The sequence below is a fragment of the Phyllobates terribilis genome, unplaced genomic scaffold, assembly GCF_046119375.1.
Source record: "Phyllobates terribilis strain yellow unplaced genomic scaffold, ASM4611937v1 Scaffold_1__5_contigs__length_1240528914, whole genome shotgun sequence".
NCBI lineage: Eukaryota > Metazoa > Chordata > Amphibia > Anura > Dendrobatidae > Phyllobates > Phyllobates terribilis.
The window spans coordinates 77,623,831-77,912,188 of NW_027362761.1; positions in this window are offsets into that span (position 1 = coordinate 77,623,831).

Sequence of the window (288,358 nt, forward strand, 5' to 3'; positions counted from 1 at the left end):
GAAGACTACAACCACCAGCATCCACCAAAAAGGGTCCGACTCCGGGTGTCCCAAGGCCCAGGGGGTGCGTCAGAACATTTTCATCACCTTTCACAATCACCAATGGGACAAGGCAGGGATGTCCTCTGTCCCCTCTCTTATACATCCTAGTGACGGAGCACCTGCTCTCATCAATTCGCCATAACCCCAACATTAGGTGGATTGAGGTGGGAGGCACCGAGTACAAGTGCTCTCTATTTGCTGATGATGTCCTAGTATATATCACTCAATCACATATATCCATCCCTGCTGTTATGGCTGAAATAGATCACTTTGTTACATGGTAAAATTTTAAAATCAATGCAGCGAAGTCTGAGGCCCTCGATGTCTCCCCCCCTAAATCCATATAGGATTCCATCCAGTCCAACTTTCCCTTTGCCTGGCCCTCACAGGGTATCAAATACTTAGGAATTCCTATTCATAGAGACCTCTCCCATCTATGTTATCTTAATTTTGGGCCCTTTATTGAACAATTCCATACAGACCACGGTTGGCAAGTTAGAACTGTAAGATTCACTATGTGAACCACTGGTGTTTTGTGGAAAAGCACATGTACACCGCGTTCCAAATTATTATGCAAAAAGTGTTTAGGAGTGATAAGGGAAGAATTTGTTTGTTTGTCAGTTAAACTCATTGATGGTGATGTGTGTCAGGGCTCATTATATCACTGTAAGCAATTGCAGACACCTGTGCTAATTAGTTTGGCAGGTGTGTCCAATGAAAGGCAAGACTACTTAAGAAGGCTCTCTCACATTATTAAGCAGCCTACATTTTCTGCCAAAATGGGAAAGAAAAAGGATGTGTCGGCTGCTGAGAAGCAACAAATTGTGGAGTGTTTAGGTCAAGGCATGACTACAATCAACATTGTGCGATGATCAGGATCAAGTGTCTTGGCAATCAAGAAGTATGTAGCTGATTCACAGTACACACGTGTGTGTGCTGATAAGGGCAAATTGAGGACTCTTTCCTACAGGCAATTACGTCAGGTTGAAAGAGCAGCGGCAAAAAAGCCTTGTCATAGCAGCAGACAAGTTTTTGAAGCTGCTTGTGCCTCCAACGTCCCCCGAACAACAAGATGCAGGGTCCTTCAGAGGTTTGCAGCTGTGCATACGCCATCCTGTCGACCTCCTCTATCCACTTCACACAAGCAGAAACGGCTCCAGTGGGCCAAACATTACATGAAGACTGATTTCAAAACTGTTTTGTTCACGGATGAGTGCCGTGCAGCGCTCGATGGTCCAGATGAATGGAGTGGAGGATGGCTGGTTGATGGACACCCCACGCAAACACGGCTACAGCGCCAACAAGGAGGAGGTGGAGTAATGTTTTGGGCTGGAATCATGGGGAGAGAGATTGTCGGCCCCTTTAGGATCCCTGAAGGCGCTAAAGATGAACTCCATAATGTATGTGGATTTTCTCAAACAGCACTTCCTGCCATGGTTCAAGAAGAAGAACCGTGTATTTCACAGCAAGATCATTTTTCTGCATGATAATGCACCATCTCATGCTGCACATAAAACATCTGCATCTCTGGCTGATATGGGCATAAAAGGGGACAAACTTATGGTGTGACCCCCATGCTCCCCTGACCTCTACCCCATTCAGAACCTTTGGAGCATCATTAAAAGGAGTGTCTATGATGGCGGGAGGCAGTTCACATCTAAGCAACAGCTCTGGGAGGGTATTCTGTCCTCATGCAAAACAATTGAAGCAGAAACCATCCAAAACCTGACAAATTCAATGGACGAGAGAGTTCAGAAGCTCCTTTCGAACAAGGGGTCCTATGTGAAAATGTAACATCACCTAGAATAAAGTTTTGAGTTGAAAACTGTTTGATTTCAGTTTCTAACAACCTGCTAATGCTTATAATTTCAAAAATGACCATTTTTTTGGTCTTTATTAAAATGAAAAGGTTGATCGAAAAGTTTGGGGGATCTAAGAGTGTGGCAACCCAGTAGTCATGATTACTTCGAATTCTGACAATATGAGGGTCATGCTGCAGGTAGTGCATCAAGAAGGCACTTATGTGTCTTGCGCATCTCGGAGCCCAAAATTATTTTCCGGGCTAGATGCAGCTAAAAATTATTTTTAATTTTAAATCTGGTGAAGCTTATTATAGATGGCCTAATAGGATCAGTGCTGCACACTGCTACAAAGCCCAAATTATTTTCCAGTCAAGATACAGATAAACATGATTAGTAATTTGAAAGCTTAAAACGGTTGGTAGGGTGATTTTAACCAATCATCAAGCTTTTACTCTCCCCAGGATGACACAGGGGTAGAAAAGTCGTTTCGGATCCATGATTTGTTCATCTTTATGAACGTGAGTCTGTCTACATTATCAGTGGAGAGCCGCGTGCGCTTATCTGTCAGCACACCACCAGCAGCGCTGAACACACGTTCAGACAGAACGCTGGCTGCGGGGCATGACAAGATCTCCAAGGCGTAAGTGGCTAGCTCCGGCCATTTATCCAGATTGGAAGCCCAAAAAGAGCAAGGGTCCAGTGACACAGTCGTGGCTTCAATGTTTACTTGGAGATACTCCTGTACCATCGTCTCTAGGCGTTGACTATGTGTCAGACTTCTTGTCTCCTGTGGCCTTGCAAAGGATGGGCTAAAAAAGTGGTGAAATGATTCCACAAAATTGATGTTACCAGCAGATACTGTGGTTCTGTTACGGTTTGAGTGCTGAACACTTGACGGTCCCACGGTTGGCAAGTTGGAACTGTGAGATTCACTACGTGCACCACTGGTATTTTGTGGAAAAGCACATGTAAGATTCTGCAACAGTCTCTGCTGATACTCCTGCATGCGTGCATCCCTTTCTATGGCAGGAATAATTTCTGCAAATTTACTTTTGTACCGGGGATCTAACAGTGTGGCAACCCAGTAGTCAGGATTATTTCTAATTCTCACAATTCGAGGGTCATGTTGCAGGTAGTGCAGCAAGAAGGCACTCATGTGTGTTGCGCATCCAGGAGCACCAAGTCCCTGTTGTGTTGGTGGCGAGGTAACAATCATGCTTCCTTCCTCTGTCCTCTCCCCCCAACCTCGCACAACAGAAATGTGATCAAGGTCTCCCTCATCTGATGAGTCTTCCATCAGTTCGTCCTCCACTTCTTCCTGGGCTCCTGCACCTTCCTCACTAGTTTGGCTGCTACCATGCGCCCTGGTAAAATCATCTCCCCCACCCTCACATGCCTGCCGCCTTGGTGCTGCCGACCGTCTGGACCTTGCAGATGTTAGCCCTTCCGCATACAACTCCTCCTCCTCTACTTCCTCCACCTCCTCTTGTGCCACCACCTGACTCCGAATTCTGTTTAACATGTGCTCCAGCATGTAAATCACCGGAATAGTCATGCTGATAATGGCATCGTCAGCACTAAACATCTTCGTCGCCATTTCAAAACTGTGCAGAAGGGTGCATAGGTCCCTGATCTGAGACCACTCCTCCAGCGTGATTTGCCCCACCTCTGAATCTCGTTGGCCCAGGCTATACGTCAGAACGTATTGCACCAGGGCTTGTCGGTGCTGCCACAGTCGCTGCAACATGTGCAGAGTTGAATTCCACCGGGTAGGCACATCGCATTTTAGCCGGTGAAGTGGCAGGCCCCACGACTTCTGTAGAGATGTAAGTCGCTGAGCTGCGGGATGCGAACGGCGGAAGTGAGCACACAGCGACCGTGCCCTCTGCAGAAGGCCATCTAGTCTGGGATAGTGGGCTAAAAATTGCTGGACAACCAGGTTCAACACGTGAGCCATACAAGGCACGTGTGTGACATTGCCCCGGCGAAGGGCCGCACCCAGGTTTGCAGCATTGTCGCACACGGCCTTCCCTGGTTTCAGGTCCAGTGGAGACAACCATTCATGAAATTGGTTCTCCAGAGCTGACCACAACTCCTCAGCTGTGTGACTCACATTTCCCAGACATTTCAATGTAAAAACCGCCTGATGACGTTGAGCCCTACTGCCAGCATAGTAAGGAGGTGTGCAGGATCCCTTCTGCGCAGTTAGAAAGCTTGTGGCATGACCAGACAGGCTTTGGGTGCAGGTGGAAGACCGAGAGGAGGTTGAGGAGGCAGAAGCAGTGGAGGAACTTTGACATAAAGAGGATTGACGCACAACTCGTGGGGACGGCAAGACTTGGACAGCAGCCCCTTGTCCTGCTGTCACCATAGTTACCCAGTGCCCAGTCAGCGACATGTAACGCCCCTGTCCATGCCTACTCGTCCAAGTGTCTGTGGTGAAATGCACCCTGTCACACACAGAGTTTCTCAAAGAAGCGGTGATGTTGTGTGCGACATGCTGGTGGAGCGCAGGCACACCTTTCTTTGAGAAGTAGTGCCGACTGGGCATCTGGTACTGGGGCACTGCGACGGACATAAGGTCTCGAAAATCCTCTGTGTCCACCAGGCGGAAAGGCAGCATTTCTGTAGCCAAGAGCTTGCAGATGGTGAAATTCAACCTCTTAGCTTTCTCATGGCTAGGAGGAAATGGTCTTTTACTTGTCCACATCTGAGGGACCGAGGGCTGGCTATTGTGCTTAGACGGGGTTGATAAGGGTGTCCCCGGCAAACTGCCGGTCTGTGAGGAAGATGCAGGCGGACATGTTAGGTTGCCTTGATCCAAAGGTGGTGCTATCGATGTCGGACAGCGCTCAACACCAGCTGGTGTTACCACCTCCAAAGAAAATGATGACCTGCCAATCACGCTGGCTGTTGCGGGTAAAGAGGTGGCAGGTCTGCGCCCCAAAACAGGTGTGACTGCTGTCCCCCCAGTCACAGAGGATGAAGAGGCCGCGGATGCACAAGATATGGCAGACGGTGGTTGGCCCGGCCGGCTAGGCCGCATTGTAGCACACTGAGCTTCCCACTGCAACTTATGCTTCATGTCCATGTGCCGGTTCATGCATGAAGTACTCAAACTATGTATTTTTTGGCCTCTACTTAGCTTTTGCTGACAAATGTTACAGATAACACGAGTTGGGTCATCTTTATCGATCTGAAAAAATGCCCAGGCTATGCAAGGCTTAGCACCCATGCGACCTGAAGAGCCACCACGACTTGTGGTGAGAGGCAGAGTTGTGTTTGAGGATGCAGTTGTTGACGTGCTTCCAGTACTACGTCTCTGTCCAGGAAGGCGCAACCTGACCTCTTGGTCACTAGCATCTTCCTCCACCTCCTCTGCTGACCTCATCTCTTGGCTGACTGTGGGTTGACAGTAAGTGGGATCTCCGACCTCATCATCATCACCCTGTGCGTTATCACACCCGTCGTCCTCAGAGCCAACCTGTTCCTGCCCTGACAAAAAACTAAAGTTGTCGCTCCAATCAGGTATTTGAGTCTTATCATCGTCTTCCTCATTGTCTCCACCAACAGGAGTTACAGTTTGGGAATGAGGGTCTACATTATGGTCAGAACCTTCTGCGTCTGGTCCTGGATCCGACTCATAAAGATTCTGGGCATCAGTGCAGATCATTTCCTCGTCTGGATTCACAGAAGCGCTGGAGTTGACCTCTGATTCCCAGGCTATAGTATGAGTAAACAGCTCTGCAGACTCAACCATCTGTTCTACCTCATACTCAGACGGGCAGCTGGAGATTTGGGAGCTGTGAGGAAGCAAGTGCGATTTGGGTGACACCTTTGAGGACTGGAGTATTTGTGATGTTGAAGTTGATGTGGAGGAGAGCCCACTTAAAGGAGCACTTGATATCCGTTGAAGCACCTGCTGTTTTTGTGCCTCATCTGGAATTTGTAGCGATTGGCGTGGCCGTAAGAAAGGGATCTTATCACATTGTCCGCTAAAAGAAGTAGACATTTTAGTTTGGCTGGAAGATGGTCTTTCTTCTGCACCTACCCCACGGACACAACCTTTTTTCCCCTTCCCAACACGCCTATTCCCCTTTCCACCAGCAGCAGGCCTTTTTCCACTCATTTTGGTGGTTAACTAATTCACAACTCTGGAGTTGTTTGCACAAAAAAACAATGGATGGTAACCGAGCAGAGCTGAGTGGCCAAACTGTGGTATTAGGCCAAAACTATTGGCTGGGTTAGATGCAGAAAAAAATTATTTTTAATTTGCAACCTGATGGAGGTCAGTATAGATGGACTAATAGACCAAGTCCCACACACCACTAGAAGCCCAAATATTTTTTCAGAGCTAGATGCAGAAAATTTTTTTATTCAATTTGCAACCTGATTGAGGTCAGTATAGATGGACTAATAGACCAAGTCCCACACACTGCTAGAAGCCCAAATATTTTTTCAGAGCTAGATGCAGAAAAAAATTATTTTTAATTTGCAACCTGATGGAGGTCAGTATAGATGGACTAATAGACCAAGTCCCACACACCGCTAGAAGCCCAAATATTTTTTCAGAGCTAGATGCAGAAATTTTTTTTATTCAATTTGCAACCTGATGGAGGTCAGTATAGATGGACTAATAGACCAAGTCCCACACACTGCTAGAAGCCCAAATATTTTTTCAGAGCTAGATGCAGAAAATAATTATTTTTAATTTGCAACCTGATGGAGGTCAGTATAGATGGACTAATAGACCAAGTCCCACACACCGCTAGAAGCCCAAATATTTTTTCAGAGCTAGATGCAGAAAAAAATTATATTCAATTTGCAACCTGCTGGAGGTCAGTATAGAAGGACTAATAGAACAAGTCCCACACACTGCTAGAAGCCCAAATATTTTTTCAGAGCTAAATGAAGAAAAAAATTATTTTTAATTTGCAACCTGATGGAGGTCAGTATAGATGGACTAATAGACCAAGTCCCACACACTGCTAGAAGCCCAAATATTTTTTCAGAGCTAGATGCAGAAAAAAATTATATTCAGTTTGCAACCTGATGGAGGTCAGTATAGATGGACTAATAGAATGATGCTATGCCCAAAAGATTTTACTTCACTAGGTGCAGTAAAAAAATTGGTATTCTATACACAGGGGGTATATCTTGCAACACAGATAGCCTACTCCACTGACTAACACACTCTGCAATAGGCCAAAAAGGATTAGCTTTGCTAGATTCAGCCAAATGCTGTGAAAAAAACTTGCACAGTACTGGCACAGACCTGCCTGGCAAAAACTGATAGGAACTGATGTAACCTAGTCCTGAAAAGGACTCCAATTACAATTAGTCTTTACTCCCACAATCTATCTATTTAAGAGCACAGACCTGCTTGATAAAAGTCGTAGGAAATGCTGTAACCTAGTCCTTAAAAGGACTGCAATCACAACTATTCCCAACTCCCAAGCTATCTGTATATTTGTGCGAAAATTGGCTTGAAATTAACAAGGTATAGCGCACACAGCAACAGCGGTGCCGTCTAACACGCAGCTGCAGCAGTGAGAAAATGGTGGCGACGGGGAAAATGGCTTGGTCTTATAGGGCAAGGACATGTGACATACACTGCCAATCACACATGCCCTTGCATGTGTGAAAAAAAGCACTTCGCTCCGTGTGTGCGCTGCTGATAGGCTGACAGATTGCACCTCCCCACTGCAAATGCGGGAAAGAGAAAAAAAAATGGAGATCTTCATTGTTCCTGCAGAGATCCATCCCCTGCCCCTCCCCCCGCCCCGCTGTACACTCAAACTGCGTATTAATTTTCATCATTACTGAGAAAAAATCCAGTTATGATTTTGGTGCACGAACAGTTATCGAACATAACCTCGAACAGCCGAATATTTCTCAAATTGTTTGTGTTCGCCGACCGGCTCGAACACCGCCCAAAACAGCTCGAATTTGAGATTGGCGAACAGTTCGAGTAGAACAACGCTCATCTCTACTGAAGAGCCACCATGACTTGTGGTCAGAGGCAGAGTTGTGGTTGAGGTTGCAGTTGTTGAGGTGCTTCCAGTACTCCTTCTCTGTCCAGGAAGGCGCAACCTAACCTCATCGTCAATAGCATCCTCATCCACCTCCTCTGCTGACCTCATCGACTGGCTGACTGTGGGTTGACAGTAAGTGGGATCTCCAACCTCGTCATCATCACCCTGTGTGTTCTCATACCCGTCGTCCTCAGAGCCAACCTCTTCTTGCCCTGACCGAAAAGTCAAGTTGTCGCTCCATTCATGTATTTGAGTCTCATCATCGTCTTCATCATTATCTCCACCAACAGCAGTTACAGTTTGGGAACGAGGGTCTACATTATGCTCTGAACCTTCTTCATCTGGTCCTGGATCCGACTCATAAAGATTCTGGGCATCAGTGCAGATCATTTCCTAGTCAGGATTCACAGAAGCTCTGGAGCAGACCTCCGATTCCCAGGCTGTAGTATGAGTAAACAGCTCTGCAGACTCAACCATCTGTGTTACCCCATACTCAGACGGGCAGCTGGAGACTTGGGAGCTGTGAGGAAGCAAGTGCGATTGGGGTGACACCTCTGAGGACTGGAGTATTTGTGATGTTGAAGTTGAGGTGGAGGAGAGCCCACTTGAAGGAGCACTTGATATCCGTTGAAGCACCTGCTGTTTTTGCGCCTCATCAGGAATTTGTAGCAATGGGCGTGTTCGTAAGAAATGAATCGTATCACATTTTCCACGAAAAGAAGTAGACATCTTAGTTTGGCTGGAAGATGGTCTTTCTTCTGCAGATGTTACTGTTGCTTTAACACTTACCCTAAGGACGCAACCTTTTTTTCCCTTTCCAACACGCCTATTCCTCTTTCCACCTTCAGCAGGCCTTTTGCCACTCATTTTGGTGGTTAACTAATTGACAACTCTGTAGTTGTTTGCACCAAAAACGATGGATGGAAACCGAGCAGAGCTGAGTGGCCAAACTGTGGTACTAGCCCAAAAGGATTGGCTGGGTTAGATGCAGTAAACAATTTTATTAGATACACAGGTGGTGTAGCTTGGTTCAGATGGGCTACTACAATGAGTAACAGACACTGCTACAGGCCCCAAATTATTTACTGGGCTAGATGCAGTAAAAAATTGTTATTAAATTGAAAGTTGGTGGAGCTTGGTACAGATGGGCTACTGCAATGAGTAACTGACACTGCTACTATGCCCAAAAGGTTTTACTTGGCTAGGTGCAGTAAAAAAATGGTATTAGATACACAGGTGGTATAGCTTGCAACACAGATAGGCTACTCCATTGACTAACACACACTGCTAGAGGCCCAAAAGGATTGGCTTAGTTAGATTTAGCCAAATGCTGTGAAAAACACTTGCACAGCACTGGCACAGACCTGCCTGGCAAAAAGTGCCAGGAACTGCTGTAACCTAGCCCTTAAAAGGGCTGCAATTACCAACTAGTCCCTACTCCCTAAACCTATCTGTCTATTTTAGAGAAAATTCGCTTGCAATTCACAGTAACACAATATAGCGCTAAAAGCAGCAGCGGTGCCGTCTAACACTCGGCTACAGCAGTGAAAAAATGGTGGCGATGGGGAAAATGGCTGGGTCTTATAGGGAAAGGACATGTGACATACACCACCAATGACTCATGCCCTTGCTTGTGTGAAAAAAAAGCACTTTGCTGCGTGTGTGCGCTGCTGATAGGCTGACAGACTGCACCGCCCCACTGTAAATGCGGGAAAGAAAAAAAAAATGAAGATCGGCATTATTTCTGCAGAGATCCATCCCATGCCTCTCCCCCTGCCCGCTGTACACTGAAAATGTGTATTAACATTGACTAACAGTATTACTGTGAAAAAATGCAGTTACGATTTTGGTGCACGAACAGTTATCAAACATAACCTCGAACAGCCGGATTTTTTTCAAATCGTTCATCTTCGTCGAAAGGGCTCGAACACCGCCCAAAACAGCTCGAATTTGAGATTGGCGAACAGTTCGAGTCGAACACAGCTCATCTCTAATCCTGACAGGTGACTTTTGTAATAATAATAAAGTCACTGTTTGCTGATGGGACTTGAACCCAGAGTTCTGTGTCCAGAAGCCAGTACACTAACCACTGAGCTATAAACTCAGTTGAAGAAGGATAGGAGCTCTATTTTGTTATATGATTTTCAGTGCAAACCTGATTGAAACTCATTGGGACTTATGCACAAACTGCAAGCAAGTCAAATTCAAATGATGTTTGATTTTGATGTGTGAGTCTGATGTGTGACTTTCTTCAAACATCAGAATCAGAATCACAATGACTTTTTGTCACCCTGAGTATTTTCATGGTTGATCTCCTAAGACAAGAAAAGCTGCCAGTTGCTTACACTTGGCTGGATAGCTCAATGGTAAGGCATCAGCCTCTGAAGCTACAGTGTCATGGTTCAAATCTCATTAGGAATATTATTAATATTTTTTTAAATTATGCCTGTTTAGCACACAAACTACAGAACCATTTTTATCCTTTCAAACCAAAACTATGTGACACAGATTCATTACCATTAAAGTGAAGGTTCATTATTTGATTATTTAGGTGGTCATATATAATAATAATTACATAGCAAAAGTAAATTGGGAGTTTGCAGCCAGTTCTTAGGTGGATGGAAGGAAAAATTGACAATAAAGAAATTTTATCATTAGACCCCTTTAAGAAATTATGCAAATGTACAGTCACTTGGAAATAGATATGTAGTAAATTAGTGCCTCCTAATTTACTTTGGCTATGTAATTTACCATGTAAATAGACAGCGTGTCTGAAACTCTTAACATGTCAGTATGACAATCAAAATGTCAGATATTAAAAGTAAAACACCACAGTAGTTTGTGTGCTAAACAGGCATAATTTAAAAAAAATAACAATGCTTGTATTGGGATTTGAACTGTGACACTGCAGTTTCAAGGGCTGATGCCTTACCATTTAGCTATCGAGTCAAGCGATACTGACTAACAGCTTTTCTTGTCTTATGAGTAGTGATGAGCGAGCACTAAATTGCTCGGGTACTCGTTGCTCGGGTCCAGAAAATGAGAATACTCGGGTGCTCGGCCCGAGCAGCAAGCCCAATGTAAGTCTAAGGGAAAATCGAGTATTTTTCAGGCGGCTCCCCCCGGCGGTCTGCAGGGGGCCTAAAAATTGCCCAAATCGATGGGAATAGTGCTCAAATGACATGGGAACAGCATGGGGAAGACCCCCAGAAGCATTTCTGACTTCCAGGTCACTGCTGTCAACAATGTTGTAAAAGTATTATGCCACTTTTACGGACTCACAATAAAACATGCAAAAACAAAACCAAAATGGATTTTCCTGGGAAATATATTAAGGAACATCCTTTCCAGGGTAATGACTTGTATATAAGGCAAAATAAATAACCAAAACCAAAAATTCTCCTCCACACCTAGGGCTATGTTCACACGTAGCGTTTTTGATGTGTTTTCTTACTTTTGCATTGCTTTCAACCATGACAAATACATTCACTGGGAAATGTCATTTTAACATTTTACAACCTTATCTGGCCATGTGGTGTGTGACACATGATCAGACACATGCATACAGTGCTGAAAAGACATGGGAACAGAATGGGGAAGACCTCTGGAATCATTTCTGACTCCCAAGTCACTGCCTAAAAGTATGCACATAATATGTGATCCTTGACGCATGAGAAGATGCCTCCCGCCATGCACCTGTCGTTGCAGATTTGCAACAATCACCGTCCATGTCCTTGTCCCAGTGCAGCGTTCAGTTGTCCCTACCCCATTTCTTGGAATGCAAGTGCAAGTATGCAGCCAGCCACCCACCCACCCACAGGCTGCAATACTATACTGCCAATTTTTTGACAGCTGCTTGCACTTGAAATGTGGCATTTTAGGCTCGTGGAGGAGGAAGCTTTTCATAACCATATGCCGGCGGTGGCCAGGTGTCCATACTCGGTCCCCACCCGCCACTGTTTCTCCCTGTGTCGTCTCCGCCTTCCACAAGCACAGGTCCCACAACATTATCCGTGCCCTCCCTAATTCACTTACTGGGAAGTACCGCTTAACCACAAACACGTGGACAGGTGAATGTGGCCAGGGATGATACGGAGCCAGTCCACAGCTTTTTTTGCTAAGTTGTATTTCACAACAGCTATATTTTTTTGCTTGGTGAAAGGACTTGGGAAACCATATCTACACAGCTGACATTTCTCACAGGAAGTCCTCTAAAGCTGTGGCATTTTAGGCTCGTGGAGGCAAAAGTTTTTCATAACCTCATGCCGGGGGCAGCCGGATCTCCATACTTGGTCCCCAGCCACCACTATTTCTCCTGGTATCGTCTCTGCCTTCCACAAGCACGGGTCCCACAACATTACCCGTGCCTTCCCCAGTGCATTTACTGGGAAGGACCGCCTAATCACAAACACGTGGACTGGTGAATGTGGCCAGGGACGGTGCGGAGCCAGTCCACAGCTTTTTTTGCTGAGAGTTGTATTTAGCTCGGTGAAAGGACTGGCATAGAGGGAAACTGTATATACTCTGGGTGTCATTTCTCCGTCACCAGGTTCCACCCATTGTCACACACGACCATGCCTGGCTGTATGTTCAGGGGTGAGAGCCACAGATCAGGCTGCTGTGTTACAGCTTTCAACAACTCTGCAGCGCTTGGTGGTTTGTCAATTAACCATTAAGCATGTTATCTACAGCACAGCCTTTAGCCGCTTGGCCAAGGCAGTGCTGCAGTGCTGTCAGCTTGTGACTGATGTGGTCATTTCGGAGAAGGAGGAGGAGGTGCAGGAGCTGAACAATGTGATTACATTGAGGTTAAATTGGTGATGCTGTTTTTTATACTAAAGAAAGATCCTATTGTTTTGTTTTTTTTACTTTATTTTTTTAAGACAAATGCATTCACCAAGATATGTCATTTTAACATTTTACAACTAGTGTTGAGTGATACCTTCCAATATCGGGAAATATCGGATCGGATTGGGTCGGACCGATACCCAAAAAGTATATATCGCCGATTCCGATACCGGAAACCAATGCAAGTCAATGGGACACCAAATATCGGAATGAAAATAAACCCTTTCTTTCCTTGTAGGTAAATTCTACATGAAAGAAAACAACTAAGAATAATGTAGAATGTATTGGGGGAGATGGGGGAGACAAAAAAGGCATAGGGGTTTAGCCCAATCAAATGGAATAGCAAGAATTAATATTTTTTTTAAGAAATTCTGAGTTACGGAAATATTGACTATGTTAAGTTTTTTTATATTTTGTCAGATATTTATGTTTCACCACTTCCATGCTCTTCACCTTCTTTTTTACTTCTCCCACACTTTCTACTTCATCATCCTCAGCATCAGCATCTTTTTCATCAACTTCTTCTTCACCTTCTTCATCTTCTTCTTCTTCACCTCCTTCGTATTATTCTTTTTTTTTACATTCTTCATATTCTTCTTATTCAACTATTATTCTTCTTCATATTCTACTTCTTCATCATATTCTTATTTGTGACAGGCATTCCTGCAGTTATCTATAAAGGTTAGAACATTACACCTTTCGTTCTGCCCGTCACAAAAGATTTACAACAGGATTTGTCCGTGTTCAGTTTGGCCTGCAGCAGCAGGTCTTTTCCAGGGGCACCACGAGGAGGAACGGACTCACCCCCATACACTGCTAAGTCATCTTCTGCTTATAATTTAGATAATATCATTTGCTCTGATTTTTAGTCTTATGCTTAATGTTCTTCCGCTTTTTGTTCTTGTACTTCTGCTACTAGGTTTTCTGTCTCTTGTTCTTCTGTATCTTGGTGGTTGTCTTCTTGTTCTTTGCCCTCTTGGTCATCTTCTTCAGGGTCATCTTCTTGGTCTTCTTTGGGGTGGTCTTCAGGGTCGTCGTCTTCAGGGTCGTCGTCTTCAGGGTCGTCGTCTTCGGGGTCGTCGTCTTCGGGGTCCTCGTCTTCTTCGGAATGGTCTTCAGGGTCGTCGTCTTCAGGGTCCTCGTCTTCGGGGTCCTCGTCATCTTCGGGGTGGTTTTCATGGTCGTCGTCTTCGGGGTCCTCGTCTTCTTCGGGGTGGTCTTCAGGGACCTCGTCTTCAGGGTCCTCGTCTTCTTCGGGGTGGTCTTCAGGGTCCTCGTCTTCAGGGTCGTTGTCTTCGGGATCCTCGTCTTCAGGGTCGTTGTCTTCGGGGTCCTCGTCTTCAGGGTCGTTGTCTTCGGGGTCCTCGTCTTCTTCGGGGTGGTCTTCGGGGTCCTCGTCTTCTTCGGGGTGGTCTTCAGGGTCCTCGTCTTCAGGGTCCTCATCAGGAAGATCCAGAGTGATTACCAAGAACCATTTCAAAAAGCTTGAACTTGGAAATGTAGCAGAAGGTACAAGAAGGCTGAGGAACTGCCGAGAACTAGCTGATGGTACTGGAACCCGGATGGATAGCAGAAGGTACAAGAGCAAATGGAACTACCGAGGACCAGCTGATGGTACTGGAACCCGGATGGGTAGCAGAAGGTACAAGAGCCAATGGAACTACCGAGGGCCAGCTGATGGTACTGGAACTCGGTTACTAAGCAGGAGGTACCTGTGCCAGAAAGCACTACCAAGGACCAGCAGACGTTGATGGAACTCGGATACCGAGAAGGAGGCACCTAAGCCAAAGGCACTGCCGAGAACCAGCTGACGGTACTGGAACCAGGATGGGTAGCAGAAGGTACAAGAGCAAATGGAACTACCGAGGACCAGCTGACGGTACTAGAACCCGGATGGGTAGCAGAAGGTACAAGAGCCAATGGAACTACCGAGGACCAGCTGATGGTACTGGAACTCGGTTACCAAGCAGGAGGTACCTGTGCCAGAAAGCACTACCAAGGACCAGCAGACGTTGGTGGAACTTGGATACAGAGAAGGAGGCACCTAAGCCAAAGGCACTGCCGAGGACCAGCTGACGGTACTGGAACCCGGATGGGTAGCAGAAGGTACAAGAGCAAATGGAACTACCGAGGACCAGCTGACGGTACTGGAACCCGGATGGGTAGCAGAAGGTACAAGAGCCAATGGAACTACCGAGGACCAGCTGACGGTACTGGAATTCGGTTACTAAGCAGGAGGTACCTGTGCCAGAAAGCACTACCAAGGACCAGCAGACGTTGGTGGAACTTGGATACCGAGAAGGAGGCACCTAAGCCAGAGGCACTGCAGAGTACCAGCTGACAGTACTGGAACCCGGATGGGTAGCAGAAGGTACCCATGAAAAAAAAAGTTGCAAGGCCGCGAGCCGGCCGCAGTTACCGAGACCCACAGTCCGACAGGGGGTGCTTGTCTTATTGGCACTATGGAACCAGCCTTCATTGCCAGATCCCGCAGCCAACATAGGAGTCACCTAAACTGCAGGCACCATAGAGTCGGCTAACCCGACTGCAACTTGACAGGACAACACAATGGAGGCAAAGTGACGTTGACACTACCCGGAAACAGCTGGCGTGCTGGAACCAGGCTGGGCAGGAGGGAGTACCCGTGCCAAAGACACTGCTGAGAACCAGCTGACGGTACTGGAACTCGGATGGGTAGCAGAAGGTACAAGAGCCAATGGAACTACCGAGGACCTGCTGACGGTACTGGAACTCGGTTACTAAGCAGGAGGTACCTGTGCCAGAAAGCACTACCAAGGACCAGCAGACGTTGGTGGAACTTGGATACCGAGTAGGAGGCACCTAAGCCAAAGGCACTGCCGAGTACAAGCTGACGGTACTGGAACCCGGATGGGTAGCAGAAGGTACCCATGAAATAAAAAGTTGCAAGGCCGCGAGCCGGCCGCAGTTACTGAAACCCACAGTCCTACGGGGGGGTCACCAAACTGCAGGCACCATAGAGTCGGCTAACCCGACCGCAACACGACAGGACAACGCATTGGAGGCAAAGTGACGTTGACACTACCTGGAAACAGCTGGCGTGCTGGGACCAGGCTGGGCAGGAGGGAGTACCCGTGCCAAAGAGACTGCTGGGAAACGGCTGGCGGTGCTGGAACCCAGGGTAAATACTAAAAATAGAGTGGAGCCAGAGGCCTAATTGGAGCAAATTTAAAATCTGTAGTAGTGTAAATGTGGACAGAGCAGGAGAAATTGCCGTACACACAGCAGGGGAACAGCTGATGTTGCTGAACCCCAATAACACGGCAGCAAGCGTTGACTGTGCAGACGGCACTTCTGAGCAGCAACTAGCGGTGTTGGAGCCCAGGGTAAATACTAAAAGCAGAGGAGCCAGAAGTGTAATTGGAGCAAATTTTAAATCTGAAGTACAGTGGATGTGGACAGAGCAGTAGAATTTTCCGGACACACAGCTGGGGATCAGCTGACGTTACTGAACCCCAATAACAGTGGAGCAAGCGTTGACTGTGCAGACGGCACTTCTGAGCAGCAACTAGCGGTGTTGGAGCCCAGGGTAAATACTAAAAGCAGAGGAGCCAGAGGTGTAATTGGAGCAAGTTTTAAATCTGTAGTACAGTGGATGTGGACAGAGCAGGAGAATTTGCCGGACACACAGCTGGGAATCAGCTGACGTTACTGAACCCCAATAACACTGGAGCAAGCGTTGACTGTGCAGACGGCACTTCTGAGCAGCAACTAGCGGTGTTGGAGACCAGGATAAATACTAAAAGCAGAGGAGCCAGAGGTGTAATTGGAGCAAGATTTAAATCTGTAGTACAGTGGATGTGGACAGAGCAGGAGAATTTGCCGGACACACAACTGGGGATCAGCTGACTTTACTGAACCCCAATAACACTGGAGCAAGCGTTGACTGTGCAGACGGCACTTCTGAGCAGCAACTAGTGGTGTTGGAGCCCAGGGCAAATACTAAAAGCAGAGGAGACAGAGGTGTAATTGGAGCAAGTTTTAAATCTGTAGCACAGTGGATGTGGACAGAGCAGGAGAATTTGCCGTACACACAGCAGGGGATCAGCTGACGTTACTGAACCCCAATAACACGGCAGCAATTGTTGACTGTGCAGACGGCACTTCTGAGCAGCAACTAGCGGTGTTGGAGCCCAGGGTAAATACTAAAAGCAGAGGAGCCAGAGGTGTAATTGGAGCAAATTTTAAATCTGTAGTACAGTGGATGTGGACAGAGCAGGAGAATTTTCCGGACACACAGCTGGGGATCAGCTGACGTTACTGAACCCCAATAACAGTGGAGCAAGCGTTGACTGTGCAGACGGCACTTCTGAGCGGCAACTAGCGGTGTTGGAGCCCAGGGTAAATACTAAAAGCAGAGGAGCCAGAGGTGTAATAGGAGCAAGTTTTAAATCTGTAGCACAGTGGATGTGGACAGAGCAGGAGAATTTGCTGGACACACAGCTGGGGATCAGCTGACGTTACTGAACCCCAATAACACTGGAGAAAGCGTTGACTGTGCAGACGGCACTTCTGAGCAGCAACTAGCGGTGTTGGAGACCAGGATAAATACTAAAAGCAGAGGAGCCAGAGGTGTAATTGGAGCAACTTTAAATCTGTAGTAGTGTGAATGGGGACAGAGCAGGAGAACATGTCGTTCACACAGCAGGGGAACAGCTGATGTCACTGAACCCCAATAACACGGCAGCAAGTGTTGACTGTGCAGACGGCACTTCTGAGCAGCAACTGGCGGCGTTGGAGCTCAGGGATTACAGTTCAGTTGGAAGAAACATGAACACAACAGGAGACCTGGATACTGTTGCCCACCAATTATTTATTCTGGAAGAGGACTGACAAATTCATGCGAGATCCAGGTCTTGTTCATTTTCAGAAAAGTAAGCCGGTCAATGTTTTCAGAGGATAGGCGCATGCGACGGTCTGTTAGTGCACAACCTGCGGCACTAAAGACGCTTTCCGATAATACACTAGCAGCAGGGCAAGCCAGCACCTCCAATGCATACTGGCTAAGCTCTGGCCATGCATCCAGCTTAGAGACCCAAAACTTGAAGGGAGTAGAGCCGTCTGGGAGTACACTGAGAGGGCAAGACATGTAGTCTGTCACCATCTGACGGAAACATTGCCTCCTGCTGACTGGAGCCGTCTGTGATGGTGTTGACATTTGTGGCGGCGGGGACACAAAACTTTGCCACATTCGGGCCTTACTGGTCTTGCCTTGTGCTGATGCGCTGCTTCTGCTCCCTCTTTGTGCAGAGCTTCCTCCACTGCCTCGACGCACTGAGCTGCTTTGTAAAGCACTAGCAGCACTGCTCTCGGTTGGAATTGAGAACATGATGGAATGCACCAGTGCGTCTTGGTACTCCCGCATTTTACGCTCCCGGTTCAACGGTGTTATGAGGCTTTGTAAGTTGTCCCGGTAGCGAGGATCTAGGAGGATGGACAACCAATAATCAGCCGTGTTGAGAATGTGGGCGATGCGGCGGTCGTTTCTCAGGCACTGCAGCATGAAATCAACCATGTGCTGCAGACTGCCAACTGGCCAAGAAACGCTGTCCCCAGCTTGAGGCGTGATCTCTGCCTGCTCTGCATCACCCCACCCTCGCTCTAGATTCTGACTACTAGAGCATTGTGTACCTCCCTCCTCTGGACAGATGTCTTCCTCCTTCATTGACTCCTCCTCATCCTCCTCACAAAGTGTCCCCTGCCTAGGCCTTTGTGAGGAACCACGTTGCGCAGACTGTACAGAAGCAGATGGCATTTGTGACTCCTCATCCTCCACCTCTTCCAAAACCTCCTCCCTTAGTGCTTGCAGTGTTTTTTCAAGCAGGCAGATAAGGGGGATAGTCATGCTGACTAGTGCATCATCTGCACTCGCCATCCGCATGGAACAATCGAAGGCACGCAAAACGTGGCAAATGTCTTTCATAGAGGCCCACTCAGTGGTGGTGAAGTGTGAACGGCGCGCACTGCGACTTGTTTGCGCCTTCTGCAGCTAGTACTCCATTACTGCTGCCTGCTGCTCACACAACCTCTCCAACATAAGTAACGTTGAATTCCACCTGGGGGGGGGGTCACATATGATGCGATGTTCCGGAAGATGTAATAAGCGCTGCAGAGCTGCAATGCGCGATCTTGCTTTGCTGGAACGCCGCATGTGAGCGCACTCTATGCTGACCTTGTGAAGCAGTGCATCAAGATCCGGATAGTCCCTCAAAAAACTCTGCACGACCAAGTTGAGCACATGTGCCAGACATGGGATGTGAGTGAGGTTGCCTAGGCCCAGAGCTGCCACCAGATTTCAGCCATTGTCACACACTACATTGCCTGGCTGGAGATTCGCTGGCGCAAACCACACGTCGCTCTGCTGCTTGATGGCATTCCAGAGCTCCTGTGCTGTGTGGCTTCGATTCCCCAAATAAATTAATTTTAATACGGCCTGTTGACGTTTGGCCACGGCTGTGCTCATATCGGTCATCATAACAGGTAACCGTTCACGGGTCGATGTGGAGGTAGACCTTGACCGATCCTGCAGCGCTGATTCAGGGGAACTGGAGTATGAGGAGGAGTCAATGTGTACAGACTGGATTCCTGCAATCCTTTGAGTTGGCATAACATGTACAGCGCCACTCTCAAGATCTGTACCCGGCTCCACAACATTTACCCAATGGGCAGTGAGGGAACGGTATCTTCCCTGTCCATGCTTACTGGTCCACGTATCGGTGGTCAGGTGGACCTTGCTACTGACGGTGTTTTGTAGCGCATGTTTAATTTTTCCCTCCACATGCTGTTGCAGGGCAGGGACGGCTTGCCTGCTGAAATAAAAGCGGCTGGGCACATTGTATTGTGGGACTGCCAATGCCAGAAAGTTACGGAAGGTGTCAGTCTCCACCAGCCTAAATGTTAGCATTTCAAGGGCCAGTAGTTTTGCAATGCCAGCATTCAGAGCATGTGCTCGGGGGTGGCTTGCCGAGTATTTCTCCCATGCCTGTGCTAATGATGGCTGTAGACTGGCCTGGGAGTGTGAGGATGACAGGGAAAGTGGTGCTGTGGGTGTAATTACACTGTGTCTCTGTACAACAGTGCCAGAGGTTCTTCCATGGCGATCGTGTGAGGAAGCCGAACCAGCTGTGTGTGAGCTGGAGGAAGAGGCTACAACACGAGCTGAAGAGGTGGTAGGTGGCGCTGTAGGTTGGCCTAGGTCTTCAGTGTGTCTTTGTAACTCCACCACGTGCTTGGTCCGCACATGTTTCCACATATTTGTGGTATTGAGGTTGCTGACACTTTTCCCTCTTTTCACCTTCTGATTACACAGCTGGCATTTGACAAAGCAAATGTCATCTGCAACTGTGTCAAAAAAGGAACAGGCACTGCAAGTGTTGGGAGCACCCGCTTTGGATTTTGGAAGAGCCATGCTCCTAATGGGTGCCGAAGTGGAGGCTACAAGCAACCAAGTCTGCCCCCTCCCTCTCCATCCTTTTTGGGACGTTCGAGGAATCTCTTCCTCAGAGCTGCTCCCACCACCTTCCTGTCCCTCACGCCATGATGGGTCAAGGACCTCATCATCTACACCACCCTCTTCAAACAACTGCTTCTCCTGGGTAGTCTCGACAGCACAGTACGCACCAGAAAGTGGCACCTGAGTCTCATCATCAGATGCGTACTGAGGTGTGCTGACCATAGGCACTGGCCCACCCGCCTCTTCAGATTCAGAGAGACAAAACAGTTGCGCATCACTGCATACTACCTCTTCTTCAAATTCTCGAATTAAGCTTGGCTGGCCCCCTCTTTCCAAGCCAAGAGATTCAGAGAACAGAAGTATAGATGGCTCCTGTCCAGGGCTCTCTGACTGCCTGGGCAATTTGGCAGGTGGTGAAGAGACAGATGGGTGCTCTTCAGTGCTCAGGACCTGAGAGGATCTGGAACTAATTGAAGTCGATGCGTTAGCTGGCATCCATCCGACAACGGCTTCAATTTGGTCCTCCCGCAGCAGTGGGGTACGGCTAGCTCCTACAAAGCTGCGCATAAAGGACTGTTCCCTGGTAAAACTGGGGGATGCTGGGTCACTGGTGCCGGCAGCAGGCACAGAATCTCCACGTCCTCTCCCTGCAGGCACAGAATCCTCATGTCCTCTCCCTGCAGAAACTCCACGCCCACGACCACGACCACATGCCTTACTCCCTGCCTTCTTCATCTTGGTAGACTGATAAAGATAGGCAGAAAAGTACTAAGGGCTTAGTGTGCTTATTCCTGAACAGCTGCTAACAGGTATAAGAAACACTAATTTTATAAAGTGTGGACTAGACTTTAATCTGAGCTAATGTGGCCTATACAAATGTAAAGTGGAGTGTGTGGTGAACTTTATTTAGGTTTTTTTTGTCACAAAAAGACACTGGATGTGTTATGTTCTGCTACCAGAGCTAAGGAAAGAGAGGAGATCTGTCCCTACGATAGAACTCAGCTTTATCCCTACGATGTAACAGGGGACCTGATCCTGCGATCAGACCTGCTAAAGTCCTAAGCTAGTCTGTACGGAGACCTATAGATGCGGGGAAGGAATCCCTACAAGTACTAAGGACTGGGAGGAAAATGGGACACCTCCTAACAGAAATAGTAGCAGACAGACAAACAAACAAAATATATAGAACACTGAGGTCCGTAGACCAAGCAAACTAACAGAGTTAGATACAGAGCACAGGCTAGCTAGAAAGTAGTTATACAATGAAGTCCAGCAAAGCCAGAAGGGCGGAGCAGGATTAAATAGGCCAACAAGGTCATGTGACCAGCAAAGGAAAAAACCTAAGAGCAAGGTTCTAACAGTACCCCCCCTTCTAAGAGGATCCTCCGGATCCCCTAGGACCAGGCTTATCAGGAAATCTCCTGTGAAACGCTCTGATAAGTCTGGACGCGGAAACATCATCTGACCTCACCCAAGAGTTATCCTCGGGTCCGAAACCTTTCCAGGCCACAAGATACTGCAAACTACCTCTATACCGTCTAGAGTTAAGGATGCGAGAAATTTCATATTCCCCGTCCTCCACCACGGGAGGAACAGAGGCAGAGGCGTCACCATCCGACACAACAGCTTTTTTTAACAGAGAGACATGAAATACCGGATTAATTCTCCAGGAGGTAGGAACCTCCAACCTAACAGCAGATTGGTTGACAACCTGAAGCACCTTAAAGGGCCCTACAAACTTGGGCCCAATTTCTTAGAAGGAATCCTCAACCGCAGATTCCTAGAGGACAACCAAACCATGTCACCAACAGCGAACAAAACCTCCTGTCGTTTCCTATCAAAGTAGTCTTTAGATTTTCTGTTGGCCTCCTGAAGATTACCACGCACATCCGTCCAAACTCTCTCCAAATCACCGGAAAAATTCTCCTCCTCAGGCACGGCAGATCCCAACTTGGAGAACGACCCAAACGACGGATGTCTCCCAGAACAACAAAAAAAAGGCGAACAACCAGCAGAAGAAGATGTATGATTGTTCAGAGCAAATTCAGCAAGTGGCAGAAACTCAGACCACCCCTCTTGATTGTCTGCCACAAAACAACGCAAGAACTGCTCAACATCCTGGTTTTTCCTTTCTGTCTGGCCATTAGATTCAGGATGATATCCGGACGAGAACGATAAATGAACTCCCAACCTGTCACAAAAGGCACGCCAAAAACGAGCCACGAACTGAGGACCGATATCAGAAACAATGTCAGTAGGAACGCCATGAAGTCTGACAATTTCCTTGACAAAGGCCTTAGCGAGAGTTTTAGCGCAGGGCAGTTTGACGAAGGGAACCAAGTGACACATCTTGCTAAAACGGTCCACGACCACCCAGATGACAGTAAAACCCTCAGAGGGGGGAAGGTCAGTTATAAAGTCCATAGCCAAATGTGTCCAAGGAGCACTGGGAACCTCCAAAGGACAAAGCAACCCCGCAGCAGGAGTATGTGAGGACTTAGATCTAGCACATATAGTACATTGACGCACCCACTTAATGACTTCCTTCTGCCATCCAGGCCACCAAAAACTGCGACCCACCAGTCTCTTGGTCTCAGAGATTCCGGGATGACCTGCCAACCGAGATTCGTGACACTCTACAAACAAATCTCTCCTAAAGGTCCCAGGCACAAACAACCTCCCATGAGGAGTGTTAGATGGGGCATTCTCCTGTGTTTTAAGAATCTCATCTTCCAAAACGGAGTCCAAAGCAGCTATCACAACACCTTCTTGTAAAATGTTCTCCTCTTCTCAGCACCGACTATGGGAGAAAAACTGCGAGACAAGGCATCCGCCTTAACATTCTTAGTACCAGGGATGTAAGTAACGGAGAAATTAAACCGCGAGAAAAACAGTGCCCACCTAGCCTGACGGGCATTCAGGCGCTTGGCAGCATCAAGATATATCAGATTTTTATGATCCGTAAGAACTTGAACGGGAAATTCCACACCTTCCAAGAAGTGGCGCCAGTGTTCAAATGCGAGTTTAATAGCCAATAATTCCCGATTACCAATATCGTAATTCAGTTCAGTCTCCGAAATTTTTTTTTGAAAAAAAGGCACAGGGATGTAATCCATCCCCGTTATCCTGAGACAATACTGCGCCAACCCCCACAGAGGAAGCATCAACCTCAACCAAAAACGGCTTAGTCACATCAGGCTGCATAAGGATGGGAGCAGAGGTGAACCTCTCCTTGAGATACACAAAAGCTTCAATAGCCTCAGAAGACCACTGAACCGCATCAGCACCTTTCCTGGTGAGATCGGTCAGAGGTTTGACAATACTAGAAAAAATTTTTATGAATTTTCTGTAATAATTGGCGAAACCTAAAAACCTCTGTATCGATTTCAAACCAATAGGCCTAGGCCATTCCTGTACAGCTTGAACTTTAACCGGGTCCATCTCAAAACCTTCGCTGGAGATAATGTAACCCAAAAAACTAATTCTCTGTACAGCGAACTCACATTTCTCCAGCTTAGCAAAAAGCGAATTGTCCATTAACAACTGTAATACCTCACGTACGCTCCGCCAATGAGACTCCAGATCCGGCGAATAAATCAAAATGTCATCCAAATACACAACCACATTTTTGCCGATCAAAGGTCTAAGGATGTCATTAATAAGATTCTGAAAAAATGCAGGAGCATTAGTAAGACCAAAAGGCATAACCAGATTCTCAAAATGACCCACAGGAGTGTTAAAAGCAGTCTTCCATTCGTCACCCTCCTTCATGCGCAACAGATTGTATGCCCCCTTAAGGTCAATTTTAGAGAACCACTTGGCCCCCATTAACTGGTTAAATAAATCAGGAATCAATGGCAGTGGGTAAGGATTGCGTACAGTAATTTTGTTAATCTCACGAAAATCCAGACAAGGACGTAAACCGCCGTCCTTTTTTTTTACAAAAAAAAATCCAACCGCCACAGGAGACTTAGAAGGCCTAATGTGACCGGCGGCCAAACTTGTCTGTATGTATTCCTCCAAAGCCTTCCTCTCAGGAATAGTAAGGTTAAATAAACGACTTTTAGGAAGAGTCGCTCCAGGGACAAATTCAATAGAACAATCATAGTCTCTATGGGGAGGCAAAACCTGCGATTCCTTCTCAGAAAAAACTCTCCAAAAATCCTGAATAGGAACAGGCAATTCTCCCCTATCCAAAGCTGCAATACGCCCGTTACAACACTTGTCATAACATTTATGGCTCCAGGATTTAATTTCACTGGTAGACCAATCCAGTACAGGATTGTGAAATTTTAACCAGGGCAATCCCAATATTACTGGAGAAGGCAAGTTATTCAAAACTACCAAATCCAATTTCTCATGGTGAACACCATTAATAGTGAGAGGAAATTCACAGACCTTGAGAGTAATATTCTTCAAAGGGGAACCATCCACAGAAACCACAGCAATGGGGGATGATAAAGGTTCGGGTTTGAAATTGAGTCTTTCCAAGAATCCCCCATCAATTACATTCAGAGTAGACCCACAATCGACAAACACCCGAAATTCCATAAATTTTTCCTGAGCAATCGTGGAAGCAGCTAAAAATACACCCTTGGAATTTAAACAGGCAATACGGGCATGACTGACCATTTTTTTTTCTTTCTTCATACGAAGCTCACAGCCTTTAATCAAATGACCAGATTTTCCGCAATAGAAACACAAGCCTTCAAAAAATCTACGGTCTTTTTCTTGAGAGCGAGGTGCCACCGATCCAATCTCCATCGGTTCACCACTGTTAGTACACACATTCTCATAACCAGAAACTGACATAGCAGAGGATTTGCTCTCTTTAACCCTTGCACGCAGTCTCCTATCCACCCGTATAGCTAATTGCATAGCCTGTTGCAAATCTTCAGGTGTAGGATAAGCAATTAGCAGGTCTTTAACCCTTTCATTGAGCCCAGCAAGAAATAGACTTTTCAGAGCAGAATCGTTCCACCCTGTTTGAGTAGACCATCGACGGAAATGAGTACAATATTTTTCCACATTGCCTGATCCCTGTCTCAAACGTCTTAACTCAGTCTCAGCTGATGCGACACGGTCAGGATCATCATATAATAGCCCCAAAGCAGAAAAAAAACTATCCACTGATCTGAAGCATGTATCACTAGGTTGCAAAGAAAAGGCCCACTCCTGAGGCTCTTTGCGCAAAAGTGACATTATGAACCCTATGCGCTGGGATTCATCCCCAGAGGACTTGGGTCTCAAACGAAAATACAATAAGCAAGCATTTTTAAATGAAAAAAATTCTCGGTGTTCACCAAAAAATAAATCCGGCAAACATACCTTAGGCTCCAAGAAATGTGCTCCAGGACAGTTACTCACGTGCTGACGGAGCTCGGCCACCTCCAGAGAGAGTCCCTGCAGGCGATGAGCCAAATCCTGAACCGACACCATGATGGAACAGAAAAATCTTTCCTTAGAGAATTTGCAGGCTGGACTTACTGTTATGTTCTGTATGTTCTGCTACCAGAGCTAAGGAAAGAGAGGAGATCTGTCCCTACGATAGAACTCAGCTTTATCCCTACGATGTAACAGGGGACCTGATCCTGCGATCAGACCTGCTAAAGTCCTAAGCTAGTCTGTACGGAGACCTATAGATGTGGGGAAGGAATCCCTACAAGTACTAAGGACTGGGAGGAAAATGGGACACCTCCTAACAGAAATAGTAGCAGACAGACAAACAAACAAAATATATAGAACACTGAGGTCCGTAGACCAAGCAAACTAACAGAGTTAGATACAGAGCACAGGCTAGCTAGAAAGTAGTTATACAATGAAGTCCAGCAAAGCCAGAAGGGCGGAGCAGGATTAAATAGGCCAACAAGGTCATGTGACCAGCAAAGGAAAAAACCTAAGAGCAAGGTTCTAACAGGATGTGCCCAGAGATGTAATACCGATAGTATCACAAACTTTTTGTAGCTATTACAATGCGGGAAGGTAACCTACAATGCAATAGATGAGGCTACAAAAAATAGGCTAATACTAATCTGGCTGGAGCTGCAGATCACAATGCTGCAGAAAGGCTCCTCTATCTACTCCTATATAGTGTGTTTGGAACCAATTTAGCTGAATGCGGATGGAACCACCACACTAATAGGAGATATCAGGAAAATGATCAATTAGCAAAAAAGGACAATGTATGAGGCAGTGACGCACGCTGAGCGCACTACAACCAGATGTGGCTGAAGCACACACTACAGTGTGAGCTGCACTCGCACACAGAGACCTTGCAGACAGGTGTGAACAGTGCAGATGCAGAGTACTGTGCACTAGCGCTGCAAGACAAAAAAAAAATTCTCTATCTACTCCTATATAGTGTGTTTGGAACCAATTTAGCTGAATACGGATGGAACCACCATGCTAATAGGAGAAATCAGGAAAAATGTTCAATTAGCAAAAAAGGACAATGCAGTGACGCACGCTGAGCGCACTACAACCAGACTTGGCTGAAGCACATACTACAGCGTGAGCTGCACTCACACACAGAGACCTTGCAGACAATGGTGAACAGCACAGAGAACTGTGCACTAGCGCTGCAAGGCACAGCGATTTATAAAGTAGCTTGGGTAAAGCAGAATAGAGCAAATAGGTAGCTAAAAGTGTCCCTCAGAACAACAGCGTCCTATCCCTAACTGAATTCACAGCAGAGTGAGCTCAAAATGGCGGCGGCGGCTTTTATAGTGCACATGACATCATTTCAGCAGCCAATCACAGCCATGCCATTAGTTAACATGCCTAACATGCCTAACAGGATGTGCCGACACTTCTTAGGATCCTCATTGGCTGAATATAATCAAACTGGCTCATTGCATTATGGGAACTTCCGATTCCAGTATTCGATATTCTAAAAGTATCGGAATTCCGATACTGAAATATCGGGTATCGGCCGATATTCGCGGTATCGGAATGCTCAACACTATTTACAACCTTAAATGGCAATGTGGTGTGTGACACATCATCAGACACATCCTGTTTTATTTATGATGGAGGGACTCTGAAAGTCATAAAGCCTACTTTTATAGGGCCTTCAGACGGCCCTTACTATTCTTTAAAGGCCAGCAGTTGGCCCTCGCTATTGATAGAAAGCCATCAGCCGGCTATGCATTGTTGTTCCTATTATTAACAAGTGGGTCTCCTATACTGTTACTGCATATCCAGTGACTGCAAGGGCTGCCAAAAATTTGGACGCAACCCAATACCCCTTTGAAGAGACATAGAAGAGGGTCTCAGTAAAAAAATTGTTCCCATTATAAAGGAGCGGGTCTCTTATAGTGGTAATGTCCATGCTATGACTGCAAGGGCTGCCAAAATTTGGGAAAAACCCCACTAAGAATTTAAAGACACATAGAGCAGGGCCACAGTAACAAGGTACAACATCTTCCCATTAGAAAGGAGAGAATCTGCTATACAGTTATAGGGTATGCAGTGAGTCCAATGGCTGACCAATTTTAGGAAAAACCCCACTAAGAATTTAAAGACACATAAACCAGGGCCACAGTAACAAGGTACGACATGTTCCCATTAGAAAGGAGAGAGTCTGCTATACAGTTGTAGGCTATGCAGTGAGTCCAAGTGCTGACCAATTTTAGGAAAAAAAACACTAAGAATTTAAGGACACACAGAGCAGGGCCACAGTAACAAGTACAACATGTTATTTTAGAAAGCACAAAGTCTGCTATACTGTTATAGGGTATGCAGTGAGTCCAACGGCTGACCAATTTTAGGAAAAACCCCACTAAGAATTTAAAGACATATAGAGTAGGGCCACAGTAATGAAAGATTCCCATTAGAAAGCAGAGAGTCTGCTAAACAGTTATAGGGTATGTGTAGCACCCCGAGGACTCGGCTGCTACAGGGGTATTGCACCTCGAACCAGAGGTGTGATATTCCACTCCCGGGTAAGGATGAAGTGTGGACCAGGACTCGGTAGGCTGCATGCACCACACACACCCCATTTCCGAGGGACAGACCAACGGTGCTCCCACTAGACAGAGTGCAGGCACGACAGCTTCTGTTCCTGGCTGGAGTGGGGAGGGGAAAGTACACCCAGTGGTGTAGGAGCAGATAGGGGTGGGTTTCTGGGCATAGATAGGAGCCCATTGGTTGCTAGTCACCTGGGTTCACACATAGAGGGAGGTATATAAGGTGGGCACCATCTTAGATCAGTGTTCAGTTCAGGCAGGAGGAGAAGAGGAGAGGAGCTCAGCCAGAGAGGGCTGACAGGGAGCTGTGGCTCAGTCTGGGCCCAGCTCCAGAGGCAGGCCTGGAGTGGAGGCCAGAAGCAGCAGAGAGAGAGAGGAGGAGGAACAGAAAGGAAAGTAAGAAAGGAACTGGAACAGAGGAGAAAGGAATCAAGGAACACAGAGAAAGGCCCAGAGACACGAAGGTAGAAGGAACCCCATATGCCCAGAGGAGATACTGGGTGAAGGGTTGGCAGAATAGGGTACCGGAACCCAAATTGGTGGAGGCGACTAATCCTCAGCCAAAGACCGGAGGTTGTTACCACATCTTGGTGCGACCCCTCACTACATCCACCAGAAAGGCATACCGTATAGGGTCAGGGAAACCGGAGAGAGGTTTCGCCAACAGAAGGCCCGAGGAAGCTGGACAAAGGTAGGTCCCTGGTGGGGACGGCCAGTAGAAAGGAAGAGAGGGGAGCTCTAAGCCACACTCTGGAATTGCCTGGGAGTTGACCGAGTCCCTCACCTGGTGGAAGCAGCACAGGCCCAGGGGGCGCGTCAACTTTGGCGTAGTCGGCAGGATCATTACCAACCCGCCACAAGCGGGTATTGCGTGCCTGAAGAAAACTGCACATGTACCTTAAAAATAAGTCTCCCGCCATTACCAGAAGTTTCCCGCTGTCCGGAGTCGTTTCCCGCCATCCGGAGCCGATTCCCGCCATCAGACGCCATTTTGGACCGTTTCCCGCCATCTTCATCCGTTTTTCCCGCCCTGGCAGAGCGGACGCCATTATGTGCGCACCAAAGGACAGCAGGAAGCCACCTCCCATCGTGAGCCAGGTCCCAGAGTGGCGCCAAAGAATGAGCCCGCCCCCACCAGCCATGAATGCAGCAATGGAGATGTCCATCAACGTGGGGGGGCTGCCCCTGAAGGTGATTGTCAGCAGATGCCCCCAAGACCAACCCCCATGGGGCGGATAGGAAAGAAAACTGAGGGGCTGGGTGCGGCCTGGATCAGTCTGGACCTGCTGCACCCGGAGATGGAGGGAGCAGAAAACTCCACCAGCACCCTGGCCCGCAGCCTGCTGCAAGCGGAGCCACCCTGCAGCCTGACAGAACTGCTGGCCCAACTGCCTAGAGACCCGGACCGTGCGCGCGCAGCGCTGGAAGATCTGAATAGAAGAATGGTCCGGGCGCAGCGGGATGTGTTTGCCGGGTGGAGAGAGGAGATGGCCCGGCAGCACGGAGGTGACCAGCAGAGGACCCCGCCGGAACCGGGCAGCGCGCTTACCACTGGGCGCGGAGAAGAGGGATCGGCAGCTGCAGATGACGCCGCGGAGGAGGCCACGGAGACCGAGGCAGGTAATGGGGATGCCACCACCCCAAGCCCGGGGAACACCAGCCTGCCCTCACCCTCCGTTGCGGGACCCGAAGCCCCGGGGAACGTACCTGACACCACGCCTCCACCGCCACCAGCTAGGCCTCAGGCAGCAAGCACCGTCGTCACGCCCGGCCCCGCGCTGTGCCCTCTGAACCCTGGCGCCATACAGCGTGAGACGTCACACGCTAGGACGCAAGGCCCAGCACACCCGGGCGCCGCTGCCTCACCAGCGCCCCCTACCTTGGCGGTGCCACCCCCGGGCGCGACCAACAAGCGACCACTGGCCTGGTCGCAAGGCCGAGTGCCCCCGGGCGCTGCCACCCGTCCGAAGCCAACAGTGCCACCCTTGGGCGCGGACCTGTATGCCCAATATACCAGCCCAGACGGGCTACCCTTTGAATGGCCGCCGGAGTTCGCCAACCCCCGTCTCTGGAAAGAGCGACCCCTGAGTGAGCCTTTGATCCCGGCCCCGGAGCCCGCCAACATCGCTCCACCCCTGCCGGAGGATGCCCAGTTTGCATGGGACCCCACTGGCGAGAACCTCATGGGCTTCACCCAGGAGACCCGGGCGGAAGAAGCCCAGCGCCTGGAGTGCTGCCATCAGCAGCTAGCCACCTAGGGAAGAGAGCGGCGGCAGAGGCGCATCAGGGAGCAGCGACTCCAGGCCAGGAGCGCGGAGCAAAAGAGGAGGGCCCGACAAGACACCCACGCCATCCGCGGACCCAGAGCCACCGGGACCGTAGTCAAGTTCCAGCTGGAGCATGGCTGGGGCTTCATCAGAGACCCGGAGGCTGACACCGACGTCTTCGTCACTAGAAGGGACGTTGAAAGCCACCTGCCAGAGGGACATCACAGACGTGACCTGTAGCCCGGCGACGTGGTCACCTACACCCGGCACAAGAGCGCAAAGGGACTGTATGCTCTCCATGTCCACCGGCTCACAGAGGAGGAACTGCAGTACCGCCCAGACACGGAATACACTGAGGATCCGGACGGACCAGAAGATTACCCGGAAGAGCGAGAAGGACACCGTTACCAGTAAACGGTAAAATGGAACTGTATATGGTTACCCGTCAGGGTACAAGAACTGCTGCTGAGTGAAGTGTGGTCCCCGTTGGGACTAGTGTGGAACTGTTTCTTGATAAAAAGTTTCCTGTGTGCGTGTTACCCCAATATCCTTTACCAGGCTGAGGACTGTGAGCAGCCACTCCCTTATCCCCACTGGCCGAGGACTGAGAGCGGCCAATCCCTTGTAAATAGTTGCGCTTCTTAAAGCGCCCCCTACTGGTTTTATACAAAAACCGCAACGTCTACCTCAGGATTAAATGGACTGTTGCACCTTTTCCTGGTCGCAAGTTGCACAGCGGCCAGAGCTCAAGAATGTTCTACTTGAAAATGTTTTATATTGAAAAGTTTTATATGCTGCTAGAATAATAATACAAATGTTTTATGTGATGTTTTATATGCTAAAAGAGTTCCGGTGGCATTAGTAGAATGTTTTATGAAAAGGAGTACCAGTAACGTTAAAAAGAGAAGAATACCTCCCATAAAGGGATGAGTGAAAAGTTATTGTCTTATATACGAATGCATTCTAAAATTTTGTATGTTTAAAATTGTTTTGCTCTTTTCCAGCCCGAGGACGTGCTGTGATTTACCAGGGGGGAATTTAGCACCCCGAGGACTCGGCTGCTACAGGGGTATTGCACCTCGAACCAGAGGTGTGATATTCCACTCCCGGGTAAGGATGGAGTGTGGACCAGGACTCGGTAGGCTGCATGCACCACACACACCCCATTTCCGAGGGACAGACCAACGGTGCTCCCACTAGACAGAGTGCAGGCACGACAGCTTCTGTTCCTGGCTGGAGTGGGGAGGGGAAAGTACACCCAGTGGTGTAGGAGCAGATAGGGGTGGGTTTCTGGGCATAGATAGGAGCCCATTGGTTGCTAGTCACCTGGGCTCACACATAGAGGGAGGTATATAAGGTGGGCACCATCTTAGATCAGTGTTCAGTTCAGGCAGGAGGAGAAGAGGAGAGGAGCTCAGCCAGAGAGGGCTGACAGGGAGCTGTGGCTCAGTCTGGGCCCAGCTCCAGAGGCAGGCCTGGAGTGGAGGCCAGAAGCAGCAGAGAGAGAGAGGAGGAGGAACAGAAAGGAAAGTAAAAAAGGAACTGGAACAGAGGAGAAAGGAATCAAGGAACACAGAGAAAGGCCCAGAGACACGAAGGCAGAAGGAACCCCATATGCCCAGAGGAGATACTGGATGAAGGGTTGGCAGAATAGGGTACCGGAACCCAAATTGGTGGAGGCGACTAATCCTCAGCCAAAGACCGGAGGTTGTTACCACATCTTGTTGCGACCCCTCACTACATCCACCAGAAAGGCATACCGTATAGGGTCAGGGAAACCGGAGAGAGGTTTCGCCAACAGAAGGCCCGAGGAAGCTGGACAAAGGTGGGTCCCTGGTGGGGACGGCCAGTAGAAAGGAAGAGAGGGGAGCTCTGAGCCACACTCTGGAATTGCCTGGGAGTTGACCGAGTCCCTCACCTGGTGGAAGCAGCACAGGCCCAGGGGGCGCGTCATATGCAGTGAGTCCAACTGCTGACCAATATTAGGAAAAACAGCACTAAGAATTTAAAAGCACACAGAGCAGGGCCACAGTTATGACAAATTCCCATTAGGAAGGAGAGAGTCTGCTATACAGTTAGAGGGTATGCAGGGAGTCCAAACGCTGACCAATTTTAGGAAAAACCCCACTAAGAATTTAAAGACTCATAGAGCAGGGCCACAGTAATGACAAACTCCCATTAGAAAGGAGAGAGTCTGCTATACAGTTATAGGGGATGCAGTGAGTCCAACGGCTGACCAATTTTAGAAAAAACCCCACTAAGAATTTAAAGACACATAGAGCAGGGCCAAAGTAACGACAAATTCCCTTTAGAAAGGAGAGAGTCTGCTATACAGTTATAGGGTATGCAGTGAGTCCAAAGGCCGATCAATTTTAGGAAAAACCCCACTAAGTATTTAAAGACACACAGAGCAGGGCCACAGTAACGACAAATACCCATTAGAAAGGAGAGAGTCTCCTATAGTCCCTTAGGACCCGTTGAAGCGCAAGAAGGCGCGAAACGGCCGTCGTCCAGAGGTTTCCTTCCATTCTCCCCCTGTACCATTTTTAATGGAATAATAAATTTATGGCTTTTTAACAAGAAGACCGGTGAATGCTACCTTTTTTTCTCTTTTCACTGCTACTCACATAGTGTTAGCCTATGCAGTGAAAGAGCTGCCAAAAATTTGGAGTCACTTCAATGCCCCTTTGAAGAGACGTGAAGGAGGGCTTCATAAAAAAATGTTTCCATTAGAAAGGAGCCAGCCTTCTATACTTGTAGTGCCCATGCACTAAGTGTATGGGTTGACAAACATTTACCCCTGGGGGGTATACATGAACATACTGTATAAAAAAAAAAAAATTACGGGCATCATAAACACCCTTTAAAATAATTATGTGGGTGTTGCATCACAGACCATGGTCATCCTGGTGATATGGTGGTGGAGGATGAGGAGATGGAGGAGGAGAAGAGCAAATAGCCAAAATCAGGAAGTGTATACCCATGTCTGGGTTTGAAAAGTTGCATGGGAATACACCTCCCAAGAAAAGACACTGGAATTGAGTTTATGTTACGCTGCTATCATTCGGTGGTGTTGAGAAGTCTGGCCCAATCCAGCCCTTGTTCATTTTTAGAAGAGTCAGACTGTGAGCATTTTCAGTTGACAGGCGGATGTGCTTATCATTTATAATTCCACCAGCGGCACTAAAAACCCGCTCTGATAAAACGCTGGTGGCAGGGCAGGCCAGGACCACCAAGGCATAGAGAGCCAGTTCATTCCACGTATTTAGCTTGGATACCCAATAATTATAAGGCACAGAGGAATCACGGAGGACGCCTGTGCGATGGGAGGGTTTGAGAAAACTCTCCCAGAACTTTGACAGTGTTCCCCTGTCTCTGCTGGATTGGAGTTGTGTCTCTCTCGCCTGTACTGTAGCGTGAGTCTAGAAGTGTCAGCAACCAGTAATGACTGTCACCCAAAATTTTGAGAACGCGAGGGTCATGGGAAAGGCAGTGTAACATAAACTCAGCCATGCGTGCCATACTACTAACAGGCAAGACTTCCGTGTCCTTACCAAGAGGATGACTTACCATGCTCTCCTACTCCTCCCCTTTGTCCTCTGGCCATCCACGCTGAACAGATGGTATGACATCTGTGCAGGTAGTACCGTCTATAGAGTTTGAAACTAGCTCCTGTCCTTCCTCCTCCTCTTCCTCATTGTTACCCAATCCACTTTGGGATGAGATGAGGCTTGGCTGTGTGTAATCACCCTGTTTGGTTCCTTGCTCCATCTCATCGTTCTCTGCCTGCAATGAATCCTCTTTGATTGTGAGGAATGAGCGCTTCAGAAGACAGAGAAAAGGGATGGTGATGCAAATTATGGCGTCATCGCCGCTCACCATCTTGGTGGAGTCCTCAAAGTTTTGGAGGATGGTACATATGTCTGACATCCATGTCCACTCCTGATGTCTTATGTGTGGAGTCTGAACTGAATAGCCGATGGCCTTGTTGATGCTGGTACTCAACAACTGCCCTTTTCTGCTCACAAATCCTTCCCAACATCTGCAGTGTAGAGTTCCAACGCGTGGGGACATCACACACCAGTCTATAAGCCGGAAGCTGCAAATGCTGCTGAAACACGGCAAGGGCGGCGGAAGCTGTAGCTGACTTTCTAAAATGGGCACACAGGTGGCTTACTTTAACAAGCATATCTGGCAGCTCCGGGTATGATTTGAGAAACCACTGAACCACGAGGTTAAGCACATGGGCCAGGCATGGTACTTGTGTAAGCTCGCCTCAGAGCCACCACCAGGTTCCGGCCATTGTCACACACGACCATGCTTGGCTGCAGATTCAGCGGTGTGAGCCATAGATATGCCTGCTCTTTCAGAGCTGTCCACAACTCTTCAGCATTGTGTGGTTTGTCACCTAAGTATATTAGCTTCAGCACAGCTTGTTGCCGCTTGGCCGAGGCAATGCTGCAGTGCTTCCAGCTTGTGACTGATGTTGTCATTTTGGAGATGGAGGCTGAAGAGGAAGAGGAGGCTGAGGAGGATGAGGTGCAGGAGCTGTAGACCGTGGGGGCAACCCAGATTGAGCTAGGGCCCACAATCCTTGGCGTCGGGAGGACGTGTTTCGTCCCAAGGTGCGACTGGGTCCCGGCTTCCACTATGTTTTTCCCGTCAGTGAGATGTACCGTCCCTGCCCACAAGCACTTGTCCACATGTCCGTGGTTAGGTGGACTTTCCCGTTAACGCAGTGGCGGCTGGGGACCGAGTACCGAGGGACGGCCGCCGCCATCAGTTTACGGAATACTTCCGTTTCCACGAGCCTAAAAGGCAACATTTCGAGCACAAGCAGTCGTGAAACGTAAGAATTTATTAGTGTGGCCTGTGGGGCGTTGGCTGCATATTTGCAATTGCATTCCAAGGACTGGGGTATGGACAACTGAACGCTGCGCTGGGAAAAGGACATGGACGTGCTTCCTGATGCTGCTACTAGACAGTGCGCAATGACAGGTACAGGGAAGGAGGCGGCTTTGCATGCACCATGGACAGGGGGTTGGCTTGCATGCCAAACAGCAGAAGAAGCAATTGTGCCACCTGCAGACACTGTTCCTTGACCCTGGGGTTCGGCCCACAAAGTCGGGTGCTTTGCTGCCATGTGCCTGATCATGCTGGTGGTGGTCAGACTGGTAATTTGGCCACCCCTGCTGATGCTGACCTGGCAGGTGGTGAAAATGGCCTCTTTGGGGTTATCGTCAGAGTCTTTAAAAAACAACCAGACTCGGGAAGACCTAAGAGTTGTACTGGCAACTTCCTTCATGTTGGTGTTACGGGGAACGGTTGCCTGCCTTCTGTCTGTGGCCGCTACACAGCTTCTTCCTGACTGTTGGTGCTCTGCCTCCCTCCCCCTGTGTACTGCTGTCCTCGCTCTGCATGTTTTCCTGCCAGGTTGGGTCACTTACTTTATCATCCACCACCTCTTCTTCCACTTCCGCACCCTGGTCCTCCTCCTGACTTTCTGGCAATTGTGTCTCATCATCGTCCAACCCTTGTGACACGCTCCCACCGTCGCCTTAATGTGACCGTGGCTGCTCTAATATTTGGGCATCGCTACACGCGATCTCCTCTTGCCCTGCTTCAAGTTGACAGGGTGAGAGGCCCGAATCTATAAATGAAAAAGTGAACAGCTCTTCAGGGTGTACAAGTGTTGGGTCAGTTGTCTCTGGGCACTCAGCATGGTGGGAGGAAGGAGGATCAGAGTGAGGAATATGCGGTCCAGACTCACGGCTGCTGAGACTTGACCATGTGGAAGACGGTGGCGGTGGCTAAGTGACTTGAAGCATTATCCGCTATCCAACCAACAACCTTTTGACACTGCTCTGGGTTCAATAGTGGTGTGCTGCGGTCCCCCAGAAATTGGGACAGGAAGGTCAGGCAAGAAGATGTGGGTGTTTGTTGTGGCTCAATTTCAGCTTTCCCATGGCCTTGTCCTCGGCCTCTGTTTGCACCATTACCATGACGTCCAGTTCCTCATCCCTTGCCACGTGCCTTGCCCATTTTAAATGGAGGACAGTATCTTCCACGCTCACTACTTATGACTGAGTTTGGAGCGAACTTATATGTGATCTGTGTGACAGAGAAAACAGAGTTTTAAATACCTCGCCTGTAGGTAAGTAGTTTGAACAGCAAATTGCTGTGAATTGCTTCACTGACACACTGAAAGAAATTTTTAATGGAGGCCAGAAATGGCAGTATTTTCTGACAACTGTAAGGCAGCACTAGTCATCATAATGGGGGATACTCGCTCCACCGGGTAAATCAAAGCACGCCAGCAATGTCCTTCCGGTATTTCACAATGCTGCAGTTTATTGCACTTCATAAACCACAGTTCACCGGGTTCAACTCAGTGGCACGCCGACACACATAAATATATATATATATAATGTTCTCGAGCCAAGTGGCAGACCGGCCCACTTGCTCCAGGTACAGCCTTCAGCAAGGTAATACTTTAGCAATGTCCATACAAGTGTCCATATAACAAAGTGTATTACCTTTGCCGGGTTTAGTTGCTCCTGCAGTGCATTTAATCCGCCACCACTGTGGCTTTGCGGCTTTCCAGGTGGGGGTCTCTAGCCGTCGTTCCCTCAAAGGCCACTGACATCCACACAGGATCCAGGCTTTGCCTTTCAGGACTCTTCATCAAGCCTCTGCCTTCCAAGGCCACTAGCATCCACACAGGATCCAGTCTCGATCTTTCAGGTTGCCAGGCTTCACTCAGCCTCACTAGGCCTCACACGGTCAGTGTCCCACACACACGGGAACAGGCCTTACGCCTCTCTCACAGAACACACCTGTCTCCCATCAAGCAGGGTTTATATATCCATCCCGTGCACACACACACACACAGACAGGACCTTGCTGATGTCACAGTGATGTGATCAGACAGACATTCTGTGCGCGCAGGACCTGTGCTATGTCACAGTCATGTGACCAGTCACCTGAGGGGGAAGGTACATGGTCAGGTAAAACACATCCTGGACCATTACCGTAATGCCAGCAAGTCGCTGCATTACATATCCCCCCCTCTGTTCAAACTTGTGGGGTTGAACACATAATATACACAATGACATTATAACCCCCAGTTCACATAGAGACCATGTACTTTACAATTGTGCTACTCAGTTCCTGGAACATTAGTCAACGATATTAGCCCATTCCTTAGGGACCTACCATTTGTCACTGTCACTGACTTCGTCAGGTCACCTTTCCGGGTCGTAACCTTGTCAGAGCTCCCCCGGACCCAGCGGTCAGTTGTACCCTTGTCATGTCTCCCCCGCTCCCAGCAGTCAGTCGTCACCTTGTCAGGTCTCCCCCGCTCCCAGCGGTCAGTCATACAGTGGTGTGACTCACATGCCCTGGTATCTAAGGTCCGGTTCGACTCCGTACTGTCCCGTCCTCTATTGGGTCGTTTGTATGGGCTGCTCAAACCTGAGTTACTGGAGGTCTCACTACCTCTAAACCCACGCCCACTACTCTCAGGACAACTTGAAAGGTCCCTAACTCCAGCTATAGCTGTTCTGTTATTTAAGGGGCCCTTTCTCTGTCTGGTCTCATAATTTCTAGACGGCTGCCACCTTCTGCTACTCAGATGATGCTGTCTATCCACTCGCAGTCTAGAGAGATTCAACTTTTCTACCTCACGCAGGTAGGTCACACGGTACTCCAACAGCATGCGCATATATCCCAGGCTTTCTTCTGTTCCTACAACGGAGAATGATACCATGCCGTCTTCGTCTGGTATCCAGTCCTGACGATCACGTGGACTGCTTACTTTCACCACACCAGACTTCTTGACCATCATCTGCATGGCTCGACCATTTCTCCAAACGAGCTTCTTCACCAGAACATGAGGCACCCGGATGACCTCTTCACGCATACTGTGAGCTTTCCTCATCAACTCCAGTTATCTAACGGCTTGTTCCGTCTTCAACCGGAGAAACCGCTTCGTGCGAATACATCACCAGTGCATGTTACTTAGGATAGCCACCCTCTTCACTGTGACTTCAGTCGTGGACAGGACCACCAGCTGTTTAGCTTCTGAGGTCAAGTACACCTTACAGGCTCCCACGGCCTTCTTAAACTCCTCATGCATGGACTCACTGGTGCATTCTTCCCTCAAATCCTCGGGTACATCTACGAGGCACTTGTACCGAGACGTTTCGGTCTCACCAGTTGTTTCCAGACGATCAACCAGCTCAGGTTTCAGGGACAACTGACCTCCAGCTTATTCACCCTGTATGCTTCCCCTGAGCTGACTCGGTTACAAATTCACGAATTTTCGTCTTGACCACTTCCATCTCATATTTATCTGTGGTTAACACTCTCTTAGCTCTCCTCAGGTCCACCTTCTCATGGTATAAGGGAGTGAGTGCAACGTGTTCGCCCTTTTCCTTCTCCAAGAAGGCCTCGTTCACTGAGTGATACTTTGTCAGGCAACTTTTGAGCCCGGAAACTTCTTCCTCTAGCTCCGCCACTCACCTCTCAGCGGCCCGTCTCTGATGCTCCTCTTGCTTTCAATGGGTTTGTAGCGACTCCTTGATCTCGGCTCCTACATCCACCGAATCATCCGAGCTCACATCACTCGAGGAGGTATCTGCTTCATACCTCCCATCACCAGCAGCCCACTCCTGGCCCTGGTCTGTGGCTTCTCCGATAGACTCCTCCATCTGCTTCTGCTCAGCCTCCATCTTGCTGAGCCTTTCCTTAAGGCACATCTCTGCCCTCTGGAGATTATCACAGAACGTCTGCAGCTCCTTCACCTGAGCTTCCAGACCTAAGGTCTTTCTGCAGAGATCACCATTTTCATTACGGGTGTCCTGCAGAGTGGTCTCAACCACTTGGCGTATGTGCTCTGCATCCACCTTATCATCCTCTAGTTTTCCCTTAACCCTGAGGAGATCCTCATAATCTCTCTTGATTTGTTGCAGTTCCCTATTGAGCTTTTCACCATATTCCTTCTTGGAGTCACATAGCTCCCGGTTGAACTGTTCGCGCAGTTGTTTTAGGTTTTGGTCACGTCCGGAAACTTCAACCGGCAGTGCCTTTTTTAAGGCAGACAGCTCTCTATCCCTCTGGTGTAGTCCCTCATCCAGCTTTTGCTTCACTTGTATCAGCTCTACGGGTACCAGGGAGAACCTATCTTTCAACTCGCACAGCTCATCTTCAAACTCCGCTTTGTCAAGCCCCAACTGAAAAACCTCCTCGTTATTTCTGTGGAACTTTTCCTTCCAATTGTTGACTTCCTTGCTGTTTTCCTCCAGTTCTCGCTGCAAGTTCCTCACAACCTGGTTTATTTTCTGCCATTCAGACTCCATGCCCAGCTGGTCTGAGGACACGATCTCCAGGTTTACACATAGTTGCTGCACGTCACTCTGACCCTGCTGGCTGATAGGCTCCAGCTCTTGGTCACGACTGGCCACCTCCTCTTTCAGGACTGTCAGATCCTTCTGACTCGGTACCGTACCGGAGGTTGCTACTGGCAACGTCACCTCCTCTTCTGCCTCGGAAGGAGAATCCACCCTTGAAACAAAGGCACACCGTACTACATTTTCCTTATTTTCACTTTCAGCCAAGTCTACAGGAGCAACCTTTTTGTTGCCCTTGGGCCGTCTACGAGATGGGGACTTTCTCACCTCGTCTAGCCCCTCCTGACTGACCTCTCCTTCTACTTTCATAGTGTCACCGTCAGCGACGGGGTCTGTGTCACTCCCCATGGTGTTGTGGACTAACAGGTCACCTCCCACTTTGACGTCACCCCCTTCTACTGGAGCTACCCCACTATCAATGGTCAAATTGTCATTTTTAGGAGGTACCAACCCACCACCAGTAATTCCTTTTGATTTTCTATCCTCCACACTGTTTTGAACAACCGCCCCATTTTAAGACTCCGCCCCCTTTTCAACAACCACACCGGCAGGGGAATTTTTATTAGAAAAATCAACAATAGTCTTAGGACTCAGTTCACAACAGCTTTTACCACCTCCCCGGGCACTCTGGGACAACAAGGGCGCCCCCGGAGAGTTCAAGGAATGGTCCGCTACCGGCTTTCTGTAAAGGGCCAACAGCTCCTGCCCTTCCTGCACCACGACCTCTTGTCGTTTCTCCCATACCTGCTGTTGTTTCTCAAATGCCTGCTGCGAGTCCTGTTGTTGTTTCTCCAATGCCTGCTGCGAGTCCTGTTGTTGTTTCTCCAATGCCTGCTGCTGCGACTCCAACAGGCATTTCAATCGCTCAACAGCTTCAGACTCATCTGCTGCTCCCTTCACAGCCATCATTATCTGCTTCTGCATTTCTTCAGGAAACTCCATTACACCGAAGAGCGATTGCACACGGTCATCTAACTCCTTCTCCATTCCGTCTGGAGATACTGCACCATTCATGGCCATCACGGTACACACTAGACACTTTACACCGCTCTCCCTGAAAATTTTTGTGGCCCCGCCGAGCCACAGCAAAACCGGATTTAAGTGCGACGACAACCTTCGCAACCCCGCCGAGTTGCAGCCAGATGCTTTAAACTTTGTGAGCCCCGCCGAGCCACAGCAAACCAGGTTTGAGTGTGACGACAATCTTCGCAACCCCACCGAGTTGCAGCCAGAAGCTTTAATCCACACTCGTCGTCCTGTGCCGTTGCCCCTAGCAACCGGGCTGCAGTTGCCCCTAGCAACCGGGTTGTCGTTGCCGCTAGCAACCGAGCTGCAATTGCCCGCATTCTCGAACCATATGTAAGGCAGCACTAGTCATCATAATGGGGGATACTCGCTGCACCGGGTAAATCAAAGCACACCAGCAATGTCCTTCCGGTATTTCACAATGCTGCAGTTTATTGCACTTCATAAACCACAGTTCACCGGGTCCAACTCAGTGGCACGCCGACACACATATATATATAATTTTCACGAGCCAAGTGGCAGACCGGCCCACTTGCTCCAGGTACAGCCTTCAGCAAGGTAATACTTTAGCAATGTCCATACAAGTGTCCATATAACAAAGTGTATTACCTTTGCCGGGTTTAGTTACTGCTGCAGTCCTTTTAATCCGCCACCACTGTGGCTTTGCAGCTTCCCAGGTGGGGGTCTCTAGCCGTCGTTCCCTCAAAGGCCACTGACATCCACACAGGATCCTGGCTTTGCCTTTCAGGACTCTTTATGAAGCCTCTGCCTTTCAAGGCCACTAGCATCCACACAGGATCCAGTCTCGACCTTTCAGGTTGCCAGGCTTCACTCGGCCTCACTAGGCCTCACACGGTTGGTGTCCCACACACACGGGAACAGGCCTTATGCCTCTCTCATAGAACACACCTGTTTCCCATCAAGCAGGGTTTATATATCCATCCCGATGACACACACACACACAGACAGGACCATGCTGATGTCACAGTCATGTGATCAGACAGACATTCTGTGCGTGCAGTACCTGTGCTATGTCACAGTCATGTGACCAGTCACCTGAGGGGGAAGGTACATGGTCAGGTAAAACACACCCTGGACCATTACCGTAATGCCAGCAAGTCGCTGCATTACACAACGTATATGTGATCCGTTTGTCGGAAAATACATAATTTTAAATAGCTGGATTTCCATCGCTGTAATATGTAAAGGACCTGGCTGTATTCTGGAGTGCCAACAAGCAAATGGCGCAGAAAAATGTTGTTCTCTGCACTGCTTTTTAACCAAATAATGAGGATTAAGATCCAAAGAAAAGTATTCCTGGCCCCTGAGACCTGTGCCTTTGCATAGAAATATCTAACAGCAGCAGAAGGCAGATTTGGAATGGAGCCTCTTGTGCTATATGCACTGCAGTCTGCTATATACCCTGCCTGCCTGCCTATATACACTGCCTGCCTGATATCTCTGCAGTGGATGAGTTAGTCCTCAAAAGGACTGTTTGTTAAGATAGATATGTGTAATGTACGTTTTTTCTCCCTACACTACTTAAAACATAAGCAAATCTCTCCCTGACGCAGCAGCACCTCTCCCTACACTGTCTAATTCCAGAGTGACTGTGACAAACATGGCGGCGCCAGGTCTGATATAGACTCGATGACGCTATGCGGCAAGCCAATCACTGTAATGCCACAACCAACATGGCTGCGGCATTATAGTGAGTGGCAGGCAATCCCTGAATGTTGACTGGCGCTCTAAAGAACGCCAAACATGCAGTGAGGGGACCTGAGCTCCCGCCGAGCAATCCCGGAAATATTCGGCGAGCGCTGAACATCCTGAGTAGTGAGATGCTCGGGCGAGCACCGAGCAGTAGCGAGCATGCTCGCTCATCACTACTAATGAGATCAACCATGAAAATACTCAGGGTGACAAAAAGTCATTGTGATTCTGATTCTGATGTTTGAAGAAAGTCACACATCAGACTCACACATCCAAATCAAACATTATTTGAATTTGGCTTGCTTGCATTCTGTGCATAAGTCCCAATGAGTTTCAATCAGGTTTGCACTGAAAATCATATAACCAAATAGAACTGTTAGGTTTCTTCAACTGAGTTAATAGCTCAGTGGTTAGTGCACTGGTTTCTGGACACAGAATTCAAGTTCCATTAGCAAACAGTGACTTTTTTATTACTATTATTATTATTATTATAGTTGTAAAAGTCACTTATCAAAGTCACTTGTCAGAATCACTTTTCAGGTTCACTTGTCAGGATCACTTGTCAAACAGGGTATTTAGCCTCAAACTGACATCTTCTGGTGTTTAATTTTGATATCTGATCATGTTTAAAATGGACGCGATTTACTTTCCAAAAACCTTTAGCAACAATATTGTTACAGGCATTGACCAACACGACAATGCCCAATTAGAGATGACAGGAAGCCATACAGCAAGAGATGTTCTGCTTGATGCACAGCATTAAATTGTCCGCTATATGGCTTTTGACCCCTATGCTCTTAAGCTGTAAAACTGCTTGGCAATGCACAAAACATGAGAGTGGTGGGTTGAATCCATGATGTGCCATGTTGCTGTTGGAGATGGTGTCATGTCGGTTGAGGTGGATGTAGAAGAGGAGTAGGAGGAGGAAAATAGTTGCCACTGGAGATGGAAGCAGACATGACTCCCAGTCAAGGAGGCTACAGCACTGTCACGCAAAATGTGGGAAAGACTTAGTGCAACACAAAGGGAAGAGGAAAGGAAACCCAGACTCTAGGGAAAGGGGGGAGTGGAGACCTCTTGGCCGATAGAATATCACCCTGTCAGCCCTAACATCCCTATATTGGCTCTTCACAAATCGCCGCACATGTTCCTTGCCCTGTCTTTCCCTGACATAGGCTAAGGCTAGGGAAGGGAGGAGATGAGCACTAGTCGATCCCCACTGAACACTAAATACAACAAGGACAAACAGGGGAAAATAGCTTAGTTTTAGACGGCTCCAGACAAATGTGCATACGTCCTCAGGCACCAGAGAGGAGGAAGTACTGCTCTTGCTAAAGCCTTCACAAAGAGTGCTGAATATCACTGGCAAATCCCTCAGGAAAACAACAGGTATTTATAAACCCAGGCCAGGGTGTTAATTAGCCAGAGGAAGGTAGCCACTGGGTCCAAGAGTCAGCTTCTAAGAAGGTGTCTGCAATGCCAAATGTAGAGATTTCCTGCAACCCACTGCAAGGCGACTGTCTGTCATTTCTGACACAACCGTGACAGTACCCTCCCCTCTATGAGTGGCCTCCAGAAACTCAGGACCAGGTTTTTCAAGATACTGTAAGAGGGGTGGAATAAACAAACCTGGGAGCATTCACCTCTGATGCTAAAACCCACATCCTCTCCTCTGGACTATAGCCTTTCCAGTGCACCAAGTATTGGAGAGAACAACGTTGGAGACGAAAATCTACAATCCTAGAATTCTGTAACTCCAGATTACCATCAACCATTACTGGGGGCAGTGGTATTGGTGAGAGCTCAAGAAGTTCCACATACGTCTTGAGTAAGGACCTATGGAACACGTTGTGGACCTTAAAGACCTGAGGAAGCTCAAGACAAAACGCTGCTGGGTTAATGACAGGGGTTATTTTATAGGGACCAATAAACCTAGGTCCCAGCTTCCAAGAAGGAACTTTCAATCTTATATTCCTGGTAGACGACCACACAAAGTCATTCACATTCAGGTCCGGACCTGGCAAGCGTTTTTTATGTCAGCCATACATTGATCTAAAGTACAGAAAGCAAGACCATGAGTTTTCACAAACAGCATCAACCATGCTGACTCCAGCTCCACTGTCAACAAACACAGAAATTTTCTCGGTTTTGCTCTCTAGCACCACCTCTGCTGTCAGGACAAAGCAGGAACTGCAGTTTGGCAACAAATGCACACCTTGCTTATCCAACTTCAGGCTACCAAGAGTTAATTGAGTCGCCTTTTGTTTAGGAATTGATTGACAGGTCCCAACAAAATGTCCCTTTTTCCCACAAAAAAAAACGCCTTTTTTCTCGCTAATCTCCAGGGAGATGTATGATGCAGAGACACCCCTTAAATTCATGAGTTCCTCCACCTCCCCCAGTACTGGTTCACCCCCAGACCACTCCCCTGGCAGAGGTACACAACCCTGACAAGAAGGCCCCGGAAAAGGTGGTCTCACCTGTCTATCCCGAAGGTGTCTATCAAGACTTATGACCAACGACATGGCAGCCTCCAAGGACTGAGGGATTTCATATACTGCCAAGGCATCTTTCAACCTTTCAGTAAGTCCCTCACAAAATTGACTTCCACACAAAATTGAAAAGGGCTGAGTCATTCCATTTGGAATCCGTTTCCCATCTACGGAATTCCGAACTGTATGTCTCCACTGACCGATTCCCCTGCTGAAAGCGACATAGCCTAGACTCAGCCAAAGCGACTCGGTCAGGGTCATCATAGATGTGGGCCAGAGCCCAGAAAAACCCCTCCCCAGACTGGAGACAAACCGAGTCCTGCCATAAAGAAAAAGCCCACGACTGATGAGCTCCCTGCAGTAGAGAGCTCACAATTCCAACCCGTTGATCCTCATTTCCGGAGGAGTAAGAACGAAGTTTAAAAGACAGTTTGCAGGCCTCAGGGAAAGCAAAAAACTTTTCCCTAAACTTGTCCAGGAGGGCAACCTTGGGTTCAGGTTGGACAGGCCTACCTGTAGAGGCCCCCACATTTGCGACCTGTAGCCGCTGAGGCTGCTGCTGAACCTCACAGCAGAGGTCATGCACCTCCAGAGACAGACAGTGGAACTACTCTCTGAGCTCTGAAACTGAACCCATACCAAGGAGAAAGAGAAAAAAAAAACAGTCAACGCCCAAAAACACACACAGAGAAAAAAAAAAAGTGTCCGTTTTGTTTTTTTTCTTTTTCAAAATGTGCTCGGCCGGCGATGATGTCAAGCAAAGTGTGGGAAAGACTTAGTGCAACACAAAGGAAGGAAGGAAAGGAAGCCAAGACTCTAGGGAAAGGGGGGAGTGGAGACCTCCTGGCTGATAGAATATCATGTGTTTCCCCTAACGTCCCAATAGTGGCTCTTCACCAATTTCCACACGCTTTCCTCGCCCTGTCTTTCCCTGGCATTGGCTAAGGCTAGGGAAGGGAGGAGATGAGCACTAGTCGATTCCCACTGAGCACTAAAGACAACAAGGGAGGACAAACAGGAGGAAATAGCTTAGCTTTAGATGACTCCAGACAAGTGTGCACACGTCCTCAGGCATCAGAGAGGAAGAAGTACCGCTCTTGCTAAAGCCTTCACAAGGAGTAATGAATATCTCCGGCACCTCTCTCTGGAACACAGCAGGTATTTATACACCCAGGCCAGGGTGTTAATAAGGCAGCGGAAGGTATCCACTGAGTCATAGAGACAGCCTCTAAGAAGGTGTCTGCAATGCCAAACGTAGAGATCTCCTGCAACCCACTGCAGGGCGACTGTCTATCACTTCTGACACACCCATGACAACCACCTGTCCTGGTTGCTGTGGTGCAATGCTGCTGCTCAAAAAACATTTTACCTAGTAGACTATGAAACTCATGTATTGTCACAGCCCATATCTGCTGCTCTAGATATTTTCTGTACAGTTTACTTTGGAGCTCAAAGACAAGTTAAGATTGCGATTTCCTGCACATGAGTGCTCAAAGCAGGCATTACTTTCTGAGAGAAATAATGTCGCCTAGGTATCTTAAACAAGGCTGAATGCACACCATCATTTCTAGAAAGGCAGCTGACTCCAAACGGTGGTAGAGCAGCATTTGTTTCATCAGCATCTTGAACCAGTGAGTGTTGAGTTGGCACAAAAGTGGATGTTTTGAGAAATATGTCTGTTTCCACGACACACAGTCAGAGATGGATATCTGCGAGTGCAAGGGAGAAGTAGGAATACTCAGAGTTCAACAAGTAATCGTGTTGAATGACGATAACGGTGATGATGACATTGGCTAGGTACTACTGGATGATAATGACTGACAGCATGTGAAAAAGAGGAAGTAGGACAACTTGAGGATTGCTCTGGTTATTGGCCAAATTGTTTTTCCCAAATGAGCATGTGATGTTCTTTCATGTACTGATGGAGAGCTGTAGGGATGTGGACTGTCTTACCCTGTTCCTGCCCCTGAAGATATTAATCGTGCCATGAGAACAATGTCATGTGGTTTTATATGTAATAATGATGTGCATTAGTGATGAGCGAATATGCTCGCCAGTGCTCGGTACTTGCCCAAGCATAACTGTGCTCGGCGCTCGATGAGTTTTTCTGGGTTGCTTGGCAGTAACTCGGGTCCCCTCCTTGCATGTTTGCCGCTCTTTAAAGAGCCAATGAACATGCAGGATTTGCTTGCCATGCACTGTAATGCCGTAGCCATGTTGGTTGTGGGCATTAAAGTGATTGGCCGGCTGCACAGCATCATCAGGTCTATATAAGACCTGGTGCTGCTATGCTTGTCACAGTCTACCCCGGAAACAGGCAGAGTAGGTAGAGCTGCTGCTGTGTCAGGGAGAGATTTGCTTGTTTATAGTTAGTATAGGTATTCCACAACATATATCATAGTTACATAGTTACATAGTTTATAAGGCCGAAAAAAGACAAGCGTCCATCCAGTTCAGCCTATTTCTTGTGCACTGCAGCTATTCAGCTATTCCTATACCATGCGGTATAGGCCAATTTACATCATTGAGGAAAAATTCACTTCCCGACACCAATCTGGCAGTCAGATTAAATCCCTGGATTAATTAACTAAGCATAAGATGTAATTTTATTGTTCTCAAGAAAGGCGTCCAGGCCTCTCTTGAACTCATTAAGTGAGTTGGACATCACCACTTCCTCTCCCAGAGAGTTCCAGAGTCTCACGGCTCTGATCGTAAAGAATCCCCTTCTATGCTGGTGCAGGAACCTCCTTTCCTCCAGATGCATAGTGTGCCCCCTCGTCTTTGTCACCATCCTTGGTATAAACAGGTCATGGGAGAGATCTCTGTACTGCCCCCTGATGTATTTATACATGTTTATGAGGTCTCCCCTAAGCCTTCTCTTTTCCAATGTAAATAGGCCTAATTTTGACAACCTCTCTGGGTATTCTAGTCCCTCCATTCCCTTTATTACCTTAGTCGCCCTCCTTTGTACCCTCTCTAGCTCCAATATGTCTTTCCTGAGCACCGGAGCCCAGAACTGTGCACAATATTCTAAGTGCGGCCTTACCAGCGCTTTATACAGAGGAAGAACAATGTTCTCATCATATGCCCCTATTCCTCTTCTGATGCATGCCATGACTCTATTTGCCTTCGCAGCTGCTGCCTGACACTGGGCACTCCAATTTAATTTGCTATTAACCAAGACGCCCAGGTCCTTCTCCATGTCAGATTTCCCCAACGGTTTCCCATTTAATATGTATGGGTGACTGCTGTTTTTCTTTCCCATGTGCATGACCTTACATTTATCGGCATTGAACCCCATTTGCCATTTTTTGGCCCAACTCCCCAATTTATCTAAATCCTCCTGTAGCTGTGCCCTATCCTCATCTGTATTAACTACTTTACAAAGTTTAGTATCATCTGCAAATATTGCTATTTTACTATGCAACCCTTCCACTAGATCATTAATAAATATATTAAATAATATAGGGCCCAAGACAGACCCTTGAGGCACCCCGCTAGTAACCCTGACACCCCCTGAGCTTACTCCATTGATAACCACCCTCTGCTTTCTATCACTCAGCCAGCTATTTACCCACTTTCACACATTATCCCCCAGACCAAGCATTCTCATTTTATATACCAACCTTTTGTGTGGCACAGTATCAAACGCTTTGGAGAAGTCAAGGTATACAACATCCACTGACTCTCCCCGGTCCAGCTGTGAGCTCACTGTAACGGGTCTGGGAGGCGGAACCTCTGAGCAACTTATACAAGGGGGCGGTCCTTGTAAGGAAGCGGGTGGCGACCAGGGAAGACAGGCAGGTAGTCACAGCAGGTGACCGGACAGTCTCTGGGTAAACGGGCAGGAGGTCACGGCAAGTGACCGGGACAGTCTCTAGGTAAACGGGCAGGAGGTCACAGCAAGTGACCGGGGCAGTCTCTGGGTAAAGGGTAGGTACGACCTGTGATGGCTGAGCCTCCAGGTAGGATAGCAGGCAGATGGCAGATGCGTGCTCCCAGGTGAGCAGGCGAGAGTCTCTGGATAAGCAGGTGGTCACAGCATGTGACGGCAGAGCCTCCAGGTAGGCTAACAGGCAGGTAGCAGATGAGCGCTCCCAGGTGAGCGGGCAAGAGTCTCTGGACTGGCAGGTGGTCACAGCACGTGACGGCAGAGCCTCCAGGTAGGCTAACAGGCAGGTAGCAGATGAGCGCTCCCAGGTGAGCGGGCAAGAGTCTCTGGACTGGCAGGTGGTCACAGCACGTGACGGCGGAGCCTCCAGGTAGGCTAGCAGACAGGTAGCAGATGAGTGCTCCCAAGTGAGCGGGCAAGAGTCTCTGGACTGGCAGGTGGTCACAGAACATGACGGCGGAGCCTCCAGGTAGGCTAGCAGACAGGTAGCAGGTGAGCGCTCCCAGGTGAGCGGGCAAGCTGGTCCATAGACAGACTGACAGGTGTCGGAAGGCAGACCGTCGGACCTCAGGCTAGCAAGCAGGTAAGCGGATAACAGGCAGGAATCAGACAGCAAACTGGCAGGAAACTGGCGGTAACTGGCAGGTAACTGGAAACGGGACCTGAGGGCTGAAGCAGAGTAGTGAACAGTGCAACAACATTGCTCGGGCACCTCCATTTTGGAGGAGGTGCCTTATATATGGTGAAGTCCTCCGGCCATTGGCCGGGGACTCCTTAGGACGGCGCGCGCGGCCCCCTTTAAGAGGGGGGGAGCGCGCGCGCGCGCCCTAAGCACCGTGGCCGGGAAGGAGCGCGCGCTGCCAGCAGAGCGGGAGGAGGGCGCCGGGCTCGGAGCGGAGAGGTGAGGGGAACAGCGTCCCTGCCTAGCAGGGGGCTGGGACGCCGACGCTACAGTACCCCCCCTTTAGGCCCCCCCTTTTTTAGGCCAGACAGAAATTTAGCAAGGATGAGAGGGGCATGGATGTTCTCCCGGGGCTCCCACGTTCTCTCCTCAGGACCAAACCCCTTCCAATCTACTAGAAAAAAGGTCTTTCCTCTTACCCTTTTTGTGGCCAGAATGTTCTCTACCTCAAACTCGTTTTCAGCGGAAACCGGAGCAGGAGGCGTACCTGTAGACTTGGAAATAGAATTAAGTACCACGGGTTTGAGGAGAGATACATGGAAGGAGTTAGGGATCCGCAAGTTGGCCGGGAGTTTCAATTTATAGGCCAACGGGTTGATCTGACTGATGATCTCCAGAGGACCGATGAACTGAGGCCCTAACTTATAGGAAGGAATCTTGAGCCGGACATACTTGGATGAGAGCCAGACCTTATCCCCTGGACGGAATTGAGGAGGATCCAGACGTTTTTTGTCAGCATGGCTTTTCATACGCTCGGACGACTGAAGGAGTGCGGACCGGGTACTCTCCCACATGGAGGAAAATTTGTTAACAAGAGATTCCGCAGCCGGATTATCCACCGAGGTGGAGACGGGAAATGGGATCCGAGGATGCTGACCGAAGACTACAAAAAACGGGGATTTGGAGGAAGATTCGCTCTCGTGATTGTTGTAAGAGAATTCGGCCCATGGCAGGAGATCCACCCAGTCAGAATGGTGGGCATTAACGAAGTGCCGGAGGTAACTGGTCAGGATCTGATTGATCCGCTCCACTTGACCATTAGACTGTGGATGGTAAGCGGAGGAGAAGTCCAGGGTGACGTCTAGCAATTTACAAGTGACTCTCCAGAAACGTGTGGTGAACTGTACCCCACGATCCGACACGATGTGGAGGGGCAGGCCATGAAGACGGAAGATGTGGCGGATAAAGTCTTTAGCCAGCTCGGGTGCAGACGGGAGGCCTGGCAGGGGAATAAAGTGAGCCATCTTGGAAAAGCGGTCAGCGACCACCCAAATGACCGTACAACCGGCAGAGACGGGGAGATCAGTTATGAAATCCATAGCTATATGCTGCCAGGGGGCAGCAGGTACAGGAAGCGGAAGGAGGCGACCGGCTGGCAGGTGTCTCGGAACTTTGTTGCGGGCGCAGGACACACAGGCAGAAACAAAGTCTATTACGTCCTTGTGCAGGGTAGGCCACCAGTAGTGCCGGGTAATAAGCTGGAGGGTCTTTTTCTGACTGGCGTGGCCAGCTAGTTTAGACGAATGACCCCAGTGTAGGATCTTCTCCCGATCAGGTACCGATACGAACGTCTTACCGGGAGGGAGACGATTTAGACTCACGGGAGCCACCTGCATTACTCTGGCGGGATCGATGATATGTTTAGGTTCTTCCTCGAGGTCAGACACCAGAAAGGATCGGGACAAGGCGTCCGCTTTGATGTTTTTGTCAGCCGGGTGAAAATGAAGAACAAAATCAAAGCGAGCAATAAACAAGGACCACCGGGCTTGGCGCGGTTTAAGTCTCTGGGCATGCTGGAGGTAAGCCAAGTTCTTGTGGTCAGTGTAAATTATCACCGGGTGAAGAGCCCCCTCGAGTAGGTAACGCCACTCCTCCAATGCCAGCTTGATGGCCAATAACTCTCGGTCTCCTATGGAATAGTTGCGCTCAGAAGAGGAGAAGAGTTTGGAGAAGAAGCCACAAGTTACCATTCTCCCGGAAGACGATTTTTGGGTAAGTACCGCACCGGCTCCAGAGGAGGAGGCGTCAACTTCCAAGAAGAACTGCTTGTTGCCGTCCGGGCGATGCAGCACCGGGGCGGAAGAGAAGGCCTGTTTTAAAGAAAGAAAGGCCTCCTCTGCTTCGGGCGGCCACTCTCTGGGATTAGTGCCCTTACGGGTGAGCGCGGAAATTGGGGCAGTCCAGGAAGAGAAGTGCGGTATGAAGAGGCGGTAGTAGTTGGCGAAGCCCAGGAACCGCTGAATAGCCTTCAACCCCTCCGGTCGAGGCCATTTCTCGATGGCAGACAGTTTCTCTGGATCCATTCGGAGGCCGGTCTGAGAAATAATGTAGCCCAAAAACGGAAGCGAGGTATGCTCAAAGAGGCACTTCTCATATTTAGCGAAGAGGTGATTCTGCCTGAGCCTGAGCAGGACCTGACGAACATCCCTCCGGTGAGTCTGGAGATCCGGAGAGAAGACCAAGATGTCATCCAGGTACACCACTACGCAGGAGTAGAGAAGGTCCCGGAAGATGTCATTGACCAACTCTTGAAAGACGGCAGGAGCGTTACAGAGACCAAAGCGCATTACCAGATATTCATAGTGGCCGTCCCGGGTGTTGAATGCAGTCTTCCATTCATCCCCCTGACGGATACGGACCAGGTTGTACGCCCCACGGAGGTCCAGTTTGGTGAAGATTCTAGCCCCCCTCAGACGATCAAATGATTCCGGAATGAGCGGAAGGTGGTACTTATTCTTCACCGTGATCTGGTTAAGGCCTCCATAGTCTATACAGGGACGGAGAGAGCCGTCCTTCTTTTTAACGAAAAAGAAGCCTGCTCCCGCCGGGGAGGTAGATTTCCGGATGAATCCCCGGGCCAGATTCTCCTCAATATATTCGGACATCGACCGGGTCTCAGCAGCGGACAATGGGTAAATACGCCCACGGGGAGGCGTAGTACCGGGTAGCAGGTCGATATTACAGTCGTATGGTCTATGAGGGGGTAATATCTCTGCCTCCTTTTTATTAAAGACATCAGCAAATGACCAATAAGGAATCGGAAGTCCAGGTAAATTAGTTGGGGTAGGAGAAGGACGGACGGGATGAACGGGAACCAAACAAGTCTTATGGCAGTCCTGTCCCCAGCGAAGGACTTCTCCGGTCTCCCAGTCAAGCACGGGTGCATGTTTCTGGAGCCAAGGTAGGCCTAGTAAGAGGGCGTGAGAGAGTCCAGGCAGAACTTGAAAAGAGATGCTCTCAGAATGCAGCATTCCCACCTGCAGAGTAATGGATTCGGTGATGAGTTGGATGGGACGTGGTAAGAGGCCCCCATCCACGGCAGCGACAGATAAGGGTACAGCCAGAGGTTTGGTGGGAATGCGGTGTTTTTCTACCAGGGACTGTGAAATAAGATTCCCGGCTGCTCCAGAGTCAAGTTGGGCTAGTTCGAAATAACGGTTCTCCCCGCAGATAATTGAGACTGACAGCAGCAGAGATGGAGAGGATTTATTCTTGTCTAGGTCGACCTCTCTTAGCAAACCTAGACACAGGCGTTTCCCGACCGCTCCGGGCAGTTACGGATCCGGTGCTCCTTGCTGCCACAGTAGAAGCAGCTCCCCTCGGCACGGCGTAAGTCCTGACGGGTTTTGACCATTTTGAACTGGTCGACCTGCATAGGCTCAGGAGAGTGTACCTGGGGAGAAATGGAGGGAGTGACGGGTTTCTGGAAGGTAGAAGCTAGACGTGGAAACCTCCTCTCACGGGTGACCTCTTTGGCACGCTCCTGGAACCGTAGGTCAATCCGGGTGGCAAGAGTTATTAAGTCATCGAGAGTGGTAGGAATGTCCCGACCGGCGAGTTCATCTTTAATACGGCCGGACAGACCCTCCCAGAAGACAGATACCAGAGCGTCGTTATCCCAGGCCAGCTCCGAGGCAAGGGTACGGAACCGTATGGCATATTGGCCCACGGTGAGACTTCCCTGACGGAGGCGTAGCAGAGACGATGCAGATGAGGTTTTCCGTCCGGGTTCGTCGAAGACTTTTCGGAAAGCCATGAGAAAGGCAGGCAAGTCGGACACCAGGGGGTCTCCTCTCTCCCATAGAGGATTTAGCCAAGCCAGTGCCTCCCCCGTGAGATGGGACATGATGAAGGCTACTTTGGCCCGGTCGGAGTTAAACTGGTGAGACAGGAGTTCAAAGTGCAGGGTGCACTGGTTTATGAAGCCCCGAGCCTGAGCGGAGTCGCCTCCGAAGCGAGGAGGTGCAGAAAGCCGGGGTCCGGAGCAGGATACCATGGTATTGGTGGGCAGCGGAGCTGCCAGGTTGCGAGTCATGACACTAGCGGAGGTTGCTGGTGGAGCAGTCAGAGTGTCCAGGCGAGAATTGACATTCCGCAGGTGACTCAGGATGGACTCCTGTTGGGACCTCTGACGGGACAGTTCATGATAAAGGTCCGAGAGCGAGGGAGCTTGGGTGCCACCGGGTTCCATGGCCCGAGCAAACTGTAACGGGTCTGGGAGGCGGAACCTCTGAGCAACTTATACAAGGGGGCGGTCCTTGTAACAAAGCGGGTGGCGACCATGGAAGACAGGCAGGTAGTCACAGCAGGTGACCGGGACAGTCTCTGGGTAAACGGGCAGGAGGTCACGGCAAGTGACCGGGACAGTCTCTGGGTAAATGGGCAGGAGGTCACAGCAAGTGACCGGGGCAGTCTCTGGGTAAAGGGTAGGTACGACCTGTGATGGCTGAGCCTCCAGGTAGGCTAGCAGGCAGATGGCAGATGTGTGCTCCCAGGTGAGCAGGCGAGAGTCTCTGGATAAGCAGGTGGTCACAGCATGTGACGGCGGAGCCTCCAGGTAGGCTAACAGGCAGGTAGCAGATGAGCGCTCCCACGCGAGCGGGCAAGAGTCTCTGGACTGGCAGGTGGTCACAGCACGTGACGGCAGAGCCTCCAGGTAGGCTAACAGGCAGGTAGCAGATGAGCGCTCCCAGGTGAGCGGGCAAGAGTCTCTGGACTGGCAGGTGGTCACAGCAAGTGACTGCGGAGCCTCCAGGTAGGCTAGCAGACAGGTAGCAGATGAGTGCTCCCAGGTGAGCGGGCAAGAGTCTCTGGACTGGCAGGTGGTCACAGTACGTGACAGCGGAGCCTCCAGGTAGGCTAGCAGACATTTAGCAGGTGAGCGCTCCCAGGTGAGCGGGCAAGCTGGTCCATAGACAGACTGACAGGTGTCGGAAGGCAGACCGTTGGACCTCAGGCTAGCAAGCAGGTAAGCGGATAACAGGCAGGAATCAGACAGCAAACTGGCAGGAAACTGGCAAGTAACTGGCAGGTAACTGGAAACGGGACCTGAGGGCTGAAGCAGAGTAGTGAACAGTGCAACAACATTGCTCGGGCACCTCCATTTTGGAGGAGGTGCCCTATATATGGTGAAGTCCTCCGGCCATTGGCCGGGGACTCCTTAGGACGGCGCGCGCGGCCCCTTTAAGAGGGGGGGAGCGCGCGCGCACGCCCTAAGCACCGTGGCCGGGAAGGAGCACGCGCTGCCAGCAGAGCGGGAGGAGGGCGCCGGGCTCGGAGCGGAGAGGTGAGGGGAACAGCGTCCCTGCCTAGCAGGGGGCAGGGACGCCGACGCTACACTCACCTCCTCGTAGAAGGTGATCAGGTTTGTTTGGCAGGAGTGATCCCTCATGAATCCATGTTGATATGGAGTTAGACCGTTATTATCATTAAGATATTCTACAATAGCATCTCTAAGAAATCCTTCAAACAATTTACCCACAACAGATGTTAAGCTGACTGGTCTATAGTTCCCAGGGTCACTTTTAGACCCCTTTTTGAATATTGGTACCACATTTGCTTGGCGCCAGTCTAGTGGGACAGTCCCTGTCCATAAAGAGTGCTTGAATATAAGATACAGCGGTCTGTCTATCACATTACTTAATTCTTTTAGTACCCGGGGGTGTATGCCATCTGGGCCTGGTGACTTGTCTATTTTGATATTATTTAGGCGTTTCTGAACTTCCTCCTGGGTTAGTTGGGTGATATTTAGCGGAGGGTCTACTTTATCACTCTGCATTTCCTCCGATAAATTGTTTTCTTTTGTGAAAACAGTGGAGAAGAAGCTATTGAGTAGGTTTGCTTTACCCTCATCGCCCTCTATGATTTTACCCAGGTTATTTTTCAATGGGCCAACGCCATCAGTTTTAATCCTTTAATGTTTATATAGTTAAAGAACAGTTTGGGATTCATTTTACTTTCCTTGGCAATTAGTCTCTCTGTCTCCTCTTTTGCTATTCTTATTTGTTTCTTACAGATTTTGTTTTTTTTCCCTATAAGATATTAGCGCTTCCTCGCTGCCTTCTTGTTTAAGTTTACCGAAAGCCCTTTTTTTGTTTTTCATTGCCCTCTTGACTTCCTTATTTAGCCACATTGGCTTCCTCCTATTCCTAGCCCTTTTATTCCCATAAGGTATGTACCTTCTACAGTGACTATGTAGGACTGTTTTGAAAATTTCCCATTTTCTATCCGTGCTCCTATTACTGAAGATACTATCCCAGTCTATAAGGTGAAGGGCATCTCTTAGCTGATCAAACTTTGCCCTCCTGAAGTTCAGTGTTTTTGTGACTCCCTTGCTGGGCACCCTACTGAAGCACATGTGGAATTGTATAATGTTGTGGTCACTATTTCCCAGGTGCCCCCCGACCTGCACCTCAGTTATTCTGTCTGGCCTGTTAGTTAATATTAAGTCTAAAAGGGCCGTCCCTCTAGTTGGTTCCTGCACAAGTTGTGACAAATAATTGTCTTTGATAATTGACAGAAACCTGCTTCCTTTCTGAGATCTACAGCTTTCGGTTTCCCAGTCTATATCGGGATAGTTGAAGTCCCCCATAATAATCACCTCGTTATTTTTTGCTACCTCATCTATTTGTCTCATTAATAGACTTTATCTATATCCATCTGAACTAACAGTCCTTCTGAGGACTAATCCAGCTGCATATATTCAGTGATGATAGCAGGAGTTAGGCAGGCAGGGTATTTGGCAGATTGCAGTGCATGATACAGCACAACAGGGTCCATTGAACGTCCTGTCTGCTGCTGTAATAATTACAGATATTTCTAGACATAGCCCCAGATATTAGGGGCCAGGGCATATTTTTTTTATCTTAATCCTGGTTATTTGCTTATAAAACAATCCAGAGTACACAATTTTTTCTGCTCCATTTGCTTGTTCTCACTGCAGAATAAAGCCAGATCTGTTCCATATTTCAGCAATAAAAATCCAGAAATTTGAACTGAATGTGGAAAATATTGGTCTCCTTTTAAAATTCTGTTGCAGTGTGTCGGTGAAGCAATTCACACTAGTTCTCTGTGTAGAATAATATTAGTAAATTACAGGCCAGCTATTTAAAACCATGGTTCTCTGTCAGACATATCACCCATAAGAGTGTTCCAAAATCATACATTTCTTCCATTTTCATTCTGTTGCAGTGTGTCGGTCAAGCTATTCACACTAGGTCTCTGTGTAGAATAATATTAGTAAATTACAGGCCTACTATTTAAGATCGTGGTTCTCTGTCAGACGTATCACATATACCTGTGTTCCAAAATCAGCCATTTTCCTCCATTTAAAATGGGGAAGGTGCGTGGCAAGGGACGGGGACGTGGACATGATGGTGATGTTGCAGAGGCCGAGGCCGTGACTGTGGGCAAGCTGAAATTGTGCGACAACAAAACTCCCACATCTTGTCACTCGACCTTCCTGTCTCAATTACTAGGGGACCGCAGAACACCACTATTGAACACAGGCCAGTGTCAAAAGATTTTTTGTTGGATAGCAGATACAGTTGTTCTGACAAGTTTACATACCCCAGCAGAATTGTTCCTTTCTAGGCCTTGTTTCAGAGAATATGAATGATAGCAAAAAACTTTTTCTTCACTCATGGTTATTGGTTGGGTGAAGCCATTTATTGTCAAACTACTGTGTTTTCTCTTTTTAAATCTTAATGACAACCAAAAACATCCAAATGACCCTGATCAAAAGTTCACATACCCTGGTCATTTTGGCCTGACAACATGCACAGAATTTGACACAAATGTGTTTGAATGGCTACTAAAGGTAACATCCTCACCTGTGACCTGTTTGCTTTTAATCAGTGTGTATGTATAAAAGCTAAGTGAGTATCTGGGATCCAGACAGACTCTTGCATCTTTCATCCAGCCACTGATGCTTCTGGATTGTGGGTCATGGGGAAAGCAAAAGAATTGTCAATGGATCTACAAGAATAGGTAGTTGAATTGTAGATCTCAGGAAAGGGATACAAAAAAATATCCAAGGAATTGATAATGCCGGTCAGCAGCGTTTAAACTGAGATTAACAAATGGAAAATCAGGGGCTCTGTAAAAACCAAACCACGGTCAGGTAGACCAACATAAATTTCGGCCTCAACTGCCAGGAAAATTGTTCGGGATGCAAAGAAAAACCCACAAATAACATCAGCTGAAATTCAGGACTCTCTGAAAACTAGCGGTGTAGCTGTTTCAAGATGAACAATAAAAGGCACTTGAAGAAAAATGGACTACATGGTCGAGTCGCCAGAAAAAAGCCATTACTGCGCAAATGCCACAAAGTATCTCGCCTACAATATGCCAAACAGCACAGAGACAAGCCTCAAAACTTCTGGAACAAGGTAATTTGGAGTGATGAGACCAAAATAGAATTTTTTGGCCACAACCATAAACGTTTCATTTGGAGAGAGGTCAACAAGGCCTATGATGACAGGAACACCATTCATACAGTAAAGCATGGAGGTGGATCGCTGATGTTTTGGGGATGTGTGAGCTACAAAGGCACAGGAAACTTGGTAAAAGTTGAAGGAAAGATGAATGCAGCACGTTATCAGCAAATACTGGAGGCAAATTTGCACTCATCAGCCCGGAAGCTGCGCATGGTACGTACTTGGACATTCCAACATGACAACGATCCAAAAAACAAGGCCAAGTTAACCTGTCATTGGCTACAGCAGAACAAAGTGAAGGATCTAGAGTGGCCATCTCCGCCTCCTGACCTCAATATCATTGAGCCACTCTGGGGAGATCTCAAACGCGCAATTCATGCTAGACAGCCTAGGAATTTACAGGAACTGGAGGCTTTTAGACAAGAAAAATGGACAGCTTTACCATCTGAGAAATTAAAGGTCCTCATCCACAACTACCATAAAAGACTTCAAGCTGTCATTGATGTTAGAGGGGGCAATAATCAGGGTCATTTGGATGTTATTGGAGGTCATTAAGATTTAAAAAAGAGAAAACACAGTAGTTTGACAATAAATGGCTAAAACCAACCAATAACCAAGAGTGGAGAAAAAGTTTTTTTGTTATCATTCATATTCTCTGAAACAAGGCCAAGACAGGAATAATTCTGCAGGGGTAAGTAAACTTTTGAGCATAACTGTAATGCTTCCAGTCACTTTGTCACTACCACCACCACCCTGTCTTCCACACGGTCAAGTCTCAATAGCTGTGAGTCTGGACCGCATATTGCTCACCCTGATCCTCCTGCCTCCCACCATGCCGAGTGCCCAGAGACAACTGATCCCACACTTGGACACTCAGAAGAGCTGTTCACTTTTCCATTTATAGATTCGGGCTTCTCGCCCGGCCAGCTTCAAGCGAGTCAACAGGAGAACGCGTGTAGCGATGCCCAAATATTGAAGCAGCCACGGTCACATGAAGGCGACGGTGGGAAAGTGCAATTACTGTCGTAAGAGGTGGATAATGATGATGAGACACAATTGCCAGAAAGTCAGGAGGAGGAACAGGGTACGGAAGTGGAAGACGAGGTGGTGGATGATATAGTAACTGACCCAACCTGGTAGGGGGACATACAGAGCGAGGACAGCAGCACATAGGGGGAGGGATGCATAGCACCACAACAGGCAGGGAGAAGTAGTGTGATGGCCGCAGACAGAAGGCAGGAAAGCATTTTTCATAATGCCAACATAATGGAAATTGCCAGTACAACTGTTAGGTCTTCCTGAGTCTGGTTGTTTTTTAAAGACTGCATAAAAGCCTAAAAAGGCCATTTGCACCACCTGCCAGGCAAGCATCAGCAGGGGTAGCAAAACTAGCATCCTGACCACCACCAGCATGATCAGGCACATAGCAGCAAAGCACCCGACTAAGTGGACCGAACCCCAGGGTCAAGCAACAGTGTCTTCGGGTAACACGACTGCTTCTTCCACTGTTGTGAGTGCACGCCAATCCCCTGTCCATGGCGCATGCAAAGATACCTCCTGCCTTGCACCTGTCGTTGCACACTCTCAAGTAGCACTGTCAGAAAGCACGTACACATCCTTTTCCCAGGGCAGCGTTCAGTTGTCCCTACCCCAGTCCTTGGAACGCAAGTGCAAATATGCAGCCAACACCCCACAGGTCACGCTTGCACTCAAAATGTTGCCTTTTAGGCTCGTGGAGACAAAAGCTTTCCGCAACCTGATGGCAGCGACCATCCTTCGGTACTCGGTCCCCAGCCGCCACTATTTCCCTCGGTGTGCCGCCCCCGAATAACACAAACACGTGTCAAACAATATTAGATGTTCCCTCAACAATGCAGTTACTGGGAAAGTCCACTTAACTACGAATACATGGACAAGTGCTTGTGGGCAGAGACGGTACATCTTGCTGATGACACACTGGGTTAATATAGTGGAAGCCGGGTCCCAGTCGGACCTTGGGATTGAACACATCCTTCCGACACTGAGGATTGCGGGCCTTATGTCAATAAGGGTTGCCCCCACATTCTACAGCTCCTGTACCTCATCCTCCTCAGCATCCATCTCCGAAATGACCACATCAGTCGCAAGCTGGAAGCACTGCAGCACTGCCTCCGCTAAGTGGCAACAGGCTGTGCTGAAGCAAATATGCTTGAGTAACAAAGCACACAACGCTGAAAAGTTGTGGACTGCTCTGAAAGAGCAGGCAGATCTATTGCTGACACCGGTGACCCTACAGCCAGGCATAGTTGTGTGTGACAATGGCTGGAACCTGGTGGCGGCTCTGAGGCGAGGCGAGCTTACACAGGTACCATCCCTGGCCCATGTGCTTAACCTCGTGGTTCAGCGGTTTTCAAAAATTACCCGGATCTGCTGGATCTGCTTGTCAAAGTTTGCTGCCTGTGTGCTCATTTTAGAATGCCAGCTACAGCTTCTGCAACCCTTGCCGTGCTTCAGCAGCATTTGCAGCTTCCAGCTCACCAACTGATCTGCGATATCACCACGCGTTGGAACTCTACATTGCAGATGTTGGAAAGGATTTGTTAGCAGAAGAGGGCAGTTGTTGACTACCAGCATCAACAAGGCCGTCAGTATTCAGGTCAGATTTCACACACAAAACCTCAGGAGTGGACATGAATGTCAGACATCTGTACTGACCTCCAAAACTTTGAGGACTCCACCAAGAGGAGCGGCAATGACACCATAATTAGCGTCACCATCCTTCTTCTCTCTCTTCTGAAACTCTTTCTGCTCACAATTAAAGAGGATGCATTGCAGGCGGAGCACGATGACATGGAGCAAGGAACCATACAGGGTGATTCCACACAGCCCAGCCTCATCTCATCTCAACATGGATTGGGTGACAATGAGAAAGAGGAGGAAGAGAAGGAGGAAAAACAGGAGCTAGTTTCCTGAGCTATAGACTTTACTACCTGCACAACTGTCATACTGTCTCTTCAGCGTGGATGGCCTGAGGACAGGGAGGAGGAAGAAGAAGAGGAGGATGAGGAGGAGAGCATGGTCAGTCGTCCTCTTGGTGAGGACAAAGAAGTTTTGCTTCTTTGCAGTCTGGCACACATTGCTGAGTTTATGTTACACTGCCTTTCCCATGACCCTAGCGTTGTCCAAATTTTGGGTGACAGTCATTATTGGTTGGTGACACTCCTAGACCCATGCTGCAAGGAGAACTTTCTATCTCTTATTCCCACACAGGACATGCCTAATAAAATGGGGCAGTACCAGAATGCCCTTGTTACAGAATTATTAAAAAAAATTCTCATCTGAAAACGCTGGCGGCAGAGGCCACAGTTCATTGGACAACCAAGGAGTACAGGAGAGAGAGACACAAATGCAATCCAGCAGAGGCAGGGGAACACTGTCAAAGTTATGGGACAGTTTTCTCAGACTCTCCCATCGCACAAGCCCTGAGGCACAGGCTACTCTCACAAGAAGGGAAAAGCCTCGGAAGATGGTGAGGGAGTACCTTGCCGACCGTACCAATGTCCTCCTTCATTCCTCTGTGCCTTATAATTATTGGGTATCCAAGCTGGAGACGTGGCATGAACTGGCTCTCTATGCCTTGGAGGTCCTGGCCTGCAGCTAGCGTTTTTTGGAGTGGGTTTTTAGTGCCACTGGTGGAATTATAACCGATAGGTGCATCCGCCTATCAACTGAAAATGCTGACAGGCTGACTCCTATAAAAATGAACAAGGGCTGGTTTGGGCCAGACTTCTCAACACCACCGAATGAGAGCAACATAACATAAACTCTAAAACAGTGTATTTTTTTTTGAGAGGTCTAACTTTATTCCTATGCACTTCTGTCTTCACACCCAGAGATGGGTATCCTCCTCCTTCTCTGCTTCCTCATCCTCCACCACCATATCACCACCATATTTACCATATCAACATATCTGCGTTTCTTGCAAGGCGCATTGGAGTTCTTCCAAATTTTTGGCAGCTGTTGCTTCACTGCATGGGCAAACAGTATGGGAGACCCGCTTCCTAATAATGGGAGCATTTTTTGCAAGAGACCCTCCGACATCTATGTCTCTTGCAAGGGACATTGGAGTTCCTCCAAATTTTTGGCAGCCGTTGCTTCACTGCATAGGCAAACAGTATGGGGCACACACTTCCTAATAATTGGAACATTTTTTTAAGGAAGCCCTCAGACCTCTACGTCTCCTGCAAAGGGCAATGGAGTTCTTATTGGTGTTTTTCCCAAATTTTGGCAGCCCTTGCAGTTACAGCATGGGCATTACCACTATAGGTGACCCACTCCTCTATAATGGGACCATTTTTTTTACTGATACCCTCCTCTATGTCTCTTCAAATGGGTATTGGGTTGCGTCCAAATTTTTGGCATCCCTTGCAGTCACTACATAAGCAATAACAGTAAAGGAGACCCACTCGTTAATAATAGGAACAGCAAATCATAGCCGACTGATGGTTTTCTAACAATAGCGAGGGCCGACAGCTGGCCCTTTAAGAATAGTAAGGGCCGCCTGATGGCCCTATAAAAATAGGCATTTTGACTTTCAGAGTCCCTCCATCATAAATGAAACAGGATGTGGCTGTTGATGTGTCACACACCACATGGCCAGATAAGGTTGTAAAATGTTAAAATGACATTTCCCGGTGAATGAATTTGTCTTGGTTGAAAGCAATGCAAAAATGTAAAAAGGCATCAAAAACACTACGTGTGAACATAGCCCGATGTGGGGTGGAGAATTTTTGTTTTTGGTTATTTATTTTGCGTTATATGCAAGTCATTACCCTGGAAAAGATGTTCCTTCCCAGGAAAATCCATTTTGATTTTGTTTTTGTATGTTTTATTGTGAGTCCGTAAAAGTGGCGTAATACCTCTGACAACATTGTTGACATCAGTGACCTGGGAGTCAGAAATGATTCCCGGGGTCTTCCCCATGCTGTTCGCATGCCATTTGAGCACTGTTCCCATCGATTTGGGCAATTTTTAGGCCCTCTGCAGACTGCCGCTAGAAAAATGCTCGTGTTTCCCATAGACTTACATTGGGCTCTTTACTTGGACCGAGCACTCGAGCATTCCAAGTTCCTCGACTCGAACAACGATTACCAGAGCATTTTAGTGCTCGCTCATCACTAAAGTGCATCTTATGTAATGTATTATGGGAATGTACAGCATGTAAAGTGCTATTGCATAATGTGAGCAGTGTATAGCGCAATACACTGTAAGCTTATGATAGCGTAAGTACAGTTTATATAGTAAGTGGTTTAGCAACAGCATGGGACATACAGTGGGATAGGTACAATAGGTTAAGTCTATAAGATAGGAAGTAGTTAATGATAAAATTAGGCCAGTGGATGGGAGCTAGTGTTTATAAAAAGGGAAGCACTTCCTGGTAGTGTGTGGTTAGTGAGTAGGTAGAGAAGTGGAAAGTGAAGGTCAAGTTCAGGTGCAGTGGTTTGCTATGGACAGCATGTGTCGCTTGTACTTGGCAGTCGGAGGCATTACTGGGATCCCGAGCTGTCAATCCTGTCTTGTCCGGAGCACAAAGTCTTGCATATGGGCTACCGGACATATTGTGTTCTCTGGCATACAGTGGAAGATGGACATGAACAGGCATAGATGGAAGGTTATGACCGGTCCTAGGTGAGCTCCTGAGGTGGACAGGAAATCCCTGAGGCTGACAGTCAGTGGGCTTGGGGGTATTCCAGGATGAACTAGTGACAGGACTGAAGAGTAGTTGTATTAAGGAGGAAGAAAAGATGAATTGTTGTGCCTTATCCCTCCTGTTACCATTGCCTTTTGCTATTTTCTAAAAATTCTGTCTATTGTTCTGGCTATGCTGTCTGTTTTTAATATTAGAGTAGGGACTCGCAAAACCATGAGAACCCTTGACGATGGGTTGCGAGCTTACGTATTTTGGCCAAAATATCAACTAATACCTCATATGATATTTTTTGCACTTTTTTTATCTGCTAGGGCATGGCCAGGCCCAGTAATGGTGACCTTGTGAGTGGGGGCTTCACAACTCTGCGATGTACGGATAGGGTGCCGGGCATCCCGCCTAGTCGAATAGTAGGGGCGTGTAATAGGATGCTGGCTAGGCACGGTGCCGCGAGTGTGTGAATTGCACCCTACTGCAAGTTTCATCTGTGTGCAGTTTTGGTGCTGGGCAGTCGCCCCTCCAGTGAGAGTTGGTGAGGGCGATTGCTCATTAGCATTCTGCACCTGTGTTGCCTCCTTCTAACAAAAGGGGGGCCAGCCGTGTCCTGGTGTGCATTTTTTCTTGAAACCTTGGCTGGTGAGTACCATTGCCTTTTGCTATTTTCTAGCAACAGTAATGACTCAGAGTCCAGTGATGCAGTCCAGGGTCTTTACTCACAGTTTTACACTCCAAGCCACTTCTGCAGGTAATGGCTGCCCACGTCGTACTGTGCTCACCAGGTGAGGGGCTCGGCCACCTCCCAGGTACCTTTGGATTGCTTTTCAGGACCCCCTTTGTGTGTCCTTTCTCTGGCCCGTCGTACCCCACAATTGACAACGTTTCTGTCCAGCTGCCTCGGGCCTTGGCGGACAAACATCTGTTCCGTTTCCCTGGGTCCTATATGGTGCCTTCCTAACGGGTGTAGTGAGGGGCCGTGCACGTACAATGCCACGGCCTCCGGTTACTAGCTGAGGGTAGTTGCTCTCCTCCACTAGAAGGGGGATCCGGTTCCCTTTCTTGGCCTGACCCCCCTACTCTGGTAACGGCGGGCTTGCGGTGGCGGCTGGCCGGTCCGCACCCCTGGGGTCCTTTCACTCCACTCCTGGAGCCTCCTCCGTTTCTCCCCTCTCCTTTATTTCTCCTCCAGGCCCAGGCCTTGAGACTTGGCCTGCCTGCGGAGCAGAGCCCATACAGAGCCTCTGCTCTCAGCCTCCTTCTCTCCCTGCTCTCTCTTCTCTACTTCTCCCTGACTCCAAGATGGTGCCCACCTTATATACTCCTACTTACAGTGCACCCTTAATCTACTCTCCCCACCCACACACTACTAGGTTCACCCTTTCTAGGTGTTCCCTCCCCCCACTCCAGCCAGGGACAGGGGCAGTTGTGCTCACTCTTGGGAGCATTGTCGCCCTGTCCCCCAGAAATGTGGTGTAGTGAATGTGGGTGTTAGGGTCCTGAGCCACACTCCATCCTTACCTGGAAGTGAGATATCACACCTCTGGGTGAGATTCTGTAGCGACCAAACCCTCGGGGTGCTAAACGTGGACACCCGGCCGCCGGGCGGCTGGGGACTGAGTATGGATACCAGGCCGCCGACGCAGCCATGACGTGGTGGCCAGATTCCGCCTCCACATGCCTAAAAGGCCCAATTTCAAGTGCAAGCAAGCAGTATGGTATTGCAGCCTGGGGGTGGGTGGGTGGCAGGCTGCATACTTGCGCTTGGATTGCAAGGAATGGGTGTGGTACAATTGAACACTGCCCTGGGACAAGGACTTGCATGGGGATAGTGGCAAGTCTGCATCTTCTGATGCGGCAAGGATCACTTCTGATGGGCACACTTTTAGGCGGTGACCTGGGTGTCAGAGATGCTTCCAGGGGTCTTCCCTATGCTGTTCCCATGTGTTTTCAGGACTGTATGCATGTGTCACACAGCACATGGCCAGATAAGGTTGTAAAATGTTAGAATTACATTTCACGGTGAATGCATTTGTCACAGTTGAAAGCAATACAAAAGTGCAAAAAACGCATAAAAAATGCTACTTGTGAACATAGCCCAAGGTGTGGAGGAGTATTTTTGTTTTTGGTTATTTATTTTACCTTAACATATTTCACAGGAAAGCAGTTTCAGTTTCGTTTTTGAACGTTTTATTGTGAGCCTGTAAAAGTGGTTTAACCCCTTTACAGCCCATGACGTATTAATACGCGTCAGTGCCCTGGGCTTTAAGAGCCTGACCCGTATTAGTACGTCATCGAGATCGCGCGCGCACACAGGCTGTGCGGGCGCGATCGCCGCCGGGTGTCAGCTGATTGTACCGGGTGTCAGCTGTGACAATGTGCAGGGAGTGGTCCCGCACCGCTCTCAGCACATTAACCCCCGCAATGCTGCGATCGAAGTCGATCGCAGCATTGCGGTGGCAAGGGGAGGTGATCGGTATACTCACCTCCTCTTCCGGCCTCCAGCGCCATCTGCCGCGGCTTCCCGGGTGTTGCCATGACGACCCGATGTCGTCATGACAACATCCGGGTCACCAGACAGCAGTAAGATTGTTTGGACATGCGCAGTGCATCTCCAAACTATCTTCTCCCTGTCCAGCGCTGACTGTCTGCTTGGCACAGGGATGGTGCTGCATTCCTGTGCCATGCAGGCGATCAGAATAAAAAAAGTGAAAGTCCCATAGTGGGACAAAGTAAAAAAGTAAAAAAAACTCCCAGAAAGTAAAAAAAAATAAATAAATAAATAATCCACTAAAAATAAAAATATAATTTACCCATCAATAAATATTATTAAGAAAAAATACCAAACAAACAATGAAAGTACACATATTTGGTATTGCCGCGTCCGTAACGACCTGTCCTATTAAACTATTCCACTAGTTAACCCCTTCAGTGAACACGGTAAAACTAAAAAATAAAAAACAAAGCAAAAAACAATGCTTTATAATCATACCGCCAAACAAAAAATGGAATAACACGCGATCAAAAAGACGAATATAAATAAAAATGGTATCGCTGAAAACGTCATCTCGTCCCACAAAAAACAAGCTGCGATACAGCTCCATCATCCGAAAAGTCAAAAAGTTACAGCTCTCAGAATAAAGTGATGCAAAAAAATAATTTTTTCTATAAAATAGCTTTTATTGTGTAAAAGCGCCAAAATATAAAAAACAAAATAAATGTGGTACCACTGTAAACGTACTGACCCGAAGAATAAAGCTGCCTTATCAATTTTACCACACCCGGAGCAGAATAAAAAAATGTAAAAAAACACAATTTCTGAATTGTGGGTTTTTGTTTGTTCTGCTTCCCAAAAGCTGGAATAGAAAGCGATCAAAAAATGTCACATGTCTGAAAATGGCCCCAATAAAAACGTCAACTCATCCCGCAAAAAACAAGCCATCACATGACTCTGTCGGCCAAAATATGGCGATGCAAAAACTATATTTTACAAAATATGTGTCTTTTAGTGTGTGACAGCTGTCAATCATTAAAACCCGATATGATTCTGGTATCGCTGTAATCGCACTGACCCGAAGAATAAAGTAATCTCATCACTTATACCGCATGAGGAACGGCGTAAAAAATAAATGCTAGGGCTGGGTTTGGGGTTTTGCTAATGTTAGGGTTGGGGTTGTTTTTTTTTTCAAAAGTAAAAAAAAAAAAAAAAAAAAATGACGATATGGCAACTAGTGTTGAACGCAAGTGCTCACTACTTGAGTTTGCATCGAGTGCTCGGGTATGCACTGAGTATCGCGGGTACTCGAGTCTCCGCCCCGTATGCTTCGCGACCAAAAAAAACTCGCGGGGATTGCCTGCCATGCACGAGCGATCCCCGCATGGTTTTTTTGGGGTGTCTAATAACCGTGAAACATGCGGGCGGGGACTTGAGCATTTCACTTGAGCACCCGTGATACATGGTGCATACCTGAGTACCCGATGCAAACTCAAGTAGCGAGCACTTGCGCTCAAGAGTAATGACAACTTATTCAATATGATGACCTAATGTTATCAAATTCTGTGTCGTACCTCTGGGTTCAAAATGTTCACTATACCCCTTAATAAAATCCTTGAGGGGTATAGTTTCCAAAATGGGGTCACTTGTGGGAGAGTTCCACTGTTTAGGCACATCAGGGGCTCTCCAAACGCGACATGGTGTCCGCTAACAAATTGAATGGAAAATCGGCTCAAATTGTTAGCGGACACCATGTTGCGTTTGGAGAGCCCCTGTGTGCCTAAACATTGGAGCTCCCCCACAAGTGACCCCTTTTTGGAAACTAGACCACCAAAGGCACCTATATAGATGCATAGTGAGCACTTGGAAGCCCCAGGTGCTTCACAAATTGATTTGTAAAAATGAAAAAGTGTTTTTTTTTTTCCACTTTTTCATTTTTACAAATCAATTTGTGAAGCACCTAGGGGTTCCAAGTTCTCATTATGCATCTAGATAGGTGCCTTGGGGGGTCTAGTTTCCAAAATGGGGTCACTTGTGTGGGGTTTCCACTGTTTAGGCACATCAGGGGCTCTCCAAACGCAACATGGTGTCCGCTAATTATTCAAGCAAATTTTACAATCAAAAAGTCAAATGGCGCTCCTTCCCTTCCGAGCCCTGCCGTGCGCCCAAACAGTGTTTTTCCCCACATATGGGGTATCTGCGTGCCCAGGGGAAATTTCACAACAAATTTTGGGGTCCATTTTTTCTTGTTACCCCTGCGAAAATAAAAAAAATTGGGTCTAAAGTAACATTTTTGTGAAAAAAGTTAAATGTTCATTTTTTTCTTCCACATTCCAAAAATTCCTGTGAAGCACCTGAAGGGTTAATAAAGTTCTTGAATGTGGTTTTGAGCACCTTGAGGGGTGCAGTTTTTAGAATGGTGTCACTTTTTGGTATTTTCTGTCATAAAGAGCTCTCAAAGTGACTTCAAAGGTGATGTGGTCCCTAAAAAAATGGTTTTGTAAATTTTGATGGAAAAATGAGAAATCGCTGGTCAATTTTAACCCTTATAGCTCCCTAACAAAAAAAAAATTTTGGTTACAAAATTGTGCTGATGAAAAGTAGACATGTGGGAAATGTTATTTATTAAGTATTTTGTGTGACATATCTCTCTGATTTAAGGGCATATAAATTCAAATTTTGAAAATTGCAAAATTTTCTAAATTTTTGCCAAATTTCCATTTCTTTTTACAAATAAATGCAAGTGATATCGAAGAAATATTACCACAATCATGAAGTACAATATGTCACGAAAAAACAATCTCAGAATCAGGGGAATCCGTTTTAGCGTTCCAGAGTAATTACCTCATAACAGTGGTCAGAATTGTAAAAATTGGCCTGGTTATTAACGTGCAAACCACCCTCGGGGGTAAAGGGGTTAATACTTCTGACCACGTTGTTGACAGCAGTGACCTGCGGGTCAAAAATACTTCCTGGGGCGATCCCCATGCTGTCCCCATGTCATTTGAGCACTGTCACTATTGTTTTGGGCACTTTTTAGGCTTTCTACAGACTGCCGAGGGTGCCGCCGCAAAAATACTCGGGTCTCCCATAGACTAATATTGGGCTCGTTGCTCGGGTTGAGCACCCGAGTAACACGGTGAGCTCGGCCCGAGCTTCGAGCACCCGAGCATTTTAGTGCTCGCTCAACACTAGACTCTAGATCTGGTGAGTAAATCAAAATGTCATCCAAATACACAACCACATTCTTACCAATCAAAGGTCTCAGGATGTCATTAATAAGGTTCTGAAAAAATGCAGGTGCATTGGTAAGACCAAAAGGCATTACCAGATTCTCAAAATGACCTACCAGAGTGTTTAAAGCAGTTTTCCATTCATCACCCTCCCTCACTCGTAACAAATTGTATGCCCCCACAGATCAATTTTTGAGAACCACTTGGCCCCCACTAACTGGTTAAACAAATCAGGAATTAACGGCAATGGGTAGGAATTGCGTACGGTAATCTTATTAATTTCACGAAAATCCAGACATGGACTTAAACCGCAGTCCTTTTTTTTAACAAAGAAAAATCCAAAGGCCACAGGCGACTTAGAAGGTTTAATGTGACCAGCAGCCAGGCTAGTCTGTATGTACTCCTCCAAGGCCTTTCTTTCAGGGATAGTCAGATTAAACATGCGACTCTTGGGAAGAGTAGCTCCTGGAACAAACTCAATGGTGCAATCATAATCCCTATGAGGAGGTAAAACTTGCGACTCCTCCTCCGAAAAAACCCTTCAAAAATCTTGAATAGGTACAGGTAATTCCCCTTTTTCCACCGCCGCAATGCGACCATTACAACATTTATCATAGCACTTCGAACTCCAAGACTTAATCACATTAGTAGACCAGTCCAATAAAGGATTGTTCAGTTTTAACCAAGGGAAGCCTAGAACAACTGGAGAGGGTAAATTTTCTAAAGCAACCAAGTCCAAAATTTCTTGGTGAACTTCATTGATAGTGAGGGGAAATGCAGCAGTCTTGTGAGTAATACATTTCAAAGGAGTGTTATCGATTGCAATCACAGAAATAGGTGATGACAAAGGTTTGGATTTCAATTTAAGGTTTTCCAAAAACCCTTTATCAATCAAATTAAGTGTTGAACCACAATCCACAAATACCTGAAATTCAATCAAATCTCCTTGCAAAGTAGTACTCCCTGAAAGAAATACTCCTGCAGAGCGTAAACAAGCTATATGGGTGTAACTGACCTTTTTTTTTCTTTACTTAAACGACGCTCATAATACTTAATCAAATGGTCAGCTTTACCACAATAAAGACACAATCCCTCGGCAAACCTCCAGTCTCTTACCTGAGAGGAGAGCGACTTTGCCCCAACCTCCATTGGTTCTCCGCCATCAGAGTAGATTTTCTGGGGACTAGGACATGATATTACAGGAGTCTTTACCTCATTGAGCCTACACCTCAGTCTCCTGTCTATACGAACAGCTAACTGTATAGCATCCTGCAGAGTCTCAGGTGCAGGGAATGCAATTAGCAAATCCTTAACCCTTTCATTCAGACCAGCACTTAACTTCTGAGGCCCATCTCCTGAAGTGTGTGCAATAATTTTCAACATCATCTTACCCCTGATTCAAACGTCTGAGTTCTAATTCAGCAGATGAGATTCGATCAGGATCGTCATATAATAGCACCATAGCAGAAAAAAATTCTTCAACAGACATTAAACATGGATCATTAGGCTGGAGAGAAAAGGCCCACCCCTGTTGTTCATTGAGCAAAAGTGACATAATAAAACAAATGCGCTGTGATTCATTCCCAGAGGACCTTGGTCTCAAACAAAAATATAACAAACAAGCATTTTTAAAGGAAAAAAAATCTTGCTGTTTACAATAAAAAACATCAGGCAGTCCTACCTTGGGTTTGACAAAATGCGCTCCAGAACAGCTACTCACGTGTTGCTGAATCTCGGCCACCTCCAGAGACAATCCCTGCAGCCGTTGAGCCAAATCCTGGACGGAAACCATACTGATCCCCGAATTTCTTTCCTTTTAGACCCACCTTACTCCTCGGCTAGTCTGAACGAAGACCTATATAATTAAGGGAGGGGTCCCTAAAAGAACTAAGGACTGGGACAAAAAATGGGACACCTCCTAAACAGAGAAATTGTTGCAGAACACAAAAAGACAAACTGACAAAAATGTTTTAGAGGTCCCAGACGACCAAGCGAACTTGACAGAGAAAGGCACCAAAGCACCAGGGTAGAGAAACAGTAAAACACTGAAGTCCAGGACAGCCACAAGGGCGGAGCTGGAATATAAAGGCAGATGGTCACGTGACCGCAAAACACAACCTGGAAAAAACAAACAGGAGGGTTCTAACATCACCCCCTCCTCCGCACAGCCCCTCCACATCACACCACCTCCTCCCCACAGCCCCTTCACATTACCCCCTCCTCCGCACAGCGCCTAAACATTACCCCCCTCCTTCGCACAGCCCCTCATCACCTCCTCCATGCAGCCCCAATCAAGTAACAAACCCTTTTATTGTGAAAGCCATCCCAATACGCAGCCTCATATAAGTAGCAGCAGCGATTTCCCTGTGAAAGCCCCCCAACATGCCCCCTTCCCTGTGAAAGCCCCCCAATTTGCCCCTTCCCTGTGCATGCAGCTTCAGAATGACATGCAATCTGAAGTAGTCACATAATGCACTTTTTATGCCCCCAAAATACAATCTTAGACATTTACAGTAAGTTCTATATGGAAAAAAAAGCCATGATTTCCATCTCCCTCTTTCATCTCTAGCTCCAGTATGCCGCAGCTCAACCCACTCAGGATTGTGTGTACACCGCTTATTCACCGGCAGCCACAGTACAACACTGCACTCTGATATCCGATCTGACCGGGACTGAGTAGGCTCCGCCCCTTCTGGTGACGTCATTTCCTCAAAAAATCAACTCCGATCTAGTCGCTACCATGAGGGAGCTGCTGGAGCTGCGCGTCTGCTGTCTGCGGCGCTCTGGTAAGGCACCAAAGTCGACGCCCCGGCGCTCGGCACTTTGTCACAGCTGACTGGGCCTGGGCCCCCCTCTGTACTGCTGCGCAATGGGCCCCATACAGCAGTGAGAGAACTAATGCCCCGTTGGCTGCCCTGGGTCCCAGATCTATAAGTGATTGCATATCCTAATCATATTCCATCACTTTTCAAGATGGCAATAAACCTTTAGCCTAAGTTCCCATAATGTTTACTTGATACATTTTTGATGCCACATACTTTATGCAGCATTTCTTTCCCAAATAGCTAAATTATGTTACTTGACCTTTTTCATTGCATTTTTGATGGGTTTTTTAGGTATTTTTATTGCATTTTTCTGTTGCTTATTTTATCTCTTTTTTGTATGTCATGTTTTTAATAAAACTGTTTTGCTTCCCATTTCTTAGATTACCTGCATTTTTACTGCGTTTTCACTGCAGAAATTATATAAAAACACATTTTTTATTTGCAGATTTTTCTTATTTTATTTAAGTATGTGGGGAAAATCCCCAAATAAAACACGTATTTTCCACAAGAGAAAGTGATATATTGCAGATTTAAAAATTGTACCCCAGGTCAGATTCTGCAGAGTAAAAATAAGCACAGTGGGCATGGGATTTCTGGTAATCCCATAAACTTTATCGAAACTGTAATCTGCTGAATTTTTGCACATTTAAATGCACAGCAATGAGAAATACTCCAAATATTCATTGTGGAAACATATTCTAAAGACCAAACTGGGCTGAGCTCCCAGAAATCAGTGCATATTTAATGATGAGATTATCGCATCAAGTCATCAAATCAAATTCAGGGCAATTTTTCACAATTGATTTACATGAATCCAATTATAAGGAAGCCAACCATCTGCCAATTCAAAAGAGCTTAGATTGATTTAAAAAATGTAAAAAATTAGCTTATTTCTCCCTGGCTCAAAATTGCATTTGCAGCTCCTTGGCTGGACTTTTCTTTTTTCACACGCCTCCCGTCACACCATTGGTCCAGTCAGATCTTTGTCGCTTCCAATGCCCACTAAGACTCACACTATCGGGGCACTGCAGCCATATTTCAAAATCAAATTTTCTGGCCACATTGGAGTGAACTGCCAAATTTTAATTTTAACAAATTCACTCATCACTAGTATTAATGATACTATTTGCATGTATGCTCACAAAATTCTTTCAATGACCAAAATTTATCAATGCTTTTGTGACTGTTTTCTGTTGTTGAAAAGTTGAAAATTTTGTCACATGTCGTTTTGTGCAATAATGTGCAGTTTACATTTTATATATGTCTCAACACTTTATATAAATATATATATTATAGTGGTTGGAAAAGTTAACATATTTAGCTAGGTAAATAAGTCAAAGTCAGATTTGTCAAATACAATGTTTTAAAAAAAACTCCATTAGTGTTGTGGAGTAAGAAAAGAAAAAACAGGACTAGACAGACAGGTACGCAAAATTTCTTAAAGATCATGCAACACTTTTGATAAATTTAATGTAAGTAAAAGCAACCAAAAATGAAATTGACATAAAAATTCCAATCTTGATAAATTCCTACCAATGGGTTCATTTTCATTTTTCTTATAACTAGGTGACTGCTGTAAAATAAATCTCTACAAACTGCTTTTCACAATTCAGGGAAGATGGCTGCCCCCATAAAAAAAGAAGAAGAAATACACAATCTATAAATATTGATTGATTTGCATAATTCCAGCATTTAGCAGAAACTATCATACTTGCATACCTTATTAATATAGGTGAATAAAACAAAAAGTTCTAGATATTAACTCTATTATAAAAATAAATCCCTCCTATGAAAACCTTTAATCTTTTAGTTCTACTGGGCAATGTAATATATCACACAAAGAAAACGACCAGCCTTGTGAAATATTAAAAAAAATAATGAGAAGTTTTTTTGAATAAAATAATATTTCTCTGCTGAATATTGAGTACCTGTTGAGTATTATTGTGCGACTGGAAACCTTGCAGCCCTCAATCATCAAACAAGTCTCAACAATGACTATAAGAATTACTAATGTTACAGCCCAGTGTTCTTATCCTTTGTTACATACAGTATATTAATCTGTCCTACTCCCAGAGTAGCTAGGAGTGGCTATACAAAAAGATTTTCTGTGTTTCACTTCAGGGGATCATGTCATCATCAATTATAATTTTAATACAACCCACATGAGTATCATCCTGTTATTAAAACTAGAACATAAGAATCATAGTTTATGCAGAATATTACCCGGTTCGCACAAGTGTATTTAGTTGTACTATTTGTTGTATGTGATTAAAAACTTTGTTTAATACTCATATTTGGGTTGGTGTTCTAATTCTTTGGACAATATCTCAGGAACGGATGGTTCTAGGGAGCTGAAACCCGGTTTAAAACCTTTAAAAGCACAATTTACCTGTATGTCAAATTTGGTGCTGAAACCAGATGTATAGCCTTCCAAAGTGCCTGATTTGCCTATGTGGCATAGTTGGGGCAAAGTGGTCCAGCCGCTTGATTGTAAATTAATGTTTGCATTCAAATTACGTTTTTTTGCAAATGCGTCTTGTAGAGAGCTGAAACCTGGTGTAAAATCTTCTGAAGTTTCTAATTTATCTCTGTGGCAAGTATGGGTAGATTGGTCCAGTCATTTTCCTGTAAATAAATATTCACATTCGTACTGGTTTTTTTGGCAGAGATCTCAAGAACAACAGTCCTAAAGGGCTCCAGAATCCAGTCTAAAACCTTCTGATTTACCTATGTGACAAATTTGGGGAAGGTTGGCTCAGTTGCTACTTTGTAAATTAACATTTGCTTTCATGTTTAATTTTTTTGGCAAATATCTGGAATGCTTTTGTGCTATGTTTTTGACAAATAGGTCTCAGAGAGCCAAAATCTGGTGTAAAACCATCCAAATGTCATAATTTTGCTTTGTTGCAAATGTGGGGCAGATTAGTGCAGTTGTATGGCTGTAAATCATTTGCCTTTTTTATGACTATCTCAAATAGTAGGAATAGAAAGCTGAAACCCAATTTAAAACCATTCGATGTGCCTGATTTACCTTGGTGACAAATTTGGTGAAGATTGGTCCAGTCGTTTAATTATAAATTGATTAATGCATTTGTGTTGCAGGTTTTTTTTGTGAATATCTTGATCAGTAGATCTGAGAGAGCTGACACCTGGTCTAAAACTTTTGGAAGTGCCTGATTTACCTATGTGGCAAATTTAGAACAGATTAGTCAAGTTGTTTGGCCATAAATTATTTGCTTTCATTTTCCATTTTTTTAATGAATATCCTGAGAATGGTAGGTCAGACAAAGATGAAACCCAGTTTAAATCCTTCAAAAGTGACTGATTTACCATTATGATCAATTTTATGCAGATTGGTTTAGTTGATTGACCATGAATAAAGAATAGACATCAGACATTAGACAACAGAATTTAATTTTGCATATAAATATACACACACACAGTGTGACAAACATACAACCAATGTCATTATAAACTGGCTTCAATGTAAAGCATAAGGCAAAAGGATTTGTACAAGTTTACTCAACAGAAGATCTGTGGTCATTTCTACAAGATATTTGGAACAACTTCCTGCCGAGCTGCTTCACAAACTGTTTGCAAGTGTACCTAGAAAAATAGATGCTTTTTTTTTAGGGCAAAGGGTGATCACACTAAATATTGAGGTGATTTAGATTTCTTTTTTGTTCGCTCACTTTGTATTTTATAAATTGATAATAGTATTTTTTAACACTCCTATTTTTAAAGCAGTCTTGCTTACATTGCAACATTTTTCCACACCTGCCTAAAACTTTTGAACAGTACTGTATATTAAATGTTGCATGGGGGCATATGGAAATATTTAAGAGGTCGTCTTGGCCAAAAATAATACTAGAGAGCGAGTATAACATACTGTATCCTAACAGTGTGTGATGTACTCAGTGTTAGGATTTCACCATTTCAAACATACTATAAAATCAAGCTAGCATTTCAAAGCAGTGATGCAAGGCAAGGCATAAAAAAGGTTTAATCAGATTGCTTTCACTGTTCTGAGAAATATTGCTAAGTCTGAATAAACAGTTGAAGTCTTTCCAAGAAAAATAAAGCTCATCAAATGGGGAAAATTCTTTATTTAGTGATAGGTGACATTACTTTTGAAGTCTTAAAGTGAACCTATCACCAGGTTTTTCCCATATAAAGTAGGGCCAACACCTGTAAGCTCTATGTGACAGCATTCTAGAATGCTGTATATATGTCTCCAATTTGATCTCCATGAAACAAAAACAAATAGCTTTGATTATACTCACCTACAGAGTGGGCCGGTGCAATGGGCGTTGTTGCTCTATATCCGGAGCCTCCTCTTTTTGCTTTGTGTGGATGATGTGTTCTATGTCCTTGCAATTGCACTCCTGCGCAGGCGCACTTCTTTGTCCTGCCGAAAGCAGAGCAAAGTACTGTAGTGTGCATGAGCTGGCATTCTTTGGACTTTCCCAAGCATGCACATTATAGGACTTTGCTCTGCAGAGCACAGAAGTGCGTCAGCACAGGAGTGCGATTTTAAGAAGACTATGTGGATGACATAGAACGCATCATCCACACGATGCAAGACAAAAGAAGGCACCAGATCAAGAACAGCGATGTCCATCGGACCGCACTGCTTCGTAGGTGAGTATAATAAAATGTATTTTTTATTTTATGAAGAGGGCATTGGGTACATATAGACATAGGGTGCTGGCCCTACTTTATAAAGAAAAACCTGGTGACAGGTTCACTTTCACAATTCCACTATGTCATTGTGTATATTGTGTATATTTTACACTTCTATTTGCTGACTGCAATTTTCAGTAATGTTGTACATTTAACAAAAATGAGTAAACAACATGTAAAAATTACTTGTAAAGAAGGCCACTTTTTTTGTCAGAAAGAGCATGATAATATTGTAAACTTTATGCCAATGTGAGCTGCAAAGCAGAAACCTACTCTTTCTTGCCATAATAAAGATTTTGCTGAGTTCAGCCTAGTGTGAAAATTAGCAACTTTATAGTGTTTTCTTATTATGGGAGTCTGACGGTAGAGAATGTACAATACATTACTGAATTTTGTGTATAACAATGTACATGATGCCCTTTAAGTCACCTACTGTTGCTATATTCTGATGCACAGTTCCCTACTAGTGATGAGCGAATATGTTCGAAATCCGATCTCAAAAGTTAAATTCGACACCAATATGGCACATTCGGAATTGGAACGGCAAGCATTTTTACTTAAATTTGGGAAAATCAGTAACATTCAATGAACAAGGACAGGAAAATTATTGCGGTGAAACGACAGTGGTTTTAACAGTTTGGCTAGCATACTGCTCATGTATGATGAGCGGAGGGATGTGTTTGATGAATGGAGGGGCTGGGAAGAGCTCAGAAGAGCTCAGAGGAGCGGCACGCTTGTAATCTTTATTTTTTCCTGTAGCCTTAAGTGTGCAAATCGCAGCTAGCCAATCAGAGCACAGGAAGCATCCACACTGTCCAGACACAAGGGCTTCTGCCATTGGCTGCTGAAATCACATGTCCTCTGTATATAAAGAGTGGCTATGTTCCCTCAGCACCATTTTATGCATGTCACTGCTCACATACTGTACACTGCTGCTCAGTGTGCTCCTGTTTAATGAGAGATATTAGCTAGATAGATAGGTGGTTGTTTTAAAGTCAGATAATTTAGATAAGTTGTCTGCTGTGTGCATGTGAAATTGACCTTGCAGCACATTTGTTTTTCTTCTGCAATTACTGAAGTTAAGAAAAAAACAGCAGGGCCCATGGTATAGAACTGTGTTGTGCACTGTTTGTATTGTGCTCTAGGCACCAGTATCCCTTCAATCTATTTTTTCTACTTGCTAATGGGATACAGCAGGCAAACAAGCAAGCCCCAGTAGCCCATCTTTTCATTTTTTGTGGTTGGAATTTTGCTGTAAGCAGATTCTGCAGAGCTCCGGAGTGCAGAGCACGAAACTCTTTTTTTTCAATTGTTAATGTGATAGCGCAAGCTGTAGTAGCCTACTTTTTCATTTTTGTGAGTGAAATTCAGCTGTATGCACAGTAAAAAACATATATTTTTTCTGTTGCTAGCCAGACTACAAAAAATATATTTTTTCTATAGCAAACGTGATGCACTCTGCCATAAGCCACCTAATACTTTAGTGGTGTTGAGTTTCAGCTGTTTTCAGAGTAAAAAAATATATTTTTTCTGTTGGTAGCCAGACTACAAATTTTTTTTTTTTCTGTGACAAACGTGGTCGAGTCTGCAATAAACCACCCAGTCCTTTTGTGGCGGTTAAATTCATCTGTATGCAAAGCAAAAATATCTATTTTTTGCTGTGACTAAGGGGATACAGCAAGCTAGATCTGAGTTTGAAATATCTTGGAGCATGTATACTATGTTATACAGGCCTCATCCACAGTAAAAAAAAATACTTTCTTTGATTCCTAACGTTATACAGCAGGGGATATCTCAGTTTGAAATAGTTTGGAGAATATCTCGTATGTTATACAGATCTTATCCACACTAAAAGAATACTTTCTTCTGTTTGTAGTGTTATACAGCAGGGGACATCTCAGTTTGAACTAGTTTGGAGAATATCTCATATGTTATACAGGTCTTATCCACTCTAAAGAAATACTTTCTTCTGTTAGTAATGTGATACAGTAGGGGACATCTCAGTTTGAAATTGTTTGGAGAATATCTCGCATGATATACAGTACAGGCCTCATCCACGATAAAAGAATACTTTTTCTGTTCGTAATGTGATATAGAAGGGGACATCTCAGTTTGAAATTGTTCGTAGCATATAATCTATGTTATACAGGTCTCATTCACACTTAAAAAATACTTTATTTTGCAAGTAATGTGGTACAGTAGGGGACATCTCAGTTTGAAATTGTTCTTAGCATATCTCGTATGTTATACAGGCCTCATTCACACAAAAAAATACTTTCTTCTGTTCATAATGTTATACAGCAGGGGATATCTCAGTTTGAAATTGTTCACAGCATATCTGTTATACAGGCCCCATCCACAATAAAAAAAACTTTCTTTTGTTAGTAATTAGTGATGAGCGAGCATGCTCTTTACTCGAGATTTACGAGCATGATCGGTGTTATGTTTAAATCACTCTCGTGTGCATTCCTCCTCCTCTATTACTGTACCATGTATTGTCATGTTGATCTCCCAAAACAGAGCCTCTGGTTCTCTACCCACTTCAGTCAGGCTGAGTGAGAGCCTGTCAGCTGTAACGGAAGTGGACATGCCTGCTGTGTTTGTTTCACCGAGCACACCACATGTTTCTCAATCCAATCATCTCCGCCTGCTCCTCACTCATGGTCCACCAGTTTGTCCAGTTCTCTGCCCTCTCTCAGCACTGCAGCCAGCCCTCGGTCCCGCAGTTGTTGTTACATAAAAGATTGTTTCATCCAACACATGAGAAAGCTAAGAGGTTGAACTCTACCATCTGCAATCTTTTGGCCACGGAACTGCTGCCTTTCCTCCTGGTAGATACAGACTGTTTCCCAAAGCTGATGGCCTTCACAGTCCCCCAGTACCAGTTGCCCAGTCACAATTGCTTCTCTAAGAAAGCTGTGCCGGCGCTACACCAGCATGTCGCAGACAACATCACCCATTCCTTGACTAATTCTATGACTTCCAGGGTGCATTTCACCACAGACACCTGGACGAGTAAACATGGCCAAGGCTGTTACATCTCGCTGATTGGTGTGATGTAGTGACCGGGATCATATACGAGGGACGTTATATATCCCCCAGAATGTGGAAGTCGCAGGCAAAAGTGGATGCCCTGTCCCGGGCACCCTGTATGGTGTAAAATGTTCAACTCCACAAGTTTGAACAGAGGGGGGGGATATGTGAGGCAGTGACAGGGATCGTATACGAGGGACATTAAATATCCCCCAGAATGTGTACAGAGACCTATTAAATCCATTGGAGTGCATTGCAGTCACAAACTCACCTGCGGCTGCAATGCAGGAATGAAGGTGAGCATGGACCTGGTCAGGCTATCTGGCTAAGGCAGATTAAGTAAAACCCGGCAGGGCCTTCATTTCTTGGGGGAGGTTACAGGAAGGTAGTGGGGTAGCCTCCTCCCTCCAACCCAGGTTTTCGAGTGGCTCTTGCCACAGATCCTTTAAAAACCCTGCACTAAGGATTAGTGTTGTTCTATGTTGGAACCTGCTAGGAGCATAGCAGGGAAGCTTAGCGGGCCTGTGAGCAGCTGGACACACGCCTGGGAAGGCTCTGCACCTGTCAGGCTCTGAGCGGTGCGGCACGGCCGTTGCCCACGGCAAACGTTGTTTAAGGACTCATGTTAACCCGGCTGCGAATCGGAGGACTTTTCTATTACCCGTGAGTTGCTGAATAAAGCTGTTTATGTTTGACTTGCTTGGGTCACTGCATCAGTTACTGCACGGTGTGAACATCGCCACCTTACAGCTTGGTGGAGAATGCGGGAATAGTGACTGAGGCATACCCCACCAGCCGCTGCATGACCACAATCCGGCCGGCCACCGTTCAGCCCCACCCCGTGGTCAAAACGGACGAGCTGTTAAAGGAGCTGGTACTTACCCAGCAGCAGCACCTGCAGTTTCAGCGACAACAGCAGGAGCAGCACCAGAGTCTCCAACAGCAACAGCAGGAGCGGGAACAGCAGCATAATCAGCAGCAGCAGATACTGTAGCAGCAGCAGCAAAAAACAAACAAACTGTTGCTGCAACAGATTGCTGCCATGCGGGAGACCCTGACAGCACCAGCCTCAGAATGTCGTGAGGCCCAGGACAAGGTTCGCTCATCGCTAAGGAAGATGGGACTGGAGGATGATGTTGAAGCCTTCCTGACCATTTATGAGTGCACTGCAGAGCGGGAAAACCTACTGACCGGCCAGTGGTCAGAAGTAGTGGCTCCGGTTCTGGTCGGCGATGCCCAAAAGGCCTACTTTGACCTCAGTTGGGAGGACGCCCAGGACTACCAGAGGCTCAAAGGTGAGATTCTTGCCCAACTGGTGGTCAATACATACGTGAGGGCTCAGCATGTATTTTCATGGGCCTATGTGGAGACCCGACCCGCCTGATCTCAGGCTTATGACCTCCTGCAGCTGGTAAAGAGGTGGCTCCTGGCTGAGACTTTTTTTCCAGCCCAGATGGTGGAGAGGGTGGTGGTTGACCGGCTGGTGAGGACTCTGCCAGCCACTATCCAACGTTGGGTGGGGCAAGGGGACACCTGCACACTCGACCAGGTGGTCAGCCTGATCGAGTGCTACTCGGCCACTCAGGACTTTATCCGGGACTCTGCCCCCTCGAGGCTGTCACGCCATTCCCTGCCCACCCAGGGACCGGGAAAAGGGTCGCGTCCCTCTGCTGAGGACAGTCAGCATTGTACCCGTGCATGTACTGGTTAACGGGTACCCAAGGAGGCCCTCCTAGATGCAGGGAGCCTAGTAACTTTGGTACATGGGTCGCTGGTGGCAGGAGACAACCCCAGTTGATGGACAGTCGGGGATGTGTGTATCCATGGAGACCTCTGAGAGTGCCCAACCGCGGAGGTAGTGTTGTACACGCCATGTGGAGACATAAAACATGTGATGGGGGTGGTAAAAACTCTTCCCTATGGGACTGTGTTGGGAAGAGACTTGCCCCTGTTCTGGACTCTGTGGATAAACAAAATCCACTCTCCCCCAGTAAAATGTATTACAGGTGCTTTACCCGACGAACCCGAGTCAGGGGTACCTGCCGTAGGGGTTTCCAACCTAGGAACAGAGTGTGACCCCAATAGGTTTCCCCTAGAGGTGCTGGCAGGAGAGATCAAGGAGACCCCATCAATCCCCGAGCTGGAAATGTCCCGGGGCATGTTTGGGACAGCTCAGCTACAGGATCCCTCTCTGACTAGGGCGCGGGAAAGGGTGTTAGAGGTAAATGGCGTAGCTCAACAAAAAAGGGGAGGAATAAGATAAAGGGGATGTCTATGATATTCAGAATAAAGACCACATTCCAAAAGAAGAAATAGCCGGAGAGTGAGCTATTGAACAATATATACGTTTTTATTAATTAGTCATAGCAATGAAAAAAGAGATATTCTCTAGTTAAAAGTTATAATAAGTCAACGTGGTAATGTGAGAAGCATAACTAGATCAAGGCAGATGGAAAAGTGCCAAGAAAAGGGGAGACCGAATCCCTGTCCACAGAATCCAAACACACCCATAAGTCCAAATTAATCACATGTGTATAGGACAAAGATGCTCAACTAGTAAGTGAACATACAAATATACCCTATACATAAATCAGTTGGAATATATATGATAGGATAATCCTACACAGAGTAATATAAAAGTAATCATTCAAAAATGTCTAACAATGAGGATAAGTAGCAGTTAATACCATTAGTAAGTATGAAGATCTATAGGTCTTGCAAAGCCATATGATGTATAGCCTAAGTATTACTTAAGCAAGGTAAAAGAGAGATTATGAATGACACGTAATGTACTTGTGTGAATGCTCAAGGTTATATTGAATACATTATGTTGGAAGTAATGTTACCTTGAGACATATTGGGCATGTCGGTGTGCGGGTACTGGTTACAGAGAGCTGGCCGCGCGCCTCGACGCGCGTTTCACCTACGTGGCTTCGTCAGGAGGCGTGGCTAGACAGTGTGCTGATGGGTATTTAAGTATGACTCAATGTGAAAGGCTGGCCAGTGGGTGTGCGATGTCGTCCAATGTCACGCCCCTCCAGGCAGTCCGGCGAGCTTCGAGCTTCGCGTGTGAGCGGGGTGGAAGTATGTGCCGCTCACCCGTCGTCACAGCAACGCGGGGACGCCGGAAATGCCAGAGGTACCGGAGGCAGCGGGCATGGGATACATATCGCAAAGCGTTATATGTCAATCGCGGTCACACTCTGGAGCGGTCACCCCGGCATCAGGCGGGTGGCCAGTCCGCCCATGCCAGTGGAGCTCCAGGGTGGTCCGCGAGTGAGTAGAAGAAGTGAGAAAGGATGAGGTCTGTGCTTATCGACAGAGGTGTATAGGGAAGATAGTATGCACTCTATGGGGCTACCATAGGCGCATGTCACAATGGAGTATCGTCCCTATCCGTATCAATATCAATAGAATAATGAAAGTAAATAATTAATTAAATAAATCAATACAATATGCTAAATATAAAAATAACATAGGCACAGTGGGCATTAAATATATTATAGAATTACATTCATAATTGAATTATACTAATGTTCGGCCCCTGAAAAGATGCGACAACCCGCATATATTGCGCCCACGCATATAAATATCTGATATAACGTAATGTATTAATATACATCAGAGTACACAGTCTTTGGCTGCATATGTCGTAGGATCAGCGTTAAAAAAATTCATGTTGATTGATATGGACATCCAGACCAGCGTACTTCCATCAATAGGGCCATGCACGTCAAATGAGTTATATACACTGAAATAAGGCAAACAAAGCAGTTAAAAGTGGAAATGTTATACAATATAAAAATCAAATCTGCTGTTAAAAATAAGGACACTGATTCTATTTAAGCCAGGAAGGGCTTAAAGCTAACATTTTCGTTTAGACCCTTGGGGGCAACTGTATCCAAAATCGTGATCCAGCGTGTCTCTCTTTATATATATGCGGGTTGTCGCATCTTTTCAGGGGCCGAACATTAGTATAATTCAATTATGAATGTAATTCTATAATATATTTAATGCCCACTGTGCCTATGTTATTTTTACATTTAGCATATTATATTGTTTTATTTAATTAATTATTTACTTTCATTATTCTATTGATATTGATACGGATAGGGACGATACTCTATTGTGACATGCGCCTATGGTAGCCCCATAGAGTGCATACTATCTTCCCTATACACCTCTGTCGATAAGCACAGACCTCATCCTTTCTCACTTCTTCTACTCACTCGCGGACCACCCTGGAGCTCCACTGGCATGGGCGGACTGGCCACCCGCCTGATGCCGGGGTGACCGCTCCAGAGTGTGACCGCGATTGACATATAACGCTTTGTGATATGTATCCCATGCCCGCTGCCTCCGGTACCTCTGGCATTTTCGGCGTCCCCGCGTTGCTGTGACGACGGGTGAGCGGCACATACTTCCGCCCCGCTCACACGCGAAGCTCGAAGCTCGCCGGACTGCCTGGAGGGGCGTGACATTGGACGACATCGCACACCCACTGGCCAGCCTTTCACATTGAGTCATACTTAAATACCCATCAGCACACTGTCTAGCCACGCCTCCTGACGAAGCCACGTAGGTGAAACGCGCGTCGAGGCGCGCGGCCAGCTCTCTGTAACCAGTACCCGCACACCGACATGCCCAATATGTCTCAAGGTAACATTACTTCCAACATAATGTATTCAATATAACCTTGAGCATTCACACATGTACATTACGTGTCATTCATAATCTCTCTTTTACCTTGCTTAAGTAATACTTAGGCTATACATCATATGGCTTAGCAAGACCTATAGATCTTCATACTTACTAATGGTATTAACTGCTACTTATCCTCATTGTTAGACATTTTTGAATGACTACTTTTATATTACTCTGTGTAGGATTATCCTATCATATATATTCCAACTGATTTATGTATAGGGTATATTTGTATGTTCACTTACTAGTTGAGCATCTTTGTCCTATACACATGTGATTAATTTGGACTTATGGGTGTGTTTGGATTCTGTGGACAGGGATTCGGTCTCCCCTTTTCTTGGCACTTTTCCATCTGCCTTGATCTAGTTATGCTTCTCACATTACCATGTTGACTTATTATAACTTTTAACTAGAGAATATCTCTTTTTTCATTGTTATGACTAATTAATAAAAACGTATATATTGTTCAATAGCTCACTCTCCGGCTATTTCTTCTTTTGGAATGTGGTCTTTATTCTGAATATCATAGACATCCCCTTTATCTTATTCCTCCCCTTTTTTGGTCTTATAGTCTAAATAGGAGTTAATTCTTAATAGGCGTAGCTCAACAGCCTGGTGCAGATACTGGATTTCCATGCATGGTAGTCAACAGTGAGTTGCTCTATAGGGTAGACAAAATCAGGGATGAGGTTGTGGAACAGTTAGTGGTACCTCAGTCGTACCATCGGGCGGTTCTGGAGGTGGCACACACAAACCTGCTGGGTGGACATTTAGGGGTTAAAAAGACGCAAGAGCGTATCTTGCAGTGGTTCTTTTGGCCGGGGATTTGTGCGAGGTCCAAAAGTACTGTGAATCCTGCCCCGAATGACAGTTGGCCACACCCACCACAAGTTTCCGTAGCCCATTTGTACCCTTGCCAGTGATAGAGGTACCTTTTGTACAGATGCAATGGACTTGGTAAGGCCCATTGTAAAATCCGCTCGTGGACACCAACATATACTGGTGGTCGTCGACTATACCACCCGGTACCAGGAGGCTATACCTCTACGCCACACCTTGGCAAAACTGATTGCACGGGAGCTATTTGCCATGTTCTGTCGCCTTGGATTACCTAAGGAGATCCTGACGGATCAAGGGACCCCTTTTATGTCCAAAGTGACAAGGGAACTGTGCAAACTGCTAAAAGTTAAACAATTGAGCACCTCGGTGTACCACCCTCAAGCCGACGGGCTAGTAGAACGGTTCAATAAAACCCTCAAGTCCATGTTAAAAAAGGTGGTTTCTAAGGACGGAAGGGATTGGGACATGTTGCTACCCTATTTGATGTTCGTCGTCCGTGAGGTACCCCAGGCTTCCACAGGGTACTCTCCCTTTGAGTTATTGTATGGCAGACACCCTAGGGGTCTGTTGGACTTAGCCAAAGAGACGTGGGAACAAGAGCTGACTCCAGATAGGAGTATAATTAAACACGTGGCTAGTATGCAGGACTGGGTCGTGGCGGTCATGCCTATCGTGAAAGAACATCTGTTAGATGCCCAGGCAGCCCAGAGGTGCACATATAATAAAAGAGCCAGAGTCAGGTCTTTTAACAAGGGCGATCAGGTGTTAGTACTGGTACCCACAGCTGAGCGTAAGCTCATGGCCAAGTGGCAAGGGCCATATGAGGTTCAAGAAAAGGTGGGGGAGGTAAATTACCGGGTGTATCAGCCCGGAAGGAGGAAACCTGAACAGCTTTATCACGTAAACCTGCTAAATCCTTGGAAAGATCAAGGGTGTTTAGTTACAGACGTCACTTCGGGCATGCCGTCAGAGAATTCTCTACCTTCAGCCAGGGATGCATCCGGAGGAGAGGTCAGGATAAGTGATGCTCTCACTAAACAGTAACGGGAGGCTCGCTCACTAGTGCAGCAGAATACTGACGTGTTCTCAGAGCTACTGGGTAGGACTACAGTTCTCCAACATGACATTGTCACCAAACCTGGAGTAAGGGTGCGAATGAGACCGTACTGGGTACCCGAAGCCTGGAGACAAGCCATCACGGCTGAGGTAAAACAGATGCTCCAGTGAGGCGTTATCGAGGAATCGCGGAGTGAGTGGGCTAGCCCCATCGTACTGATTCCGAAGCCAGACGGATCGTTACGCTTCTGTAACGATTTCCGAAAACTAAATGAAGTGTCGAAGTTTGACCTTTACCCAATGCCCAGGGTGGATGAGCTGATTGAGAGAATGGGGAAGGCCCAGTACTTTACCACGCTCGATCCCAACAAGGGTTACTGGCATGTACCTCTCACGAAATCAGCAAAGGAAAAGACCGCCTTCATAACTCCGGAGGGTCTATATCACTATGTGGTCTTACCTTTTGAGTTACATGGGGCCCCGGCTAAATTTCAGAGGTTGATGGACATAGTGCTCAAGCCTCATCAGGAGTACGTGTCCACGTATCTAGATGATATTATCATCTTTAGCACCGACTGGCATACGCATCTATCCCAGGTACAAGCAGTGCTGGATTCTCTCAGAGCCGCGGGGTTAATGGAAAACCCCCAAAAATGTGCAATAGGGCTACAGGAAGCCCTATATTTGGGGTATGGGATTGGCCGAGGAGTTATCCAGACCCAAATCAATAAAGTTGAGGTCATAAAAAATTGGCCTAAACCGTCGAGTACAAAGCAGGTGAGGGTGTTCCTTGGCATCCTTGGGTATTACCGCCGGTTTATACCTAATTTTGCTGGGAGAACGGCGGCCCTGACCGATCTCTTGAAAGGAAAAGAATTGGTAATGGTTCGGTGGAACCCTCAGGCAGAAGAAGCCTTTCAGTCCATGAAGTTGGCCCTGTGTGGACAGCCTGTCCTCATCAGCCCCAACTTCAAGGAAACCTTCATTGTACAGACAGACGCCTTGGAGGTAGGCCTCGGGGCGGTATTGTCACAAAAGGTGAATGGTGAAGAGCACCCGGTCACCTACTTGAGTAGAAAACTTGTCACGGCAGAGAAACTATAGCGCGGTAGAAAAAGAGTGCTTGGCTATTAAGTGGGCCTTGGAATCGCTACAATATTATTTACTCGGGCATCAGTTCCGCTTGGTGACGGACCACTCACCCTTGGTATGGATGAGAAATGCCAAGGAAAGGAATGCGCGAGTCACCAGGTGGTTCCTATCACGGCAAAATTTCAGTTTCTCTGTAGAACATCGCCCTGGGAAGTCGCAGGCAAACGCGGATGCCCTGTCCCGGGCACCCTGTATGGTGTAAAATGTTCAACCCCAAAAGTTTGAACAGAGGGAGGGGATATGTGAGGCAGTGACTGGGATCGTATACGAGGGACGTTATATATCCCCCAAAATGTGTACAGAGACCTATTAAATCCATTGGAGTGCATTGCAGTCACAAACTCACCTGCTGCTGCAATGCAGGAATGAAGGTGAGCATGGATCTGGTCAGGCTATCTGGCTAAGGAAGATTAAGTAAAACCCGGCAGGGCCTTCATTTCTTGGGGGAGGTTAGAGGAATGCAGTGGGGCAGCCTCCTCCCTCCAACCTAGGTTTTCGAGTGGCTCTTGCCACAGGTCCTTTAAAAACCCTGCACTAAGGATTAGTTTTGTTCTATGTTGGAACCTGCTAGGAGCATAGCTGGGACGCCTGGCGGGCCTGTGAGCAGCTGGACCCACGCCTGGTAAGGCTCTGCACCTGTCAGGCTCTGAGCGGCCCGGCGCGGCCATTGCCCACGGTAACGGTTGTTTAAGGACTCGTGTTAACCCGGCTGCGAACCGGAGGACTTTTCTGTTACCCGTGAGTTGCTGAATAAAGCTGTTTATGTTGGACTTGCTTGGGTCACTGCCTCAGTTACTGCATGGTGTGAACACCGCCGCCTTACACTGGGCACTGGGTGACTCTGGTGGCTGTGAGGGAATGTGGGAAAGTACTACTCTACAAATCTTGGAATCTACAAGGCTTTTAGAACAAACCTCTAAGTTTCACACTTCCCCCACTGCTTCTTCCTCCTCCACCTCCTCTAGGGCCTCCCCCTGTGCACTCAACCTCTGCCTTAATGAGACATGCATTCCAACAGTGCTGAGCGAATCCACACCACCTCCATACTGTGCAGTCAGGGCTCACCGCAATCAGGCAGTCTTCAAATAATATGCCTTGGAGATCACAGACATACAGCTGAAGAGTTGTGGAAAGCTCTCCATGCTCAGTTTCAGCAATGGCTGTCTCCTCTGAACTTGGAGCCAGGGAAGTCGGTGTGCGATAATGGTGCAAACCTGTTGGAGGCCCTACACCAAGGCAAACTCACACACGTGCCTTGCATGGCTCACATCCTCAACCTGGTGGTACATAAATTTCTCCGCCACTATGCCGGACTGGATGAGCATGACCATGTGATATTTCAGTTCTTCTTTTTTAATAAATTTGCAAATATTTCTACACTTCAGTTTTTTTCAGTCAAGATGGGGTGCAGAGTGTACTTTAATGAGAAAAAAATGAACTTTTTAGAATTTACGAAATGGCTGCAATTAAACAAAGAGTGAAAAATTTAAAGGGGTCTGAATACTTTCCGTACCCACAGTAGTTTTTAGTGTGCTGCATTGATGTCATAGAATTGCAGTCTGTGATATGGCTTCTGTGTCTGCTCTTGCTTCTGCTGCAAGTTTTAGGCCCTAATTTTATTTAAATTTGAACACTCCTGATTGTGTCTCTATCTGCGAGGTTGGCTGTAGTGGAAGAGGTGTCCGTCCCCATTATACTACTTATACGCCAGTGAAATTGATGCCACTTTGGTGGTTTTAGGCCATCATTTTTATAAATGTGAACACTCCTGATTGTGTCTCCATCTGCTGGAATGGGTGTAGTGGAAGAGGTGTCATTACTAATTCTACTATTTCTACTCTAGTGAAATTGATGCCACTTCGCTGGTGTCTGCCACTAATTTTTGGAAATGTGGAGATTCCTGATTTGGTCTCCATTGACTTGGTTGGCTATAGTGATAGAGGTTTTGGTCTCCATTATACTATTTTTACTCTATTGAAATTAATGCCACTTCTGTGGTGTTAGGCCCGAATTTAGGGAAATGAGAGCACCCCTGATTGGGTCTCCATCTGCTGGGTTGCCTGTAGTGGAAGAGGCGTCATCCCTAATTGTACTATTTCTACTGTACTGAAATTGATGCCACTTCGGTGGTATTTACTAGTGTTGAGCGAGCACTAAAATGCTCGGGTACTCGAAGCTCGGGCTGAGCTCGCCGTGATACTCGGGTGCTGGACCCGAGCAACGAGCCCAATGTTAGTCTATGGGAGACCCGAGCATTTTTGCGGCGGCACTCCCGGCAGTCTTTTAAAAGCCTAACAAGTGCCCAAAACGATAGTGACAGTGCTCAAATGACATGGGGATCACCCCAGGAAGCATTTCTGACCCCCAGGTCACTGTTGTCAACAACGTGGTCAGAGGTATTAAGCCACTTTTACAGGCTCCTAATAAAACGTTCAAAAACGAAAGTGAAACTTTTTTCCTGTGAAATATGTTAAGGAATTTCTTTTCAAGGGTAAAGACTTGTGTAAAAGGTAAAATAAATAACCAAAAGCAAAAATACTCCTCCACACCTTGGGCTATATTCACAAGTAGCATTTTTTATGCATTTTTGCACTTTTGTATTGCTTTCATCTGTGACAAATGCATTCACCGGAAAATGTAATTTTAACATTTTACAACCTTATCTGGCCATGTGCTGTGTGACACATGCATACAGTGTTGAAAAGACATGGGGACAGCATGGGGAAGACCCCTGGAAGCATCTCTGACTCCCAGGTCACTGCCTTAAAGTGTGCCCATCAGAAGGGATCCTTGCCGCATCAGAAGATGCAGACTTGAAACTATCCCCGTGCAAGTCCTTGTCCCAGGGCAGTGTTCAATTGTACCTCCCCCATTCCTTGCAATTCAGAGCCAACCACCCACCCGCAGGCTGCAATACCATACTGCTAGCTTGTACTTGAAATGGGGCATTTTAGTTTTGAGGAGGCCGAAGCTGGCCACTACTTCAAGGCTGCTTTGGCAGCGAGATATCCATACTCAGTCCCCAGCCGCCCGGCGGCCGAGTGTCCACGCTCGGTCCCCAGCCGCCAGGGGGCGGCCGGGTGTCCACACTCGGTCCCCAGCCGACCCGCGGCCGGGTGTCCACACACGGTCCCCAGCCGCCTGGGGGTGGCCGGGTGTCCATAAACGGTCCCCAGTCACCCCGATTTCTCTGCGGAACATCCCCACAGACTTTTCTTAGCCCGGCCTACTTTAGGGCAGCATTGGATGAGCCCAACAGAGAACCAGACTCCTCCGGTGGGCCCTGGCTTCTCCATCAGGGCAGTTGAGAGTGCCAAGGTGAGGAGCATGATGATGATGATAGAAGTTAGCATCTGCTTTGTTTTGTTGGAATGCAAGCTTAAGTGTGCAACCTGCCACCCACCCACCCCCTGGCTGCAATACCATACTACTAGCTTGCTTGCACTTTAAATTGGGGCCTTTTAGGCATGTGGAGGCAGATGTCGGCCACCATGTCATGGCTGCGTTGGCGGCCCTTTTATCCATACACAGTCACCAGGCGCCCGGCGGACAGGTGTCCACGCTCGGTCCCCAGCCGCCAGGGGGCGTCCGGGTGTCCACACTCGGTCCCCAGCTGCCCCGCGGCCAGGTGTCCACACACGGTCCCCAGCCGCCCCGATTTCTCCTGTTACCGACCCACACACTTTTCTTAGACTGGCCTGCTTTAGGGCAGCATTGGACGAGCCCACCAGAGAACCGGACTCCTCCAGTGGGCCCTGGCTTCTCCATCAGGGGAGTAGAGAGTGCCAAGGTGAGGAGCATGATGATGATAGAAGTTAGCATCTGCTTTGTTTTCTTGGAATGCAAGCACATGTATGTAGTAGAGGCTAGGCCTTAGGTGGTCAGCGTTTTGGCGCATATCCTACCTCCTACGAGGATTGCTGGATGTTTTCCTGCTACTATCCCAGTTCTATAACTCCTGTTAAAAAAAAGGTTCAGGTGATAAATGATGGATGAGGTGGTTGCAAAGGAGAAAGAGCAGGAGGAACAGGGACCATTCACATCAATATCAGGCCAGTCAACCACACATGTCTTGTAGGATATGTTTCTGTAACAAAAGGAGCGGTTCTGCTACACAGTTATAGGGCATACAGTGAGTGCAATGCCTGCCAAACATTTCGAGGCACTCCAATGCCACTTGGAAGTGACATGGAGGTCAGAGGGCCTTAACTAAACCGTTTTTTCCATTTATAGCAACTGGATCTCCTGTACACTGTTGGCCTAAGCAGTGAATGGAAGGCTTTCCAAAAATTATGAGGAACTGCAATGCCCCTTGAAACAGACGTGGATTACAGCGTACTAAAAACCTTCTACCCATTATTGTGGAGTGGGTCTCCCTTAGTTTTCACCTTTGCATTGAAAAGCAAAAGCTGACTAAAATTAGGAGGAAATGCAATGCCCGTTGGAAGAGTCATGGAGGTTAGAGGTAATTAAAAACAACATTTCAATGCCCCTCGTGTAGCGCCGGCGTCCCTGCCCTCTGCTAGGCAGGGACGCTGTTCCCCTCACCTCCCTGCTCCGTGCCCGGCGTCCTCCTCCCGCTCTGCTGGCAGCGCGCGCTCCTTCCCGGCCACTGTGCTTAGGGCGCGCGCGCTCTCCCTTCCTCTTAAAGGGGCCGCGCGCGCCGTCCTAAGGAGTCCCCGGCCAATGGCCGGAGGACTTCACCATATATAAGGCACCTCCTCCAAAATGGAGGTGCCCGAGCAATGTTGTTGCACTGTTCTACTCTGCTTCAGCCCTCAGGTCCCGTTGCCAGTTACCTGCCAGTTACCTGCCTGATTCCTGCCAGAGTCCTGCCAGTTTGCTGTCTGTTTCCTGCCTGTTATTCCTGCTACCTGCTTGCTAGCCTGAGGTCCGACGGTCTGCCTTACAACTCCTGTCAGTCTGTCTAAGGACCAGCTTGCCCGCTCACCTGGGAGCGCACATCAGCTACCTGCCTGCTTGCTAGCCTGAGGTCCGACGGTCTGCCTTTCTACTCCTGTCAGTCTGTCTATGGACCAGCTTGCCCGCTCACCTGGGAGCGCTCCTCCGCTACCTGCCTGCTTGCCTGCCCGGAGGCTCCGCCGTCACGTGCTGTCACCACCAGCTATTCCAGAGACTCTTGCCCGCTCACCTGGGAGCGCTTCTCCGCTACCTGCCTGCTTGCCTGCCCGGAGGCTCCGCCGTCACGTGCTGTGACCACCAGCTATTCCAGAGACTCTTGCCCGCTCACCTGGGAGCGCTTCTCTGCTACCTGCCTGCTTGCCTACCTGGAGGCTTCGCCGTCACGTGCTGTGACCACCTGCTATTCCAGAGACTCTCGCTTGCTCACCTGGGAGCACACATCCTCCATCTGCCTTGCTAGCCTACCTGGAGGTTCAGCCATCACAGGTCGTACCTACCCTTTACCTAGAGACTGCCCCGGTCACTTGCCGTGACCTCCAGCCCGTTCACCCAGAGACTGCCCCGGTCACTTGCCGTGACCTCCAGCCCGTTCATCCAGAGACTGTCCCGGTCACTTGCCGTGACCTCCTGCCCGTACACCCAGAGACTGTCCCGGTCACCTGCTGTGACTGCCTGCCTGGTCGCCACCCGCTCCCTTACAAGGACCGCCCCCTTGTATAGTAGCTCAGAGGTTCCGCCTCCCAGACCCGTTACAGTTTGCTCGGGCCATGGAACCCGGTGGCACCCAAGCTCCCTCGCTCTCGGACCTCTGTCATGAACTGTCCCGTCAGAGGTCCCAACAGGAGTCCATCCTGGGTCACCTGCGGAATGTCAAATCTCGCCTGGATACTCTGACTGCTCCACCAGCAACCACCGCCAGTGCCATGACTCGCAACCCGGCAGCTCCGCTGCCCACCAATACCATGGTATCCTACCCCGGACCCCGGCTTTCTGCACCTCCTCGCTTCGGAGGCGACTCCGCCCAGGCTTGGGGCTTCATAAATCAGTGCACCCTGCACTTTGAACTATTGTCCCACCAGTTTAACTCCGACCGGGCCAAAATTGCCTTCATCATGTCCCATCTCACCGGGGAGGCCCTGGCCTGGCTAAATCCTCTATGGGAGAGAGGAGACCCCCTGGTGTCCGACTTGCCTGCCTTCCTCACGGCTTTCCGGAAAGTCTTCGACGAACCCGGACGGAAGACCTCATCCGCATCATCTCTGCTATGCCTCCGTCAGGGAAGTCTCACCGTGGGCCAATATGCCATACGGTTCCGTACCCTTGCCTCGGAGCTGGCCTGGGATAACGACGCTCTGGTATCCGTCTTCTGGGAGGGTCTGTCCGGCCGTATTAAAGATGAACTTGCCGGTCGGGACATTCCTACCACTCTCGATGACCTAATAACTCTTGCCACCCGGATTGACCTACGGTTCCAGGAGCGTGCCAAAGAGGTCACCCGTGAGAGGAGGTTTCCACGTCTAGCTCCTACCTTTCAGAAACCCGTCACTCCCTCCGTCTCTCCCCAGGTACACTCTCCTGAGTCTATGCAGGTCGACCAGACCAAGATGGTCAAAACCCGTCAGGACTTACGCCGTGCCGAGGGGAGCTGCTTCCACTGTGGCAGTAAGGAGCACCGGATCCGTGCCTGCCCAGAGAGGTCGGGAAACGCCTGTGTCTAGGTTCGCTCAGAGAGGTCGACCTAGACAAGAATAAATCCTCTCCATCTCTGCTGCTGTCAGTTTCAATCGTCTGCGGGGAGAACCGTTATTTCGAACTAGCCCAACTGGACTCTGGAGCAGCCGGGAATCTTATTTCACAGTCCCTGGTAGAGAAATACCGCATCCCCACCAAACCTCTGGCTGTACCCTTGTCTGTTGCTGCCGTGGATGGGGGTCTCTTACCACGCCCCATCCAACTCATCACCGAATCCATTACTCTACAGGTGGGAATGCTGCATTCTGAGAGTATCTCCTTTCATGTTCTGCCTGGACTCTCTCACGCCCTCTTGCTAGGTCTACCTTGGCTCCAGAGACATGCACCCGTGCTTGACTGGCAGACCGGAGAAGTCCTTCGCTGGGGACAGGACTGCCATAAGACCTGTCTGGTTCCCGTCCAGCCCGTCCGTCCTTCTCCTACCCCAGCTAATCTACCTGGACTTCCGATTCCTTATTGGTCTTATGCTGATGTCTTTAATAAAAAGGAAGCAGAGACACTACCCCCTCATAGACCATACGACTGCCCTATCGACCTGTTACCCGGTACTACTCCTCCCCGTGGGCGTATTTATCCATTATCCGCTGCTGAGACCCGGTCGATGTCCGAATATATTGAGGAGAATCTGGCCAGGGGATTCATCCGGAAATCTACCTCCCTGGCGGGAGCAGGCTTCTTCTTCGTAAAAAAGAAGGACGGCTCTCTCCGTCCCTGTATAGACTATAGAGGCCTTAACCAAATCACGGTGAAGAATAAGTACCCCCTTCCGCTCATTCCGGAGTTATTTGATCGTCTGAGAGGGGCTAGAATCTTCACCAAACTGGACCTCCGTGGGGCGTACAACCTGGTTCGTATCCGTCAGGGGGATGAATGGAAGACGGCATTCAACACCCGGGACGGCCACTATGAATATCTGGTAATGCCCTTTGGTCTCTGTAACGCTCCTGCCGTCTTTCAAGAGTTGGTCAATGACATCTTCCGGGACCTTCTCTACTCCTGCGTAGTGGTGTACCTGGACGACATCTTGGTCTTCTCTCCGGATCTACAGACTCACCGGAGGGACGTTCGCCAGGTCCTGCTCAGGCTCAGGAAGAATCACCTCTTCGCTAAATACGAGAAGTGCCTCTTTGAGCAGACCTCGCTTCCGTTTTTGGGCTACATTATTTCTCAGACCGGCCTACGAATGGATCCAGAGAAACTGTCTGCCATCGAGAAATGGCCTCGACCGGAGGGGTTGAAGGCCATTCAGCGGTTCCTGGGCTTCGCCAACTACTACCGCCTCTTCATACCACACTTCTCTTCCCGGACTGCCCCAATTTCCGCGCTCACCCGTAAGGGTACTAATCCCAAAGAGTGGCCGCCCGAAGCAGAGGAGGCCTTTCTTTCCTTAAAACAGGCCTTCTCTTCCGCCCCGGTGCTGCATCGCCCGGACGGCAACAAGCAGTTCTTCCTGGAAGTTGACGCCTCCTCCTCTGGAGCCGGAGCGGTACTTACTCAAAAATCATCTTCCGGGAGGATGGTAACTTGCGGCTTCTTCTCTAAACTCTTCTCCTCCCCAGAGCGCAATTATTCCATAGGAGACCGAGAGTTATTGGCCATCAAACTGGCATTGGAGGAGTGGCGTTACCTGCTCGAGGGGGCTCTTCACCTGGTAATAATTTACACTGACCACAAGAACTTGGCTTATCTCCAGCATGCCCAGAGACTTAACCCGCGCCAAGCCCGGTGGTCCTTGTTTTTTGCTCGCTTTGATTTTGTTCTTCATTTTCGCCCGGCTGACAAAAACGTCAAGGCGGACGCCTTGTCTCGATCCTTTCTGGTGTCTGATCTCGAGGAAGATCCGAAACACATCATCGATCCCGCCAGGGTAATGCAGGTGGCTCCCGTGAGTCTAAATCGTCTCCCTCCCGGAAAGACGTTCGTATGAGTACCTGATCGGGAGAAGATCCTTCACTGGGGTCACTCGTCTAAACTGGCTGGCCATGCCAGTCAGAAAAAGACCCTCCAGCTTATTACCCGGCACTACTGGTGGCCTACCCTGCACAAGGACGTAATAGACTTTGTTTCTGCCTGTGTGTCCTGCGCCCGCAACAAGGTTCCGAGACATCTGCCAGCCGGTCGCCTCCTTCCGCTCCCAGTACCTGCTGCCCCCTGGCAGCATATAACAATGGACTTTATAACAGACCTCCCAGTCTCTGCCGGTTGTACGGTCATTTGGGTGGTCGCTGACCGCTTCTCCAAGATGGCTCATTTCGTTCCCCTGCCAGGCCTCCCGTCTGCACCCGAGCTAGCTAAAGACTTTATTCGTCACATCTTCCGTCTTCATGGCCTGCCCCTCCACATCGTGTCGGATCGTGGGGTACAGTTCACCTCACGCTTCTGGAGAGCCACTTGTAAACTGCTAGACGTCACCCTGGACTTCTCTTCCGCTTACCACCCACAGTCCAATGGTCAAGTGGAGCGGATCAATCAGAACCTGACCAGTTACCTCCGGCACTTCGTTAATGCCCATCATTCAGACTGGGTGGATCTCCTACCATGGGCCGAGTTCTCTTATAACAATCACGAGAGCGAATCCTCCTCCAAATCCCCGTTTTTTGTAGTCTTCGGTCAGCATCCTCGGATTCCTTTTCCTGTCTCCACCTCTGTGGACAACCCGGCTGCGGAATCTCTCGTTGGCAAATTTTCCTCCATTTGGGAGAGTACCCAATCCGCACTCCTTCAGTCGTCCGAACGGATGAAAAGACACGCTGACAAAAAACGCCTGGATCCTCCACAATTTCGTCCCGGAGATAAAGTCTGGCTCTCATCTCAATATGTCCGACTCAAGATACCTTCTTACAAGTTAGGGCCTCGGTTCATCGGCCCCCTGGAGGTCATCAGTCAGATCAACCCGGTGGCCTATAAATTGAAACTCCCGGCCAACTTACGGATCCCTAACTCCTTCCATGTATCTCTCCTCAAACCTGTGGTACTTAACTCTTTTTCCAAGTCTACAGGTACGCCTCCTGCTCCGGTTTCTGCTGAGGACGAGTTTGAGGTAGAGAACATTCTTGCCACCAAAAGGGTAAGAGGAAAGACCATTTTTCTAGTAGATTGGAAGGGGTTTGGTCCTGAGGAGAGAACGTGGGAGCCCCGGGAGAACATCCATGCCCCTCTTATCCTTGCTAAATTTCTGTCTGGCCTAAAAAAGGGGGGGCCTAAAGGGGGGGTACTGTAGCACCGGCGTCCCTGCCCTCTGCTAGGCAGGGACGCTGTTACCCTCACCTCCCTGCTCCGTGCCCGGCGTCCTCCTCCCGCTCTGCTGGCAGCGCGCGCTCCTTCCCGGCCACTGTGCTTAGGGCGCGCGCGCGCGCTCTCCCTTCCTCTTAAAGGGGCCGCGCGCGCCGTCCTAAGGAGTCCCCGGCCAATGGCCGGAGGACTTCACCATATATAAGGCACCTCCTCCAAAATGGAGGTGCCCGAGCAATGTTGTTGCACTGTTCTACTCTGCTTCAGCCCTCAGGTCCCGTTGCCAGTTACCTGCCAGTTACCTGCCTGATTCCTGCCAGAGTCCTGCCAGTTTGCTGTCTGTTTCCTGCCTGTTATTCCTGCTACCTGCTTGCTAGCCTGAGGTCCGACGGTCTGCCTTACAACTCCTGTCAGTCTGTCTAAGGACCAGCTTGCCCGCTCACCTGGGAGCGCACATCAGCTACCTGCCTGCTTGCTAGCCTGAGGTCCGACGGTCTGCCTTTCTACTCCTGTCAGTCTGTCTATGGACCAGCTTGCCCGCTCACCTGGGAGCGCTCCTCCGCTACCTGCCTGCTTGCCTGCCCGGAGGCTCCGCCGTCACGTGCTGTGACCACCAGCTATTCCAGAGACTCTTGCCCGCTCACCTGGGAGCGCTTCTCCGCTACCTGCCTGCTTGCCTGCCCGGAGGCTACGCCGTCACGTGCTGTGACCACCAGCTATTCCAGAGACTCTTGCCCGCTCACCTGGGAGCGCTTCTCCGCTACCTGCCTGCTTGCCTACCTGGAGGCTTTGCCGTCACGTGCTGTGACCACCTGCTATTCCAGAGACTCTCGCTTGCTCACCTGGGAGCACACATCCTCCATCTGCCTTGCTAGCCTACCTGGAGGTTCAGCCATCACAGGTCGTACCTACCCTTTACCTAGAGACTGCCCCGGTCACTTGCCGTGACCTCCAGCCCGTTCACCCAGAGACTGCCCCGGTCACTTGCCGTGACCTCCAGCCCGTTCATCCAGACACTGTCCCGGTCACTTGCCATGACCTCCTGCCCGTACACCCAGAGACTGTCCCGGTCACCTGCTGTGACTGCCTGCCTGGTCGCCACCCGCTCCCTTACAAGGACCGCCCCCTTGTATAGTAGCTCAGAGGTTCCGCCTCCCAGACCCGTTACACCTCGGAAGAGAAGTGGAGGTCACAGTAGCTTAACAAGATGCTTTTAATGCTCCTTGGAAGAGACTTGGAGGTTTCAGTAGCTTAAGACGGTTTTAATGCCCCTCGGAAGAGACGTGCAGGTCGCAGTAGCATAACAAGACACATTTAATGCCCCTTGGAAAAGTGGTGGAGGTCGCAGTAGCTTAACAAGATGGTTTTAATGCCCCTCAGAAGAGACGTGGAGGTCAGAGTCTTATAACAAGACGGTTTTAATGGCCCTTGGAAGAGAAGTGGAGGTCAGAGTGGAATAACAACACGCTTTTAATGCCCCTCAGAAGAGACGTGGAGGTCACAGTAGCTTAACAAGATGCTTTTAATGCCCCTCAGAAGAGACGTGGAGGTCAGATTGGTGTAACAGCACGCTTTTAATGCCCCTCAGAAGAGACGTGGAGGTCAGAGTAGCATAACAACACGCTTTTAATGCCCCTCAGAAGAGACGTGGAGGTCAGAATGGTATAACAACACGCTTTTAATGCCCCTTGGAAGAGACATGGAGGTCAGAGTGGTATAACAACACGCTTTTAATGCCCCTCAGAAGAGACGTGGAGGTCAGAGTGGTATTTCAAGATGGTTTTAATGCCCCTCAGAAGAGACGTGGAGGTCGCAGTAGCATAACAAGACACTTTTAATGCCCCTTGGAAAAGTGGTGGAGGTCGCAGTAGCTTAACAAGATGGTTTTAATGCCCCTCAGAAGAGACGTGGAGGTCAGAGTGGTATAACAAGACCGTTTTAATGCCCCTTGGAAGAGAAGTGGAGGTCAGAGTGGTATAACAACACGCTTTTAATGCCCCTCAGAAGAGACGTGGAGGTCACAGTAGCTTAACAAGATGCTTTTAATGCCCCTCAGAAGAGACGTGGAGGTCAGATTGGTGTAACAACATGCTTTTAATGCCCCTCAGAAGAGACGTGGAGGTCAGAGTAGTATAACAACACGCTTTTAATGCCCCTCAGAAGAGACGTGGAAGTCAGAGTGGTATAACAACACGCTTTTAATGCCCCTTGGAAGAGACATGGATGTCAGAGTGGTATAACAACACGCTTTTAATGCCCCTCAGAAGAGACGTGGAGGTCAGAGTGGTATTTCAAGATGGTTTTAATGACCCTCAGAAGAGACGTGGAGGTCACAGCAGCTTAACAAGACGCTTTTAATGCCCCTCAGAAGAGACGTGGAGGTCAGAGTGGTATAACAAGACACTTTTAATGCCCCTCAGAAGAGACGTGGAGGTCACAGTAGCTTAACAAGACGCTTTTAATGCCCCTCGGAAAAGTGGTGGAGGTCGCAGTAGCTTAACAAGATGCATTTAATGCCCCTTACAAGAGCCTTACAGTAAAGCATATTACAAACATTATTCCCATTATTGGGGAGTGGGTCTCCCATAGTATTTGCTTATGCCTTCCAAGCAAAAGCTGCCAAAAATTAGGATGGAGGAACTTGCAATGCCCCTTACAAGAGCCATACAGTACAGTTTCTTAAAGATATTATTCCCATTATTGGGGAGTGGGTCTCCCACAGTCTTTGCTTATGCCTTCCAAGCAAAAGCTGACAAAAATAAGGACGGAGGAACTTTCAATAATGGCAACATGGACCACGGTCACCCTGGTGGTATAGTGGTGGTGGTGGCTGAGGATAAGGAGAAGAATATAAAACAGCCGAAATGAGGAAGCGTATACGTTTGTGTGGGTGTGAAGCGGTACATGTGAATACACCTCCCGAAAAAACACAGTGGATTTGACTTTAAGTTACTCTGCTGTCATTTGGTGGTGATGAGAAGTCTGGCCCAATCCAGCCCTTGTTCATTTTGATAAGGGTCAGCTTGTCAGCATTGTCAGTTGACAGGCGAGTGCGCTTGTCAATTATAATTCCCCCAGCGGCACTAAAAACACGCTCCGATAACATGCTAGCGGCAGGGCAGGCCAGGACCTCCAAGGCGTAAAGAGCAAGTTCATTCCAAGTGTCTAGCTTGGATACCCAATAATTAAAAGGCACAGAGGAATCACGGAGGATGCTGGTACGGTCGGCAAGGTACTCCCTCACCATCTTTTGAAACTTTCCACTCCTTGTGAGAGTACCCCGCGCCTCAGGGCCTGTAAGCTGGGCGGGTCTCTTAAAACTGTCCCAGAATGTTGACAGTGTTCCCCTGCCTCTGCTGGATTCGAGTTGCCTCTCTCTCGCTTGTACGCCTTGGTTGGTCAATGAACTGTGACCTCTGCCGCTAGCGTGTTCAGATGGGAACTTTTTTAACAGTTCTGCAGCAAGGGCCTTCTGGTACTGCCCCATTTTTGTAGACCTCTTCACCCCAGGAATAAGAGAGTGAAAGTTCTCCTTGTAGCGGGGGTCTAAAAGTGTCACCAACCAGTAATGATTGACACCCAACATTTTGACAACTCGAGGGTCACGGCTAAGGCAGCGTAACATAAAGTCAGCCATGCGTGCCAGACTGGTAACGGGCAAGACTTCTGTGTCCTCACCAAGATGACGACTGACCATGCTCTCCTCCTCCTCCTCCTCCCCCCTGTCCTCAGGCTACCCACGCTGAACCGATGGTATGACAGTTGTCCAGGTACTACCGTCTACAGCGCATGACACAAGCTCTTGCTCTTCTTCCTCCTCCTGCTCTCCCTCATTGTCCCCCAATGCACATTCTGATGAGATGAGACTGGGCTGTGTGTAATCGCCCGCTACGGCTTCTTGATCCATCTCATCATACTCTGGCTGCAATGCCTCCTCTTTAATTCTCTGCAGAGAGCGTTGCAAAAGACAGACAAGTGGAATGCCGACGCTAATGATAACATCATCGCCACTCACCATCTGGGTGGACTCCTCAAAGTTTGTCAAGATGGTACAGATGTCAGACATCCAGGTCAATCCTGACGTCTTATGTGTGGAGTCTGACCTGAATATCGACAGCCTTGTTGCAGCTGGTACTCCACAACTGCTCTCTTCTGCTGACAAATCCTTTGCAACATGTGGAGGGTAGAGTTCCAACGTGTGGGGACATCACACACCAGTCGGTGTGACGGAAGCTGCAAACGCTGCTGCAACACAGCAAGGGCGGCGGAAGCTGTAGCTGACTTGTGAAATTGAGCTGACAGGCGGCGTACTTTGACGAGCAGATCTGGCAACTCGGGGTACGATTTAAAAAACCACTGAACCACGAGGTTAAGCACATGAGCCAGGCATGGTACGTGTGTGATCTCGCCTCACCTCAGAGCCACCACCAGGTTACAGCCATTGTCACACACGACCATGCCACAGATCTGCCTGCTCTTTCACAGCTGTCAACAGCTCACAAGCAGTGTGAGGTTTCTCACCTAAGCTAATGAGTTTCAGCACAGCCTGTTGCCGCTTGGCGGAGGCAGTACTGCAGTGCTTCCAGCTTGTAACTGATGTGTTGGTATCTGAGATGGAGGCTGAACATGAGGAGGAGGAGGATGATGCTGTACAACAATAATTGGTTGCACAACATTTAGCCAAAATAACTGCGAAAAACCGCTTCCGGTAACCATCAATGAGTTTCTTACAATGCTCTGCTGGAATTGTAGACCATTCTTCTTTGGCAAACTGCTCCAGGTCCCTGATATTTGAAGGGTGCCTTCTCCAAACTGCCATTTTGAGATCTCTCCACAGGTGTTCTATGGGATTCAGGTCTGGACTCATTGCTGGCCACCTTAGAAGTCTCCAGTGTTTTCTCTCAAACCATTTTATAGTGCTTTTGGAAGTGTGTTTTGGGTCATTGTCCTGCTGGAAGACCAATGACCTCTGAGGGAGACACAGCTTTCTCTCACTGGGCCCTACATTATGCTGCAAAATTTGTTGGTAGTCTTCAGACTTCATAATGCCATGCACACAGTCAAGCAGTCCAGTGCCAGAGGCAGCAAAGCAACCCCAAAACATCAGGGAACCTCCGCCATGTTTGACTGTAGGGACCGTGTTCTTTTCTTTGAATGCCTCTTTTTTTTTCCTGTACACTCTATGTTGGTGCTTTTTCCCAAAAGGCTCTACTTTTGTCTCATCTGACCAGAGAACATTCTTCCAAAACGTTTTAATCTTTCTCAGGTAAGTTTTGGCAAACTCCAGCCAGGCTTTTTTATGTCTCGGGGTAAGAAGTGGGGTCTTCCTGGGTATCCTATCATACAGTCCCTTTTCAATCAGACGCCGACGGATAGTACGGGTTGACACTGTTGTACCCTCGGACTGCAGGGCAGCTTGAACTTGTTTGGATGTTAGTAGAGGTTCTTCATCCACCATCCGCACAATCTTGCGTTGAAATCTCACGTCAATTTTTCTTTTCCGTCCACATCTAGGGAGGTTAGCCACAGTGCCATGGGCTTTAACCAGGGGAGGAGTCCTGAGGAGATAGTTTGCATATTCCCACTGCATTTTGGGGTAAGTGAAGAGTCTCCGTGAGCTCAAAGAACACTGGATTTTGGCTGTTGGAGCTGAAAAGAGGACATCGGTAAAACAGGGGAGGAGTCCTGAGGAGATAATTTGCATATTCCCACTGCATTTTGGGGTAAGTGAAGAGTCTCCGTGAGCTCAAAGAACACTGGATTTTGGCTGTTGGAGCTGAAAAGAGGACATCGGTAAACCAGGGGAGGAGTCCTGAGGAGATAATTTGCATATTCCCACTGCATTTTGGGGTAAGTGAAGAGTCTCCGTGAGCTCAAAGAACACTGGATTTTGGCTGTTGGAGCTGAAAAGAGGACATCGGTAAACCGCGCGCCTACCGGCGCGCGCATTTTGAAGCTTTTTTTTTAAGCTTTTTTCACTGTTTTCAGAACATTAACAGTAAGAACATGGAAGAGTCCAGGAGCCATTTGGTGAGCTGCATATCCTGCTACATGTTCACAGACTTGCCAGTGGAAAAGCCAAACTTCACATGCCAGAAATGCAAGCTTGTGTCCCTGTTGGAGGAAAAGTTGCGAAATCTAGAAGAGAGGTTAACTACCTTGAAAATCATTAAGGAAGGTGAAGAGTTCTTAGACAGAGCAGAATTATCTCTTCATGATTCAGAAAGAGAAGAAATTCGAACTGCACCTGAGGAAACAGAGGAATGGAAGCATGTGACCCAGAGAAGCAGGAGGATAGAGAGGCAGTCAGCACCTATACTGCTCAGGAACCAGTACCAGGCTCTCTCGCAGGAGAACCATGAAGAAATACAGCAAGATAAGACTTTGCCAGCAATGAATAACCTTGTAAGCCCTCAGAATCCTCCTGGATGGAGAAAGAAGAATGTTGTGAAGAAAAAACGGAGAGTGGTGGTCATGGGGGATTCCCTGTTAAGAGGAACAGAGGCTGCTATCTGCAGGCCAGACATAACCTCAAGAGAAATGTGCTGTCTTCCAGGAGCAAAAATTAAAGATGTGTCTGACAGGATATCAAGACTCTTCAGACCTACAGATCACTACCCATTCCTGCTAATACATGTGGGGACAAATGACACCGCAAGAAAGGACCTGGAAACCATCTGCAGTGACTTTGAAGACTTGGGCAAGAAAGTGAAAGAATTGGGAGCGCAGGTGGTCTTCTCATCCATCCTCCCAGTGGATGGCCATGGAACAATGAGGTGGAATAAGATTCTACAGGTGAACAACTGGCTACGTCGATGGTGCCGTCAACAAGGATTTGGATTTCTGGATCACGGAATGAATTACCTATACGATGGACTACTTGCTAGAGATGGGGTGCACCTTACGAAGACTGGAAAACATGTATTTGGAAATTGCCTTGCTGCACTCATCAGGAGAGCTTTAAACTAGAGCAATGTGGGAAGGGAAGCAAAAGGCCAGAAAAAGCCATACAGCTGACAAATACTATTGAGATCTCTGCTACTGGAAGTGGAAAGGAAGAACAAAGACAAAACAATTTAAATAATAAAAATATGGGAGGAAGAGAAACCAATCACAAACTAAAATGTTTTTATACAAATGCACAAAGCATGGGCAACAAACAAGGAGAATTAGAACTACTAACGCAGGAAAAGAAATATGATGTCATTGGAATCACTGAAACTTGGTGGGACGATACACATGATTGGAATAAAAGGCTAAAAGGATACAACTTATTTGCAAGAAACAGACTTGATAAACGAGGAGGAGGTGTCGCATTGTATGTTAGAAAAGCGTATATCTGCACAGAGATTGAAGCTTCAGAGACTGGGAGTTCTGTGGAAACTGTTTGGGTAAGAATACAAGGAGAGAACAACGGAAAGGACACCATTGTAGGCATTTACTACAGGCCACCTGGGCAAGCTGAAGATATGGATGAACTCTTTATGTATCAAATGACCAAGTTCTCAAAAAAATATGACGTAGTGGTCATGGGAGATTTCAACTATCCAGACATTTGTTGGGAATCTCTCTCAAGTAAAACTAACAGGTCAAGCAAATTCTTATCCTCTCTTGCTGACAACTTTATCTTCCAAAAGGTAGGGGAGAAAACAAGGGGATCTGCTACTTTGGATCTAATCCTTATAAACAAGGAGGAAATGGTTGAGGAGGTAAAAGTGGCTGGGACCCTAGGAGGCAGCGATCATGCTATTATAGAATTTTGGATAACTAGAGGAGGAAGACATGTGAAGACTCAAACTTCAAGGTTAGATTTTAGAAAGGCAGATTTTAAGAGACTCAGAAAGAGAATAGGAGGGATCCAATGGCTGGATGTCCTTAAGGACAAAAATGTCCAGGAAGGATGGGAAATTTATAAAAATGAGATTCTCAAAGCACAATCGTTAACAATCCCGAGAAGTAGAAAGAATGGGAAGCATTTAAGGAAACCAGGATGGATGAACACAGAACTTAAACACATGCTAAAAAGAAAGAAAGAAATCTTTATTAAATGGAAAGAGGGAGGCATATCTAAAGAAGATTATAATGCAGTCTGCAGATCCTGCAGGGCATGTATCAGGTTAGCTAAAGCTGACAATGAATTAAGGCTTGCAAGAGATGTCAAAAGCAATAAAAAAGGATTTTGGGGGTATGTCAAAAGTAAAAGAAAAGTCAAAGATGCTATAGGATTTTTACAAGATGAAAATGGAGAAATGGTAAGAGAGGATGTTGAGAAGGCCAAACTTTTTAATTCCTATTTTGCATCTGTTTTCTCTCAGAAAGAAAATGTAACATCAACTGATCTTCACTGTCCTTTTAAAGGAATAGAAGAATCCAAGTTATCTGTAAACAGAAAGATTGTGAGGGAATATTTAGCTAACATAAATGAGTTCAAGTCTCCAGGTCCAGATGAATTACACCCCAGAGTACTGAAGGAGATCGTAGAAGAAATTTTAGAACCACTCTCCATAATCTTTGAAAATTCTTGGAGAACAGGAGAAGTCCCAGAAGACTGGAGAAGAGCAAATGTTGTTCCTATCTTCAAGAAGGGGAAGAAGGTGGACCCAGGGAACTATAGGCCGGTGAGTCTGACTTCTATACCAGGAAAGATCTTTGAACAAATTATTAAACAACATGTATGTAAGTACCTGGATAAGAATGAAGTGATTAACCAGAGTCAGCATGGGTTTATAACTAACAAGTCATGTCAGACTAACTTAATTTCCTTCTATGACAGAATCACTGACTGGGTGGATCAGGGAAATGCTGTAGATATAGTATATCTTGACTTCAGCAAAGCATTTGACAAAGTATCTCACACCATCCTTATTGAAAAAATGACCAAGTATGCAATGGACCAGGCAACTGTTAGGTGGATTCATAACTGGCTTAGTGATCGGACTCAAAGGGTGATTGTAAATGGCTTCACATCCAGCTGGATGAATGTCTCAAGTGGGGTACCACAGGGCTCCGTCCTGGGACCTGTATTGTTCAACATCTTTATCAATGATTTAGATGAAGGAATTGAGGGTAAACTGATTAAATTTGCTGATGACACAAAGCTAGGAGGGATAGCTAATACTAGAGAAGAGAGAGAGAGGATTCAAAAAGACCTAAATAAGCTGGAGCAGTGGGCAGCAACCAACAGAATGGTTTTTAACAGGGAAAAATGCAAAGTACTACATCTGGGCAATAAAAATGAAAAAAGCATATACAGAATGGGAGGAATAGAGCTAAGCAACAGTACATGTGAAAAAGACTTAGGTATACTAATAGATCATAGACTGAACATGAGTCAACAGTGTGATGCAGCAGCAAAAAAGGCAAATACAATTCTGGGATGTATTAACAGAAGCATACAGTCTAGATCACGTGAAGTCATTATTGGTCTTTACTCCTCTTTGGTCAGACCTCATCTGGAATACTGTGTACAGTTTTGGGCACCACATTTTAAAAAAGACATAGACAAACTGGAGCAAGTTCAGAGAAGAGCGACCAGAATGGTGACTGGTCTGCAAACCATGTCCTATGAGGAACGGTTGCAGGATTTGGGAATGTTTAGCTTGCAAAAAAGAAGACTGAGAGGAGACTTAATCGCTGTCTACAAATATGTCAAGGGCTGTCACATTGTAGAAGGATCATCTTTATTCTCATTTGCACAAGGAAAGACTAGAAGCAATGGGATGAAACTAAATGGGAGGAGACACAGATTAGATATTAGAAAAAACTTTTTGACAGTTAGGGTGATTAATGAGTGGAACAGGCTGCCACGAGAGGTGGTGAGTTCCCCTTCAATGGACGTCTTCAAACAGAGGCTGGACAGACATCTGTCTGAGATGATTTAGTGAATCCTGCTTTGAGCAGGGGGTTGGACCAGATGACCCAGGAGGTCCCTTCCAACTCTACCATTCTATGATTCTAAACTTCTTGATGACACTGCACACGGAAGACACAGGAACATTCAGGTCTTTGGAGATGGACTTGTAGCCTTGAGATTGCTCATGCTTCCTCACAATTTGGTTTCTCAAGTCCTCAGACAGTTCTTTGGTCTTCTTTCTTTTCTCCATGCTCAATGTGGTACACACAAGGACACAGGACAGAGGTTGACTCAACTTTAATCCATGTTAACTGGCTGCAAGTGTGATTTAGTTATTACCAACACCTGTTAGGTGTCACAGGTAAGTTACAGGTGCTGTTAATTACACGAATTAGAGAAGCATCACATGATTTTTCAAACAGCGCCAATACTTTTGTCCACCCCCTTTTTTAGGCTTGGCGTGGAATTATATCCAATTTGGCTTTAGGACAATTCTTTTTGTGTTTTTTCATTGAAGACAAATTAAACGAAGATAATAATACCAAAGAATTTGTGATTGCAATCATTTTCAGGAAGAAACTGAGTAATATCTGACAGAATTGCAGGGGTGCCAATACTTTTGGCCACCACTGTATATATATATATTTGCGGCTGAACAGTGAGCGACACACTCAAACTGTTTTTTTTCTATACAAATGGCCCAAATGTGGATAATACAAAGGTTTGAACCGTGGAACTGCAAAACCACACTTGTATTTCTTGGGCCTACACCAGACTATTTTCAACAGATATATTTGTGTCTGAACAATCAGGAGACACTATTATTTTTTTTACAGCAAAAAATGCCAAAAGCAGGATAATAGAGATTTTTTACCGTGGAACAGCAAAACCACAGTTATAATTTACTGGTGTATACCAGACTTTTTAAAAAATATATTTATTTGCGGCTGAACAGTGAGCGACACACTCAAACTGTATTTTTTTAGATACAAAAGGCACAAAACTGGATAATACAGAGATTTCACCCGTGGAACTGCAAAACCACACTTCTATTTCTATGGCCTATACCAGACTATTTTCAACAGATATATTTGTGTCTGAAAAATCAAGACACACTTTTTTTTTTTTGGGGGGGGGGGGGGGGACGGGACACCAATAGGTTAATAAGACGGGTATTTGTATAGTGTGAAGGAGGAAAAAAAAAGAGGATTTAGATGAAAAAAAAAGGATTTTTCCTGGCCCCCGAGACCTGGAACTAAGTCCAGCAATTTCAGAAACAGGAGCACACAGGACTGTAATGCAGCGTTTGCTGGTATAACCTCACAGCGTCTCCTATACAGCCTGCCAGTCTGCCTGATATCTGGGATGGATATTAGACCTGAGAAGGACTGTTTGTTTGATCTGGCAGCCTTTACAGACCCTACACTAACTATTTTGCAGTATATATCTCTCCCTAAATCAGCAGCGCTGTCCCTACACTGTGTCCAAGATGGCGGCGCCTGGTTTTCAATACTCGAGGTGACGCTGTGTGGCCAGCCAATCACTGTAATGCCCACAAACAACATGGCTGCGGCATTACAGTGACTGTCTGGCAATCCCTGTATGTTCATTGGCTCTGTAAAGAGCGCCAAACATGCAGGGCGGAGACCCGAGCTCCCGCCCGAGTAACCCGGAAATGCTCGGTGCTCGCCGAACATCCCAAGAAGCGTGATGCTCAGGCGAGTACCGAACAGCGTCGAGCATGCTCGCTCAACACTAGTGTTTACGACTAATATTTGTAAATGTGAAGAATCATGATTGGGTCTCCATCTACTGGGTTGGCTGTAGTGGAAGAGGTTTTGGTCTCCATTACAATACTGCTACTCTGGTGGAATTGATGCCACTTTGGTGGTTTTAGGCCTTAATTTTTTAAAATGTGAACACTCCTGATTGAGTCTCCATTAGTGTTAGGCGAGCATGCTCGCTACTGCGAGTTATTTTGGGGTTGCTCGGCGGGACCTCGGGTCTCCTCCCTGCATGTTTAGCACTCTTTACAGAGCCAATGAACATGCAGGGATTGCCTGACACTCACTGTAATGCCGTAGCCATGTTGGTTGTGGCATTACAGTGATTGGCTGGCCGCACAGCGTCATCAGGTCTATATCAGACCTGGCGCCTCCGTGCTCGTCACAGTCACTCCGGAATCAGACAGTTTAGGGAGAGGTGCTGCTGAGCTTGGGAGAAATTATCTTGTTTCTAGTTAGTGTAGGTGTACCAAACTATATTAGAGACATATATACATCTCAACAAACAGTCCTTCTGAGGACTAATCCAACTGCAGAGATGTCAGGCAGGCAGTGTATATAGGAAGGCAGGGTATATAGCAGACTGCAGTGCACATAGCACAAGAGGCTCCATTCCAATTTTGTCTGCTGCTGCTCTTAGATAATTCTAGAAATAGGTCCAGGTCTCAGGGGCCAGGAATAATTTTTTTTGGATCTTAATCCTCATTATTTGTTTAAAAAGTAATCCAGAGAACACCGTTTGGCACTGCAGAATACAGCCAGGTCCTTTCCATATTACAGCACTAAAAATCTAGCTTTTTAAAACTGTGGTTTGTCCGTCACACGAATCACATATAATTGCGCTGAAAATACTGCCATTTCTGGCATCCATTAAAAATTTGTTTCCATGTGTCAGTGAAGCAATTGACACCAGTTTGCTGTTCAAAATAGTTAACTAGAGGCCAGGTATTTAAAACTGTGGTTTGTCCGTCGCATGGATCACATATATGTTTTCAGATAATACTGCCATTTCTGGCCTCCATTAAATTTTTTTTTCAGTGTCTCAGTGAAGCAATTGACACCACTTCGCTGTTCAAAATAGTTACCTACAGGACAGGTGTTTAAAACTGTTGTTTGTCTGTCACACGGATCATATATAAGTTTGCTCCAAATTCAGTCATTTGTAGTGAGCGTGGAAAATATTGTCCTCCATTTAAAATGGGCAAGGCACGTGGAAAGGGAAGTAGAACTGGACGTGATGGTGATGGTGCATGCTGAGGCCGAAGCCGTGGGCAAGCTGAAATTGTGCCACAAGAAACACCCACATATTCTCGCTCGATCTTCCTATCCCAATTAATAGGGGACCGCAGACCACCCCTACTGAACACAGAGCTGTGTGAAAAGGTTATTGGTTGGATAGCAGATAATGCTTCCAGTCACTTAGCAGCCACCACCACCACCACTTTGTCTTCCACACGGTCAAGTCTTAGTAGATGTGAGTCTGGACCTCATATTCCTCACCCTGAACCTCCTTCCTCCCACCATGCCGAGTGCCCGGAAACAACTTATCCCACACTTGGCAACTCCAAAGAGCTGCTCATTTTTCCGTTTATAGATTCGGGCCTCTAGTCCGGTCCACTTGAAGCGGGGCAAGAAGAGATCGCAAGTTGCGATGCCCAAATATTTGAGCAGCCATGGTGTAATACTATTGTAGGAACTCGAGGATTCTGATAGCGTGGAGCAATGAACGATCAGAGACGGGTTTCTTTAATGCAAATAGTGTATTTATACAACAGCAATAACACCCAAAAAACAATATACTGATAACCTATAGTGACATGCAAATAATCAATTCCAGTGATATTAAGTCCTTGAAACCTATATAGCAAAATCGGCAAGGTTCTTACGACGGAGTCTCTACACAAATATGACCCAAAAGAAATGTCTCACACACAGGTGACGTGGCTCAGTTCAAACACTGCTGGTGTAGTAAGAGTCAAATCCAGGTATTCTGTAACGCAGGGAAGTCCAGAAACAAGTACACAAGTTAATCCCAGATGCGGTGTGAATACAGGGAAGTCCAGAAACAAGTTCACATTTAAGTATTATTCCGGTAATAGTTCCAACAACTCTCACCGGAGAGAGTGAATGAAGGATTAAACACAGTTCAGAAGCACAGTTCTTACCAGATGGAGCGAACCAAGGGTTAAATTCCAAAGTCAACAGGCTAATGATAACACAGTGAGTGTAGCTTACATATGCAGAGAATGTCCAAAGCCCCAGGTAGAAGCTCATTTCTGCCGAGAACCACCTGTAGATAAACCTGGTAAAGAACCCTCCGGTAAATACGCAAAAGATCTTGGAGGTAATAGATGTACAAGGCAGTTGAGTTGAAGGGAAGCGGAAACAGAATACTCCAGCAAGGAAGCCAGCACCTGGGCCGGGTTTTAAACAAACGAACAGGAAGTAGGGCATACAAAAACAGCAAACTCCATCTTATCAAATGGCAAAATCATTCACAAGGTGACCTAGAAAACCCGGAATACTGACACACGGTCACACGAAGGCGACAGTGGGAAAGTGTCACAAGAGGTGGACAATGATGAGACACAATTGCCAGAAAGTCAGGAGGAAGACCAGAGTGCGGAAGTGGAAGACGAGGTGGTGGATGATATAGTAACTGACCCAACCTGGCAGGAGGACATGCAGACCAAGGACAGCAGCAAATAGGGGGAGGGAGGAAAAGCACCACAAGAGGCAGGAAGAAGCAGTGTGGTGGCTGCAGAAAGAAAGCAGTCAACCATTCCGCGTAACACCAACATGAAGGAAGTTGCCAGTACAACTGCTAGGTCTTTCCGAGTCTCGTTTTTTAAAGACTCTGACGATAACCCCAAAAATGGCCATTTGCACCACCTGCCAGGCCAGCATCAGCACGGGTGGCAAAACAACCAGCCTGACCACCATCAGTATGATCAGGGACATGGCAGCAAAGCACCCAACTTTGTGGGCCAAACCCCAGGGTCCAGGAACAGTGTCTGCGGGTGGCACCAGTGCTTCTTCCACTGTTGTGAATACAAGCCAATCCCCTGTCCATGGTGCATACAAAGATGCCTTCTGCCTTGCACCTGTCATTGCACACTCTCAAGTAGCAGCCTCAAGAAGCACGTCCAAGTCCTAGTCCCAGCGCAGCATTCAATTGTCCATACCCCAGTCCTTGGAACGCAAGCACAAATACGGATCCAACACCACACAGGCCACACTAATAAATTCCCCATTTCGCGTCTGCTCGCACTAGAAATGTTGCCTTTTAGGCTCGTGGAGACTGAAGCATTCTGCAACGTGATGGCGGCAGGCGTCCCTCGGTACTCGATGCCCAGCTGCCAGTATTTCTCCCGTTGTGACGTCCCCGCATTACACAAGCACGTGTCCCAAAACATTAGCCGTGCCCTCAACAACGCAGGTACCGGGAAAGTCCACCTAACCACGGACACGTGGACAAGTGCTTGTGGGCAGGGCCGGTACATCTCGCTGATGGCACACTGGGTTAACATAGTGGAAGCCGAGACCCAGTCGGACCTTGGGACGGAACACGATCTCCCGACGCCAAGGATTGCGGAACCCAAGTCAATTAGGGTTGCCCCAACGGTCTACAGCTCCTGCACCTCATCCTCCTCAGCCTCTTCCTCCTCTTCAGCCTCCATCTTCGAAATGACCACATCAGTCACAAGCTGGAAGCACTGCAGCACTGCCTCGGCCAAGCGGCAACAGGCTGTGTTGAAGCTAATATGCTTAGGTGACAAACCACACAATGCTGAAGAGTTGTGAACAGCTCTGAAAGAGCAGGCAGATCTGTGGCTCACACCGCTGAACCTACAGCCAGGCATGGTCGTGTGTAACGATGGCCTTAACCTGATGGCGGCTCTGAGGCGAGGCGAGCTCACACACATACCATGCCTGGCCCATGTGCTTAACCTCGTGGTTCAGCGGTTTCTCAAATCCTACCCAGAGCTGCCGGATCAGCTTGTTAAAGTATGCCGCCTGTGTGCCCATTTTAGAAAGTCAGCTACAGCGTCCGGCGCCATTGCCATGCTTCAGCAGGGTTTGCAGTTTCCAGCTCACAGACTGGTGTGTGATGTCCCCACGCGTTGGAACTCTACATTGCAGATGTTGGGAAGGATTTGTGAGCAGAAGAGGGCAGTTGTTGAGCATCAACAAAGCCATCGGTATTCAGTTCAGACTCCACACATAAGACCTCCGGAGTGGACATGGATGTCAGACATATGTACCATAGTCCAAAACTTTGAGGACTCCACAAAGATAGTGAGCGGCAATGATGCCATAATTAGCATCACCATCCCACTTCTCTGCCTTCTGAAATGCTCTCTGCTTATGATCAAAGAGGATGCATTGCAGGCGAGCAAGATGAGATGGAGCAAGGAACCATACAGGGTGATTACACACAGCCCAGCCTCATCTCATCCCTAAGTGGATTGGGTGACAATGAGGAAGGGGAGGAGGAGGAAGAACAGGAGCTAGTTTCATGCACTATAGACGGTACTACCTGTACAACTGTCATGCCATCTGTTCAGCGTGGATGGCCTGAGGACAGAGAGGAGGAGGAGTAGGAGAGCATGATCACTTGTCCTCTTGGTGAGGACACGGATGTCTTGCCTGTTAGCAGTCTGGCATGCTTGGCTGAGTTTATGTTACGCTGCCTTTCCCATGACCCTCACGTTCTCAAAATTTTGGGTGACAGTCATTACTGATTGGTGACATTTCTAGACCAACGCTACAAGGAGAACTTTCTCTTATTCCTGAGGCGAACAGGTCTACAAAAATAGGGCAGTACCGGAAGGCCCTTGTTGCGGAACTATTAAAAAAATTTCCATTTGGAAACGCTGGTGGCAGAGGTCATAGTTCGTTGGACAACCAAGGAGTACAGGCGAGAGAGACACAACTCCAATCCAGCAGAGACAGGGGAACACTGTCAAAGTTCTGGGAGAATTTTCTCTGCCCCTCCCATCGCACAAGCCCTGAGGCACGGGGTACTCTCACAAGGAGTGCAATGTTTGGGAAGATGCTGAGGGAGTACCTTGCCGACCGTACCAATGTCCTCCGTGATTCCTCTGTGCCTTATAATTATTGGGTATCCAGGCTGGATACTTGGAATGAACTGGCTCTCTACGCCTTGGAGGTCCAGGGCTGCCCTGCCACTAGCGTTTTATCAGAACGGGTTTTTAGTGCTGCTGGTGGAATTGTAACCGATAGTCGCATCCGCATGTCAACTGAAAATGGTGACAGGCTGACTCTTATAAAAATGAACAAGGGCTGGATTGGGCCAGACTTCTCAACACCACTGAATGATAGCAGTGTAACAAACTCAAATCCAGTGTCTTTTTTTGGAAGGTGTATTCCCAAGCACCTTTTCACACCCAGACTTGGGTAAACGCTTCCTAATTTTGGCTATTTGCTCTTGTCCTCCTCCATCTTATCATCCTCATCCTCCACCACCAAATAACCAGGGTGACCGTGGTCCGTGATGCAACACCCACATAATTTTTGTAAAGGGTGTTTACGATGCCCGAAAAAAAAATTTTTTATACAGTATGTTCATGTATACCCCCCAGGGGTAAATGTTTGTCAGCCCATACACTTAGTGCATGGGCATTATAAGTATAGGAGACCCGCTCCTTTCTAATGGGAACATTTTTTTATGAGGCCATCCTCCACGTCTCTTCCAAGGGGCATTGGAGTGCCTCCTAATTTTTGGCAGCCCTTGCATTCACTGCATAGGCCAACACTATGGGAGACCCAATTCCTAATAATGGGATCATTTTTTCATGAGGCCCTGTACGTTTCTTCCAAGGGGCATTGGAGTGCCTCCCAATTTTTAACAGCCCTTGCATTCACTGCATAGGTCAACACTATGGGAGTCCCTCTCCTTTCTAATAGGAATTTGTCATTACTGTGGCCCTGCTCTATGTATCTTTAAATTCTTAGAGGGGTTTTTCCTAAATTTGGTCAGCCGTTGGATTCATTGCAAACCCTATAACTGCATAGCAGACTCTCTCCTTTCTAATGGGAACATGTCATACTCGTTACTGTGGCCCAGCTCTGTGTGTCTTTAAATTCTTAGTGGATTTTTTCCCAAATTTTGGTAGCCCTTGCATTCACAGCCTGGGCATTACCACAATAGGAGACCCGCTCCTTTATAATAGCAACATTTTTTTTACTGAGACCCTCCTCTATGTCTCTTCAATTGGGTATTGGGTTGCGTCTGAATATTTGGCAGCCCTTGCAGTCACTGCATATGCAATAACAGTATAGGAGACCCACTCGTTAATAGTGTTGAGCATTCCGATACTGAGATATCGGGTATCGACCGATATTCGCTGTATCGGAGTACCGATACTGAGTTCCGATACTTTTAGAATATCGAATACCGGAATCGGAAGTTCCAATAATGCAATGAGCCAGTTTGATTTTATTCAGCCAATGAGGATCCTAAGAAGTGTGGGCACATCCTGTTAGGCATGTTAGGCATGTTAACTAATGGCATGGCTGTGATTGGCTGCTGAAATGATGTCATGATGCACTATAAAAGCCGCCGCCGCCATTTTTGGTTCACTCTGATGTGAATTCAGTTAGGGACAGGACGCTGCTGTTCTGAGGGACAGTTTGAGATAGCGATTTGCTTTATTGTGCTTTACCCAGGCTACTTTATAAACCGCTGTGCGTGAAGCTTTCTTTTGCTTTGCAGCGCTAGTGTGTGTGAGTGCAGCTCATGTGTAGTGTGTTCTGTAGCCACGTCCGGTTGTAGTCCTCTCAGCGTGCGTCACTGCCTCATACATTGTCCTTTTTTGCATTAGTGCTGCTCATTTTTCCTGATTTCTCCTATTAGTGTGGTTCCATCTGTATCCAGCTAGATTGCTTCCAAACACACTATATAGGAGTAGATAGAGAAGCTTTCTTTTGCCTTGCAGCGCTAGTGCACAGTTCTCTGCACTGTTCACGGCTGTCTGCGAGGTCTCTGTGTGTGAGTGCAGCTCATGGTGTAGTGTGTTCTGCCGCCACGTCCGGTTGTAGTCTACTCAGCGTGCGTCACTGCCTCATACATTGTCCTTTTTTGCATTAGTGCTGCTCATTTTTCCTGATTTCTCCTATTAGTGTGGTTCCATCCGTATCCAGCTAGATTGCTTACAAACACACTATATAGGAGTAGATAGAGAAGCTTTCTTTTGCCTTGCAGCGCTAGTGCACAGTTCTCTGCACTGTTCACTAGAGTTGAGCCACCCCCATAGTGTTCGGGTTCGGTTCGGTTCGTCGAACACCGATGTGTTCGTCGAACTGTTCGTCGAACTGTTCGTCGCACACCTTCGAACACCATTAAAACCAATGGCAGGCAAACAAAAACACATAGAAACACAAAGAAAGCACCTTCAAAGGTGTCCAAAAGCTGACAAACTGCTCAGAAGACACAACTAACACATGGAAAAGTGACAAGTACATATAGTCATGCGAAAAGAAAAGAGGTGGAGGAGTAAAAGGAGGGGGAGACACAGATATAGGCATGTCTTGCCCTTCTAAAATCAAGATAGGCTGGAGTAAAAATCTAAAATCAGCCTACCAACACCCAGATGTCGTGACAAGAAAATTAAAAAAAGAAATATCTTTAGGTAGAATGGCTGTTCGATTCAGAACACTTTCCTTACAAGACGTAGTGGTATCCCCATTGTGAGTTGTGCCAAAAATGGAACCCAATACATTCAGACTTATCTACCATTTGTCATATCCAAGGGGCATGTCAGTAAACGACAACATCGACGCGGAACCAAGTACAGTAGTATATACTGTACATCCTTTGACAAGGCAATCAGGCGGATTAAGAAGTTGGGAAGGGTCACCCTAATTGCCAAAACAGACATTGATGCGGCGTTCCGGTTACTTACTACCTGTGCCTCCGAATAGTGTCCACCTATTGGGCTGCTTCTGGGAAGGAGCATACTATATAGATCGCTGTTTGCCATGGAGTGGTCCAGATCCTGCTCACTATTTGAGGCATTTAGTTGCTTCCTCGAATGGGTTGTAATGGACGTTTCTAAGGGGGCACATATTATCCATTACCTCTACAACTTCATATGCCTGGGCCCAAAAGATTTGCCACAGTGGGAATACACGCGGTAGTCCACCTGTGAGAAGGAGAGAGCTGGAGGGAGAGCGGACACCACAGAGCTGAGGGGTTAGATGGAGAACGGAAGAAGGAAAGAGGGAGAGGGAGGTAAGGGAGTACAGTGGAAAGCCGACCTGAGCTCCCCCACGTTCCTGCTGGGCGGGGAACAGCCCTGGGAAGAAAAGCCGCTTGCACATCCCTTTGAGGTTACAGGCGCGAGTGGGCAGAGCGACTATGCTGGAGTGCGAAGCCAACACGGCCAGTTCGTTCCTGCCCGTGCGATCTCCGTGTCGCCGGGCTTGTGCCAGAGCCGCGGTGTACCCTGACGGCCAGCCCCCCTCTCCCAATACTGGTGCCTGTCCGCTGGTGGGTCGAGCCCCCCCGGGGTGGAGGCAGGTCTAAGCTCTGTAATTTAAATTGGCTCTGTAATTTGAATGAGTACACTTTAAATTCTTTTACAAGGATCTATTGGAGGGCAAGTCTCATGCCAGCAGTCGCGGCACTTCCAGGGTGTGTCAGAGTGTGGACTGCAGCTGAGGAGAGAGGTGGTGGACTGAGGAGCTCCCAGGCCGTAAGGCTTTTCCCAACTGGAAGGACCCCCCACCTTTGGACCCAGGGAGGGAGGGTGGTTTTTGGACTACAGTGGGGCTTGTCCCCCGTCTCCCACCCCTCGGTTGATACCGGGGGTGGGAGTCCCATTTGGACTGTTTGGACTGTGGGAACTCTTTATTTTTAGTATTATTTTTATAAGCCTCCCCCAAGATGAGGGGCACCAAGGAGGCCAAGAAGAAAAAGGAGGCCAAAGTGGCCAAAGAGGCCAAGGTGGCGCAGCCGGGGAGAGGCGGCAGGGCGCCGGCCGCAGCTGGGCCTGGCGCAGAGGAGATCTCTCCTCCCAGAGGGGAACCTGGTGCTTGCTGGGGTGCAGTGGCAGTCCCCAAGGACTGGGGTGTCCAGGCCGCGGGGGAGCCCATAACCACCTATGGCTCCCGCCTGAATTTTTTACCTCAGCGAGCACAAAGAGGTATGTAAGACCCAGAAGCAACTCCAGGAGGAGCTGCGGTGCGCCCGGCAGGCTGAAAACTGTGCGTCAAAGAACCGGAGGCCAGCCCTGTCGTCTCATGTGGAGGAGCTGAAAAGTTCCATTACAATAGTGGAGGAGAGGAAGATGGAGATCTTGGCAAATGCAGGACCTTTCAGAGAGAAGTTGGTGAACGACGAATGGTTCTAGGGGGCTCCAGTGGGGTCTGGCCACCGGACCCAGGCAGAGGAGGAGGAGGCCGAGGAGCCTGCCATCAAGGAGCCTGCAAGCTAGGAGTCTGCTATGGAGGAGGAGGAGGAGAAGCCAGACAACCTGCCTGGGGACCTGGTAAGTGATCACCAGGTCACACATAGTGGGCAATTAGATCCTTACCAAGTCGCGTTCCCATCGGACGTCAGCAGTGTGGAAGATGATGATGGGAGTAGTGACAGTGGTAGCGAAGGGGGTTGCCTCATGCGCCAGATCCGGCAGCTCGAGTCCCCGGGAGTGGATTTCTCCCAGTTTACATTTGGGGATGAGGGCTGCCTGGATGAGGCAACTGGGAAGGGGAGGAAGGGAAAAGGGAAGAATAATATCAGAGCGGAGGAAAAACTTGTGTATGTCCCCCTTCCTGGGACTAGAGATGAGCGTTGTTCTACTCAAACTGTTCGCCAATCTCAAATTCGAGCTGTTTTGGGCGGTGTTCGAGCCGTTCGGCGAACACGAACAATTTGATAAAAATTCGGCTGTTCGAGGTTATGTTCGATAAATGTTCGTGCACCAAAATCATAACTGGATTTTTTCTCAGTAATGATGAAAATTAATGTTAATACGCAGTTTGAGTGTACAGCGGGGTGGGGGGAGGGGCAGGGGATGGATCTCTGCAGGAACAATGAAGATCTCAATTTTTTTTTCTCTTTCCCGCATTTGCAGTGGGGAGGTGCAATCTGTCAGCCTATCAGCAGCGCACACACGGAGCGAAGTGCTTTTTTTCACACAAGCAAGGGCATGTGTCATTGGCAGTGTATGTCACATGTCCTTGCCCTATAAGACCAAGCCATTTTCCCCATCGCCACCATTTTCTCACTGCTGCAGCTGCGTGTTAGACGGCACCGCTGTTGCTGTGTGCGCTATACCTTGTTAATTTCAAGCCAATTTTCGCACAAATATACAGATAGCTTGAGAGTAGGGAATAGTTGTGATTGCAGTCCTTTTAAGGACTAGGTTACAGCATTTCCTACGACTTTTATCAGGGAGGTCTGTGCTCTTAAATAGATAGGTTGTGGGAGTAAAGACTAATTGTAATTGGAGTCCTTTTCAGGACTAGGTTACATCAGTTCCTATCAGTTTTTGCCAGGCAGGTCTGTGCCAGTGCTGTGCAAGTTTTTTTCACAGCATTTGGCTGAATCTAGCAAAGCTAATCCTTTTTGGCCTATTGCAGAGTGTGTTAGTCAGTGGAGTAGCCTATCTGTGCTGCAAGATATACCACCTGTGTATAGAATACCAATTTTTTTACTGCACCTAGTGAAGTAAAATCTTTTGGGCATAGCATCATTCTATTAGTCCATCTATACTGACCTCCATCAGGTTGCAAATTAAAACTAATTTTTATCTGCATCTACAGTACCTCTGAAAAAATATTTGGGCTTCTAGCTGTGTGTGGGACTTGTTGTATTAGTCCATCTATACTGACCTCCATCAGGTTGCAAACTGAATATATTTTTTTCTGCATCTACCTCTGAAAAAATATTTGGGCTTCTAGCTGTGTGTGGGTCTTGTTCTATTAATCCATCTATACTGACCTCCATCAGGTTGCAAACTGAATATAATTTTTTTCTGCATCTAGCTCTGAAAAAATATTTGGCCTTCTAGCAGTGTGTCGGACTTTCTCTATTAGTCCATCTATACTGACCTCCATCAGGTTGCAAATTAAAAATAATTTGTATCTGCATCTACAGTACCTCTGAAAAAATATTTGGGCTTCTACCTGTGTGTGGGACTTGTTGTATTAGTCCATCTATACTGACCTCCATCAGGTTGCAAATTAAAAATAATTTTTATCTGCATCTACAGTACCTCTGAAAAAATATTTGGGCTTCTAGCTGTGTGTGGGACTTGTTGTATTAGTCCATCTATACTGACCTCCATCAGGTTGCAAACTGAATATATTTTTTTCTGCATCTATCTCTGAAAAAATATTTGGGCTTCTAGCTGTGTGTGGGACTTGTTGTATTAGTCCATCTATACTGACCTCCATCAGGTTGCAAATTAAAAATAATTTGTATCTGCATCTACAGTACCTCTGAAAAAATATTTGGGCTTCTAGCTGTGTGTGGGACTTGTTGTATTAGTCCATCTATACTGACCTCCATCAGGTTGCAAACTGAATATATTTTTTTCTGCATCTACCTCTGAAAAAATATTGGGCTTCTAGCTGTGTGTGGGTCTTGTTCTATTAATCCATCTATATTGACCTCCATCAGGTTGCAAACTGAATATAATTTTTTTCTGCATCTAGCTCTGAAAAATTATTTGGCCTTCTAGCAGTGTGTCGGACTTTCTCTATTAGTCCATCTATACTGACCTCCATCAGGTTGCAAATGAAAAATAATTTTTATCTGCATCTACAGTACCTCTGAAAAAATATTTGGGCTTCTAGCTGTGTGTGGGACTTGTTGTATTAGTCCATCTATACTGACCTCCATCAGGTTGCAAATTAAAAATAATTTGTATCTGCATCTACAGTACCTCTGAAAAAATATTTGGGCTTCTAGCTGTGTGTGGGACTTGTTGTATTAGTCCATCTATACTGACCTCCAACAGGTTGCAAACTGAATATATTTTTTTCTGCATCTACCTCTGAAAAAATATTGGGCTTCTAGCTGTGTGTGGGTCTTGTTCTATTAATCCATCTATACTGACCTCCATCAGGTTGCAAACTGAATATAATTTTTTTCTGCATCTAGCTCTGAAAAAATATTTGGCCTTCTAGCAGTGTGTCGGACTTTCTCTATTAGTCCATCTATACTGACCTCCATCAGGTTGCAAATTAAAAATAATTTTTATCTGCATCTACAGTACCTCTGAAAAAATATTTGGGCTTCTAGCTGTGTGTGGGACTTGTTGTATTAGTCCATCTATACTGACCTCCATCAGGTTGCAAATTAAAAATAATTTTTATCTGCATCTACAGTACCTCTGAAAAAATATTTGGGCTTCTAGCTGTGTGTGGGACTTGTTGTATTAGTCCATCTATACTGACCTCCATCAGGTTGCAAACTGAATATATTTTTTTCTGCATCTACCTCTGAAAAAATATTGAGCTTCTAGCTGTGTGTGGGACTTGTTGTATTAGTCCATCTATACCGACCTCCATCAGGTTGCAAACTGAATATATTTTTTTCTGCATCTACCTCTGAAAAAATATTGGGCTTCTAGCTGTGTGTGGGTCTTGTTCTATTAATCCATCTATACAGACCTCCATCAGGTTGCAAACTGAATATAATTTTTTTCTGCATCTACCTCTGAAAAAATATTTGGCCTTGGAGCAGTGTGTCGGACTTTCTCTATTAGTCCATCTATACTGACCTCCATCAGGTTGCAAATTAAAAATAATTTTTATCTGCATCTACAGTACCTCTGAAAAAATATTTGGGCTTCTAGCTGTGTGTGGGACTTGTTGTATTAGTCCATCTATACTGACCTCCATCAGGTTGCAAACTGAATATATTTTTTTCTGCATCTACCTCTGAAAAAATATTGGGCTTCTAGCTGTGTGTGGGACTTGTTGTATTAGTCCATCTATACTGACCTCCATCAGGTTGCAAACTGAATATATTTTTTTCTGCATCTACCTCTGAAAAAATATTGGGCTTCTAGCTGTGTGTGGGTCTTGTTCTATTAATCCATCTATACAGACCTCCATCAGGTTGCAAACTGAATATAATTTTTTTCTGCATCTAACCCAGCCAATAGTTTTGGCCTAATACCACAGTTTGGCCACTCAGCTCTGCTCGGTTACCATCCATTGTTTTTTTGTGCAAACAACTCCAGAGTTGTGAATTAGTTAACCACCAAAATGAGTGGAAAAAGGCCTGCTGCTGGTGGAAAGGGGAATAGGCGTGTTGGGAAGGGGAAAAAAGGTTGTGTCCGTGGGGTAGGTGTTAAAGCAACAGTAACATCTGCAGAAGAAAGACCATCTTCCAGCCAAACTAAAATGTCTACTTCTTTTAGCGGACAATGTGATAAGATCCCTTTCTTACGGCCACGCCAATCGCTACAAATTCCAGATGAGGCACAAAAACAGCAGGTGCTTCAACGGATATCAAGTGCTCCTTTAAGTGGGCTCTCCTCCACATCAACTTCAACATCACAAACATCACAAATACTCCAGTCCTCAAAGGTGTCACCCAAATCGCACTTGCTTCCTCACAGCTCCCAAATCTCCAGCTGCCCGTCTGAGTATGAGGTAGAACAGATGGTTGAGTCTGCAGAGCTGTTTACTCATACTATAGCCTGGGAATCAGAGGTCGACTCCAGCGCTTCTGTGAATCCAGACGAGGAAATGATCTGCACTGATGCCCAGAATCTTTATGAGTCGGATCCAGGACCAGACGCAGAAGGTTCTGACCATAATGTAGACCCTCATTCCCAAACTGTAACTCCTGTTGGTGGAGACAATGAGGAAGACGATGATAAGACTCAAATACCTGATTGGAGCGACAACTTTAGTTTTTTGTCAGGGCAGGAACAGGTTGGCTCTGAGGACGACGGGTGTGATAACACACAGGGTGATGATGATGAGGTTGGAGATCCCACTTACTGTCAACCCACAGTCAGCCAAGAGATGAGGTCAGCAGAGGAGGTGGAGGAAGATGCTAGTGACGACGAGGTCAGGTTGCGCCTTCCTGGACAGAGACGTAGTACTGGAAGCACGTCAACAACTGCATCCTCAAACACAACTCTGCCTCTCACCACAAGTTGTGGTGGCTCTTCAGGTCGCATGGGTGCTAAGCCTTGAATAGCCTGGGCATTTTTTCAGATCGATAAAGATGACCCAACTCGTGTTATCTGTAACATTTGTCAGCAAAAGCTAAGTAGAGGCCAAAAAATACATAGTTTGAGTACTTCATGCATGAACTGGCACATGGACATGAAGCATAAGTTGCAGTGGGAAGCTCAGTGTGCTACAATGCGGCCTAGCCGGCCGGGCCAACCACCGTCTACCATATCTTGTGCATCCGCGGCCTCTTCATCCTCTGTGACTGGGGGGACAGCAGTCACACCTGTTTTGGGGCGCAGACCTGCCACCTCTTTACCCGCAACAGCCAGCGTGATTGGCAGGTCATCATTTTCTTTGGAGGTGGTAACAGCAGCTGGAGTTGAGCACTGTCCGACATCGATAGCACCACCTTTGGATCAAGGCAACCTAACATGTCCGCCTGCATCTTCCTCACAGACCGGCAGTTTGCCGGGGACACCCTTATCAACCCCGTCTAAGCACAATAGCCAGCCCTCGGTCCCTCAGATGTGGACAAGTAAAAGACCATTTCCTCCTAGCCATGAGAAAGCTAAGAGGTTGAATTTCACCATCTGCAAGCTCTTGGCTACAGAAATGTTGCCTTTCCGCCTGGTGGACACAGAGGATTTTCGAGACCTTATGTCCGTCGCAGTGCCCCAGTACCAGATGCCCAGTCGGCACTACTTCTCAAAGAAAGGTGTGCCTGCGCTCCACCAGCATGTCGCACACAACATCACCGCTTCTTTGAGAAACTCTGTGTGTGACAGGGTGCATTTCACCACAGACACTTGGACGAGTAGGCATGGACAGGGGCGTTACATGTCGCTGACTGGGCACTGGGTAACTATGGTGACAGCAGGACAAGGGGCTGCTGTCCAAGTCTTGCCGTCCCCACGAGTTGTGCGTCAATCCTCTTTATGTCAAAGTTCCTCCACTGCTTCTGCCTCCTCAACCTCCTCTCGGTCTTCCACCTGCACCCAAAGCCTGTCTGGTCATGCCACAAGCTTTCTAACTGCGCAGAAGGGATGCTGCACAGCTCCTTACTATGCTGGCAGTAGGGCTCAACGTCATCAGGCGGTTTTTACATTGAAATGTCTGGGAAATGTGAGTCACACAGCTGAGGAGTTGTGGTCAGCTCTGGAGAACCAATTTCATGAATGGTTGTATCCACTGGACCTGAAACCAGGGAAGGCCGTGTGCGACAATGCTGCAAACCTGGGTGCGGCCCTTCGCCAGGGCAATGTCACACACGTGCCTTGTATGGCTCACGTGTTGAACCTGGTTGTCCAGCAATTTTTAGCCCACTATCCCAGACTAGATGGCCTTCTGCAGAGGGCACGGTCGCTGTGTGCTCACTTCCGCCGTTCGCATCCCGCAGCTCAGCGACTTACATCTCTACAGAAGTCGTTGGGCCTGCCACTTCACCGGCTAAAATGCGATGTGCCTACCCGGTGGAATTCAACTCTGCACATGTTGCAGCGACTGTGGCAGCACCGACAAGCCCTGGTGCAATACGTTCTGACGTATAGCCTGGGCCAACGAGATTCAGAGGTGGGGCAAATCACGCTGGAGGAGTAGTCTATGCACCCTTCTGCACAGTTTTGAAATGGCGACGAAGATGTTTAGTGCTGACGATGCCATTATCAGCATGACTATTCCGGTGATTTACATGCTGGAGCACATGTTAAACAGAATTCGGAGTCAGGTGGTGGCACAAGAGGAGGTGGAGGAAGTAGAGGAGGAGGAGTTGTATGCGGAAGGGCTAACATCTGCAAGGTCCAGACGGTCGGCAGCACCAAGGCGGCAGGCATGTGAGGGTGGGGGAGATGATTTTACCAGGGCACATGGTAGCAGCCAAACTAGTGAGGAAGGTGCAGGAGCCCAGGAAGAAGTGGAGGACGAACTGGTGGAAGACTCATCAGATGAGGGAGACCTTGATCACATTTCTGTTGTGCGAGGTTGGGGGGAGAGGACAGAGGAAGGAAGCATGATTGTTACCTCGCCACCAACACAACAGGGACTTGGTGCTCCTGGATGCGCAACACACATGAATGCCTTCTTGCTGCACTACCTGCAACATGACCCTCGAATTGTGAGAATTAGAAATAATCCTGACTACTGGGTTGCCACACTGTTAGTTCCCCGGTACAAAAGTAAATTTGCAGAAATTATTCCTGCCATAGAAAGGGATGCACGCATGCAGGAGTATCAGCAGAGACTGTTGCAGAATCTTACATGTGCTTTTCCACAAAATACCAGTGGTGCACGTAGTGAATCTCACAGTTCCAACTTGCCAACCGTGGGACCGTCAAGTGTTCAGCACTCAAACCGTAACAGAACCACAGTATCTGGTGGTAACATCAATTTTGCGGAATCATTTCACCACTTTTTTAGCCCATCCTTTGCAAGGCCACAGGAGACAAGAAGTCTGACACATAGTCAACGCCTAGAGACGATGGTACAGGAGTATCTCCAAGTAAACATTGAAGCCACGACTGTGTCACTGGACCCTTGCTCTTTTTGGGCTTCCAATCTGGATAAATGGCCGGAGCTAGCCACTTACGCCTTGGAGATCTTGTCATGCCCCGCAGCCAGCGTTCTGTCTGAACGTGTGTTCAGCGCTGCTGGTGGTGTGCTGACAGATAAGCGCACGCGGCTCTCCACTGATAATGTAGACAGACTCACGTTCATAAAGATGAACAAATCATGGATCCGAAACGACTTTTCTACCCCTGTGTCATCCTGGGGAGAGTAAAAGCTTGATGATTGTTTAAAATCACCCTACCAACCGTTTTAAGCTTTCAAATTACTAATCATGTTTATCTGTATCTTGACTGGAAAATAATTTGGGCTTTGTAGCAGTGTGCAGCACTGATCCTATTAGGCCATCTATAATAAGCACCACCAGATTTAAAATTAAAAATAATTTTTAGCTGCATCTAGCCCGGAAAATAATTTTGGGGCTCCGAGATTCGCAAGACACATAAGTGCCTTCTTGCTGCACTACCTGCAGCATAACCCTCATATTGTCAGAATTCGAAGTAATCATGACTACTGGGTTGCCACACTCTTAGATCCCCCAAACTTTTCGATCAACCTTTTCATTTTAATAAAGACCAAAAAAATGGTCATTTTTGAAATTATAAGCATTAGCAGGTTGTTAGAAACTGAAATCAAACAGTTTTCAACTCAAAACTTTATTCTAGGTGATGTTACATTTTCACATAGGACCCCTTGTTCGAAAGGAGCTTCTGAACTCTCTCGTCCATTGAATTTGTCAGGTTTTGGATGGTTTCTGCTTCAATTGTTTTGCATGAGGACAGAATACCCTCCCAGAGCTGTTGCTTAGATGTGAACTGCCTCCCGCCATCATAGACACTCCTTTTAATGATGCTCCAAAGGTTCTGAATGGGGTAGAGGTCAGGGGAGCATGGGGGTCACGCCATAAGTTTGTCCCCTTTTATGCCCATATCAGCCAGAGATGCAGATGTTTTATGTGCAGCATGAGATGGTGCATTATCATGCAGAAAAATGATCTTGCTGTGAAATACACGTTTCTTCTTCTTGAACCATGGCAGGAAGTGCTGTTTGAGAAAATCCACATACATTATGGAGTTCATCTTTAGCGCCTTCAGGGATCCTAAAGGGGCCGACAATCTCTCTCCCCATGATTCCAGCCCAAAACATTACTCCACCTCCTCCTTGTTGGCGCTGTAGCCGTGTTTGCGTGGGGTGTCCATCAACCAGCCATCCTCCACTCCATCCATCTGGACCATCGAGCGCTGCACGGCACTCATCCGTGAACAAAACAGTTTTGAAATCAGTCTTCATGTAATGTTTGGCCCACTGGAGCCGTTTCTGCTTGTGTGAAGTGGATAGAGGAGGTCGACAGGATGGCGTATGCACAGCTGCAAACCTCTGAAGGGCCCTGCATCTTGTTGTTCGGGGGACGTTGGAGGCACAAGCAGCTTCAAAAACTTGTCTGCTGCTATGACAAGGCTTTTTTGCCGCTGCTCTTTCAACCTGACGTAATTGCCTGTAGGAAAGAGTCCTCAATTTGCCCTTATCAGCACGCACACGTGTGTACTGTGAATCAGCTACATACTTCTTGATTGCCAAGACACTTCATCCTGATCATCGCACAATGTTGATTGTAGTCATGCCTTGACCTAAACACTCCACAATTTGTTGCTTCTCAGCAGCCGACACATCCTTTTTCTTTCCCATTTTGGCAGAAAATGTAGGCTGCTGAATAATGTGAGAGAGCCTTCTTAAGTAGTCTTGCCTTTCATTGGACACACCTGCCAAACTAATTAGCACTGGTGTCTGCAATTGCTTACAGTGATATAAAGAGCCCTGACACACATCACCATCAATGAGTTTAACTGACAAACAAACAAATTCTTCCCTTATCACTCCTAAACACTTTTTGCATAATAATTTGGAACACAGTGTACATGTGCTTTTCCACAAAACACCAGTGGTTCACGTAGTGAATCTTACAGTTCTAACTTGCCAACCGTGGTCTGTATGGAGTTGTTCAATAAAGGGCCCAAAATTAAGATAACATAGATGGGAAAGGTCTCTATGAATAGGAATTCCTAAGTATTTGATACCCTGTGAGGGCCAGGCAAAGGGAAAGTTGGACTGGATGGAATCCTATATGGATTTGGGGAGGGAGACATCGAGGGCCTCAGACTTCGCTGCATTGATTTTAAAATTTGACCATGTAACAAAGTGATCTATTTCAGCCATAACAGCATGAATGGATATATGTGATTGAGTGATATATACTAGGACATCATCAGCAAATAGAGAGCACTTGTACTCGGTGCCTCCCACCTCAATCCACCTAATATTGGGGTTATGGCGAATTGATGAGAGCAGGTGCTCCAACACTAGGATGTATAAGAGAGGGGACAGAGAACATCCCTGCCTTGTCCCATTGGTGATTGTGAAAGGTGATGAAAATGTTCTGACGCGCCCCCTGGGCCTTGGGACACCCGGAGCCGGACCCTTTTTAGTGGATGCTGGTGGTTGTAGTCTCCGTGGCGGCAACCCGGTTCCATGGCTCAGGGCGGTCAAACCAGTGGCGGAACTATTTATGTGGTTTTGATGTTTAAATGTCCGACTACGCCACCCGTGGATTGCGGTCAGAGTGAACCGCCGCTCCAGGGCAGACCGCTGAGGCTGGTGTTGTGGGTGCAGCAGAGCGTAGCATAACTCCCCACGGGAGGAGTATAGCCTCAGGGCAGTGTATGCGGAGGATGGGGGTGATGGTGCAGGGCAGCAGCAGTAATGACACGGAGTCAGTGATGCAGTCCAGGGCCTTTACTCACAGTTCTTATTATCCAGACCACGTCTGCAGGTAACGGCTGCCCATGTCGTACTGTGCTCACCAGGTGAGGGGCTCAGACAACTCCCAGATAACTTTGGAGCGCTTCACAGGACCCCCTTTGTGTGTCCTTTGTCTGGCCTTTCTTACCAACCCTTCTGTCCGGCTGCCTTGGGCCTCCTCTTGGTAAACTTGGCGCCAGTTTCCCTGACCCTATGTGGTGCCTTCCTAGCGGGTGTAGCGAGGGGCTGCGCCACATAAAATGTCACAGCCTCCTGTTTCTAGCTGAGGGTCGTTTCCTGCCTCCACTAGTTTCAGGGACCCCTTTGGCCTGACCCCTCCACGCAGGTGGATTCTGGCGTGCGGTGGCGACTCGCCCGTCCGCACCCCTGAGATCCCTTCGTTCCTCGTTCCTGGAGCCTTCTCCGCTCCTCTTCCTTCCTTCTCCCTCTTCCAGGCCTGGGCCTCTGTTACTAGGCCCGCCTCCGGAGCAGAGCTCATGCAGAGCCCCTGCTCCCTGCCACTTCTGCTCAGACTTCTCTGCACTGAACTAAGATGGTGCCCACCTTTTATACTCCCTTCTCAATGCACCCAGGAACTGCTTCCTCCCTGCTCCTGCACTACAGGGTTCCCCTTCCTCAGTGTTCCCTCCCCCCACTCCAGCCAGGGACAGGGACTGTCGTGCCCATCTCAGGGGCATATTGGTCGCCCTGCCCCACGGCAATGTGGTGTAATGCATGCAGGTGTCGGGTCCTGATCCACACTACATCCTTACCTGAGAGTGAGATATCACACCTCTGGGTGAGGTGCAATACCTCTGTAGCAACCGAGCCCTCAGGGTGCTACAGTTCCATTTATCTTCAGCCTAGGTGACGTATTGCGATACAGGGCCGTGATTTTGGCTATAAAAGGGTCCCCTAGACCCCTAACCCAAGCTTTTTAAGAGAATCATATATGGCGTGCCAGGAGACTCTATGGAATGCTTTCTCAGCATCCAACGAGAGTATCTAATTACAAATTTTTAACTGCATCTAGCCCAGGAAATACTTTGTGCCTAGTAGCAGGGTCTGCTAGTCAGCGGATTATCCCGGCTGTTAAGCAAGCTACACCACCTGTAGTTTGGACACTTCATTTTTCCAAAGGAAATGCTTCGGGACCACGGGATACTCAGTGAAGAGCATCAGGAGGCACCCCAAGGCATAGGGGCTGGGACTGGCAGTAGGATGCCTTGCGGTGGACAGCGGAGCTCGATCCTTATAAAAGCTTTTTAACTGCAGCAGCTTTAGTGGACGCTACTGGAGCTGGAATTACGCCGCTGCTGGCATGAGACTTGCCCTCCAATAGATCCTTGTAAATGGATTTAAAGTGTATTCATTCAAATTAGAGAGACAATTTAAATTAAAAAGCTTAGAGCTGCCTCCACCACAGGGGGGCTTGCTCGACCCACCAGCGGACAGGCACCAGTATTGGGAGAGGGGGGCTGGCCATCAGGGTTCACCGCGGCTCTGGCACAAACCCGGCGACACGGAGGTGGCACGGGCAGGAGCGGACTGGCCGTGTCGGCTTCTCACTTTTTGGATTTTAGAAGGGCATGACATGCCTATATCTGTGTCTCCCCCTCCTTTTACTCCTCCACCTCTTTTATTTTCGCATGACTATATGTACTTGTCACTTTTCCACGTGTTAGTTATGTCTTCTGAGCAGTTTGTCAGCTTTTGGACACCTTTGAAGGTGTTTTCTATGTGTTTCTATGTGTTTTTGTTTGCCTGCCATTGGTTTTAACGGTGTTCGAAGGTGTTCGACGAACAGTTCGATGAACAGTTCGGCGAACACACGGGTGTTCGACGAACCGAACTCGAACACTACGGGGGTGGCTCAACACTACCTGGGACCCCTCGGTCCCACTATGTGCCCGCTTCCCACCCCGGCCTGGGTTCTGGTGTGGGCCCAGTGCAAGGGGCGGGAAGAGAAATGTAACCACGGTGAAGGCTACCATCCATGCTGATTGTAGCATGGATGTGGGAAAAGGACCTAACATGAGGATGGTGCCGGAGGTCCGGCTGATCCGCGACCCCCCCTTGGTGGGGGAGGTTGTGCTGCCGGGGTCCCTGGCAAGTGTGTCATCTACTGGGTCTGCGGGGGTCCCGGGGCTGGCTAGTAAGAGCAAGGGGTCGGCCGTGATAGCCGCCGCCATCCTACCCCTGCCCGCACCCTCGGCGGAGGGGGCCGGTCTGCCGGGGCCCCCTGCGAGCCCGCTTCCACCTGGGGCTGTGGGGGCCTCAGCACCAATAACATCAAAGGGCGGGAGGTGTGCCGTGGCAGAGGTACTGCCGGCCGTGTCCCGGACCGCACCACCGGCGGTGGGGGCGGTGTCGCCGGGGTCCCTTGTGTGCATGCCACCATCTGGGGCCATAGAGGCCGGCTACACAGCCGGCCGTGTCCCTGACTGCAACTTTGGCAGGGGGCACGGCGCTGCCAGGGTCTGCAGAAGTCCCGATGCCAGATTTTAGAAAAGACAAACCCAAAAAAGCAAAAATATCAGCAATAACAGCATTAACTACAATAACAACTGAAGCCCCGCCCCTTCCGCGGGGGGGGCCCGCCGTCAGGGGCCCCCGCTAGCATTGTCTCACCTGGGTCAGTGGGGTCTTCGGCGGTGGCTGGTCCCCCCGGGAGAAACTTTCAGCATACAGAAGTGGAGGAGCGACACTCTACAGCAGCTCCCACTGTTGCTGCACGCCCTGCTGAGAAAGGAGGCATGTCCAGTTTAGACAGCAGCAGTGGTGGCTGTGGAAGGAGAGAGGAGACAACACCCATAACACCCATACCGCCCATACCTAAGCCCAGGCTCCATAGGACAACAGCAGCTGCTCCAAATCAGCACACTGTGAATAATGTGAGTAATGTGTGTAATAGGAATAACAACGGAAGGGAAAATGAGAGGGGGTCTGGAGTGAAAGTGGTACTGAAGGGGCAGGATGTGAATGGGGGGAGGGGAAAAACGCAGGGTGTGGGAAAAACGCAGGGTTATGGTGTGAATGGTGCCAATGGTGAAAATGGGGAATGTCTGGAAATGGATGAATGGCCGGTTTTGGGAGGGGGCAGTGTGAGTGGTGAGGCTGGTGAGGCGAGTGGGGTGAATGGTGATGTCGGGGCCGGTCCACCATCCAATTGCGTGAGTGGTGCCGGCGCTAGTGGTGGCGCCGGAATGAATTTTTCGGGGGCTGTGGCGGGGTCTTCCTCGTCCTCAGGCTCGGGTGATGGAGATTTCCACCGCCGTCTCGTGCAGGCCCTGAGGCGTTGGGATCGGACGATCTCAGTAGAGGGGAGGGATGTGGACCTGTCCTTTTGGTTGGACAAATTTGGACAGGCCACCTTCCAAGAGAAAAGGGGGGTAGAGACTGTATGGTCTCTCCCTACAGCCGGGCGGGGGGTGTCCAGGATGTATGTGGTCCGTCTCCGGTGGAGGGGTGATGATACGTGCCCACCAAGATCAAGGGTGGTGAAGCTCCTCCTGGAGATCGGATTCAGGGCGAATGACATCTTTGCCCTGATACATCCTTTTGGCGCCCCCATCTTCGATGTTAGCTTTGTTTGGCCAGAGGGCATGGAGCTTTTTTGGTCGAGCTACGAGCTGGCAAAGGAGACGCCCGGCTGGCGGGGTCTCGTCGCGGAGGCGATATCCCGCCAGAATGGGCCCAAGAAGGTGACCGTGCTGACATGCAATGAGTCACTTTCAGGAGTCGATATTATGACCTGGCTCAGTAGGTACAGAGAAGTGGTGGAGGTACCAAAAAAGATAATGGATGAGGGCATTTGGTCAGGGGGCTGGACCTTCATGATGAGGTTGAAGAGGTCCGGCGGTACTGTCACCCACATTCCTTCCTTTGCTTTCCTTGGGAGGGACAGGATCCTGGTTTTCTACCAGGGGCAGCCAAAAGTGTGCCACAGGTGCGGTGATCCCACACACTTTGGTGCAGCATGCAGGGTGCAGAAATGCACCTTGTGTGGTGGGATAGGCCATCTCGCCGCCTCCTGTGGTACGGTTCGGTGCCACCTGTGTGATGCCGTCGGGTATCCGTTCAGTCGCTGCCCTCGTTCCTTCGCCAATGCCGTCTTTGGTCAGGCGGAGGGTGGCCATGTTGGGGTGGATATCGGCAGTGCGCCCTCTGCTGAGCCTGAGGCTGATGGAAGTGGCGGGGCTGAGGGGCCAGTGAAGAACAAGAGGGTCTGGGGCCCCTCTTATCATCGGAGGCAGGAGAGGCGCCTGGTTGGGGAAGGGCAGGGGCATCCCCAGGCAACTGGGGTGATGACTGCCCCCGCTCCGGGGGTCTCGACCAGTGCCACTGAGGCCCTGGGGGAGGAGGCGCTGAGTGAGGAGACCAGGAGGATGGAGAAGGAGGAGGCGGCTGCGCTCTCAGATTCCTCCCAATATGAAAGTGTTGAGGAGGACGAGGATGCGCAGCATACAGCAGAGGGTGACAGTGAAACCCAAAAAAAGAGGCAAAGGAGGAAGGGGAAGATCAATGGGAAGGGGGTTAAAAAATCTGCCCCCCCCTTGACCAGCGGCGGAGGGCTCCACAATCTCCCCTCTGAACTCTGTCTCCAACCGGTTTGGAGTCCTTGAGGACCCTGATGTGGCGAGGGTCGAGGGCAAAGAGCCAGGGGGCCTGTGGGGGATGGCGAGGTCCTTCCCTCAGGGGGTATGCCATCTTCCTCTGGGGGAGGGACTGTCCCTGAAACTGGGGTTGAGGAAAAAAGGGGAGGAGGGGGTGCTATGGATATGACAGTGTCCCTCAAATGCCGTGAGCGTGACAGCAAGGGGTCTTTGTCGGACGGTGAGGGGGGTGGAGGGAAGAAGAAAGCCATCTAATTTGATCACCCAATGGCTGCACCCACCCCGTTGACGCTGGCGTCCATTAATGTCGCCAGCATAAAATCAGATGCGGCTAGATTTACGGCCTTTGATTTTCTCACCCGGTTTGAGGCTGAAATTTTATTTTTGCAGGAGACCAGACTAACGGACATGGGGGCCATTCACAAGGCAAGAAGTGAGTGGAGGTGTGGGCCCTCACACTGGTCTCTTGCGGCCGAGCCGTATAGCAGGGTGGCGGTCCTTTTTAAGACCGCAGCGGTAGAATGCCGGAGGGTTATCGAAGTTGGAACTGGGGATGTGCTTGGTTTTAGACGTCTTCATGGGGGCACAGGAGCTTTGGCTCATAAACATCTACGGTCCCCAATCAAAGTGGGACCGCAAATGTCTCCTCCTGAAGATCAAGCCCTATCTTTTTACGAGTCGGCAGGTGGTCTTCGGAGGGTACTTCAACACCGTCACAAGATTACGTGACCGGGGAGGCTCCAATGGCCGGCTGGCTTATAATAGCGTGACTCTGAACAGTATAGCTAGTGATGCTCGCCTGGTGGATGTCCACATCCGGCACACCCCAGGTCACAGTGGTTTCACCTATTATAGGGGTAGTTGTAGGTCTAGAATAGACAGGTTTTTTTTAAAGGAGGAGGCCGTCTCTTCAGCAGTGTCCACTGTTGAGGTGGAATTCTCTGATCACTGTCTAATTTTATTTTCCTTGAATGTTTCAGAAACCCCCCGGATGGGGAGAGGACTATGGAAGCTGAGTTCATCACTGCTGGAAGAAGCGGAGGTGAGACAATCCTTTGAGGATTTTCTTCAGAGCCAGGTACCGCTGTTGGATCTGTGTAGCACTAAGTCTGAGTGGTGGGAGATGTTCAAAGATCGGGTTGCGAGTTTCTTCCACCAGCTCTCTAGCCTCAGGAGCCTGAGCAGGTACCGCCTGTACCAGAGCCTGAGGAGGAAACTTGAGCAGCTCGTCTCGACTGGAGGTTACCATGAGGAGATCTCCAGAGTGAAGTCTTTGCTCAAGAGGAGTCAGTATGATAGACACACATCTTTGGTTTTTGAGAGGGATTTCGGGAAGTACCGCTCACCTGACCCCTACAGAAACTGTAAGATGTCAGTGAATCGTAAAGTAGTGACCGGCCTGATCGATGGTACAGGTTCCCTGAACAGATCCAAATCAGGGATCCTGGAAGTCGTCAGGTCATTCTACTCACACCTCTTGGGAAAGAGGGAACTAGATCGAGACATGACGTCGACTTTCCTGGCCGAAGCCGTTCCTGAGCCAGGGGATGACCCTTCTCTTGGTGTTTTGACTGAGGCAATCAGGGAAGAGAAAGTGAGACTGGCCATTGATGGGCTTCAGCTCAAGCAATCGCCAGGTCCAGACGGCTTAACGTCTGAATTTTATAAGACCTTTAGGCACTCTTTGGTCCCCCTCTTGACGGAGGTGTTCAACGAGTGCCATTCCTCGGGTGCTCTTCCCCATTCAATGAGGAAGTCTGCCCTGATTATCCTGTCAAAGGGTAGGGACTCGTCCCGTATTGAGAATTGGCGTCCCATAGCGCTTCTCAATACGGACCGGAAGGTTCTGGCAAAGGTGCTTTTTAAATTTGCACCCCGGCTCCTCTCGGGGTCCCAGCATAGCTTTGTTCCGGGCCGCAGGACATTTAGTGCTGTACTCGGTGTCCGAGAGGCAGTGGAGCAGGGTAGGGCTGGCCTCTGGAAGGAGTTTCTGCTGTCCCTAGTTCAGGCAAAGGCTTTTGATCGGGTGAACCACGACTACCTCTGGTCTGTCCTTTTGAGGTACGGTCTGCCCAGGGGGTTAGTAAATTGGTTAAAGGCATTGTATGCAGGGGCTGAGACTTTCCCGCTGGTGAAGGGTTGGTCTGGCCGCCCTTTTGAGGTGGAATCTGGGGTTCGCCAGGGCTGTCCGTTGAGCCCGCTGTTATACGTGTTCGCCCTCGACCCCTTTTTATGGAGGATCGAGGATGGACCCTTGGCGGGAGTCCGGATGGACCGGGCGGCCCCGGAGGCCACCTTGACGGCAGTGGCGTATGCCGATGATGTCTCCTTGTTTGTATCCTCGAAAGAGGAGGCGAACTGGGTGATGTCTGAGGTTGACCCATACTCGGAGGCATCTGGGTCTAAGATCAACCAGGAGAAGTGTGAGAGTCTGTGGCTGGGAGGGGGAGACCCTAGTTTCGGTCTTCTGGACACCCTCCCAGAACCCCAAGCAACAGCAAAGATCTTAGGCATCAATTTCGGCCCGGATGATTACCCCCAGCTAAACTGGGCTGGCAGGCTAAAGATCGCCGCTCAAAAGGTGGACCAGTGGAAGGGTTGGACTTTGACCCTAAGGGAGCGGGTGAACCTGATCAAGAGTTACCTTCTGCCTTTGCTGAACTATTTGGGCAGCGTTTGCATTTTGCCAGAACCTCTTTGGAAACGGGTCTATGGCCTGTTTTTTCAGATGTTATGGGGAAACAGGCTCAACCTAGTCAAGAGGGAGGTCACGTACCGTACGAGGAGACTAGGTGGGTTGGTTATGGTCAACCCGGTGGAATTCTTAGTGAATGCCTTCCTTAAAACCAACATAGGGAACCTCTGGCCAGAGAGGGCTCCTCCGTGGGTTTTCTCCTGCAGGGGATGGCTTCGACCCTTCTTCCAGGAATGGGAGTCAGGAGGGCAAGTGAGGGACCTACGTACACCGCATGGGCATCTCCCGGCTTATGCTACCCTGGTTTTGAAGGTGATCCACCAGTGGGGTCTGGGAATGTGGGAGATCAGAACTATGCCGAGGAAATTCCTTGACAGAAAGGTTCTGTTGACCCGTTTCCAGAAGCCTCTGGTCCTCAAGGATTGCCCAGGTCGGGATCTGGAGGGGGGGCTGAGGTTGCTAAATTCTACTCAGATCCCCTTGAAGTTTTGGGACTTGGCCTGGCGCTGCTTTCACGGGAGGCTGTATGTAAGGGGCAATTTGAAGAACAGGAATTCCGATGACCAGGATTGCCCCCGTGAGGAATGCTGCAACGTGCTGGAAAGCATGGAGCACTTCCTCCTTCAGTGCCCCTTTAATACAGGGGTCTACAACAGGGTGGGTGCTTCCATTGGCTGGCCTAGGCTGGCTCGCCTCTCCTATCCGGAGTGGGCGTACGGAGCATTCGGGTCCCCTGGTGGCCGAGATCGGTGCACGTTATTTCTAGTTAGTCTAGTGGTCAGGTTCAACACTTGGAATGCACGCTGTCTAGTGTCCACTCAGCAGAAAACACTCCCCATGGATGAGGTGGTTAAGAACATTCTGGGTGAACTTGGTAAAATGTGCTCACTGGAATTTTACAGGTTGGGCACTGAGAAGGCCTCCCGCCTCTTGAGGGGTCTCTCATTTGAAGTACCTTGAGGGACAGATTCATTTTAGTTTTATAGCAGTAGGGGCAGGTATTTAGGCAGTAGGGAGAGCTACGCATAGGGACAGTTAGGGACAGAGGAGGGAAAGATAGTTAGGCACGTGGTGAGGTAGATAGGGCGATAGGGGCAGGGAGGGATAGATAGGGATAGGGTTTTAATTAGGGACAGCTTTGAGATAGTGAGGGTAAGACAGGGTTATTTTTTCTGTCAGGGAAAGAGACTGCTTTTCCGGTTCCCGGTGGTGGGCTGTTAACTTTCACTGGTAGCTCTTTGTTTTCAAGGATACTGAGGTGTATGGGGCTCGCAAGCACCGAGCCATGGCTTAAATTGAGTCGTAGGTATGGTGTTGTTATGCTATTATGTGGTTATGCTATTATGTTGTTATGCTATTATGTTGTTATGCTGCTATGTTATTATGTTGATAAGGTGTTAGGAGGTTGTAGGGTTTATAGAATATAAGGAATATGTAAATAGTAGAGAAAAAGAGAAAAAGGGAAAAAACTATGATAACAATAGATATGTGGTGGAGGGTAGGTTAGTTTTTGAGAGGGGAAAAAAAAAAACTTAATAAAAAAAAATAAAAAAATAAATTTATATATATATATATATATATATATAGTGTGTGTGTGTGGTGTTAAATAAGGCTCAGTTGTAGTTTTTGGCAGAGAGCCATCGTATTTATGTTAGGGCGGTGGACCGGGTTTTGTTATTGATTGTATGTATAATGGAATGAAAGGAATTGTAATGCAGCCCCTTTTTTTCCTCTCTCCTATGTAATAACATCCGAGCCTGGTAGCTCCGAGGAGTAAGAGGAAGGATTCATGGACCAAGGAGATGAGCGCAGAGCCAAGAGTAAAGAACAAAAAGCACGAGCAGGAGCAAGTATGTGGATGGACTTATCCCGAATGGACTCAATGCATTCTCTGGGTTTCTTTGGACTCTTTTAAGCTCTTATGGACTCGCATAGACTCATGCTTTCTCCTGGACCTGGACCCCTAGTACGCATCTCTTATTCTGCATGGGAAAGTGAAATTAACTACTCCTGGCTGGATCCCTTATTATTTTGGTTATGTTCTCCGCAAGATTCACCTGTGGGGGGGTTTCTTTTTGTGTTGTTTGATGTATATGTTTTGGTAATTTATTAGGATGAATGGTTGGACTTTATGGGAATTGTTATGTATTGTTATGTATTTGTGTGGATTTTTTTACTTTAATAAAAAAAGAATTCCAGCTCCAGTACGGTCCACTAAAGCTGCTGCAGTTAAAAAGCTTTTATAAGGATCGAGCTTGGTGGTCCACTGCAAGGCATGCTGCCGCCTGTCCCAGCCCCTTTGCCTTGGGGCGCCTCCCCGATGCTCTTCACTGAGTGTCCCGGGGACCCGAAGCATTTCTTTTGAAAAAATTAAGTGTCCAAACCACAGGTGGTGTAGCTTGCTTAACAGCTGGGACACTCCGCTGACTAGCAGACACTGCTACTAGGCCCAAAGTATTGCCTGGGCTAGATGCAGTTAAAAATTTGTAATTAGATCTACAGGCGGTGGCTACTCTGCTGAATAGCAGACACTGAAGCTTTGGAGCAGACCTCTGATTCCCAGGCTATAGTATGAGTAAACAGCTCTTCAAACTCAACCATCTGTGTTACCCAAAGCCATAGCGTATGTAGTTTCTTACGGTTAAAAGGGGGGGGAGACCCGACCGACCAGGAATTGACGATGCCAACGTCATGTAAAACACAGCAAGGGGACTCCAAAAAGAGTCTCCATTTTTTCCAAAAATTGTGGCACAGACACCACTTAAGTGGCATCAATTGTCCCAGAGTTGCTTAAAATGGTTGGTGAGGTGATTTTTCAAAATCCTAAAGCTTTTAGTCTCCCCAGGATGACACAGGTTGGGCAGATGGTGGTTGGCCCGGCCTGCTAGGCCGCATTGTAGCACAGTGAGCTTCGCACTGAAACCTATGCTTCATATCCATGTGACGGTTCAAGCATAAAGCACTCAAACTATTGTTTTTTTGGACACTACTTAGCTTTTGGTGACAAATGTTACAGATAACATGAGTTGGTTCATCCTTAGCGATCTAAAAAAATGCCCAGGCTATGCAAGGTTTAGAGCCCATGTGACACTGCTGCTAGCAATACTAGCAAATGATTGGCTGGGTTAGATGCAGTAAAAAATTGTTATTAGATACACAGGCAGTGCAGCTTGCTTCACAGCTGAGCTACTATGCCCCAAGTATTGCCTGGGCTTGATGCAGTTAAAAATTCTTATTAGATACACAGGCGGTGTAGCTTGCATCACAGCTGGGCTACTGCGCCCAAAGTATTGGTAGACTCTATACTAAATAAGGAAGGAGTCACTGACTGTGGTGGCCCCTCCACGGGCCTTGGTGATTGGTCATCCCCTTTCGCTGCCCCTTACTCAACGAATTCACAAACATCTCCCGTTGGTTTGGAGTCCCATTATGCCCAACCAAAACCATAGGCCCCACAACAAATCTATCGTTCTTAGGCATCGAAATCGACCACACCACAGCAAGGTTGTTCCGCCTCCCATGGGAAAAAATACCAATACATTACACCTGATCGAGGGTTTTTGCGCAGTATGGAAAGTAACACTACAGCAGATGCAAGTATTACTAGGTCCCTCGTGTTTGCGAGCTGGGTGATGCCAGTCGGAAGGGTTTTTTCTCGTCATTTATTGCGCGCAACAAAAGGTGCATCAAAACCGAGTCATAGAATCAGAATCAGCAGGCAGCTACGGGCGGACTTAGAGGTGTGGAAAACCTTCTTATAATCATTCAACTTTCACACGTTATTTATGTCAGCAGAACAGTCCAACATTGAACTAAGATTATTCACCGGGGCGGCAGAATCAGGCGGAAATGCAGCGATACAAAATAACCAATGGTGCACAAGCTTATGTCCTCCTTATTAGGCAGAACAAGTGCTGACAAAAAAACAGACACACCTGGATCTCTACCCAATAGTGGTAGCAATAGAAATATGGGGCACGCGCCTGGCTAACAAAAATACACGCTTCATAACAAAAAACACCAGCCTAGCGCACTGCATTAATAAGATGGAATCATCGTCTCTCCCAGTGCTAGGCCTACTACGCCGGCTAGCATTCCCTGGCCTAAAACACAATGTATGGGTCCACGCTAGCCACGATGCTGAGGGGTCTAACGCTGCTGCTAACGCTTTATCACAATTCAATTGGCAGATTTTCACAGAGCTCCTCCCCAATGCCCACCCATCTGGCAACAGTTGCCCACCCTCCCTATGGGATCTAGTGGCGAATAGTTGATGCCATTAATCAGAGCGTCAGTTGCCCCGTCGATGTGGCAAGCATATGGTAAGGCATGGGAAGAGTGGACACGACTAGTAGCAGGCAGACGGGTTGACCAATGTGCACAAGCCAGATTACAAGTCACCATAGAATTTCTCCACCAGCTAATGATGAGGGGCATATCAGGGGTGTCAGCGCAACGGTGTCTGACCGGAGTAGCATTTCACTTCCAACTACTGAATTGGGAAGATGTGACAAAGAGATTCATCATCAGAAAATCCATAAAAGGGTGGAAAAGGGGTCAGCCAAGTCAGGAGTGTAGACGTCCCGTCCCGTGTCACTAAAACTGATTTCTCACATCATATTCCTAACACCATTAACATGACACTCACAATTTGAAGCAACACTACTGTCTACTGCATTGGCGATCGCCTTCTTCGGGGCGCTATGCATAAGCGTATTAGTCCCTCAATCCAAAATTACCACCAGTGGAGGCTTATTGCACCAGGACATAGTCATAGCCAATAATGCAATACGTCTACACATACGCAAATCGAAAATGGTTCCAGCGGGCAGTGGCACTTGGGTACTTCTACAACCCACAAACGGTACACTGAGCCGGGTAACAATAGTAAAAACATATATAACTATCAGATCACAAAGTAATTTCTTCCTATCACACATTGATGAAACGCCATTATCAAGATACCAGTTCCAAGCTATATTTAATAAATGCATAACAACGGCAGGGAACCACTCCAAAGATTACGGGACTTACTCATTCCGCATAGGCGCGGCCATGGAAGCAGCAAGAGCAGGACTGTCTGAAACGGTAGTTTAGAGGATAGGGAGATGGCGATCCACGTGTTTGGCGAGATACATAAGACCGGACTTGTTATCGTAACGTGGTTTGTTTCTTTTACATGTGACGCTAAGCCAACAGTGTGGGTGATAGACCACTCGTATATATATTGGGCAGAAAAAAGGGTGAAAGTCCGCCAAGGCAGGAGAAAATTAGAGTTTCATAACACATATTTCAACTGGAGAGGTATTATAGGCCGGCAATGGCCACAGGTACTAATGGAGGTAATCAAGGCAGGGAGAGAGGCAAGAGGTCCGGTCATCTTAGTTATACAGGCTGGGGGAAACGACCTAGGTCATCACAAGAGCGCATAACTAATGGCAATAATGAAACTAGACACTGAGCGCTCCAGAGAATTTTTCACAAAACTAACTATAGTATGGTAAGATATTGTGCTGATAGCGGTATGGCAAGGTGCGCGATACATCACGGCCATCGAACGGACAAGGCGGGTAATAAATATTCGGATTACAAAATTTAGAAGAGACAGAGGAGGTGTAGTGATACAACACCGACAACTGGAAGGAGATAAAGCAGGCCTCATACGGCCCGACGATGTTCACTTAATGGACATTGGACTGGATATATTCCTGTCACAACTCCAGGACGGAGTGGAACAAGCGTTAAGAGTGATGGATGGGGGTCAGAGTCCTGCATACGAGTACGCTGGATCCTCCGTGGCCTGGAAATAGAAAGGACATGTTGGAGAGTTACACTTGTTGGCCAACTTGCCGGTGTGGAGACACAGGGCACGCTGCAACAAGCTGAATTATTTTAGAAATAAAATGCCTTTCTAATGGAATGAGTATAAAGAGTTTATAAAGCTGTGACCGACCCTCACCCATCCAGTTGTAAGAGTTACATTATTGTATTGTCAAGAAAAGGGGGGCGGTAGGGGGGCTGAGCGTCTGGGTTTGGTTGGGGGTCCCCACAGTCTGCCTAGGCTAGATGCAGTTAAAAATTCTTATCAGATACACAGGCGGTGCAGCTTGCTTCACAGCTGGGCTACAACGCCCAAAGTATTGCCTGGGCTAAATGCAGTTAAAAATTCTTATTAGATACACAGGCGGTGCAGCTTGCTTCACAGCTGGGCTATTATGCCCAAAGTATTGCCTAGGCTAAATACAGTTAAAAATTCTTATTAGAAACACAGGCAGTGTAGCTTGCTTCAGAGCTGGGCTACTACGCTGACTAGCAGACACTGAAGCTTTGGAGCAGACCTCTGAGTAAACAGCTCTTCAGACTCAACCATCTGTAATACCCCAAGCCATAGTGTATGTAGTTTCTTACGGTTAAAAGGGGGGGGAGCGACCCAACCCACCTGGAATTGACGATGCCAACGTCACGTAAAACACAGCAAGGGGACTCCGAAAAGAGTCTCCATTTTTTCCAAAAATTGTGGCACAGAAACCACTTAAGTGGCATCAATTGCCCCAGAGTTGCTTAAAGCGGTTGGTGAGGTGATTTTACCAAATCCTCAAGCTTTTAGTCTCCCCATGATGACACAGGGGTAGAAAAGTCCTTGCGGATCCATGATTTGTTCATCTTTATGAACGTGAGTCTGTCTACATTATCAGTGGAGAGCCGCGTGCGCTTATCTGTCAGCACACCACCAGCAGCGCTGAACACACGTTCAGAGAGAACGCTGGCTGCAGGGCATGACAAGATCTCCAAGGCGTGAGTAGCAAGCTCCGGCCATTTTTCCTGATTGGAAGCCCAAAATGAGCAAGGGTCCAGTGACACAGACATGGCTTCGATGTTCACTTGGAGATACTCTTGTACCATCCTCTCTAGGTGTTGACTATGTGTCAGACTTCTTGTCTCCTGTGGCCATGCAAAGGATGGTCTAAAAAAGTGGTGAAACGATTCCACAAAATTGCTGTTACCAGCAGATACTGTGTTACTGTTACGGTTTGAGTGATGAAGACTCTACAGTCCCAAGGTTGACAAGTTAGAACTGTGAGATTCACTACGTGCACCACTGGTATTTTGAGGAAAAGCACATGTAAGATTCTGCAACATCCTCTGCTGATACTCCTGCATGCGTGCATCCCTTTCTATGGCAGGAATTATTTCAGCAAATTTACTTTTGTACCGGGGATCTAAGAGTGTGGCAACCCAGTAGACGGGATTACTTCGAATTCTGACAATCCGAGGGTCATGTTGCAGTTAGTGCAGCAAGAAGACACTCATGTGTCTTGCGCATCCAGGAGGACCAAGTCCTTGCTGTGTTGGTAGCGAGGTAAGAATCATGCTTCCTTCCTCTGCCCTCTCCCCCCAACCTCGCACAACAGAAAAGTGATCAAGGTCTCCCTCATCTGATGAGTCTTACATGCCCATCGCCAGTTCGTCGTCCACTTCTTCCTCGGCTCCTGCACCTTCCTCAACAGTTTGGCTGCTACCATGCACCCTGGTAAATCCCTCTCCCCCACCCTCCGATGCCTGTCGCATTGGTGCTGCCGACCGTCTGGACCTTGGAGATGTTATCCCTTCCGCATACTACTCCTCCTCTACTTCCTCCACCTCCTCTAGTCCCACCACCTGACTCCGAATTCTGTTTAATGTGTGCTCCAGCATGTAAATCACCGGAATAGTCATGCTGATAATGGCATCGTCAGCACTAAACATCTTTGTCGCCATTTCAAAACTGTGCAGAAGGGTGCATAGGTCCCTGATGTGAGACCAGATATTACAGATAACACGAGTTGGGTCATCCTTATCGATCTGAAAAATTGCCCAGGCTATGCAAGGCTTAGAGACCATGCGACCTGAAGAGCCACCACGACTTGTGGTCAGAGGCAGAGTTGTGGTTGAGGATGCCGTTGTTGATGTGCTTCCAGTACTCCGTCTCTGTCTAGGAAGGCATGACCTAACCTCATCGTCACTAGCATCTTCCTCCACCTCCTCTGCTGACCTCATCGACTGGCTGACTGTGGGTTGACAGTAAGTGGGATCTCAAACCTCGTCATCATCACTGTGTGTATTCTCACACCCGTCATCCTCAGAGCCAACCTCTTCCTGCCCTGACCGAAAAGTTAAGTTCGCTCCAATCAGGTATTTGAGTCTCATCATCGTCTTCATCATTGTATCCACCAACAGGAGTTACAGTTTGGGAATGAGGGTCTACATTATGCTCAGAACCTTCTTCATCTGGTCCTGGATCCGACTCATAAAGATTCTGGGCTTCAGTGGAGATCATTTCCTCGTCTGGATAAACAGAAGCTCTGGAGCAGACCTCCGTTTCCCAGGCTATAGTATGAGTAAACAGCTCTGGAGACTCAACCATCTGTGTTACCCCATACTCAGACGGGCAGCTGGATACTTGGGAGCTGTGAGGAAGCAAGTGCGATTGGGTTGACATCTCTGACGACTGGAGTATTTGTGATGATGTTGAAGTTGAGGTGGAGGAGAGCCCACTTGAAGGAGCACTTGATATCCGTTGAAGCACCTGCTGTTTTTGTGCCTCATCTGGAATTTGTAGCGACGGGCAGGTCCGTAAGAAAGGGATCATATCACATTGTCCACGAAAAGAAGTAGACATCTTAGTTTGGCGGAAGATGGTCTTTCTTCTGCAGATGTTACTGTTGCTTTAACACTTACCCCAAGGAAGCAACCTTTCTTTCCCTTTCCAACACGCTTATTCCCCTTTCCACCAGCAGCAGGCCTTTTGCCACTCATTTTGGTGGTTAACTAATTGACAACTCTGTAGTTGTTTGCACAAAAAAACAATGGATGGAAACCGAGCAGAGCTGAGTGGCCAAACTGTGGTACTAGCTCAAAAGGATTGGCTGGGTTAGATGCAGTAAAACAATTTTATTAGATACACAGGTGGTGTAGCTTGGTACAGATGGGCTACTACAATGAGTAACAGACACTGCTACAGGCCCCAAAGTATTTACTGGGTTAGGTGCAGTAAAAAATTGTTATTAAATACAAAGGTGGTGTAGCTTGGTACAGATGGGCTACTTCAATGAGTAACAGACACTGCTACAGGCCCAAAAGTATTTACTGGGCTAGATGCTGTAAAAAATTGTTATTAAATACAAAGGTGGTGTATCTTGGTACAGATGGGCTACTCCAATGAGTAACAGACACTGCTACTGGCCCAAAACTATTTACTGGGCTAGATGCAGTAAAAAATTGTTGTTAAATACAAAGGTGGTGTAGCTTGGTACAGATGGGCTACTACAATGAGTAACAGACACCGCTACAGGCCCTAAAGTATTTACTGGGCTAGATGCAGTAAAAAATTGTTATTAAATACAAAATTGGTGTAGCTTGGTACAGATGGGCTACTACAATGAGTAGCAGACACTGCTACTATGCCCAAAAAGTTTTACTTGGCTAGATGCAGTAAAAAATTGTAATTAAATACAAAGGTGGTGTAGCTTGGTACAGATTGGTTACTACAATGAGTAACAGACACTGCTACAGGCCCAATAGTATTTACTGAGCTAGATGCAGTAAAAAGTTGATATTAAATACAAAGGTGGTGTAGCTTGGTACAGATTGGCTGGTACAATGAGTAACAGACATCTCTACAGGCCCAAAAGTATTTACTGGGCTAGATGCAGTAAAAAAATGTTATTAAATGCAAAGGTGGTGTAGCTTGGTACAGATGGGCTACTACAAAGAGTAACAGACACTGCTACAGGCCCCAAAGTATTTTCTTGGCTAGATGCAGTAAAAAATTGTTATTAAATACAAAGGTGGTGTAACTTGGTACAGATGAGCTACTCCACTAACTACCAGACACTGCTACTATGCCCCAAAGGTTTTAATTGGTTAGATGCAGTGAAAAATTGTTATTAAATACAAAGGTGGTGTAGCTTGGCACAGATGGGCTACTGCAATGAGTAACAGACACTGCTACTATGCCCAATAGGTTTTACTTGGCTAGGTGCAGTAAAAAAATTGTTATTAGATACAAAGGTGGTGTAGCTTGGAACAGATGGGCTACTACAATGAGTAACAGACACTGCTACAGGCCCAAAAGTATTTACTGTGCTAGATGCAGTAAAAAATTGATATTAAATACAAAGGTGGTGTAGATTGGTACAGATGAGCTTCTACAACGAGTAACAGACACTGCTAATGGCCCAAATGTATTTACTGGGCTAGATGCAGTAAAAAATTGTTATTAAATACAAAGGTGGTGTAGCTTGGTACAGATGGGCTACTACAATGAGTAACAGACACTGCTCCAGGCCCAAAAGTATTTACTGAGCTAGAAGCAGTAAAAAATTGTTATTAAATACAAAGGTGGTGTAGCTTGGTACAGATGGGCTACTACAAAGAGTAACAGACACTGCTACAGGCCCAAAAGGTTTTACTTGGCTAGATGCAGTAAAAAATTGTTATTAAATACAAAGGTGGTATAGCTTGGTAAAGATGGGCTACTACAATGAGTAGCAGACACTGCTACAGGCCCAAAAGTATTTACTGGGCTAGATGCAGTAAAAAAATGTTATTAAACACAAAGCTTGTGTAGCTTGGTACAGATGGGTTACTACAATGAGTAACAGACACTGCTACTATGCCCAAAAGGTTTTACTTGGCTAGATTCAGTAAAACATTTTTATTAAATACAAGGGTGGTGTAGCTTGGTACAGATGGGCTACTACAATGAGTAACAGACACTGCTATTATGCCCAAAAGGTTTTACTTGGCTAGATGCAGTAAAAAATTGTTCTTAAATACAAAGGTGGTGTAGCTTGGTACAGATGGGCTACTGCAATGAGTAACAGACACTGCCAAAGGCCCAAATGTATTTACTGGGCTATATGTAGTAAAAAATTGTTATTAAATACAAAGGTGGTGTAGCTTGGTACAGATGGGCTACTGCAATGAGTAACAGACAGTGCTCCAGGCCAAAAGGTTTTACTTGGCTAGGTGCAGTAAAAAATTAGTATTAGATACACAGGTGGTGTAGCTTGCAACACAGATAGGCTACTCCACTGACTAACACACACTGCTGGAGACCCAAAAGAATTGGCTTAACTAGATTTAGCTAAATGCTGTGAAAAACACTTGCACAGCACTGGCACAGACCTGCCTGGCAAAAAGTGCTAGGAACTGCTGTAACCTAGCCCTCAAAAGGGCTGCAATTACAACTAGTCCCTACTCCCTAAACCTATCGGTCTATTTAAGAGAAAATTCCCTTGCAATTCACACATTTACAAAGTATAGCGCCCACAGCAGCAGCGGTGCCATCTAACACTCAGCTGCAGCAGTGAGAAAATGGTGGCGATGGGCAAAATGACTTATAGGGCAAGGACATGTGAAATACACAGCCAATGACACATGCCCTTGCTTGTGTGAAAAAAAAGCACTGCGCTGCGTGTGTGCGCTGCTGATAGGCTGACAGACTGCACCTCCCCCCTGTAAATGCGGGAAAGAAAAAAAAAATGGAGATCGGCATTATTTCTGCAGAGATCCATCCCCTGCCCCTCCCCCCACCCACTCTACACTGAAACTGTCTATTAATATTTATTAACAGTATTACTGTGAAAAAAAACAGTTACGATTTTGGTGCACGAACAGTTATCGAACAAAACCTCGAACAGCCGGATTTTTTCAAATCGTTCGGGTTCGTCGAACAGCTCGAACACCGCCCAAAACAGCTCGAATTTGAGATTGGCGAACAGCTCGAGTAGAACACCGCTCATCTCTATTGTTCACGGCTGTCTGCGAGGTCTCTGTGTGTGAGTGTAGCTCATGCTGTAGTGTGTTCTGCAGCCACGTCCGGTTGTAGTCCGCTCAGAGTGCGTCACTGCCTCATACATTGTCCTTTTTTGCATTAGTGCTGCTCATTTTTCCTGATTTCTCCTATTAGTGTGGTTCCATCTGTATCCAGCTAGATTGCTTCCAAACACACTATATAGGAGTAGATAGAGAAGCTTTCTTTTGCCTGGCAGCGCTAGTGCACAGTTCTCTGCACTGTTCACGGCTGTCTGCGAGGTCTCTGTGTGTGAGTGCAGCTCATGCTGTAGTGTGTTCTGCAGCCACGTCCGGTTGTAGTCTTCTCAGCGTGCGTCACTGCCTCATACATTGTCCTTTTTTGCATTAGCGCTGTTCATTTTTCCTGATCTCTCCTATTAGTGTAATTCTATCCGTATCCAGCTAGATTGCTTCCAAACACGCTATATAGCAGTAGATAGAGGAGACTTTCTGCAGCCTTGTGCCCTGCAGCCCCAGCCAGATTAGTATTAGCTTATTTTTTTAAGCCTAATCTATTGCTTTGTGAGTTCACCTTCCTGCATTGTAATAGCTACAAAAGTTTGTGATACTATCGGTTTTACATCTCCACTCCACTTTACAGTTGTGTAGGCCACATTAGCTCATATTAAAGTCTAGTCCACACTTTATAAAATTAGTGTTTCTTATACCTGTAAGCAGCTGTTCAGGAATAAGCACACTAAGCCCTTAGTACTTTTCTGCTTATCTTTATCAGTCTACCAAGATGAAGAAGGCATGGAGTAAGGCATGTGGTCGTGGGCGTGGGCGTCGAGTTTCTGCAGGGAGAGGACGTGGGGATTCTGTGTGTGCTGCGGGCACCAGTGACTCAGCATCCCCCAGTTTTACGAGGAAACAGTCCTTTATGCGCAGCTTTGTAGGAGCTCACCATACACCACTGCTGTGGGAGGACCAAATTGAAGCCATTGTCGGATGGATGGCAGCTAACGCATCGACTTCAATTAGTTCCAGATCCTCTCAGGTCCTGAGCACTGAAGAGCACCCATCTGACTCTTCACCACCTGCCAAATTGCCCAGGCTGTCAGAGAGCCCTGGACAGGAGCCATCTCTACTTCTGTTCTCTCAATCTCTTGGCTTGGAAAGAGGGGGCCAGCCAAGCAGAATTCTAGAATTTGACGAAGAGGTAGTATGCAGTGATGCGCAACCACTTTGTCTCTCTGAATCTGTAGAGGCAGGTGGGCCAGTGCCTATGGTCAGCACACCTCAGTACGCATCTGATGATGAGACTCAGGTGCCACTTTCTGGTGCGTACTGTGCTCTCGAGACTACCAACGAGAAGCAGTTGTTTGAAGAGAGTAGTGTAGATGATGAGGGGGCAGACTTGGTTGCCTGTAGCCTCCACTTCGGCACCCATTAGGAGCATGCATCTTCCAAAGCCCAAAACGGGCACTCGCAAGACTTGCAGTGCCTGGTCCTTTTTTGACACAGTTGCAGATGACATTTGCTTTGTCAAATGCTAGCTGTGTAATCAGAAAGTGAAAAGAGGGAAAAGTGTCAGCATCCTCAATACCACAAATATGTGGAAACATGTGCGGACCAAGCACGTGGTGGAGTTACAAAGACACACTGTAGACCTAGGCCAACCTACAGCGCCACCTAACAACTCTTCAGCTCATGTTGTAGCTGTTATGATAGGCTACAAGCACTAAGGACAGACAGGAGATATGTCCCTACAATAGAACTAAGCTAGGTCCCTACGATGTAACGGGGAACCTGATCCTGCGATCAGACCCGCTAAAGTCCTCAGCTAGTCTGAACGAAGACCTATAGATGTGAGGGAGGGATCCCTACAAGAACTAGGGACTGGGAGAAAGATGGACATCTCCTAGCAGAAATGGTAGCAGTAAAAAGACAAACAAACAACATAGAACATAGAGGTCAAAAGACCTAGCTAAACTGACTGAGAAAGGTAACAAAGCACCTGGCTAGCTTAAGAGTAGAAATTGCAATGAAGTCCAGCAAGGCCAGAAGGGTGGAGCAGGATTAAAAAGGCAAAAACGGTCATGTGACCAGCAAAATAGAAAAAACCTAACAGGAGAGTTCTAACAGTACCCCCTCTTCTATGAGGATCCTTCGGATCCCCTAGGCCCAGGCTTATCAGGAAACCTCTTGTGAAACGCTCTGACAAGTCTGGAAGCAGAAACATCATCTGCCCTCACCCATGAGTTATCCTCGGGACAGAAACCCTTCCAAGCGACGAGATACTGCAAACTCCCTCTATACCGTCTAGAATTAAGGATGCGGGAAATTTCATATTCCCCGTCCTCCACCACCGGAGGAACTGTGGCAGTGGCGTCCCTATCTGATACATAATCTTTTTTCAATAGAGAAACATGAAACACCGGATTAATCTTCCAGTAGGTAGGAACCTCCAACCTAACAGCAGATTTGTTAACTACCTGAAGCACCTTAAAGGGCCCTACACACTTGGTACTAGAGATGAGCGGTGTTCGACTAGAACTGTTCACCAATCTCAAATTCGAGCTGTTTTGGGCGGTGTTCGAGTTGTTCGACGAACCCGAACGATTTGCAATAAATTCGGCTGTTCGAGGTTATGTTCGATAACTGTTCGTGCACCAAAAGCTTGTCCTGCATGTCTGGCGCTATTTAGAGCACCAATCATGCAGGGATTGTCTGCCACTCACTGTAATGCCACAGCCATGGTGGTTGTGGCATTACAGTGATTGCCCAAATCGATGGGAACAGTGCCAACAGTGAAACATGAAAAGCCGGCAATTCAGCAGCGGCATACACCGGTACCCGACAATTTAGAACCGAAAGAATAGAGCTTCACACATAGATTAGATAGATAGAAACATGTCAGTCACATATATATGAAGTACAGTGACAGTGTTGCTTACTGTACTTGTCATTTAGTGTAAAGGATTTATCAAAAAAAATAATAGTGTTTTCATGCACCGTCTCTTTAAAAAAGCCGGCCGGCAATTCAGCAGCGGTACCCGACAATTTGGAATAGAAAGAATAGAGAATCACACATAGATTAGATAGATAGAAACATGTCAGTCACATATATAAGAAGTACAGTGATAGTGTTGATTACTGTACTAGTCATTTAGTGTTAAAATAAAGGATTTATTTAAAAAAAAATTGGCGTGGGGTTCCCCGTAATTTTAGGCTCTAGCGGAGGTTAAGCAGACGGCTGGGGCAGATGTTTGAAGCCTGGGAAGGGGGTAATACCCACGGAGCTTCCCAGGCTACTAATATCAGCCCCCAGCGGAATACCTAGCCTTTACTAGCTATTAAAATGGGGGACCCCCCCCAAAAAAATGACGTGGGGTCCCCCCTATTTTAATAGCTAGCAAAGGCTAGGCAGACAGCTGGGGGCTGATATTAATAGCCCAGGAAGGGTGCCATGAATATTGGCCCCCTCCCAGGCTAGAAACACCAGCCGTCAGCCGCCCCAGAAATGGCGCATCCATAGGATGCGCCAATTCTGGCACTTAGCCTCGCTCTTCCCACTGCACTGTAGCGGTGGCAGTGGGGTAATAGGGCTGGGGTTGATGTCAGCTTATAATGCCAGCTGACATCAAGCCCAGGTTAGTAATGGAGAGGCGTCTATAAGACACCCCCATTACTAACCCCATAGTCAAAGTTAAAAGAAAACACAAACACCCAGAATAAAGTCCTTTAATTGAAATAAAGACACAATCCTTTATTGTTCTAAATTAAACCATACTTACCACCACGCCCATTCCTGCTGAAGCCAACGATCTCCTGCAATAAAAGTAAAATAATAAAGCAACCTCATCCTTACCTTTCCATGGTTCCCACGACAGCTTCAGCTCTGCTACATCGAGATGACAGGCTGGACCGCAGCAGAAAGCTGCCATCCAGCCTGTCATCCCGCAGACACTGAGAAGCGCAGGCATGCTTGCGCTCCTCAGTGTCTCGCTGTGACGGCATCCAGATGAGCCGACAATGAACTCGGCTCACCTCATGCACGTCACTGACAGCGTGGGAGAATTCTCCTGCACTCAGCGCTTCAGCGTGAGAATTTTCCCACGCTGTCAGTGACGTGCATGAGGTTAGCAGAGTTCATTGGACATGAATGAGCTCACCTCATGCACATCACTGACAGCGTGGGAAAATTCTCACGCTGAAACGCTGAGTGCAGGAGAATTTTCCCACGCTGTCAGTGACGTGCATGAGGTGAGCTCATTCATGTCCATTGAACTCAGCTGACCTCATGTACGTCACTGACAGCGTGGGAGAATTCTCATGCCGAAGCGCTGAGTGCAGGAGAATTCTTCCACGCTGTCAGTGACGTACATGAGGTGAGCTGAGTTCATTGGACATGACCTCGGCTCATCTGGATGCCGTCACAGCCAGACACTGAGGAGCGCAAGCATGCCTGTGCTTCTCAGTGCCTGCGGGATGACAGGCTGGATGGCAGCGTTCTCCTGCGGTCCAGCCTGTCATCTCGATGTAGCAGAGCTGAAGCTGTCGTGGGAACCATGGAAAGGTAAGGATGAGGTTGCTTTATTATTTTACTTTTATTGCAGGAGATCGTTGGCTTCAGCTGGAATGGGCGTGATGGTAAGTATGGTTTAATTTAGAACAATAAAGAATTGTGTGTTTATTTCAATTATAGGACTTTTTTCTGGGTGTTGTGTTTTTTTTAAATACTTTACTAGAAATTCATGGTGGTCATGTCTAATATTGGCGTGACCCCATGAATTTCGGGCTTAGGGCCAGCTGATAATGCCAAGCTGGCCCTAACCCCTTTATTACCCAGTGAGCCACCGCACCAGGGCCCTGGATGAGTTGGGTACAGCGCCAGAAGATGGCGCTTCTATGAACGCGCCATTTTCCGGGGTGGCTGCGGACTGCAATTTGCAGCGGGTGGGGCCCAGAAAGCTTGGGCCTCCCTGCGCTGCAGATTCCAGCCCCCAGCTGCCTAGTTGTACCTGGCTGGACACAAAAATAGGGCGAAGCCCCACGTATTTTTTTTTTAAATTATTTCATGAAATTCATGAAATAATTAAGGAAAAAAGGGCTTCCCTATATTGTTGTGTCCGGCCAGGTACAAATAGGCAGCTGGTGGTTGGGGGCAGCCCGTTCCTGCCTGCTGTACCTGGCTGGACACAAATATAGTGCGAAGCCCCACGTCAATTTTTTTTAAAATTATTTCATGAAACTAGATGGTGGCCCGATTCTAACGCATCGGGTATTCTAGAATATGTATGCAGCAGACCCGGCGCAATCAGCAGAGCGGTGTTTAAATTTGGCGCCAAAATCGCTGACTGGTCGCGGCCAGCAACCGCGACCAATCAGCAAAGCGGTGTTGAAATTTGGCGACTATATCACTGATTGGTCACGGCCGGCGGTCGCGACTAATCAGCAGAGCGGGGTTTAAATTTTGCGCCAATAATGCTGATAGGTTGTGGTCGCGACCAATCAGCAAAGCGGTGTTTAAATTTGGCGCCAATAATGGTGATTGGTCACGACCTCGACCATTCAGCAGAGCTGTGTTTAAATTTGGCGGCAACAATGTTGATTAGTCGCGGCCGGCGGTCGCGACCAATCAGCAGAGCGGGGTTTAAATTTGGCGCCAATAATGCTGATTGGTCGCAATCGCCGGCCGCGACCAATCAGCAGAGCGGTGTTTAAATTTGGCGTCAAAATCGCTGATTGGTCGCGGAAGGCAACTGTGACCAATCAGCTGAGCAGGGTTTAAATTTGGCGACAATACTACTGATTGGTCGCGGACGGCGACCGCGATCAATCAGCAGAGCGGTGTTTAAATTTGGCTCCAATAATGCTCATTAGTCGCGGCCGGCATCCGCGACCAATTAGCAGAGCGGGGTTTAAATTTGGCGCCAATCTCGCTGATTGGTCGCGGCTGGAGTCCGCGACCAATCAGCAGAGCGTTGTTTAAATTTGGCGCCAATCTCACTGATTGGACGCGTCTGGCGTCCGCGACCAATCAGCAGAGCGTTGTTTAAATTTGGCGCCAAGCTCGCTGATTGGTCGCGGCCGCTATTTAAATGTGGCGCCCAAATCGGTGATTGGTCGCGGGCAGCGTCCGCGACCAATCAGCAGAGCGGTGTTTAACTTTAGCGCCAAGATCACTGATTGGTCGCGTGCGGAGAGCGCGACCAATCAGCTAATCGTATTGGTGAGGATCGGGGAGCGCCGCTGCCTGGTCGGATACTTCCGTTGCGAGAAGCCGGGAGATGAGCGACTGCTCGCAGCAAAAGTTTCCCGACCCGCAGCGCCGCTCCCCGGTCCTCCCTTGACACCCTAGCCGCTGATGTCCCCACAGTATCCGCATGGTGTTACAAAGATCCGGACATTTGTGTTAAAAATCGCTGATTGGTCGCTGGCGCTGCCCGCGACCAATCACCGATTTGGGCGCCAAATTTAAATATCGGCCGCAACCAATCACCAATTTGGCTCCACATTTAAACACCGCTGTGCTGATTGGTCGCCGACGCTGGGCGCGACCAATCACCGATTTTGGCGCCACATTTAAATAGCGTCCGCGACCAATCAGTACAGCGGTGTTTAAATGTGGAGCCAAGATGGTTGATTGGTCGCGGAGGATATTTAAATTTGGCGCCCAAATCGGTGATTGGTCGCGGCTGATATTTAAATTTGGCGCCCAAATCGGTGATTGGTCGCGGGCAGCGCCAGCGACCAATCAGCGATTTTTAACACATATGTCCGGACCTTGGTAACACCATGCGGATACTGTGGGGACATCAGCGGCTAGGGTGTGAAGGGAGGACCGGGGAGCGGCGCTGCGGGTCGGGATACTTCTGCTCCGAGCGCCCGCTCATGTCCCGGGTTCTCGCAGCGGAAGTATCCGCACAGGCAGCGCCGCTGACATCCATGCGGCTAGGGTGTGAAGGGAGGACCGGGGAGCGGCGCTGACATCCAATTGGTCGCGGCCGCTATTTAAATGTGCCGCACAAATCGGTGATTGGTCGCCGTCTTGACCGCGACCAATCACTGATCTTGCCGCCAAAGTTAAACACTACTGTGCTGATTGGTCGCGGACGCTGCCCGCGACCAATCACAGATTTGTGCGCCAAATTTAAATATCGGCCGCGACCAATCACCGATCTTGGATCCACATTTAAACAACGCTGTGCTGATTGGTCGCGGCCGATATTTAAATGTGGCGCCCAAATCGGTGATTGGTCGCGGTCTTGGCGCGCGACCAATCACTGATCTTGCCGCCAAAGTTAAACACTACCGTGCTGATTGGTCGCGGACGCTGCCCGCGACCAATCATCGATTTGTGCGCCAAATTTAAATATCAGCCTCATGCACGTCACTGACAGCGTGGGAAAATTCTCCTGCACTCAGCGCTTCAGCGTGAGAATTCTCCCACGCTGTCAGTGACGTACATGAGGTGAGCTGAGTTCATTGGACATGACCTCACCTCATGCACGTCACTGACAGCGTGGGAAAATTCTCACGCTGAAGCGCTGAGTGCAGGAGAATTCTCCCACGCTGTCAGTGACGTGCATGAGATGCGCCGAGTTCATTGGACATGACATCGGCTCATCTTTATGCCGTCACAGCGAGACACTGAGGAGCGCAAGCATGCCTGCGCTTCTCAGTGTCTGCGGGATGACAGGCTGGATGGCAGCTTTCTGCAGTGGTCCAGCCTGTCATCTCGATGTAGCAGAGCTGAAGCAGTCGTGGGAACCATGGAAAGGTAAGGATGAGGTTGCTTTATTATTTTTCTTTTATTGCAGGAGATCGTTGGCTTCAGCTGGAATGGGCGTGGTGGTAACTATGGTTTAATTTAGAACAATAAAGAATTGTGTCTTTATTTCAATTAAAGGACTTTATTCTGGGTGTTGGTGTTTTTTTGTAACTTTGACTATGGGGTTAGTAATGGGGGTGTCTTATAGACACCTCTCCATTACTAACCTGGGCTTGATGTCAGCTGGCATTATAAGCTGACATCAACCCCAGCCCTATTACCCCACTGCCACCGCTACAGGGCAGTGGGAAGAGCGAGGCTAAGTGCCAGAATTGGCGCATCCTATGGATGCGCCATTTCTGGGGTGGCTGACGGCTGGTGTTTCTAGCCTGGGAGGGGGCCAATATTCATGGCACCCTTCCTGGGCTATTAATATCAGCCCCCAGCTGTCTGCCTAGCCTTTGCTAGCTATTAAAATAGGGGGGACCCCACGTCATTTTTTGGGGGGGGTCCCCCATTTTAATAGCTAGTAAAGGCTAGGTATTCAGCTGGGGGCTCATATTAGTAGCCTGGGAAGCTCCGTGGGTATTACCCCCTTCCCAGGCTTCAAACATCTGCCCCAGCCGTCTGCTTAACCTCCGCTAGAGCCTAAAATTACGGGGACCCCCACGCCAATTTTTTTTTTAATAAATCCATTTTTTTAACACTAAATGACAAGTACAGTAATCAACACTGTCACTGTACTTCATATATATGTGACTGACATGTTTCTATCTATCTAATCTATGTGTGATGCTCTATCTTTCTGTTCTAAATTGTCGGGTACAGATGCTGAATTGCCGGCCGCCTTTTTTAAAGAGACGGTGCATGAAAACACTATTATTTTTTTTAATAAATCCTTTACACTAAATGACAAGTACAGTAAGCAACACTGTCACTGTACTTCATATATATGTGACTCACACGTTTCTATCTATCTAATCTATGTGTGATTCTCTATTCCTTCTATTCTAAATTATCGGGTACAGATACTGAATTGCCGGCCGGCTTTTTTAAAGAGACAGTGCATGAAAACACTATTATTTTTTTTAATAAATCCTTTACACTAAATGACAAGTACAGTAAGCAGCACTGTCACTGTACTTCATATATATGTTACTGACATGTTTCTATCTATCTAATCTATGTGTGATTCTTTATTCTTTCTATTCTAAATTGTCGGGTACTGAATTGCCGGCCGGCTTTTTTAAAGAGACGGTGCATGAAAACACTATTATTTTTTTAAATAAATCCTTTACACTAAATGACAAGTACAGTAACCAACACTATCACTGTACTTATTATATATGTGATTGGCATGTTTATATCTATCTATGTGTGAAGCTCTATTCTTTCTGTTATAAATTGTCGGGTACCGCTGCTGAATTGCCGGCCGGCTTTTTTAAAGAGACGGTGCACGAAAACACTATTATTTTTTTAAATAAATCCTTTACACTAAATGACAAGTACAGTAAGCAACACTGTCACTGTGCTTCTATTATGTGTGACTGACATGTTTCTATCTATCTAATCTATGTGTGATGCTCTATTCCTTCTTGTCTAAATTGTCGGGTACCGGTGTATGCCGCTGCTGAATTGCCGGCCGGCTTTTTTAAAGAGAGCGTCTTCTGAGCAGTTTGTCAGCTTTTGAACACCTTTGAAGGTGTTTTCTATGTGTTTCTATGTGTTTTTGTTTGCCTGCCATTGGTTTTAACGGTGTTCGACGGTGTTCTAAGGTGTTCGACGAACAGTTCGACGAACAGTTCCTCGAACATCCCGGTGTTCGACGAACCGAACCGAACCCGAACACTACGGGGGTGGCTCAACACTACTTGGTACCCAATTTTTTAGAAGGAATCCTCAACCGCAGATTCTTAGAGGACAACCAAACCATGTCACCAACCGTAAACAAAACCTCTTGACATTTCCTGTCAAAGTACCTCTTAGATTTTTTGTTAGCCTCCTGAAGATTACCAAGCACATCCGTCCAAACTCTTTCCAAATCACCGGAAAAACTCTCCTCCTCAGGCACAGCCGATACCAATTTGGAGATTGACCCAAAAGACGGATGTCTCCCAGTACAACAAAAAAAAGGAGAACACCCAACAGAGGAGGATGTATGGTTGTTAAGAGCAAATTCAGCAAGCGGCAGAAACTCAGACCACCCCTCTTGATTGCCTGCCACAAAACAACGCAAGAGCTGCTCAACATCCTGATTCTTCCTTTCTGTCTGGCCATTAGACTCAGGATGATATCGAAAATGACAAATGAACTCCCAACCTGTCACAAAATTCATGCCAAAAACGAGCCACGAACTGAGGTCCCCTATCAGAAACAATGTCAGTAGGAACACCATGGAGTCTGACAATCTCCTTGACAAAGGCCTTAGCGAGTGTCTTAGCGCAAGGCTGTTTGATGAAGGGAACCAAGTGACACATCTTGCTAAAACGGTCCACTACCACCCAGATGACCGTGAAACCCTCAGAGGAGGGAAGGTCAGTAATAAAGTCCATAGCCAGATGTGTCCAAGGTGCACTAGGAACCTCCTGAGGGCAAAGCAACCCTGCAGCAGGAGTATGTGAAGACTTAGATCTCGCACACACAGTACATTGACGCACCCACTTAATGACTTCCTTCTGCCATCCAGGCCACCAAAAACTGTGACCCACAAGTCTCTTGGTCTAAGAAATTCCTGGATGACCTGCCAACCGAGACTCATGACACTCAACAAACAAATCTCTCCTAAAGGTCCTAGGCACAAACAACCTCCCATGGGGAGTGTTAAATGGGGCATTCTCCTGTGCTTTAAGAATCTCATCTTCCAAAACGGAGTCCAATGCGGCAATCACAACACCTTCTTGTAAAATGCTCCCCTCCTCCTCAGCACCGACCATGGGAGAAAAGCTGCGAGACAGCGCATCAGCTTTAACATTCTTGGTACCCGGGATGTAAGTAACAGAAAAATTAAACCGCAAAAAAAAATGTGCCCACTTAGCCTGACGGGCATTCAAGCGCTTGGCAGCATCCAGATAGATCAGATTTTATGATCAGTGAAAACCTGAATGGGAAATTCAGCACCTTCCAAGAGATGACGCCAGTGTTCAAATGCAAGTTTAATAGCCAGCAATTCCCGATTACCAATATCGTAATTAAGTTCAGTCTCAGAAAATTTTTTTGAAAAAAAAGGCACAGGGATGTACTCCATCCTTGTTTTCCTGAGACAAAACAGCGCCGACCCCCACCGAAGAAGCATCAACCTCAACCAAAAACGGCTTAGTCACATCAGGCTGCATAAGGATGGGGGCCGAGCTGAACCTCTCCTTTAGAAACACAAACGCTTCAATGGCCTCAGTAGTCCACTGAACCGTATTAGCACCTTTCCTGGTGAGATCGGTCAGTGGTTTAACAATAATAGAAAAATTTTTAATGAATTTTCTGTAATAATTGGCGAAACCCAAAAACCTCTGTTTCGATTTCAAACCAATAGGCCTAGGCCATTCCTGCACAGCTTGAACTTTCACCGGGTCCATCTCAAAGCCCTTGCTGGAGATAATGTAGCCCCAAAAACTAATTCTCTGTACAGTGAACTCACATTTCTCCAGCTTAGCAAAAAGGGAATTGTCAATCAATAACTGCAATACCTCACGTACGCTCCGCCAATGAGACTCCAGATCAGGCGAATAAATCAAAATGTCATCCAAATACACAACCACATTTTTGCCGATCAAAGGTCTAAGGATGTCATTAATAAGATTCTGAATAAATGCTGGTGCATTGGTAAGACCAAAAGGCATAACCAGATTCTCAAAATGACCCACAGGAGTGTTAAAAGCAGTCTTCCATTCATCACCCTCCTTCATGCGCAACAAATTGTATGCCCGCCGGAGATCAATTTTAGAGAACCACTTGGCCCCCACTAACTGGTTAAACAAATCAGGAATCAATGGCAGTGGGTAGGGATTGCGTACAGTAATTTTATTAATCTCGCAAAAGTCCAGACAAGGACGTAAACCGCCGTCCTTTTTTTTAACAAAAAAAAATCCAACAGCCACAGGTGACTTAGAGGGTCTGACATGACCGGCGGCCAAGCTCGTCTGTATGTATTCCACCAAAGCCTTTCTCTCAGGAATAGTAAGATTAAATAAATGACTTTTAGGAAGAGTCGCTCCAAGGACAAATTCAATGGTACAATCATAGTCTCTATGGGGAGGCAAAATTTGCAACTCCTCCTCAGAAAAGACTTTCCAAAAATCCTGAATAGGTACTGGTAATTCCCCTTTATCCACAGCAGCAATGCGCCCGTTACAACACTTGTCATAACACTTAGGGCTCCAGGACTTAATTTCATTAGTAGACCAATCCAGTACAGGATTGTGCAATTTTAACCAGGGTAACCCCAAAACTACTGGAGAAGGCAAATTATTTAATACTACCAAATCCAAATTTTCTTGGTGAATACCATTAATAGTGAGGGGAAATTCACAGACCTTGTGAGTAACACATTTCAAGGGAGAGCCATCGACAGAAACCACGGCAATAGGGGATGACAAAGGTTTGGGTTTTAATTTAAGTTTTTCCAAGAATCCCCCATCAATCACATTCAGAGTAGAACCACAATCCACAAATACCAATTCAATTAATTCTTCCTGAGCTGCAGTAGTAGCAGAAATAAATACCCTCTCAAGACTAGGAGCTGACACGACAAAGGATTTACTCTCATTAACCCTTGCACACTGTCTCCTGTCCACCCGTATAGCTAATTGCATTGCCTCCTGCAAGTTTCCAGGTGTAGGATAAGCAATAAGCAGATCCTTAACCCTTTCACCTAGCCCAGCAAGAAACAAACTTTTCAGAGCTGAATCGTTCCACCCCACCTGAGCAGACCACCGACGGAAGAGAGTACAATAATTTTCCACATTACCTGATCCCTGCCTCAAAAGTCTCAATTCCGTCTCAGCTGAAGAGAGACGATCAGGATCATCAAACAACAACCCCAAAGCAGAAAAAAAACTATCCACTGATCTAAAGCACGGGTCACTAGGTTGAAGAGAAAAGGCCCATCCCTGAGGTTCTTTGCACAAAAGTGACATTATGAACCCTATGCGCTGTGATTCATCACCAGAGAATCTGGGTCTCAAACGAAAATACAATTAGCAATCATTTTTAAAGGAAAAAAGATCTTGTTGTTCACCAAAAAATAAATCAGGCAATCGTACCTTTGGCTCCACAAAATGCGCTCCAGAACAGCTACTCACGTGTTGTTGGAGCTCGGCCACCTCCAGAGAGAGTCCCTGCAGGCGTTGAGCCAAATCCTGAACCGACACCATGATGGAAACTGGAGGTCTTTCCTTAGAGATTTTTTTTTCGGCTGGACTTACTGTTATGATAGGCTACAAGCACTAAGGACAGACAGGAGATCTGTCCCTACAATAGAACTAAGCTAGGTCCCTACGATGTAACGGGGAACCTGATCCTGCGATCAGACCCGCTAAAGTCCTCAGCTAGTCTGAACGAAGACCTATAGATGTGAGGGAGGGATCCCTACAAGAACTAGGGACTGGGAGAAAGATGGACACCCCCTAGCAGAAATTGTAGCAGTTAAAAGACAAACAAACAACATAGAACATAGAGGTCAAAAGACCTAGCTAAACTGACTGAGAAAGGTAACAAAGTACCTGGCTAGCTTAAGAGTAGAAATTACAATGAAGTCCAGCAAGGCCAGAAGGGCAGAGCAGGATTAAATAGGCAAAAACGGTCATGTGACCAGCAAAATAGAAAAAACCTAACAGGAGAGTTCTAACAGTAGCCTCTTCCTCCAGCTCACACACAGCTGGTTCGGCTTCCTCACAGGATCGCCATGGAAGAACCTCTGGCACTGTTGTACAGAGACACAGTGTCATTCCACCCACAGCACCACGTTCCCTGTCATCCTCACACTCCAAGGCCAGTCTACAGCCATCGTTAGCACAGGCATGGGAGAAAAGGCACCCATACTCGGCAAACCACCACCGAGCACAGGCTCTGAATGCTTGCATTGCAAAACTACTGTCCCTTGAAATGCTATCATTCTGGCTGGTGGAGACTGACACCTTCCATAACTTGATGGCATTGGCAGTTCCACAATACAGCGTGCCCAGCCGCTTTTATTTCAGCAGGCAAGCTGTCCCTGCCCTGAAACAGCATGTGGAGGGAAAAATTAAACATGCGCTACAAGGTCCACCTGACCACCGATGCGTGGACCAGTAAGCATGGACAGGGACGATACCTTTCCCTCACTGCCCATTGGGTAAATGTTGTGGAGCAGGGTACAGATCTTGATAGTGGCGCTGTACATGTTCTGCCAACTCAAAGGATTGCAGGAATCCAGTCTGTACACATTGACACCTCCTCATACTCCAGTTCCTCTCAATCAGCGCTGCAGGAGCCATCACGGTCTACCTCCACATCGACCCGTGAACGGTTACCTGTTACGACTGATATGAGCACAGCCGTGGCCAAACGTCAACAGGCCATATTGAAATTAATTTCTTTGGAGAATCGAAGCCACACAGCGCAGGAGCTCTGGAATGCCATCAAGCAGCAGAGTGACGTGTGGTTTGTGCCAGCGAATATCCAGCCAGGCATGGTAGTGTGTGACAATGGCCGAAATCTGGTGGCAGCTCTGGGTCTAGGCAACCTCACTCACATCCCATGTCTGGCACATGTGCTCAACTTGGTCGTGCTGAGTTTTTTGAGGGACTATCCGGATCTTTATGCACTGCTGCACAAGGTCCGCATAGAGTGCGCTCACTTGCGGCGTTCCAGCATCACAAGATCGCGCATTGCAGCGCCTTCCGGAACATCACATCATATGTGACCTACCCACCAGGTGGAATTCAACGTTACATATGTTGGAGAGGTTGTATGAGCAGCAGGCAGCAGTAATGGAGTACCAGCTGCAGCAGGTGCAAACAAGTCGCACTGCACGCCGTTCACACTTCACCACCACTGAGTGGGCCTCTATAAAGGACATCTGCCACGTTTTGCGTGGCTTCGATTATCCCACGCGGATGGCGAGTGCAGATCTTTCACTAGTCAGCATGACTTTCCCCCTTATCTGCCTGCTTGAAAAAACACTGCAAGCACTAAGGGAGGAGGTTTTGGAAGAGGTGGAGGATGAGGAGTCACAAATGCCATCTGCTTCTGTACAGTCTGCACAACGTGGTTCCTCACAAAGGCCTAGGCAGGGGACACTTTGTGAGGAGGATGAGGAGGAGTCAATGGAGGAGGAAGACATCTGTCCAGAGGAGGGAGGTACACAATGCTCTAGTAGTCAGTATCTAGAGCGAGGGTGGGGTGATGAAGAGCAGGCAGAGATCACGCCTCAAGCAGGGGACAGCGTTTCTTGGCCAGTTGGCAGTCTGCAGCACATGGTTGATTTCATGCTGCAGTGCCTGAGAAACGACCGCTGCATCGCCCACATTCTCAACATGGCTGATTATTGGGTGTCCACCCTCCTAGATCCTCGCTACCGGGACAACTTACAAAGCCTCATAACACCTTTGAACCGGGAGCGTAAAATGCGGGAGTACATTCCATCATGTTCTCCATTCCACCCGAGAGCAGTGCTGCTAGTGCTTTACAAAGCAGCTCAGTGCGTCGAGGCAGTGGAGGAAGCTCTGCATAAAGAGGGAGCAGAAGTAGCGCCTCAGCACAAGGCAAGACCAATATGTCCCAAATGTAGCAAAGTTTTGTGTCCTAGCCACAAATGTCTACACCATCACCGACGGCTCCAGTCAGCAGGAGGCAACGTTTCCGTCAGATGGTGACAGACTACATGTCTTGCCCTCTCAGTGTACTCCCAGACGGCTCTTCCCCCTTCAAGTTTTGGGTCTCTAAGCTGGATACATGGCCAGAGCTTAGCCAGTATGCATTGGAGGTGCTAGCTTGCCCTGCTGCTAGTGTATTATCGTAACGCATCTTTAGTGCCGCAGGTGGTGTACTAACAGACCGTCGCATCCGACTATCCTCCGATATCGTTGACTGGCTTACTTTTCTGAAAATGAACAAGGCCTGGATCTCGCATGAATTTGCCAGTCCTCTTCCAGATTAAATTATTGGTTGTCAGCAGTATCCAGGTCTCCTGTTGTGTTCATGTTTCTACCACCTGAACTGTAATCCCTGGGCTCCAACACCGCCAGTTGCTGCTCAGAAGTGCCGACTGCACAGTCAACACTTGCTCCAGTGTTATTGGGGTTCATTAACGCCAGCTGATCCCCTGCTATGTGTCCGGCAATTTCTCCTGCTCTGTCCACATTCACACTACTACTGATTTTAAACTTGCTCCAATTAGGCCTCTGGCTCCTCTCTATTTTCAGTATTTACCATGGGCTCCAACACCGCCAGTTGCTGCTCAGAAGTGCCGTCTGCACAGTCAACACTTGCTACAGTGTTATTAGGGTTCAGTAGCGTCAGCCGATCCCCTGCTGTGTGTCCGGCAATTTCTCCTGCTCTGTCCACATTCACACTACTACTGATTTTAAACTTGCTCCAATTAGGCCTCTGGCTCCTCTCTGTTTTCAGTATTTACCCTGGGCTCCAACACCGCCAGTTGCTATTCAGAAGTGCCGTCTGTACAGTCAACACTTGCTCCAGTTTTTTTGGGGTTCAGTAACGTCAGCTGATCCCCTGCTGTGTGTCCGGCAATTTCTCCTGCTCTGTCCACATTCACACTACTACTGATTTTAAACTTGCTCAAATTAGGCCTCTGGCTCCACTCTGTTTTTAGCATTTACAATGGGTTCCAGCACCAACAGCTGTTTTCCAGCAGTGTCTTTGGCATGGGTACTCCCTCCTGCCCAGCCTGGTTCCAGCACGCCAGCTGTTTCCGGGTAGTGTCAACATCACTTTGCCTCCAATACGTTGTCCTGTCATGTTGCGGTCTTGTTTGCCGACTCTATGGTGCCTGCAGTTTAGGTGACTTCTATGTGGGCTGCGGGATCTGGCAATGAAGGCTGGTTCCAAAGTGCCAATAGGACAAGCACCCCCTGTAGGACTGTTGGTTTTGGTAACTCCCCCCGGCTCGCGGCCTTGCAACTTTTTTTTTCATGTGTACCTTCTGCTGCTTATCTGAGTTCCAGTACCATTAGCTGGTTCTTTGGAAGTCAATCTTGAATATGTCCCCCTGGGTTCCAGTGACATCAGCTGGTTCCAGGCAGTGCCTTTGGCTTAGGTGCCTCCTTCTCGGTATCCGAGTTCCACCAACGTCTGCTGGTCCTTGGTAGTGCTTTCTGGCACAGGTACCTCCTGCTTAGTAACCGGGTTCCAGTACCATCAGCTGGTCCTCGGTAGTTCCATTGGCTCTTGTACCTTATGCTACCCATCCGGGCTCCAGTACCATCAGCTGGTTCTCGGCAGTTCCTCAGCCTTCTTGTACCTTCTGCTACATTTCCAAGTTCAAGCTTTTTGAAATGGTTTTTGGTAATCACTCTGGATCTCCATGACGATGAACCTGAAGACGACGACCCAGAAGACCACCCCAAAGAAGATGATGACCCTGAAGATGACGACCCTGAAGACCACCCCGAAGAAGACGAGGACCCCGAAGATGACGACCCTGAAGACGACGACCCTGAAGACCACCCCGAAGATGACGAGGACCCCGAAGATGACGATCCTGAAGACAACGACCCTGAAGACCACCCCGAAGAAGACGAGGACCCCGAAGACGACGACCCAGAAGACGACGACCCTGAAGACCACCCCGAAGAAGACGAGGACCCCGAAGACGACTACCCTGAAGACGACGTCCCTGAAGACCACCCCGAAGAAGACGACAACCCTGAAGACCACCCCAAAGAAGACCAAGAAGATGACCCTGAAGAAGATGACCAAGAGGACAAAGAACAAGAAGACAACCACCAAGATACAGAAGAACAAGAGACAGAAGACCAAGAAGCAGAAGAACAAGAAGCTGCAGAACAAAAAGCAGAAGAACATTAAGCATTAGACGAAAAATCAGAGCAAAAGATATTATCTAAATTATAAGCAGAAGAAGAATAAGCAGTGTATGGGGGTGAGTCCTTTCCTCCTCGTGGTGCCCCTGGAAAATACCTGCTGCTGCAGGCCAAACTGAACGCGGACAAATCCAGTTGTAAATCTTTTGTGACAGGCAGAACGGAAGGTGTAATCTTCAAACTTTTATAGATAACAACTACAGGAATGCTTGTTACAACTAAGAATATGATGAAGAAGAAGAATATGAAGAAGATGAAGAAGTAGAATATGAAAAAAGAATAATAGTTGAATAAGAAGAATATGAAGAATGTAAAGAAAAAGAATAATAGGAAGAAGGTGAAGAATAGAGATGAGCGGTGTTCGAATCGAACTGTTCGCCAATTTCAAATTCGAGCTGTTTTGGGCGGTGTTCAAGTCGCTCGACAAACCCGAGCGATTTGAAAAAAATCCGGCTGTTCGAGGTTTTGTTCGATAACTGTTCGTGCACCAAAATCGTAACTGGATTTTTTCACAGTAATGCTGATAATCAATGTTAATACACAGTTTGAGTGTACAGTGTGGCGGGGGGAGGGGCATGGGATGGATCTCTGCAGAAATAATGAAGATCTCCATTTTATATCTCTTTCCCACATTTACAGTGGGGAGGTGCATTCTGTCAGCCTATCAGCAGCGCACACACGTAGCGAAGTGCTTTTTTTCACACAAGAAAGAGCATGTGTCATTGGCTGTGTATGTCACATGTCCTTGCCCTATAAAACCCAGCCATTTTCCCCATCGCTACCATTTTCTCACTGCTGCAGCTGAGTGTTAGACGGCACTGCTGCTGCTGTTAGCGCTATACTGTGTAACTGAATTGCAAGCGAATTTTCTCTTAAATAGACAGAAAGGTTTAGGGAGTAGGGACTAGTTTGTAATTGCAGCCCTTTTGAGGGCTAGGTTACAGCAGTTCCTAGCACTTTTAGCAGGCAGGTCTGTGCTCTGTGCTCTTAAATAGAAAGATAGGTTGAAAGTAGTGACTGGTTGTAATTCCAGCCCTTTTGAGGGCTAGGTTACATCAGTTCCTATCACTTTTTGCCAGGCAAGTCTGTTTTAGTGCTGTGCTAGTGTTTTTCACAGCATTTGGCTAAATCTAGCTAAGAAAATCCTTTTGGGCCTCTTGTAGTGTGTGTTAGTCAGTGGAGTAGCGTATCTGTGTTGCAAGATATAACACCTGTGTATAGAATACCAATTTTTTACTGCACCTAGCCAAGTAAAACCTTTTGGGCATAGTAGCAGTGTGTGGTACTCATTGTATTAGGCCATCTCTACCAAGCTCCACCAGCTTTGAAATTAATAATAATTTTTAGCTGTATCTAGCCCGGAAAATAATTTTGGGCATAGTAGCAGTGTGTGGTACTCATTGTATTAGGCCATCTATACTAAGCTCCACCAGCTTTCAAATTTTTAATAATTTTTACCTGCATCTTGCCTGGAAAAAAATTTGGGGCATATTAGCAGTTTGTGGTACTCATTCTATTAGGCCATCTATACTAAGCTCCACCAGCTTTCAAATTCCTAATAATGTTTTTCTGCATCTTGCCTGGAAAATTATTTTGGGCATATTAGCAGTGTGTGGTACTCATTCTATTAGGCCATCTATACTAAGCTTCACCAGCTTTCAAATTCCTAATAATTTTTAGCTGCATCTTGCCTGGAAAATAATTTTGGGCATATTAGCAGTTTGTGGTACTCATTCTATTAGGCCATCTATACTAAGCTCCACCAGCTTTCAAATTCCTAATAATGTTTTGCTGCATCTTGCCTGGAAAATAATTTTGGGCATATTAGCAGTGTGTGGTACTCATTCTATTAGGCCATCTATACTAAGCTCCACCAGCATTCAAATTCCTAAAAATTTTTAGCTGCATCTTGCCTGGAAAATAATTTTGGGCATATTAACAGTGTGTAGTACTCATTCTATTAGGCCATCTATACTAAGCTTCACCAGCTTTCAAATTCCTAATAATTTTTAGATGCATCTTGCCTGGAAAATAATTTTGGGCATATTAGCAGTGTGTGGTACTCATTCTATTAGGCCAGCTATACTAAGCTCCACCAGCTTTCAAATTGCTAATAATTTTTAGCTGCATCTTGCCTGGAAAATAATTTTGGGCATATTAGCAGTGTTTGGTACTCATTCTATAAGGCCATCTATACTAAGCTCCACCAGCTTTCAAATTCCTAATATTTTTAGCTGCATCTTGTCTGGAAAATAATTTTGGGCCTGTAGCAGTGTGTGGTACTCATTCTATTAGGCCATCTATACTAAGCTCCACCAGCTTTCAAATTAATATTAATTTTTAGCTGCATCTTGTCTGGAAAATAATTTTGGGCATAGTAGCAGTGTATGGTACTCATTCTATTAGGCCATCTATACTAAGCTCCACCAGCTTTCAAATTAGTAATAATTTTTGTTCTCTCTGAACGTGTGTTCAGCGCTGCTGGTGGTGTGCTGACAGATAAGCGCACGCGGCTGTCCACTGACAATGTAGACAGACTCACGTTCATGAAGATGAACAAATCATGGATCCGCAAGGACTTTTCTACCCCTGCGTCATCCTGAGGAGAGTAAAAGCTTGAGGATTTGTTAAAATCACCTCACCAACCGTTGTAAGCAACTCTGGGGCAATTGATGCCACTTAAGTGGTGTGTGTGCCCCAAATTTTTTGAAAAAATGGAGACTCTTTTTGGAGTCCCCTTGCTGTGTTTTACGTGACGTTGGCATCATCAATTACAGGTGGGTTGGGTCTCCCCACCCCCCCTTTTAACCGCAAGAAACTACATACACTATGGCTTGGGGTAACACAGATGGTTGAGTCTGAAGAGCTGTTTACTCAGAGGTCTGCTCCAAAGCTTCAGTGTCTGCTAGTCAGCGTAGTAACCCAGCTGCGAAGCAAGCTGCACCACCTGTGTATCTAATAATGATTTTTAACTGCATCTAGCCTAGGCAGACTGTGGTGACCCCCAACCAAACCCAGACGCTCAGCGCACTACCGCCCCCCTTTCATTGACAATACAATCATGTAACTCTTACAACTGGATGGGTGAGGATCGGTCACAGCTTTATTAACTGTTTATACTCATTACATTAGAAAGGCATTTTATTTCTAAAATAATTCAGCTTGTTGCAGCATGCCCTGTGTCTCCAGTCTCCACAACGGCAAGTTGGCCAACAAGTGTAACTCTCCAACATGTCCTTTCTATTTCCAGGCCACGGAGGATCCTGCATGCTCGTATGCAGGACTCTGACCCCCATCCATCACTCTTTACGCTTGTTCCACTCCATCCTGGAGTCCTGACAGGAATATGTCCAGTCCAATATCCATTAAGTGAACACAGTCGGGCCGTATGAGGCCTGCTTTATCTCCTTCCAGTTGTCCGCCTCTGTCTCTTATAAATTTTGGCATCCAAATATTTATTAGCTGCCTTGTCCGTTCGATGGCCGTGATGTCTCGGGCACCTTGCCATACCGCGCTCGGCACAATCTCTGACTATTTTTGTGAAAAATTCTCTGAAGCGCTCAGTGTCTAGTTTCATTATTGCCATTAGTTATGCACTCTTGTGATAACCTAGGTCATTTTCCCCCGGCCTGTATAACTAAGATGACCGGACCTCTTGCCTCTCTCCCTACCTTGATTACCTCGATTAGTACCTGTAGCCATTGCTGGCCTCTAATACCTCTCCAGTTGAAATATGTGTTATGAAACTCTAATTTCCTCCCGCCTGGGTGGACTTTCGCCCTTTTTTCTGCCCAATATATATACGAGTGGCCTATCACCCACACTGTTGGCTTAGCGTCACCTGTAAAAGAAACAAACCACGTTAGCATAACAAGTCCGGTCTTATGTATGTCGCCAAACACGTGGATCGCCATCTCCCTATCCTCTGAACTTCCGTTTGTGGCAGTCCTGCTCTTGCTGCTTCCGTGGCCGCGCCTATGCGGAATGAGTGTGTCCAATAATCTTTGGGGTGGTTCCCTGCCGATGTTATGCATTTATTAAATATAGCTTGGAACTAGTATCTTGATAATGGCATTCCATCAATGTGTGATAGGAAGAAATTACTTTGTGATCTGATGGTTGTATATGTTCCCGCTGGAACCGTTTTCGATTTGCTTATGCGTAGACGTATTGCATTATTGGCTATGACTACGTCCTGGTGTAATACGCCTCCACTGGTGTTAATTTTGGATTGAGGGACTAATTCGCTTATGCATAGCGCCCCGAAGAAGGCGATCGCAAATACAGTAGACAGTAGTGTTGCTTCGAATTGTGAGTATCATGTTAATGGTGTTAGGGATATGATGTGAGAAATCAGTTTTAGTGACACAGGACGGGACGTCTACACTCCTGACTTGGCTGACCCCTTTTCCACCCGTTTATGGATTGTCTGAGATTAATCACTTTGTCACATGTCCCCAATTCAGTAGTTGGAAGTGAAATGCTATTCCGGACAGCCACTGCTTCGCTGATGCCCCTGATATGCCCCTCATCATTAGCTGGTGGAGAAATTCTATGATGACATGCAATCTGGCTTGTTCACATTGGTCAACCCATCTTCCTGCTCCTAGTCATGTCCACTGTTCCCATGCCTTACCGTATGCTTGCCACATCGACGGGGCAACTGACGCTCTGATTAATGGCATCAACTATTCTCCACTAGATCCTATAGGGAGACTGGGCAACTGTTGCCCGATGGGTGGGCGTTGGGGAGGAGCTCTGTGAAAATCTGCCAATTGAATTGTGAAAAAGCGTTAGCAGCAGCGTTAGACCCCTCAGCATCGTAGCTAGCGCGGACCCATACATTGTGTTTTAGGCACAGGAATGCTAGCCGGCATAGTAGGCCTAGCACTGGGAGAGATGATGATGCCATATTATTAATGAAGTGCGCTAGGCTGGTGTTTTTTGTTATGAAAAGTATATTTTTGTTATCCAGGCAATTTCTATTGCTACCACTTTTGGAAACAGTTCCAGGACTGTCTATTTTTTTGTCAGCACTTGTTCTGCCCAATATGGAGGCCATAAGCTTGGGCACCATTGGTTATTTAGTATTGCTGCATATCCGCCTGATTCTGCCGCCCCGGTGAATATTCTTAGCCGAATGTTGGACTGTTCTGCTGACATAAATAACGTGTGACTGTTGAATGATTATAAGAAGGTTTTCCACTCCTCTAAGTCCGCCCGTAGCTGCCTGCTGATTCTGATTGTATGACTCGGTTTAGATGCCCGTCTTGTTGCGGGCGATAAATGAAGAGAAAAAACCCTTCTGACTGGCATCACCCGGCTCGCAAACACGAGGAGACCTAGTTATACTTGCATCTGCTGTAGTGTTACTTTCCATACTGCGCAAAAAACCTAGATCAGGTGTAATGTTTTGGTATTTTTTCCCATGGGAGGCGGAACAACCTTGCTGTGGTGTGGTTGATTTCGATGCCCGATTTTTTTTAGTTGTGGGGCCTATGTTTTTTGTTGGGCATAATGGGACTCCAAACTGACGGGAGATGTTTGTGAATTCGTTGAGTAAGGGGCAGCGAAAGTGGATGACCAATCGCCACATGGCAGAAAAAGAAAGGAAAAACTCAGCTCACCCACCTAGAAGATCAACAGCACGGAGCCAGGAGTGCTACCTGACGAACATGAGGAACCAGAAAGATCCAGCTGAACAAATCTTCTAAAATCCACTTTTTATTCGGTCAAACAAAAAATATTTTAAAAGTCCACCTTGGAGAAGAACAGCAAACGTGTTTTGAACTAAAGGTTCTTAATCATTGCATAGCAAAAAAACAGCAAGGAAGTGGTATTTATATGTGCTGTCCTGCTATGCACCTGTTCAAGGCTGAGTTAATCAGAAATTTAAACACACATACCATTTTAAAATCGTATAGCATAGAAACAATGCATATAAATGTAAATAATGCAAAAGAAAAAGAAAAGAAGAAAAAAGGAACATATACAGTCATATGAAAAAGTTTGGGCACCCCTATTAATCTTAAGCTTAATGTTTTATAAAAGTTGGTGTTTTTGCAACAGCTATTTCAGTTTGATATATGTAATAACTGTTGGACACAGTAATGTTTCTGCCTTGAAATGAGGTTTATTGTGCTAACAGAAAATGTGCAATCTGCATTCAAACAAAATTTGACCGGTGCATAAGTATGGGCACCCTTATCATTTTCTTGTTTTAAATACTCCTGCCTACTTTTTACTGACCTACTAAAGCACTTTTTTTGGTTTTGTAACCTCATTGAGCTTTGATCTTTATAGCCAGGTGTATGCAATCATGAGAAAAGCTACTTAAAGTGGCCACTTGCAAGTTGTTCTCCTGTTTGAATCTCCTCTGAAGAGTGGCATCATGGGCTCCTCAAAACAACTGTCAAATGATCTGAAAACAAAGATTATTCAACATAGTTGTTCAGGGTAAGGATACAAAAAGCTGTCTCAGAGATATAACCTGTCAGTTTCCACTGTGAGGAACATAGTAAGGAAATGGAAGAACATAGGGACAGTTCTTGTTAAGGCCAGAAGTGTCAGGACAAGAAAAACATCAGAAAGGCAGAGAAGAAGAATGGTGAGATCAGTCAAGGACAATCCTCAGACCACCTCCAGAGAGCTGCAGCATCAACTTGCTGCAGATGGTGTCACTGTGCATCGGTCAACTATACAACGCACTTTGCACAAGGAGAAGCTGTATGGGAGAGTGATTCGAAAGAAGCCATTTCTGCAAGTACGCACAAACAGAGTCGGCTGAGGTATGCAAAAGCACCTTTGAAGAAGCCTATTTCTTTTTGGAAGAAGGTCCTGTGGACTGATGAAACCAAGATTGAGTTGTTTGGTCATACAAAAAGGCGTTATGCATGGTGGCAAAAAAACACAGCATTCCAAGAAAAACACTTGCTACCCACAGTAAAATTTGGTGGAGGTTCCATCATGCTTTGGGGCTGTGTGGTCAATGCCGGCACTGGGAATCTTGTTAAAGTTGAGGGACGCATGGATTCCACTCAGTATCAGCAGATTCTTGGCAATAGTGTTCAAGAATCAGTGATAAAGTTGAAGTTACGCAGTGGATGGATCTTTCAGCAAGACAATGATCAAAAACACCGCTCCAAATCTACTCAGGCATTCATGCAGAGGAACAATTACAATGTTCTGGAATGGCCATCCCAGTCCCCAGACCTGAATATCATTGAACATCTGTGGGATCATTTGAAGGCTGTCCATGCTCGGCGACCATCAAACTTAACTGAACTGGAATTGTTTTGTAAAGAGGAATGGTCAAAAATACCTTCATCCAGGATCCAGGAACTCATTAAAAGCTACAGGAAGCGACTAGAGGCTGTTATTTTTGCAAAAGGAGGATCTACTAAATATTAATGTCACTTTTCTGGTGAGGTGCCCATACTTATGCACCTGTCAAATTTTGTTTGAATGCAGATTGCACATTTTCTGTTAGTACAATAAACCTCATTTCAAGGCAGAAACATTACTGTATCCAACAGTTATTACATATATCAAACTGAAATAGCTGTTGCAAAAACACCAATTTTTATAAAACATTAAGCTTAAGATTAATAGGGGTGCCCAAACTTTTTCATATGACTGTATATAATAATAATCTATAAATGATCATTCATAATGATACATCAGATCATGTCTGATGTTTAAACCCGCTGGTACACGTGTATTTAAAGTATAAATCCACCAACTTTCTCTATTAAGGAGTAGAGATGAGCGGTGTTCGACTCGAACTGTTCACCAATCTCAAATTCGAGCTGTTTTGGGCGGTGTTCGAGCTGTTCGGCGAACACGAACGATTTGAAAAAAATTCGGCTGTTCGAGGTTATGTTCGATAACTGTTCGTGCACCAAAATCATAACTGGATTTTTTCTCAGTAATGCTGAAAATTAATGTTAATACGCAGTATGAGTGTACAGCGGGGCGGGGGGAGGGGCAGGGGATGGATCTCTGCAGGAATAAAGAAGATCTCCATTTTTTTTTCTCTTTCCCGCATTTACAGTGGGGAGGTGCAATCTGTCAGCCTATGAGCAGCGTACACATGGAGCGAACTGCTTTTTTTCACACAAGCAAGGGCATGTGTCATTGGCAGTGTATGTCACATGTCCTTGCCCTATTTTCCACGTCGCCACCATTTTCTCACTGCTGCAGCAGCGTGTTAGATGGCACCGCTGTTGTTGTGTGCGCTATACCTTGTTAATTTCAAGCCAATTTTCACACAAATCTACAGATAGCTTGGGAGTAAGGAAGAGTTGTGATTGCAGTCCTTTTAAGGACTAGGTTAGAGCATTTCCTACGACTTTTATCATGCAGGTCTGTGCTCTTAAATATATAGGTTGGGAGTAAAGACTAATTGTAATTGCAGTCCTTTTCAGGACTAAGCTACATCAGTTCCTATCAGTTTTTGCCAGGCAGGTCTGTGCCAGTGCTGTGCAAGTTTTTTTCACAGCATTTGGCTAAATCTAGCAAAGCAAATCCTTTTTGGCCTATTGCAGAGTGTGTTAGTCAGTGGAGTAGCCTATCTGTGTTGCAAGCTACACCATCTGTGTATAGAATAACAATTTTTTTACTGCACCTAGTGAAGTAAAACCTTTTGGGCATAGCATCATTCTATTAGTGCATCTATACTAACCTCCACCAGGTTGCAAATTGAATATAATTTTTTTCTGCATCTAGCTCTGAAAAGATATTTGGGCTTCTAGCAGTGTGTGGGGCTTGGTCTATTAGTCCATCTATACAGACCTCCATCAGGTTGCAAATTAAAAATAATTTTTATCTGCATCTAGCTATGATAAAATATTTGGGCTTCTAGCAGTGTGTGGGACTTGTTCTATTAGTCCATCTATACTGACCTCCATCAGATTGCAAATTGAATATAATTTTTTTCTGCATCTAGTTCTGAAAAAATATTTCAGCTTGTAGCAGTGCGTGGGACTTGTTCTATTAGTCCATCTATACTGACCACCATCAGGTTGCAAATTCAATATAATTTTTTTCTGCATCTAGCTCTGAAAAAATATTTGGGCTTCTAGCAGTGTGTGGGACTTGGTCTATTAGTCCATCTATACTGACCTCCATCAGGTTGCAAATTGAATATAATTTTTTTCTGCATCTAGCTCTGAAAAAATATTTAAACTTGTAGCAGTGTATGGGACTTGTTCTATTAGTCCATCTATACTGACCTCCATCAGGTTGCAAATTCAATATAATTTTGTTCTGCATCTAGCTCTGAAAAAATATTTCAGCTTGTAGCAGTGTGTGGGACTTGTTCTATTAGTCCATCTATACTAACCTCCACCAGGATGCAAATTCAATCTAATTTTTTCTGCATCTAGCTCTGAAAAAATATTTCAGCTTGTAGCAGTGTGTGGGACTTGTTCTATTAGTCCATCTATACTGACCTCCATCAGGTTGCAAATTCAATATCATTTTTATCTGCATCTAACCCAGCCAAAACTTTTGGCCTAATACCACAGTTTGGCCACTCAGCTCTGCTCGGTTCCCATCCATTGTTTTTTGTGCAAACAACTCCAGAGTTGTGAATTAGTTAACCACCAAAATGAGTGGAAAAAGGCCTGCTGCTGGTGGAAAGGGGAATAGGCGTGTTGGGAAGGGGAAAAAAGGTTGTGTCCGTGGGGTAGGTGTTAAAGCAACAGTAACATCTGCAGAAGAAAGCCCATCTTCCAGCCAAACTAAAATGTCTACTTCTTTTAGCGGACAATGTGATAAGATCCCTTTCTTACGGCCACGCCAATCGCTACAAATTCCAGATAAGGCACAAAAACAGCAGGTGCTTCATCGGATATCAAGTGCTTCTTTAAGTGGGCTCTCCTCCACCTCAACTTCAACATCACAAATACTCCAGTCCTCAGAGATGTCACCCCAATCGCACTTGCTTCCTCACAGCTCCCAAATCTCCATCTGCCCGTCTGAGTATGGGGCAGAACAGATGGTTGAGTCTGCAGAGCTGTTTACTCATACTATAGCCTGAGAATCAGAGGTCGGCTTCAGAGCTTCTGTGAATCCAGACGAGGAAATGATCTGCACTGATGCCCAGAATCTTTATGAGTCGGATCCAGGACCCGATGCAGAAGGTTCTGACTATAATGTAGACCCTCATTCCCAAACTGTAACTCCTGTTGGTGGAGACAATGAGGAAGATGATGATGAGACTCAAATACCTGATTGGAGCGACAACTTTGGTTTTTTGTCAGGGCAGGAACAGGTTGGCTCTGAGGACGACGGGTGTGATAACACACAGGATGATGATGATGAGGTTGGAGATCCCACTTACTGTCAACCCACAGTCAGCCAAGAGATGAGGTCAGCAGAGGAGGTGGAGGAGGATGCTAGTGACGACGAGGTCAGGTTGCGCCTTCGTGGACAGAGATGAAGTACTGGAAGCACGTCAACAACTGAATCCTCAAACACAACTCTGCCTCTGACCACAAGTCGTGGTGGCTCTTCAGGTTGCATGGGTGCTAAGCCTTGCATAGCCTGGGCATTTTTTCAGATGGATAAAGATGACCCAACTCGTGTTATCTGCAACATTTGTCAGCAAAAGCTAAGTAGAGGCCAAAAAAGACATAGTTTGAGTACTTCATGCATGAACCGACACATGGACATGAAGCATAAGTTGCAGTGGGAAGCTCACTGTGCTACAATGCGGCCTAGCCGGCCGGGCCAACCACCGTCTGCCACATCTTGTGCATCCACGGCCTCTTCATCCTCTGTGACTGGGGGGACAGCAGTCACACCTGTTTTGGGACGCAGAAATGTCACCTCTTTACCCGCAACAGCCAGCGTGATTGGCAGGTCATAATTTTCTTTGGAGGTGGTAAAACCAGATGGTGTTGAGCGCTGTCCGACATCGATAGCACCACCTTTGGATCAAGGCAACCAAACATGTCCGCCTGCATCTTCCTCACAGACCGGCAGTTTGCCGGGGACACCCTTATCAACCCTGTCTAAGCACAACAGCCAGCCCTCGGTCCCTCAGATGTGGACAAGTAAAAGACCATTTCCTCCTGAACATGAGAAAGCTAAGAGGTTGAATTTCACCATCTGCAAGCTCTTTGCTACAGAAATGCTGCCTTTCCGCCTGGTGGACACAGAGGATTTTCGAGACCTTATGTCCGTCGCAGTGCCCCAGTACCAGATGCCCAGTCGGCACTACTTCTCAAAGAAAGGTGAGCCTGCGCTCCACAAGCATGTCACACACAACATCACCGCTTCTTTGAGAAACTCTGTGTGTGACAGGGTGCATTTCACCACAGACACTTGGACGAGTAGGCATGGACAGGGGCGTTACATGTCGCTGACTGGGCACTGGGTAACTATGGTGACAGCAGGACAAGGGGCTGCTGTCCAAGTCTTGCCGTCCCCACGAGTTGTGCGTCAATCCTCTTTATCTCAAAGTTCCTCCACTGCTTCTGCCTCCTCAACCTCCTCTCGGTCCTCTACCTGCACCCAAAGTCTGTCTGGTCATGCCTCAAGCTTTCTAACTGCGCAGAAGGGATCCAGCACACCTCCTTACTATGCTGGCAGTAGGGCTCAACGTCATCAGGCGGTTTTTACTTTGAAATGTCTGGGAAATGTGAGTCACACAGCTGAGGAGCTGTGGTCAGCTCTGGAGAACCAATTTCATGAATGGTTGTCTCCACTGGACCTGCAACCAGGGAAGGTCGTGTGCGATAACGCTGCAAACCTGGGTGCGGCCCTTCGCCGGGGCAATGTCACACACGTGCCTTGTATGGCTCACGTGTTGAACCTGGTTGTCCAGCAATTTTTAGCCCACTATCCCGGACTAGATGGCCTTCTGCAGAGGGCACGGTCGCTGTGTGCTCACTTCCGCCATTCGCATCCCGCAGCTCAGCGACTTACATCTCTACAGAAGTCGTTGGGCCTGCCACTTCACCGGCTAAAATGCGATATGCCTACCCAGTGGAATTCAACTCTGCACATGTTGCAGAGACTGTGGCAGCACCGACAAGCCCTGGTGAAAAACATTCTGACGTATAGCCTGGGCCAACGAGATCCAGAGGTGGGGCAAATCACGCTGGAGGAGTGGTCTCAGATCAAGGACCTATGCACCCTTTTGCACAGTTTTGAAATGGCGACGAAGATGTTTAGTGCTGATGATGCCATTATCAGCATGAGTATTCCGGTAATTTTCATGCTGGAGCACATGTTAAACAGAATTCGGAGTCAGGTGGTGGCACAAGAGGAGGTGGAGGAAGTAGAGGAGGAGGAGTTGTACGCGGAAGGGCTAACATCTGCAAGGTCCAGATGGTCGGCAGCACCAAGGCGGCAGGCATGTGAGGGTGGGGGAGATGGTTTTACCAGGGCGCATGGTAGCAGCCAAACTAGTGAGGAAGGTTCAGGAGCCCAGGAAGAAGTGGAGGACGAACTGATGGAAGACTCATCAGATGAGGGAGACCTTGATCACATTTCTGTTGTGCGAGGTTGGGGGGAGAGGACAGAGGAAGGAAGCATGATTGTTACCTCGCCACCAACACAACAGGGACTTGGTGCTCCTGGATGCGCAACACACATGAGTGCCTTCTTGCTGCACTACCTGCAACATGACCCTCGAATTGTGAGAATTAGAAATAATCCTGACTACTGGGTTGCCACACTGTTAGATCCCCGATACAAAAGTAAATTTGCAGAATTTATTCCTGCCATAGAAAGGGATACACGCATGCAGGAGTATCAGCAGAGACTGTTGCAGAATCTTACATGTGCTTTTCCACAAAACACCAGTGGTGCACGTAATGAATCTCACAGTTCCAACTTGCCAACCGTGAGACCGTCGAGTGTTCAGCACTCAAACCGTAACAGAACCACAATATCTGCTGGTAACATCAATTTTGCGGAATCATTTCACCACTTTTTTAGCCCATCTTTTGCAAGGCCACAGGAGACAAGAAGTCTGACACATAGTCAACGCCTAGAGACGATGGTACAGGAGTATCTCCAAGTAAACATTGAAGCCATGACTGTGTCACTGGACACTTGCTCTTTTTGGGCTTCTAATCTGGATAAATGGCTGGAGCTCGCCACTTATGCCTTGGAGATCTTGTCATGCCCCGCATCCAGCGTTCTGTCTGAACGTGTGTTCAGTGCTGCTGGTGGTGTGCTGACACATAAACGCACGCGGCTCTCCACTGATAATGTAGACAGACTCACGTTCATAAAGATGAACAAATCATGGATCCGAAACGACTTTTCTACCCCTGTGTCATCCTGGGGAGAGTAAAAGCTTGATGATTGGTTAAAATCACCTCACCAACCGTTTTAAGCTTTCAAATTACTAATCATGTTTATCTGGACTTTGTAGCAGTGTGCAGTACTGTATCTATTAGGCCATCTATACTAAGCTCCACCAGATTTAAAATTAATAATCATGTTTATCTGTATCTTGGCTGGAAAATTATTTGGGCTTTGTAGCAGTGTGCAGTACTGATTCTATTAGGCCATCTATACTAAGCTCCACCAGATTTAAAATTACTAATCATGTTTATCTGTATCTTGGCTGGAAAATAATTTGGGCTTTGTAGCAGTGTGCAGTACTGATTCTATTAGGCAATCTATACTAAACTCCACCAGATTTAAAATTACTAATCATGTTTATCTGTATCTTGGCTGGAAAATTATTTGGGCTTTGTAGCAGTGTGCAGTACTGATTCTATTAGGCCATCTATACTAAGCTCCACCAGAATTAAAATTACTAATCATGTTTATCTGTATCTTGGCTGGAAAATAATTTGGGCTTTGTAGCAGTGTGCAGTACTGATTCTATTAGGCAATCTATACTAAACTCCACCAGATTTAAAATTACTAATCATGTTTATCTGTATCTTGGCTGGAAAATAATTTGGGCTTTGTAGCAGTGTGCAGTACTGATTCTATTAGGCCATCTATACTAAGCTCCACCAGATATAAAATTAATAATAATTTTTAACTGCATCTAGCCCGGAAAATAATTTTGGGGCTCCTAGATGCGCAAGACACATGAGTGCCTTCTTGCTGCACTACCTGCAACATGACCCTCAGATTGTAAGAATTCGAAGTAATCCTGACTACTGGGTTGCCACACTTTTAGACCCACACTCTTCGATCAACCTTTTCATTTTAATAAAGAACAAAAAAATGGTCATTTTTGAAATTATAAGCATTAGCAGGTTATTAGAAACTGAAATCAAACAGTTTTTAACTCAAAACTTTATTCTAGGTGATGTTACATTTGCACATAGGACCCCTTGTTCGAAAGGAGCTTCTGAACTCTCTCGTCCATTGAATTTGTCAGGTTTTGGATGGTTTCTGCTTCAATTGTTTTGCATGAGGACAGAATACCCTCCCAGAGCTGTTGCTTAGATGTGAACTGCCTCCCGCTATCATAGACACTCCTTTTGATGATGCTCCTGAGGTTCTGAATGGGGTAGAGGTCAGGGGAGCATGGGGGTCACGCCATAAGTTTGTCCCCTTTTATGCCCATATTTGCCAGAGATGCAGATGTGTTATGTGCAGCATGAGATGGTGCATTATCATGCATGAAAATGATCTTGCTGTGGAATACACGGTTCTTCTTCTTGAACCATGGCAGGAAGTGCTGTTTGAGTAACTCCACATACATTATGGAGTTCATCTTTACCCCTTCAGGGATCCTAAAGGGGCCGACAATCTCTCTGTCCATGATTCCAGCCCAAAACATTACTCCACCTCCTCCTTGTTGGAGCTGTCGCCGCATTTGCGTGGGGTGTCCATCAACTAGCCATCCTCCACTCCATCCATCTGGACCATCGAGCATTGCACGGCACTCATCCGTGAACAAAACAGTTTTGAAGTCAGTCTTCATGTATTGTTTGGCCCACTGGAGCCATTTCTGCTTGTGTGCAATGGATAGAGGAGGTCGACAGGATGGCTTACGCACAGCTGCCAACCTCTGAAGGACGCTGCATCTTGTTTTTCGGGGGACGTTGGAGGCACCAGCAGCTTCAAAAACGTGTCTGCTGCTATGACAAGGCTTTTTTGCCGCTGCTCTTTTAACCTGACGTAATTGCCTGTAGGAAAGAGTCCTCAATTGGCCCTTATCAGCACGCACACGTGTGTACTGTGAATCAGCTACATACTTCTTGATTGCCAAGACACTTCATCCTGATCATCGCACAATGTTGATTGTAGCCATGCCTTGACGTAAACACTCCACAATTTGGTGCTTCTCAGCAGCCGACACATCCTTTTTCTTTCCCATTTTGGCAGAAAATGTAGGCTGCTTAATAATGTGGGACAGCCTTCTTAAGTAGTCTTGCCTTTCATTGGACACACATGCCAACTAATTAGCACAGGTGTCTGAAATTGCATACAGTGATATAAAGAGCCCTGACACACATCACCATCAATGAGTTTAACTGACAAACAAACAAATTCTTCCCTTATCCTTCCTAAACACTTTTTGCATAATAATTTGGAACACAGTGTACATGTGCTTTTCCACAAAACACCAGTGGTTCACGTAGTGAATCTTACAGTTCTAACTTGCCAACCGTGGTCTGTATGGAGTTGTTCAATAAAGGGCCCAAAATTAAGATAACATAGACGGGAGAGGTCTCTATGAATAGGAATTCCTAAGTATTTGATACCCTGTGAGGGCCAGGCAAAGGGAAAGTTGGACTGGACGGAATCCTGTACGGATTTGGGGAGGCAGACTTCGAGGGCCTCAGACTTCGCTGCATTGATTTTAAAATTTGACCATGTAACAAAGTGATCTATTTCAGCCATAGCAGCAGGGATGGATATATGTGATTGAGTGATATATACTAATATACTAGGACATCATCAGCAAATAGAGAGCACTTGTACTCGGTGCCTCCCACCTCAATCCACCTAATATTGGGGTTATGGCAAATTGATGAGAGCAGGTGCTCCGTCACAAGGATGTATAAGAGAGGGGACAGAGGACATCCCTGCCTTGTGCCATTGGTGATTATGAAAGGTGATGAAATTGTTCTGACGCGCCCCCTGGGCCTAGGGACACCCGGAGCCGGACCCTTTTTGGTGGATGCTGGTGGTTGTAGTCTTCGTGGCGGTGACCCGGTTCCATGGCTCAGGGCGGTCAAACAAGTGGCGGAACTATTTATGTGGTTTTGATGTTTAAATGTCCGGCTTCGCCACCCGTGGATTGCGGTCAGAGTGAACCGCTGCTGCAGGACAGTCCGCTGAGACTGGTGTTGTGGGTGCAGCAGAGCGTAGTATAACTCCCCACGGGAGGAGCATAGCCTCAGGGCAGTGTATGCGGAGTATGGGGGTGAGGGTGCAGGGCAGCAGCAGTAATGACACGGAGTCAGTGATGCAGTGCAGGGCCTTTACTCACAGTTCTTATTATCCAGACCACGTCTGCAGGCAACGGCTGCACATGTCGTACTGTGCTCACCAGGTGAGGGGCTCAGACAACTCCCAGATAACTTTGGAGCGCTTCACAGGACCCCCTTTGTGTGTCCTTTGTCTGGCCTTTCTTACCAACGCTTCTGTCTGGCTGCCTCGGGCCTCCTCTTGGTAAACTTGGTGCCAGCTTCCCTGACACTATGTGGTGCCTTCCTAGTGGGTGTAGCGAGGGGCTGCGCCACATAAAATGTCACAGCCTCCGGTTTCTAGCTGAGGGTCGTTTCCCGCCTCCACTAGTTTCGGGGACCGGTCTCCCCCTTTGGCCTGACCCCTCCACCCCTGGGATCCCTTCGTTCCTCGTTCCTGGAGCCTTCTCCGCTCCTCTTCCTTCCTTCTCCCTCTTCCAGGCCTGGGCCTCTGTTACTAGGCCCGCCTCCAGAGCAGAGCCCCTGCTCCCTGTCACTTCTGCTCAAACTTCTCTGAACTGAACTAAGATGGTGCCCACCTTTTATACTTCCTTCTCAATGCACCCAGGAACTGCTTCCTCCTTGCTCCTGCACTACAGGGTTCCCCTTCCTCAGTGTTCCCTCCCCTAACTCCAGCCAGGGACAGGGACTGTCGTGCCCTTCTCAGGGGCATATTAGTCACCCTGCCCCACGGCAATGTGGTGTAATGCAAGCAGGTGTCGGGGTCCTGATCCACACTCCATCCTTACCTGAGAGTGAGATATCACACCTCTGGGTGAAGTGCAATACCTCTGTAGCAACCGAGCTCTCGGGGTGCTGCAGTTCCATTTATCTTCAGCCTAGGTGACGTATTGCGATACAGGGCCGTGATTTTGGCTATAAAAGGGTCCCCTAGACCCCTACCCCAAGCTTTTTAAGAGAATAATATATGGCGTGCCAGGAGACTCTATGGAATGCTTTTTCAGCATCCAACGAGAGTTTCTAATTACAAATTTTTAACTGCATCTAGCCCAGGAAATACTTTGGGCCTAGTAGCAGTGTCTGCTAGTAAGCAGATTATCCCAGCTGATAAGCAAGCTACACCACCTGTAGTTTAGACACTTAATTTTTTCAAAGGAAATGCTTCAGGACCCCGTGATACTCAGTGAAGAGCATAAGGAGGCACCCCAAGGCATAGGGGCTGGGACTGGCGGTAGGACGCCTTGTGGTGGACCGCCGAGCTCAATCCTTATAAAAGCTTTTTAACTGCAGCAGCTTTAGTGGACGCTACTGGAGCTGGAATTATGCGGATGCTGGCATGAGACTTGCCCTCCAATAGATCCTTGTAAAAGGATTTAAAGTGTATTCATTCAAATTAGAGAGACAATTTTAATCAAAAAGCTTAGACCTGCTTCCACCACAGGGGGGCTCGCTCGACCCACCAGCGGACAGGCACCAGTATTGGGAGAGGGGGGTGGCCATCTGGGTCCACCGCGGCTCTGGCACAAACCCGGCGACACGGAGGTGGCATGGGCAGGAACGAACTGGCCGTGTCGGCTTCTCACTTTTTGGATTTTAGAAGGGCATGACATGCCTATATCTGTGTCTCCCCTCCTTTTACTCCTCCACCTCTTTTTTTTCGCATGACTATATGTACTTGTCACTTTTCCATGTGTTAGTTATGTCTTCTGAGCAGTTTGTCAGCTTTTTTTTACTCCTTTGAAGATGTTTTCTATGTGTTTCAATGTGTTTTTGTTTGCCTGCCATTGGTTTTAACGGTGTTCGAAGGTGTTCGACGAACAGTTCGACGAACAGTTTGGCGAACACAAGGGTGTCCGACGAACCGAACCGAACTCGAACACTGCAGGGGTGGCTCAAAACTATTAAGGAGCTTTCTCCTATAATCATCCACCAAATCTCCACCAATCGCCACGGCACAAGGAGGGGACACCACTGTCAGTGAATCCTTCCTTATTTAGTATAGAGTCTACCAATACTTTGGGCGTATTAGCCCAGCTGTGAAGCAAGCTGCACCGCCTGTGTATCTAATAATAATTTTTAACTGCATCTAGCCTAGGCAGACTGTGGGGACCCCCAATCAAACCCAGATGCTCTGCATCTAACCCAGCCAATCATTTGATAGTATTGCTAGTAGCAGAGTCGCATGGGCTCTAAACCTTGCATAGCCTGTGCATTTTTTCAGATCGATAAGGATGACCCAACTCATGTTATCTGTAGCATTTGTCACCAAAAGCTAAGTAGAGGCCAAAAAATCCATAGTTTGAGTACTTCATGTATGAACCGTCACATGGATATGAAGCATAAGTTGCAGTGCGAAGCTCACTGCGCTACAATGCGGCCTAGCGGGCTGGGACAACCACCATCTGCCCCACCTGTGTCATTCTGGGGAGACTAAAAGCTTGAGGATTTTGGAAAATCACCTCACCAACTATTTTAAGCAACTCTGGGACAATTGATGCCACTTAAGTGGTGTCTGTGCCACAATTTTGGGAAAAAATGGAGATTCTTTTTGGAGTCCCCTTGCTGTGTTTTACATGACGTTGCCATCGTCAATTCCAGGTGGGTCGTGTCTCTCCCCCACCTTTTAACCGTAAGAAACTACATACACTATGGCTTGGGGTAACACAGATGGTTGAGTCTGAAGATCTGTTTACTCATACTATAGCCCAGGAAGCAGAGGTCTGCTCCAAAGCTTCAGTGTCTGCTATTCAGCAGAGTAGCAACCGCCTGTAGATCTAATTACAATTTTTTTTTTTCAAATTCAAGTTTTTTTTTATTTTTGTGTTGAAAAAGTACAAGAAAATACAATATACATAGTAAAAGGGGTAGTATAACTATAAATCTATGCATAACGACAGTACATTGGGGGGTACAGGGAGGGTTTTCCATCAATATCCAGATCAAGCATGTATTTTTCCATATGAAAGATAGAGAGAGAGGGAGCGGACCACGGCAGACCACCAATCAATAGAGTGCGATTATGATCATTGTTGTGCCGACATCACGGATAACTTTAGTTGGGGGCTAGATGGTAGGCATCAGAGTTTTGCAAATCAATCCAATCCCTCCAAATCACACAGTATCTATTAACATCAGCCGGTGAGATGGCAATCATATGCTCCATCCTATTAAGGAGGGAGATCTCCACAAACCATTCCTCCACAGTGGGTGGGTCTCTGCTTTTCCAGTGTCGTGGAATGACATTCTTAGCCGCCTGTATTAGGTAGCCTATTGATGACCTTTTATAACTACGTTTACTTATTGGTAAGATTGATAAAAGGAGGGCTTCTGGCATATTAGGGATAGTCAAACCAGTTATTTTCTCAATCATGGGAACCACCTTTGCCCAAAATGCATTTATTATAGGGCATGCTCACCATATGTGTGACATTGTCCCTTCCCCCTCCCCACATCTCCAACATCTATCTGAGACCACTGGATACCATCTATGAAGGACTGCTGGTACCCGGTACCATCTACAGATAATTTTGAAGGAGGTTTCCTGAGATTTGGACCCTATTGAGGTTTTATGTGTTAGGAAGAAACATTTATCCCATTGTGAGTCAGAAAAGGACTTCCTCAGTTCCCTTTCCCATGCACCGCAGAATCCTGGCCTATTGTCAGTTACCTGGGGAATGAGGAGATTATACAGTAGGGAGATGGAGTGTGTAGGGGTGACAATGATAGGCTCAATTTTTCAACGTTTGTGAGATCTCTATGAAGATGTGTGCGCTTCTTCACAGTTGAATAGAAGTGTTGTAACTGGCTATATTCAAAATTAGCCTTCGGGGAAGTGGCTCTTCCCTGTAACAAGTCATTGAGGGGGAGCAGCGAAGTATTGGAGATGACATGAGAAAATAATATCGGATGGGATTTATTTGAACCGAGAAATCTATTTGCAGATAGTCCTGGTGGGAAATCTGGATTATCTGAAATCGGGAGCAAGGCGCCCTGGGGTTCGATTGAGGATAAGCTTTTTTTTTGGGATCTCAAAGCCAAAGCAGTGGCATAAGTACTATATGACATGAGGCCAAGAGGGGGGACAATTAAATGGGCGCACCATGGGAGAGTGGTAAGAGCTTTAGAACAAATGGATTGAGCTATTTTGACCCACAATTTCCCCTCCGAATGATGGAAGAAGTCCAGGATTCTAGGGTGTACTGCTGCCATGTAATACCTTCTACAATCCGGAAGGCTAAGGCCCCACTTTTGTTTGTGTCTGATGAGAACGTCCCCCTGATTGCGTGGACGCCCACTTGCCCAGATAAATCTGCAAAAGCTACTGCGTAGTCAATTCCAAAAATTTGAGGGAATTAGAACGGGAATGGTTTGGAAGAGGTATAAGAGTTTAGGTAGGACGTTCATTTTTAGTATATTTATTCTGCCGAACCAGGAAAAATCCTTCACCGGCCAAGAAGTAAGATCTCTATGGAGTTGTTCTATGGAATTCCTAAGTATTTGATACCCTGTGAGGGCCAGGCAAAGGGAAAGTTGGACTGGATGGAATCCTGTATGGATTTGGGGAGGGAGACATCGAGGGCCTCAGACTTCGCTGCATTGATTTTAAAATTTGACCATGTACCAAAGTTATCTATTTCAGCCATAACAGCAGTGATGGATATACAGTAAAGACCAAAAGTTTGGACACACCTTCTCATTTAAAGATTTCTCTATATTTTCATGACTATGAAAATTGTACATTCACACTGAAGGCATCAAAACTATGAATTAACACATGTGGAATTATATACTTTACAAAAAAGTGTGAAACAACTGAAAATATGTCTTATATTCTAGGTTCTTCAAAGTAGCCACCTTTTGCTTTGATGACTGCTTTGCACACTCTTGGCATTCTCTTGATGAGCTTTAAGAGGTAGTCACCGGAAATGGTCTTCCAGCAATCTTGAAGGAGTTCCCAGAGATGCTTAGCACTTGTTGGCCCTTTTGCCTTCACTCTGCGGTCTAGCTCACCCCAAACCATCTCGATTGGGTTCAGGTCTCGTGACTGTGGAGGCCAGGTCATCTGGCGTAGCACCCCATCACTCTCCCTCTTGGTCAAATAGCCCTTACACAGCCTGGAGGTGTGTTTGGGGTCATTGTCCTGTTGAAAAATAAATGATGGTTCAACTAAACGCAAACCGAATGGAATTGCATTCCGCTGCAAGATGCTGTGGTAGCCGTGCTGGTTCAGTATGCCTTCAATTTTGAATAAATCCCCAACAGTGTCACCAGCAAAGCACCCCCACACCATCACACCTCCTCCATGCTTCCCGGTGGGAACCAGGCATGTAGAGTCCATCCGTTCACCTTTTCTGCATCGAACAAAGACACGGTGGTTGGAACCAAAGATCTCAAATTTGGACTCCTCAGACCAAAGCACAGGTTTCCACTGGTCTAATGTCCATTCCTTGTGTTCTTTAGTCCAAACAAGTCTCTTCTGCTTGTTGCCTGTCCTTAGCAGTGGTTTCCTAGCAGCTATTTTACCATGAAGGCCTGCTGCACAAAGTCTCCTCTTAACAGTTGTTGAAGAGATGTGTCTGCTGCTAGAACTCTGTGTGGCATTGACCTGGTCTCTAATCTGAGCTGCTGTTAACCTGCAATTTCTGAGGCTGGTGACTCGGATAAACTTTTCCTCAGAAGCAGAGGTGACTCTTGGTCTTCCTTTCCTAGGGCGGTCTTCATGTGAGCCAGTTTCTTTGTAGCGCTTGATGGTTTTTGCAACTGCACTTGGGGACACTTTCAAAGTTTTCCCAATTTTTCGCACTGACTGACCTTCATTTCTTAAAGTAATGATGGCCACTCGTTTTTCTTTACTTAGCTGCTTTTTCTTGCCATAATACAAATTCTAACAGTCTATTCAGTAGGACTATCAGCTGTGTACCCACCAGACTTCTGCACAATACAACTGATGGTCCCAACCCCATTTTTAAGGCAAGAAATCCCACTTATTAAACCTGACAGGGCACACCTGTGAAGTGAAAACCATTTCCGGTGACTACCTCTTGAAGCTCATCAAGAGAATGCCAAGAGTGTGCAAAGCAGTCATCAAAGCAAAAGGTGGCTACTTTGAAGAACCTAGAATATAAGACATATTTTCAGTTGTTTCACACTTTTTTGTTAAGTATATAATTCCACATGTGTTAATTCATAGTTTTGATGCCTTCAGTGTGCATGTACAATTTTCAAAGTCATGAAAATACAGAAAAATCTTTAAATGAGAAGGTGTGTCCAAACTTTTGGTCTGTACTGTATGTGGTTGAGTGATATATACTAGGACATCATCAGCAAATGCAGAGCACTTGTACTCGGTGCCTCTCACCTCAATCCCGCTAATATTGGGGTTATCGTGAATTGATGAGAGCCGGTGCTCCATCACTAGGATGTATAAGAGAGGGGATAGAGGACATCCCTGCCTTGTCCCATTGGTGATTATGAAAGGTGATGATAATGTTCCATTTATCTTCATCCTAGCTTACGGATTGCGATACAGGGCCATGATTTTGGCTATAAAAGGGTCCCCTACCCCAAGCTTTTTAAGAGAATAATATATGGCGTGCCAGGAGACTCTATGGAATGCTTTCTCAGCATCCAATGAGAGTATCTAATTACAAATTTTTAACTGCATCTAGCCCAAGCTATACTTTGGGCCTAGTAGCAGTGTCTGCTAATCAGCGGATTAACCCAGCTGTTAAGCAAGCTACACCACCTGTAGTTTGGACACTTAATTTTTTCAATGGAAATGGTTCGGGCCCCCGGGACACTCAGTGAAGAGCATTGGGGAGGCACCCCAAGGCACAAGGGCTTGGACTGGCGGTAGGACACCTTGCGGTGGACCTCCAAGCTCGATCCTTATAAAAGCTTTTTAACTGCAGCAGCTTTAGTGGACGCTACTGGAGCTGGAATTACCGCGGCTGCTGGCATGAGACTTGCCCGCCAATAGATCCTTGTAACATTTTTTTTTTTTAAGGTTGAAAGAAGACTAAGTCCTTCTAGTTCAACCCATAGCCTAACATGTTGATCCAGAGGAAGGCAAAAAAAACCCATGTGGCAAACACTAAGCTCCACATTGGAGAAAAAAATTCCTTCCCGACTCCATACGCCAATCAGACTAGTTCCCTGGATCAACGCCCTATCAAGGAATCTAGTATTTATAACCTGTAATATTATACTTTTCAAGAAAGGCATCCATGCCCTTCTTAAATTTTAACAGTGAATCACTCATTACAACATCATGCGGCAGAGAGTTCCATAGTCTCACTGCTCTTACAGTAAAGAATCCCCATCTGTGCTTATGATTAAACCTTTCCTCCAGACGTAGAAGATGCCCCTTGTCCCCGTCTCAGGCCTCAGAGTAAAAAGATCAGTAGAAAGGTCTTTGTACTGTCCCCTCATATACTTATACATAGTAATAAGATCACCTCTAAACCATCTTTTTTCCACAGTAAATAACCCCAAGTGTAATAACCTGTCTTGGTATTGCAGACCCCCCAGTCCTCTAATAACCTTGGTCGCTCTTCTCTGCACCCGCTCTAGTTCAGCTATGTCTTTCTTATACACCGGAGACCAGAACTGTACACAGTATTCTAAGTGTGGTCGCATTAATGACTTGTATAGAGGTAAAATTATGTTCTCCTCATGAGCATCTATGCCTCTTTTAATGCATCCCATTATTTTATTTGCCTTTGCAGCAGCTGCCTGACACTTGCCACTAAACGTGAGCTTGTCGTCCACCAATACACCCAGGTCTTTTTCAGTTACAGTTTTGCCCAGTGTTTTACAATTAAGCATATAATTATACATTTTATTTCCTCTGCCCAAGTGCATTACCTTACATTTATCCCCATTAAATCTCATTTGCCATTTATCAGCCCAAGCTTCTAGTTTACATAGATCCTCATTAATATAAAATTGTCCTCCTCTGTATTGATTACCCTGCAGAGTTTAGTGTCATCTGCAAATATTGAAATATTACTCTGTATGCCCCCTACAAGGTCATTAATAAATATGTTAAAAAGAAGGGGACCCAATACCGACCCCTGTGGTACCCCACTGTTAACTGAGACCCAGTCTGTGTGATTTCCATTAATAACTAGAGATGAGCGTTGTTCTACTCGAACTGTTAGCCAATCTCAAATTCAAGCTGTTTTGGGCGGTGTTCGAGCCGTTCGGCGAACACGAACAATTTGAGAAAAATTCGGCTGTTCGAGGTTATGTTCGATAACTGTTCGTGCACCAAAATCATAACTGGATTTTTTCTCAGTAATGATGAAAATTAATGTTAATACGCAGTTTGAGTGTACAGCGGGGTGGGGGGAGGGGCAGGGGATGGATCTCTGCAGGAACAATGAAGATCTCCATTTTTTTTTCTCTTTCCCGCATTTGCAGTGGGGAGGTGCAATCTGTCAGCCTATCAGCAGCGCACACACGGAGCGAAGTGCTTTTTTTCACACAAGCAAGGGCATGTGTGATTGGCAGTGTATGTCACATGTCCTTGCCCTATAAGACCAAGCCATTTTCCCCGTCGCCACCATTTTCTCACTGCTGCAGCTGCGTGTTAGACGGCACCGCTGTTGCTGTGTGCGCTATACCTTGTTAATTTCAAGCCAATTTTCGCACAAATATACAGATAGCTTGGGAGTAGGGAATAGTTGTGATTGCAGTCCTTTTAAGGACTAGGTTACAGCATTTCCTACGACTTTTATCAGGGAGGTCTGTGCTCTTAAATAGATAGGTTGTGGGAGTAAAGACTAATTGTAATTGGAGTCCTTTTCAGGACTAGGTTACATGAGTTCCTATCAGTTTTTGCCAGGCAGGTCTGTGCCAGTGCTGTGCAAGTTTTTTTCACAGCATTTGGCTGAATCTAGCAAAGCTAATCCTTTTTGGCCTATTGCAGAGTGTGTTAGTCAGTGGAGTAGCCTATCTGTGTTGCAAGATATAACACCTGTGTATAGAATACCAATTTTTTTACTGCACCTAGTGAAGTAAAATCTTTTGGGCATAGCATCATTCTATTAGTCCATCTATACTGACCTCCATCAGGTTGCAAACTGAATATAATTTTTTTCTGCATCTAGCTCTGAAAAAATATTTGGGCTTCTAGCAGTGTGTGGGACTTGGTCTATTAGTCCATCTATACTGACCTCCATCAGGTTGCAAATTAAAAATAATTTTTTTCTTCATTTAGCTCTGAAAAAATATTTGGGCTTCTAGCAGTGTGTGGGACTTGTTCTATTAGTCCTTCTATACTGACCTCCAGCAGGTTGCAAATTGAATATAATTTTTTTCTGCATCTAGCTCTGAAAAAATAGTTGGGCTTCTAGCGGTGTGTGGGACTTGGTCTATTAGTCCATCTATACTGACCTCCATCAGGTTGCAAATTAAAAATATTTTTTTTCTGCATCTAGCTCTGAAAAAATATTTGGGCTTCTAGCAGTGTGTGGGACTTGGTCTATTAGTCCATCTATACTGACCTCCATCAGGTTGCAAATTAAAAATAATTTTTTTCTGCATCTAGCTCTGAAAAAATATTTGGGCTTCTAGCAGTGTGTGGGACTTGGTCTATTAGTCCATCTATACTGACCTCCATCAGGTTGCAAATTAAAAATAATTTTTTTCTGCATCTAGCTCTGAAAAAATATTTGGGCTTCTAGCAGTGTGTGGGACTTGGTCTATTAGTCCATCTATACTGACCTCCATCAGGTTGCAAATTAAAAATAATTTTTTTCTTCATTTAGCTCTGAAAAAATATTTGGGCTTCTAGCAGTGTGTGGGACTTGTTCTATTAGTCCTTCTATACTGACCTCCAGCAGGTTGCAAATTGAATATAATTTTTTTCTGCATCTAGCTCTGAAAAAATAGTTGTGCTTCTAGCGGTGTGTGGGACTTGGTCTATTAGTCCATCTATACTGACCTCCATCAGGTTGCAAATTAAAAATAATTTTTTTCTGCATCTAGCTCTGAAAAAATATTTGGGCTTCTAGCAGTGTGTGGGACTTGGTCTATTAGTCCTTCTATACTGACCTCCAGCAGGTTGCAAATTGAATATAATTTTTTTCTGCATCTAGCTCTGAAAAAATAGTTGGGATTCTAGCGGTGTGTGGGACTTGGTCTATTAGTCCATCTATACTGACCTCCATCAGGTTGCAAATTAAAAATAATTTTTTTCTGCATCTAGCTCTGAAAAAATATTTGGGCTTCTAGCAGTGTGTGGGACTTGGTCTATTAGTCCATCTATACTGACCTCCATCAGGTTGCAAATTAAAAATAATTTTTTTCTGCATCTAGCTCTGAAAAAATATTTGGGCTTCTAGCAGTGTGTGGGACTTGGTCTATTAGTCCATCTATACTGACCTCCATCAGGTTGCAAATTAAAAATAATTTTTTTCTTCATTTAGCGCTGAAAAAATATTTGGGCTTCTAGCAGTGTGTGGGACTTGTTCTATTAGTCCTTCTATACTGACCTCCAGCAGGTTGCAAATTGAATATAATTTTTTTCTTCATCTAGCTCTGAAAAAATAGTTGGGCTTCTAGCGGTGTGTGGGACTTGGTCTATTAGTCCATCTATACTGATCTCCATCAGGTTGCAAATTAAAAATAATTTTTTTCTGCATCTAGCTCTGAAAAAATATTTGGGCTTCTAGCAGTGTGTGGGACTTGGTCTATTAGTCCATCTATACTGACCTCCATCAGGTTGCAAATTAAAAATAATTTTTATCTGCATCTACAGTACCTCTGAAAAAATATTTGGGCTTCTAGCAGTGTGTGGGACTATTTGTATTAGTCCATCTATACTGACCTCCATCAGGTTGCAAATTCAAAATAATTTTTTTCTGCATCTAACCCAGCCAATAGTTTTGGCCTAATACCACAGTTTGGCCACTCAGCTCTGCTCGGTTACCATCCATTGTTTTTTTGTGCAAACAACTCCAGAGTTGTGAATTAGTTAACCAACAAAATGAGTGGAAAAAGGCCTGCTGCTGGTGGAAAGGGGAATAGGCGTGTTGGGAAGGGAAAAAAAGGTTGTGTCCGTGGGGTAGGTGTTAAAGCAACAGTAACATCTGCAGAAGAAAGACCATCTTCCAGCCAAACTAAAATGTCTACTTCTTTCAGCGGACAATGTGATAAGATCCCTTTCTTACGGCCACGCCAATCGCTACAAATTCCAGATGAGGCACAAAAACAGCAGGTGCTTCAACGGATATCAAGTGCTCCTTTAAGTGGGCTCTCCTCCACATCAACTTCAACATCACAAATACTCCAGTCCTCAAAGGTGTCACCCAAATCGCACTTGCTTCCTCACAGCTCCCATATCTCCAGCTGCCCGTCTGAGTATGAGGTAGAACAGATGGTTGAGTCTGCAGAGCTGTTTACTCATACTATAGCCTGGGAATCAGAGGTCGACTCCAGCGCTTCTGTGAATCCAGACGAGGAAATGATCTGCACTGATGCCCAGAATCTTTATGAGTCGGATCCAGGACCAGACGCAGAAGGTTCTGACCATAATGTAGACCCTCATTCCCAAACTGTAACTCCTGTTGGTGGAGACAATGAGGAAGACGATGATAAGACTCAAATACCTGATTGGAGCGACAACTTTAGTTTTTTGTCAGGGCAGGAACAGGTTGGCTCTGAGGACGACGGGTGTGATAACGCACAGGGTGATGATGATGAGGTCGGAGATCCCACTTACTGTCAACCCACAGTCAGCCAAGAGATGAGGTCAGCAGAGGAGGTGGAGGAAGATGCTAGTGACGACGAGGTCAGGTTGCGCCTTCCTGGACAGAGACGTAGTACTGGAAGCACGTCAACAACTGCATCCTCAAACACAACTCTGCCTCTCACCACAAGTCGTGGTGGCTCTTCAGGTCGCATGGGTGCTAAGCCTTGCATAGCCTGGGCATTTTTTCAGATCGATAAAGATGACCCAACTCGTGTTATCTGTAACATTTGTCAGCAAAAGCTAAGTAGAGGCCAAAAAATACATAGTTTGAGTACTTCATGCATGAACCGGCACATGGACATGAAGCATAAGTTGCAGTGGGAAGCTCAGTGTGCTACAATGCGGCCTAACCGGCCGGGCCAATCGCCGTCTGCCATATCTTGTGCATCCGCGGCCTCTTCATCCTCTGTGACTGGGGGGACCTGCCACCTCTTTACCCGCAACAGCCAGCGTGATTGGCAGGTCATCATTTTCTTTGGAGGTGGTAACACCAGCTGGTGTTGAGCGCTGTCCGACATCGATAGCACCACCTTTGGATCAAGTCAACCTAACATGTCCGCCTGCATCTTCCTCACAGACCGTCAGTTTGCCGGGGACACCCTTATCAACCCCGTCTAAGCACAATAGCCAGCCCTCGGTCCCTCAGATGTGGACAAGTAAAAGACCATTTCCTCCTAGCCATGAGAAAGCTAAGAGGTTGAATTTCACCATCTGCAAGCTCTTGGCTACAGAAATGCTGCCTTTTCACCTGGTGGACACAGAGGACTTTCGAGACCTTATGTCCGTCGCAGTGCCCCAGTACCAGATGCCCAGTCGGCACTACTTCTCAAAGAAAGGTGTGCCTGTGCTCCACCAGCATGTCGCACACAACATCACCGCTTCTTTGAGAAACTCTGTGTGTGACAGGGTGCATTTCACCACAGACACTTGGACGAGTAGGCATGGACAGGGGCGTTACATGTCGCTGACTGGGCACTGGGTAACTATGGTGACAGCAGGACAAGGGGCTGCTGTCCAAGTCTTGCCGTCCCCACGAGTTGTGCGTCAATCCTCTTTATGTCAAAGTTCCTCCACTGCTTCTGCCTCCTCAACCTCCTCTCGGTCTTCCACCTGCACCCAAAGCCTGTCTGGTCATGCCACAAGCTTTCTAACTGCGCAGAAGGGATCCTGCACACCTCCTTACTATGCTGGCAGTAGGGCTCAACGTCATCAGGCGGTTTTTACATTGAAATGTCTGGGAAATGTGAGTCACACAGCTGAGGAGTTGTGGTCAGCTCTGGAGAACCAATTTCATGAATGGTTGTCTCCACTGGACCTGAAACCAGGGAAGGCCGTGTGCGACAATGCTGCAAACCTGGGTGCGGCCCTTCGCCGGGGCAATGTCACACACGTGCCTTGTATGGCTCACGTGTTGAACCTGGTTGTCCAGCAATTTTTAGCCCACTATCCCGGACTAGATGGCCTTCTGCAGAGGGCACGGTCGCTGTGTGCTCACTTCCGCCGTTCGCATCCCGCAGCTCAGCGACTTACATCTCTACAGAAGTCGTTGGGCCTGCCACTTCACCGGCTAAAATGCGATGTGCCTACCCGGTGGAATTCAACTCTGCACATGTTGCAGCGACTGTGGCAGCACCGACAAGCCCTGGTGCAATACGTTCTGACGTAAAGCCTGGGCCAACGAGATTCAGAGGTGGGGCAAATCACGCTGGAGGAGTGGTCTCAGATCAGGGACCTATGCACCCTTCTGCACAGTTTTGAAATGGCGACGAAGATGTTTAGTGCTGACGATGCCATTATCAGCATGACTATTCCGGTGATTTACATGCTGGAGCACGTGTTAAACAGAATTCGGAGTCAGGTGGTGGCACAAGAGGAGGTGGAGGAAGTAGAGGAGGAGGAGTTGTATGCGGAAGGGCTAACATCTGCAAGGTCCAGACGGTCGGCAGCACCAAGGCGGCAGGCATGTGAGGGTGGGGGAGATGGTTTTACCAGGGCGCATGGTAGCAGCCAAACTAGTGAGGAAGGTGCAGGAGCCCAGGAAGAAGTGGAGGACGAACTGATGGAAGACTCATCAGATGAGGGAGACCTTGATCACATTTCTGTTGTGCGAGGTTGGGGGGAGAGGACAGAGGAAGGAAGCATGATTGTTACCTCGCCACCAACACAACAGGGACTTGGTGCTCCTGGATGCGCAACACACATGAGTGCCTTCTTGCTGCACTACCTGCAACATGACCCTCGAATTGTGAGAATTAGAAATAATCCTGACTACTGGGTTGCCACACTGTTAGATCCCCGGTACAAAAGTAAATTTGCCGAAATTATTCCTGCCATAGAAAGGGATGCACGCATGCAGGAGTATCAGCAGAGACTGTTGCAGAATCTTACATGTGCTTTTCCACAAAATACCAGTGGTGCACGTAGTGAATCTCACAGTTCCAACTTGCCAACCGTGGGACCGTCAAGTGTTCAGCACTCAAACCGTAACAGAACCACAGTATCTGCTGGTAACATCAATTTTGCGGAATCATTTCACCACTTTTTTAGCCCATCCTTTGCAAGGCCACAGGATACAAGAAGTCTGACACATAGTCAACGCCTAGAGACGATGGTACAGGAGTATCTCCAAGTAAACATTGAAGCCACGACTGTGTCACTGGACCCTTGCTCTTTTTGGGCTTCCAATCTGGATAAATGGCCGGAGCTAGCCACTTACGCCTTGGAGATCTTGTCATGCCCCGCAGCCAGCGTTCTGTCTGAACGTGTGTTCAGCACTGCTGGTGGTGTGCTGACAGATAAGCGCACGCGGCTCTCCACTGATAATGTAGACAGACTCACGTTCATAAAGATGAACAAATCATGGATCCGAAACGACTTTTCTACCCCTGTGTCATCCTGGGGAGAGTAAAAGCTTGATGATTGGTTAAAATCACCCTACCAACCGTTTTAAGCTTTCAAATTACTAATCATATTTATCTGTATCTTGACTGGAAAATAATTTGGGCTTTGTAGCAGTGTGCAGCACTGATCCTATTAGGCCATCTATACTAAAGCTTCACCAGATTTAAAATTAAAAATAATTTTTAGCTGCATCTAGCCCGGAAAATAATTTTGGGGCTCCGAGATGCGCAAGGCACATAAGTGCCTTCTTGCTGCACTACCTGCAGCATGACCCTCATATTGTCAGAATTCGAAGTAATCATGACTACTGGGTTGCCACACTCTTAGATCCCCCAAACTTTTCGATCAACCTTTTCATTTTAATAAAGACCAAAAAAATGGTCATTTTTGAAATTATAAGCATTAGCAGGTTGTTAGAAACTGAAATCAAACAGTTTTCAACTCAAAACTTTATTCTAGGTGATGTTACATTTTCACATAGGACCCCTTGTTCGAAAGGAGCTTCTGAACTCTCTCGTCCATTGAATTTGTCAGGTTTTGGATGGTTTCTGCTTCAATTGTTTTGCATGAGGACAGAATACCCTCCCAGAGCTGTTGCTTAGATGTGAACTGCCTCCCGCCATCATAGACACTCCTTTTAATGATGCTCCAAAGGTTCTGAATGGGGTAGAGGTCAGGGGAGCATGGGGGTCACACCATAAGTTTGTCCCCTTTTATGCCCATATCAGCCAGAGATGCAGATGTTTTATGTGCAGCTTGAGATGGTGCATTATCATGCAGAAAAATGATCTTGCTGTGAAATACACGGTTCTTCTTCTTGAACCATGGCAGGAAGTGCTGTTTGAGAAAATCCACATACATTATGGAGTTCATCTTTAGCGCCTTCAGGGATCCTAAAGGGGCCGACAATCTCTCTCCCCATGATTCCAGCCCAAAACATTACTCCACCTCCTCCTTGTTGGCGCTGTAGCCGTGTTTGCGTGGGGTGTCCATCAACCAGCCATCCTCCACTCCATCCATCTGGACCATCGAGCGCTGCACGGCACTCATCCGTGAACAAAACAGTTTTGAAATCAGTCTTCATGTAATGTTTGGCCCACTGGAGCCGTTTCTGCTTGTGTGAAGTGTATAGAGGAGGTCAACAGGATGGCGCATGCACAGCTGCAAACCTCTGAAGGACCCTGCATCTTGTTGTTCGGGGGACGTTGGAGGCACAAGCAGCTTCAAAAACTTGTCTGCTGCTATGACAAGGCTTTTTTGCCGCTGCTCTTTCAACCTGACGTAATTGCCTGTAGGAAAGAGTCCTCAATTTGCCCTTATCAGCACGCACACGTGTGTACTGTGAATCAGCTACATACTTCTTGATTGCCAAGACACTTCATCCTGATCATCGCACAATGTTGATTGTAGTCATGCCTTGACCTAAACACTCCACAATTTGTTGCTTCTCAGCAGCCGACACATCCTTTTTCTTTCCCATTTTGGCAGAAAATGTAGGCTGCTTAATAATGTGAGAGAGTCTTCTTAAGTAGTCTTGCCTTTCATTGGACACACCTGCCAAACTAATTAGCACAGGTGTCTGCAATTGCTTACAGTGATATAAAGAGCTCTGACACACATCACCATCAATGAGTTTAACTGACAAACAAACAAATTCTTCCCTTATCACTCCTAAACACTTTTTGTATAATAATTTGGAACGCAGTGTACATGTGCTTTTCCACAAAACACCAGTGGTTCACGTAGTGAATCTTACAGTTCTAACTTGAAAACCGTGGTCTGTATGGAGTTGTTCAATAAAGGGCCCAAAATTAAGATAACATAGATGGGAGAGGTCTCTATGAATAGGAATTCCTAAGTATTTGATACCCTGTGAGGGCCAGGCAAAGGGAAAGTTGGACTGGATGGAATCCTATATGGATTTGGGGAGGGAGACATCGAGGGCCTCAGACTTCGCTGCATTGATTTTAAAATTTTACCATGTAACAAAGTGATCTATTTCAGCCATAACAGCATGGATGGATATATGTGATTGAGTGATATATACTAGGACATCATCAGCAAATAGAGAGCACTTGTACTCGGTGCCTCCCACCTCAATCCACCTAATATTGGGGTTATGGCGAATTGATGAGAGCAGGTGCTCCGTCACTAGGATGTATAAGAGAGGGGACAGAGGACATCACTGCCTTGTCCCATTGGTGATTGTGAAAGGTGATGAAAATGTTCTGACGCACCCCCTGGGCCTTGGGACACCCGGAGCCGGACCCTTTTTGGTGGATGCTGGTGGTTGTAGTCTTCGTGGCGGCGACCCAGTTCCGTGGCTCAGGGCGGTCAAACCAGTGGCGGAACTATTTATGTGGTTTTCATGTTTAAATGTCCGACTACGCCACCCGTGGATTGCGGTCAGAGTGAACCGCCGCTACAGGGCAGACCACTGAGGCTGGTGTTGTGGGTGCAGCAGAGCGTAGCATAACTCCCCACGGGAGGAGTTTAGCCTCAGGGCAGTGTATGCGGAGGATGGGGGTGATGGTGCAGGGCAGCAGCAGTAACGACACGGAGTCAGTGATGCAGTTCAAGGCCTTTACTCACAGTTATTATTATCCAGACCACGTCTGCAGGTAACGGCTGCCCACGTCGTACTGTGCTCACCAGGTGAGGGGCTCAGACAACTCCCAGATAACTTTGGAGCACTTCACAGGACCCCCTTTGTGTGTCCTTTGTCTGGCCTTTCTTACCAACACTTCTGTCCGGCTGCCTCGGGCCTCCTCTTGGTAAACTTGGCGCCAGTTTCCCTGACCCTATGTGGTGCCTTCCTAGCGGGTGTAGCGAGGGGCTGCGCCACATAAAATGTCAGAGCCTCCGGTTTCTAGCTGAGGGTCGTTTCCTGCCTCCGCTAGTTCGGGGACCGGTCTCCCCCTTTGGCCTGACCCCTCCACGCAGGTGGATTCGGGCGTGCGGTGGCGACTCGCCCGTTCGCACCCCTGGGATCCCTTCATTCCTCGTTCCTGGAGCCTTCTCCGCTCCTCTTCCTTCCTTCTCCCTCTTCCAGGCCTGGGCCTCTGTTACTAGGCCCGCCTCCGGAGCAGAGCTCATGCAGAGCCTCTGCTCCCTGCCACTTCTGCTCAGACTTCTCTGCACTGAACTAAGATGGTGCCCACCTTTTATACTCCCTTCTCAATGCACCCAGGAACTGCTTCCTCCCTGCTCCTGCACTACAGGGTTCCCCTTCCTCAGTGTTCCCTCCCCCCACTCCAGCCAGGGACAGGGACTGTCGTGCCCATCTCAGGGGCATATTGGTCGCCCTGCCCCACGGCAATGTGGTGTAATGCATGCAGGTGTCGGGTCCTGATCCACACTCCATCCTTACCTGAGAGTGAGATATCACACCTCTGGGTGAGGTGCAATACGTCTGTAGCAACCGAGCCCTCAGGGTGCTACAGTTCCATTTATCTTCAGCCTAGGTGACGTATTGCGATACAGGGCCGTGATTTTGGCTATAAAAGGGTCCCCTAGACCCCTACCCCAAGCTTTTTAAGAGAATCATATATGGCGTGCCAGGAGACTCTATGGAATGCTTTCTCAGCATCCAACGAGAGTATCTAATTACAAATTTTTAACTGCATCTAGCCCAGGAAATACTTTGTGCCTAGTAGCAGTGTCTGCTAGTGAGCGGATTATCCCGGCTGTTAAGCAAGCTGCACCACCTGTAGTTTAGACACTTAATTTTTTCAAAGGAAATGCTTCGGGACCATGGGATACTTAGTGAAGAGCATCAGGAGGCACCCCAAGGCATAGGGGCTGGGACTGGCAGTAGGATGCCTTGCGGTGGACAGCCGAGCTCGATCCTTATAAAAGCTTTTTAACTGCAGCAGCTTTAGTGGACGCTACTGGAGCTGGAATTACCGCGGCTGCTGGCATGAGACTTGCCCTCCAATAGATCCTTGTAAATGGATTTAAAGTGTATTCATTCAAATTAGAGAGACAATTTAAATTAAAAAGCTTAGAGCTGCCTCCACCACAGGGGGGCTCGCTCGACCCACCAGCGGACAGGCACCAGTATTGGGAGAGGGGGGCTGGCCGTCAGGGTTCACCGCGGCTCTGGCACAAACCCGGCGACACGGAGGTGGCACGGGCAGGAGCGGACTGGCCGTGTCGGCTTCTCACTTTTTGGATTTTAGAAGGGCATGACATGCCTATATCTGTGTCTCCCCCTCCTTTTACTCCTCCACCTCTTTTATTTTCGCATGACTATATGTACTTGTCACTTTTCCATGTGTTAGTTATGTCTTCTGAGCAGTTTGTCAGCTTTTGGACACCTTTGAAGGTGTTTTCTATGTGTTTCTATGTGTTTTTGTTTGCCTGCCATTGGTTTTAACGGTGTTCGAAGGTGTTCGACGAACAGTTCGACGAACAGTTCGGCGAACACACGGGTGTTCGACGAACCGAACCGAACTCGAACACTACGGGGGTGGCTCAACACTATTAATAACCACCCTTTGTTTCCTATCACTGAGCCAATTCTTAACCCACATACATATATTTTCCCCTATCCCCATTGTTCTCATTTTATGTATCAACCTTTTGTGTGAAACCGTATCAAAAGCTTTTGAAAAGTCCATATACACAACATCCACTGCATTTCCTTGGTCCAGTCCAGAACTTGCCTCCTCATAAAAACTGATCAGATTAGTTTGATAGGAACGGTCCCTCGTAAACCCATGTTGATATTGGGTCATGAGGTTATTTTTCTTCAGATACTCTATTATAGCATCTCTTAGGAAACCCTCCTGGATTTTACCCACAGTAGAGGTTAAGCTTACCGGCCTATAATTTCCAAGTTCAGTTTTTGTCCCCTTTTTGAATATTGGCACCACATTTGCTATACGCCAGTCCTGTGGTACAGATCCTGTTATTATGGGGTATTTAAAGATTAAAAATAATGGTCTATCTATGACGTTACTTAATTCCTGCAGTACTCACGGGTGTATCCCATCCGGGCCCGGGGGTTTGTCAACTTTAGTGATTTTTAGACGCCGCCGTACTTCCTGCTGGGTTAAGCAAGTGACATTTAATGGAGAATTTTTGTTATCACTAATCATGTTTTCTGTCATGCGATTTTCTTGTGTAAATATGGTTGAAAAAAAATCATTTAGCATATTGGCTTTTTCCTCATCCTCATCCACCATTTCACCCAGACTATTTTTAAGGTGGCCAACACTATCATTTTTTAGTTTTTTACTATTTATGTAGTTAAAGAATATTTTGGGGTTATTTTTACTTTCTCTGGCAATGATTCTCTCTGCCTCAATCTTTGCTGCCTTGATTTGTTTTTTACATAATTTATTTCATTTTCTATATTTATTTAATGCCTCATCACTACCTACTTGCTTTAGTTCTCTAAATGCTTTCTTTTTGTCACTTATTGCGCCCCTTACAGCTCTATTTAGCCATAGTGGTTTCCTCCTATTTCTAGCATGTTTATTCACAAAGGGTATATATTGTGCACAGGTCCTATTCAGGATGTTAATAGATGTCTCCCATTTGCTTTGTGTAGCTTTATGTCTCAGGATATCGTCCCAGTTTATTGCACTAAGGTCATCTCTCAACCGTTGGAAATTTGCCTTCCTGAAGTTTAGTGTCCTTGTAACCCCTCTATTACACATCTTATTAAAGGTTACATGAAAACGTATTATTTTGTGATCACTATTACCCAAGTGACCCCCAACTCGTATTTTTGATATGCGGTCTGGCCTATTGGTTAATATTAGGTCTAGCAGTGCCCCCCTTCTTGTTGGGTTCTGAACCAGTTGTGAAAGGTAATTGTCTCTCATAGTTGTCAAAAACCTATTACCTTTGCTTGAACTACATGTTTCTGTCCCCCAATGTATTTCAGGGTAGTTGAAGTCTCCCATAATAATGACTTCTTCTTGAGTCGCTGCTTCATCTATTTGCTTTACGAGGATATTCTCCACTACTTCCATTATTTTTGGAGACTTATAACAAACCCCTATCAGTAATTTATTATTTTTTCCCCCTCCCCTTATCTCCACCCACAGGGACTCTACATTTTCATTAGATTCACATATATCCTCCCGCAAGACAGGTTTTAATGATGATTTTACATATAAACACCCCCCCCTCGCTTGTTTGTACGGTCATTTCTGAGCAGACTATAGCCCTGTAAATTAACTGCCCAGTCATGGCTCTTGTCCAGCCACGTCTCAGATATCCCTACTATGTCATAATTATTTTCTAACAAAATTAATTCTAATTCCTCCATTTTGTTGGTGAGGCTTCTGGCATTAGTGTACATGCATTTTATGTATCTCTCTGTACCTCTAGTCCTGCTTACTTTATTGGCTGTTCTAACCCCACCCCCAATTTCTTTATTTGTGCCCAGGTCACTATCTGCACTATCTTCCCCACCTATAAAATGAATACCCTCCCCCCCAATCACTAGTTTAAACACTCCTCCAACCTTCTAGCCATTTTTTCCCCCAGCACAGCTGCACCCTACCCATTAAGGTGCAGCCCGACCCTAGCGTAGAGTCTGTAGCCAACTGAGAAGTCGGCCCAGTTCTCCAGGAACCCAAATCACTCCTTCCTACACCAGTTCTTGAGCCACTTATTTATCTCCCTAATCTCCCATTGCCTCTCTGGCGTGGCACGTGGTACCGGAAGTATTTCAGAGAATACCACCTTGGAGGTCCTTGCTTTCAGCTTGCAGCCTAATTCCCTGAAATCATCTTTAAGGACCTTCCACCTACCTTTAACTTTGTCATTTGTGCCAATGTGCACCATGACCGCTGTGTCCTCACCAGCCCCTCCCAGTAATCTGTCAACCCAATCAGCGATGTGCCAGACTCGAGCGCCAGGTAGGCAGCACACTGTTCGACGATCCCTGTCTTTGTGACAGATTGCCCTATCTGTTCCCCTAATAATTGAGTCCCCCACTACCAGCACCTGCCTGGCCTGCCCTGCTCTCCTATTTCCCTCTTTACTGGAGCTGACACTCCTCCGGCTTTCAGAGGACATGCCTTGCTGCAGCAGTGCTACCCCTGTACCGTCACTCCCCTCATCTGCCAACTTTGCAAACTTATTGGGGAGTGCCAGATCAGGACTAGCCTCCCTGGCACTCTTCCCTCTACCCCCCCTTCTAACTGTCACCCAACTAGCGGCCTCACTGTCCTGCAGCTCCCGACTACCACCCTCCCCCACATCTACCCCAGTGAGCTGCTGCTCAGTGAGCAGCAGACTCCTTTCCATGTTGTTAATGGATCTCAGTGTTGCCAGCTGCTCATTTAGACCCAGTATCTGGGCATCCAAACGCACAACGTGCACACATCTCGCGCAGCAGTAAGCAACTCCGACCGGCTGTTCAAGGAATGCATACATGTGGCAAAATGTACACTGGATAGCATTGTCAATAATGGAGCTCATTTCCTAATGGGGATTGCAATAGACAGAATGTTAAGTAAAAAGAAAAGTAAAGAATTAATGAAATACAGACAGCAATTCAGTCCAAAGTCCTCCCTTCCAAACTCCCTGAATCCAAGTCACTGAAAAACAAGTCACACACTAACTTTCGTTCGCACTTACGCTCCGGTCACACTTAGCTCATTCACACTCGCAAATTAAGAGATTTAAAGAGTTTTTTTTTTCCCTTTTCCAGCAATGCACCCTTCACCTCAAAGCACTTCCAAAGGACTGGATGCCCAACCATGTGCCCCTTATAAACCCTTAATTATGACCCCTTCCCCTTAATTAACCCCTTGTGAGTAAAGCTACACCTCAGGATTTTAATGCAATGTAGTTAACCCTTAAATGCACAGGTAGTAAACTAAGAAACTAAAACTGTAGTGAGAAAATAGGTTTTAAAAAGCCCAATAAAACTAAACAGGTAGAAAAGCACTCAGCAGGTCACAATGCAGCAACTCACCGCAATTCACACAGGTATTTTCTGCAGGATTCCCAAATACCTCTTCACTGAAAAACAAGTCACACACTTGCTTTCGTTCGCACTTATGCTTCCCTTTTCCAGCAATGCACCCTTCACCTCAATGCACTTGTAAAAGGATTTAAAGTGTACTCATTCAAATTAGAGAGACGATTTAAATTAAAAAGATTAGACCTTCCTCCACCGCAGGGGGGCTTGCTCGACCCACCAGCGGACAGGCACCAGTATTTGGAGAGGGGGGCTGGCCGTCAGGGTCCACCGCGGCTCTGGCACAAACCCGGCGACATGGAGGTTGCATGGGCAGGAACGGACTGGCCGTGTCGGCTTCGCACTTTTTTGGTTTTAGAAGGGCATGACATACCTATATCTGTGTCTCCCCCTCCTTTTACTCCTCCACCTCTATATGTACTTGTCACTTTTCCATGTGTTAGTTGTGTCTTCTGAGCAGTTTGTCAGCTTTTGGACACCTTTGAAGTGTTTTCTATTTGTTTTGTATGTGTTTCTATGTGTTTTTGTTTGCCTGCCATTGATCTTAACGGTGTTCGAAGGTGTTCGACGAACAGTTCGAAGAACAGTTCGGCGAACATACGGGTGTTCGACGAACTGAACAGAACTCGAACACTACGGAGGTGGCTCAACAGTAGTGAAGAAGATGAATAAGCTGAAGAAGAAGTTGATGAAAAAGATGCTGCTGCTGAGGATGATGAAGGAGAACGTGTGGGAGAAGTAAAAAAGAGGGTGAAGAGCATGGAAGTAGTGAAACATAAATATCTGACAAAATCTAAAAAAGCTTAACACAGTCAATATCTTTGTATCTCCGAACGTCTTAAAAAAAAATATTAATTCCTGCTATTCCATTTGATTGGGCTAAACCTCTATGCCTTTAATGTCTCTTCCACCTCCCCCAATACATTCTACATTATTCTTAGTTGTTTTACTTCATGTAGAATTAACCTACAAGGAAAGAAAGAGTTTATTTTCATTCCGATATTTGTGTCCTATTGACTTGCATTGGTTTCCGGTATCGGAATCGGCGATATCCGATATTTTTTGGGTATCGGTCCGATCCAATCCGATCCGATATTTCCCGATATCGGAAGGTATCGCTCAACACTACTCGTTAATAATGGGAACAACAAATAATAGCCGGCTGATGGCTCTCTAACAATAGTGAGGGCCGACTGCTGGCCTTTTAAGAATAGTAAGGGCCGCCAGGTGGCCCTATAAAAATAGGCTTTGTGACTTTCAGAGTCAGTCCATCATAAATTGAACAGGATGTGTCTGATGATGTGTCACACACCACATTGCCAGATAAGGTTGTAAAAAGCTAAAATAACATTTCCCAGTGAATGCATTTATCTTAAAAGATAACATAAAAAGAAAAAAACAGTAGAATCTTTCTTAGTATAAAAAACAGAGTCGCCAATGTAACCTCAATGTAATCACATTGTTCAGCTCCTGCACCTCCTCCTCCATCTCCGAAATGACCAAATCAGTCACAAGCTGAAAGAATTGGAGCACTGCCTTGGCCAGGCGTTAACAGGCTGTGCTGAATATAACATGCTTAATGCTTAGGTGACAAACTGACCAGCGCTGCAGAGTTGTTGAAGGCTGTAACACAGCAGACTGACCTGTGGCTCTCACCGCTGAACATACAGCCAGGCATGATCGTGTGTGACAATGGGCGGAACCTGGTGATGGAGAAATGACAGCCGGAGTAAATACGGTTTCCCTCCGTGCCAGTCCTTCTACCGAGCTAAAGAATATAGCTGTGGTGAAATACAAGCTTTTTCTGGTTGAAAAACATTGGGCCCACCAGAGGCCCATAGCAGCTGCAATGTTAGCGCTATCATGAACTCTCCTGATGTAGAAGCCAGGTCACACTAGAGGATTCTCTGGAGGGACCGTCCAACCCTGCCGAGAAGCAGTCCTGGCTAAGAAAAGTGTGTGGGAAGGTTCCCGGACACTCTATGGCTGCTTTTTTACTGAGGTGGAAGCCCATGCAAACATGGGGAAAACATACTAAATCCTTGCAGATGTTGTCCTTGCTGGGATTTGAACCCAGGATCCCAGCGCTTCAAGGCTTCAGTGCTCATCACTGATCCAATGTGCTACCGTTCACCCTCTGATATCTAACAGACTGGAGAAACTTGCACCTACTGCCACTTTATCTTCAGCTCCTTTGTGAGAAACTAATGTGTCTGGGCAGCCACTCAGTCTACCAAATAAAATTCCTGAGAAGGAAATTGAGGATGGCTTCGCCACTAGTACTGGGGGCAGTTCTAATACCATAACTTCGTACCATAGTTTACTGAAAATATTCCTGGCTGGTAGGAGGCAAGCAGATTCCCACAGAAAATTACAATCAGTAATGTTCAGGGACCAGAGCTTGTAGAAGGCAGAGACAACAACGGGGGAAATAGTGGCGGCTGGTGATCGAGTATGGACTCCAGGCATGAGGCCTGAGGTTGTGAAAAGCTTCTGCCTCCACGAGCCTAAAAGGCCACATTTCAAGTGAAAGCAGCCGTGGAGGACTTCCTGGGAAAAATGACAGCTGGAGTAGATATGGTTTCCCAAGTCCATTCAACATGCTAAAGAATATGACTGTGGTGAAATACAACTCAGCAAAAAAAGCTGTGGTCCGGCTCCGTACCATCCCTGGCCACATTCACTTGACCACGTGTTTGTGGGTAGGCGGTCCTTCCAGTAAGTTCACTGGGGAGGTCACGGGTAATGTTGTGGGACCCGTTCTTGTGGAAGGCGGAGACGACACCGGGAAAAATAGTGGCGGCTGGGGACCGAGTATGGACACCCGGTCGCCGCCGGCATGAGGTTGTGAAAAGCTTCCGCATCCACGAGCCTAAAAGGCCACATTTCAAATGCAAGCAGCTGCTCAGAAATCTGGCAGTTTAGTATTGCGGCCTGTGGGTGGGTGGGTGGATGGCTGGCTGCATACTTGCGCTTGCATTCCAAGTAACAGAAAGCTAAGCAGATCATGGCCTCACCTCGGCACTATGAACTCTCCTGAAGGAGAGGCCAGGGCCCAACGGAGGAGTCTCCGGTTTTCTGGTGGGCTCTTCCAACCCTGCCGAGAAGTAGCCCTGTCTAAGAAAAGTGTGGGAGAAAGTTCCTGGACACTCTCTAGTTGCTTTTATAGTGTGGATCAGACGTGCTTATGCGTGTTATTTCTCAAAGCGCATTGCAGATCAGGCCATTGCTCAACTCTGTAGTCCTGAAATTAAATGCGCAAAGAAAGATATTTGTGTGTCAAAGCAGCACCGACAAGTGCGAGCTGATGTTGGACGAGATGCCATTGCTTCTGCAAAAAGCTGCATTATTGGACTTCCATGGCAGAAATGACAATCAGAGTTGATACGGTTTCCTTCTATGCCAGTCTTTTCACGGAGCTAAAGAATATGGCAGTGGTGAAATACAACGCTCAGCAAAAAAAGCTATGGACTGGCTCCATACCGTCCCTGGCCATATTCACCTGTCCACGTGTTTGTGTTTAGGCGGTCCTTCCCAGAAAGTGCACTGGGGAGGGCACGGGTAATGTTGTGGGACCCGTACTTGTGGAAGGCGGAGACAATACCGGGAGAAATAGTGGTGGCTGGGGACCGAGTATGGACAGCCGGCTGCGCCGGCATGAGGTTGTGACAATCTTCCGCCTCCACGAGCCTAAAAGGCCACATTTCCAGTGAAAGCAGCTTTAGAGGACTTCCTGGGAGAAATGACAGCTGAAGTAGATATGGTTTCCCAAGTCATTTCACCAAGCTAAAGAATATGGCGGTGGTGAAATACAACTCAGCAAAAAAAGCTGTGGACTGGCTCCATACCGTTCCTGGCCACATTCACTTAACCACGTGTTTGTGGTCAGGCGGTCTTTCCCAGTAAGTGCACTGGAGAGGGCACGGGTAATGTTGTGGGACCCGTGCTGGTGGAAGGCGGAGACGATACCGGGAGTAATAGTGGCGGCTGGGGACCGAGTAAGGACTCCCGGCTGCCGCCGGCATGAGGTTGTGAAAAGCATCCGCCTCCACAAGACTAAAAGGCCACATTTCAAGTGAAAGCAGCTTTAGAGGACTTCCTGGGAAAAATGACAGCTGGAGTAGATATGGTTTCCCAAGTCCTTTCACCAAGCTAAAGAATATGGTTGTGGTGAAATACAACTCAGCAAAAAAAGCTGTGGAGTGGCTCCGTACCGTCCCTGGCCACATTCACTTAAGCACGTGTTTGGGGGTAGGCTGTCCTTCCCAGTATGTTCACTGGGGAGGGCACGGGTAATGTTGTAGGACCCTTGCTTGTGGAAGGCGGAGACAACATTGGGACAAATAGTGGCAGCTGGGGACCGAGTAAGGATACCCGGTCACCGCCGCCATAAGATTGTGGACAGCTTCGGCCTACATGAGACTTAAAGGCCACATTTCAAGGGCAATCAGCTGTCAAAAGTTTGGCACTATAGTATTGCAGCCTGTGGGTGGGTGGCTGGCTGCATACTTGCGCTTGCATTCCAAGGAATGGGGTAGGGACAACTGAACGCTGCACTGCAACAAGGACGTGGATGGTGATTGTTGCAAATCTGCATTGACAGGTGTATGGCGGGAGGCATCTTTGCATGTGCCAAGGATCACTTATGATGGGCACACTTTTAGGCAGTGACCTGAGAGTCAGAGATGTTTCCAGGGGTCTTCCCCATGCTGTTCCATTGTTTTTTCAGCACTGTATGCATGTGCATGTGTCTGATGATGTGTCACACACCACATGGCCAGATAAGGTTGTATAATGTTAAAATGACATTTCCCAGTAAATGCATTTGTCTTGGTTGAAAGCAATGCAAAAGTGCAAAAATGCATCAAAAACGCTACGTGTGAACATAGCCCAAGGTGTGGAGGAGTATTTTTGGTTTTGTTTATTTATTTGGCCTTATTTACAAGTCATTACCCTGGAAAGGATGTTCCTTAACATATTTCCCAGGAAAATCCATTTTGGATTTGTTTTTGTATGTTTTATTGTCCGTAAATGTGGTGTAATACCTCTGACAACATTGTTGACAACAGTGACCTGGGATTCAGAAATGCTTCCAGGGGTCTTCCCCATGCTGTCCCCATGTCATTTGAGCACTGTTCCCATCAATTTGGCAAATTTTTAGGCCCTCTGCAAACCGCCAGGGGGAACCATTTGAAAATTGCTCGAGTTTCCCATAGACTTACATTGGGCTCGTTGTGGCGTGCCCCCTGGGCCGTGGGGTACTCGGTAGCCGGGCCGGTCGATGCTGGGGGATGTCACAGTGGCAGAGACCTAGTCCATGACACAGGGCAGTCAATTAAAGGGGAATAAAGAAAAGGGGAATAAAGTTTTTAAAGAGATAATGTTCGTGACGCCACCTGTGGTATGCAGCTATATGGGGCCGCCACTGCGGTGCAGATCCTCTGGAGCTGATGGTGACGCATCAGAGTTGGTTCAGCTCTCCACAGGCAGAGCATAGCTCCAGGGCAGGATATAGTGATGCTATGAGGTAGATGTTGTTGGTGCAGTCTAATGCAGGGCTGGTGATGGCGCCGCAATAATTCAAGGACACAGTGGGGTGCAGTCTTCAGGTTTACTCATGGTTGTTCAATTCTCCAAGTTACAATGGCCAGTGTGTAACGTCCCACGCTGTCCTCTGTTCACCAGAGAAGGGGTTCAGGAGCTCTCAAGTAGTGTTGAGCCACCCCCGTAGTGTTCGAGTTCGGTTCGGTTTGTCGAACACCCGTGTGTTCGCCGAACTGTTCGTCGAACTGTTCGTCGAACACCTTCGAACACCGTTAAAACCAATGGCAGGCAAACAAAAACACATAGAAACACATAGAAAACACCTTCAAAGGTGTCCAAAAGCTGACAAACTGCTCAGAAGACACAACTAACACATGGAAAAGTGACAAGTACATATAGTCATGCGAAAAGAAAAGAGGTGGAGGAGTAAAAGGAGGGGGAGACACAGATATAGGCATGTCATGCCCTTCTAAAATCCAAAAAGTGAGAAGCTGACACGTTCAGTCCGCTCCTGCCCGTGCCACCTCCGTGTCGCCGGGTTTGTGCCAGAGCCGCGGTGAACCCTGACGGCCAGCCCCCCTCTCCCAATACTGGTGCCTGTCCGCTGGTGGGTCGAGCGAGCCCCCCTGTGGTGGAGGCAGCTCTAAGCTTTTTAATTTAAATTGTCTCTCTAATTTGAATGAATACACTTTAAATCCATTTACAAGGATCTATTGGAGGGCAAGTCTCATGCCAGCAGCCGCGTAATTCCAGCTCCAGTAGCGTCCACTAAAGCTGCTGCAGTTAAAAAGCTTTTATAAGGATCGAGCTCGGCTGTCCACCGCAAGGCATCCTACTGCCAGTCCCAGCCCCTATGCCTTGGGGTGCCTCCTGATGCTCTTCACTGAGTATCCCGTGGTCCCGAAGCATTTCCTTTGAAAAAATTAAGTGTCCAAACTACAGGTGGTGTAGCTTGCTTAACAGCCGGGATAATCCGCTGACTAGCAGACACTGCTACTAGGCACAAAGTATTTCCTGGGCTAGATGCAGTTAAAAATTTGTAAGTAGATACTCTCGTTGGATGCTGAGAAAGCATTCCATAGAGTCTCCTGGCACGCCATATATGATTCTCTTAAAAAGCTTGGGGTAGGGGTCTAGGGGACCCTTTTATAGCCAAAATCACGGCCCTGTATCACAATACGTCACCTAGGCTGAAGATAAATGGAACTGTAGCACCCTGAGGGCTCGGTTGCTACAGAGGTATTGCACCTCACCCAGAGGTGTGATATCTCACTCTCAGGTAAGGATGGAGTGTGGATCAGGACCCGACACCTGCATGCATTACACCACATTGCCGTGGGGCAGGGCGACCAATATGCCTCTGAGATGGGCACGACAGTCCCTGTCCCTGGCTGGAGTGGGGGGAGGGAACACTGAAGAAGGGGAACCCTGTAGTGCAGGAGCAGGGAGGAAGCAGTTCCTGGGTGCATTGAAAAGGGAGTATAAAAGGTGGGCACCATCTTAGTTCAGTGCAGGGAAGTCTGAGCAGAAGTGGCAGGGAGCAGAGGCTCTGCATGAGCTCTGCTCCGGAGGCGGGCCTAGTAACAGAGGCCCAGGCCTGGAAGAGGGAGAAGGAAGGAAGAGGAGCGGAGAAGGCTCCAGGAACGAGGAATGAAGGGATCCCAGGGGTGCGGACGGGCGAGTCGCCACCGCACGCCCGAATCCACCTGCGTGGAGGGGTCAGGCCAAAGGGGGAGACCGGTCCCCGAAACTAGTGGAGGCAGGAAACGACCCTCAGCTAGAAACCGGAGGCTGTGACATTTTATGTGGCGCAGCCCCTCGCTACACCCGCTAGGAAGGCACCACATAGGGTCAGGGAAACTGGTGCCAAGTTTACCAAGAGGAGGCCCGAGGCAGCCGGACGGAAGGGTTGGTAAGAAAGGCCAGACAAAGGACACACAAAGGGGGTCCTGTGAAGCGCTCCAAAGTTATCTGGGAGTTGTCTGAGCCCCTCACCTGGTGAGCACAGTACGACGTGGGCAGCCGTTACCTGCAGACGTGGTCTGGATAATAATAACTGTGAGTAAAGGCCCTGGACTGCATCACTGACTCCGTGTCGTTACTGCTGCTGCCCTGCACCATCACCCCCATCCTCCGCATACACTGCCCTGAGGCTATACTCCTCCCGTGGGGAGTTATGCTACGCTCTGCTGCACCCACAACACCAGCCTCAGCGGTCTGCCCTGCAGCGGCGGTTCACTCTAACCGCAATCCACGGGTGTCGTAGTCGGACATTTAAGCATCAAAACCACATAAATAGTTCCGCCACTGGTTTGACCACCCTGAGCCACGGAACCGGGTCGCCGCCACGAAGACTACAACCACCAGCATCCACAAAAAAGGGTCCGGCTCCGGGTGTCCCAAGGCCCAGGGGTGCATCAGAACATTTTCATCACCTTTCACAATCACCGATGGGACAAGGCAGGGATGTCCTCTGTCCCCTCTCTTATACATCCTAGTGACGGAGCACCTGCTCTCATCAATTCGCCATAACCCCAATATTAGGTGGATTGAGGTGGGAGGCACCGAGTACAAGTGCTCTCTATTTGCTGATGATGTCCTAGTATATATCACTCAATCACATATATCCATCCATGCTGTTATGGCTGAAATAGATCACTTTGTTACATGGTCAAATTTTAAAATCAATGCAGCGAAGTCTGAGGCCCTCGATGTCTCCCTCCCCGAATCCATATAGGATTCCATCCAGTCCAACTTTCCCTTTGCCTGGCCCTCACAGGGTATCAAATACTTAGGAATTCCTATTCATAGAGACCTCTCCCATCTATGTTATCTTAATTGTGGGCCCTTTATTGAACAACTCCACACAGACCACGGTTGGCAAGTTAGAACTGTAAGATTCACTACGTGAACCACTGGTGTTTTGTGGAAAAGCACATGTACACTGTGTTCCAAATTATTATGCAAAAAGTGTTTAGGAGTGATAAGGGAAGAATTTGTTTGTTTGTCAGATAAACTCATTGATGGTGATGTGTGTCAGAGCTCTTTATATCACTGTAAGCAATTGCAGACACCTGTGCTAATTAGTTTGGCAGGTGTGTCCAATGAAAGGCAAGACTACTTAAGAAGGCTGTCTCACATTATTGAGCAGCCTACATTTTCTGCCAAAATGGGAAAGAAAAAGGATGTGTCGGCTGCTGAGAAGCAACAAATTGTGGAGTGTTTAGGTCAAGGCATGACTACAATCAACATTGTGCGATGATCAGGATGAAGTGTCTTGGCAATCAAGAAGTATGTAGCTGATTCACAGTACACACGTGTGCGTGCTGATAAGGGCAAATTGAGGACTCTTTCCTACAGGCAATTACGTCAGGTTAAAAGAGCAGCGGCAAAAAAGCCTTGTTATAGCAGCAGACAAGTTTTTGAAGCTGCTGGTGCCTCCAACGTCCCCCGAACAACAAGATGCAGGGTCCTTCAGAGGTTTGCAGCTGTGCATACGCCATCCTGTCGACCTCCTCTATCCACTTCACACAAGCAGAAACGTCTCCAGTGGGCCAAACATTACATGAAGACTGATTTCAAAACTGTTTTGTTCACGGATGAGTGCCGTGCAGCACTCGATGGTCCAGATAGATGGAGTGGAGGATGGCTGGTTGATGGACACCCCACGCAAACACGGCTACAGCGCCAACAAGGAGGAGGTGGAGTAATGTTTTGGGCTGGAATCATGGGGAGAGAGATTGTCGGCCCCTTTAGGATCCCTGAAGGCGCTAAAGATGAACTCCATAATGTATGTGGATTTTCTCAAACAGCACTTCCTGCCATGGTTCAAGAAGAAAAACCGTGTATTTCACAGCAAGATCATTTTTTTGCATGATAATGCACCATCTCATGCTGCACATAAAACATCTGCATCTCTGGCTGATATGGGCTTAAAAGGGGACAAACTTATGGTGTGACCCCCATGCTCCCCTGACCTCTACCCCATTCAGAACCTCTGGAGCATCATCAAAAGGAGTGTCTATGATGACGGGAGGCAGTTCACATCTAAGCAACAGCTCTGGGAGGGTATTCTGTCCTCATGCAAAACAATTGAAGCAGAAACCATCCAAAACCTGACAAATTCAATGGACGAGAGAGTTCAGAAGCTCCTTTCGAACAAGGGGTCCTTTGTGAAAATGTAACATCTAGTGTTGAGTCACCCCCGTAGTGTTCGAGTTCGGTTCAGTTCGTCGAACACCAGTGTGTTCGCCGAACTGTTCGTCGAACTGTTCGTCGAACACCTTCGAACACCGTTAAAACCAATGGCAGGCAAACAAAAACACATAGAAACACATAGAAAACACGTTCAAAGGTGTCCAAAAGCTGACAAACTGCTCAGAAGACACAACTAACATATGGAAAAGTGACAAGTTCATATAGTCATGCGAAAAGAAAAGAGGTGGAGGAGTAAAAGGATTGGGAGACTCAAATATAGGCATGTCATGCCCTTCTAAAATCCAAAAAGTGAGAAGCCGACACGTTCAGTCCGCTCCTCCCCGTGCCACCTCCGTGTCGCCGGGTTTGTGCCAGAGCCGCGGTGAACCCTGACGGCCAGCCCCCCTCTCCCAATACTGGTGCCTGTCCGCTGGTGGGTCGAGCGAGCCCCCCTGTGGTGGAGGCAGCTCTAAGCTTTTTAATTTAAATTGTCTCTCTAATTTGAATGAATACACTTTAAATGCATTTACAAGGATCTATTGGAGGGCAAGTCTCATGCCAGCAGCCGCGTAATTCCAGCTCCAGTAGCGTCCACTAAAGCTGCTGCAGTTAAAAAGCTTTTATAAGGATCGAGCTCGGCTGTTCACCGCAAGGCATCCTACTGCCAGTCCCAGCCCCTATGCCTTGGGGTGCCTCCTGATGCTCTTCACTGAGTATCCCGTGGTCCCGAAGCATTTCCTTTGAAAAAATTAAGTGTCCAAACTACAGTTGGTGTAGCTTGCTTAACAGCCGGGATAATCCGCTGACTAGCAGACACTGCTACTAGGCACAAAGTATTTCCTGGGCTAGATGCAGTTAAAAATTTGTAATTAGATACTCTCGTTGGATGCTGAGAAAGCATTCCATAGAGTCTCCTGGCACGCCATATATGATTCTCTTAAAAAGCTTGGGGTAGGGGTCTAGGGGACCCTTTTATAGCCAAAATCACGGCCCTGTATCACAATACGTCACCTAGGCTGAAGATAAATGGAACTGTAGCACCCTGAGGGCTCGGTTGCTACAGAGGTATTGCACCTCACCCAGAGGTGTGATATCTCACTCTCAGGTAAGGATGGAGTTTGGATCAGGACCCGACACCTGCATGCATTACACCACATTGCCGTGGGGCAGGGCGACCAATATGCCTCTGAGATGGGCACGACAGTACCTGTCCCTGGCTGGAGTGGGGGGAGGGAACAGTGAGGAAGGGGAACCCTGTAGTGCAGGAGCAGGGAGGAAGCAGTTCCTGGGTGCATTGAGAAGGGAGTATAAAAGGTGGGCACCATCTTAGTTCAGTGCAGAGAAGTCTGAGCAGAAGTGGCAGGGAGCAGGGGCTCTGCATGAGCTCTGCTCCGGAGGCGGGCCTAGTAACAGAGGCCCAGGCCTGGAAGAGGGAGAAGGAAGGAAGAGGAGCGGAGAAGGCTCCAGGAACGAGGAATGAAGGGATCCCAGGGGTGCGGACGGGCGAGTCGCCACCGCACGCCCGAATCCACCTGCGTGGAGCGGTCAGGCCAAAGGGGGAGACCGGTCCCCGAAACTAGTGGAGGCAGGAAACGACCCTCAGCTAGAAACCGGAGGCTCTGACATTTTATGTGGCGCAGCCCCTCGCTACACCCGCTAGGAAGGCACCACATAGGGTCAGGGAAACAGGCGCCAAGTTTACCAAGAAGAGGCCCGAGGCAGCCGGACAGAATGGTTGGTAAGAAAGGCCAGACAAAGGACACACAAAGGGGGTCCTGTGAAGCGCTCCAAAGTTATCTGGGAGTTGTCTGAGCCCCTCACCTGGTGAGCACAGTACGACGTGGGCAGCCGTTACCTGCAGACGTGGTCTGGATAATAATAACTGTGAGTAAAGGCCCTGGACTGCATCACTGACTCCGTGTCGTTACTGCTGCTGCCCTGCACCATCACCCCCATCCTCCGCATACACTGCCCTGAGGCTATACTCCTCCTGTGGGGAGTTATGCTACGCTCTGCTGCACCCACAACACCAGCCTCAGCGGTCTGCCCTGCAGCGGCGGTTCACTCTGACCGCAATCCACGGGTGGCGTAGTCGGACATTTAAACATCAAAACCACATAAATAGTTCCGCCACTGGTTTGACCACCCTGAGCCACGGAACCGGGTCGCCGCCACGAAGACTACAACCACCAGCATCCACCAAAAAGGGTCCGGCTCCGGGTTTCCCAAGGCCCAGGGGGTGCATCAGAACATTTTCATCACCTTTCACAATCACCAATGGGACAAGGCAGGGATGTCCTCTGTCCCCTCTCTTATACATCCTTGTGACGGAGCACCTGCTCTCATCAATTCGCCATAACCCCAATATTAGGTGGATTGAGGTGGGAGGCACCGAGTACAAGTGCTCTCTATTTGCTGATGATGTCCTAGTATATATCACTCAATCACATATATCCATCCATGCTGTTATGGCTGAAATAGATCACTTTGTTACATGGTCAAATTTTAAAATCAATGCAGCGAAGTCTGAGGCCCTCGATGTCTCCCTCCCCAAATCCATATAGGATTCCATCCAGTCCAACTTTCCCTTTGCCTGGCCCTCACAGGGTATCAAATACTTAGGAATTCCTATTCATAGAGACCTCTCCCATCTATGTTATCTTAAATTTGGGCCCTTTATTGAACAACTCCATACAGACCACGGTTGGCAAGTTAGAACTGTAAGATTCACTATGTGAACCACTGGTGTTTTGTGGAAAAGCACATGTACACTGTGTTCCAAATTATTATGCAAAAAGTGTTTAGGAGTGATAAGGGAAGAATTTGTTTGTTTGTCAGTTAAACTCATTGATGGTGATGTGTGTCATGGCTCTTTATATCACTGTAAGCAATTGCAGACACCTGTGCTAATTAGTTTGGCAGGTGTGTCCAATGAAAGGCAAGACTACTTAAGAAGGCTGTCTCACATTATTAAGCAGCCTACATTTTCTGCCAAAATGGGAAAGAAAAAGGATGTGTCGGCTGCTGAGAAGCAACAAATTGTGGAGTGTTTAGGTCAAGGCATGACTACAATCAACATTGTGCGATGATCAGGATGAAGTGTCTTGGCAATCAAGAAGTATGTAGCTGATTCACAGTACACACATGTGCGTGCTGATAAGGGCAAATTGAGGACTCTTTCCTACAGGCAATTACGTCAGGTTAAAAGAGCAGCGGCAAAAAAGCCTTGTCATAGCAGCAGACAAGTTTTTGAAGCTGCTGGTGCCTCCAACGTCCCCCGAACAACAAGATGCAGGGTCCTTCAGAGGTTTGCAGCTGTGCATACGCCATCCTGTCGACCTCCTCTATCCACTTCACACAAGCAGAAACGGCTCCAGTGGGCTAAACATTACATGAAGACTGATTTCAAAATTGTTTTGTTCACGGATGAGTGCCATGCAGCAGTCGATGGTCCAGATGGATAGAGTGGAGGATGGCTGGTTGATGGACACCCCACGCAAACACGGCTACAGCGCCAACAAAGAGGAGGTGGAGTAATGTTTTGGGCTGGAATCATGGGGAGAGAGATTGTCGGCCCCTTTAGGATCCCTGAAGGCGCTAAAGATGAACTCCATAATGTATGTGGATTTTCTCAAACAGCACTTCCTGCCATGGTTCAAGAAGAAGAACCGTGTATTTCACAGCAAGATCATTTTTTTGCATGATAATTCACCATCTCATGCCGCACATAAAACATCTGCATCTCTGGCTGATATGGGCATAAAAGGGGACAAACTTATGGTGTGACCCCCATGCTCCCCTGACCTCTACCCCATTCAGAACCTCTGGAGCATCATCAAAAGGAGTGTCTATAATGGCGGGAGGCAGTTCACATCAAAGCAACACCTCTGGGAGGGTATTCTGTCCTCATGCAAATAAATTGAAGCAGAAACCATCCAAAACCTAACAAATTCAATGGACGAGAGAGTTCAGAAGCTCCTTTCGAACAAGGGGTACTATGTGAAAATGTAACATCACCTAGAATAAAGTTTTGAGTTGAAAACTGTTTGATTTCAGTTTCTAATAACCTGCTAATGCTTATAATTTCAAAAATGACCATTTTTTTGGTCTTTGTTAAAATGAAAAGGTTGATCGAAAAGTTTATGGGATTTAAGAGTGTGGCAACCCAGTAGTCATGATTACTTCGAATTCTGACAATATGAGGGTCATGTTGCAGGTAGTGCAGCAAGAAGGCACTTATGTGTCTTGCGCATCTCGGAGCCCCAAAATTATTTTCCGGGCTAGATGCAGCTAAAAATTATTATTAATTTTAAATCTGGTGGAGCTTAGTATAGATGGCCTAATAGGATCAGTGCTGCACACTGCTACAAAGCCCAAATTATTTTCCAGCCAAGATACAGATAAACATGATTAGTAATTTTAAATCTGGTGGAGCTTATTATAGATGGCCTAATAGAATCAGTGCTGCACACTGCTACAAAGCCCAAATTATTTTCCAGCCAAGATACAGATAAACATGATTAGTATTTTGAAAGCTTAAAACGGTTGGTAGGGTGATTTTAACCAATCATCAAGCTTTTACTCTCCCCAGGATGACACAGGTGTAGAAAAGTCGTTTCGGATCCATGATTTGTTCATCTTTATGAACGTGAGTCTGTCTACATTATCAGTGGAGAGCCGCGTGCGCTTATCTGTCAGCACACCACCAGCAGCGCTGAACACACGTTCAGACAGAACGCTGGCTGCGGGGCATGACAAGATCTCCAAGGCGTAAGTGGCTAGCTCGGGCCATTTATCCAGATTGGAAGCCCAAAAAGAGCAAGGGTCCAGTGACACAGTCATGGCTTCAATGTTTACTTGGAGATACTCCTGTACCATCGTCTCTAGGCGTTGACTATGTGTCAGACTTCTTGTCTCCTGTGGCCTTGCAAAGGATGGGCTAAAAAAGTGGTGAAAAGATTCCGCAAAATTGATGTTACCAGCAGATACTGTGGTTCTGTTACGGTTTGAGTGCTGAACACTTGACGGTCCCACGGTTGGCAAGTTGAAACTGTGAGATTCACTACGTGCACCACTGGTGTTTTGTGGAAAAGCACATGTAAGATTCTGCAACAGTCTCTGCTGATACTCCTGCATGCGTGCATCCCTTTCTATGGCAGGAATAATTTCGGCAAATTTACTTTTGTACCGGGGATCTAACAGTGTGGCAACCCAGTAGTCAGGATTATTTCTAATTCTCACAATTCGAGGGTCTTGTTGCAGGTAGTGCAGCAAGAAGGCACTCATGTGTGTTCGCATCCAGGAGCACCAAGTCCCTGTTGTGTTGGTGGCGAGGTAACAATCATGCTTCCTTCCTCTGTCCTCTCCCCCCAACCTCGCACAACAGAAATGTGATCAAGGTCTCCCTCATCTGATGAGTCTTCCATCAGTTCGTCCTCCACTTCTTCCTGGGCTCCTGCACCTTCCTCACTAGTTTGGCTGCTACCATGCGCCCTGGTAAAACCATCTCCCCCACCCTCACATGCCTGCCGCCTTGGTGCTGCCGACCGTCTGGACCTTGCAGATGTTAGCCCTTCCGCATACAACTCCTCCTCCTCTACTTCCTCCACCTCCTCTTGTGCCACCACCTGACTCCGAATTCTGTTTAACATGTGCTCCAGCATGTAAATCACCGGAATAGTCATGCTGATAATGGCATCGTCAGCACTAAACATCTTCGTCGCCATTTCAAAACTGTGCAGAAGGGTGCATAGGTCCCTGATCTGAGACCACTCCTCCAGCGTGATTTGCCCCACCTCTGGATCTCGTTGGCCCAGGCTATACGTCAGAACGTATTGAACCAGGGCTTGTCGGTGCTGCCACAGTCGCTGCAACATGTGCAGAGTTGAATTCCACCGGGTAGGCACATCGCATTTTAGCCGGTGAAGTGGCAGGCCCAACGACTTCTGTAGAGATGTAAGTCGCTGAGCTGCGGGATGCGAACGGCGGATGTGAGCACACAGCGACCGTGCCCTCTGCAGAAGGCCATCTAGTCTGGGATAGTGGGCTAAAAATTGCTGGACAACCAGGTTCAACACGTGAGCCATACAAGGCACGTGTGTGATATTGCCCCGGCGAAGGGCCGCACCCAGGTTTGCAGCATTGTCGCACACGGCCTTCCCTGGTTTCAGGTCCAGTGGAGATAACCATTCATGAAATTGGTTCTCCAGAGCTGACCACAACTCCTCAGCTGTGTGACTCACATTTCCCAGACATTTCAAAGTAAAAACCGCCTGATGACGTTGAGCCCTACTGCCAGCAGAGTAAGGATGTGTGCAGGATCCCTTCTGCGCAGTTAGAAAGCTTGTGGCATGACCAGACAGGCTTTGGGTGCAGGTGGAAGACCGAGAGGAGGTTGAGGAGGCAGAAGCAGTGGAGGAACTTTGACATAAAGAGGATTGACGCACAACTCGTGGGGACGGCAAGACTTGGACAGCAGCCCCTTATCCTGCTGTCACCATAGTTACCCAGTGCCCAGTCAGCGACATGTAACGCCCCTGTCCATGCCTACTCATCCAAGTGTCTGTGGTGTAATGCACCCTGTCACACACAGAGTTTCTCAAAGAAGCGGTGATGTTGTGTGCGACATGCTGGTGGAGCGTAGGCACACCTTTCTTTGAGAAGTAGTGCCGACTGGGCATCTAGTACTGGGGCACTGCGACGGACATAAGGTCTCGAAAGTCCTCTGTGTCCACCAGGCGGAAAGGCAGCATTTCTGTAGCCAAGAGCTTGCAGATGGTGAAATTCAACCTCTTAGCTTTCTCATGGCTAGGAGGAAATGGTCTTTTACTTGTCCACATCTGAGGGACCGAGGGCTGGCGATTGTGCTTAGACGGGGTTGATAAGGGTGTCCCCGGCAAACTGCCGGTCTGTGAGGAAGATGCAGGCGGACATGTTAGGTTGCCTTGATCCAAAGGTGGTGCTATCGATGTCGGACAGCGCTCAACACCAGCTGGTGTTACCACCTCCAAAGAAAATGATGACCTGCCAATCACGCTGGCTGTTGCGGGTAAAGAGGTGGCAGGTCTGCGCCCCAAAACAGGTGTGACTGCTGTCCCCCCAGTCACAGAGGATGAAGAGGCCGCGGAGGCACAAGATATGGCAGACGGTGGTTGGCCCGGTCGGCTAGGCCGCATTGTAGCACACTGAGCTTCCCACTGCAACTTATGCTTCATGTCCATGTGCCGGTTCATGCATGAAGTACTCAAACTATGTATTTTTTGGCCTCTACTTAGCTTTTGCTGACAAATGTTACAGATAACACGAGTTGGGTCATCTTTATCGATCTGAAAAAATGCCCAGGCTATATAAGGCTTAGCACCCATGCGACCTGAAGAGCCACCTCGACTTGTGGTGAGAGGCAGAGTTGTGTTTGAGGATGCAGTTGTTGATGTGCTTCCAGTACTACGTCTCTGCCCAGGAAGGCGCAACCTGACCTCGTTATCACTAGCATCTTCCTCCACCTCCTCTGCTGACCTCATCTCTTGGCTGACTGTGGGTTGACAGTAAGTGGGATCTCCAACCTCATCATCATCACCCTGTGCGTTATCACACCCGTCGTCCTCAGAGCCAACCTGTTCCTGCCCTGACAAAAAACTAAAGTTGTCGCTCCAATCAGGTATTTGAGTCTCATCATCGTCTTCCTCATTGTCTCCACCAACAGGAGTTACAGTTTGGGAATGAGGGTCTACATTATGGTCAGAACCTTCTGCGTCTGGTCCTGGATCCGACTCATAAATATTCTGGGCATCAGTGCAGATCATTTCCTCGTCTGGATTCACAGAAGCGCTGGAGTCGACCTCTGATTCCCAGGCTATAGTATGAGTAAACAGCTCTGCAGACTCAACCATCTGTTCTACCTCATACTCAGACGGGCAGCTGGAGATTTGGGAGCTGTGAGGAAGCAAGTGCGATTGGGGTGACACCTTTGAGGACTGGAGTATTTGTGATGTTGAAGTTGATGTGGAGGAGAGCACACTTAAAGGAGCACTTGATATCCGTTGAAGCACCTGCTGTTTTTGTGCCTCATCTGGAATTTGTAGCGATTGGCGTGGCCGTAAGAAAGGGATCTTATCACATTGTCTGCTAAAAGAAGTAGACATTTTAGTTTGGCAGGAAGATGGTCTTTCTTCTGCAGATGTTACTGTTGCTTTAACACCTACCCCACGGACACAACCTTTTTTCCCCTTCCCAACACGCCTATTCCCCTTTCCACCAGCAGCAGGCCTTTTTCCACTCATTTTGGTGGTTAACTAATTCACAACTCTGGAGTTGTTTGCACAAAAAAACAATGAATGGGAACCGAGGAGAGCTGAGTGGCCAAACTGTGGTATTAGGCCAAAACTATTGGCTGGGTTAGATGCAGAAAAAAATTATATTCAATTTGCAACCTGATGGAGGTCAGTATAGATGGACTAATAGAACAAGTCCCACACAAAGCTAGAAGCCCAAATATTTTTTCAGAGGTAGATGCAGAAAAAAATTGTATTCAGTTTGCAAACTGATGGAGGTCAGTATAGATGGACTAATAGAAAAAGTCCTATACACAGCTAGAAGGCCAAATATTTTTTCAGAGGTAGATGCAGAAAAAAATTATATTCAGTTTGCAACCTGATGGAGGTCAGTATAGATGGACTAATAGAGAAAGTCCCACACACTGCTAGAAGGCCAAATATTTTTTCAGAGCTAGATGCAGAAAAAAATTATATTCAGTTTGCAACCAAATGGAGGTCAGTATAGATGGACTAATAGAACAAGTCCCACACACAGCTAGAAGCCCAAATATTTTTTCAGAGGTAGATGCAGAAAAAAATTATATTCAGTTTGCAACCTGATGGAGGTCTGTATAGATGGATTAATAGAACAAGTCTCACACACAGCTAGAAGCCCAATATTTTTGCAGAGGTAGATGCAGAAAAAATATATATTCAGTTTGCAACCTGATGGAGGTCAGTATAGATGGACTAATAGAGAAAGTCCCACACACTGCTAGAAGGCCAAATATTTTTTCAGAGCTAGATGCAGACAAAAAATTATCTTTAATTTGCAACCTGATGGAGGTCAGTATAGATGGACTAATAGAGAAAGTCCCACACACTGCTAGAAGGCCAAATATTTTTTCAGAGCTAGATGCAGATATAAATTATTTTTAATTTGCAACCTGATGGAGGTCAGTATAGATGGACTAATAGAGAAAGTCCCACACACTGCTAGAAGGCCAAATATTTTTTCAGAGCTAGATGCAGAAAAAAATTATATTCAGTTTGCAACCAAATGGAGGTCAGTATAGATGGACTAATAGAACAAGTCCCACACACAGCTAGAAGCCCAAATATTTTTTCAGAGGTAGATGCAGAAAAAAATTATATTCAGTTTGCAACCTGATGGAGGTCTGTATAGATGGATTAATAGAACAAGTCTCACACACAGCTAGAAGCCCAATATTTTTTCAGAGGTAGATGCAGAAAAAAAATATATTCAGTTTGCAACCTGATGGAGGTCAGTATAGATGGACTAATAGAGAAAGTCCCACACACTGCTAGAAGGCCAAATATTTTTTCAGAGCTAGATGCAGACAAAAAATTATCTTTAATTTGCAACCTGATGGAGGTCAGTATAGATGGACTAATAGAGAAAGTCCCACACACTGCTAGAAGGGTAAATATTTTTTCAGAGCTAGATGCAGATATAAATTATTTTTAATTTGCAACCTGATGGAGGTCAGTATAGATGGACTAATAGAGAAAGTCCCACACACTGCTAGAAGGCCAAATATTTTTTCAGAGCTAGATGCAGAAAAAAATTATATTCAGTTTTCAACCTGATGGAGGTCAGTATAGATGGACTAATAGAACAAGTCCCACACACAGCTAGAAGGCCAAATATTTTTTCAGAGGTAGATGCAGATAAAAACTATTTTTAATTTGCAGCCTGATGGACGTCAGTATAGATGGACTAATAGAGAAAGTCCCACACACTGCTAGAAGGCCAAATATTTTTTCAGAGCTAGATGCAGACAAAAAATTATTTTGAATTTGCAACCTGATGGAGGTCAGTATAGATGGACTAATAGAGAAAGTTCCACACACTGCTAGAAGGCCAAATATTTTTTCAGAGCTAGATGCAGACAAAAAATTATTTTTAATTTGCAACCTGATGGAGGTCAGTATAGATGGACAAATAGAGAAAGTCCCACACACTGCTAGAAGGCCAAATATTTTTTCAGAGCTAGATGCAGATAAAAATTTTATTCAGTTTGCAACCTGATGGAGGTCAGTATAGATGGACTAATAGAACAAGTCCCACACACAGCTAGAAGCCCAAATATTTTTTCAGAGGTAGATGCAGATAAAAATTATTTTTAATTTGCAACCTGATGGAGGTCAGTATAGATGGACTAATAGAGAAAGTCCCACACACTGCTAGAAGGCCAAATATTTTTTCAGAGCTAGCTGCAGACAAAAAATTATTTTGAATTTGCAGCGTGATGGAGGTAAGTATAGATGGACTAATAGAGAAAGTCCCACACACTGCTAGAAGCCCAATATTTTTTCAGAGGTAGATGCAGAAAAAAAATATATTCAGTTTGCAACCTGATGGAGGTCAGTATAGATGGACTAATAGAGAAAGTCCCACACACTGCTAGAAGGCCAAATATTTTTTCAGAGCTAGATGCAGATAAAAATTATTTTTAATTTGCAACCTGATGGAGGTCAGTATAGATGGACTAATAGAGAAAGCCCCACACACTGCTAGAAGGCCAAATATTTTTTCAGAGCTAGATGCAGAAAAAAATTATATTCAGTTTGCAACCTGATGGAGGTCAGTATAGATGGACTAATAGGACAAGTCCCACACACAGCTAGAAGCCCAAATATTTTTTCAGAGGTAGATGCAGAAAAAAATTATATTCAGTTTGCAACCTGATGGAGGTCTGTATAGATGGATTAATAGAACAAGTCCCACACACAGCTAGAAGCCCAAATATTTTTTCAGAGGTAGATGCAGAAAAAAATTATATTCAGTTTGCAACCTGATGGAGGTCTGTATAGATGGATTAATAGAAAAAGTCCCACACACTGCTAGAAGGCCAAATATTTTTTCAGAGCTAGATGCAGATAAAAATTATTTTTAATTTGCAACCTGATGGGGGTCAGTATAGATGGACTAATAGAGAAAGTCCCACACACTGCTGGAAGGCCAAATATTTTTTCAGAGCTAGATGCAGACAAAAAATTATTTTTAATTTGCAACCTGATGGAGGTCAGTATAGATGGACTAATAGAGAAAGTCCCACACACTGCTAGAAGGCCAAATATTTTTTCAGAGCTAGATGCAGATATAAATTATTTTTAATTTGCAACCTGATGGAGGTCAGTATAGATGGATTAATAGAGAAAGTCCCACACACTGCTAGAAGGCCAAATATTTTTTCAGAGCTAGATGCAGAAAAAAATTATATTCAGTTTGCAACCTGATGGAGGTCAGTATAGATGGACTAATAGAACAAGTCCCACACACTGCTAGAAGCCCAAATATTTTTTCAGAGCTAGATGCAGAAAAAAATTATATTCAATTTGCAACCTGATGGAGGTCAGTATAGATGGACTAATAGAATGATGCTATGCCCAAAAGATTTTACTTCACTAGGTGCAGTAAAAAAATTGGTATTCTATACACAGGTGGTATATCTTGCAACACAGACTACTCCACTGACTAACACACTCTGCAATAGGCCAAAAAGGATTAGCTTTGCTAGATTCAGCCAAATGCTGTGAAAAAACCTTGCACAGCACTGGCACAGACCTGCCTGGCAAAAACTGATAGGAACTGATGTAACCTAGTCCTGAAAAGGACTGCAATTACAATTAGTCTTTACTCCCACAATCTATCTATTTAAGAGCACAGACCTGCCTGATAAAAGTCGTAGGAAATGCTGTAACCTAGTCCTTAAAAAGACTGCAATCACAACTATTCCCTACTCCCAAGCTATCTGTAGATTTGTGCGAAAATTGGCTTGAAATTAACAAGGTATAGCGCACACAGCAACAGCAGTGCCGTCTAACACGCAGCTGCAGCAGTGAGAAAATGGTGGCGACGGGGAAAATGGCTTGGTCTTATAGGGCAAGGACATGTGACATACACTGCCAATGACACATGCCCTTGCTTGTGTGAAAAAAAGCACTTCGCTCCGTGTGTGCGCTGCTGATAGGCTGACAGATTTCACCTCCCCACTGTAAATGCGGGAAAGAGAAAAAAAAAATGGAGATCTTCATTATTCCTGCAGATATCCATCCCCTGCCCCTCCCCCCACCCCGCTGTACACTCAAACTGCATATTAACATTAATTTTCATCATTACTGAGAAAAAATCCAGTTATGATTTTGGTGCATGAACAGTTATCGAACATAACCTCGAACAGCCGAATTTTTCTCAAATCGTTCGTGTTCGCCGAACGGCTCGAACACCGCCCAAAACAGCTCGAATTTGAGATTGGTGAACAGTTCGAGTCGAACAACGCTCATCTCTACTCTCAAGTATTTCAGGAGTACTTAAACGGGACCCCGTTCTATGTTCCTTCCTCGGTCATCTTCCTGCACTGGCTTTCACCCTCCGGCCCTGCGCCTCACAATCAGTGTCCCAAGCCAGTAGCCTTGGATTTTGTCGTGCAGTCCCCTGGACCCTCTGTGGCCACCTATTCGGCAATGTAAGTGTAGTAATGGGCAGCTTCACCTTGAAAGTACAGTAGCCTCCGGTTATCTAGCTGAGCCTGGTTGTTCTCCACTGTTTTAGTGGCCGGTCCCCTCTGCGGCCTGATCCCTCCACGTCCATGTAGATTTGGGCGCACGGGTGGCTTCCTGCACTTCCCGTGAACCTGGGATCCCCTCTGTCTCTGGAGCCTTCCCTCTGCTCCTGTCCTCTCTCACTTTTTCCTGGGCCTCTCAGACTAGGCCTGCTCTGCTCTCTCCTGAGCGGAGCTCCTTCTGAGCTCCCACTCCCACCTGTTTTTCCTCTGTACTCACTCTGCACTCCTGCTCCCAGCACTCGAGCAGGAGACTGGCTTGTTCTAGAACCTTCTACCTTCTTTTTATATTCCTAATCTCTGTGCTCCTCTGATCTACTTCCTCCACCCACATCCACTACATGGTTCCCCCTCACTTGGTTGCCCCACATCCAACCAGGGACAGGGCTCAGCATTGTACACGTGAATCTTGCCCCTCCTGCTGGTCTGGAATGGTGTAGTGTTGGATGCATGTAGGTGGATCCCGGGTAGTACTCCCTCCTTACCTGAGAGTGGGGTACCACACCTCTGGGTGAGATGCAGTACCTCTGTGGTGACTGAACCCGCAGGGGCGCCACAGTTGCTCGGGTCGAGCACCCGAGTTTTCCAATTTGCTCGACCCGAGCAACAAGCACCTGAGCATTTTATTGCTCGCTCATCACTAGTTTTCATCTATTGGGTTGGCTGTAGTGGAAAAGGTTAAACTACTTGGCCCATGTGTTTGTATTCAATTTGTTTCTTGCTTTTGCACGATTAGGGAGGTCTCCACCCCTCCCTTGTGGGCCATGCACATAAATGCTGTCCTCTGCAGCGTGTCCACAAACACATTACCTTCACATCTGCTCATATAGGTACTATACACATGATCAGTTTTTAAATACATCAGTTAGGGACTGCTCTGATGTTGGTTACCTTGATGTTGGTAGAGCGACTTAGTATACATTTTTTGCAAAAAACGTGTCAACTAAATACCCTGTGTTTTATCACCTTTTTACTAGCACTTGCTGTTTACTGTTACATTTTTACAACAGAGTATTTTTATACGTTTGTTTTACTGTGTCCTTGTGTTTTTCATTAAACTACTTTTACTCTGGTGAAATTGATTACACTTTGGTGGTTTTAGGCCCTAATTTTTTAAAATGTGAACACTCTTGATTGAGTCTCCATCTATTGGGTTGGCTGTAGTGGAAGAGGTTTTTGTCTCTATTATACTACTTCTATACTGGTTAGGCCCTAATTTAAGGAAATATGAACACTCCTGATTGAGTCTCCATCTACTGGGTTGGCTGTAGTGGAAGAGGTGTCGGTCCTAATTATACTAATTTTACTGTAGTGAAATTGATGCCACTTCGCTGGTGTCTGCCACTAATTTTAGGGTGTGACGATAAAGCGTAAAATCTTAATTAGCCAGACGATTAGATTTGTTAATCCAAGAGAAATACACTATTGTATTTAAATTGACTTGGAAAAATGTTTGTGTATTTCTAAACGTCATGCTAGTATATTTGTAACCCTGAATGCTGAATTCTTAGTTTGGAAACAATTTTGTTTGCTATGCTAATGACAAATTGTACTAAGTCAGTTGAAGGTCTATTTGCAATAGCCCCTGTGATACCAAGTATGTAAGTGGATTAGCTAAAACAATGATAGCTGAGCCATGTGAGGCTGCCCTCCAAAAACCCCTTGACCTGTGTATGTGTATTTAAAATGGAGATGTGCTTCTGTAGGTGTCAGAGTTGAAACAGAGGGAGTCTTGGGACAGAGATTCAGACAGACTTCAGACAGAGACCCATTGGTTGCCTAGAACCCATGGAGACATTTGGAGTTGCCAGGAGGGACCCACTGGTTGCCTGGCCCCAAGGAAACTCTCAGAGAGGTCAGGTTGATACCCTCGGGTCTCCTGGTCTTGTACCTTGATGGACTGCTAGCTTCCTAAGTAGAGATGAGCGGTGTTCGACTAGAACTGTTCGTCAATCTCAAATTCGAGCTGTTTTGTGCGGTGATCGAGTCGTACGACGAACGCGAACGATTTGCAAAAAATTCGGCTGTTCGAGGTTATGTTCGATAACTGTTCGTGCACCAAAAGCGTGTCCTGCATGTCTGGCGCTATTTAGAGCACCAATCATGCAGGGATTGTCTGCCACTCACTGTAATGCCACAGCCATGGTGGTTGTGGCATTACAGTGATTGCCCAAATCGATGGGAACAGTGCTCACAGTGAAACATGAAAAGCCAGCAATTCAGCAGCGGCATACACCGGTACCCGACAATATAGAACGGAAAGAACAGAGTATCACACATAGATTAGATAGGTAGAAACATGTCAGTCACATATATAAGAAGTACAGTGACAGTGTTGGTTACTGTACTTGTCATTTAGTGTAAAGGATTTATTAAAAAAAATATTAGTGTTTTCATGCACGGTCTCTTTAAAAAAAACAGCCGGCAATTCAACATCGGTACCCGACAATTTATAACAGAAAGAATAGAGCATCACACATAGATTAGATAGAGAGAAAAATGTCAGTCACATATCACATATATAAGAAGTACAGTGATAGTGTTGATCACTGTACTTGTCATTTAGTGTTAAAATAAAGGATTTATTTTAAAAAAAATTGGCGTGGGGTTCCCCGTAATTTTAGTCTCTAGCGGAGGTTAAGCAGGCGGCTGGGGCAGATGTTTGAAGCCTGGGAAGGGGGTAATACCCACGGAGCTTCCCAGGCTACTAATCTCAGCCCCCAGCTGAATACCTAGCCTTTACTAGCTACTAAAATGGAGGACCCGCAAAAAAATGACGTGGGGTCCCCCCTATTTTAATAGCTAGCAAAGGCTAGGCAGACAGCTGGGGGCTGATATTAATAGCCCAGGAAGGGTGCCATGAATATTGGCCCCCTCCCAGGCTAGAAACACCAGTCGTCAGCCGCCCCAGAAATGGCGCATCCATAGGATGCGCCAATTCTGGCACTTAGCCTCGCTCTTCCCACTGCCCTGTAGCGGTGGCAGTGGGGTAATAGGGTTGGGGTTGATGTCAGCTTATAATGCCAGCTGACATCAAGCCCAGGTTAGTAATGGAGAGGCGTCTATAAGACACCCCCATTACTAACCCCATAGTCAAAGTTACAAAAAAACACAAACACCCAGAATAAAGTCCTTTAATTGAAATAAAGACACAATTCTTTATTGTTCTAAATTAAACCATACTTACCATCACTCCCATTCCAGCTGAAGCCAACGATCTCCTGCAACAAAAGTAAAATAAAAAAGCAACATCATAATTACCTTTCCATGGGTCGCACGACAGCTTCAGCTCTGCTACATTCACATGACAGGCTGGACTGCAGCAGAACGCTGCCATCCAGCTTGCCATGCCGCAGAGACAGAGAAGCGCAGGCATGCTTGCGCTCCTCAGTGTCTGGCTGTGACGGCATCCAGATGAGCCGAGTTCATGTCCAATGAACTCGGCTCACCTCATGCACGTCCAATGAACTCGTCTCACCTCATGCACGTCACTGACAGCGTGGGAAAATTCTCCTGCGCATGCGGTGAGTGCAGGAGAATTTTCCCACGCTGTCAGTGACGTGCATGAGGTGAGCTCATGTCCAATGAACTCAGCTCACCTCATGCACGTCACTGACAGTGTGGGAAAATTCTCCTGCACTCACCGCATGCGCAGGAGAATTTTCCCATGCTGTCAGTGACGTGCATGAGGTGAGCCGAGTTCATTGGACATGAGCTCTCCTCATGCACGTCTCTGACAGCGTGGTAAAATTCTCCTGCACTCACCGCATGCGCAGGAGAATTTTCCCATGCTGTCAGTGACGTGCATGAGGTGAGCCGAGTTCATTGGACATGAGCTCACCTCATGCACGTCACTGACAGCGTGGTAAAATTCTCCTGCACTCACCGCATGCGCAGGAGAATTTTCCCATGCTGTCAGTGACGTGCATGAGGTGAGCCGAGTTCATTGGACATGAGCTCACCTCATGCACTTCACTGACAGCGTGGGAAAATTCTCCTGCACTCACCGCATGCGCAGGAGAATTTTCCCACGTTGTCAGTGACGTGCATGAGGTGAGCTGAGTTCATTGGACATGAACTCGGCTCATCTGGATGCCGTCACAGCCAGACACTGAGGAGCGCAAGCATGCATGCGCTTCTCAGTCTCTGCGGCATGGCAAGCTGGATGGCAGCGTTCTGCTGCGGTCCAGCCTGTCATGTGAATGTAGCAGAGCTGAAGCTGTCGTGGGAACCATGGAAAGGTAAGGATGATGTTGCTTTATTATTTTACTTTTATTGCAGGAGATCGTTGGCTTCAGCTGGAATGGGCGTGATGGTAAGTATGGTTTAATTTAGAAATATAAAGAATTGTGTCTTTATTTCAATTAAAGGACTTTATTCTGGGTGTTTGTGTTTTTTTGTAACTTTGACTATGGGGTTAGTAATGGGGGTGTCTTATAGACGCCTCTCCATTACTAACCTGGGCTTGATGTCAGCTGGCATTATAAGCTGACATCAACCCCAACCCTATTACCCCACTGCCACCGCTACAGGGCAGTGGGAAGAGCGAGGCTAAGTGCCAGAATTGGCGCATCCTATGGATGCGCCATTTCTGGGGCGGCTGACGGCTGGTGTTTCTAGCCTGGGAGGGGGCCAATATTCATGGCACCCTTCCTGGGCTATTAATATCAGCCCCCAGCTGTCTGCCTAGCCTTTGCTAGCTATTAAAATAGGGGGGACCCAACGTCATTTTTTTGGGGGTCCCCCATTTTAATAGCTAGTAAAGGCTAGGTATTCAGCTGGGTGCTGATATTAGTAGCCTGGGAAGCTCAGTGGGTATTACCCCCTTCCCAGGCTTCAAACATCTTCCCCAATCGTCTGCTTAACCTCCGCTAGAGACTAAAATTACGGGGAACCCCACGCCAATTTTTTTTTTTAATAAATCCTTTATCTTAACACTAAATGACAAGTACAGTAACAACACTATCACTGTACTTATTATAAATGTGATAGACATGTTTCTATCTATCTAATCCATGTGTGATGCTCTATTCTTTCTGTTATAAATTGTCGGGAACCGATGCTGAATTGCCGGCTGGCTTTTTTAAAGAGACGGTGCATGAGAACACTAATATTTTTTTTAATAAATCCTTTAAGACTAAATGACAAGTACAGTAACCAACACAGTCACTGTACCTCTTATATATGTGACTGACATGTTTCTATCTATCTAATCTATGTGTGATGCTCTATTCCTTCTTGTCTAAATTGTCGGGTACCGGTGTATGCCGCTGCTGAATTGCCGGCCGGCTTATTTAAAGAGAGTGTCTTCTGAGCAGTTTGTCAGCTTTTGTACACCTTTGAAGGTGTTTTCTATGTGTTTCTATGTGTTTTTGTTTGCCTGCCATTGGTTTTAACGGTGTTCCGCGGTGTTCGACGGTGTTCGACGAACAGTTCCTCGAACATCCCGGTGTTCGACGAACCGAACCAAACCCGAACACTACGGGGGTGGCTCAACACTATTCCTAAGCTTGCTGCTACCTTCTCTCTGTGGGGGCCCGCCAGAAGCGGGGGGCCACTGGTTGAGGTAGTCGGCCCTTGAAGACTCCAAAGTCGCAGCTTTTCTATCCCAGGTGGGCCAGTGGAAGGGCGAGATTGTGTAATGTTGTACCTTCTTGGGTATTTGCTAGGACTGTTCTGTGTGTTTATTGTTCATTTTCTGATTCAATAAAGTCTTGACACGCTGTTTTACCCTCACCTTGTGTTGTCTGAATAGCTTTACGCCCATGGAAGACCCGGGTATTCACATGGGGAATCCTGATTGTGTCTCCATCTGCTGGGTTGGCTGTAGTCGAGGAAGTTTTGGTCTCCATTATACTACTTCTACTCTAGTGAAATTGATGCCATTTTGGTGGTGTCATGCCCTAATTTTTTTAAATGTGAACACTCCTGATTGAGTCTCCAATTGCTGGTTGGCTGTACTGGAAGAGGTGTCTGTCTCCATTATAATATTTATATTCTAGTGAAATTAATTTTTTAATGTAGATATTGCTCTCCACGCAGGGGTACACAGACACGATAAACTCACAATTGGTTATCTTACTACAGTGGTATATATAAAGCAGGCTACATCTCAGCTTAAAATTATTTGGTGCAAATATTGTTTTCCGTACAGGGGAAAAAAAAAGTAGGGTCTGAGCAGCTTCCTGACCCTCATCTCCAGACGTTAACTCATGGGGAAAGGTGATCCTGATGAGACACAGATACCTGAGGGTCACGCGGACTGTAATGTGCTGTCAGGGCAAGAAGAGGAGGAGGGTAACTATCAGGGTGAGGAATGGGATAACACATTGGATGATGATGAGGTTGTTGATACTACTTGATGTGAACCCAGAGGCACTCAGCTGAGTAGCTCATCTGAGGAGAGAGAGGAGGAGGAAGACGAGAAGGTTACGTTTCGTCCTATGGCGCAGTCACGGAGTGATGCAAGCATGAGGAGCACTGCATACTTAGCCACAACTGTGGCTGTGGCCAGCAGTGGTTGCAGGTCTACAGATCCCAGAGCTGGAAATGGGTTGCATAGTCTGGGCCTTTTTTGAGACGATGAGCCAGGTAACGTTATGTGCAAAGCAAAAAAGTGCCATCATTTGACTACTACATGCATGAACCTTCACATGCGCAATCAACATGCATTACACTGGCAATCTTACTGCACTGAAATGCGGACCAGCGGACTTCAACAACAATCGGCTGCCTCATCAACCCCATCTGCTGCTTCTTACTCTGTTACCATAGCAAATATTGTCATGCAGGTCTCCGATTGTAGAACCTATGGTTGTATATCCACTCCAGTCACCCTAAGTGTGAGCCCGTCAGCTGTAACAGAAGCGAACATACCTGCTGTGTTTGTTTAACTGAGCACACCACTTGTTTTTCAATCCACAGTAACATCTCTGCCTGCACCTCTCTCATGGTCCACCAGTTTGTCCGGCTCACCATATTCCACCCTCTCTCAGCACTGCAGCCAGCCCTCGATCCCTCAGTTGTGGTCACGTAAAGGTTTGCTTCCTCTACACATGACAAAGCTAAGAGGTTGAACTCCACCATATTCAATCTGTTGGCCATGGAAATGGTGGTGTTAGGCCCTAATTTTTGAAAGTTTGAACTCCTGATTGTGTCTCCATCTGCTAGGTTGGCTGTAGTCGAAGATGTGTCGGTCCTCATTATAATACTTATACTCTATTTAAATTAATTGTTTGTTGTAGATATTGTTCTCACAGAGGAAAACATGATAAAATAGAAATTGATTTTCCTTCCACCGTGGTATATAAAGCAGGCTACATATCTGCTTAAAATTTGGAGCAGATATTGTTCTCCACACAGGGGTACACATTAGTGATGAGCGAGCACTAAATGTGCTCAACTTAGTGGTTCAGTGGTTTCTCAAAACCTTCCCAGATCTGCCAGAGCTGCTTGTGAAAGTAAAGCTCATATATGCCCATTTCAGAAAGTCAGATACAGCTTCCGCCACCCTGGCAGTGCTTCAACAGTGTTTGCAGCTTCCGGCTTACTGACTGGTGTGCAATGTGACCACATGTTTGAAATGAACATTGCAGATGTTGGGAAGGATTTGTGAGCAGCAGAGGTCAGTTGTTGAGTACCAGCTTCAACAAGCCTATTGAAATTCAGGTCAGCGTTCGCACATAACAGCTGATGAGTAGGCATGGATGTCTGACATCTGTGCCATCCTCCAAAACCTTGAGGACTCCACCAAGATGGTGAGCGGCGATAACGCCATAATTAGGGTCACTATCCCACTTCTCTGTCTACTAAAACACTCGGTGCTTTCAGTTAAAGAGGAGGCATTGCAGGCGGACCAAGGAACTACACAGCCCAGCCTCACCTCATCTCAACCTAGATTGGGTGATAATGAGGAGGAGGAAGAGATGGATGACTAGGAAAACATGGGCAGTCGTCCTCTTGGTGAGGACAGGGAAGTCTTGGCTGTCTTGGAAGTATTGATACCCCTCTTTCAGTCTGTGGGAAAGCTTTATGAATTTTGCTTAATGATGACCTTCAGTAGCCTAAACCGTGGCTTTGCTTATACACGTTATTTCTCAAAATGCATTGCAGATCAAGCTATTTTCCAACTCTGTAGTCATGAAATTCAAAGCGTAAAGAAAAATCTTTGTGTGTTACTAAGCATCACCGAGAAGTGTGAGATGATGTTGGATGGGCTGCCTTTGCCTATGGAACAAGCTGCATTAGAAGACTTCCTGGGAGAAATGACAGTTGGAGTAGATACGGTTTCCATCTATGCCAGTCCTTTCACCGACCTAAAGAATATGGCTGAGGTGAAATACATCTGTCACCGAGAAGCAGTGTCAGAATGAAGAACATTGGGCAAACCAGAGGATTTGATTCTGATGGCCCACCTTTCTCTGCCGCTCAAGAACCCCATAGAAACTGCAAGGTTTGCGCTATGAACTCTCCTGCAGGAGAAGCCTGGGCCCACCGGAAGATTCTCTGGTTCTCTGATGGGCCCATTCAACCCTGCCGAGAAGCAGCCCTGCCTAAGAAAATTTTGTGTGAAGGTGCCGGGACACTGTATGGCTGCTTTTTTACTGAGGAGGAAACCGGAGAACTTGTAGGGAGACCCCCGCAAGCACAGGGAGAACATGCAAGCTACTTGCAGATGTTGTCCTTGGTGGGATTTGACCCCAGGCTAGGACCTTAGCACTGCAAGGCTGCAGTACTAACCACTGAGCCACCGTGCTGCTCTCTGTCTTCTCCCGATTCTGACATCTAACATGCTGGAGAAACTTGCACCTACTGCCACTCAATGTCTTCAGCTCGTTTGTGAGAAACTAATGTTTGGGCTGTCACTCAGTCTACCAAATAAAATTACTGAGACGGAAGGAATATTATGGATGGCTTTGCTTCTGGTACTGGGTGCACTGCTAATACCATAGTTTCATGCCATAATTCACTGGAAATATTCCAGGCTGATTGGAGATGAGCTCATTCCCACAGAAAAGTGCCAGCAGCAAGCTAAGGAGATGGTGGCCTCTTTCATCATAAAGGAGTTAGCTCATTGTCTAGGAGACCAACCACTGCTGCTGTCTACCTAGTGAACATTGTTTTGAAGCTTGCAAGGTATCATGGGTTTACTGTGACAGAGAGTAGCCAGAAGACCGTAGCATCCACTCCTGCAGTCATTAGAAGCCTTTCGTCTTCATACTAATCAGTGCAGGGGTTAATCTGGTCAATTTTGAGCTCCTGGAAGCTTACCATCTTCAGTTAGGCTCTCAGCAGAATTGTCACGTGCATCTCCTCTACTGTGTAACTCTGTACCCCAACACATAAGACTGTTGGCTACTGTAGAAACCTTGAAAAGGAAGTTGAAGACCCACTTCTTTTGACAAGCGTACAATCTGCGGTAACCCTCGCTCCAGGATACCGCTGCACGACTTGCTGTACCATGACCTACTGTACCCTCATCCATCCCATGTATATTGTATGTGTGTCCTTGCGGACACGGTGCTCTCTCCTCTTGTACCAGTCGGTGACCCCTTTTCACATGTAAAGCGCCACAGAATTAATGTAGCTATAATTATAATAATAATTATAGTTCTTGTACTCTGGGTCAATTGATGGCACTTTTCTTGTGTCTACCCCTAATTTGAGGTGTTTTGGCCGCTTTTGGGCTTTTGGGCCCGTTTGAAGGTGTTTTGTATGCGTTTATTTTTACCCCCCATTGAATCCTATGGCATTAGGTAATGTTCGGCGAATATTCGACAACTAAATCGGCAAACATTGAAAATTCGACGATCGTAATTCTAGCTGAATATTGAAATGTTCGCTCATCTCTATTCCCTACATTAACCTCTTCACCCCAGAACCTGTTTTCACCTTCCTGACCTGGCCAAATTTTATAGTTCTGACCAGTGTCACTTTATGTGGTAATAACTCTGAAATGCTCTACCATATCCCAGTTATTCTGAGAATTTTTTTCTGTCACACATTGTACTTTATGGTAGTTGTAAATTTAGGTCAATATTTTTTGCGTTTATTTGTAAAAATATTAGAATTTTGGGAAAAAAATTTAAATTTTGCCGTTTTCAAAATTTTAATTTTTATGCCCTTAAATCATATAGTTATAGCACACAACATTGTTACTAAATAACATTTCCCACATGTCTACTTTACATCAGCATAATATTTAAACATAATAATTTATTGTTATGGAGCTAGAAGGGTTAAAACTTTATCAGCAATTTCTCTTTTTTTCAACAAAATTTACAAAAACAATTTTTTTAGGTACCACATCATATTTGAAGTGACTTTGAAGAGCCTACATGGCAGAAAATGCTCAAAAAAATGACACCATTTTAAAAATGACACCCCTCAAAGTACCTAAAATTACATTCAAGAAGTTTATTAACCCTTCAGGTGCTTCACAGGAAATAAAGCAATGTGAAAGAAAAAAATAAAAATTTAAATTTTTTCCACAAAATTGTTGCTTTAGCTCCAGTATGCCGATACCCCATATGAGGTGGAAAACTACTCTTTGGGCACACAACAATGCTTGGAAGAGAAGGAGCATCACTTAACTTTTGTAGTGAAAAACTGTTTTCATCGATAGAGGATGCCATGTCGTGTTTGCAAATACCCTGATGTGACTAAACAGTGCAAACCCCCCACTGGTGACCTAACTTTGTAAACTGAACACCTCAATAAATTTATTTAGAGCACCTTGAACCCACCGGCGCTTCACAGAATTTTATAACATTGAACTCTGAAAATACAAAACAAATTTTTGCCACAACATTATTGCTTTCTCCCACAATTTTTCACAAGGGTAACAGAAAAAATAGACCATTCAATGTGTTATGTAATTTCTCCTGAGTACACATCTACGGCGTGAAACTACTGTTTGGGCAAATGGCAGGGCTCAGAAGGGAAAGAGCGGCAATTGAATTCTGGAGCTCAATTTTGGCTGCAATAGATTGTGGGTGCTATGTCACATTTGATAAGCTCCTGAAATGTCAAAACAGCAGAAACTCCTCATAAGTGATCCCATTTTGGAAACTACACCTCTTGAGGAATTCATCTAGAGGTGTAGTGAGCATTTCTAATCCTCAGGCAATTTACAGAATTATATAACATTGGGCTAATTTAGTGGAAAATTACTATTTTTTCACTAAAATATTGCTTTGGACCCAAGGTTTTAATTTTCAAAAAGGATAATAGGAGAAATTGAATTGTACAATTTGTTACACCACTTTATCTGAGTACACCAATACCCCATATTTGGTCAGAAGCTACTTTTGAGGCACAGTGCAAAGTTCAGAAGGGAATAAGAGTCATTCGTGTTCAGATGTTGCAGCATTAGTTTGAGGGTGCCAAGTAACTTTGGCAGAGCTTCTGAGGTGGCAGAACAGCGGAGTCCCCAATAAGTGACCCCATTTTACAAACTACACATCCCAATTAATTCATCTAGGGATGCAGTGAGTATGTTGACACCAAATGTGCCTCAGGCTATGTGCCCACGATGCAGAAATGCTCAGGATTTTTTCTGCATCTCCCTGGCAGAAAAAAACACATGCGGATTGTACATGCGTTTTCCTGCCAGGGACATGCAGAAGTGAAGCATTCTTCTCTTGCATTTCCGCATGCGGGTTGATAAGCGCTTTCCAAGCGATTTTAGCATCACTTGTAAAGTGCTTGTCAACTTGGTCACACTATATAAATCCATGCAAACGGCATGGATTTGTGGCACCCCAGGGGTCTGGTTTCCACAGTAATAGCAGTATTACGTCTGTGAGCAGGTGGGAGGTCTCCTGGGCAGGAATCCTAATCATGCCACACCTCCTGCCCAGTCCTGGGAGGGGAAGAACTTCCCCTATATAAACTGGGGCTGAAGCAGGGTTAGAGAGAGGAGTTCCAGACAGAGACGGAGTCTGGTCTGGACACGCAGAAAAAGGGACAGATAGACCTCAGGAGCTCTGTAGGAGCCAAGGAGAAGCGCCAGGGGCTGGAGCTGTGCAGAGCTCGCCCTGGGAGAAGGTACTAATACCGGACACAGGAGTCCGAGGCTGTGGGGACTAAGATATACCCAGCAGCAGAATCCATCTGGCAGGGGATTCCAGGTCCTCTGGCCATAAAAGCCCGGAGGCTCAGTCACAACGAAGGGACCAGCACCGCCATCCCAGAGCGGAGGCTAACAGGAGGCCCCAGGTCACCAGCCATACGGGTGAGCACCACACGGTATACCCAGGGACGTGGGCTACTTATAACCGCCGAAAGCAGGCTAGCCAGGAAGGGTACAGACTAACGGGAAGGCCTACAACTCCACCTGGCCAGGGGAACTCCGGCTTACTCGCAGACTAACCAGGCCCCAACTACTAGCCAGTAGTGGTGAGCCACCCCCGTAGTGTTCGAGTTCGGTTCGGTTCGTCGAACACCCGTGTGTTCGCCGAACTGTTCGTCGAACTGTTCGTCGAACACCTTCGAACACCATTAAAACCAATGGCAGGCAAACAAAAACACATAGAAACACATAGAAATCACCTTCAAAGGTGTCCAAAAGCTGACAAACTGCTCAGAAGACATAACTAACACATGGAAAAGTGACAAGTACATATAGTCATGCGAAAATAAAAGAGGTGGAGGAGTAAAAGGAGGGGGAGACACAGATATAGGAATGTCATGCCCTTCTAAAATCCAAAAAGTGAGAAGCCGACACGGCCAGTCCGCTCCTGCCCGTGCCACCTCCGTGTCGCCGGGTTTGTGCCAGAGCCGCGGTGAACCCTGATGGCCAGCCCCCCTCTCCCAATACTGGTGCCTGTCCGCTGGTAGGTCGAGCGAGCCCCCCTGTGGTGGAGGCAGCTCTAAGCTTTTTAATTTAAATTGTCTCTCTAATTTGAATGAATACACTTTAAATCCATTTACAAGGATCTATTGGAGGGCAAGTCTCATGACAGCAGCCGCGTAATTCCAGCTCCAGTAGCGTCCACTAAAGCTGCTGCAGTTAAAAAGCTTTTATAAGGATCGAGCTCGGCTGTCCACCGCAAGGCATCCTACTGCCAGTCCCAGCCCCTATGCCTTGGGGTGCCTCCTGATGCTCTTCACTGAGTATCCCGTGGTCCCGAAGCATTTCCTTTGAAAAAATGAAGTGTCCAAACTACAGGTGGTGTAGCTTGCTTAACAGCCGGGATAATCCGCTGACGAGCAGACCCTGCTACTAGGCACAAAGTATTTCCTGGGCTAGATGCAGTTAAAAATTTGTAATTAGATACTCTCGTTGGATGCTGAGAAAGCATTCCATAGAGTCTCCTGGCACGCCATATATGATTCTCTTAAAAAGCTTGGGGTAGGGGTCTAGGGGACCATTTTATAGCCAAAATCACGGCCCTGTATCGCAATACGTCACCTAGGCTGAAGATAAATGGAACTGTAGCACCCTGAGGGCTCGGTTGCTACAGAGGTATTGCACCTCACCCAGAGGTGTGATATCTCACTCTCAGGTAAGGATGTAGTGTGGATCAGGACCCGACACCTGCATGCATTACACCACATTGCCGTGGGGCAGGGCGACCAATATGCCCCTGAGATGGGCACGACAGTCCCTGTCCCTGGCTGGAGTGGGGGGAGGGAACACTGAGGAAGGGGAACCCTGTAGTGCAGGAGCAGGGAGGAAGCAGTTCCTGGGTGCATTGAGAAGGGAGTATAAAAGGTGGGCACCATCTTAGTTCAGTGCAGAGAAGTCTGAGCAGAAGTGGCAGGGAGCAGGGGCTCTGCATGAGCTCTGCTCCGGAGGCGGGCCTAGTAACAGAGGCCCAGGCCTGGAAGAGGGAGAAGGAAGGAAGAGGAGCGGAGAAGGCTCCAGGAACGAGGAACGAAGGGATCTCAGGGGTGCGGACGGGCGAGTCGCCACCGCACGCCAGAATCCACCTGCGTGGAGGGGTCAGGCCAAAGGGGGAGACCGGTCCCCGAAACTAGTGGAGGCAGGAAACGACCCGCAGCTAGAAACAGGAGGCTGTGACATTTTATGTGGCGCAACCCCTCGCTATACCCGCTAGGAAGGCACCACATAGGGTCAGGGAAACTGGCGCCAAGTTTACCAAGAGGAGGCCCGAGGCAGCCGGACAGAAGGGTTGGTAAGAAAGGCCAGACAAAGGACACACAAAGGGGGTCCTGTGAAGCGCTCCAAAGTTATCTGGGAGTTGTCTGAGCCCCTCACCTGGTGAGCACAGTACGACGTGGGCAGCCGTTACCTGCAGACGTGGTCTGGATAATAAGAACTGTGAGTAAAGGCCCTGGACTGCATCACTGACTCCGTGTCATTACTGCTGCTGCCCTGCACCATCACCCCCATCCTCCGCATACACTGCCCTGAGGCTATACTCCTCCCGTGGGGAGTTATGCTACGCTCTGCTGAACCCACAACACCAGCCTCAGCGGTCTGCCCTGGAGCGGCGGTTCACTCTGACCGCAATCCACGGGTGGCGTAGTCGGACATTTAAACATCAAAACCACATAAATAGTTCCGCCACTGGTTTGACCGCCCTGAGCCACGGAACCGGGTTGCCGCCACGGAGACTACAACCACCAGCATCCACCAAAAAGGGTCCGGCTCCGGGTGTCCCAAGGCCCAGGGGGCGCGTCAGAACATTTTCATCACCTTTCACAATCACCAATGGGACAAGGCAGGGATGTTCTCTGTCCCCTCTCTTATACATCCTAGTGACGGAGCACCTGCTCTCATCAATTCGCCATAACCCCAATATTAGGTGGATTGAGGTGGGAGGCACCGAGTACAAGTGCTCTCTATTTGCTGATGATGTCCTAGTATATATCACTCAATCACATATATCCATCCATGCTGTTATGGCTGAAATAGATCACTTTGTTACATGGTCAAATTTTAAAATCAATGCAGCGAAGTCTGAGGCCCTCGATGTCTCCCTCCCCAAATCCATATAGGATTCCATCCAGTCCAACTTTCCCTTTGCCTGGCCCTCACAGGGTATCAAATACTTAGAAATTCCTATTCATAGAGACCTCTCCCATCTATGTTATCTTAATTTTGGGCCCTTTATTGAACAATTCCATACAGACCACGGTTGGCAAGTTAGAACTGTAAGATTCACTACGTGAACCACTGGTGTTTTGTGGAAAAGCACATGTACACCGCGTTCCAAATTATTATGCAAAAAGTGTTTAGGAGTGATAAGGGAAGAATTTGTTTGTTTGTCAGTTAAACTCATTGATGGTGATATGTGTCAGGGCTCTTTATATCAATGTAAGCAATTGCAGACACCAGTGCTAATTAGTTTGGCAGGTGTGTCCAATGAAAGGCAAGACTACTTAAGAAGGCTCTCTCACATTATTCAGCAGCCTACATTTTCTGCCAAAATGGGAAAGAAAAAGGATGTGTCGGCTGCTGAGAAGCAACAAATTGTGGAGTGTTTAGGTCAAGGCATGACTACAATCAACATTGTGCGATGATCAGGATGAAGTGTCTTGGCAATCAAGAAGTATGTAGCTGATTCACAGTACACACGTGTGCGTGCTGATAAGGGCAAATTGGGGACTCTTTCCTACAGGCAATTACGTCAGGTTGAAAGAGCAGCGGCAAAAAAGCCTTGTCATAGCAGCAGACAAGTTTTTGAAGCTGCTTGTGCCTCCAACGTCCCCCGAACAACAAGATGCAGGGTCCTTCAGAGGTTTGCAGCTGTGCATACGCCATCCTGTCGACCTCCTCTATCCACTTCACACAAGCAGAAACGGCTCCAGTGGGCCAAACATTACATGAAGACTGATTTCAAAACTGTTTTGTTCACGGATGAGTGCCGTGCAGCGCTTGATGGTCCAGATGGATGGAGTGGAGGATGGCTGGTTGATGGACACCCCACGCAAACACGGCTACAGCGCCAACAAGGAGGAGGTGGAGTAATGTTTTGGGCTGGAATCATGGGGAGAGAGATTGTCGGCCCCTTTAGGATCCCTGAAGGCGCTAAAGATGAACTCCATAATGTATGTGGATTTTCTCAAACAGCACTTCCTGCCATGGTTCAAGAAGAAGAACCGTCTATTTCACAGCAAGATCATTTTTCTGCATGATAATGCACCATCTCATGCTGCACATAAAACATCTGCATCTCTGGCTGATATGGGCATAAAAGGGGACAAACTTATGGTGTGACCCCCATGCTCCCCTGACCTCTACCCCATTCAGAACCTTTGGAGCATCATTAAAAGGAGTGTCTATGATGGCGGGAGGCAGTTCACATCTAAGCAACAGCTCTGGGAGGGTATTCTGTCCTCATGCAAAACAATTGAAGCAGAAACCATCCAAAACCTGACAAATTCAATGGACGAGAGAGTTCAGAAGCTCCTTTCGAACAAGGGGTCCTATGTGAAAATGTCACATCACCTAGAATAAAGTTTTGAGTTGAAAACTGTTTGATTTCAGTTTCTAACAACCTGCTAATGCTTATAATTTCAAAAATGACCATTTTTTTGGTCTTTATTAAAATGAAAAGGTTGATCGAAAAGTTTGGGGGATCTAAGAGTGTGGCAACCCAGTAGACATGATTACTTCGAATTCTGACAATATGAGGGTCATGCTGCAGGTAGTGCAGCAAGAAGGCACTTATGTGTCTTGTGCATCTCGGAGCCCCAAAATTATTTTCCGGGCTAGATGCAGCTAAAAATTATTTTTAATTTTAAATCTGGTGGAGCTTATTATAGATGGCCTAATAGGATCAGTGCTGCACACTGCTACAAAGCCCAAATTATTTTCCAGTCAAGATACAGATAAACATGATTAGTAATTTGAAAGCTTAAAACGTTTGGTAGGGTGATTTTAACCAATCATCAAGCTTTTACTCTCCCCAGGATGACACAGGGGTAGAAAAGTCGTTTCGGATCCATGATTTGTTCATCTTTATGAACGTGAGTCTGTCTACATTATCAGTGGAGAGCCGCGTGCGCTTATCTGTCAGCACACCACCAGCAGCGCTGAACACACGTTCAGACAGAACGCTGGCTGCGGGGCATGACAAGATCTCCAAGGCGTAAGTGGCTAGCTCCGGCCATTTATCCAGATTGGAAGCCCAAAAAGAGCAAGGGTCCAGTGACACAGTCGTGGCTTCAATGTTTACTTGGAGATACTCCTGTACCATCGTCTCTAGGCGTTGACTATGTGTCAGACTTCTTGTCTCCTGTGGCCTTGCAAAGGATGGGCTAAAAAAGTGGTGAAATGATTCCGCAAAATTGATGTTACCACCAGATACTGTGGTTCTGTTACGGTTTGAGTGCTGAACACTTGACGGTCCCACGGTTGGCAAGTTGGAACTGTGAGATTCACTACGTGCACCATTGGTATTTTGTGGAAAAGCACATGTAAGATTCTGCAACAGTCTCTGCTGATACTCCTGCATGCGTGCATCCCTTTCTATGGCAGGAATAATTTCTGCAAATTTACTTTTGTACCGGGGATCTAACAGTGTGGCAACCCAGTAGTCAGGATTATTTCTAATTCTCACAATTCGAGGGTCATGTTGCAGGTAGTGCAGCAAGAAGGCACTCATGTGTGTTGCGCATCCAGGAGCACCAAGTCCCTGTTGTGTTGGTGGCGAGGTAACAATCATGCTTCCTTCCTCTGTCCTCTCCCCCCAACCTCGCACAACAGAAATGTGATCAAGGTCTCCCTCATCTGATGAGTCTTCCATGCCCATCGCCAGTTCATCCTCCACTTCTTCCTGGGCTCCTGCACCTTCCTCACTAGTTTGGCTGCTACCATGCGCCCTGGTAAAACCATCTCCCCCACCCTCACATGCCTGCCGCCTTGGTGCTGCCGACCGTCTGGACCTTGCAGATGTTAGCCCTTCCGCATACAACTCCTCCTCCTCTACTTCCTCCACCTCCTCTTGTGCCACCACATGACTCCGAATTCTGTTTAACATGTGCTCCAGCATGTAAATCACCGGAATAGTCATGCTGATAATGGCATCGTCAGCACTAAACATCTTCGTCGCCATTTCAAAACTGTGCAGAAGGGTGCATAGGTCCCTGATCTGAGACCACTCCTCCAGCGTGATTTGCCCCACCTCTGAATCTCGTTGGCCCAGGCTATACGTCAGAACGTATTGCACCAGGGGTTGTCGGTGCTGCCACAGTCGCTGCAACATGTGCAGAGTTGAATTCCAGCGGGTAGGCACATCGCATTTTAGCCGGTGAAGTGGCAGGCCCAACGACTTCTGTAGAGATGTAAGTCGCTGAGCTGCGGGATGCGAATGGCGGAGGTGAGCACACAGCGACCGTGCCCTCTGCAGAAGGCCATCTAGTCTGGGATAGTGGGCTAAAAATTGCTGGACAACCAGGTTCAACACGTGAGCCATACAAGGCACGTGTGTGACATTGCCCCGGCGAAGGGCCGCACCCAGGTTTGCAGCACTGTCGCACACGGCCTTCCCTGGTTTCAGGTCCAGTGGAGACAACCATTCATGAAATTGGTTCTCCAGAGCTGACCACAACTCCTCAGCTGTGTGACTCACATTTCCCAGACATTTCAATGTAAAAACCGCCTGATGACGTTGAGCCCTACTGCCAGCATAGTAAGGAGGTGTGCAGGATCCCTTCTGCGCAGTTAGAAAGCTTGTGGCATGACCAGACAGGCTTTGGGTGCAGGTGGAAGACCGAGAGGAGGTTGAGGAGGCAGAAGCAGTGGAGGAACTTTGACATAAAGAGGATTGACGCACAACTCGTGGGGACGGCAAGACTTGGACAGCAGCCCCTTGTCCTGCTGTCACCATAGTTACCCAGTGCCCAGTCAGCAACATGTAACGCCCCTGTCCATGCCTACTCGTCCAAGTGTCTGTGGTGAAATGCACCCTGTCACACACAGAGTTTCTCAAAGAAGCGGTGATGTTGTGTGCGACATGCTGGTGGAGCGCAGGCACACCTTTCTTTGAGAAGTAGTGCCGACTGGGCATCTGGTACTGGGGCACTGCGACGGACATAAGGTCTCGAAAATCCTCTGTGTCCACCAGGCGGAAAGGCAGCATTTCTGTAGCCAAGAGCTTGCAGATGGTGAAATTCAACCTCTTAGCTTTCTCATGGCTAGGAGGAAATGGTCTTCTTTTACTTGTCCACATCTGAGGGACCGAGGGCTGGCTATTGTGCTTAGACGGGGTTGATAAGGGTGTCCCCGGCAAACTGCCGGTCTGTGAGGAAGATGCAGGCGGACATGTTAGGTTGCCTTGATCCAAAGGTGGTGCTATCGATGTCGGACAGCGCTCAACACCAGCTGGTGTTACCACCTCCAAAGAAAATGATGACCTGCCAATCACGCTGGCTGTTGCGGGTAAAGAGGTGGCAGGTCTACGCCCCAAAACAGGTGTGACTGCTGTCCCCCCAGTCACAGAGGATGAAGAGGCCGCGGATGCACAAGATATGGCAGACGGTGGTTGGCCCGGCCGGCTAGGCCGCATTGTAGCACACTGAGCTTCCCACTGCAACTTATGCTTCATGTCCATGTGCCGGTTCATGCATGAAGTACTCAAACTATGTATTTTTTGGCCTCTACTTAGCTTTTGCTGACAAATGTTACAGATAACACGAGTTGGGTCATGTTTATCGATCTGAAAAAATGCCCAGGCTATGCAAGGCTTAGCACCCATGATGCCTGAAGAGCCACCACGACTTGTGGTGAGAGGCAGAGTTGTGTTTGAGGATGCAGTTGTTGACGTGCTTCCAGTACTACGTCTCTGTCCAGGAAGGCGCAACCTGACCTCGTCGTCACTAGCATCTTCCTCCACCTCCTCTGCTGACCTCATCTCTTGGCTGACTGTGGGTTGACAGTAAGTGGGATCTCCAACCTCATCATCATCACCCTGTGAGTTATCACACCCGTCGTCCTCAGAGCCAACCTGTTCCTGCCCTGACAAAAAACTAAAGTTGTCGCTCCAATCAGGTATTTGAGTCTTATCATTGTCTTCCTCATTGTCTCCACCAACAGGAGTTACAGTTTGGGAATGAGGGTCTACATTATGGTCAGAACCTTCTGCGTCTGGTCCTGGATCCGACTCATAAAGATTCTGGGCATCAGTGCAGATCATTTCCTCGTCTGGATTCACAGAAGCGCTGGAGTCGACCTCTGATTCCCAGGCTATAGTATGAGTAAACAGCTCTGCAGACTCAACCATCTGTTCTACCTCATACTCAGACGGGCAGCTGGAGATTTGGGAGCTGTGAGGAAGCAAGTGCGATTTGGGTGACACCTTTGAGGACTGGAGTATTTGTGATGTTGAAGTTGATGTGGAGGAGAGCCCACTTAAAGGAGCACTTGATATCCGTTGAAGCACGTGCTGTTTTTGTGCCTCATCTGGAATTTGTAGCGATTGGCGTGGCCGTAAGAAAGGGATCTTATCACATTGTCCGCTAAAAGAAGTAGACATTTTAGTTTGGCTGGAAGATGGTCTTTCTTCTGGAGATGTTACTGTTGCTTTAACACCTACCCCACGGACACAACCTTTTTTCCCCTTCCCAACACACCTATTCCCCTTTCCACCAGCAGCAGGCCTTTTTCCACTCATTTTGGTGGTTAACTAATTCACAACTCTGGAGTTGTTTGCACAAAAAAACAATGGATGGTAACCGAGCAGAGTTGAGTGGCCAAACTGTGGTATTAGGCCAAAACTATTGGCTGGGTTAGATGCAGAAAAAAATATATTCAGTTTGCAACCTGATGGAGGTCAGTATAGATGGACTAATAGAGAAAGACCAACACACTGCTACAAGGCCAAATATTTTTTCAGAGGTAGATGCAGAAAAAAATTATATTCAGTTTGCAACCTGATGGAGGTCTGTATAGATGGATTAATAGAACAAGACCCACACACAGCTAGAAGCCCAATATTTTTTCAGAGGTAGATGCAGAAAAAAATATATTCAGTTTGCAACCTGATGGAGGTCAGTATAGATGGATTAATAGAACAAGACCCACACACAGCTAGAAGCCCAATATTTTTTCAGAGGTAGATGCAGAAAAAAATATATTCAGTTTGCAACCTGATGGAGGTCAGTATAGATGGACTAATACAACAAGTCCCACACACAGCTAGAAGCCCAAATATTTTTTCAGAGGTACTGTAGATGCAGATAAAAATTATTTTTAATTTGCAACCTGATGGAGGTCAGTATAGATGGACTAATACAACAAGTCCCACACACAGCTAGAAGCCCAAATATTTTTTCAGAGGTACTGTAGATGCAGATACAAATTATTTTTAATTTGCAACCTGATGGAGGTCAGTATAGATGGACTAATACAACAAGTCCCACACACAGCTAGAAGCCCAAATATTTTTTCAGAGGTAGATGCAGAAAAAAATATATTCAATATGCAACCTGATGGAGGTCAGTATAGATGGACTAATACAACAAGTCCCACACACAGCTAGAAGCCCAAATATTTTTTCAGAGGTACTGTAGATGCAGATAAAAATTATTTTTAATTTGCAACCTGATGGAGGTCAGTATAGATGGACTAATACAACAAGTCCCACACACAGCTAGAATCCCAAATATTTTTTCAGAGGTAGATGCAGAAAAAAATATATTCAATATGCAACCTGATGGAGGTCAGTATAGATGGACTAATACAACAAGTCCCACACACAGCTAGAAGCCCAAATATTTTTTCAGAGGTACTGTAGATGCAGATAAAAATTATTTTTAATTTGCAACCTGATGGAGGTCAGTATAGATGGACTAATACAACAAGTCCCACACACAGCTAGAAGCCCAAATATTTTTTCAGAGGTACTGTAGATGCAGATACAAATTATTTTTAATTTGCAACCTGATGGAGGTCAGTATAGATGGACTAATAGAGAAAGTCCGACACACTGCTAGAAGGCCAAATATTTTTTCAGAGCTAGATGCAGAAAAAAATTATATTCAGTTTGCAACCTGATGGAGGTCAGTATAGATGGATTAATAGAACAAGACCCACACACAGCTAGAAGCCCAAATATTTTTTCAGAGGTAGATGCAGAAAAAAATATATTCAGTTTGCAACCTGATGGAGGTCAGTATAGATGGACTAATACAACAAGTCCCACACACAGCTAGAAGCCCAAATATTTTTTCAGAGGTACTGTAGATGCAGATAAAAATTATTTTTAATTTGCAACCTGATGGAGGTCAGTATAGATGGACTAATACAACAAGTCCCACACACAGCTAGAAGCCCAAATATTTTTTCAGAGGTACTGTAGATGCAGATACAAATTATTTTTAATTTGTAACCTGATGGAGGTCAGTATAGATGGACTAATAGAGAAAGTCCGACACACTGCTAGAAGGCCAAATATTTTTTCAGAGCTAGATGCAGAAAAAAATTATATTCAGTTTGCAACCTGATGGAGGTCAGTATAGATGGATTAATAGAACAAGACCCACACACAGCTAGAAGCCCAAATATTTTTTCAGAGGTAGATGCAGAAAAAATTTATTCAGTTTGCAACCTGATGGAGGTTAGTATAGATGGACTAATACAACAAGTCCCACACACAGCTAGAAGCCCAAATATTTTTTCAGAGGTACTGGAGATGCAGATAAAAATTAGTTTTAATTTGCAACCTGATGGAGGTCAGTATAGATGGACTAATAGAATGATGCTATGCCCAAAAGATTTTACTTCACTAGGTGCAGTAAAAAAATTGGTATTCTATACACAGGTGGTATATCTTGCAGCACAGATAGGCTACTCCACTGACTAACACACTCTGCAATAGACCAAAAAAGATTAGCTTTGCTAGATTCAGCCAAATGCTGTGAAAAAAACTTGCACAGCACTGGCACAGACCTGCCTGTCAAAAACTGATAGGAACTGATGTAACCTAGTCCTGAAAAGGACTCCAATTACAATTAGTCTTTACTCCCACAACCTATCTATTTAAGAGCACAGACCTCCCTGATAAAAGTCGTAGGAAATGCTGTAACCTAGTCCTTAAAAGGACTGCAATCACAACTATTCCCTAGTCCCAAGCTATCTGTATATTTGTGCGAAAATTGGCTTGAAATTAACAAGGTATAGCGCACACAGCAACAGCGGTGCCGTCTAACACGCAGCTGCAGCAGTGAGAAAATGGTGGCGACGGGGAAAATGGCTTGGTCTTATAGGGCAAGGACATGTGACATACACTGCCAATGACACATGCCCTTGCTTGTGTGAAAAAAAGCACTTCGCTCCGTGTGTGCGCTGCTGATAGGCTGACAGATTGCACCTCCCCACTGCAAATGCGGGAAAGAGAAAAAAAAATGGAGATCTTCATTGTTCCTGCAGAGATCCATCCCCTGCCCCTCCCCCCACCCCGCTGTACACTCAAACTGCGTATTAACATTAATTTTCATCATTACTTAGAAAAAATCCAGTTATGATTTTGGTGCACGAACAGTTATCGAACATAACCTCGAACAGCCGAATTTTTATCAAATTGTTCGTGTTCGCCGAACAGCTCGAATTTGAGATTGCCGAACAGTTCGAGTAGAACAACGCTCATCTCTACTAGCCAGTACTCCCGGGGGAATTTGCCTTGTACCATCAGTAAAGGCCCTGAACTGTACCCTCGTGTTTCCGTGCTTCCTTGTCGCACCGTTAGTGCTGGGACATCCACACCATCACTCCCAACATCATCCACATCCGCTGCCCTGAGGCCATACCTCTCCCGTTGGGGGTTATATCAACATTGCTGCACACCTATACCACCGGCCTCAGCGGTCTGCCCTGCAGCGGCGGTTTCATAACCGCATTCAACGGGTGGCGTAGTCGGACACTAATACCATCATACCAATAACCGCCACTAAGTTTGACCACCCTGGGCGCGGACCGGGTCACCGCCACACGAAGACTACTACCCCCATCGGATCCGGCTCCGGGTATCCCCCGCGCGCACGCGCGCCGCACTACAGCACTGGCCCAGGGGGTGAGTCAATTTTGTCGTAGTCGGCAGGATTACGTGCCCGCAACCACCGGGTACTGCGTGCCTGAAAAAAGAGACTTTTATACTTACCTGTGGTGAAGTTTCCCGCCGTCCGGAGTCGTTTCTCGCCATCTGGAGCCGATTCCCGCCATCCGACGCCATCTTCTGCCTTCTTCCCGCCATCCGTGGAGTTTTCCCGCCATTGGACGCCATCTTGAGGTCGCCGCGCGGGAACAAGAGGGGCGTGGACTCCGAAAGCCCGCGAGAACTGAAGCCCCGCCTCACGTCCGGACGTTGCGTTAGGTCCTGGAAGGAGCCCAGCAGACGCCGACGTCACTGGAGCGCGACGGAAGGTCCTCAACCCTGACGATCCACTGCGGAGCCGCGGCCTACGGAAGAGGATCATCGCAAGGTAGGCCACGGTCCACTAGGGGGGAGGAGAATGTCGGATACGGAGGAGAGCTTCACCGCCACAGCCGCCGCCAGCGCCACCGCTGCTGCGGTCATGCCTTTCACCATGCCCTATATCCCGGGGGCAGCCTGTCTACCCCAGTACTCAGGGGAGTCACATACCCTAAATGACTTCAGAGAAAGGCTGGATAGCCTCTTCCAGGTGTATCCCCTCACGGAGGCGAAAAAAGTGAGCATCCTGGTGGCCCAATTAATCGGGGCAGCCCAAAGGGAGGTAAAGTCCTGGCCACCTGGGAGGAAGAGGACTGTCAGAGACATACTAACCCGGCTGAAAGACACATTTGACACCCGCACCTCAGCCGAAATAAAACTAAGATTTTATGGGTGCAAACAACGGGCACATGAGAGTATAAGAGACTATGCTCTAAACCTACAAGAGGCCCTGAGAGCCATTAAGCAGGCAGACCCTGACAGCGTGGGAAATGAAGATAAGCTGTTGACTGAACAATTCATTGAGGGTCTACTGTGCAATGCCCACCGAACCCAGTTGCGGGCAATGGCCTTACAGGACCCTGACCTGGACTTTGCACAGTTCAAGGACAGAGCCATCCGGGTGCTCCGAGAACTGGCACCAGGTGGCGCTGTGACCCACAGGTGCCCTGCTATCACTTATCACCAGGAGACGGCGCCCTTGTCTGCAGGGCCTGTGGGAGCTGATGCGCAGGCTTTAAACAGTGACCCGGCTACAGACCTGCACCATCAGGTCCAAGAGCTAACTAAAAGCGTTGCCGCGCTAACCCGAACTGTGCAGTCTTTACAGGTTTCTACTGCAGGGAAGATCGAGCTGGCATCCGGACCGGAGGACATCCCGTGGCGCCGACCATGGAGGACCCCACCGGCCAGAGGAAGACCCAGCGATCGATACAACGAGGACGGACGACCTATTTGCCGCCGCTGCAATCAACCCGGACATGTGGCAAGGTACTGTCATTTAAACGGGCACAACCTGGGGTAGAGGGCCAACCCCCAGGCATAAGACCATCAGGCCCATCAAACTGGCATGATAAATACGTAGGGGGATGTCCAATCTTGCCTGTGGTACTGGATGGCATTCCTATGAGTGCCCTACTAGACACTGGGTCACAGGTCACCACCATCCCGTACGTGCTCTTCAAGCAGTACTGGAATGATTCGGACATAACCCGCTACCCAGACGACGACCTGAGTATCATCGCCAGCAATGGTCAGCCCGTGCCGCAGGTGGGATTCAAGGAGGTGACCATTAAAATCGGTAAAGTCGAACTGGCGGCACAAGGACTGATTATAGTGGACATAGACCGTCATGAGAGTCACCCTAGAATCACCCTGGGAACCAATGTAATTGAAAATTGTCTTGCAGAGGTGATTCTCATTTTACAGCAGGTTGCCAAGAACGCCAGTTCCGGCCAGCAGCGTGTGCTCCAAAAAGAGATCCGGGCACTGATGAAGCGGCAATAGGTGGAACTATCTGGTGGTGATATAGGTAGCGTGAGAATGTGTGACCCGTTCCCTATTGCCATGCCCCCAAAAAGTGAGATGATGATTTGGTGCCGGGCAGCTATTGGTCTAAGAGGTAGAGACTACCAAGCAATGGTAGAACCCGTCTACTCAGACAGTAGGCCCACCATTTTGACAGCACGGGGGGTGGTCGATGTACGCCATGGGAGGGTGCCCGTTCGCATCATAAATATCGGTGAGAGAGAAGTACACCTGCCCCGGTATGCCACGCTAGCTAAATTCTTCACCATAAACCAGAATTCTGTACAGGCCGTGGAACCCTTGCCTCCATCTCAACCAGAGGAAGGTAACGGCTCTAAGAAACCAATGGAGGACTGGTGTCAGCAACTACATTTGGGTACTGACTCCACTCCCTCACACCAGAAACAGGGAGTCTATCGGGTGGTTCAAGAGTACGAGAGAGTGTTTAGTACCCGTTACCAAGGATAGAAGAGTCCTTAGCTGCATTAAAATCTGCTAACTTCTTCTCTACTTTGGATCTCACTAGCGGGTACTCGCAGGTTCCTGTAGCAGAGGCAGACCGGGAGAAGACCGCATTCACCACCCCGATGGGTCTCAGCGAATTTAACTGCATGCCGTTCGGGCTCTGCAACGCACCAGGAACCTTCCAACGGTTGATGGAATGCTGTCTGGGACACTGGAACTTCGAGACGGTCCTGTTATACCTGGACGATGTCATCGTCTATTCCAAGACCTACGAGGACCACCTGAAACACCTGGCAGAAGTGTTCGAAGCTCTGGCAAACTACGGCCTAAAGGTGAAACCCTCCAAGTGTCATCTCCTGAAACCAAAGGTGCAATACCTGGGACACGTGGTGAGTGCTGACGGAGTGGCTCCTGACCCTGATAAGATCACCGTGATTAAGGACTGGCCAAGACCCTCCAGCATAAAGGAAGTGCGGCAGTTCCTCGGGTTGGTAGGCTACTACCGAAGATTCATTCCCGGTTTCACCAAAATGGCAGCCCCTATGCAGGACCTCCTGATATTTCAATCTCGAAAAGCCAAAAACCAGAAGCCGCCCTTCAGGTGGGAAAAGCTGGAAGAGGAGTCCTTTTGCCAGCTGAAGATGGCCCTCCAGGGGGATGAAATCCTGGCATATCCAGACTACAGCCAGCCCTTTATCCTCCACATGGACGCAAGTAACATCGGGCTAGGAGCCGTGCTGTCCCAGATCCAGCAAGGAAAAGAACGGGTAATCGCTTACGCTAGCTGAAAGCTACGACCCACCGAGAGGAACCCTGAGAATTATAGCTCATTCAAGCTGGAGTTCCTGGCAGTAGTGTGGGCAGTGACCGAACGTTTCAAGCATTACCTTGCCTCCTCCAAATTCATCGTGTACACGGATAACAACCTGTTGACACACCTGGACACTGCAAGGCTCGGTGCTCTGGAACAGAGATTGATGGCTCGCCTGTCCAACTTTGAATTCACCATCAAATACCGGGCAGGACGCTCAAATGCCAACGCGGATGCCCTGTCTAGAATGCCGAACTTACCGGACGTAGGGGAAGATCCAGAAGATCTGGAAGAAGTTGAGCTCCCTGCGTTCCACCGTCATTGGATTACCCTGTATTCCAGCCGTGTGAAGGACAGGCGCTCCGCAACGTTCAATCCCTTGCCCCACTACAACTGGGCGGAGACGCAAGACAGTGATCCTGCAGTCCGCCTGGTGAAGGAAATGCTGACCCAAGCCGATGCCAGTCTGGACCCAGACGCCCCAGAGGAGACTAAGCAACTGTGGAAGGAGAAAAGTAGGCTGTTCCTCTACAGGGAGAAGTTGTGCCGGAGAATGGTTAACTCTCGAACGCATGAGTTGACCTGGCAGGTAGTGGTCCCCAGACGAGACGCGGCTATGATTCTGGAGGCGTACCACAACGGAGCAGGACATTTCGGGTGGAAGAAGCTGGAGTTCTTATTGCGTGAACGGTTCTACTGGGTAGGCATGAGAGGAGCCATCGAGAGGTGGTGCAGAGACTGTGGACCGTGCCACCTAAGAAGGAAGGACCGTGCCAGCCAGAAGACTCCCTTGCAGCCCATCATCACCCGACAGCCACTGGAACTGGTAGCCCTGGACCATGTGAAACTGGCTCCAAGCAGATCTGGGTATGTCTACGCCCTCACAATCGTAGATCATTACTCCCGGTTCCTGGTGGTGGTCCCGGTCAAGGACTTAACGGCTCAAACAGCAGCTAGAGCCTTCCAGCAGCACTTCTGCCATCCACACGGGTACCCGGACCAAGTGCTGACAGACCAAGGGCCAGCCTTCGAAGCGGAAGTCTTCCAGGAGTTCTGCAACCTGTATGGCTGCACGAAGATAAGAACAACGCCCTATCACCCACAAACTAATGGACTCTGCGAGAAGATGAACCAGGTGGTGATAGACCTCCTGAAAACATTGCCCCTGGAAGAACGCAGTATGTGGCCTGAGAAGCTGCCTGATCTGGTGGACCTATACAACCACATCCCTGTAGGTTCTACCAACTGTACCCCGGCTTACCTAATGAGAGCGAGACCTGGTAAGCTGCCTATCGACCTGGATATGGGAGTCCTGACGCCCGAGGACACCTCGCCAGAGGCAGACTGGGATACAGGGCGGCAGCAGCAGTATCGGAAAGTGCAGGAGAGCGTGGAGCGAAGTCTGTCTCAAGCTAGAGAAAGGCAAGAGAGGGCTTATAATCAGTATGCTCCTGCTGTTCCCCTGGTACCTGGAGAGCAGGTCTTGAAGAGGAAAAGACGGCTCCACAAGTTGGACGACCAGTGGGAGAAGGACCCGTACACCGTACTGCCATCAAGCCATGAGAGCCCAAAGATTTGCGTGATCAGTAAGGATGGAGGAGAAACCACAGCCGTTGTCTCCAGAGACCACCTGAAGAAGTGTCCCGAGCAGCTGCAAAGCCCTGAAGAAGAAGATCAAGAAAACCCTCGACCCGCAGAGGAAAGGGAAGAAATGATCAGGACTGTAGTCGGAGACTTCCCCCGGTCATGGACACAAGTAAATGGTGCTGTCGTGGTACCCGTCCTCAACTTTCTCCAGCCAGCCCCGCAAGTGCCTACAGAAGAACCAGTAGAGCTGGAAGAGCAGCCGGCCCAAGAGGCAGAAGAGTCCACACCAGCAGTACAGGAGGATCAACCCTCTGCTAGTAGTGAGCCTGCCGTGCCCCTAGTGAGCCAAAGAGTGCGCAGAAAGCTGCCCAGCCTGCCCATAACACCTCCTACACCCTGTAGTGCAGGACCAGTTAGTGAGCTCCGTAGGTCCACCAGGGTTACCAGAGGCCAGATGCCCGTACGTTGGAGAATCTAAGTTGGCTAGTTGCTTTAACTATTTTATGTTTACCTGTTTTGTTGTAGCCGTTGCTAATTATGTTTTTCAGTTACAGATTTCTTTATATGGACTGACAGGTTATGGACAGTGAGTAACCGGAACTCTGTTGTAAATATGCTTGGAGCGTAACCCAGGAATGGACTACAGACTGTTAAAGACTCGGGGCAGGACAGACCCCTACCTGGTTACGGCTCCCTGTTCTTTGGTGAAATGGACACCCTTATTGCTTCCCGGTTACGGACACGCCGTGACCATCTCATGTATTTAATTGTTATTGTTTATACCCTGTTATGTTTAGTCCGGGAGTACTAAATTTCACTAGGGGGGAATGTGGCACCCCAGGGGTCTGGTTTCCACAGTAATAGCAGTATTACGTCTGTGAGCAGGTGGGAGGTCTCCTGGGCAGGAATCCTAATCATGCCACACCTCCTGCCCAGTCCTGGGAGGGGAAGAACTTCCCCTATATAAACTGGGGCTGAAGCAGGGTTAGAGAGAGGAGTTCCAGACAGAGACGGAGTCTGGTCTGGACACGCAGAAACAGGGACAGATAGACCTCAGGAGCTCTGTAGGAGCCAAGGAGAAGCGCCAGGGGCTGGAGCTGTGCAGAGCTCGCCCTGGGAGAAGGTACTAATACCGGACACAGGAGTCCGAGGCTGTGGGGACTAAGATATACCCAGCAGCAGAATCCATCCGGCAGGGGATTCCAGGTCCTCTGGCCATAAAAGCCCGGAGGCTCAGTCACAACGAAGGGACCAGCACCGCCATCCCAGAGCGGAGGCTAACAGGAGGCCCCAGGTCACCAGCCATACGGGTGAGCACCACACGGTATACCCAGGGACGTGGGCTACTTATAACCGCCGAAAGCAGGCTAGCCAGGAAGGGTACAGACTAACGGGAAGGCCTACAACTCCACCTGGCCAGGGGAACTCCGGCTTACTCGCAGACTAACCAGGCCCCAACTACTAGCCAGTACTCCCGGGGGAATTTGCCTTGTACCATCAGTAAAGGCCCTGAACTGTACCCTCGCGTTTCCGTGCTTCCTTGTCGCACCGTTAGTGCTGGGACATCCACACCATCACTCCCAACATCATCCACATCCGCTGCCCTGAGGCCATACCTCTCCCGTTGGGGGTTATATCAACATTGCTGCACACCTATACCACCGGCCTCAGCGGTCTGCCCTGCAGCGGCGGTTTCATAACCGCATTCAACGGGTGGCGTAGTCGGACACTAATACCATCATACCAATAACCGCCACTAAGTTTGACCACCCTGGGCGCAGACCGGGTCACCGCCACACGAAGACTACTACCCCCAACGGATCCGGCTCCGGGTATCCCCCGCGCGCACGCGCGCCGCACTACAGCACTGGCCCAGGGGGTGAGTCAGATTTATATACTGTGACCGAAAGAATGGTAAAAAATAAAAAAATAAATATATACTTACCCTCTGATGGCCCTCAGAGTCTTGCTTCCCTCCATCCTGGCTGCTGGCAGCGGTACACTGCACTGAAGGAACTGCCGACATCATCGTCGCTTGACCCGTCACATGACTATGACGTCTTCGCGATCTGCCGGCATGAAAGGAGTGCAGCGGTGGCCGTCAGAAGGTAAATATAATATTTATTTTTTATTTATTTTTTTTTTTTTTCAGTTGCTATGGTACCCGGGTCCGGAGGAGAGTCTCCTCTCCTCTAGACCTGGGTACCATCCGCACATTGGAACACATGAATTCCGCATGTGTTTATCTAGTGAAGCGGAATGCATGCGTTCTAATGCAAGTCAATGGCGGCGAAAACGCAGCACTTCCGCAAAATAATTGGTAGTGCTGCGTTTTTTTCCGCAATGATAATCCACAGCGGAAATTTCCGCAGCATGTGCACAGCACATGCGGATTATCATTGGGGAACATGGCAGGCCTTCTACCATGCATTTTTTAAGCTTTTTTGCAGCATTCTTGCCGCTGCAGAAACGCTTAAAAAACGCATCGTGGGCACACAGCCTCACAGAGTTTTACATTATTGGTGGTGAAGAAAGAGTAATTAAATTTTTATCACCAAAATGTTGTTTTAGCCACAAGTTTTAAATTTTTATAAGGACTTAAAGGAGCAAATAGAACTCACAGTTTGTTGTGAAATTTCTCCTGAGTGAGCCAATACCCTACATGTAATAGGGAAATACTTTTTAGGCACAATGCAAAGCTCAGAAGGAAAGGAGCGCCATATTATAGTGCAGATTTTACTGTTATGGTTTGCGAGTGCCATGACAAACTGGAAGAGCTCCTGAAGTGCCAGAACAGTAGAACACCACCATAAGTGACCCCCATTGATAAACTACACCTCTCAGTGAATTAATCTAAATGTACAGTGATCATATTGACACCATAGGTGTGTCACAGAATTTTATACCATTGGGTAGTGATGAAAAAATAATTATAATGTTATCACAAAAATATTGTTTTAGCCCCAGATTTTACATTTTCACATGGGGAAATGTGTAAAATGGCACCTAAATTTGTCACACAATTTCTGCTGAGAGTGGAAATACCCAATATGTGGCTGTACAGCCATAATCATCAACATTAACAGAAATAACCACTTGAAACAGATCACTATGTTTGTAATGACTCTATTTAATATATGACTTTCACTTTTTGTATTGAGGAACTGAAATAAATTAACTTTTTTTGATTTTCTAATTTAGTGAGAAGCGCTCGGGGTTTCCATCTAAATCTCTGAATGACATGATTCAGATGAAACCCCTGATAAATCCAATCACAATAATGAGGCAGCAGAGATATTCTGAACACTGTCTGGCCTCCGTTCAGCGATGTCTTTCTTTTCAGAAGTGCACAAAACAGTGGCCGACCACGCATTTATGCATGCTTAAAAAAGATGGACACCACTGCATCATAAGCCAGACAGCGTCCAAAGTGTCTCCATCTGCCTCATTGTAGGGAACCTTCTGCCAGGAGTTGTGTCTGAATCATATATTTCAGAGATTTACATGGAAACCCCGGTGTAAGCTCTCAGCGTAGAGCGAAGGATAAATGTGAGCTAAGCCTTACTGCGATTTTTGGGAGACAATGACCAAATCAACAACAGGTCAAGGATTTGTTCTATTTATTTTTTAAACCATTCGTCATGTGGTATAAGTGATTACACAACTTTATTCTTTATGTTGATGCGATTACAGCGATAAAAGATTAGTATCTTTTTTATGTTTGGCTGCTAAAAAAATACATTTTTCCATCACCATATTTTGACAGCCATAATTGTAGAATATTGCTGCTTACAGAGTCATGTGAGAGCCTGTTTTTTGTGGGATGAGTTGGAGTTTTTATTAATACCATGTTCGGGCACATAACATTTCTTGATCACTTTCTCTTTCGATTTTTGGGAGGCAAAATGAACAAAAACCAGCATAACATTTTTTTGTTATGCCATTTCGCGTGTGGTAAAAGTGATAAGGCAACTTTATTCTTCGGGTCAGTACGTTTACGACGATACCACATTTCTATAATTTTTTATGCTTTACTGCTTTTACACAATAAACTATTTTATAGAAAAAATGATTGTTTTTGCATCGCTGTCTTCTGAGAGCTATAGTTTTTTTTATTTTTACTCTGATGAAGCTGTATGGTATCCTGTTTTTTTGTGGTAAAGATGGCGCTTTCAGTCATACCATTTTTATTTACATTCATGTTTTTGATCTTTTTATTCCACTTTTGTTCAGTGATATGATGAAAAAGCATAGTTTCTTGCCTCGTTTGTTATTAATTTTTTTCACGGTTTTCACTAAAGGGCTTAAATAGTGTGATAGTTTTATAGATCAGGTCGTTCTGGACACGGTAATACCAAGTATGTGTACTTTGTTTGTTAATTTTTGTTCTTACATAAAAATACATATTTAGGGGCATAATATTTGTGATTTAGTTTTTTAAATATTTTTACAATTTTTCTTTTACTTTTTCCTTACTGTTTTATGTAGCCCCTCTATGGTATTTTAACTTTGATCACTCTGATCGCTGGCATAATACATTGCAATAAATATACAGCATTTGCACCACGTAGCCTCCAATATACAGCATGTGCCACATGTAGTCTCCGATATACAGCATTAACCCCATGTAGCCTCTTATATAGAGCATGTACCTCCCATAGTCTACTATATACAGCATGTGCCTAACATAGTTCCCTCTGTGTACAGCATGAGCCCCACATAGACTCTTATATACAGCAAGAGCCCCCTTATATACAGTTTGAGCCCCACACAAAACCCAATATACATACAAATATCCCATATACATGAAAAAAAAAACACTCCGGCACTGCTCTGATCTCTCCAATCCACTGACTCTCCGCAGTGCACAACTAACGCGATGAAATAACTTCACCGCGACTGCTGCTTCACACACCATCCTCCACCAATGTATTCACCACTGTGTGCATTCCGAGTATGAGGATAGCGGTGACGGCAGATGGTGGGCGAGGTCATGGTGCGGCCCGTGGGCCACTGTTTCATCCCTTTGGCTGCCGCAGCCTGCAGAATGGACTGAGATGGCTAGAGGGCCAGATGAGGCCTGCCACAGTTTTCCCAGGTCTATTCTAAAACATCTTATCCATCTTGTCTTATTGTACAACGCAGGAGACGCTCTCACAAATAACTGAACCATCTGCTCACTTGCTCTATTCTCCTCTTAAGATGAAATAGCTCCCTTAACCCATGCTCTTCTTATGCTAGTAAATTTAACTCCTTTTCTGATATACAGAGAAACTGTTCTAATCTCATTAACATTTAAAGGGGTATTCCCATCTCCATGATCCTATCCCAATATGTAGTAGGTGTAATAATAGTAATATATGTAGGTTTCAGTTGAGTTAAAAAGCTGTCTCTTTCGTCATGCGCGGGCATCGCAGGACCTTAGGTATCCATGGTTACGACCACTGGCAACTAGCTAACTAACTGTGACTTTATCAGTGGACGTAACCATGGATACCTAAGGTTCTGCGATGCCTGCACATAAGGAAAGAGACAAAGTGAATCAAAAATACTATACTACATTTCTAATTGGAGGTATTTGCTAATATTACTATTATTACACCTACTACATATTGGGATAGGATCTTGGAGATGGGAATACCCCATTAAAGCATATCTTTACCTGTCTCCTTTAACTGTTCTCTTTGAAACTCTTGCTTAGTGCGTCACAAACTCCCCTACATTCACAACTTCTTCCTTTCAAACGCTCTTAACTTTTTGACTCTCACTGAAACCTAGATATAGCAGTCTAGATGGTGAGCTACATTTTTCTCATACAGCAGACCTGAGAACAGACAAGGTAGAGATGTTGGCCTATTTGATACACACAAAATGGAGTACTAACTTTGAGTATATATCAAAAAATGTATCAGTTTTATTGGTGAAAGAATGATTGAATGGTGAGAATTGGTTAAAGATGGAGCCAGTGGCGCCGTTCTTCACCAATGTATTCATCACTGTCTGCATCCAGAGGATTCAGGGAGTGGTGACAGTGAGCGGTGAATGGACAGCGGGGGGAGGGCACGGCGCCGCCCATGGCCACTGTTTCAGTCCTTTGGCTGTCTCGATCTGCAGGCCGGACTGGAACAACCAGAGGCCCGGATGTGGCGCGAGGGCTGCATTTTGACAAAGTCTTACATACAACATTTTTGCAGTGAAATGCTAAACTTTAGGACTAGAATTGCAATGCCAGAAAAGAAAAGTCATGGAGCTGAGGATGTTATAGGATTGATAGACATGTAAATGAAATGTAAATGAGGAATTAATTGAAACAAATTTTTCAAAACGTCTCTCTCTATTTATTCAGTATCGAGTATGAGAGTCAAGGGCAGAAATATATGCATGTTCTTATATGTCTTGTCATGCTATCCGTGAGATTATTAATGATTTTCTGAGGAATCTTATGCCATGCATGCAATTCATCAAGATCTGCTGCTGGCTGCTCTCTTTGCAATTGCTGACCAATGACCCAATGACGCTGCAGATGTGCTCGATGGGAGACAAGTCTGAAAATACTGCAGGAAAAAGGAACATTTATGTCAGTCTCATTTAGAATGTATGTGGCAGAAGTGAATATGTTTGATCTCTGCTCCTTCCAGATGGGCTAGGCAGAAGATGGATGTAAGCTGGAATGGTGCAATACAGACTGTAATGGAGGTGTAACCTCTACAGTGACAATTCCCACATTTGTCTTAGATGCAATGATAGGTGGATATTGCTCTAGAGTCCAATTATGCTCTGCCTTCATGAGGGAACAACACGTAGGTCTTAATCCTGGGATTATGATGTAAGTTGGTATAATGTACGGCAGACAGAACCCTTTAGTTTTAATTCCAGATATACTTACCGGTTGGCATTATATTGATTTGGTTGTGAACCAGTGTAATGGCTGTTTCTTCAAAAAGTTCGAAGAGTCAGTCTTTCAACAAAGCCCCAGACTGCATGTTGCTTGTGCTACTGTAAGCAGCCTTTGAGGCCATAACATGCTATCATGGCCTGCAGCATTTCTGAACTTGTTTCCCAAAGAGCACACCCAGGACATCATTGATTGGTAATTGTGAAGGAAGCTGCCAACAGCGGGTATTAATTTGCATGTCCAAGTGCATTCAGTGTGCCAGAATATTCTGTTCCTCAGACACCATTATGAACCTTCTTAATAGCATGCTATATTGTGTAAAGGGTGTATTTGTCTGTGTCAAGACCGTCAGTGACGACACAGGGGAGATTACACAATATCCCACCGTTGCCGTCACTCTGTCAGGATTTCATTAGCGATTCGCAAGCTTACGATCGTGAATGTTCACTAAGTAGCTATTGGCAAGCGAGCAGAAAGAGTATGGCGTCACACCACTGGATTCCAACGCATGGAATATGTGTATATGCCCCCGTATGGTTACTGCCAGCTTCACTATACCCCAATTATTATTATTCGCTGACACCACCGGCCAGTTTGAAATATAATACAGGCCTGGTCAGACACCTGCGTTCTTGTAGCGTATATGGCTTCGGGGGAAAGAACGATTACACAGCAAAAGAAACAGAACTATTACATTTTATATTTAATTCAAAAGGGAGGCAGTGTTTAGGAAAAATATACAAAGATTTTACAAAAGGGGACAATAGAATACATATGCAGTTACACAAAATAATAAGGATTAAAGAAGACTTACTATAAGATCGCAGAGACGATTCAATATAGCTGGAAAGGGGGCACCATACTTTGATTTCAACGTTATCGAACATGATCCATTGCTTAAAGTCTCTCTATACCCCTTGGCAATGAATATTGATCCATCCTCAGTGGATTCTTTTATGCCGAATGGAGAGACCTGCCCACACACCACCTGGGATGACATCACGTGGGCTGGACTCCAGCCTTTATATTTTTATTAGAATATCTGGCTTTTGCGATAACTTATCACCGGTTAGTCGCAGAAGCCCGAAAGTGGTACCATATTTTCTATTATGATGTTACCTTTCTCCAGAGACCACACAAGACATAGTTGCAGTCTGTTATTTTTGTACTGTTGTGCCACAGCTTCCTGGAGGGGCTTACAGCTACGGGAAAATAAGCATATTATTCCTTAGCTGACCCTGTCACTAAAAATATGGGCCCCCTTATTATCGGACGTATGGAACTGTAGTTATTCCATATTTTGTGTCGGCTCGGGCCATCTGCAGACCTCTGTTAAATTCCCTTTGGTGTCCTGGGAATACAACCTTCTCACCTAGATGTAGATTTATCGTACGTCTGTGTTAATTGTGTTTGCAGCACCCAATGTGCTAGCATTTGCTTACAAGGCACCTCTCATGTGTGCGTTAATTTGCATAGACACCACTGGCCAAGTGTCAGCTCTTCTGTTTAGACAATTACTATAGGGGAGGAGAGAAGAGGCGTCTGGGAGAGAGACTTCTTAATATCTTCTTAATATTTTTCATAGTCTGCGTGGCGCTCATACTTGATACTGAATAAATAGAGATGTTTTACAAAACTAGTTTCCATTATTTTATCATTTGCATGTCATTAACATGTTAAGCGATCTTGTAATTTCCACAATTCAGTGACTTTTTCTCAAGGTTGCAATTTCAATGTGTAGGAATATATAATAAAGCAAAATACATTGTCTATTGTAACATCCAGGGCAGCATGCCGGCATGACTTTCCATCTCTCATCATGCAAGGCTGCCAACTTACCCACCAGTCCAGGCTGCGCACTGTGTTCCTCTGTCTGCTGCGTGCATGTATCTTGTCTGCAGGCTTAGGACGGCGGCACCAGCATTTCCTGGGTCTTAAAGGAACAGTGCACATGTTCCTAATCTGTCCTCAGCCTATTGCTGTGAGGCACTGGATACTTAAACCACCTCCACCCATTGGGAGGTGCCTGAGCAACACCTTCTCTCAGTGTGTTATGTGAGTTGCCAGGTACTGTCCTGTATCTGTCCTGTTTTGCCACCCTGGAGGCTGTATACCCCTGTATACCCAGGCCTGTTACCTGTACTTGTGACTTCTAGTCTAGTTCTGCCACCCTAGGGGCTGTATATTCATGCCTGTTACCTATACCTGTGTCTTCTAGTCTATTTCCGCCACCCTGGGTGGCTGAGTGCCCAGGCCTGTACCTGTATCTCGTTCCTGTCTCAGTTACTGTCTGTACTGTGTCCTAGCTTGTTTCTCGTTTGCTTCTATGTTAGATCTTTCCCTCTACCTCCTGTGTCTACTCCAGTATATTCCTCTTTACCTGCAGTGTCTGAACCAGTACCTCACTCCAACTCATGGTCTCTGTACTTCCGTTTGTGAGTTCTGTATCTGCTTGCTACTTCATTGTAAGTACCCTATGTGAATCTTTCTCTATCTGTTCTGTCACCCTGTCCTTATTTTCTTCTTCTTAGTGTTGGCTGTCTCCCTGTGCTTGCCTGGCCACATCTGCAGCATTCTTGCCTGGCCGCGTCTGCGGCATTCCTGACTGGCCGCATCTCCGGCATTTCTGCCTGGCTGCATCTGTGGCATTCCTACCTGGACACATCTGCTCCAGTCTGTACCTGCGGTTCCATTCATATAACCGAGTCGGTACTGGTCCCTATCCAGCCTGTCTACCAGTCTGTCTGCATACCAGCTGTGCCTGCCTGTTTACGAGCCATGCCTGCCAGTACCCGCCTGCCTATCTGCAATATTGCTGGACCTCCCGCACCTACCAGTCCTATCTACACACCTGCCGGACCAATCAGTATCCGCATACTCTAGTGTGGGTCAACAGCTGTGTGACCGGGATCTGCCCTGGAGTAGCACCTGGGCCACCTCCTTCATCCCTCCTTGAGTCGTAAAGTAGCCATGAGTCAGTGGTCGGATTGGGTGAGGCCCCTAGTTACGCCCCTCCAGGCACTCCTCAGTCCGTGGTCCAGTGGGACCACTAACCACGCTCATGCCAGAAGGTCCAGGCGTGAGTGCAACATCTATCTTTTACATAGTACAGTATAAGTAATAAAATTAAACTGCAGACACTGTTCCTCGACCCTGGGGTTTGGCCCACAAAGTTGGGTGCTTTGCTGCCATGTGCCTGATCATGCTGCTGGTGGTCAGGCTGGTAGTTTTGCTACCCCTGCTGATGCTGGCCGGGCAGGTGGTGCAAATGGCCTTTTTGAGATTATTGTCAGAGTCTTTAGAACAAACAGACTCGGGAAGACCTAAAAGTTGTAATGGCAACGTCCGTCCTGTTGGTGTTATGGGGAACGGTTGCCCGCCTTCTGTCTGCGGCCACCACACTGCTTCAACAAGAAGGAAGGGGTGCTTTGCATCCCTCCCCCTGTGTGCTGCTGTCCTCACACTGCATGTCCTCCTGCCAGGTTGGGTCAGTTACTATATCATCCACCACCACGTCTTCCACTTCCGCACCCTGGTCCTCCTCCTGACTTTCTGGCAATTGTTTCTCATCATCATCCACCTCTTGTGACACTTTTCCACCGTTGCCTTGGTATGACCGTGGCTGCTCAAATATTTGGGCATTGCTACATGCGATCTCCTCTTCATCAACTTCAAGTGTACCAGGCGAGAGGCCCGAATCTATAAATGGAAAAGTGAACAGCTCTTCGGAGTGTCCAAGTGTGGGTTCAGTTGTCTCTGCGCACTCAGCATGGTGGGAGGAAGGAGGATCAGGGTGAGGAGTATGCGGTCCAGACTCACAGCTACTGAGACCCGACTGTGTGTAAGACAGGGTGGTGGTGGTGGCTAAGTGACTGGAAGCATTATCTGCTATCCAACCAAATCCTTTTGACACTGCTCTGTATTTATTACTGGTGTTTTGCAGTCCCCTATTAATTGGGACAGGAAGGTTGAGCGAGTAGATGTGGGCTTTCAGGTTGCCAACGGCCTCGGCCTCTGCATGCACCATCACCATCACCATCATGTCCAGTTCCCCGTCCCTTGCCACGTGCCTTGCCCATTTTAAATGAAGTTCAATATCTTCCACACTCACTACAAATGGCTGAATTTGGAGCGAACTTATATGTGATCCTTGTGACAGACAAACCAGTTTCAAAGAGCTGGCCTGTAGGTAACGATTTTTAACAGCAAATCGGTGTCAATAATTTCACTGACACACTGCAACAAAATTTAAATGGAGGCCAGAAATGGCAATATTTTCAGCGCAATTATATATAATCCGTGTGACGGACAAACCACAGTTTTTAATAGCTGGCATGTAGGTAACTATTTTTAACAGCAAACTAGTTTCAATATCTTTACTAGTATTGAAAAAATCCTGAGCATTTCTGCATCGTGGGCACATAGCCTTATACTGCAAAATAGTTAGTGTAGGGTCTCTAAAGCCTGCCAAATTAAACAAACAGTCCTTCTCAGGACTAATATCCATCCCAGATATCTGGCAGGCAGGCAGGCTGTATAGGAGACGCAGTGGTTATACCAACAAACACTGCATTACAGCCCTGTGTGCTCCTGCTGGTCAAATTGCTAGACTTATCCACAGGTCTCAGGGGCCAGGAAAAATCCTTTTTTTTTCATCTAAATCCTGTTTTGTTTTTTTTCCTCAGTCAGACTGTACAAATACCCGTCTTATTAACCTTTTGGTATTCCCCCCCCCAAAAAAAAATAAAAAATTGAGTGTCTCGCTGACTGTTCAGACACCAGTATATCTGTATAAAAGAGTCTGGTGTAGGCTAGAGAGCTAGAACTGTGTTTTTCCCCTTCCATGGTTCAAATCTGGGTGTTATCAACCTGCTTGCCTTTTTTCCATAAAAAAAAACAGTTTGAGTGTGTCGCTGACTGTTCAGACACAAATATATCTATGTTAACAAGTCTGGTATACACCAGGAAATTATAACTGTGGCTTTGCAGTTCCACAGTTCAGATCTCTGTATTATCCACTTTTTTGTCTTTTTTGCATAAAAAAAAAACATTTTCAGTGTCTCGCTGACTGTTCAGACACCAATATATCTGTTTAAAAGAGTCTGGTGTAGGCCAGAGAAATAGAACTATGTTTTTCCTCTTCCACGGTTCAAATCTGGGTGTAATCCACCTTTTTGCATAAAAAAAAACATTTTGAGTGTCTCGATGACTGTTCAGACACAAATATATCTGTTTAAAAGATTCTGGTGTAGACCAGTTAACTAAAACTGTGGTTTTCCTCTCCCACAGTACAAATCTGGGTGGAATCCACCTTTTTGCATAAAAAAAACATTTTGAGTGTCTCGCTGACTGTTCAGACACAAATATATCTGTTTAAAAGATTCTGGTGTAGGTCGGATAACTAGAACTGTGGTTTTCCTCTCCCCTGGTTAAAATCTGTGTGTAATCCACCTTTTTACATAAAAAAAACAGTTTGAGTGTCTCGCTGACTGTTCAGACACAAATATATCTTTTTAAAAGATTCTGGTGTAGGCCAGAAAACTAGAACTGTGGTTTTCCTCTTTCACGGTTCAAATCTCCTTTTTATTACCCTTTTGCCATTGATAGTGCGAGTGTAAGCTATTTTACTTCATTTACAATGGGCAAGACGCGTGGCAAGGGACGTGGAACTGGACATTCTGGTGATGGTGCGTGCAGAGGACGGGGCCGTGGCCAAGGTGAAAATGTGCCACAACCAACAGCACCAGTTGTTGACCGAATTACTATGGAAGCACACAACAACACCACTCTTGCGAACTGATCAGTGTGAACAGGTTATTAATTGGATAGCAGATAATACTTCCAGTCACCTGGGCACCACCACCTCCGGTCTGTCTTCCACACGGTCAAGTGTTAGCAGCCGTGAGTCTCAACTGCATACTCCTTCTCACCCTGATGCTCCTTTCTCCCACCATGCCGAGTGTCGTCAGACAGCAACTGATCCCACAGTTGGACACTCTGAAAAGCTGTTCACTGGTCCATTTCCATATTTGTGCCCCTCACCTGCTCGGCTTGAAGTGGTGGAAGAGGAGATCCCATGTAGCGTGGCCAAATATTTGAACAGCCACGGCCACAGGAAGGCGACGCTGGCAATTTGTCGCAAGAGGTGGACGATGATGAGACACAATTGCCATGAAGTGAGGAGGAGGACCGTGGTGCGGAAGTGGAAGAGGAGGAGGTGATGGATGATCTAGTAACTGACCCATTGTGGCAGGAGGACACGCAGAGTGAGGCCAGCAGCACACAGTGGGAGGGAGGCAGAGAACCCCAACAGGCAGGAAGAAGCTGTGTGGTGGCCGCAGACAGAAGGCGGGCAACCGTTCCACGTAACACCAACACGAGGGACATTGCCAGTACAACCGGTAGGTCTTCCAGAGTCTGGAATTTTTTTAAAGACTGCTGATATACCCAAAAAGGCCATTTGTACCACCTGCCAGGCCAGCATCAGCAGAGGTGACAAAACTACCAGCCAGACCACCACTAGCATGATCAGGCACATGTCAGCAAACCAACTGACTTTGTGGGGCGAACCCCAGGGTCCACGCACAGTGTCAGCGGGTGTCACCATTGCTTATTCCGCTGTTGTGCGTGTAAGAGAACCCCCTGTTATGCGTGCAAGGCAATCCCCTGTCCATACTACATGCTAAGATGCCCCTCCTCTCAGTCTTCACTTGTTATGGCAGTTTCTCAAGAAACAGCATCAACGTCCACGTCTACTTCCCACCGCAGCGTTCAATTGTCTATATCCCAGAGCTTTGAACGAAAGCACAAATTCGCAGCCAACGCCATACAGGCCACAGTCCTAAATTCGCACATTTCATGACTGCTTGAGTTGGAAATGCTGCCTTTTAGGCTGGTGGAGACGGAATCCTTCCACAACCTTATGACGGTAGCCGTCCCTTGGTACTCGGTCCCCAGCCGACACTATTTTGCCCGGTGTGCCATCCCCGCACTACACAAGCACGTGTCCCAAAACATCTGCTGTGCCCTCAAAAACGCAGTTACTGGGAGAGTCCACCTGACAACGGACACGTGAACAAGTGCTTGTGGCCAGGGATGGTACATCTCCCTGATGGCACACTGGGTAAACATAGTGGAAGCCGGGACCCATTCGGACCTTGGGAGGGAACACATCCTCCCCACACCGAGGATTGCGGGCCCTATGTCAGTCAGAGTTGCCCCCACAGTGTGCAGCTCCTGCGCATCATCCTCCTCCTCCTCCTCATGTTCAGCCTCCATCTCAGAAATCACCACATCAGTTACAAGCTGGAAGCACTGCAGTACTGCCTCAGCCAAGCGGCAACAGGCTGTGCTGAATCTCATAAGCTTAGGTGATAAACCTCACACTGCTTGTGAGTTGTGGACAGCTGTGAAAGAGCAGGCAGATCTGTGGCTGAGACCGCTGAAACTACATCCAGGCATGGTCGTGTGTGACAATGTCCATAACCTGGTGGCGGCTCTGAGGCGAGGCGAGATCACACACGTACCATGCCTGGCTCATGTGCTTAACCTCGTGGTTCAGCGGTTTCTTAAATCGTACCCCGAGTTGCCAGATCAGCTCGTCAAAGTACGCCGCCTGTCAGCTCATTTTCGGAAGTCGGCTACAGCTTCCACCGCCCTTGCTGTGTTGCAGCAGCATTTGCAGCTTCCGGCACACCGACTGATGTGTGATGTCCCCACACATTGGAACTCTACTCTCCACATGTTGCAAAGGATTTGTGAGCAGAAGAGAACAGTTGTGGAGTACCAGCTGCAACAAGGCCGTCGATATTCAGGTTAGACTCCACACATAAGACCTCAGGAGTGGACCTGGATGTCTGACATATGTACTATCCTGACAAACTTTGAGGAGTCCACCAAGATGATGAGTGGCGATGACGCCGTCATTAGCGTCAGCATCCCACTTGTCTGTCTTTTGCAGCGCTCTCTGCAGAGAATTAAAGAGGAGGCATTGCAGCCAGAGTATGATGAGATGGATCAAGAAGCCGTAGCGGGCGATTACACACAGCCCAGCCTCATATCATCCCAACGTGCATTGGGGGACAATGAGGGAGAGGAGCAGGAGGAGGAGAAGGAAGAACAGGAGCTGGTATCATGCGCTGTAGACGGTAGTACCTGTACAACTGTCATACCGTCGGTTCAGCGTGGGTGGCCTGAGGACATGGGGGAGGAGGAGGAGGAGAGCACGGTCAGTCGTCATCTTGGTGAGGACACGGAAGTCTTGCCCGTTACCAGTCTGGCACGCATGGCTGACTTTATGTTGCGCTGCCTTAACCGTGACACTTTTAGACCCCCGCTACAAGGAGAACTTTCACTTTCTTATTCCTGAGGTGGAGAGGTCTCCAAAAATGCGGCATTACCAGAAGGCCCGTGCTTCAGAACTGTTAAAAAAATTCCCATCTGAACACGCTAGCGACAGAGGTCACAGTTCATTGACCCAGCAAGGCGTACAGGCGAGAAAGACACAACTCCGAACCAGCAGAGGCAGGGGAACACTGTCAACGTTCTGGGACAGTTTTCTGAGACCTGTCCAGCTTACAGGCCCTGAGGCGAGGGGTACTCTCACAAGGAGTGGAAAGTTTCAAAAGATGGTGAGGGTGAACCTTGCCGACCGTACGAGCGTCCTCCGTGATTCCTCTGTGCCTTTTAATTATTGGGTATCCAAGCTGGACACTTGGAATGAACTTGCCCTGTACGCCTTGGAGGTCCTGGCCTGCCCTGCCGCTAGCATGTTATTGGAGCGTGTTTTTAGTGCTGCTGGGGGAATTACAACTGATAAGCGCACTCGCCTGTCAACTGACCATGCTGACTAGCTGACCCTTATCAAAATGAACAAGGGCTGGATTGAGCCAGACTTCTCATCACCACCAAATGACAGCAGAGTAACATAAAGTCAAATCCATTGTGCTGTTTCGGGAGGTGTATTGCCATGCACCACTTCACACCCACACATGCGTATACGCTTCCTCATTTAGGCTGTTTTTTGCTCCTCTCCTTATTCTCAGCCTCCACTACCACTATACCACCAGGGTGACCGTGGTCCATGTTGCCAGTATTGCAAGTTTCTCCATCCAAATTTTTGACAACTTTTGTTTGGAAGGCATAGGCAAAGACTAAGGGAGAGCCACTCCCCAATAATGGAAACAATGTTTTCCATATGCTGTACTGCATGGCTCTTGTAAGGGGCATTAAAATCGTCTTGTTAAGCTACTGTAACCTCCTCGTCTCTTCCACGGGGCATTAAAACCTTCTTGTTAAGCTACTGTGACCTCCTCGTCTCTTCCAAAGGTCATTAAAACTGTCTTGTTAAGCTACTGTGACCTCCATCACCCTTCCAAGGGGCATTGATATTGTCTTTTTATTCCACTGTGACCTCCAACACTCTTCCAATGGGCAAATAACTGTCTTGTTAAGCTACTGTGACCTCCACGTCTCTTCCAAGGGGCATTAAAACCGTCTTGTTAAGCTACTGCGACCTCCACCACTCTTCCAAGGGGCATTGATATTGTCTTTTTATTCCACTGCAACCTCCACCACTCTTCTAAGGGGCATTAAAACCGTCTTGTTAACCAGCTGTGACTTACACGTATCTTCCAAGGGGCATTAAAACAGTATTGTTAAGCTACTGCGACCTCCACCACTATTCCAAGGGGCATTGATATTGTCTTTTTATTCCACTGCGACCTCCACCACTCTTCCAAGGGGCATTAACACTGTCTTGTTAAGCTACTGTGACCTCCACGTCTCTTCCAAGGGGCAATAAAACCGTCTTGTTGAGCTACTGCGACCTCCACCTCTCTTCAAAGGGGCATTGATATTGTCTTTTTATTCCACTGCGACCTCCACCACTATTCCAAGGGCATTAAAACCGTCTTGTTAAGCTTCTGTGACCTCCATATCTCTTCCAAGGGGCATTAAAACCGTCTTGTTGAGCAAATGCGACCTCCACCACTCTTCAAGGGGGCATTAAAACCATTTTGTTATGCTACTGCGACCTCCACCACTCTTGCAAGGGGCATTGATATTGTCTTTTTATTCTACTGTAACCTCCACCACTCTTCCAAGGGGCATTAAAACCGTCTTGTTAAGCTACTGTGACCTCCACGTCTTTTCCACGGGGCATTGATATTGTCTTTTTATTCCACTGTAACCTCTACCACTCTTCCAAGGGGCATTAAAACCATCTTGTTAAGCTACTGAGATGACCACGTCTCTTCCAAGGGGCATTAAAACCGTCTTGTTTAGCTACTGTGACCTCCACGTCTCTTCCAAGGGCCATTAAAACCGTCTTGTCAAGCTACTGTGACCTCCACGTCTCTTCCAAGGGGCATTAAAATAGTCTTTTTAAGCTGCTGTGTCCTTCACGTATCATCCAAGGGGCATTAAAAGCGTCTTGTTAAGCTACTGCGACCTCCAGCACTCTTCCAAGGGGCATTGATATTGTCTTTTTATTCCACTGCGACCTCCACCACTCTTCCAAGGGGCATTAAAACCATCTTTTTAAGATACTGTGTCCACACCGTCTCTTCCAGGGGGCATTAAAACCGTCTTGTTAAGCTACTGCGACCTCCACCACTTTTCAAAGGGGCATTGATATTGTTTTTTTATTCCACTGTAAACTCCATCACTCTTCCAAGGGGCATTAAAACTGTCTTTTTAAGCTACTCTGACCTCCACGTATCTTCCAAGGGGCATTAAAACCGTCTTGTTAAGCTACTGCATCTCCACCACTCTTCCAAGGGGCATTGATATTGTCTTTTTATTCCACTGCGAACTCCAACACTCTTCCAAGGGGCATTATAACTGTCTTGTTAAGCTACTGTGCTCTCCACGTATCTTCCAAGGGGCATTAAAACCATCTTGTTAAGCTACTGTGACCTCCACTTCTCTTCTAAGGGGCAATAAAATCGTCTTGTTAAGCTACTGCGACCTCCACCACTCTTCCAAGGGGCATTGATATTGTCTTTTTATGCCACAGAAACCTCCACTTCTTTTCCAAGGGGCATTAAAACCGTCTTGTTAAGCTATTGTGACCTCCACGTCTCTTCCAAGGGGCATTAAAACCGTCTTGCTAAGATACTGTGACCTCCACGTCTCTTCCAAGGGACATTAAAACTGTCTTGATAAGCTACTGTGACCTCCACGTCTCTTACAAGGTGCATTAAAACCTTCTTGTTAAGCTACTGTGACCTCCACGTATCTTGCAAGGGGCATTAAAACCGTCTTGTTAAGCTACTGCGACCTCCACCACTCTTCCAAGGGGCATTGATATTGTCTTTTTATTCCACTGTAATTTCTTTTTATTTCACTGCGACTTCCACCACTGATCCAAGGGGCATTAAAAACATCCTGTTAAGCTACTGTGACCTTCACGTCTCTTCCAAGGGTCAATAAAACTGTCTTGTTAAGCTACTGCGACCTCCACCACTCTTCCAAGGGGCATTGATATTGTCTTTTTATTCCACTGTAACCTCTAACACTCTTACAAGTGGCATTAAAACCATCTTGTTAAGCTACTGAGACGACCACGTCTATTCCAAGGGGCATTAAAACCGTCTTGTTTAGCTACTGTGACCTCCACGTCTCTTCCAAGGGCCATTTAACTGTCTTGTCAAGCTACTGTGACCTCCACGTCTCTTCCAAGGGGCATTAAAATCGTCTTGTTAAGCTACTGTGACCTCCTCGTATCTTCCAAGGGGCATTAAAAGCGTCTTGTTAAGCTACTGCGACCTCCACCACTCTTCCAAGGGGCATTGATATTGTCTTTTTATTACACTGCGACCTTCACCACTCTTCCAAGGGGCATTAAAACCATCTTTTTAAGCTACTGTGACCACACCATCTCTTCCAATGGGCATTAAAACCGTCTTGTTAAGTTTCTGCGACCTCCACCACGTTTCATAGAGGCATTGATATTGTGTTTTTATTCCAGTGTATCCTCCATCACTCTTCCAAGGGGCATTAAAACCGTCTTTTTAAGCTACTCTGACTCCACGTATCTTCCAATGTGCATTAAAACCGTCTTGATAAGCTACTGCGACCTCCACCACTCTTCCAAGGGGCATTGATATTGTCTTTTTATTCCACTGCGACCTCCAACACTCTTCCAAGGGGCATTATAACTGTCTTGATAAGCTACTGTGACCTCCACTTCTCTTCCAAGGGGCAATAAAATCGTCTTGTTAAGGTACTGCGACCACCACCACTCTTCCAAGGGGCAATGATTTTGTCTTTTTATTCCACTGCAACCTCCACCACTCTTCCAAGGGGCTTTAAAACCATCTTGTTAAGCTACTGTGACCTCCACGTCTCTTCCACAGGGCATTGATATTGTCTTTTTTTCCACAGAAACCACCACCACTTTTCAAAGGCGCATTAAGACAGTCTTGTTAAGCTACTGTGACGTCCACGTCTCATCCAAGGGGCATTAAAACTGTCTTGTTAAGCTACTGTGACCTCCACGTCTCTTCCAAGGGGCATTAAAACTGTGTTGCTAAGCTGCTGTGATCTCCACGTCGCTTACAAGGGGCATTAAAACCATCTTGCTAAGCTACTGCGACCTCCACCACTCTTCAAAGGGGCTTTGATATTGTCTTTTTATTCCACTGTAACCTCCACCACTCTTCCAATGGGCATTAAAACCGTCTTGTTAAGCTACTATGACCTTCACGTCTCTTACAAGGGGCATTAAAACCGTCTTGTTAAGCTACTGCATCCTCCACTACTTTTCCAAGGGGCATTGATATTTTCTTTTTATTCCACTGTAACCTCTACCACTCTTCAAAGGGGCATTAAAACCATCTTGTTAAGCTACTGCGACCTCCACCACTCTTCCAAGGGGCATTAATATTGTCTTTTTATTCCACTGCGACCTCCACCACTCTTCGAAGGGGCATTAACACTGTCTTGTTAAGCTACTGTGACCTCCACGTCTCTTCCATGGGGCATTAAAAACGTGTTTTTAAGATACTACGACCTCCACCACTCTTCCAAGGGGCATTGATATTGTCTTTTTATTACACTGCGACCTCCACCACTCTTCCAAAGGGCATTAAAATAATCTTGTTAAGCTACTGTGACCTCCATGTCTCTTGCAAGGGGCATTAAAACCGTCTTGTTAAGCTACTGCGACCTCCACCACTATTCAACGGGGCATTAAAACCGTCTTGTTATGCTACTGCGACCTCCACCACTCTTCCAAGGGGCATTGATATTGTCTTTTTATTCCACTGTAACCTCCACCTCTCTTCCAAGGGGCATTAAAACCATCTTGTTAAGATACTGTGACCACCACGTCTCTTCGAAGGGGCATTAAAACCGTCTTGTTAAGCTACTGTGACCTCCACATCTCTTCCACGGGGGATTGATATTGTCTTTTTATTCCAATGTAACCTCCACCTCTCTTCCAAGGGGCATTAAAACTGTCTTCTTAAGCTACTGTGACCTCCACGTCTCTTCCAAGGGGCATTAAAACTGTCTTGTTAAGCTACTGTGACCTCCACGTCTCTTACAAGGGGCATTAAAACCTTTTTGTTAAGCTACTGTGACCTCCACGTATCTTCCAAGGGGCATTAAAACCATCTTGTTAAGCTACTGCTGCCTCCACCACTCTTCTAAGGGGCATTGATATTGTCTTTTTATTCCACTGCAACCTCCACCACTTTCCCAAGGGGCATTGAAACCATCTTGTTAAGCTACTGCGACCTTCCCTACTCTTCCAAGGGGCATTGATATTGTCTTTTTATTCCACTGTAACCTCTTTTTATTTCTCTGCGACTTCCACCACTCATCCAAGGGGCATTTAAACTGTCCTGTTAAGCTACTGTGACCTCCACATCTCTTCCAAGGGTCAATAAAACTGTCTTGTTAAGCTACTGCGACCTCCACCACTCTTCCAAGGGGCATTGATATTGTCTTTTTATTCCACTGTAACCTCCACCACTCTTCCAATGGGCATTAAAACCGTCTTGTTAAGCTACTGTGACCTCCACGTTTCTTCCAAGGGGCATTAAAACCATCATGTTAAGCTACTGCGTGCTCCAACACTCTTCCATGGGGCATTGATATTGTCCTTTTATTCCACTGTAACCTCCACCACTCTTCCAAGGGGCATTAAAACCGTCTTGTTAAGCTACTGTGACTTCCACGTATCTTCCAAGGGGCATTAAAACCATCTTGTTAAGCTACTGCGACCTCCACCACTCTTCCAAGTGGCATTAATATTGTCTTTTTATTCCACTGCGACATTAACCACTCTTCCAAGGGGCATTAACACTGTCTTCTTAAGCTACTGTGACCTCCACATCTCTTTCAAGGGGCATTAAAACCATGCTTTTAAGCTACTACGACCTCCACCACTCTTCCAAGGGGCATTGATATTGTCTTTTTATTCCACTGCGACCGCCACCACTCTTCCAAAGGGCATTAAAACCATCTTGTTAAGCTTCTGTGACCTCCACATCCCTTCCAAGGGGCATTAAAACCGTCTTGTTAAGCTACTGCGACCTCCTCCACTCTTCCTAGGGGCATTAATATTGTCTTTTTATTCCACTACGACCTCCACTACTCTTCCAAGGCGCATTAACACTGTCTTCTTAAGCTACTGTGACCTCCACGTCTCTTCCAAGGGGCATTAAAACCTTGTTTTTAAGCCACTACGACCTCCACCACTCTTCCAAGGGGCATTGATATTGTCTTTTTATTCCACTGCGACCTCCACCACTCTTCCAAGGACATTAAAACCGTCTTGTTAAGCTATTGTGACCTCCACGTCTCTTCCAAGGGGCATTAAAATCGTCTTGTTAAGCTACTGCGACCTCCACCACTCTTCAAAGGGGCATTAATACTGTCTTGTTATGCTTCTGCGTTTTCCACCACTCTTCCAAGGGGCATTGATATTGTCTTTTTATTCCACTGTTGCCTCCACCACTCTTCCAAGGGGCATTAAAACCGTCTTGTTAAGCTACTGTGACCTCCACGTCTCTTCCAAGGGGCATTAAAACCGTCTTGTTTAGCTACTGTGACCTCCACATCTCTTCCACAGGGCATTGATATTGTCTTTTTATTCCACTGTAACCTCCACCACTCTACCAAGGGGCATTAAAACCATCTTGTTAAGCTACTGAGACCACCATGTCTCTTCAAGGGGCATTAAAACCGTCTTGTTTAGCTACTGTGAATTTCATGTCTCTTCCAAGGGGATTAAAACCGTCTTGTCAAGCTACTGTGACCTCCACGTATCTTCCAAGGGGCATTAAAAGTGTCTTGTTAAGCTACTGCAACCTCCACCATTTTTCCAAGGGCATTGATATTGTCTTTTTATTCCACTGCGACCTCCACCACTCTTCCAAGGGGCACTAAAACCATCTTGTTAAGCTACTGTGACCACACCGTCTCTTCCAAGGGGCATTAAAACCATCTTGTTAAGCTACTGCGACCTCCACCTCTTTTCAAAGGGGCATTGATATTGTGTTTTTATTCCACTGTAACCTCCAGCACTCTTCCAAGGGGCATTATAACTGTCTTGTTAAGCTACTGTGTTCTCCATGTATCTTCCAAGGGGCATTAAAACCATCTTGTTAAGCTACTGTGACCTCCACTTCTCTTCCAAGGGGCAATAAAATCGTTTTGTTAAGCTACTGCGACCTCCACCACTCTTCCAAGGGGCATTGATATTGTCTTTTTATTCCACTGCGACCTCCACCACTCTTCCAAGGGGCTTTAAAACCGTCTTGTTAAGCTACTGTGATCTCCACCTCTCTTTTACAGGGAATTGATATTGTCTTTTTTTCCACTGCAACCTCCACCACTTTTCCAAGAGGCATTAAAACCGTCTTATTAAGCTACTGTGACCTCCACATCTCATCCAAGGGGCATTAAAACCGTCTTGTTAAGCTACTGTGACCTCCAAGGCTCTTCCAAGGGGCATTAAAACTGTCTTGTTAAGCTACTGTGACCTCCACGTCTCTTCCAAGGGGCATGAAAACTGTCTTGTTAAGCTACTCTGACCTCCACATCTCTTCCAAGGGTCAATAAAACTGTCTTGTTAAGCTACTGCGACCTCCACCACTCTTCCGAGGGGCATTCATATTGTCTTTTTATTTCACTGCAACCTCCGCCACTTTCCCAAGGGGCATTAAAATTGTCCTGTTAAGTTACTGCGACCTCCACCACTCTTCCAAGGGGCATTGATATTGTCTTTTTATTCCACTGTAACCTCTTTTTATTTCACTGCAACTTCCACCACTCTTCCAAGTGGCATTAAAACTGTCCTGTTAAGCTACTGTGACCTCCACGTCTCTTCCAATGGCCATTAAAACTGTCTTGTTAAGCTACTGCGACCTCCACCACTCTCCCAAGGGGCATTGATATTGTCTTTTTATTCCACTGTAACCTCCACCACTCTTCCAAGGGGCATTAAAACCGTCTTGTTAAGCTACTGTGACCTCCATGTCTCTTCCACGGGGCATTGATGTTGTCTTTTTATTCCACTGTAACCTCTACCACTCTTCCAAGGGTCATTAAAACCGTCTTGTAAAGTTACTGTGACCTCATCGTCTCTTCCAAGGGGCATTAAAACTGTCTTGTTAAACCACTCTGACCTCCACCACTCTTCCAAGGGGCATTGATATTGTCTTTTTATTCCACTGTAACCTCCACCACTCTTCCAAGGGGCATTAAAACCATCTTGTTAAGCTACTGTCACCTCCACGTCTCTTCGAAGGGGCATTAAAACCGTCTTGTTAAGCTACTGTGACCTCCACATCTCTTCCACGGGGGATTGATATTGTCTTTTTATTCCATTGCAACCTCCACCTCTCTTCCAAGGGGCATTAAAACTGTCTTCTTAAGCTACTGTGACCTCCACGTCTCTTCCAAGGGGCATTAAAACTGTCTTGTTAAGCTACTGTGACCTCCACGTCTCTTACAAGGGGCATTAAAACCTTTTTGTTAAGCTACTGTGACCTCCACGTATCTTCCAAGGGGCATTAAAACCGTCTTGTTAAGCTACTGCTACCTCCACCACTCTTCTAAGGGGCATTGATATATTCTTTTTATTCCACTGTAACCTCCACCACTCTTCCAAGGGGCATTAAAACCATCTTGTTAAGCTACTGTGACTTCCACGTATCTTCCAAGGGGCATTAAAACCGTCCTATTAAGCTACAGTGAACACCATGTCTCTTCCAAGGGGCATTAAAACCGTCTTGTTAAGCTACTGCGACCTCCACCACTCTTCCAAGGGGCATTGATATATTCTTTTTATTCCACTGTAACCTCCACCACTCTTCCAAGGGGCATTAAAACCATCTTGGTAAGCTACTGTGACTTCCACGTATCTTCCAAGGGGCATTAAAACCGTCTTGTTAAGCTACTGCGACCTCCTCCACTCTTCCAAGGGGCATTAATATTGTCTTTTTATTCCACTGCAACCTCCACCACTCTTCCAAGGGGCATTAACACTGTCTTCTTAAGCTACTGTGACCTCCACGTCTCTTCCAAGGGGCATTAAAACCTTGTTTTTAAGCCACTACGACCTCCACCACTCTTCCAAGGGGCATTGATATTGTCTTTTTATTCCACTGCGACCTCCACCACTCTTCCAAAGGACATTAAAAACGTCTTGTTAAGCTACTGTGACCTCCACGTCTCTTCCAAAGGGCATTTAAACCGTTTTGTTAAGCTACTGCGACCTCCACCACTCTTCAAAGGGGCATTAATACCGTCTTGTTATGCTACTGCGACCTCCACCACTCTTCCAAGGGGCATTGATATTGTCTTTTTATTCCACTGTTACCTCCACCACTCTTCCAAGGGGCATTAAAACCGTCTTGTTAAGCTACTGTGACCTCCACGTCTCTTCCAAGGGGCATTAAAACCGTCTTGTTTAGCTACTGTGACCTCCACATCTCTTCCACAGGGCATTGATATTGTCTTTTTATTCCACCGTAACCTCCACCACTCTACCAAGGGGCATTAAAACCATCTTGTTAAGCTACTGAGACAACCATGTCTCTTCAAGGGGCATTAAAACCGTCTTGTTTAGCTACTGTGAATTTCACGTCTCTTCCAAGGGGCATTAAAACCGTCTTGTGAAGCTACTGTGAGCTCCACGTATCTTCCAAGGGGCATTAAAAGTGTCTTGTTAAGCTACTGCAACCTCCACCATTTTTCCAAGGGCATTGATATTGTCTTTTTATTCCACTGCGACCTCCATCACTCTTCCAAGGGGCACTAAAACCATCTTGTTAAGCTACTGTGACCACACCGTCTCTTCCAATTGGCATTAAAACCATCTTGTTAAGCTACTGCGACCTCCACCTCTTTTCAAAGGGGCATTGATATTGTGTTTTTATTCCACTGTAACCTCCAGCACTCTTCCAAGGGGCAATATAACTGTCTTATTAAGCTACTGTGTTCTCCATGTATCTTCCAAGGGGCATTAAAACCATCTTGTTAAGCTACTGTGACCTCCACTTCTCTTCCAAGGGGCAATAAAATCGTTTTGTTAAGCTACTGTGACCTCCACCACTCTTCCAAGGGGCATTGATATTGTCTTTTTATTCCACTGCGACCTCCACCACTCTTCCAAGGGGCTTTAAAACCGTCTTGTTAAGCTACTGTGATCTCCACCTCTCTTTTACATGGAATTGATATTGTCTTTTTTTCCACTGCAACCTCCACCACTTTTCCAAGAGGCATTAAAACCGTCTTATTAAGCTACTGTGACCTCCACATCTCATCCAAGGGGCATTAAAACCGTCTTGTTATGCTACTTTGACCTCCACGTCTCTTCCATGGGGCATTAAAACTGTCTTGTTAAGCTACTGTGACCTCCACGTCTCTTCCAAGGGGCATGAAAACTGTCTTGTTAAGCTACTCTGACCTCCACGTATCTTCCAAGGGGCATTAAAACTGTCTTGTTAAGCTACTGCGACCTCCACCACTCTTCCGAGGGGCATTCATATTGTCTTTTTATTTCACTGCAACCTCCACCACTTTCCCAAGGGTCATTAAAATTGTCCTGTTAAGTTACTGCGACCTCCACCACTCTTCCAAGGGGCATTGATATTGTCTTTTTATTCCACTGTAACCTCTTTTTATTTCACTGCAACTTCCACCACTCTTCCAAGTGGCATTAAAACCGTCCTGTTAAGCTACTGTGACCTCCACGTCCCTCCACGTCTCTTCCAAGGGGCATTAAAACCGTCTTTTTAAGCTACTGTGACATCCACGTCTCTTCCAATGGCCATTAAAACTGTCTTGTTAAGCTACTGCGACCTCCACCACTCTTCCAAGGGGCATTGATATTGTCTTTTTATTCCACTGTAACCTCCACCACTCTTCCAAGGGGCATTAAAACCGTCTTGTTAAGCTACTGTGACCTCCATGTCTCTTCCACGGGGCATTGATGTTGTCTTTTTATTCCACTGTAACCTCCACCACTCTTCCAAGGGGCATTAAAACCATCTTGTAAAGTTACTGTGACCTCATCGTCTCTTCCAAGGGGCATTAAAACTGTCTTGTTAAACCACTCTGACCTCCACGTCTCTTCCAAGGGGCATTAAAACCATCTTGTTAAACCACTCTGAACTCCTCAGCTCTTCCAAGGGGCATTGAAATGTTGTTTTTAATTAACTCTAATCTCCACGACTCTTTCAACAGGCATTGCATTTCCTCCTACTTTTAATCAGCTGTTGCTTTTCAATGCATAAGCGAACACGAAGGGATACCCACTCCCCAATAATGGGTAGAAGGTTTTTAGTACGCTGAAATCCACGTCTGTTTCAAGGGGCATTGCAGTTCCTCATAATTTTTGGAAAGCCTTCCATTCACTGCTTAGGCCAACAGTGTACAGGAGACCCAGTTGCTATAAATGGAAAAAACGGTTTTGTTAAGGCCCTCTGACCACCATGTCACTTCCAAGGGGCATTGGAGTGCCTCAAATTTTTTGGTAGGCATTGCACTCACTTTATGCCCTATAACTGTGTAGCTGAACCGCTCCTTTTTGTACAGAAACATATCCTACAAGACATGTGTGGTTGACTGGCCTGATATTGATGTGAATGGTCCCTGTTCCTCCTGCTCTTTATCCTTTGCCACCACCTCATCCATCATTCATCACCTGAAGCTTTGTTTTAACGGGAGTCATAGAACTGGGATAGTAGCAGGAAAACATCCAGAAATCCTCAGAGGAGGTAGGATATGCGCCAAAAAGCTGACCACCGCAGGCCTAGCCGCTACTGCATACATGCGCTTGCATTCCAAGGAACAGAAAGCTAAGGAAATGGATGGCATCATGATTATGAATAATTTACTCGTTGTGTAGGAGGCCAACCACTACTGCTGTCTTCCTTCTGAACCTTGTGTTGAAGCCTGATTGACCCAGGACCAGCAATCCTTTTTGTCTGGAGGACGTGTTGCATCCCAGTGTCCAACTGTGTCCTGGCTTTCACAATATTAACCCAATGTGAAGGCATCAGTGAGATGGACCATCCCTTGCCACATTCACTTGTCCACGTGTTTGTGGTTATGCTGTCCTTCAAATAGGGGCGGCTGGGGACCGTTTCTGGACACCCGGCGGCCCCCAGGTGGCTGGAAACCGTGTGTGGGCACTCGGCAGCGGGGCGGCTGGGGACCGAGTATGGACACCCGGCCGCCCTCTGGCGGCTGGGGACCAAGCGTGGACACCCGGCCGCCGGGTGGCTGGGGACTGAGCATGAATACCAGGTTGCCAACTCAGCCATGACGTGGTGGCAAAATTCAGCCTCCACATGCCTAAAAGTCCCAATTTCAAGTGCAAGCAAGCAAGCAGTATGGTATTGCAGCCTGGGGGTGGGTGGGTGGCAGGCTGCATACTTGCGCTTGCATTGCAAGGAATGGGGGAGGTACAATTGAACACTGCCCTGGGACAAGGACTTGAACGGGGATAGTTGCAAGTCTCCATCTTCTGATGCGGCAAGGATCACTTGTGATGGGCACACTTTTAGGCAGTGACCTGGGTGTCATTGATGCTTCCAGGGGTCTTCCCCATGCTGTTCCCATGTCTTTTCAGCACTGTATGCATGTGTCACACAACACATGGCCAGATAAAGTTGTAAAATGTTAAAATGACATTTCCCGGTGAATGCATTTGTCACGGTTGAAAGCAATAGAAAAGTGCAAAAATGCATAAAAAATGCTACTTGTGAACACAGCCCAAGGTGTGGAGGAGTATTTTTGTTTTTGGTTATTTATTTTACTTTATACACAAGTCTTTACCCTGGAAAGAATGTTTCTTAACATATTTCACAGGAATGCAGTTTCAGTTTCGCTTTTGAACGTTTTATTGTGAGCCCTTAAAAGTGGCTTATTTCCTCTGACCATGTTGTTGACAACAGTGACCTGGAGGTCAGAAATGCTTCCTGGGGTGATCTTCATGCTGTCCCCATGTCATTTGAGCACTGTCACTATCGTTTTGGGCACTTTTTAGGCTTTCTACAGACTGCCGGGGGTGCCGCAGCAAAAATGCTCAGGTCTCCCATAGACTAAAATTGGGCTCGTTGCTTGGGTCGAGCACCCGAGTATCATGGTGAGCTCGACCCGAGCTTCGAGCACCCGACCATTTTAGTGCACGCTCAACACTAAACTTTACTCACACACTGCAACAAAATTTCAATGGAGGCCTGAAATGGCAACATTTTCAGTTCAATTATACACTGTGTTCCAAATTATTATGCAAATAATATTTTCTCAGATTTTCCCAAATTACCTATATGAATTGCAGTCATTGTGATCTTCCAGTCAAATAACTATAAGAGTACAATTGAAAGGTTTTTGTACAAACTGCCTATGATAACAGTATATTTAAAAAAAAATAAAACACTAAAACTGCACTCAAAATGCATGTTCCAAATTATTATGCACAGCAGAGTTTTCAACCTTTTCATTTTAATAAAGAACAAAAAAATGGTCAATTTTGAAATTATAAGCATTAGCAGGTTATTAGAAACTGAAATCAAACAGTTTTCAACACAAAACTTTATTCTAGGTGATGTAACATTTGCACATAGGACCCCTTGTTCGAAAGGAGCTACTGAACTCTCTCATTCATTGAATTTGTCAGGTTTTGGATGGTTTCTGCTTCAATTGTTTTGCATGAGGACAGAATACCCTCACAGAGCTGTTGCTTAGATGTGAACTGCCTCCCACCATCATAGATACTCCTTTTGATGATGCTCCAGAGGTGCTCAATGGGGTTGAGGTGAGGGGAGCATGGGGGCCACACCATAAGTTTGTCCCCTTTTATGCCCACAGTAGCCAGAGATGTAGATGTGGTATGTGCAGCATGAGACAGGGAATTATCATGCATGAAATGATCTCGATGGTCCAGATGGATGGAGTGGAGGATGGCTGGTTGATGGACAATACATGCAAACACGGCTACGGCGCCAACTAGGAGGAGGTGGAGTGATGTTTTGGGATGGAATCATGGGGAGAGAGATTGTCGGCCCTTTTAGGATCCCGGAAGGGGTAAAGATGAACTCCATAATGTATGTTCAGTTTCTCAAACAGCACTTCCTGCCATGGTTCAAGAAGAAGAACAGTGCATTCCGCAGCAAGATCATTTTCATGCATGATAATGCACCGTCTCAAGCTGCTCATAACACATCTGCATCTCTGGCTGCTGTGGGCATAAAAGGGGACAAACTTATGGTGTGGCCCCCATGCTCCCCTGACCTCTACCCCATTGAGAACCTCTGGAGCATCATCAAATGGAGTGTCTATGATGGCGGGAGGCAGTTCACATCTAAGCAACAGCTCTGGGAGGGCATTCTGTCCTCATGCAAAACAATTGAAGCAGAAACCATCCAAAACCTGACAAATTCAATGAATGAGAGAGTTCAGAAGTTCCTTTCGAACAAGGGGTCCTATGTGCAAATATTACATTACCTAGAATAAAGTTTTGAGTTGTAAACTGTTTGATTTCAGTTTGTAATAACCTGCTAATGCTTATAATTTCAAAAATGACCATTTTTTTGTTCTTTATTAAAATGAAAAGGTTGAATTCTCTGCTGTGCATAATAATTTGGAACATGCATTTTGAGTGCAGTTTGAGTGTTTTATTTTTAAAAAAATATACTGTTATCATAGGCAGTTTGTACAAAAACCTTTCAATTGTACTCTAATAGTTATTTGACTGGAAAATTACAATGACTGCAATTCATATAGGTAATTTGGGAAAATCTGAGAATATATTATTTGCATAATAATTTGGAACACAGTGTAAGTACTCCGTGTGACGGACAAATCACAGTTTTAAATAGCTGGATTTTTGGCGCTGTAATTTTGAAAGGACCTGGCTGTATTCTGCAGTGCCAACAAGCAAATGGCTGCAGATAAACGGTGTTCTCTGGATTGCTTTTTAAGCAAATAATCAGGATTAAGATAAAAAAAAAATGTTCCTGGCCCCTGATACCTGGACCTCTTTCTACAAATATCTGTAAAAGCACCAGCAGACAGAACTGGAATGGACCTGCTTGCTATGTGCACTGCAGTCTTCTATATGCACTGCCTGCCTGCCTAGCTCTGATATCTCTGCAGCTGGATTAGTCCTCAGAAGGACTGTTAGTTGAGATGGATATGTGTCTCTAATATAGTCTGGTATACCTACACTAACTAGAAGCAAGCAAATCTCTCCCTAGCTCAGAAGCAGCTCTCCCTACACTGTCTGATTCCGGAGTGACTGTGGCGAGCAAGGCTGTGCCAAGTCTGATATAGACCTGATAACGATGTGCGGCCAGCCAATCAATGTAAAGCCAATGGCTGACAATCCCTGCATGTTGATTGGTGCTCCAAAGAGTACCAAACATGCAGGGAGGGGACCCGAGCTCCCGCCGAGCAACCCCGGGAATACTCGGCGAGAGCCGAGCCTCTGAAGCAGTGAGATACTCAGGCGAGAACCGAGTAGTAGCGAGCATGCTCACTCATCACTAATAAATAATAATAAAAAGGTATTCTAAAATGGAGTGCTGCAAAAAATATCCATGTTTGGTGAGTTATAATAGCTTTTTTTGTTCCTTTATTAAGAACTGATAGCTTTACGGAAGCCCTCCAGAAGTGATCCCTTCATTTGTTGACCGCTAAGCTGCTTTGAAAGTAAAGAAGTAATAGGTTCTCAACTAGGATTGACAAAATTAACCTTTTTTGGAATACACAACAGGTTTGCTATTCTCAAAATGATTAAACAATTGCAAAGGCTTTTTGCCAGTCATCCAAATATTACCTTTTTTAGGGAGTGGCTATTTTGGAGCTGTTTTATGTTTGTGTACCCTCTAGAGAGTACGCTTTCCAGTAGCAGTGCATTATAGCTATAAAACACAGTGTGCAACACCAAGAGATGTATGGCTGGAGTGGTTGTACAGTGGCAGCTGCAGAAGCCACACAGTAGAAAAATAGCATGGGGCAGGCACAGAGATATAAGACAGTCTAGTGCTAGAAATTGCAGTCTCAGAAGAAGCAATATTAAAGTATAATTGACACAGTGGACAGGGAGTAGATGCCCAATTTATCTTGTGCTTAAGGCACTGGCGATAGCAGTGCTGTGTAGAAGACAGACAACAACCAGACAATTTGCCTCTCGTATGGAGATGAACGTTCTTAGAACAAGGCTCAAATGGGTTATCTGCGGCAAGTGGCAGGCAAGAAAGTGAGAATTTACATGCCTGCTGCTGAACAGGAGTGAACTATGAAGTCTCGTTCTGAGAACTTTCTCAGAACGAAACTCCATAGGATTCAATGGTCATCATCTGACATTTCATTATTGGATTACCATCGGAATTTCCTGGATTTATTTTTAATTAATAAATGGGTAAACAAAGAAGTATGTATGCTTATTTATTTTTACTACTAGGTTAGTAATGGGGATGTCTGACTGACACCTCTCCATTTTTAACCCTTTGGCTTGGTGTCAGCCAGCTGCTGATATCAACCCCAAAAACAAATACCCAATTTCCACCGCACATGGCCAATCAGGAAGAGCTGAGGCTAAGCACCAGAATTAGGGCATC